Source organism: Delphinapterus leucas, chromosome 1 (genome assembly GCF_059928025.1).
Source record: "Delphinapterus leucas isolate spDelLeu-1000000601 "Yukka" chromosome 1, BTC_Dleu_Yukka2, whole genome shotgun sequence".
NCBI lineage: Eukaryota > Metazoa > Chordata > Mammalia > Artiodactyla > Monodontidae > Delphinapterus > Delphinapterus leucas.
The window spans coordinates 114391101-114679458 of NC_143129.1; the positions used below are offsets into that span (position 1 = coordinate 114391101).

The following is a 288358-nucleotide window of genomic DNA, read 5'->3' on the forward strand; positions in this document are numbered from 1 at the left end:
AGAAGGTAGAACAGTAAATGATGTCATGTCAGAATAATTTAAGACTGATCTTGGTTTTAATTTTGCAGGGTCTTTTTATCTTCCTTTTACCCTTTATTTTTAAACTGAAGGTTCTAAGAACATTCAGTTGGAAGCCCTCCAAAAAGAAATAGTATACTTTCTTATACTGCCGATAAAGTGTAAGCCGATAAGTTTTCTAAGGGCCAAAGTGGCAGCGACAAAAGCTTTTATAAACTGGCATACTCTACACTAGCAATTCTACTTCCAAATATTCACCTTAAGGAAATATTAAGAACACATAAAAGAGTTAACAACACAATATTCTTTTAAGCAGTTTATTAGCGAAAAATTGGAAACAACCTGAAAACAGTAGTTTAATAAAATGTGGCACATAAGATGAAATACCATGCAGCCATTAAAAAAAGATATAGAAACATTTTTGACATGGCAGGATAGTCATGGTATTGTCAAGTGAAAAAGTTACAAAACAGTATGTACAACTTGATCCCACTTAAAACAATCTATAAAAGCACAGGCGAATCTGGAAGTCTATGCACCTAAGTAACAGTAGCTCTCCCTGGATGGTGGAATTATAGGTGATTTTTATCTTTAAACTATATATTCTTTTTTTCCCTTTTTTACCAATGCATCTATGACTTGTAGTATTAAAAAAAAGCATTAACAATTCTTAAAAAGTCTCCTTTGAAGTAGAGAGAGTGGAGTTAGCAACCTGAGCACCGGGGTGTACACGTTAGTCTGATATAACTTTAATGGTTTGTCAGGGAGCTTTGATGTCAAATTGTGACTGTGCTGAGTGGAAATGTGGGTGGTGGTAGTGCTTACCCTTCTTCAGACTAAGGGATCCATCCCTAGAAACCCTCCACAGCAACCAAGTACTGGCATTCCAAGCAATATTTCCCTTTCTTACACTAAGCATACCTTATACCTTCACACCCACTTGTAATACAGCCCAGCAACGTTCCTCTACACTTGAGAGCAGTGTTGTTGGTATACAGAAGGCAGGGAGAATTTTCAAGCGATGTCAAATAGCACGTCTGAAGGTAAAAGGCACGATTTCTTTATTCTACTGAAGTGGGTCTCAAACTTGAGTGTAACAATCACCTAAATGGCTTGTAAAAACAGAATGCTGGGCCCTACCCCCAGAGTTTGATTCAGTAGAGCTTGGATAAGACTTAAGAATTGCATTTTTTCTTTCTTTGACAAATATTGAGTACATACTATATGCTACGTCTCCTGCTAAGAGTTGGGAATTTAACTGTGATCAAAAGAATTAATAGTCTCAATCTCAGGGAGCCTACACTCTAGAGTGACAGATACATACTAAACAAATAAATTATTAAAAGTAACTATATAATTATGATTAGTGCTAGAACACAGTAAAGAGGATCAGAATTTAGTTTTTGTCTTGAAATATTTTAAAAAATGTTACATGGAAGAACTAAGACTAGTTTTATAGCCCCTTGAAGACAACAAATAAGTACAAAAAAAAAGGTTCTTGGAGATACGAATTAACATTTTTAACAAGTTCCTACGTGATGCTGACATTGCCTGTCTTGGGGGTCCCACACTGAGAACCACTGCCCTGCTGAGCTGACTTTCTCGTTAGGATAATGTGGGAGAAAGGGCAGTTCTGCTGTGGACGACCACCAGACAGACCCCCATTTGAGTCTCACCATGAGGTAAGAGCCACTTAATCATCTGGAGAAGGGGTTGAAGCAAAGCTGGCTGTAGGTCAAATTGCAAAGTCTCCTATCTATTATTATGGCTTCTCACCCAGACTTGAAGTGCCACATACTAGGGCAACATATTTCAAACTTTCGGGTTTGGGAGATAGGGAAGATATTTTTAAGGAATACTGTCAACAAAGCATGAAAGTAAGCCAGGCCTCTCTGGGTAGACAAAGATGTTGATTTGTCCTGTGATCCTTCATCTTCTGCATGTCCTCCCAACACCAGCTCCTCCATTCTCATTCTGTTCCTTTGTTCTGGTGAGGATAACAGCAGACTATGAGGATGGACTCTAACCCACTAGTGACCCTGGACTCAGGTTTCTTATTTCTTACATTACTCAGAGTGAGGCTCATTCCCATTTCTGGGACCTAGTCTCCTACAATATGAATTTTTCTCATTAGCACCATAAAAAACAATTTAATGCAATGATCTTTTAGGTTAATTACCTTCAGGACAAACACAGAAACAATCCAATCACTTTTTTTCTGTTTGTAAAAGGAGCCTACAATTATTTCCAAGTTTACTACTTCATTCATAAATGCATCCTTCACATTACTATCCCTTTAGATTAAGCTCAGGGGCACAGAGATTATTTAAATAATTCTGAATTGCACCATGAATTAATAGGCTTCCAAAGCTCTTCTTCCATGCCTAAGAACCTATGGGCCTTTACCTGAGTAAAAATTAAACCTGTGACTTTATAAAATAAGCCCAAACCGAAATAAAACAAACCAAAAACCCCCCAACCAACCAATCAAACAAAACCCCATTAAAATAAAAAACAATAAACATAAGAATAAGCCCACATATTGTGGCAAATTTGTGGTGGACAAAGGCACAAAATAACCTTTGAACCCTCACATTACTGAAGGCTACTGTACATTATTGGGTTACTATAATCAACATTCATTTAATGGAAAGCAGAAGGTTCTGATAAAAATGTACACTGACTATGGTGAGGTTAAACCTAGATCTGGGTCTCATTTAAAGAGGGTGGAGGATAGAATTGATAAGGAGTAGAACAGCATTGCAACAGAAGATGTCTGTCTGGTACATAGTCATAAACAAGGCCAACCGTCTGGATAGGTCAGGAAGCTACAGGGGCTAACAAGGGGAAACATATTCACAGCATGTTTCTACTGTGCCAAGCCTTTCCCTAAAAATTATCTAACATACAAGATAGTTAGAAATCTATAGTTACAGATTTTATAGTTATTTTATAACTGCTTTTAACACTATTTTTTGCTATAAAATCCTCACAATAACCTTAAAGTGGCATAACTGTTATCCCCATTTTGCTAACAAGGAAATGGCAGTTTATATGACATCTAAGTCGAAGCTCAAAGAGCACAGTATGTGAGGAAGACTGGATTTGAATCCAGGACAATTTCACTCCAGTACCCATACTCTTTCCCTTTTACTACTCTACTTCTCATAAACCTAATTTATAGCTGCTATTAAAGTTGACCTGATTTTTTTGTATGATCTTTTAAAGCCTAAATCTTGATTTATATAACATAATAGATGGTACTCTAGGCTGGCCACAGAGCTTCATTTCTGGGGGAAAAAGCTTCACTCAAGTGGTTCTAAGCTAACTAACCAGCTTGAGCAGCTTTGGGGGTTAACAGTATGGCAATTCACAGTGTGAATCAAAGCATCTTGTATAACTATAAAACTGCAGAGGAATTTGTCTCACAGCACAGAAATGTAACAACTACTGTTAAAATCTGAACTGTAAATTAAATTACCAACATGTTTACCAAGCTCTTATTAGGAACTCTTAAACACCATTTAAAAATATCCTTTTGTGCTAAGTGTTCATTTTTTAAAGTACCAGAAAAATATCACTTTGACACATTAACACTTCCTGAAGAAATTAACTACACCTTTACACTTCATGCATAAGCCAGACTGAACTGCTTCTAGCTTTAAGAATGTGCTACATTCTCTTAGCTCCAGGCCTGTCACAACTTCTTCCTCTGCCTAGAACACTTCCTCTCCAAACCATCTCCCACTCCCAAAATCTGAATTAGGTGACTCCCAAAACTCTGAAACATACTAACCCTGTATTTCTTCTATCATGACACCGATTCTGTTATATGACCATTGCTTACTTATTTTTCTGTCTCCACCACCAGTCTTTAAGATCTGTAGGGGGAAGAACTGTGTGCATCTTGTTCAGGGTCGTATTCCCAGTTGATCAGCATAGTGCATGGCCCCCAACAAATGTTTGACGAAAGAATGAATGAATGAAAATGAGAGCAGAAGTCCTGACATGGAAATAATCTGCTGACTCATAGCAGTGGTCTAAATAGCAATTTTCTGATTCCATGTATATCACCAATCATTTCATTAGTATGTGTTTCATAACTAGAGAGCCTGATCAAGATAACCTAAGTTCATTAGTAAATTTTCAACATTTTATTTGTAGGCTCAAAGTAACCAAAAGTGTATTCTGTTTGCATACAATTTACTCTATAAGGAACACAGTTGTGCTAATCCATTTTTATAAGGATTTGTTGTTCAATAAGAACAAATTCTCTTTACTGCAGTATCTTCTTAACAGATCCAATTCTGATTATGGATTAAACAGTACCAATTGAACAATCTTAAAAACATTATTTAGTGAACTGAATTTGTCCCAGATGTTTTAGAACCTTAAATGCAAATGTACTAGAGAAATACGGTAGTACTTCTCAAGGACTAGTTACGCTTAAAAGAAATCATTCAGTAGTGTTTAATAAAACAAAAAACCCTCAAAATAACTCACTGAACTAGAATATTGTAATCATTCCATGTCTGCTGGAAAACAAGGTAAAAACATGGTATAACTGCATTTCTGTTTATGAAAACATTCAGAAACATTATATTTTTTACAAAAGAGGTGTACGTCCTAGAGCTCTTTTTAAACCAACAGTTAAAAACAAATTTTAACTTTATTCTTTGGCTATTAATTATACCTAATAAATGAGTCACGTATCAATTCACAATAAATTTATTTTACATAAAAGAAAAAGCTTGCCATTAATGAAAAATTCAGTAGAAAACAGTTATGCTTTAAGTTGGGGCTCAAAAGTAGAAGCTACTTATTAGTGAAACCTCAGTAGAAAGAGAATTTTGTAAGAAAACATTCTTGGCATGAAAGCTTTAACATAAATTCTGTAATGAAATATTTACCATGCAATTTTATTGGCAGAAAGGCCAGTTTCTGATGGCTAGTATTTTCTTTTCAGTCTCTTAAGACATTAACATGAAAGATACTTAAACCTGCTTTATTAAGAGTTAATTGTATATAAATACGGTGTACCTTTTCATAGTCCACCTATTTAATTGAGCAGTTCTAAGTAGGTAATTGGCACCCTGCCCTTCTGGTTTCCCCTTTCCCCCATTAGCCAGTCTGAATCCATTCCAATGACACTGAAAACAGTGATTACCTACAAAATAAAACATTTCCAGTTATTAACTATGTTAATAAACACACAGAAAACTAATCAGACTTAATTTGTTTAAAGTATAAATTATTCACTATCAAAGAATTTAAACATTATTATCAATTTGGTGAAAAGATAAAGGATTTTATTAGAGACAGTTTTAGAAATCTAGTGATTTAGCAGTTAAAAGCTTTAAATATTTGTGATGTTCTATTTTGTTAAAAAATAGTAGTTAAAAAATTATAAAATGTTAATATAACCAGCTGTAATCTATGAAAACATTCATAATAAACTATTTCCAAATAAGTAATGAGGAATTTGCATTTCATTATACTGGAAGGTAAGTCAATCTATGATATAGTTTTCCTTTTATACCCACATTACTCACCTCATCTGCCAGAAGTGATAATTCAGTACTGTTTGCAGCATCATAATCATACAGAACCCTGGCCTTCCTGCTGCCACTGCACTCCTTAGGGTCAGTGAGGTTGGAAGGAGAGGTGATTACTAGGCCACTTGTTGAAGTCAAGGCAGAAGAACCAATCACGTTTGATGAAGCAGATGGTATAGGTGCCACAGAAGTCTGGTTGTTGTTACAATGATAAATGGATGGAAAACTGTTGAAAAGAAAATGGCCAATTATCTATTTGCAAGTGACCAAAGTTCCTGTATACCACCACTTGGGGGCAGTGTTTACCTTCTACCAACCTTCACTTTGGCTAAAGATTTGAGGATGCTAATATTTTAATGACAAAGTACGCTATCCAGCTCACCCCTCTAGGGTCAATTACACTAGAGAAAATGCAGGTTGTTTTTAAATATAAAATCTTTGAAAGTTTGTTTCAAAGTCATCTTTACAAGTATAAACTTTAAAAAGTTTTTAAAAAACACAATGGTTTTCTTTTTCCAGAAAAATGAGTTTATGATATTTCCAACAACCTTCTATAAGTATGTTCCATTAATCTTTTCCTCCCTTTATGAATTGTTAAATAAAAATACCAATGAAAGACTTACTTAAATGTTAGATACTACTACAAGAGTGAAGTTTTCTCAAGTTAATTCTTTGAGAAATCTTTGAGTAACTGAACTGTTTTTCATAAAATCGATCCAATCACATTTTCCTGTTCATTCAAGTACTTATTGAGTATCTACATGTCCAACATCACTACCACAAGCTGAGATATAAACATGAAACAATGCCATTCCTTTATGGACATGTAGATAAGTGAGGAGATGGACATTCAAATAATATGTTATGACTGATAATTAACATAATGAAGACTCAATGGGAGAATACGGAAAATGTCACAAGTTCATTTTGTCTTCTATTTTTTAGGGGAAAAATAAAAGTTTTATTAGGAATTAGTGAAATCCCTGTGATCAATGTGCTTATAAATAGTTTAAAGATAATTTTCAATTTATTGTAAGCCTACTGTTTCTCCAATAATACTCAACGGAAAACAGCATAAGATGGCTGGCCTATAATCATTCTAATCCAACCACTTCTAAGGTTGAAAAAAATCCTATGAAAATTCATATTTAAGTTTAAATAAATCCATTAGTTAAAATATAAAATGCTTCATCTGGTAGGGTAGGTGAAATTAATCCCTTCATAAAATAGTTTTCTTCTTTATGACTCCTGTGCCATCTGGAAATCAGTCAGCCAGCAGCAAAATTCCCTGTATCCTTAACCTCTTCTCTAACCCTTCCATTCACCTCCTGATGCTTGTGTTTAATCTCCCACACTCCCTTTATCATTGAGCCTAGAGGTGGATGTTGAAGGAGTTGCACGTTCCTCATTACCATTCCTATACTCCTTTCCCTAACCAATCCTACCTAATCTTTGAATTTCATGTTATTCAACTATATACTACCTACCATCTCTTGTTGCAATCATCTACAGGCATCTCATTCTTTTCCCTTTATTTCTGGATTTTAGCTCCTGGCTCACTAACAGTGGATCTTAATTCTCGGTGGTTCTAATAGCCATGTAGACAATTATTTGAACACTTTGGCCTGTCAGACCCGTGAGCTCTTCTCTTCCAGTGATTCTGTGACTGACCTAGTTCAGCCACCCACTCCCAATGCCTCATCTAGACCATATCAATTCCAAAAACTATAACCTTTACAATAATCAATTTCCAACATCCCATTCTCTGACCATCATTTTGTTTCCCCTAGTACTCTCATTTCAACAAGCCTATCCTGGATCTATAGTCCTCCACAGACCTACCATCTATCATCCTACCAACACGCCCTTCGTGTCCAAGGTAAATTATTATAATCACCTCCTTGCACATGCCTTCATATCCTTTGCCCTTTACTTCATACTACTCGTTTGGTATAAATCTAATTATCTACTCAGTATCCATGTATGTACTATGACAGTAAAAAACTACAAAACCATGTTGTCTGGTCTCACACTCAATGAATGAGTAGGAACCTAAAGTGGGTCCACAATGCTGCCTGGCAACTACACTACATTTCTCTAGTCTACCCACTTTTAACATTCTGCTCATGACTATTTCATACCCCTTCATCCATCCTCAAAATTCCAGCATTTCTCCCCTAACCTTTATAATCAGCTGCTAAGTTGTTTTCTTTTTTAACTGAGATGAGAAAAAAACAATCAGGAAACTCCCATGCTTTGGTCATCTCTCCTCCTACTACAGATGAGCTATCTATGCTCTTAAGATTAATTTTTTTAAGGTTAATTTTTCCACCTGTGTACAAAATCTCCTCTCAAGGATATCACACTACCAATTCTTCCCTTTCTTTCTAATATTATATTTTCTCCATTTACTGTGTCATTCTTATCAGATTACAATCATGCTCTTATTTCTCCTATCTTAAAAAAAACCCAAAAATGTGCTGGACTCCACTTTTTCCTCTGGCTAGTGCTTCATTTCTGTTTCTCTTTACACTAGAACTCCTTGAAAGACTTATCTAAACTTACTGTCACAGCTCCTCTCCTTCCATTCCCTTACAAACAAGCTTTTGCTCCTACTGTTCCACTAAAACTACCCGTCAAGGTCAGCAATGTTCAAAATCCAAAGGTCCACTAGCAGTTCTCTTTCGCTTGACCTATCTAGTGGTCACAGTGGACCACTCCCCTCACTTTTTACAGCTTATTCCAAGGCCACACTTGGTTTACATCTTACCTCAGTGCTCATTCCTTACCATCCTCCTTAGCTGGTTCCTCAACTCTTTGTTGGAGTACTTCAGGGCTCAGCCCTTGGTTCTCTGTTTTTCTCTACCTGTACTTAACTCCCTTGGTAATTTCATCTAGTCTCACAGATTTGAATATCCTTGATATTGCTGACAACTCTCTAATTTATACCTCTAATTCACCCCCACCCCCAATTTCCAGACTTGTACACCCTAAAATTGGGTATCTCCACTCAGATGTTTCATAATCTCAAACTTAACATGTCTAAAACTGGGCTCCTGATATACCTCACATGCCTTCCCCACCCCAACCTGCTCCTCCTGGGGCATTCCCCATTTTAATTACCCAAAACTCCATTCTTTCAGTTGCTCAGGCCAAACACTTGCAGTAATTCTTGACACCTCTAAGCCTCATATACAGAAAGTTTGTCAGCAAACCCTGCTGGCTTTACCTTTAAAACACACCCAGGGTTTGAGCACTTCTACCACATCTATCACAATTACCCCGATCCAAGCCACTGTCACCTCCTGACTGGATTATTGACCGAGTTATTGCAGTAGGCTCCGAACAGGTCTGTCAGCTTATACTCATGACCTCTAACATCTATCCTCAACAGAGCAGCAGGAATGATCTTGTTAAAGGTTAAAATCAAATCATGTCACTCCTCAGCTCAAAATCCTCCAGACTTCATCATCTCTGAGTACAGCCCGAAGTCCAAAGAGTGGCTTCCAAAGCCCTACATATCTTCGCTCCCTGTTTCCTTGATTAATCTCCAGCCAAGCTCTCCTTGTTGTTGCCTGAACATACAGCTATGTTCCTGCTTTAGAGTTTTTGTACTTTGTCTCTGGAGCATCTCTAAGATTCCTGCGTGCTTTGTTTCCTCACATCTTTCCAATCTGTCTTCCCTGACTACTGTAAACCTCTACTCTAACCAAGGTACTTCCCTGTTGTATTTTTCTCCATAGCATTTATCACCTTCTAATAGACTGCGTAATTCATAGACATTGATTTTCTACTCCCTTCTACCCCTAAATAGAATGCAGGATCCATGAAGGCAGGGATATGGTCTATTTTGTTTACATTGTATCCTTGATGCCTAGAATAGGGCATCTGTAAAAATTAAAAGCAAATGTTTCTCTGATGGGTAAAAGGGTTCTAATGATAAAAAGAAATAATTTCTAATTCAAGTTTCACTCTAAAGTTAAGAACACATTTCCTAGCATCCTTTCCTCAGTGAACTCGGCAGTGATTAAATATATACATTTCTGAAGAGAAAAAAAAAAGATAAGTTCTCTCTCCCTACATATGTGTGTGTACACACACACGATTTTTAAAGTCTTTAACCATGTACTTTACTTTCAAATTTACTAGTATAATTAGCTTTTGTTTAGCCACTGAGGTCTACCTATGTCAACTTTGGGAAATTAATGGTAAAAAGAAAAACAACAAAACACCAAACCAAACAAAAAAACCCTGAAAGGCCATCTTCAACTTCTAAGAACTTTTACTGATAACTTTAAAAAACTCTAGACTTCCTGCCACATAGCTCAATATGTTAAACTTTCCAATTATTTAAAAATAAAACACATTTACTAATCTTATAACTAGCTCTTCTGTTTCCTTATCTGTATGTGGATAATAATAATGCCTACCTCAGCACATCAATGACTAGATTTTGTGTGAATGGCTGAGTTCCAAAGCATTTGTATGGCCTTAAGCAGAATTCAAGAATGAATGGTTTCAACAGCAACCCCTCTGCTGCACTGTGAGAGTATCAGGACAAAGTGAACAGGAAGTACTAAGGCTTCCTGGGCTTAAAATACTTTTAATGATGTGGGGATAGAGTAGTATTCTGATTTCAGATATTAATACCAGTAACAAAACTTCAAATATATAAAAGTATAAATACTTTTGTAAATCCTATTAGAATAACCAGTGGTATTAGACTACAACTCATTTTTAAGATCTAAAATTGGTTTTGTGGATGTGCCTAATTTTGTTCTAGGTCTAGTTTTGAAGGATTAATATGCAGAAAGGAATACCAAAGTGATGGGTTTTTTTTTTCTCCTTATTCGTTGAAATAACTTCTCTTGATATTCCTCCTTCAAATATTATATATCACTCCCCTGCTTTAATGGTTCCTCACTATGTAAATTCCAAACTCCTTATCATTACTTATTTTAAAGGGCATTCATGACATGACTTGGCTTCATTATTCTAGCCACATCTACTATCCCATTTTAAATTTGAACACTATGATCCAACCAGAATGAACTATTGTCAGTTTCCTGAACTTGCCACACTCTTTTTCCTCTGGCCCTTTCATATACATATTCCTCCTCTGCCTGGAATATTTGTCCCTGCCCCTTTCTTGCTCTAGATTATTCCTACTAAAATAATTTCATCTGTGAATCTTTGCTAGACTCACTTGAGTCACAGTTAGATGTCCCTTACAGTAATCTGAACTTCTCTTTCCACTTATCACATGGCCTGTCCACCTATGGCCTGTACTTCTACCTAGGCTTTAAGTGTTCGTTGTGAGAGCAGAGACCATGTTTGTCCTGTACATCTTTTATTTTCAGTGTCACCTTACAACGTTAGCTCCATAAAGGTAAGCAATTTTGCCTGTTCTGTTCGCTGATATAATCCCAGAGTATAGAACAGTGCTTGGATACGACAGGTGTTCAATAAATATTTGAGAACGAATGATTGAGCTGTGTTGCTTTACATGTGTGCTGTAAAGTATATTACCACACTCAAAATAATAACATCAATGGGCTTGAGGTCTTACAGAATATTCTAAAATCTTTTTAACAGTGAACAAGTAATGAATAAGTACAAATTAGTTTACCTCTAAGGGCAACTAAGTGTCAATATAACTATATCTTCCTCAACCACCTGCAAAGGTATTCAAGAGAAAAGTGATCTTCAAATGCTTTTTGAAGTTCTAAAAAGGTATTCACTTGAATTATCTAAAAAGCACTAAAAAGGTATTCACTTAAATTATCATCTCACCCCTGTTAACATTTTTCTCTGCCAGAAGAGCCCAAAATGTCTTTGTTACCACAGAAGTGTGATAATCACTTTCCTTAAAAAAAAAAAAATCTGATTCTAAGTAATCTAATAAAAGCCTTTAATTCTTCTATTTTTCACCTCTATTACTAGTTCATATGAAAAAATCTGAATTTCTTCTCTTATCAGGAGTTTCATGTATGAAAAGGAAATTGCCACCTTCCCAGTTGCTTTTGGAGGTCTAACATGTACTGGTAACATTGTGCGTAGTAAGTCATCTGGGCTTCTACAAAGTCATTCAGACAGCGGAGGTGATGGGCCTGTAAAGGAAAGTTACAGTCACTTCTTAGCTCTATAATCTACTTAAAGTGGCACACGCTAAGGGAAGACAGAGCACGACACTGTACTCGGGGTAAATCATCAGTATCTATCATTTTACTACAATTTACAACAACAAACTGTTTAGCCAAAAAAAACCAAAAAACAAAAAACATCAAATGGACTTGACGATGGTGGGAGAACTACCTCATCAGGTGATGAGGTGTAAACAAAAATTTAAAATATTTCTTCATGTATCTTGAAAAGTGCTACAATTTAAATATCTTGATAAATGACTGAAAAGGAAGCTCAGTTTTTCCTCCAAGAATTTCCCTAAGACTATCAAAGTCTTTTGTTCCAAATGAATTTCCAATGAATGAACACTCACATGTGTACTGCTGATTCCCTCTAGCAGAAGTCTGGTAATCTCTGCTTGACGGTCAAATTCACTTTGAGTTATTCTTAATTCCTGTTCAGACTTAAATTGGAACACAGTTTTAGAATCTCATTAGAAGACTTAGTCCATTTTATGTACATTCATTTAGACAGTTAAAAAATCCCCCAAACAGAAGCAGCCACATAGCACAGGGAGATCAGCTCAGTGCTTTGTGACCACCTAAAGGGGTGGGATAGGGAGGGTGGGAGGGAGACGCAAGAGGGAGGAGATATGGGGATATATGTATATGTATAGCTGACTCACTTTGTTATAAAGCAGAAATTAACACACCACTGTAAAGCAATTATACTCCAATAAAGATGTTAAAAAAAAAATCCCCCAAACAAACCCCAAATGATAATCTGGCAATTCCCTGATTCTGTTTTGTATCTAAAGTGGTCCCTGGTTTCCAGAACTTAGCTTTTCTATGTTACTTAATCTAGACAGAACTGACTCCTTACTGGTACTTAACTCAAAAGAATCTATTAAAGCCAAAGCTTAATGACATAAACATAAAAGCCTAGGAAAACTACTATGGGACTGTCAATCTATTTTCATACATTTTCTAGTATCAATTTTGCTAATTTGTAACATTTTATGAAACCTTAAGATTACCAGTTTACTTGTATAAATTATTTCAAAAAATTCTCAATTATTACTGTAGCTACTTTACTTTGAAGTTATATAGGCTTCAATCTCAAATGAAAAAACTTCAGAGTGAAGCTAGGACTTTAACCTCATGGGTTTAGTTATCAAGCATACACTTGTTTCTAGGGACGTAGCTCTTAGGTTCCCTCAAAGGATTCTTTATCCTACATAAATGTCTTTTTTAGTTTTCTTTCCAAACTTTGCATAGAATATGTCTTAAGCAGAAATATTATCTATAAGATATGCTAGGGTTTTTCTGCAAGTTATGGGTGACCTTTAATCAATGGTGTGCTGGTAAACTGGCTCTCCAGGGGGAAAAAAGAGCTCCAATGTGCTGAGTTTCAATGGTATAAATACTCCTACCACAGCTGATTTCAAGCTACCAAGGTGAAGTTACTGACCTCAGAGCTAGAAAGACATGTGCATAATAGCACACCGCTACTAGCTTCAACTATCTGATATAGGTTTAGTGCTGGGAAAAAACAGTTCACCGAAAAAAGAAAAAATCTAAAAATAGTTAAGTACTGGCAAAAAAAACATCCTCACAAACCTTTAGTCAGAGTTGCCTGGTAGTGAGGAGGAAAAAATAAAATCTCACAGGTCACTCAAAATAGTTAGCTTATCCCCCACTGGGAATTACTATTGGTGATAATATCACTATAATGCTATTTCCCACTACCTCTCCAGGATAAATTGCTCCCCTGCCATCCAAATAATTACAGTATTTCCAAGACTGTAGTAAGTATATAAACAAGGTGTGAACTTTTTCCTTTCACACCCCATCTCCCTCTCCTTCACCCTTTGGTGGCAATAGCTAACCCAGTGAAATAGTCAACAATGAGGTAGCAGCAAAAGAGATAATCAGTTGCTATAATCATTCTCATACCATTGGCAAAAGATATGGCAGAGAGGGCTAAGACTTGACCACTAGACTGGATTTATGGAAATAAGCTTGAATTATTCAATAAGTCAAAAGTTAAAGTTAAATTTACTTGATCAAAATAAGAATACATGGTGTTTTGATAACAGGGCTTCATCTGGAATCTAGTATGCAGCAGAAAAAAGTCACAGGGGAATAAAACAATCAATGTTCTTCCTAAAAAAGTATTAAGGAAAACCAATCCAGGGTTACATTTGCACTATTTACTGTTCTGCTTGGTTGAAAGGTTCTGATTGATAGAAGTAACCATAGCAAACCAAAAATAAACACATTCGGAAATAAATGAGGCTAATTCCATATAGGTTTGATTGTGAAAGTACAATTTGATTTAACAGCCTTTAGCAGAAATGGCAGGAAAGTCTACTAAATGGCAATATTTCTGTACAAGGTGTAAGTAAGTAAGCTAGGTAGCAGATTAAAAGTGACTAGGAAGCTTGAGACTGAAATAATGTTTTTAAGCTAAAAACACTGAATAGCAACTAGCCCGTGCACCACAACTACTGAGCCTGAGCCTAGAGCTCGTGAGCCACAACTACTGAGCCCTCGTGCCACAACTACTGAAGCCCGCGCGTCTAGAGCCTGTGCTCTGCAACGAGAAGCCACCGCAATAAGAAGCCCGTGCAACGCAATGAAGAGTAGCCCCAGCACGCTGCAACTAGAGAAAGCCCATGCGCAGCAACGAAGACACAACACAGCCCAAAATAAAAAATAAATAAATAAATAAATAAATTCGCTTCCATGTCCTTGCTATTGTAAACAGAGCTGCAATGAACACTGTGGTACATGACTTTGAATCATCAAAAAATCTACAAACAATAAATGGTGGAGAGGGTGTGGAGAAAAGGGAACCCTCCTCTTGCACTGTTGGTGGGAATCTAAACTGATACAGCCACTATGGAGAACACTATGGAGGTTCCTTAAAAAACTAAAAATAGAACTACCATGCGACCCAGCATGGGCATATACCCATAATTCAAAAAGAGCCATGTACTACAATGTTCACTGCAGCACTATTTACAATATCCAGGACATGGAATCAACCTAAATGTCCATCAACAGATGAATGGATAAAGATGTGGCACATATATACAATGGAATATTACTCAGCCATAAAAAGAAACGAAATTGAGTTATTTGTAGTGAGGTGGATGGACCTAGAGACTGTCCTACAGAGTGAAGTAAGTCAGAAAGAGAAAAATACCGTATGCTAACGCATATATATGGAATCTAAAAAAAAAGGTTTTGAAGAAGCTAGGGTCAGGACGGGAATAAAGACGCAGATGTAGAGAATGGACTTGAGGATACAGGGATGGGGAAGGGTAAGCTGGGACAAAGTGACAGAGTGGCATGGATATATATACACTACCAAATGTAACATAGATAGCTAGTGGGAAGCAGCTGCATAGCACAGGGAAATCAGCTTGGGGCTTTGTGACCACCTAGAGGGGTGGGATAGGGAGGGTGGGAGGGAGACGCAAGATGGGGGAGATATGGTGATATATGTATATGTATAGTTGATTCACTTTGTTATAAAGCAGAGACTAACATACCATTGTAAAGCAATTATACTCCAATAAAGATGTTAAAAATAAATTTATAAAAAAAACACTGAATAAAAAATATAAAATGACCTCATAAAGGACAAAGGATCAGTCTTCTATGTTTGAGCAAAATTTAATTATTTAACTGTGAAGAAAGCACCATAATACAAAGCCTAGGAAGTCATTCTTTTGTACAATCTAGACTTTATATTTAGAAAAGGTAAATGACAGGAAGGAAACAAATCTTGTTTCTTGAACAAGTTTCAGTGTATGTTTGGGATGGCCACAAACAGTCTAATGTCCCAAACCACCTCTACTTCTGACACATGTAACTGATCATAATAATTAACCTGAGAGGCTGAGGTAACTGAAATTAGGTTCAGCATAATTAATTTCCTTAGGAAGAAAATAATCCATTTTAGAAAGATAAAAAGGGTTTAAAGAAAGACAATGAATTTAAAGAGTTTTTATTCTGTCCTCCAGAAGATCTCATTCCCCAACTTAATTTTACAATTAAGACAGAGTTCTAGGCAAAAGATCTTCTACTGCTTAGAACTACTGTTACTGGGCTAGCTGATCTGGAGCATAGCTTGGGTTAGAGAAGCAAGAAGAGTTCTTTTAGGATGTAAGCTGGAAAAAGGGCAAGAATGTGTTGGTTTGTTTTATCAGGACTGGGCAACTTATTTTAAGCCAGAAATTTTGGTCAAGCTTCTGAGGCATTTGCTATGACAATCTTGGTCAGTGTTACCTTTTTCTAGGGGCTTAAATCTTAAAATATTCCAGGAATATGCAGTTTTTATTTATTTTTATTATTTATTTATTTATTTATTTTGTGGTACACGGGCCTCTCACTGTTGTGGCCTCTCCTGTTGCAGAGCACAGGCTCCTGGCGCACAGGCTCAGCGGCCATGGCTCACAGGCCTAGCCGCTCTGCGGCATGTGGGATCTTCCCGGACCAGGGCACGAACCTGTGTCCCCTGCATCGGCAGGCAGACTCTCAACCACTGCACCACCAGGGAAGCCCTGCAGTTTTTAAATTATACATTTTTAAATTATAAAAATGACAGAAGTGAGAATAGAGGAAAAATATATCCAGAAATCCATTTTGATATATTTTAAGCTTTTTTCACGTATACAAACATAATGTTTCATGAGTTTCTTGCCATTATATCAACTATTTCCAAAATTTGTAGAAACTGCAGAATCAAATCAGAAATTTTTTGGTGTACCTGTATGCTAACCAAAGTGGAAGAGACCCTGGCTTTCTTGATCAACCTATTTTCTCTTCTACGTTACTCTGCCCCCTTTTCACACTAGACATTCAGGAAGAAATCAGAGGCCAGGGTGTAACCATAACTAAGTTGATGAATGGATTCCACAAAGGGGGGTGAGAGCATAAGTCAAGAATTTCACATTGGATTTCCAAGTTATGCTCCACAACCTATTCATGAAACAAGGCTGTATAGTTAGCAATCCTACAAAGTCAGAAAATAAGAAGTTGAAGTTTGTAAAACTACTTAATATTCAGGGGCCCAATTAATACCTGCCCTCAATCCCCAGCACTGTCCTCAACTCACGGTCAGATTCTGAACATGAGAAGTAAATTAAAAATGCTTCTGAAGACCTCAAATAGCACTTGAAACAAATCTGCACTAAAGTCATAATTTTATTCCTTATTCCTTGCTTTAGGTATTCTCCCAGCCAAGAACAGATTAGAAATGGTAGCACAGGCAGAGAGACTGGCAGTAGCAGTAATATGGACAGCTTCTAAAAGTGACAGTCTGACACTGAGGGAGGAGACAACATACTTCAAAAACAAAGGATCCAACGGTTGCACAGTACAATAACAGATATTCATAATAATGACTCTATAATGAAGTTAAATATATGCTATCCTGTATTTAATTTTTTACAAATATTTTCAACTAAAATGACAGAAATATTAGCTTTAGTGCTGTAGAGAACAAGCTTCAGTTACCTTGAAAACTCATTTGTGTGACATGATATATATTCACTTCTCTGAAGATAACAGGACATTGTGTTAACTATATTTTATATAATTATCATATGAATAAACCAAGTATTATATAAAACTGTCTTCTGACAAGGCGTTGTAAGGATTACCACTTAATATAACAGCTATCTAGTATTTATTAGAGTGTATGCAAACCACATCTCTGCAGCATTGTTCTATTACTCTGTGGAACTACTACTAGCCAAACAGATCTAAGCTTTCCATAATGATTTTCAGATTTTATAAGATACAGTAACAAAGACTGTGATTGGCCCCATAGTTGTTGCCCAATAAAGATTTACTGAATAAATGACAATTAAATTCTTGTTTCATAATTCTGTAGTTTAATGATTTACTTACTTTTGTCACTTCCTCTGCCCAAATCTAGCCAGCATTAAAAATTAGAGAAAAATATAGAGCATGAAAGTTGGAATTTAACATTTTCTACAACTTACTATAGAAAAATGTAAATATTTTAATTTACATGGCATACTCTCTTTTTCCAGAATCACATTAACAGATTAAACACAGTAATAATTAAATCAGTAGAGCTTAATATACTGTGAAAGTATGCCTTCATATGTATCAATACTATTGATGTTTGAATCTTATACTAATTCCATAACTTAATAACAGTTTTCCAAAACTGGGAATATTTAATGCCTCAGTTCTAGTATTCTCATCAGTAAAATGAGAGGTTTAGAGTATATGATTTCTAATTTCTCATTTAGGTCCAAAATTCTGCAGTTTTACTAAGTTATAATAAAGCAAGGATAAATGGACACTAAATGTTGATTTAGCCATGGTGGGAGGCACAATGAACTTGAGATATAATGAACTTAAAATTACCAGAGTTAAATACATCGTACTATAAGTAGATGACCTAACTAGTAAAACAAATGCCTAATAAATGAAACAAAGTCTTGCTAACTGTTTAGGGTATTTTTACCTAAGATTAAAAAAAATATATGATTTATATGCTAAATTACCAATGACTGAAACAGTTTCACAATTCTCATTTACCTACATACAGATAGGACAATGGAAATAAATGAATGCATTCTCTTGCTATCTAAGGAAAGCTCTAATTTAGCCAGGGCTTCAATAATTATAGTAGTTTAAAAAAACAAATGCATTTTACATATTCTGTACAATAATCTTTTCTATTACATGTTTTTTTCCCCTCCTTTGAGTTCACTGCTAATGAAATAAAAGTAGTCAATTGATTTAACAAATAAAAACTGTCAATTATTTATTACTTATACGGCAGAGTCTATGCTACTTCTATGGCAGTAATACACCCAGGAGTATTATACCAAACACTGTATCTATAAATCTTTATTGGCTAACATTTATGAATTTTGGGACTATGTTCAGATTTCTATCTTGTTAAAAAATTAAAAACACTTAACATCTCAAAAATTTCCTCAAATCAAGCTCAGTAATATACAAAAGATATTACAGAATAATTCTCATTCCCAATTCAAAGCTATCACTATTCTGCAACTCTCCTAAATGAATTAACACTGGACAGGCTTCCACACTACAGAAATACCTAAACTACTGGGGTTTGTCTTGGCCTGGAATCACAGAAGAAATTAATTCTATGCTGAATTTGGGTGAAAATTAAGGTAAACACTGAAGGTACTGTGAAGCAAAGTAAATCTGTACATCTTATACATTTCTTTAAGTAAATTTTGTTAATTTTTTTTGCCAACAGTGAAAATATTAAGTGCCAGCTAAATTAACATCTTTTATTATGTATAAAAGGCACTATATATTTATGTGTAGTATAAATACATGTAAATATTTATGTATTTGTGTATATATTCAGACTCTAATTTGGCACAGCCGAATTTGGCAATTAGAACACAACTTCTTTTCTTCAAGTTCCAATATTTCTTCAGCTAGTATTCTCTGTATTTTTTGTTAGACTAATGAATGCATGGCTTCAACTACTTTAGACTTTATATGTAGATAACAGCAAGAGAAGGCACTTTATTCAAGATGTAGAAAACACGGTAGGCCAACAAACCTTCAGCCATTTTACATGCAGGAAGTTGAGCATGTAAGAGAAATTTACCATAATGTTATCTCCTTCAAGGCGTGCTGAGTTTAGTTGCTTAAGTGCATAGGTAAGAGACAAAGAACACATTATACCAATGAACACAGTAAAACAAGTTACTTCTGCACACTAAAGAACACACAAACAAGTATTAAGAACCGATAAAATGGTCTTCTACTTAAAAAAAAAATCCAACTACAGAATTTCATACAATGGTACCTGTTCAATTTTTTCAAAAGATTCAATTTTCAAAGATAAAAAACATGGTTGATGCTTGATTTTAAATTAGAATTATTTAGGGAAAATGCATCACTTTAAAAACTGCCACAATTTCCTAAATTTTTATTAAATTTTCACCTATGAAAGCCATTCTGCCTACCCACAATTTCCCTATTCAAAGATCATTTCTATTTTATTAATGTATGATGCCTTCAGCCATGTTCTCTTTCAATCAGTCTCACAGGTCTTAGCATACCCTGAAGAGATATATGAAAGGCATGTCAATCCTTGTATTTTTAATAAACTTTAAATTCTAATATATGTACATTTAAGTTAAGGTTATATGATGGTGCTATAAATTCACTCAGTTTGCAGATTAAAGACGTAGAATGCTGTGGAAATGCTTAAGCGGGCAGAGGGACATACTTGTTATGTTACTTGAAAATGTATTTTCCATCATGTTTGGATACCCAAAAGTAACAGACGTCTAAACCTCTCAATATCAGAGAGCTTTGAAACCAGATGATTTTTTTCTTCCCATTAACAACACTCTAAAATGATTTTTTAAAAAGTTTATATAGACTAAGTTAGGTTAACAAATGTCAGTGCTTTATAACTTAAATGCATAAGTTATATTTGTTTTTGCTTCTCTGATGTAAGTTTTATACTATTTTCAAAGCTGTACTTTATTCATTGTAAAATATTCAGGGAGGTTTTCTCTTTTCTGCTCAATTGGTATATTTTTGAGAAATGTCTTTGATGTTGCTTTACCATTCTTCAACACATTAACTAATAAAACAGATTAGTAAAGTAGCAATATTGAATATAGGCAGAAATATTTTACTGGTATGGCAAAATCACCAAAAAATTCAATCTACTATAGCAGATTGTAAACTGAGGGCAGCAGAGATTTTGCACTATTTATATATGAACTCCTTCTCAGCAAAGCACCTTGTACAAAATTAGCATTCAGTAAATCTAGAATTTAAAAACAGGTCACAAGAAACTAGTAAACAAATTTTTAAAAAAGTGCTGACATGCACAGGTCCCAAATCTTACAGAGGAACAACTAGTCACAAAACAATCCGAGGAAATTTACAAAGAACTAAAATCAAAGAAAGTCTGAGATTAGAGTAACCTCCTCAGCCACCAACTAGGAGCAGGAAATGTGTCAAAGAAGAAAAAAAAAAGGAAAAACAAACTCCTAGTGGTTTCAATTTTTCTGTATTCTTCAAGTAAACGGAAGAGAAATACAGAGAAAAAAAAATCACAAAATATAGGCATGCCTCAAGGCTTTATGTGATAACAAACTAAGAGGGCTTTTCCTTTCCAAAGTATTTCAGACTTACTGCTATAAAGTTTGAAGAAAAACAAGTTGGTTATCTAGAGGGAAAGAACACAACTAAAATCAGGAAATGTGAATTTTTGTCTAGACTAATATTTTTAATATTTGGCTACAGTTAAATTTTGTTTAATGCAATATATAAATTCTAGAAAAGCTGTGTACAAACATAATTGTTGAAAAATTCATTTGTATAAACTTTTATTTTTAAATGTAAATTCTCATGGAAAAAATTTTGTCCTCAATAATACACAGCACAGAAAATCTGTCAACATCTTTCCTGGATATATCAAAAGGAATTATCTCTCAAAATTTGTCTACTATTATATTTGGTTCCTACACATTTTAATAGCAGTGGTAAAATAATTTAGAATACATAGGACCTGGTATACTGTTAAATTTATGAACTCTCTGGCACTTTTCCAAGTAAAATGTAGACTATCATTATTCTGTAACAGTGTTTGTTAAAGAAAGTTTTGTATTCTTATTCCATAATCACTGGGCACATATAAACATTTCAAATAAAGATATTCTGTTCTAACATTTATTTCCAAATGATCCTTATTTAACATTTTTTCTGATTATGAAATTTGTATCTTAAAAACCAATTCATATTTTGCTATATAAGTTTATTGTTAGCAACTTAGAAATTCATATCCTAATTTAGAGTCTCTTGCCATCTATGGTATTCATCTGTAAAGTTCTAATTCTGCAAAAAGCTTGTTTAGGGAAGTTAAGCCGTTCTTTATGATGATGTCATCATAAATTCTGAGGTGAACTAGCCAGTGATTTTGAAATTAATGTCTTGTCAAAGACAGCTCTTCTCCAGCAGTTGCTAATACAGAATCTCCAAAAGGAGAACTGTCTAGAAGAAAATAATTTATTCTGCTCATATAAGGTGTTGGGTAATCTCATAAGACAACACTGTCCAACACCAAGTTACCAGTTTTAAATTTCACTCTAAACCAAGTCTCAACCTTTTCTTTCCCAAAACAAGAGAGCCACAATAGACTTCTACCAGCACCGTGGTAATATGCTCCTAAGGCAATGATTCTTGACGATAGTAGTGGTAGTGAGTTGGGAACAGAAGGCAGTGGGAATGTCACGTCTCTTAACAAAACATATCCCTTAGCTCAAGAATGAACTTGTTAGCTTCATCTAATAAATTCATACTTGTTTATATTGTACTATCTTAAAGGTGCTCCAATTCAAGCCTGATTAATCTCTTCAAACTTTGGAAAAGAGATATAAACTATATAAATATTACATTAAATCAGAAGCTTATAAATAAAATCTTTAAAGTTATTAAAGTTATATATATATCCTCACATATACATATATATAAAATCACTGAACTACTATATTTAATATATACCCACTTAGTCTTAAAAGACTACTCTGAGATTGATTTTTATAAAAAATATACCAGAACTTATTTATCCAAACAGGTTTCCTCCCCCTTCAAAAGAGCCACCTGGGACTCCATGTTGCCGCTATCTGAATAGTTTTGGAACTATTCTTGGTGACAACTCCTTCAGTCAGTTTGAGTCCCATGTGGAAAGGGAGTCACATCTAATTTTTAAGCTACACATAAGCATTCTCAAACTTGATTCATTCTTATCTTAATTACTATCTGTTTTTCTATTTCAAATATAATAAATCTATTTCCAGAAGACTTATTTTCCATCACCGCTGAGGTTATTCAAAAAATATGACACAGCTTTAGGAGCTCTTATAATTTTTGTTTTTTAGCAACAAGTGTATCACTAAAATAAGAATATTGCCTCTTGATATGACTACTTTTCACTGATTTGAATGTATTAAGTTCTGAAAAGTTTGTTTAAAAACACAAAAACAATACCCTAAAGTCGTATTCTAGTCTTGATAGATTACAGCTTGCATGTTATATGAGTGAAACCTTTTACAAGTCTTAAAGTTATTAACCTCAAATACTCTTCTATTAAAAAAAACACTACTTACTGATGCTCTAGTTTCTGCAGCTTTTGCCTTTTTTAGTCTGGTTTTTGCAGCATCCAAATCCAGTCTCTTATTTTGTAATAGTTTCCTTTCTTTCTATAAATATAGGAAAGAAAAAAAAAGCCTAATGATGCTAAAAATCCAGTAAGAGCATACACATTTAAGGTATTATTCTCCATTAAATATATGAATCATCTGATAAAGATCTATGATTACAAAATTGGCTATAAAGTGACGATTCAGGTATCTGACTCCATTTTCTCACTATTTCCAATTTTAAAATGATAGAGACATTCTAGATATCTGGGAAAGATGGCAGGTGATGGCAGATACAAAAGAATGTTAGTTTTAATATTCTGTGATTTTGCCCCTCCAGGGAACATTTGGCAATATCTTCTTGGTTGTCACAACTGGGGGAGGGATGTTACTAGCATCTACTGGGTAGAAGCCAGGGATGCTGCTACACATCTTATAATGCAGTATAGCTCCCACAACAAAGAATTATTCAACAGATAATCTAGGAAGTGCCTATGGTGAAGAAGGTAGAGGGCCCAGGGCAAAGCTCCTTGAAACTCTGTGCCACAGCAACAAAAGCAACTCTATTACTACGAAAACAGAATTTCAAATTTATAGAATGAATAATGAACAAACATTAGTATGATATCTTAGAATTAGTACGATATCTTTGAATTCCTCATGGGAACATCAAGCTTCTTTATAACAGGTAAGTTTATAAGAATTCACTGTTTGCTTTATTAGTTCTTAGAATTCATATATCAAATATCATCCTATTGACAATCTAATATCTTTTCAATTGTATTTCATCTTTGTGGTTTTTCCTTTGTCTCAGGCCAAACACTTTTATTCACAAATTCACTGTAAACATATTGAGTTTCAATAATATTTTGTAATAAGAAATCTTCTAATTAAGTTTGAAGTAGTATTTACAATAAAGAGCAGTCTTGCAAGAATCTTAGGAAAAGGATATTCACCTAGAACTCCACTCTCTATCACTTAAAAAACAAATTAAACCAAAAAAAAATAGATTAACAGATTAGGTTTGGGAAAGTGATTTTTTTTTCTTTATTTCAGCAATAAAACACAGCTGTGTGAAAAGAAGATAATAGACTTCTAGGGATACAAAAAGACAGAAAGGCTAATAGCCAGAAATATAGCTTCCAGTAATTGGGATTCTGGCTCCCAGTTTAAATGAACAGCTATATGGCTATACTGTGGTGATAAATTGTGCCGTATTTTAATAATCATTCCAGGAACTTCTCTATAGATTTTAGTGCTGGTAACGAACAAGAATGGATGTAAAGACACCTCAGTAACACTACAGGGACACAAAAGTGGAGTCCGTATCATTAATAGTCCTTTATTTCGGTTAGTTTTGTGTTCTGCTGGAATATGCATCTAACTAGATTATTTAATTTTTCTAATCTGCTACATCTACAAAGTCATTAAGAGGGCAAATTATTCATTAAAAACTAAGTATATACCTAAATTATTTTACTAAAAAAATGAACATTTTCCAACTCACAGCAATTGTTTTGTAATCTCCTTCTATAAAGTTTCTTAAAGGAGTGAGAAAATTTAAGGCTGATGTTTGAATCAGCTCTCTGTCTGCTGTTCCAATTCGTTTTTGTGTTTCTCCACATTTAATAAGGGCATTACCTGCAAAGGAAAAAAGTTTGGTTTTTTTTTTTTTTTTTTTTTTTTAACCATTGTCTGGTAATGTCAGAAAATCATGTTAAGATAAATCAGCAATTTGATCTGCCTTAAAGTTAGTTGTTACTTGTTTACTTAAGTAAAAATCAAATAAAATTAACTGTAGTTAAGGTAGTTTTATTTTGAAAGTAAATTTAAGATTATAAATATCAAAATGAAAATGACAAAGGTGAACTCCTTATCATATCATAGTTAATTGTACCAACTCTACCAATGGGACAAAAGAGGACAGATACACTAAAAAATACTTACGGTCACAGCTCAAATAGGGTAGATATATTTATAAAAGTATAATTCTTAAAATATTTTAATAAGTAGATAAAGTCAAAATTCTTTTGTTTCTGTATTTATGCACTTACCTCGTGTCTATAAATAAGAGTATATACTTGTATCTTAAGTTAAAAAAAAAACAACCTATGTTTTGCAGCACATATACCCTAATATTTAAATAGGACAAATTCAGTAGAAAATAGAGAAAAAGAAAGAGAACCACAAGATTGGTTCTACTTCCAGTTCTATCTCTAATAAGCTTTAGTTCTGTGGATCTTAATTCCTTCATGCTCAGATAAAATTAGATCTGATTGATAAGGAAGGTAATAATATAATGTAGTTAAGAGCTCAATTTCTGGATACAGATCTACATTTGAATTACTAGCTGTGGATGAACTATGTAACCTCTCTAAGACTCAGTTTCCCTGTCTTTACACAGAGATAATAGAATTTACAAGTAGGATATAAGTGAGGATTTACCAATACATATATTGTACAGTGTTTAGCCCAATTCCTGAAATATTCAATTACTAATACTAATTTATTACTAATACTAACCATCTATTACTAATACTATTATCAATTATTAATAAATAGATTCACAAAGCCCAATTCAAATAATCAGGGTACATTCAATGGAATTATTAGAAGTGCAAACAGGTTAAGCAGGTTAAAAAGGAAAAAATTTAGAAGGTTTCTGAATGTTCATGCTCCACTAGGTCTTCAGCTTGGTGAAGGAAAGGGCTGGGTTTTCACGTACCTTTATGACCCCAACATCTAACTGAGTCTGGCACAAGAAGGCAATAACAAATCTGATCGATATATAAAGTTTTTGTAAAATTTATAGTTAAAATTTAGAAGTCAAAGTATAGAAATTTTAAGCATTTTCAGACTTCTGAAAGAATTATATTTTGAAGAACACAATGTAATAGTTTCAAAGTTGTACAGCTATAAGCCAGTTAATGGATTAATAGCATTCATTACACAGTACTTAGGTTATTTCCATCTGACATAAATACTACTAAAACTAAGTTAATTTAGTCCCAGAATTTATGTGCTATTTCATAAATCAGGACTATATACGTAGAAAATCACTTAATTTACCTATCATTTCATATCCAAATAAGGACAAATTTCTTGCAGAAGTCTTAATAAAAAGAATTATTAGCCATGAAGAACAGGAAAAAAGCTATAGAAATCTGAAATGGTCTTATGTTCTGAGAAAATTAGATTTGAGGGGTAATGATATATAACTGAGCTTCAGAGTTATACATTAAAAAAGTCACTACAGCAACTAAAAAAAGCTGGCATAACTGTGAAACGTAATAGAAAATTTAAAGTATATGAGGAAAATAGAAATAAAATGTCATCCAAACATCGAGAGATAACCACTGTTAACATTTTTGTGGTACTGACATTACTTGGGTAACGAAAGCACTAGTTCAAATACTTAGTATGTGCCAGGTACTTTATTATAGAAATAAATCCTCAAGAAAGCTTAAAAAAGAAAAATCAACTAGAGGAGACATATATAAACAGAGACTGCAATATATCACAAAAAGTACAACAGAGGTGCTGCAAGATTCAATGGGAATACCTATTTAGACATAAAAAGATGTGAATTCTCAGAATATATGCTTAAATATATTAAATACTAAGTTACACTGTATATATTTAGTGGTCACCTACATTTGTCACTGCATCCAAAATTTTAAGACAAAAAAATTGAAGTTAAAATTGATTCTACTAATATTAGGTAAATGTTAATGATGTCTCTAAGTAGTAAAAATCTAAGAGTAAAGATATCTCTTAGCAGACCTTTTGCCTTTCACTTACCATAAGCTGTTCCAGGGCCAAACTCAGTCCCTGCATCAATCATATATTGTCCCAAAAGTTCTGGGTTGTTTATACGACTTGGAGCTTTTCTATCCAGTTTCTCATAAACAAATTCTTCTATCCTGGCATCTAGGAAAAAGGTTTAAAATTACCAATGATTTCAAAAAGCTAAGCTATTTGAAAGATTGTTTTGTTCTCCTACTAGACATTTATTACCTTGTAAAATAAACATGAAATTAGTATGCTTTCAAGTATATATCTTAATATATAATTTTTCATTTGCATGTTAAGAGTATTACATAACTCTAAGAAACTTATATTTTAAAAATCTGATAAAATATTTTGGCACAAAAATATTTAAAATAAAGTAAAACTATTATGAGTATTTTATAGGATTTTAAGTTCCAGAAAGGGTTGGTATTCCTTTAATATCTAGTGAAGTTGCCTTTGCCCCATTCATATACTGTCTAACTTTTAACTTTGAATATATGTACACAATTTTAAAATCAGGGGTTTCCAGCTATAAAAATATGGATATAAGGTACCTAGAAAAATCAAAGAATCACATACTTCTGCCACTATTATTTTGCTTTAGTTTGCTCATATGCTCAATCTCCCTCTTAGAGGCTAAATATTGGGAGTTTAAGGAATGGAACAACAGGATTTGGAATAGTCTACAGAGATCAGCAATATGATTCCTTGGCTTAATTTTATTTAATTATGTTTAAAGTATATAAATATCTGAGCACTCAAAAGATTTTATCATTAAAAATAAGTTTAAAATACAAAAGGTTAAAAGCAATAATAGGAATTAGCATAAATAAAAAGGAAAAAACATCTGTAAGATCTGAATAAACACTTGGTTATCATAATATTTAAGAAATTCACATTTACACTGCTGCCCAACAGTGAGATATTTCAGAGACAAATAAGAAAAAAGTCAAAGTTCCAGACTTTTCAGAAACAATGATTAAACATAAAATTACAATCCAAAAAGAATCTCAGTTAAATAGGTTCCTTCTAAGCACCTCACATAATTCCTCCACAAGTGAAAGTGTCACACAGTACACTGAAAATTTCAAAAATAAGCTGAACCAGTAATAGAAACACCTCAGGAGTTGGCAAAAGTGCTAATTTTCATACATAAAACAGGCTGTTGGAACAATACTCGCTTTTGTGGTAGACTCTGGTGCAGCATCAGAAGAGTTTTTAAGCAGGAATTTAAAAACCTTTCAATTAGTTAAAATCAAAATGAGTCAGTTCAAAACACAGCCACTGAGAAGATATTAACTTAATTGCAGAACTTCATTTTCTGACGTGAGAGTGATTCTTATCTTTGCCATCTATCTATTTGGTCAAAAATTTAAAGTTGAATCCCATGTTGATTTCATTCAGTTAAAAAAAATTGGTATATTTTAAATAAATGTTTCATTTCAATAGGGCATTAAAAGGTCATCATAAAATCTTAACAAAAAATGCAGGCAATTCTGCTATAATACAATGTATATTTCTGAAAAATCCTAGGATCTGAAAAATCATGCACTAAAAGTAACATGGCTTACAGGAAAAAGAAGGTTGGGTCTGACTACTCAAAATCTGTGTAACTTTATAATGAGAGCATAAATAAAACACACAAAAAATTCTGTTACTACTTTAGACTTAAAACACTAATGTAAAACTGTATATGAGCCATTGTAACTCCCTTCTACCGACATCATTCCCGTTTACCAGTTGAGTGTGAGCTTATTTGCCAATCACAAAAACATGTTGTAGAACAGACTATATTATTTAAGGAACTATGGATAGAGCAAGAAACAAGAAGAAAAATGTCTACTACTTTCTTTTCTCTTTCTTTCTTTTTTTTTAAGATACCATGGTATATTATTTAAGTAGCCTTAAATGAATAAGAAATAACACATAGTGTCCAAAAACAACAGGCCTCACTCAAAGTGTAAAAGGACTATTTTAAAAAGTCACCACAATTTAACTAAAATAGCACAGTATTACTAATATTTTGTATAGTGCTTGAGGTTTACGTAATAGCAACAAAGTTTAAAGCTTGGAACTTTAAATTAGTAACAAAGTAAGTTTATGGCATTTCACAACATGGTCACAATAACACTGGGGAAAAGGGGAAGGAAAGCAGGCATTGTTATTGCTGTTTTTGTCCTTCAGTTTTGATCTGTAAACCTCAGGGTGTCAACACACCTGGTTCTAGTTCAAGTTCCACTTCTAATTAGCTATGCTACACTGAACAAAACGCTAACTTGTGAGTTTCAATTAAAACAATTATTATGCACCTTATTTGCCACATTATTGACTTAGGTGATCTGAAAAGCTTTATGGTGGTGTCTGAAAATCAAACGGAATAATTTATGTAAAAATGTAAAACTTAACATAAACATAAATAATTGGTAACTACTTAAGTTTCTATATAATTTGCCCTTAATTACTAGGGACAATTCTCCCCTGGATGAGAAAGGGATTAATTTATCTACACAGGCTTTCATAACTCTTAAAATTCAAACTCACTGCCTGAAATTGAGTTTTCAAGAGGATTCTACAGAGGCCTGAAAAATGTTACTTGTCAGTTTGTTAGAGGGTATACAATGACATGTTTATCACCCTCTTCTTCACCAAAAGCACACACACAAAATAATTATAGACCCCAAAGCCATAACCACAAAATGTTTTCCAAGAGCCATTAAAACTTTTTTTAAAAAACATTAAAAAAAAACCTATTAACAGTACTTTTTAATAAAATTAGTCAATAATGGAGACAAAAGGTAAAAAATTTCTTACTTGGATTTGGCTGCAATAACACTTCAGTTTGTTTCATTATTTTTTCTGTCCATATTTTGGTACATTCAGCTTTGCTAAGGAGGTTCTCTAAGTGAGCATCCAATTCTGTCTTCTCTGCCTGGCCAAGCTTTTCTTCTGTGAACTGTTATTGATTATACAGTTAAAAAAAAAGTTAAATATACCCCCAACACATTTTAGGAATCTGTATTAAAAAGAAAACTCAAATCCAAACAATCCCGGGCATACAAATAATTGTCTGTAAACTGTTGTATATGAATGCTCCTTTTTGCCCCTCTGGTAATTTATCCATACCTCTTTTGTGGCACTTAGGATAATCCTATTCCATAGTTAACACATATCCTTAGTTCTGCTGAAATGTATGGTGTGAATGCTATAGAAAATCTAGCATACTGTCCTATATATAAAGTATATAAATATTTCTTACATTATAAAGGTAGGATAACATAGTGGTAAGGAGTAAAAGTTTTGAGCCAGCTGGATCTGAATTCAAATCCTGACTGCACTGCTAACTGTGTGACCTGAGCAAGCTTTTGAATATTTTTTCCTTAGGTATCTTCCATCGCAAAAGAGACAATACATATATTACGGTGTTTTAAGAATTAAGTAAAGGTATGTATGTAAATCACTTTGTTCAGTGCCTGATAATTATTATTTTGAATTTAAAAAGGGCTATTTATGTTTAACGTGGCTTTGTATCATTGGCACTTTAATCGCACCTAGTGAGATAGGCTTTTATGGGATGTTCTGGGAAACTATCATTTAAGTTGTTTCTTCAAAATATGTTCCAGCAACTGATTTATGGACTAACTTTTGGAACATATCCTATTCATACTACTGAAGCATCTTTTAAAGATCATAAATGTAGTTAAATATACTCACAACATATCAGTTTTTATTATCCTTAGTGGTTTTTGAGGAAAGGCAGCATTGCCCATACAATAACAAAGAGGTAAAAGTATTTCTGTGTAGATTTTATAGAGACTTCTGGACACTTTTAATTAAATACTAGAAGCAATGACTCAGGCTGTTTATCATGCATAATTTTCCTCTAGAATATGTGGTTTCCCATCATAACACAGGTATATCACTAGCACTAATTCTATACTCATTAGTCATGACTTATTTCTGGAAAACAAAATAGAATGTTCACCTTTAAAATATCTTCTGCAGCTCCATTTTTCTGAACTTTATTATCTGTTTCTTTCAGCATCCTTCTTGGTCTAATACTTTCAATTGATTATCAGTTAGCACTTATAGCTTTCAGAATGTTTTTCTTAGACTTCTGGTACACCCCCACTAAAGGTTTTATTCAAGGCCTAGAAATAGCTTCAATAGCTTTTGTAAAGCTTTAGGTCTTTTAAAGACTGGCCTGGAGCCAAACCCTGACCCAATGGGTGGAACTGAGAATAGTAGTTCCAAAGCTATTGCCTAAGCCTGTAAACTTGCAGTGTACTGTAACCAAGGACAGGAGAGGCATTGGGAAAAAGATCAAAACTCTGACCCCAAGGTCAGCTGGATAACTATGCAATCTAATTCTTAAGAGAGAATGCTGATATTCTTTACAGATCCCTGAAGATTCTAAGCTGTAGACCTGCCAAAGGTATACATTAGAATTTTAGAGGTTCCAAGTCTAACCTCCCTTGGTTAAATAGATTATTTCCCAGATAATGCGAGTAGTTCACCCAAGTGAACATCATCTATAAAGGATGATCTACCAGTAGAGAAAAATTCTCCACTTAGCTCCTTAGTAAGCAAGTATATCTATTTTGTTTGTTCATTCCATTCATTCCTTCAACAAATATTTATTAAGCACCTACATATGTGCTAGGCATTATTCTAAGCACATGGATTTCAGAAGCCAAAAAACAGACAAGGTTTCTGCTCTAAGGAAGCTTACATATTAATGGAGAAGACAGACAACAAACAAGTAATTTGACAATAAGGATACAAAGATAAAAAGATGGTGGACAGAGGACCAACACAGATGGTCCCATTGTTTCTTGATCCAGTGACTGAATGATTAACTGAGTGAATTTATGGAACCCTTAAGTATGAGTGAGATAGTTTGATTATAGAAAGCCTGTTCAGAAAATAGTTCTGTAGGAAGAACCACATGAGCAATTTATTTAAGTACCAGTAATAAATTCTGATGTTTACTTGCATTTTCTGAGAGTAAAAAGCAATTGCTGTGCATTTTGTATCATGTACTCAAAAACATCTTGTTACACAGGTAAGAATCATAAATTTAGTGATGAAGAAATTGAGGCTCAGGATGGTTTAAAATTTTGCCCTAAGATGTCAGTGCTGGGATTCAATCTTGTATCTGTTTGAATCATAGTCTTATTATATACTATGCTATCCTTCCAGTAAAATACTTGCTGATTTCAAGCAATTAATATTTTCTATCACCATTACCTAAACACACCTTGTGCTTCTCTGTCCCTCTTTCTTTGTTCATAGCACTCTGATGAGCTGTATCCTATAGCCCACCTCTGCTTCCTGCCTGATATTCAATCATTATCAAATTAAGGATAATAACTTCAATCCTACCTAAAATAAACAATAAAAGGGTGGGAGGGGACATAAGAACATTTCTAATGTTATATATTTAAGTTGAAATCATAAATTTAAATTTTATTATTTCAATGTGTAATTGTAAAAGATATATTTCCCATGATTTTATCACTATGGGGATTTAAAGGTTTTTTCCATTGTTAATCACAAGGTATGATATATTAGGTTAACGAACTAGTACAACACTTAATACATAAATTTTCCTCTAAACTACAGAAATGATGAGTTATATCAACTAAATTAAGGAGAATTATTAATCAAAGATATTTGTGGAGAATACATACTTTTTCTTCAACTGTATGTGAGATATATATTTAGCATATGACATGGTTCTTGCCCTCAAGGATTTTATGATCTTAACAATATTGCTTAAACACAAACATAAAATTATGATATCTTTGTCAGAAGAACAAAAGACTTATTCTTTCTTTAAAAAAAAAGACCCCTTTCCTAATTGCCAAAAATTTTAAATTTTACCCTAAAAATTTTAGTTTTCAACATCTTTAAGTCCAAAATCATTACTGACTTTGTAGTCAATTAGTGCTGATAGTTGTTCATTATAAACTGCATTTGATTTTAAGCATATATATATATATATTTTTTCTTTTTGCGGTACGCGGGCCTCTCACTGTTGTGGCCTCTCCGGTTGTGGAGCACAGGCTCCAGACACGCAGACTCAGCGGCCACGGCTCACGGGCCTAGCTGCTCTGCGGCATGTGGGATCTTCCCAGACCAGGGCACGAACCCGCGTCCCCTACATCGGCAGGCAGACTCTCAACCACTGCGCCACCAGGTAAGCCCTTAAGCATGTATTTCAATGCATGTATAGCACTACCATTTAATAATTAAAAACTTCTGTGAAAACAAGCTACGATGAATGTCAGAATGCAAAAAAGTCATAGAAATCCAAACCCAATGTTCTCTAAAGTGTAATTTGATGTACTATTCTTTCATAACATTTCATTAGTAACCCAGTAAAATGACCTGAGAAAAGAAAGGTTAATCCACTCTTTATATATTTTCTCTAAACATTGCTTTAAGAAAAAGATTGTCTTTGAGTCAGCCACATTATGCCAGGCACTGCAATCCTTCCTTTACTACAGGATAGACATGCAGGCTACAGTATGAAATAAGAAGCCTGGATTCCATGCCCTGATTTACTAGAGAGAATAAAGGACTACAAGTAAAAAGTCTGTGTGATCAAAGACATCTATTTAATATAAACTCTAACCATCAATTCTTTGATTGGGTAAAGTAATAGTTTAAAAGTATTCTAAACTTCTTCGGGGCAAACGTATAACACAAACTCTGAATATATTAGTAAACTGTAAAGTAGATTCTCCTCAACTGGTTCTCAATTTTGGCTGCTCTTTGGAATTGGGGGAGCTTTCAAAAATACTGATGCTGAATCCAATTCCAAGGATTCTAATTTAACTGGACTGAGGTGCAGGCTGTAAAGATTCCTTGGGTAATTTTAAGTGTAGCTAAGACGAGAACTACTGTTCTAAGCTCATACACAATTATTTTAATATCAGGTTAACAAAACATGTTCTATCTAGCTGTTTACTAAATTAATGCCAACAGCACCAAAGGGTGTGAACACAGTTTTGGGTAACACTAAAGGTGAAGAGTTTTTACAGAATGAGAAAATGTATGGCCTTTGAATGGGATATATTTATTAGAATTTCAGAGACATGGTGAAGTTACTGCAATTTAAATTCTATAAAAGAAATGGAATTTCAGGAGGACCTGAGAGTGAGTGGAATTGCATCCAGACAGGATCCGACAGGAGCTGGTGGAGGCCAGCATCATAATTCACCTTTACATCTCCAGCTTAGATACACTATTGTGCTTGTTAAATTAAATGGGAAATAAAGGCCAAACCCGCAACTAAAGTTTAAAGACCTCTTCCCCCCCAGAAAATAGCTGGTGTTCATGAAGTTCATAGTGTAACTTTAGGAGTCAGTTCAAAGAAAACGTTAGAAAATTAAAATGAACCCCCTTCCCTCAGTAATTTAATTTGAAAATATTTTTTTAGAGACTATATATCATTTTAACAATGGTGAGCAAAGTTTTTCTTCAATATCAATTCTGAATTAAAAATGCGCCCACTTGAAAGATTTATCAAATGAAGAACAGTAATTCACAAAATGGCTATTTACTACAAAGAATATTTAATTATGATAAATTGAGAGTAGATTATGAAGTCCTTGAGGGCAGCAACTGGCTCTCATTCATTTTTGTATCCTTCAATACCAAGCACCTAGGAGATACTCAATAAATATAGGTTCAATTAACGAGTCTGTTTCAGACTAGCATTAATCAACTTCAAGGTCAGCAGATATAATGTTAGAAAAATACTAAAAAAATAATTATTTAACATGCTAAATGATTCAAAGAGTAAACTTTGCATACGGATACTACTTTATTGGCTAAAATGACATAAAAATTAAAACAAAAACCAAACAGAAAACCATATTGGATATTGTGAGAGGGGAATAAGAAAGAGAGTTGGGGACTTCCCTGGTGCCACAGTGGTAGAGAATCCACCTGCCAATGCAGGGGACATGGGTTCGAGCCCTGGTCCGGGAAGATCTCACGTGCCTTGTAGCAACTAAGCTGTGCGCCACAACTTCTGAGCCTGTGCTCTAGAGCCCACAGGCCACAACTACTGAAGCCCGCGTGCCGAGAGCCCGTGCTCCACAACAAGAGAAGCCACCGCAGTGAGAAGCCTGCGCACTGCAAGGAAGAGTAGCTCCCACTCGCCGCAACTAGAGGAAGCCCACGCGCAGCGACGAAGACCCCAAACAGCCAAAAATAAATAAATAAATAATAAATTTATTAAAAAAAGAGTTGATTCCTTTAGACATACAATCTTATTAATGATGCGAAAGCCACAGAGTGACAGAATTTCAGAGTTCTAAGAGACCTTAACATAATAATTCATTACAAGAAAAATGCCACATGATCATACAAAATTGAAAAATGACACAGGAATTGACATAGGAATTCACATCAAGATTCTGTGGTCTGAGATGGACTTGAAGTTATATCTTGAGGTAAGGAAAGGCCACAGAAAGGGAGCAGAGAGCATTCAAGATGAGTTTAACTGTATGAACAAAAATCTAGAGTTAGAAAAGTACAAGATATTTTTGAAATTAAAAAAATAATTTGATAGGAGTAAAGTATTTATATATGAGTAAGAGAAAAGACAAGGCTGGAAGGGAGTATTTAATTCTCAATTAAGGAATCTGGACTGAAAAGGTAGGATTTGAATGGTTTTTAAGACATTAATAAAGTCAACAATTTATCAAGGATATATTACCTGATCCTTTTGTGTTCTACTGAAGGCATCACGAACAACAAAAACACCAAAATGGATTGTTAGGGAATGAATACTCCTATTCATTTATACATTTTACCTTAATATTCTTTTTAAAGTACCGAGGTATATAAACACATTTTAGAAGACTGAGAGTGGAGTAATGGGACACATTTATATGATTTAGTAGTTTGATTTTACTTTTTTTTACAACAGGGAACATGTTTAATTTTTAAGTAAAATGAAAAAATGTATAGCAGCTGTCTAACCAGAGTGGCCTATTCCTTAAGGTATAATTTGATTTGAATAGAATTATTTAGAAATATCAAAGCTAAATTCCATTCCTACTGTTTTTATTGCTTATAATGAGTAACTGGCATAGCTCTTACACTATTCTTAGCATGAAACTTGGCACTTTGGCACTACACTGATGTCAACTCAATTTAGAGTAGGAACTCAGTTATCGACTAAATACAGAAATGAGAAAGTGGTGTTCTGTTGAAAATTGCCACACAGCATTCCAAATTTCACATTACATTTTGGAACCATCCTTTTTTTCCTTACATATTTTATTTTAAAGAATTGTGGGGGCTTCCCTGGTGCCACAGTGGTTAAGAATCTGCCTGTCAATGCAGGGGACATGAGTTCGAGCCTTGGTCTGGGAAGATCCCACATGCTGCGGAGCAATTAAGCCTGTGCGCCACAACTACTGCCTGTGAGCCACAACTACGGAGCCCGCGTGCCACAACTGCTGAAGCCTGTGCGCCTAGAGTCCATGCTCCGCAACAAGAGAAGCCACCGCAATAAGAAGCCCCTGCTTGCCGCAACTAGAGAAAGCCCGGGCGCAGCAACGAAGACCCAATGCAGCCAAAAATAAAATAAAACAAACTTATTAAAAAAATTGTGGAAAATGTCAAACATAAACAAAAGTATAATAGTATAATAAAACCTCATGAACCCATAACCCAGCATCGGCAAGTATCAACCTTCTGCCAATGTTGTTTCAACTACCCATCTTTATTTCTTCTAAAATATTTTAAAGCAATTCTCAGACATGATATAGTTTATACATAAATATTTCAAAATGTACCTCTAACAGATACAGATGTAATATAAAAAGTCACATTAAAGAGCCTGTTCATCCTGAAATTTTTCCCTTCTTAGTAAATGGCTCAAGCCAAAACCTCACAGTCATCCTTGACTCATCTTTCTTTCATACTCCAGAGCCAATATGACATGCAATACTGGTTAGATTCTGAACCTCCCCTGCTATGCTATCATTATTTAAGTCATAACACCTTTTGCCTGTCCTCTGGCCACAGCTCCCTAACTGGTCTCCCTAGCACCCCTGTAACCTCAGATTCTGCACTTGTTGCCTCTGCCTGAAATGCTTTCCCTCCAAAAAAAAAACTGGGAACTGTCACTTCCTTGAGGTCTTTTCAAATTTGATCCTATTAGAAAGGCTTGCCCTTACCATCATGTCTATACAACATGGCAACAACCATCACCCCTGCCCTTAACCTATCCCCTTTGGCCGTCTTCTCCATCACCACCTGATGTATTTACTATTTTGTCTTATCCTGTTAGACTGTAAGCTTCAGGAGGGCGCTGTGTTGATTTTATTCACTTTTGTATCACTTTGTATCACTAGTGTCCAAAATTGTAGTGACACACAGACATGGAGTAGGCACTTAAGTATTTAAGACTGAAAATTATTTGATAACTAACAGATTATAATTTTAAAACTTCTTCCTAGAGAATTTGAAACAATAATTGAAATTCATTTGGGAAGTACATCTTGAGAGCTCTGTCTCAAGATTTTTTAAATCAAGTCTATCAATTATTTAAATCAATTTGTAATATATGTGTCCTATTTCAGCAGTGCAGATTATGCACCTTGAAAACATATCTAGATGTTTGTATGTATGTATTTATTTTTATTTATTTACTTATGGCCCCGCGGCGTGGCATGCGGGATCTTAGTTCCCCCACCAGGGATCTAACCCCTGCAGTGCAAGCCAGGAGTCTTAACCACTGGACCACCAGATAAGTCCCTCTAGCTGTATTTAAAAGAGTGGCATTACTTAGTGTCAAATCTGCATTCAGCATCTAGAATCACATGGAATCAGCACTAAAACAACACCAAAGCTCACGATATAGGCAGCCATTATCTTGCTCTAGTTCTATGATTCTTTGCCAAAAATAGTGCAATGTAAGATCAATCAACTATGCCAATAAAACCGGGGTAAAGGAGATAAGGAAAGCAGTGATGCAATACAAATGATTTATTTCAGTATCAATTTGGTATGTTATATTAGAAAACTATTTTTGTTTTCTCTTTACAAAAGAGAATGTTGTTGCTACTATGTCTATGCCATCAACTTAAACACCAGACTGTTTACAACCCATGTTGTGGTGAAATTTACATCTGTTCGTAGATTTAACTGAGTTGGCATAATGTGGGTGATGACTGTAGAAAACTGTCCAAGTTCCCTAGTACTGACACTTCCTTGATTTCTGAATACCGCGAGACGGTCAACTTTTCCCCTTAAAGTGTATTTGAAAAATGTCCCTGTGACTATAAGCACAACATCAATCTTCCCTTTCTCTCGCACTGCCCTACTGTCAGTGCTTCCCATTTCCAAAATGAGTGGGAACCCCCCTAACTCAGTGGCCCTGGCAAAGTCTGGACGCCAACTGGGGATCTCCATTTATCCCGCGGACTGCCAAGCCCAGGGACCGGACGGGGTGAGAGAGGGCTGCAGGGAACTGTGCTGGCAGCTCTCTGGGTTGAGGGGCAAGGAAAGGAAACTTCCTTCTTGGACTCGGCGAGGAGAGTGAGAAAGACGAAATGAAAGAGTGGGGATGGTTCAAGAACGGTCTCTGTTACGCCGCGGACTCGCAAGGCCTCCGCCAGCCCCGGGAGGGAGGTCACACGAGCACCGGCGTCGTGAGGTCAGAAAGGCGGGTGGTGCTGTGCCTCGGCCCGAAGCCAAAATCAAGGCGACCTCCAGAGGAGGGAGGAAGCTCCGGGCCCCGTCCCCACTCCGCCTCGCTTCCCCGGGAGCGGCGGCTGGGCAGGAGCGGGGAGGAAAACGGCCGCAGGGCCCAGAGGGGCACCAGGCCGCGCCCATCACCCGGGCCTCCGGCCGCAGCAGGCCCGCCGGGCGGTCGGCGAAGCCCGGTGCGGAGGGCGCGGCCGCCTCGGGCGAACCCTCCCTGGCCCCTTCGGGAGTCGCCACCCCTTCTTCCCGCCGCGGTACCTGAACTGCACGACTGAGGAAGGTGCCCGCGTCGGCCGCCAGCTTCTTCACGTTGAAGTCCATGATGTTCATCCTGGGAGGAAGCCGGGCGGAGCTGCCGGCTGGCCTAGCGGGGAGGCTGAGGCGCCGCGGCCGGGCTGGGGCGCCGGGCGAGTGTCGGGGTCAGACGTGGTAGGTGGAGGGAGGCGGCGCCAGTCCCGCCGCCGCAGCTGTCGTTTCCGTGAAGGGGGAGAGAGAGGGTGGGGCGAGGGGAGAGAACTAGCGCCTCGGAGCCGGCCGCGCGCCCAGGCGGCGGCGGCGGCGGCCGAGACACAGGGCCTGTCCTGCCCGGAGTGCTGCCACTAACGTCGGCAAGGGCCGCGGTGGGCCTGCCGAGGACTACCGGGCAACCCGGCCGTGAAAGTCCGGGTCCCGAACGTAGAAAAAGAGCGCGGGCCGCGGGGCGGAGCCTTTGTAGAGGTTCTCGCGGGAACAGCGACCCCTTCAGGATCGCCGCGGGGCGCGCCGGGAGCTTGGCCAGTTCCGCCTCGGGGAGGGTCGTGTTCGTTGTCAGGTGCGCGCCGCTGGGCGGCTGAGGCGCTGCGTGTTTGCAATTAAGCCCCTGAGAACCAAGAGCAGAGACAACCCAAATACCCCCTTTTTGTTTTAAGTGAAAATGTGGAAGTTGTAGCATAAAATTACAGTATCTGTGAAATTAGAACCCCCAGCTCCCTGTCATCTTGTAGCACCCGCGCCCCGCTGGTCCCTGACGCCTGGATGGCACTTGGCGAACGTTTGCAGTATAGGGTCGAATTTAATGTCCCCACCGAGCCTGTTGTTCATTCATTCAGCATTATTGAATATCTGCCGTGTACCAGGATTGAATCATGTGCTGGAGATACCACGCTGAACAAGACTGTCCCTGCCCTCAGGAAGCTCTCAGTTCGGTTACGTGACAACCTTCAGAGACACCCCCTTCCCCCTGCTCCAGTTTTGTTTCTATTTGCTGCCACAAGGATTTTGTGACTGCCTAACGTGCTGGATTACAAGATCAACACTAGGTGCATACTTGGTGCGAAATACGGTGCCCAGGACACCAAGTGCCGGGTGGAGAACGTATAAGATGGTGAGTGAGATAGAATAACCCTTAACTATTCAGCGAGGTGAATTTTAATAACTAATGAAAATATGATGTGAATTTTAATAACTAATGAGAATATGATGTGAAATCTGTTCAAAACCCGGTAATTCCAAATGGCTTCTAAAGCAGTCTTCAGGATACAGCCTATGCTTGAACTAATTTAAAACAGGTGCAAGAACGGAGGGAGAGACATTAGTATTTCAAGAGTAAAAAAAAGCTGTATGTATTTTCTGTCTCTGTGCCTTTGTGTTACCATAGGACTGGAAAAATGCAGGCCCGGCAGGCAATGAAATGAGCTAACATTCATGCTTCAGTGTTGTACTGAAGCAGCGGTAACAGCAGTAGGAGCTATGTTAAAGGCACAAAGATTAGTTCCTAAGGGTATTATAAGGAACAGCAGATAACATAAATACTTGTGTTCTTTGTGATGGTGACAGAAGCAACCATTTCTTTCTAAGGTAACTACGAAAGGAAGAGTCGACTCCATCTTCTCATTTTTCCAGAAATATGGAAAAGGAAATATGTAATCAGTAATTTGTTCTTTACTGTCCATTTTAGATTTTTATGTGGAAAGCATTTTATCTCCAGATGTCTGTCTTCACAAGTATATTTGTCATAATCTATGTCTGTTTCTACAAAAGGAACACAACAGCGCCTTCACCATTAGAGGAAAAAACTCTGGATCCTCTTCCTCAAACTTGTAGATCTCCTGATTTGAAAAAAAATCTTCACTTGTTCCTGTTGAGCCCTCTATAGCTGTAATACTGATTCTTTTGTTTCACTGACAAATTCATAAGACTAGTGTGTTGTCTCTATTTCCTTACCATCTTAGAATTTCCTGCCTAGTTTCATGCAGTTGATTTCCACTTCTGTAACTATACCTAAACAGCATTCCTGAGGTTGCCAGTTATCTTCCTGATAAATCAAACGGCCTTTTCTCAGACTTCCACAGTGACTCTACCCAGCTCCTTCCCACAACACACCTCTTTCCAGGGCCTTATTGTTTCCTGGTTTCCCTGCTACCTCCTGGACTTTTTCACTCTATTTTGCTGGCACTTCTGATGACTTTACTGTAAGTATTCCTTAAAGCTCAATGTTTAGTACTTATTTATTGTTGTTGTTTTCTTTGATTAGTTTTTTAATTGAAACTTCAGTTATACTACTTCATTCTTTCATTCATTCATTTAGTAAATATTTTTTGAACATCTGTGTGCCACATGGCATTGTTCTTATGACTGGGAATATAGCAGGCAACAAGACAGACAGCGCTTGCTCTCATGGGAGTTTATAACTAATCCCGTAAAACAGAAATTGAATAAGTAGTCATAAGTATGATAAAATGCCTAGGGGAGTCCAGAGTGCTCTTAAATGTTCACCTCCAGCCTGTACCTAGTAACCTGAATTTTAATTTGGAGGCTTGGTCTTTCTGTAAGTGTTCCAGATCACCTTTTAAGTCTTTCTTTTTCTGTCCGCCGTACTAACTTCTTATTCCAATAGTTCAAGGTATTAGGAAAGCAGTCTTTTAAAGTTCATATAAAGTGCTGAATATCTGAAATTATCCCCGAAGTTTTTAGCTTAAAAAATAAACAAAATTTTTATAAAAATGGCATTTTAGGTAGTATATATTTTAATGTTTTTTTTTTGTAGTGGCTGACAAAGTGTTCATTACCTTATGTTTAGACCAATGACATCGAAAGTGGAGGTATGTAAACTTCATGGGTGTGCAAGATGATGCACTGGGGCACATAAAGATATATTAGAAGTTTGGCTTGCGTTTACTTTTATCTAATAAATAGAAAAATTTGTTTCATTAATTTTTTAAAAATACGGATTGACACTGGTCTCCCCACCTTGTGTTTATCAGATAGACACACATCACAAACAAACAGTAAATGAAGTATCCTAAGGGAAGAGTTGGAATTCCACAACTTGGAAGAGTTGAAATTAGTACTTTACTTTGATTATGTGCTTCAGCATATGGTTACATAATACATTGTGACTGGTTCCATGTCTTTGCAGATTATATTATCTATCTAGCTTTAACTGAATAAAACTTCACAGTAATGGACAGGTAGCCTAAAGAGTTTTCCCCAAATAAATCATCATTAAAAGTGTTGATACAAGCATAAGCAAACAAGAAATGCCAGAATCAATACTTCTACTTGCTGCATTTATCAGGAAGATTGTTGAAATATGGATTAAAAGATGATAATACTTGGTTCCAGCTTTCAGGGAACTCAGAATCTAGTAGGGGAAACAAACTTGTAAAGCAGTGTGTGAACAGTACCTGTAAAAGCTTGTTTAAGATTGGGCAAGGGTGAGAAAGTGTAGAGGAGGTGGGTATTAAGTTACCAGAATAGGGGAGGTGATAATTAGGACTTCTTGAGCTGACTTTTTTTTTTTAAACATCTTTATTGGAGTATAATTACTTTACAATGGTGTGTTAGTTTCTGCTTTATAACAAAGTGAATCAGTTATACATATACATATGTCCCATATCTCTTCCCTCTTGCATCTCCCTCCCTCCCACCCTCCCTATCCCACCCCTCTAGGTGGTCACAAAGCACCGAGCTGATCTCCCTGTCTTTTGATGGAGTTCATCTGGCAGATTGAGGCATGAGGGTGGGGAGAGATGATCACACTTCCAACTTAGAAATATCAGGTTTTGGGCAGTGTGGATAATGGGTTGGAGAGGGGCAAAGACAGGTAGCAAGAGTGATTAGGTATCTATTGCCATACTCACCCTGTACTCTGCTATCTTTAAATCTTGGATTTGGAAACTTAGTTTTGACCAAAATTCCCCCTCCTTTGATCTCTGACTTCTTTACTCATTTGAGTGTGTTTTCATCATCATCAAGGCCTGCAATCCCATGCCTTGTTTTTATTTGTCCTATTTTTAACTTTCACCAGCACTCTCAGTTCCCTTTATCCTTCTGACCTATCAACCTACCTTCCTGGTTGAATGTTTTCTCTGTGCGTACTCTCAAACTGCCAAGCATCATTAGGGAGAGTTGTACAAACTTGTAGATGGATGCTTGTACCAATGCATGATTGCTAACTTCCACTGAACCTTTACAACTACCTAAAATGCTTCTGCTTCTTCCTAATTAACTCTTTTTCACACACTCTGCAGAGCCTACTGCAAAAGTTTGCCACTCTCCTAAGATGCCTGCCTTATTCTCATATACTCTTATTTTTAGCCTTTGATACTTTTTCTCTGCAGAGAAACTATGAATCATCAAGCTATATGGAGGGAGCTCCTTCAATAAAATTCTCTTATTTCTACCTCTTATCCTTCTCCACACTCCTCCCCCAAATACTGCCAAATATTTCAAAGGAAGTGTCCTAGGTGTTCTCTTCTGATTTGAGCTACTGCTTTCTTAATCTTGGCTGCATATTGGCATCACCTGGAGAGTTTAAGCATCCACTGATGCCTAGATCACAACCCCAGAGCATGGACCGGGCATTGGGGTGCTCAGAAGTTCCCACAGGTGATTCTAATCTGTGGCCAAGGTTGAGAATGTAAGTATCATCCTCTGAGAACTTGGTCTGCCAGTATCTACCCTCTGCCTACAGATACATTACGTTTCTCATCTTCTGGGCAGCAACCATTTCTTGTTCATTTTTATATTTTTATGGTCTACGTTCCTGGCAACATAGTGGATTCTCAAATACTCTTGTTAAATGAATAAAGTAATCAAATAAAGCTGCATACAGTTCTTTTGTGACTCCTCCTCCCCAACCTAAATTTCCAACTACAGATTCAGTATTTCCAGTGCTAAGCCTGTTGTAGTTTACTCTTTCTGAAAGTTACTTTTCTTTTTGGGTTTCCTATAACTTTAAGTTGAATTATATGCACCAAGTCACCTAAGCTAGAAATCTGATCCCCTTTGATTATTTCCTCTTATTTCCCATGTCTCATTGATCGAGTCCTGGCAGTTTTTTTCCTCTGAACTGTTTCTTGTCTTTATCCTCTTTTTTAAAAAATTGAGGTATAATTGACATTTAACATTATATTAGTTTTAAGTGTACGATGTAAAGATTTGCTGTTTGTATACATGTGAAATGATCACCACGATTATTCTAGTTAACATTAGTCACCTTACGTAGTTAAAAAAATTTTTTTTCTTGTGATGAGAACTTCTAAGATCTACTCTCTTAGCAACTTTCAAATATTGAATACAGCATTAGTAACTATAGTCACTAGACTGTATATTACATCCCCAGGACGTGTTTATTTTATCACTGAAGGTTTATATATTTTGACTCCCGCCACCTATTTCTTCTTGTCTCTTTCCCCCTCTGGCAACCACCAATCAGTTCTTTGTATCTATGAGCTAGTTTCTTTTGTTTTTATTTCTGTTTAGATTCCACATATAAGTGAGATCATATACTATTTGTCTTTGTCTGACTTACTTCACTTAGCATAATACCCTCAGGATCCATCCATGTTGTTGGAAATGGCAAGATTTCATTCTTTTTATGGCTACATAATAGTCCATTGTGTATATATACCACATTTTCTTTATCCTTTCATCCATTGATGGACACTTAGGTGGTTTCTATATCTTGGCTATGGTAAATAATGCTGTAATGAACATGGGGGTGCAGATATCTTTTTGAGTTAGTGTTTTTGTTTTCTTCAGATAAATACTGAGAAGTGGAATTGCTAGGTCATATGGTAATTCTATTTTTATGTTTTTGAGGAATCGCCTTACTGCTTTCCATAGTGACTGCACCAATTTACATTCCTACTAACAGTGCATGTCCCTTTTTTCCACGTCCTCACCAATACCTGCTATTTGTTGTCTTTTTGATAATAGCCATCCTGACATGTGTGAGGTAATATTTCACTGTGATTTTGATTTGAATTTCCCTGATGATTAGTGATGTTGAGCATCTTTTCATGTACCTGATGGCCATCTTTATGTCTTCTTTGGAAAAATGTCTATTCAGATCTTCAGCCCATTTAAAAAATTGGATTTTCTTTTTTTTTGCTGTTGAGTAGTATGAATTCTTTATATATTTCAGATATTAACCCCTCATCAGATATATTACCTGAAAGTATTTTCTCCCACTCAGTAGGTTGCCTTTTCACGTTGTTGGTGTGGTGGTTTCCTTTGCTGTGCAAATGATTTTTAGTTTTATGTAGTTCCATTTGTTTATTTTTGCTTTTGTTGCTTTTGCTTTTGGTGTCAGATTAAAAAAAAAATCTCTGGATATATGCCCAGTAGTGGGATTGCTGGGTCGTATGGTAGTTCTATTTTTACTTTTTTATGGAACCTCCATACTGTTCTCCATAGTGGCTGTATCGGTTTACATTCCCACCAACAGTGCAAGAGGGTTCCCTTTTCTCCACACCCTCTCCAGCATTTATTGTTTGTAGATTTTTTGATGATTCAAAGAGTCATGTACCACAATGTTCATTGAAGCTCTATTTACAATAGCCAGGACATGGAAGCAACCTAAGTGTCCATTGACAGATGAATGGATAAAGAAGATGTGGCACATATATACAATGGAATATTACTCAGCCATAAAAGGAAATTAAATTGAGTTATCTGTAGTGAGGTGGATGGACCTAGAGACTGGTAGTGAGGTGGATGGACCTAGAGACTGTCATAGAATGAAGTAAGTCAGAAAGAGAAAAACAAATACTGTATGCTACACACATATATGGAATCTAAAAAAAAGAAGATTCTGGAGAACCTAGGGGCAAGACAGGAGTAAAGACGCAGATGTAGAGAATGGACTTGAGGACACGGGGAGGGAAAAGGGTAAGCTGGGATGAAGTGAGAGAGTGGCATGGACATATATACACTACCAAATGTAAAATAGATAGCTAGTGGGAAGCAGCCGCATAGCACAGGGAGATCAGCTCAGTGCTTTGTGTTCACCTAGAGGGGTGGGATAGGAAGGGTGGGAGGGAGACACAAGAGGGAGGAGATATGGGGATATATGTATATGTACAGCTGATTATAAAGCAGAAACTAGCACACCATTGTAAAGCAATTATACTCCAATAAAGATGTTAAAAAATAACATTTAAAAAATTAAAAAATTTTTTAAAATTAAAAAATCTCCAAGACTTACCTCAAAGAACTTACCACCTATGTGTTCTTGTTGGAGTTTTATGATTTCAGGCCTTATGTTCAAGTCTTTAATCGATTTTGAGTAAATTTTTGTATGTAGTATAAGATAATGGCCCAATTTCATTCTTTTGCATGTGACTGTCCAATTTTCCCATTACCATTTATTGAAAGAGACCATCTTTTCTCCATTGTATATTCTTGCTTCCTTTGTCATAAATTGACCATATAAATGTAGATTTATTTCTGGGTGGTCTGTTCTGTTTTATTGATATATGTGCCTGTTTTTATGCCAATACTACACTTAAAAAATTATTTTAGCCCTGTAATATAGTTTCAAATCAGGGAGCATGATGCCTCTAGCTTTGTTCTTCATTCTCAAGATTGCTTTGGCTGTTCAGGGTCTTTTATGGTTCCATACAAATTTTAGGATTGTTTGTTTTATTTATGTGAAAAATGTCATTGGAATTTTGATAGGGATTGTGTTGAATCTGTAGATTGCTTTGGGTAGAATGGACATTTTAATGATATTCATTCTTCCAATTCATGAGCATGACATATCTTTCCATTTATTTGTTCCTTCAGTTTTTTCCACTAATATTTTGTAGTTTTAAATATACAGGTCTTTCACCTCCTTGATTAAATTTGTTCCTAGGAATTTTATTATTTTCAATGCTTTCTTCATTTCTCTTTCTGATAGTTCATTATTACTGCATATAAACAAAACAGATTTTTGTATATTGATTTTGTATCATGCAACTCTACTGACTTTATTTGTTCTAACAATTTGTTTTGGTGGAGTCTTTAGGGTTTTCTGTATCATGTGATCTGCAAATAGTGATAGTTTCCTTCTTCCTTTCTAACTTGGATGCCTTTTATTTCTCTCTTCTTGCCAAATTTCTCTGGCTAGGACTTCTAATACTATGTTGAATAAAGTGGAAAGAGTTGGCATCCTTGTCTTGTTCCTAATCTTAAGGGAAATGCTTTTAGCTTTTCATCTTTGAGTATGATGTTAGCTGTGGGCTTCTCATATATGGCCTTTGTTGTGTTGAGGTTTTTTTAAATAAGAAATGGGTGTTGGATATTGTCAAATGCTTTCTCTGCATCTATTGAGATGATCATATGATTTTTATCCTTCATTTTGTTAATGTGGTATATCACGTTGATTGATTTGTGGATATTGAACCATCCTTGCATCCCTGAATAAATCCCACTTGGTCATGGTATATGATCTTTTTAATATATTGTTGAACTCAGTTTGCTAAGATTATATTGAGGATTTTTGCATCTATGTTCACTAGGTATATTGGCTTCTAATTTTCTTTTCTTGTGGTATCCTTGTTGTGAGGTTTTTGATTACTGATTCAATCTCCTTCTAGTAATTAGTCAGTTCAGATTTTCTGTTTCTTCCTGATTCAGTATTGGTAGGTTGCATGTTTCTAGGAATGTGTCCATTTCTTCTAGGTTGTCAAATTTGTTGGCTTATAATTGTTCATAGTGCTCTTTTATGATCCTGTGTATTTCTGTGATATCAGTTGTAATAGCTCTTCTTTCATTTCTGATTTTTTTATTGAGTCCTCTCTTTTGCTTGGTGAGTCTAGCTAAAGGTTTGTGAATTTTATCTTTTCAAAGAACCAACTCTTAGGTTCATTGATCTTTTCTATTGTCTTTTTAGTCTCTATTTTATTTATTTCTGCTCTAATGTTTGTATTTCTTTCTTTTTACTAACTTTGTGCTTCATTTGTTCTTCTTTTTCTGATTCCTTTAAGTGTAAAGACAGTGTTTATTTGAGATTTTTCTTGTTCTTGAGATAGGCCTGTATCACTATGAACTTACTTCTTAGAACTGCTTTTGCTGCATCCCATAGATTTTGGAATGCTATATTTCTATTTTCATTTGTCTCAAGGTATTTTTAATTTTCCCTTTGATTTCTTTGTTGACCCATTTGTTGTTCAGTAGCATGTTGTTTAATCTCCACATATTTGTGATTTTCTAGTTTTCTTCTTGTAATTAATTTCTAGTATATTATTGTGGTTGGAAAAGATGCTTGATATGGTTTCAATCTTAAGTTTAAGATTTGTTTTGTGCTCTAACATATGATCTATCATGGAGAATCTTCCATGTGCACTTGAGAAGAATGTGTATTGTTTCAGGGTAGAATGTTCTGTATGTCTATTATGTACATCTGGTCTAACATGTTATTTAAGGCTGATGTTTTTTAATTTTCAGTCTGGATGATCTATCCATTCATGTAAATGGGGTACTAAAGTCCCCTACCATTGTACTGCAGTCTATTTCTCTCTTTAGGTCTATTAATATTTGTTTTATATATTTAGGTGCTCCTACGTTGGGTGCATAAATGTTGACAAATGTTGTATCTTCTTTTTGGATTGACTTCTTTATCATTATGTAATGCTCTTTGTCTCTTATTATCGTCTTTGTTTTAAAGTCTATTTTGTCTAGTATAAGTATGCTACTCTTTCTTTGGTTTTAATTTTCATAGAATATCTTTTTTCATCTTTTCATTTTCAGGCTGTGTGTGTCCTGACATCTGAAGTGAGTCTCTTGTAGGCAGCATGTATGGGTCTTGCTTTTTTTGGTTTTTTTTTTTTTTTTTTAACCCATTTATCCACTCTATGTCTTTTGATTGGAGAATTAAGTAATTTACATTTAAAGAAATTATTGAAAGGTATGTACTTATTGCCATTTTGTTAATCGTTTTCTGGTTGTTTTGTACTTCCTCTCTGTTCCTTTCTTCTTTGCTCTCTTCTTTTGTGGTTTCATGAGTTTTTAGTGGTATACTTATATTTCTTTATCTCTTTTGTGTATCTACTATATGATTTTGCTTTGTGGTTATCGTGAGGCTTACATATAACAACTTATACCTATAACAGTCTTTCTTAAGTCAGTAACTTAAATTTGATTGCATCTAAAGTTCTCCATTTTTACTCTACTATTTCCCCATTTTATGTTTTTTTTAAATTTTAAACATTTTATTATGAAAATTTCAATCACACACATACTTAGTGAGAACAGTATAATAAATTCCCATATTCCATCACCCAGTGTCAATAATTATCATTTTAACAACCTTTCAACTTTTTTCAAAAATAAGAACTACTTGAGTCATATCTTACAGATATCCTATTCAGTTCCTTGCCTAGTCATTTCTATTCCTTATAGACTTTAAGACACCTCATGTTAATTTCAATAGATTTTCTTATCTCTTACTTCCCTGAGAAGATAGGCTATTCAGTTTGAGATCTGCCATTTTCCCTTCTCTACACTTCAAAATATCTCAGAATTCTGTTCTTCTTTTTTTCTCTATCATTTTTAAAATTTTATTTATTTCTTTATGCAACAGGTTCTTATTAGTCATCAATTTTATACACATCAGTATATATATGTCAATCCCAATCACCCAATTCATCACACCACCCCCCTCACCGCCCTGCTGCCTTCCCCCCTTGGTGTCCTTATGTTTGTTCTCTACATTTGTGTCTCAATTTCTGCCCTGCAGACCGGTTCATCTGTACCATTTTTCTAGGTTCCACATACATGTGTTAATGTACGATATGTGTTTTTCTCTTTCTGACTTACTTCACTCTGTATGACAGTCTCTAGATCCATCCATGTCTGAACAAATGACCCAGTTTTGTTCCTTCTTATGGCTGAGTAATATTCCATTGTATATATGTACCACGTCTTCTTTATCCATTCATCTGTTGATGGGCATTCAGGTTGCTTCCATGACCTGGCTATTGTAAATAGTGCTGCAGTGAACATTGGGGTGCATGTGTCTTTTTGAATTATGGTTTTCTCAGGGTATATGCCCAGTAGTGGGATTGCTGGATAATATGGTAATTCTATTTTTAGTTTTTTAAGGAACCTCCATACTGTTCTCCATAGTGGCTGTATCAATTTACATTCCCACCAACACTGCAAGAGGGTTCCCTTTTTTCCACACCCTCTCCAGCATTTGTTGTTTGTAGATATTCTGGTGATGCCCATACTAACTGCTGTGAGGTGATACCTCATAGTTTTGATTTGCATTTCTCTAATAATTAGTGATGTTGAGCAGCTTTTCATGTGCTTCTTGGCCATCTGTATGTTTTCTTTGGAGAAATGTCTATTTAGATCTTCTGCCCATTTTTGGATTGGGTTGTTTGTTTTTTTAATATTGAGTTGCATGAGCTGTTTATATATTTTGGAGATTAATCCTTTGTCCATGGATTCATTTGCAAATATTTTCTCCTATTCTGAGTGTAGTCTTTTCATCTTGTTTATGGTTTCCTTTGCTGTGCAAAAGTTTTGAAGTTTCATTAGGCCTCATTTGTTTATTTTTGTTTTTATTTCCATTACTCTAGGAAGTGGATCAAAAAAGATCTTGCTGTGATATATGTCAAAGAATGTTCTTTCTATGTTTTCCTCTAAGAGTTTTATAGTGTCTGGTCTTACATTTAGATCTCTAATTCATTTTGAGTTTATTTATGTGTATGGTGTTAGGGAGTGTTCTAATTTCATTCTCTTACATGTAGCTGTCCAGTTTTCCCAGCACCACTTACTGAAGAGACTGTCTTTTCTCCATTGTATATCCTTGCGTCCTTTGTCATAGATTAGTTGACCGTAGGTGCGTGGGTTTATCTCTGGGCTTTCTATCCTGTTCCATTGATGTATATTTCTGTTTTTGTGCCAGTACCTTATTGTCTTAATTACTGTAGCTTTGTGGTATAGTCTGAAGTCAGGGAGTCTGATTCCTCCAGCTCTGCTGTTTTCCCTCAAGACTGCTTTGGCTATTCGGGGTCTTTTTTGTCTCCATACAAATTTTAAGATTTGTTGTTCTACTTCTGTAAAAAATGCTGTTGGTAATTTGATAGGGATTGCATTGAATCTGTAGATTGCTTTGGGTAGTATAGTCATTTCCACAATATTGATTCTTCCAATCCAAGAACATGGTATATCTCTCCACCTGTTGGTATCATCTTTCATTTCTTTCATCAGTGTCTTATAGTTTTCTGCATACAGGCCTATTGTCTCCCTAGGTAGGTTTATTCCTAGGTATTTTATTCTTTTTGTTGCAACTGTAAATGGGAGTGTTTCCTTAATTTCTCTTTCAGATTTTTCATCATTAGTGTATAGGAATGCCAGAGATTTCTGTGTGTTAATTTTATATCCTGCAACTTTACCAAATTCGTTGATTAGCTCTAGTAGTTTTCTGGTGGCATCTTTAGGATTCTCTATGTATAGTATCCTGTCATCTGCAAACAGTGACAGTTTTACTTCTTCTTCTCCAATTTGTATTCCTTTTATTTCTTTCTCTTCTCTGATTGCCATGTCTAGGACTTCCAAAACTATGTTGAATAATAGTGGTGAGAGTGGGCATCCTTGTCTTGTTCCTGATCTTAGAGGAAATGCTTTCAGTTTTTCACCATTGAGAATGATGTTTGCTGTGGGTTTGTCATATAAGGCCTTTATTATGTTGAGGTAGGTTCCCTCTATCCCCACTTTCTAGAGAGTTTTTATCATAAATGGGTGTTGAATTTTGTCAAAAGCTTTTTCTGCATCTGTTGAGATGATCATATGGTTTTTATTCTTCAATTTGTTAATATGGTGTATCACATTGATTGATTTGCATATTTTGAAGAATCCTTGCATAGCTGGGATAAATCCCATTTGATCATGGTGTATGATCCTTTTAATGTGTTGTTGGATTCTGTTTGGCAGTATTTTGTTGAGGATTTTTGAATCTATATTCATCAGTGATATTGGTCTGTAATTTTCTTGTTTTGTAGTATCTTTGTGTGGTTTTGGTATCATGGGATGGTGGCCTCATAGAATGAGTTTGGGAGTGTTCCTTCCTCTGCAATTTTTGGGAAGACTTTGAGAAACATGGGTGTTAGCTCTTCTCTAAATATTTGATAGAATTCACTTGTGAAGCCATCTAGTCCTGGACTTTTGTGTGTTGGAAGATTTTTAATCATAGTTTCAACTTCATTACTTGTGATTGCTCTGTTCATATTTTCTGTTTCTTCCTGGTTCAGTCTTGGAAGGTTATACGTTTCTAAGAATTTGTCCATTTCTTCCAGGTTGTCCATTTAATTGGCATAGAGTTGCTGGTAGTAGTCTCTTAGGAGGCTTTGTATTTCTGTGGTGTCTGTTGTAACTTCTTTTTCTTTTCTATTTTTATTGATTTGAGTCCTCTCCCTCTTTTTCTTGATGAGTTTGGCTAATGGTTTATCAATTTTGTTTATCTTCTCAAAGAGCCAGCTTTTAGTTTTATTGATCCTTGGTGTTGTTTTCTTTGTTTCTATTTCATTTATTTCTGCTCTGATCTTTATGATTTCTTTCCTTCTACTAACTTTGGGTTTTGTTTGTGCTTCTTCCTCTAGTTCCTTTAGGTGTAACGTTAGATTGTTTATTTGAGATTTTTCTTGTTTCTTGAGGTAGGCTTGTATAGCTATAAACTTCCCTCTTAGATGCTTTTGCTGCATCCCATAGGTTTTGGATCATCGTGTTTTCATTGTCATTTGTCTCTAGGTATTTTTTGATTTCCTCTTTGAATTCTTCAGTGATCTCTTGGTTATTTAGTAACGTATTGTTTAGCCTCCATGTGTTTGTGTATTTTATGTTTTTTTCCCTGTAATTCATTTCTAATCTCATAGCGTTGTGGTCAGAAAAGATGCTTGATATGATTTCAATTTTCTTAAATTTATTGAGGCTTGATTTGTGACCCAAGATGTGATCTGTCCTGGAGAATGTTCCATGTACACTTGAGAAGAAAGTATAAAATGCTGTTTTTGGATGGAATGTCCTATAAATATCAATTAAATCTATCTGGTCTATGGTGTGATTTAAAGCTTCTGTTTCCTTTTTTATTTTCACTTTGGATGATCTGTCCATTGGTGTAAGTGAGGTGTTAAAGTCCCCCACTATTTTTGTGTTACTGTCGATTTCCTCTTTTAGACCTGTTAGCAGTTGCCTTATGTATTGAGGTGCTCCTATGTTGGGTGCATATATATTTATAATTGTTATATCTTCTTTTTGGATTGATCCCTTGATCATTATGTCATGTCCTTTCTTGTCTCTTGTAACAATCTTTATTTTAAAGTCTATTATATCTGATATGAGTATTGCTACTCCAGCTTTCTTTTGATTTCCATTTGCATGGAGTATCTTTTTCCATCCCCTGACTTTCAGTCTGTATGTGTCCCTAGGTCTAAAGTGGGGTCTCTTGTAGACAGCATATATAAGGGTCTTGTTTTTGTATCCAGTCAGCAAGCCTGTGTCCTTTGGGTAGAGCATTTAATCCATTCACGTTTAAGGTAATTATCGATATGTATGTTCCTATGACCATTTTCTTAATTGCTTTGGGTTTGTTTGTGTAGGCCCTTTTCTTCTCTTGTGTTTCCCACTTAGAGAAGTTCCTTTGCATTTGTTCTAGAGCTGGTTTGGTGGTGCTGAATTCTCTTAGCTTTTGCTTCTCTGTAAAACTTTTTATTTCTCCATCGAATCTGAATGGGATCCTTGCTGGGTAGAGTAATCTTGGTTGTAGGTTGTTCCCTTTCATCACTTTAAGTATATCATGCCACTCCCTTCTGGCTTGTACAGTTTCTACTGAGAAATCAGCTGTTAACCTTATGGGAGTTCCCTTGTATGTTATTTGTCGTTTTTCCCTTGCTGCTTTCAATAATTTTTCTTTGTCTTTAATTTTTGCCAATTTGATTAATATGAGTTTCGGCATGTTTCTCCTTGGGTTTATCCTGTATAGGACTCTCTGCACTTCCTGGAGTTGGGTGGCTATTTCCTTTCCCATGTTAAGGAAGTTTTCGAGTATAATCTCTGGAAATATTTTCTCAGGTGCTTTCTCTGTCTCTTCTCCTTCTGGGACCCCTATAATACGAATGTTGTTATGTTTCATGTTGTCCCAGAGGTCTCTTAGGCTGTCTTCATTTCTTTTCATTCTTTTTTCTTTATTCTGTTCTGTAGCAGTGAATTCCACCATTCTGTCTTCCAGGTCACTTATCCATTCTTCTGCCTCAGTTATTCTGCTATTAATTCCTTCTAGTATAGTTTTCATTTCAGTTATTGTATTGTTCATCTCTGTTTGTTTGTTCTTTAATTCTTCTAGGTCTTTGTTAAACATTTCTTGCATCTTCTCGATCTTTGCCTCCATTCTTTTTCCAAGGTCCTGGATCATCTTCACTGTCATTATTCTGAATTCTTTTTCTGGAAGGTTGCCTATGTCCACTTCATTTGGTTGTTTTTCTGGGGTTTTATCTTGTTCCTTCATCTGGTACCTAGCCCTCTGCCTTTTCATCTTGTCTGACTTTCTGTGTATGTGGTTTCTGTTCCACAGGCTGCAGGATTGTAGTTCTTCTTGCTTCTGCTGTCTGCCCTCTGGTGGATCTAAGGGGCTTGTGCAAGTTTCATGACGGGAGGGGCTGGTGGTGGGTAGAGCTGGCTGTTGCTCTAGTGGGCAGAGCTTAGTAAAACTTTAATCCGCTTGACTGCTGATGGGTGGGACTGGGTTCCCTCCTTGTTGGTTGTTTGGCCTGAGGCAACCCAACACTGCAGCCTACCGAGGCTCTTTGGTGGGGCTAATGATGGACTCTGGGAGGGCTCACGCCAAGGAGTACTTCCCAGAACTTCTGCTGCTAGTGTCCTTGTCCTCACGGTGAGCCTCAGCCGCCCCCCACCTCTGCAGGAGACCCTCCAACACTAGCAGGTAGGTCTGATTCAGTCTCCCCTGGGGTCATTGCTCCTTCCCCTGGGTCCTGATGTGCACACTACTTTGTGTGTGCCCTCCAAGGGTGGAGTCTCTGTTTCCCCGAGTTCTGTCAGAGTCCTGCAATCAAATCCCCCTAGCCTTCAAAGTCTGATTCTCTAGGAATTCCTCCTCCTGTTGCCGGACCCCGAGGTTCGGAAGCCTGACGTGGGGCTCAGAACCTTCACTCCAGTGGGTAGACTTCTGTGGTATAAGTGTTCTCCAGTTTATGAGTCATGCATCCAGCAGTTATGGGATTTGACTTTACTGTGATTGTGCCCCTCCTACCATCTCATTGTGGCTTCTCCTTTGTCTTTGGATGTGGGGAGTCTTTTTTGGTGAGTTCTAGTGTCTTCCTTTCGATGACTGGTCAGCAGTTAGTTATGATTCTGGTGTTCTCACAAGAAGGTGTGAGAGAACATCCTTCCCCATTTTATGTTTTGAATGTCAAATTTCCATCTTTTTATTTTGTGTCTCCCTCAACTAATTATTTTAGTTATAGTTATTTTTCTTTTACTACTTTTGTCTTTTAATCTTCATACTAGCTTTATAATTAATCCACTACTTTGCTGTATATTTACCTTTCTATTGAGATTTATTCTTTCATGTTTTCATGTTACTAATTAGTAGCCTTTCTTTTCAGCTTAAAAAGGTCCCTTTAACATTTCATGTGAATTGCATTTAGTGATGATAGACTTTTTTAGCTTTCCCTTGTCTGATAAACTCTTTCTCTCTCCTTATCAATTATCATTCTGAATGATAATTTAGCTGGGTAGAGTATTCTTTTTTTTTTTTTTTCGGTATGTGGGCCTCTCACTGTTGTGGCCTCTCCCGTTGCGGAGCACAGGCTCTGGACGGGCAAGTTCAGCGGCCATGGCTCACGGGCCCAGCCGCTCCGCGGCATGTGGGATCTTCCCACACCGGGTCATGAACCTGTGTCTCCTGCATCAGCAGGCGGACTCTCAACCACTGTGCAACCAGGGAAGCCCTGAGTAGAGTATTCTTGGTTGTTAGTTTTTCCTTTCAGCACTTTGAATGTATTATGCCACCCCGTTTGGCCTGCATAGTTTATACTGAAAAGTTTAATACTGCTCATAGTCTTATGGGGGTTACCTTGTGGGTAACAAGTTATTTTTGTACTGCTGTTTTTAAGATTCTCTCCTTGTCTTTAACTTTTAACATTTTAATTATAATGCCCCTTTGTGTGGGTCTCTTTGGATTCATCTTATTTGGAACTCTCTGGGTTTCCTAGGTCTGGATATCTGGTTCCTTCCCCAGGTTATGGAAGTTTTCAGTCATTATTTCTTCCAATAATTTTTTCTGCCCTTTTCTCTCTTCTTCTTTTGGAACCCCTATGTGAGTGTTTATCTGCTTGATGTTGTCCCATAAGTTTCTTAAGCTATCTTCACCTTTATTCATTCTTTTTTCTTTCTTTTTATATTTTAACATTTTTATTGGAGTATAATTGCTTTACAGTGTTGTGTAAGTTTCTGCTGTATAACAAAGTAAATAAGTTACATGTATACATATATCCCCATATTCCCTCCCTCCTGTGCTTCACTCCCACCCTCCCTATCCCACCCCTCTAGGTGGTCGCAAAGCACCAAGCTGATCTCCCTGTGCTATGCAGCTGCTTCCTACTAGGTATCTATTTTACATTTGGTAGTGTATATACGTCAATGCCACTCTCTCACTTCATCCCAGCTTACTCTTCCCCCTCCCTATGTCCTCAACTCCATTCTCTATTTCTGCATCTTTATTCCTGTCCTACCCCTAAGTTCATCAGAACCATTTATTTTTAGATTCCATATATATGTGTTAGCATATGGTATTTGTTTTTCTCTTTCTGATTTACTTCACTGTGTATGACAGATTGTAGGTCCATCCACTTCACTATAAATAACTCAATTTCATTTCTTTTTATTGCCAAGTGATATTCCATTGTATATATGTGCCACATCTTTATGCATTCATCTGTCGATGGACACTTAGGTTGCTTCCATGACCTGGCTATTGTAAATAGAGGTGCAGTGAACATTGTGGTATATGACTCTTTTTGAATTATGGTTTTCTCAGGGTATATGCCCAGTAGTGGGATTGCTGGGTTGTATGGTAGTTAAATTTTTAGTTTTTTAAGGAACCTCCATACTGTTTTCCATAGTGGCAGTATCAATTTGCATTCCCAACAACAGTGCAAGAGGGTTCCTTTTTCTCCACACCCTCTCCAGCATTTATTGTTTGTAGATTTTTTGATGATGGCCATTCTGACCAGTGTGAGGTGATATCTCATTGTAGTTTTGATTTGCATTTCTCTAATGATTAGTGATGTTGAGCATCCTTTCACGTGTTTGTTGGCAATCTGTATATCTTCTTTGGAGAAATGTCTGTTTAGGTCTTCTGCCCATTTTTGGATGGGCAATATAGTCATTTTGCTTTTTTGATACTGTGCTGTATAAGCTGCTTTTATTTTTTGGAGATTAATCCTTTGTCAGTTGCTTCGTTTGCAAATATTTTCTCCCATTCTGTGGGTTGTCTTTTCGTCTTTTTTATGGTTTCCTTTGCTGTGCAAAAGCTTTTAAGTTTCATTAGGTCCCATTTGTTTGTTTTTGTTTTTATTTCCATTACTCTAGGAGGTGGAGCAAAAAAGATTTTGCTGTGATTTATGTCGAAGAGTGTTCTATGTTTTCCTCTACGAGTTTGATAGTGTCTGGCCTTACATTTAGGTCTTTAATCCATTTTGAGCTTATTTTTGTGTATGGTGTTAGGGAGTGTTCTAATTTCATTCTTTTACATGTAGCTGTCCAGTTGTCCCAGAACCACTTATTGAAGAGGCTGTCTTTTCTCCATTGTACATTCTTGCCTCCTTTATCAAAGATAAGGTGACCGTATATGCGTGGGTTTATCTCTGGGCTTTCTATCCTGTTCCATTGATATATTTCTGTTTTTGTGCCAGTACCATACTGTCTTGATTACTGTAGCTTTGTAGTATAGTCTGAAGCCTGGGAGCCTGATTCCTCCAGCTCCATTTTTCTTTCTCAAGATTGCTTTGGCTATTCAGGGTATTTTGTGTTTCCATACAAATTGTGAAACTTTTTGTTCTAGTTCTGTGAAAAATGCCAGGGCAGTTTGATAGTGATTGCTTTGAACTGTAGATTGCTTTGGGTAATATAGTCACTTTCACAATGTTGCTTCTTCCAATCCAGGAACATGGTATATCTCTCCATCTGTCTGTCTCATCTTTAATTTCTTTCATCAATGTCTTACAGTTTTCTGCATACAGGTCTTTTGTCTCCTTAGTTAGGTTTACTCCTAGGTTTTTTTTTTTTTTTTTGCGGTACGCTGGCCTCCCACTGTTGTGGCCTCTCCCATTGCGGAGCACAGGCTCCGGACGGGCAGGATCAGCGGTCATGGCCCAGCTGCTCCGTGGCATGTGGGATCCTCCCAGACCGGGACAGGAACCCATGTCCCCTGCATTGGCAGGTGGACTCTCAACCACTGCGCCACCAGGGAAGCCCTCTCCTAGGTATTTTATTCTTCTTGTTGCAATGGTAAATGGGAGTGTTTCCTTAATTTCTCTTACTGATTTTTCATTGTTAGTGTATAGGAATGCAAGAGATTTCTGTGCATTAATTTTGTATCCTGCTACTTTACCAGATTCATTGATTAGCTCTTGTAGTTTTCTGGTAGCATCTTTTGGATTCTCTATGTATACTATCATGTCATCTGCAAAGAGTGACAGTTTAATTTCTTCTTTTCAGATGTGGATTCCGTTTGTTTCTTTTTCTTCCCTGATTGCTGTGGCTAAAACTTCCAAAACTATGTTGAATAATAGTGGTGAGAGTGGGAAACCTTGTCTTTTTCCTTATCTTAGAGGAAATGGTTTCAGTTTTTCACCACTGAGAATAGTGTTGTCTGAGGTTTGTCACATTTGGCCTTTATTATGTCTCCACTTTCTGGAGAGTTTTTATCATAAATGGGTGTCGAATTTTGTCACAAGCTTTTTCTGCATCTATTGATATAATCATATGGTTTTTATTCTTCAATTTGTTAATATGGTGTATCACATTGATTGATTTTCATATATTGAAGAATCCCTTGCATTCTTGGGATAAACCCCACTTGATCATGGTGTATGATCCTTTTAATGTGCTGTTGGATTCTGTTTGGTAGTATTTTGTTGAGAATTTTTGTATTTATGTTCATCAGTGATATTGACTTGTAGTTTTCTGTTTTTGTGACATCTTTATCTTGCTTTGGTATCATGGTGATGGTACCCTTGTAGAATGAGTTTGGGAGTGTTCCTCCCTCTGCTATATTTTGGAAGAGTTTGAGAGGATAGGTGTTAGCTCTTTACTAAATGTTTAATAGAATTCACCTGTAAAGCCATCTGGTCCTGGGCTTTTGTTTGTTGGAAGATTTTTAATCACAGTTTCAATTTCAGTGCTTGTGATTGCTCTGTTCATATTTTCTGTTTCTTCCTGTTTCAGTCTTGGAAGGTTATACGTTTCTAAGAATTTGTCCATTTCTTCTAGGTTGTCCATTTTATTGGCATATAGTTGCTTGTAGTAATATCTCATGATCCTTCGTATTTCTGCAGTGTCAGTTTTACTTCTCCTTTTTCATTTCTAATTCTGCTTTTTGAGTCTTCTTTTTTTTCTTGATGAGCCTGCCTAATGGTTTATGAATTTTGTTTATCTTCTCAAAGAACCAGCTTTTAATTTTATTGGTCTTTGGTATTTTTCTCTTCATTTCTTTTTCCTTTGTTTCTGATCTGATCTTTATGATTTCTTTCCTTCTGTTAACTTTGGTGTTTTTTTTTTGTTTTTCTTTCTCTAATTGCTTTAGGTGTAAGGTTAAGTTGTTTATTTGAAATGTTTCTTGTTTCTTGATGTAGGAGTGTATTGCTATAAACTTCCCTCTTAGAACTCTTTTTGCTGCATCCCACAGGTTTTGGGTCATCATGTTTTCATTGTCATTTGTTTCTAGGAATTTTTTCATTTCCTCTTTGATTTCCTCAGTGATCTCTTTGTTATTTAGTAACATATTGTTTAACCTCTATGTGTTTGTGTATTTTACATTTTTTTCCCTGTAATTCGTTTCTAATCTCATAGCATTGTGGTCAGAAGAGATGCTTGATATGATTTCAATTTTGTTAAATTTACTGAGGCTTGATTTGTGACCCACAATATGATCTATCTTGGAGAATGTTCCTTTCACACTTGAGAAGAAAGTATAAAATGCTGTTTTCGGATGGAATGTCCTATAAATATCAATTAAATGTATCTGGTCTATTGTGTGATTTAAAGCTTCTGTTTCCTTTTTTATTTTCACTTTGGATGATCTGTCCATTGGTGTAAATGAGGTGTTAAAGTCCGCCACTATTATTGTGTTACTGTTGATTTCTTCTTTTATAGCTGTTAGCAGTTGCCTTATGTATTGAGGTGCTCCTATGTTGGGTGCATATATATTTATAATTGTTATATCTTCTTCTTGGATTGATCCCTTTATCATTATGTCATGTCCTTTCTTGTTTCTTGTAACATTCTTTATTTTAAAGTCTATTATATCTGATATGAGTATCGCTACTCCAGCTTTCCTTTGATTTCCATTTGCAAGGAATATCTTTTTCCATCCCCTGACTTTCAGTCTGTATGTGTCCCTAGGTCTGAAGTGGGTCTCTTGTAGACAGCATATATATGGGTCTTGTTTTTGTATCCATTCAACCAGTCTGTGCCTTTTGTTTGGAGCATTTAATCCATTTACTTTCAGGTAGTTATCCATATGTATGTTCCTATTACCATTTTCTTAATTGTTTTGGGTTTTTTATGGTAGGTGTTTTCCTTCTCTTGTGTTTCCTGCCTAGAGAAGTTCCTTTCCTTTAGCATTTGCTGTAAAGCTTGTTTGGTGGTGCTGAACTCTCTTAGCTTTTGCTTGTCTGTAAAGATTTTAATTTCTCTGTCGAATCTGAATGAGATCCCTGCTGGGTAGAGTAATCTTAGTTGTAGGATTTTCCCTTTCATCACTTTAAATATGTCCTGCCACTCCCTTCTGGCTTGCAGAGTTTTTGCTGAAAGATCAGCTGTTAACCTTATGGGGATTCCTTTGTATGTTATTTGTTTTTTTTCCCCTTGGTACTTTTATTTTTTTTCTTTGTGTTTAATTTTTGGTAGTTTGATTAATATGTGTTTTGGCATGTTCCTCCTTGGGTTTATCCTGTATGGGACTGTCTGCACTTCCTTGACTTGACTGACTATTTCCTTTCCCATATTAGGGAAGTTTTCAAGTATAATCTCTTCAAATATTTTCTCAGTCCCTTTCTTTTTCTCTTCTTCTTCTGAGACCCCTGTAATTCGTTGTTGGTGCGTTTAATGTTTCCCAGAAGTCTCTGAGACTTTCCTCAATTCTTTTTATTCTTTTTTCTTTATTCTGCTCTGCAGAAGTTATTTCCACTATTCTATCTTCCATGTCACTTATCTGTTCTTCTGCCTCAGTTATTCTGCTATTGATTCCCTCTAGAGTATTTTTAATTTCATTTATTGTGTTGTTCATCGTTGTTTGTTTCATCTTTAGTTCTTCTAGGTCCTTGTTAAACTTTTCTTGAATTTTCTCCATTCTGTTTCTGAGATTTTACATCATCTTTACTATCATTGCTCTGAATTTTTTTTCAGGTAGACTGCCTATTTCCTCTTCATTTGTTTGGTGTGGTGGGTTTTTACCTTGTGCCTTCATCTGCTGCATATTCTTTGTCTTCTCATTTCGTTTAGCTTACTGCTTTTGGAGCCTCCTTTTCGCAGGCTGCAGGTTCATAGTTCCTGTTATTTTTGGTGTCTGTCCCCAGTGGGTGAGGTTCATTCAGTGGCTTGTGTAGGCTTCCTGGTGCAGTGGATTGATGCCTGGTGTTCTGGTGGTTAGGCCTATATCTTGTCGTTCTGGCAGGCAGGGCTTTGTCCAGTGTTGTGTTTTAGTGTGTCTGTGAATTTAGGATGACTTTAGGCAGCCTCTCTGCTAATGGGTGGGGTTGTGTTTCTGTCTTGCTAGTTGTTTGGCATGCGGTATCTAGCACTGTAGCTTGCTGGCCATTGTGTGGAGCTCAGTCTTAGTGTTGAGACAGAGATATCTGGGAGAGCTTATGCTGATTAATATTATGTGGGGCCATGAGGTCTCTGGTGGTCTAATGTCCTGGACTCGCCTCTAGCACCTCAGAGGCTCAGGTCCGACACCGGGCCAGACCCTGCCAGCCACACGAGCCACACAGCTCAGAAGAAAAGGAAGAAAAACAAACAAACAAACAAACAAATGAACAGATAGAACGCCAAAACAAATGGTAAAAGCAAAACTAAACTGACGTCACACAAAGAAGCATACACGTACACAGTCATAAAAAGAAACAAAGAAACAAAAAAAAACAAAAAAAACCAAACAGACAGAATCCTAGGACAAATGGTAAAAGCAAACCTAAACAGACAAAATCACACAAAGAAACATACACATACATGCTCACAAAAAGAGAAAAAAGCAAAAAAAAAAAAAAAAAGAAGGAAGAGCAACCAAACCAATAAAAAAAAACAATCAGTGATAATAAGCACTAAAAACTAAACTAAGATAAACATAAAACCAAAAACGAATCAGATGCAGAAAGCAAACCCCAAGTCTACAGTCAATGTCCATTGACTCAATTTTGGGAACATTCATTGTCTATTCAGGTATTCCACAGATGCAGGGTTTATCAAGTTGATTGTGGGGATTTAATCCACTGCTCCGGAGGCTTCACAGAGAAATTTCCCTTTCTCTCCTTTGTTTGCACAGCTCCTGGGATTCAGCTTTCGTTTTGACCCCACCTCTGCGTATAGGCCACCTTCAGGTGCCTGTTTCCCACCCAGACAGAAGGGGGTTAACTCAGCAGCTGATTAGGGCTCTCTTGCTCACTCAGGCTGGGGAGAGGGAGGGGTACGGTAGTCATAATTGGAATACGGGGTGAGCCTGCGGAGGCCAGCATGACATTGTAACAGCCTGAGGCGCGCCGTGTGTTCTCCCGGGGAAGTTGTCCCTGGATCACGGGACCCTGGCAGTGATGTGCTGCACAGGCTCCCGGGGGGCTGTGGGTCATTACCTGCGCTTGCACACAGGATTCTTGGTGGCAGCGGCAGCAGCATTAGCAGTCCATGCCTATCTCTGCAGTCAGAGATGAGAGCTGTGACTCGTGCCCATCTCTGGAGCTCACTTAGGCAGTTCTGTGCTGTCTGTGGGAACACAGAGCAGGAATCCCCTCTCCTCACGCACCCCAAAACAATGGTTTCTTGCTTCTCCAGTAGGTCCAGACTTTTTCCTGGGCTCCCTCCCAGCTAGCTGTGGTACGCTAGCCCCCTTTAAGCTGTCTTCATGCAGCCAGCCTCAGTCCTCTCCCTGGGGTCTGACCTCCAAAGCCCAAGCCTCAGCTCCCACCCCCCACCTGCCCTGGTGGGTGAACAGAAAAGCCTCTCAGGCTGGTGAGTGCTGGTCGGCACTGATCCTTTGTGTGGGAATCTCTCCACTTTGCCCTCTGCACCCTGTTGCTGTGCTCTCCTCTGTGGCTCCGAAGCTTCCCCCCCATCTCCCCTGTCCCCACTAGTGGAGGGGCTTCCTAGTGTGTGGAAACTTCCTCCTTCATAGGTCCCTCCCAGAGGTGTGGGTCCCATCCCTATTCATTTGTCTCTGTTTTTTCTTTTTTCTTTTGCCCTACCCAGGTACGTGGGGAGTTTCTTGCGTTTTGGGAAGTCTGAGGTCTTCTGCCAGCATTCAGTAGGTGTTCAGTAGGAGTTGTTCCACATGTAGAGGTATTTTTGATGTGTTTGTGGGGAGGAAGGTGATCTCCACATCTTACTTCTCTGCCATCTTGAAGGTCTCCTCTCTTCTTTTTTCTTTCTGATGCTCTGATGGGGTGAGTTCTTCTGATTGGGTGCCTTGTCTTCGAGTTGACTAGTCTTTCCTTCTGTTTCATCTAGCCTGCTGTTTAACCACTCTAGTGTATTTTTCAGTTCAGTTATTGTATTCTTCAACTCTGTGACTTCTGCTTGGTTCTTTCTTGTATTTTCTAATATTTTTTGAAGTCCTCACTGTGTTCATCCATTTTTCTCCTGAGTTTGGTGAGCATCTTTATGACCATCCTTTGAATGCTTTATCAGATAAATTACTTATCTCTATTTCATTAAAGTTTTTTTTCTGAGGTTTTATTTTGTTGTTTGTTTTGTTGTTTGTTAACTCTTTCTGTTGGTTTCTATGCATTTGATGAAATAACCACCTCTCCCATTCTAGAAATAGTGGCTTCATGTAAGAGATGAACTTTGTCATTCAACCCTGCCCTAGGTGTTGGTTGTCTCTCAAACCTTTGTGATTATCCAAGGAGCCTATTATATTTTAAATAGTTCTCAGTAGTCAAGGGTGTGCCAACACTTGTCAAAGTCCCAGAGGGGAGGATCTCAGTCAGCATGTAGGTTCAGGCTGATTGGAAGCCAGACCCTCAGACAGCAGCTTTTAAAATATGCAAATATACACAATCCTGTGGGACCACAAGTGTATGCCCCGCTGGTCACCAGAACCAGGTAATCTGGAGGTCTCCCCTGGTGGCAGTCATAAAAATCAGGGCTCTAGACAAGTGTATAAGCTCTTTTCTGTGATACTGGTGAGACATAGTGAGGCAGAGGGAGACCACAAAGATGGCATCCTTTGGGCCATGTTCTCTGAGAGTAGCTGCATAGGCCCTTAGGTGTGTGCCAGACCTGAAGCTTGCCCATCTGGCCAAAGCTCCAGGACAAGAAAATAGGCCTCTTTCACAAAAAGCCTGGGAATGTCTGTCTGTTGTCTGTGTAGTACCTTGGGGATAGTAGCCTGTCAAGAGTTGTGTCTCTGATTGGTACATACAAGTCCCCTGCCACAAGAAGCAAGCAGTCAAGGGGTGTCACCTGGACAGTATCCTCAAAAACTGGGTACTAGACATAAAAACCAAGGGACCAGATATGTGTAAGATTTCCCCTCTAGGAGATACTAGCACTCTGGTGCATAGCAGAGAGAGAGTGCGAAGATAGCAGTTGCCCTCTGAGGTCTGTGGCAGGGATTACAGTCAGCCCTTACATGTGTGTTTAACTAGAAGCCTGCTTCTAGGCTGCATGTATGATGATTAGCTAATAGGCCTCTTTCACAGAGACTGAACTTTGTTGCCTCTTTCTGTGCTCTGGGGGTGGTATCTGTTTAAGAACTCTTTCCGTTTATTACAGTCTTGTGTGACTTGCAAGCAGAAGCTCCACTGGCCACCAGAGCCAGGCCATGTAGAGGTGTCCTGTGTATAAACTGCAAAAATTGGGGTATATGACAAAGGTATATGTTCCTTTCTGGAAGATACTGGTGATTTGGAGTAAGGCAGAGGGACTGTGCAAAGATTCCATCCACCGGCCTGTATTCCCTGCGAGCACTTCCTTAGGCCACTAGATATGTGTCAAGGCAGAGGCGTGCACCTCAGGCTAAAGCTCCTGGACTAGCAAATAGACTCCTTTCACACACTTGGGGTTGTGTTTCAGTCTGCTGTCTGGACAGTGCACCAGGGTGGTAGCCTTCCTAGAACTGTCTCTCTGATTGTTACAGTCCCTTCAGGCCCAGGAACACAAACTCCCCTGGCCTCCAGAGTCAGCAATCAAGGGGCATCCCCTGGGCAGTAGCTGTACAAATCAGGCTTGCAGACATGTGTAAAAACTCCCTTCTGGGAGATACTGGTACTCTGGAGCACTGTAGAGGGACAGTGTGAAGATGGTGCCCACTGACTGTGGTGAGGCAGAGGGGGGAGAATAAAGATGGTACCCACTGGAAAAAGAAAAAAAAAGAGATTGTGGTGTCCCCTAGGGGGCTAGAGCAAGGCAGAGGGAGAGTATAAAGATGGCATCACCAGTCTCTGTCCCCAGGAAAGGTTTCAGCAGTCTCCTACATGTGTGAGTTAAATTAGATGCCTGCCCGTCAGGCTAATGCTTTAACATAAGTAGAGTGAGCCTCTTTCACTTTGTTATTGTCTGTCTCTGTGCTGGGCCCTGGGGAGGATGAGTCCTAGCACTCAAGCCTTTTAAAAGCCAATTCTGAGTCTTGTGGGTTCGGTGAATGCAAGCCTCATTGGTTTTCAAAACTAGATATTTTGGGGGCTCATCTCTCAAGTGCAGGTCTTAAAAGCTGGGGTGCTGGATGTGGGGTTCCAACCCTGCGCTCCTCAGCTCTGGGTTTGAATTCCCTCCTGATTCTGGATTGCATGCTGGGGGTGGAGTTTATGGTGAGATTGTGTCCCAGCCTCCCCTACCCATTTCAGTGTGTTTTTCTTCTCATTTTCCTGATGTGTAGTCATTGTTCAGCCAGCCTTTAGGGCTTTTTTTTTTTTAAAGAGGAAATTGTTCCATATGTAGCTGTAGACTGTATGTCCATGGGAGGAGGTGAGTTCATGATCTTCTTATATTGCTGTGTTGAACCGTAACCCATCCTCTTTTTGAAAACATTTTTTAAAAATATTGAAACAGTTTCAAATTTACAAAAAATGTTGCAGTGACCAATTTTTATATGAATTTCTTTCTGGACTTAGAAGTTCTAAGATCATTCAGATATGGTAAATTTGAAACCCTATCAGTAGGAACACAAATCATGATTATAAATTCTCTTGGGAGACCTTTCTCTCCGCCCTTTTCAGAGCTTACTCCATGACAGAAAATCTTCCTTGTCATCTTGCTGTGGCAGGGATTGACTTTTTCGCTGAGGGTACAGAACTTCCCAGATCTTTTTATGGGGGGAGGGCATGAGGAGGGGCTCATAGTTTCTAATTTCTGTGTGCACCAAGGGCCCAAATTCTTATCTCCAGCTACCATATGAGTTTAAAGCTACCTTCCTCATCCAACCCCCTTCCCACTCAGGATAGGATCATACTGTGTGCTCAGAGTTCCAGTGTTCAGTTCTTTATTTCTGACACCTAAGTATTTCTCTCTTTTTTTGCAAACTCAAATATGTATTAAAAATTTTTTTTTTCACTCTACATAGCATTACTAGCTGTTTGTAATGGAAGAGCTTTCATGTTATCTGGTCTGACTGTATTAGTTAGGAATTGATTGTGTTCAGCTTAAGTTACAGAAACCTGGGTACAGTGACTTACTAAAATAGGGATTCATTTTTTCACCTGCTAAGAAGTTCAGAGGTTGGCAGCTTTCTATGTTTCTATTTTGCTATTTGTAGCATGTAGCTTTCATCCCCATATCTCAGGATGGTTCCTATACTTCTAGCCATTACATATGTCTTAAAGGCAGAAAAAAGATGAAAGGTGAAATCAAAAGGTACTTGCAACTGAGTCTGCTTTCCTTTTTCTTTTTTTAAATCAAGAAAATAGCATTTTCATAAGCGCCACCTAGTAAACTTTTATTTGCATCTCTTTGACCAGACGTGGGTCATTTGATTCCTTCTAAAAGCAATAGAGTTTGATAAATGCAGTGTGCGCTGTTGAAAAATACCCATTTTTTTTTTTAACAAGGCACATTGTCATGCTGAACAAGACGGGGGTACTGTTAGCAAAGAAGAAGTGGAGAAGAGTTATAGGACAAGCAACTATCAATATCTGCCATGCTTCTGTGCGGCAAGAACTGAACGTCTCCTGTGTTCTTTCTGCTGCACTGCAACTTCCTTTCAGTTTTTAGACTGAACAGGGTAGGCAACATAACTCGCAGGGCAGAGTACAAAATGGAAGTATAGAACTCCTTGTTCAAGAAATAGGAGAAAAGTGTCAAAGGTACAAAAGTAGAAAACTTTTTCCTTTCTTCTGTGGTCTCTCAACTTTCATAGTGTTTTTAATTTGCTACTTAATGTCATTCAAAGCAAAAAATAAATAAATAAAAATTTAGATTATTAGCATGAATTTTACCTTGCATCTTCATATTGTAAATGCCAGCTTTAAAACGCAAATATAAGACCATTTAACATGTATGCATAATCATTGAAATTACACAATTTGTAATTCTTAGTGTGTCCATACATTTCTATTTCATTCTTACCAAAGTAGTAGAAATGCTGTACAAATCTAATTCAGTTTTTAAAATTTCATTTCTTGATATATGCACATTCTACCAATATTCTGTACCTTTGGCTTAATGATGAATAAGGAAGGACCGAAAGGAAGATGAACTATAGATTGCCCTTTCGTTCTCTCATCATTTTCAGTGTCATTGGTTGGAAGCTTCCATATAAACTTACCTTATTCTCTCATTGGTCTGATGGAATTCTTTATTCATGAAGTGTTGTTAACACTATGTGAATGTGGCAGCAAGGACTGGCAGTGAATATGTGTATCTGAAAGTGCTGATATGGAAAGATTTCTAAGATATAATAATAAAAAAAACAACATGCGGAACAGTGTGTGAGTCTGTGTAAATAAAAAATGAATGTGTTTGTTAAGTATATATAAGTACTTTGTATATGCAATAATTTTAAGAAACTTTTTTTCAGTGGTTATCTTTGGGGAAAAAGTACAGTGGTGCAAGGAGTGGGAAGGGTTGAAGTCTTTCACTTTTCATTTTGTATCTTTCTTTACCGCTTGGATTTTCAGCCTGTGTGTGTCTGTTTGCTTGTGTGTGTGTGTGTGTGTGTGTGTATACACACTTATATATAACATTTCTTTCATATTTTAATTTTTTAGTTTTAGAGTACTCTAACAATTTTATTGATTTAATAAATATGATGCATGCTCATTAAAAATATTGAAATGGCAAAGCAATGGACAAGGAAGAAAGCAACCAGCAACCCAGAACCACCACCCAGAAATAGCCAGTGTAAACATTTGGTGAAAATCTCTTTCTATATAAATACAGATGAAGAATGAGTGAGAGACACAGAAGGAAAGATAAAAAAGAGAAAGGGACAGTTATAAAAGGCATTAAATTAAGTTTACTTGAATTTAACAGAAAAAAAAAACTAGAATGAAAAATGAATAGCTAAACTTCATTATTTTTTTCTGCAAGAGGTATTAGATCCTAAAGGACCCCTCTTGGAGTCATTGGAATCTTTTTGTATGAGTTTTTTTCCCCCCCTCCTTTGACTACTGGTTTCAATCTTAGACATTGTCTATTAACTTATTATATGAAAGATGAGATAATGAGAACTCATATTTTTTTACCTTTCCTTTGTCTCCCTACAAACTTATACTGCTTTTATTATTTCTAATTTTCAGTAGAGAATTAAACAGAGAGTCAGGATTAATGTTCAGTGTCACTAGAGGATGTAGGAAAACAAGTACTCTCATATACTGTTGAAGGAAGTTATACATTGATAAAGACATTTGGGATGATAATTATTTATCAGCATATGAAATGTATAAGGTCTTTGACCCAGCAATTCTACCTGTAGGAATCTATCCAAAGACATGTTTGTACAGAGATAAGTATACAAAGATACTTTTGTAACACTGTTTTAATACTAAAAAATTGGAAACAACTTAAATATTAATCAGTAAGGAAATAGTTTTATGACTTATAGTGCATTCATAATTTGGAATAGTATACACTTGTTAAAAGAATGATGGAGATAAATATGTACTAAAATGGAAAAAAAGTCTCAATTATGTTGTTAAGAGAAAAAAAGCAAGTCATATATTATACCTACAGTGTGATTCCATTTATTTATTATAAAAGAATATATATATTTATACATAAGCATAAAATTTACATACCCACATTGGTACAGAATGGTACACGTAGAGAAAGAGACAAAGAGGAAGAGACTGGGTGGATAAAGAGGAACTTTAACATTTAACTGTATATACTTAAAAACTGCTTTAGTGTTTTACAATAGGAATGTATATGTTGTATAAAAGATAGAGAGGGGGCTTCCCTGGTGGCGCAGAGGTTGAGAGTCCGCCTACTGACGCAGGGGACACGGGTTCGTGCCCTGGTCCAGGAATATCCCACGTGCTGCGGAGCGGCTAGGCCCATGAGCCATGGCCGCTGAGCCTGTGCATCCGGAGCCTGTGCTCCACAATGGGAGAGGCCACAACAGTGAGAGGCCCGTGTACTGCAAAAAAAAAAAAGATAGGGAGGAGAAAAAAGAAAAAATAACTAGTTTCTTCTCAAAAATTTAATATTAATATGTGAGACTAAGATACCTAATTAATTTTGTCTAGTAATTCATATTTAAGGATTAATATGATCATTAAATCTGCATTATATTTCAAGTGAAAAAAACAAAGCAGCTTCTGACACAATCCACATGACTTGCCATAGATATTGGCCAAAAAGTAAAAACTTTCCCTCACCTCAAAATGACATAATTTCTCTCCTGTTATGCTTAGGATCTTGGAATAATTTAATTTGCCACCTTCTTTGTTCCTGAGTAAAAGTGCTAGGTTAACAGCAATGTTATTCTCTTTCAAAGTATTTCTAGAAATATCTTGGTCTTTATGCCCAAGTTTTCACTGGAAGAACTGAATACTCATTCCACTCATTCTGCTTGATTATACTTTTGTTTTATACTTTAGTTAATGATACTACTTTGTGACTTGAGATGAAATCTAAAAGAAAGAGTAAAATAACAGGTTGACCCACATTGTTGTAATTTAGGTTAATATGACTCTTACTAGCAATAAACTTCCTATACTGAAAGGTACATATCAGTTATTCACTGATGCTTTGAAGTATGGGAATAAGGAGACAATATCATCAAATGCAGTGGTGTAAGTTTAAACTCTTAAGTTCCCAAGGAAAATTTCAAAAAGACCCACTTACCTGTTGCTTACCAGTCAGATCAACTAACAGACACCTATTATGAGCAATCCCTAACAGACACCTATTATGAGCAATCCCTTTGGTAAATTCAATACAGTACACCAACCAATATAAGATTGCCCCTTCTATCAAAGGACAGACCCACATAAGATTTTATGGAAAGTCAAATCTAAGAAAGTCTAGTTTTGAATGCATTCTAGTGATTGTGCTGGAGTTAAGGATATCCACAAGTCTTACTCAGAAGCACAAAATGTGATCCTTGTGCTCCGAGGGCATATAATCTAGTTTTGTTCACATGCAAAGAAAACCTACACTGTGAGGTTGTGTGATGCCAAGTATTAATTGAACAGAACAGATAAGTGTTATAGAAAGTCAGAGAAAGGACACATTATTACTCTACTACACATAGAGTAGTCAGGTAAACCCTAGAGCATGAGACAGGAGACATCTAATAATGTTTAGAAGGCAGTTGGAAATATGTAACTAAAGCTTGGGAAAGAACACCAGGTTAAAGGTACAATTGTTTGAGTATTTGCATAGATGTGATAGATAAGATTTCCATCAGGAGATATACAGTGAGAAGGAAAGGAAGGTTAAAGCTTGAAGAAAAGAGTAAGACACTGTGAAAATAAGAAAAGACAGATTTTAAAAAATAGTAGAACATTTGGAAATTTAAAACACAGTCATTAAAATAAAAATCTTATGGACTGATTAATAGCTTATTAGATGCAGATGAAGAGATATTAGTAAATGAAGATAGTTCTGAGGAAATTATACAGAAAGGCAGCATGAAGAAATAAGGAATGAAAAGTATGAATTAAGAAAAATGATAGGGTGAGAAAGTTCAATATATTATCCAATAAGATTTCCAGAAAGCCAGATAAGAAAGGAGACAGACAAGTTTGATGAGATAATGGTTGATAATTTCAAAACTTTGAAAGAATTGATGAAATACTGTCTCAAGGTCAATAATCAGAAGTCTCAAGCAAAATAAAAAGAAGTATACTCTAGGCACATTGTAGCAAATTGGAATACTGCAAAAAAAAAGATAAAATCTAGAAAGGAATCAGATATAAAAGATAGGTTACTTGCAAAGAAATAACTATTGGATTAGCAATAGAGTAGCAACAGATTTCTCAAGAACAGTGGAAGCCAGAAGTTAATTAAACAGTATCTTCAAGGAGCTGAGGAAAAACCAATAAACTTAGAATTTAATACACAACTAAAGTATCGCTTAATAGTTCCAAATAATGACACTTTTCAGACAAAGATTGAGAAAATTTACCTCTCACAGATTGTCATTGAAAGACTAAAATATCCACATTAATTCTGTACATTGTTTAAAGATATATTCATATGTCTTACATATGTATCATATACAGTACATGTAAATGGTAAAATTATATAAACAAGCATATATGGGGATATATATAAACGTATAGCTGATTCACTTTGTTATACAGCAGAAACTAACACAACATAGTAAAGCAATTATACTCCAATAAAGATGATATAAAAATAAATGAAAAATAAAATAAGGGAAAAAATAATAAAAAAAATAAAAACAAGCATGGGAATGAAAAAACACCTAATTCAAAATAGTGTTTATGTGTGAGAGGAGAGAAGAGAATGGAATTAGAGCTTCATTTGTATTTTTTAAGCTAGTTATACAGGCATTCATTCTATTTTTTAAGGCATTTTTTGGTCTACTTGAAATATATTTAAAAAGGGAGTAGGGAGTTTTAAGAAAAGGAATGATCTACAATATCAAATATTGCATGAGAAAATGAGAACAGGAAATTCCACAGATTTGGATACTTAAAGCCCACTGAATACGCTCCAGAGAATTGTTTTCCTAGAGAAGGGAGAATGAAAACATCCATTCCAGTCTGCCTACATGTGTTCCTATCATTTCTCCCCTCCTGTTATAGTAAAAGAGATGTCCCTCTGCCCATCAAATATCAGTCCTTTCCCTGTGTGTTCTGGATCCTACCTCTCCCACCTTTTTAGGGTCCATATATTTACCCCTTTCTTTCCTATATTTTCATTTTCTCCCTTTCTACAAGTTCCTTTCCAATATTTAAACATGCTTAGGTCTCTCCTTTTTTTAAACTCCTCTTCCCCGATTGCTGCGAAACCAAATACTGCCTCTTTCCACTCTCACAGTCCTATTCCAACCACTGCCTTTTTTATCTCCTTCCCATGTCAAACATCTTAAAAGAATTATCTCCAATTAGTGTCTCAATGTCTGTACCTCCCATTTACCTCTGAAACCACTCTAATGTAACTCCTCCCCCGACCCCCATTCCACAAAAATTATTCTCCTTAAGGTCACCAGTGATTTCTCTGTCTTGACCTCTTACCATTACTTATTTCTCACTATTTCCTTCTTATCCATCATCATAATGCAGTATTTACTGAGCATTTACCATATGCCAGACACTGTTTTAAGCACTTTATGTGTATTATTTCCTTCTTGAAACCTCTCTTCCTTTGGCTTCTATGACATAACACCCCTCTGATTTTCCTTCTACTTCTCAAGTAGCTACTCTTTGGTTTCTTTGCTCATCCTCATCTCTTCATCTTTAATAGATGAAGTTCCTCAAGGCATCATCCTTATTCCTCTATTCTTCTCACTTTATACCACAGATATTGCTTCCACTCATATATGTCTATATATACACAGATGACTTTCAATTTTATTTTCATTTCATCCACTAGTGTTTCAGCATGTAATTCTTTAAAAGATAAGAACTCTTTTTTTTTTTTTTTTGGTTAAACGTAACCACAATACTATTATCATACCCAAAACAAAAGTAATAATAATTCCTTAATATTGGCAAATACTGGGTCAGTGGCAACTTTCCAATTGTCTCATAAATATCATAAAATTCAGATTCTAATCAAGTTACTTGATTGCAAACCTTTAGTGGTTTCTCAATATTCTTAGAATAAAGAACAAAATCTATAACCTGTCCTACAGATCTTGCATGATTTTTCCTTGTTTATCTAGTCAGCCAGATCAATAGAATTGAATCTAGAGACCTAAAATGTTATTTCACATCTATTATCTTGAGTTGACATCTAATTGATAATAATAAGTCAGAAAAAGGAACTGAAACACTCATGGTGAAATTTTTGTCTTTTGGAGTTTGTTTTGACAAAAACCAGGGAGTTGAGAAATACTCATTAGAGAAATGATGCAGGCCTGGCTCAGCTAAGGTAGAGATGCTAATGGAAGGGTCTTGATAGACATTACCCTTGGACAGCCTGCCACATATGCTACACAGCAAACTCTCAGGGTTTGGGGAAAATCCAATACAATTTAAATTGTTTTTTTTGTTATCCCTGGACAACCTTCACAAGGACAGACTGCCTAGATGGACCTCTTTGCTGTCAGCTAATTAGTTTACCACTAAAGATGTGCAAACACAACTCAGTCTTCTGAGACTGCAGTTTTTTCCTCATAAGTACAGTTTTTGCCCTTGTTCCTGGATAGCAGTCTAATGACTGTATCCCTGTATGTTAAAAATTTTGTTTGTAGGTAAATAACTAAATGTCTCTGAGTTGTTCTTTGATAATAAAAACTTAGTTGTACTTGCAAATTTGTTCTTTCTCTACTCTTTCTCACCTTAATACCTCAACCAGCTCAGTTTTTCAAGACGGAAATCTGGGAATATTTTCAATGCTTTCTTGTCCCTCATGCCTGGTTCCTTCCCAATATCCAATTCATCACCAAGATCTGAATCTGCTTTCACAATACATCTTGACAGCAACCACTATAGTCTGAGCCCAAACCATGTATTGTTTGGGCTATTTAAATACTTTCCTAATTGGCCCTAATTGCTTTCCCTACATTCACATTCATCTCCTTCCATTTCACTTCCCCAGGGAGTCAGAATGTTCTTTTAAAACCATATATCTTATCACATATCTTTCCCTGTTTAAATACTTCAAATTGCTTCTATGATACCTATGATAAAATGATAAATCCTGAATTTGTTACATGGCCTATTCTTTCACAAGGCCCTGCTTGATCTGGCCCCCATATACACCTGTCTAATCTAATCTGGTACTGTTGTCTCCCTTACAACTATAGCTACACTGACCTTCTTTCAATTCTTTTGGCACCAAACCTTTTCCCACCTCAGGACCTGCACTCATGCTGTCCCTCTGTCTTAAATTTGTGATGGGAATATGTGAACCAACTTCTAGAGAATAAGAAGATGTCAGCCTAACCTAAAAAATTAATTGTTATGAACCTCAAGTATTGTGCATAACTCCAGTGTTCAGTTGAGCTGTTAGATGATTCCTATATATATATATATATATATATATATATATATATATACATTTTTTTTTTTTTTGCGGTACGCGGGCCTCTCACTGTTGTGGCTTCTCTCGTTGCGGAGCACAGGCTCCGGACATGCAGGCTCAGCGGCCATGGCTTACGGGCCCAGCTGCTCCGCGGCATGTGGGATCTTCCCGGACCAGGGCACGAACCCGTGTCCCCTGCATCGGCAGGCGGACTCTCAACCACTGCGCCACCAGGGAAGCCCGACTCCCATATTTTTAAAGAATAAGAAATTGGTTCACAAATCACTTCCTCAGAGGGTTAAGGATTCTCTTCTAATGTCCTTCATAGCTCTAAACACAATTTATAATTTTATTAATTTATATAATTGTTTGATAACTCATCCCTATTAGTCTGTGAACTCTAAAAGGAAAGGGATCATATCTACTTTTTAAAAATTCTATATAATAATTGTCTAGCATATAGTAGATACCAAACACTTTGAACAAATGAGTGAGTGAGATGTTTGGGGAAGCATTTAGTTCAGTGCCTGGCAAACAATACTCAACTTGATTTTCCTTTTTCATTTTAAACATTTACATTAGATATTGGTCTTTTATTTAATGGAATGTTGCTAGGGTGTTTTTTTTTAAAGTATGTATTTTAAATCTTTCGGATGGCTACAGATGTCCACTAGATGTCAGCCTAACTGAAAAAATTAATTGCTATGAACTTCAAGTATTGTGCATGATTCCAGTGTTCCGTTGAGCTGTTAGATGATTCCTATATTTTTAATTAAATGAAGATATAATGTTTTCGTAAATACCTTTGAATTTGAGATGGTGGATGCTCCATGATTGTATATTGAGTACTGAGAATATAATTCTCTTGTGTTGTAAAACTCTATTAGTAAAATATTTATGAAATATAATAATAAGGTAATAAAAGCTGCTAATATTTATTTGGCTTCAACTACATGCCAGACACTTTGCTAAATGCTTAAATGTTTTATCTCATTTAATCTCAATTGATTTCTAAATTAAGACAGTAACTAAAACTATCTCAAATGATTAAAAAATCCTGTGAGATAAATAGTATTACTAACACCATTCAAAAACTGGAGTTTAAAGAGGTTAAGTAGCTGTTCTTAAAAACTCCAAAAGAGATAGCATAATGTATCATAATTACTTATTTATTAAAATAAACACTTATTTATAAAAAATTTAAAAATACTTCTTTGGTCAAGAGGTTGTTATTTAATTTTATTTATTTTATTATTTATTTTGGCTGCACTGGGTCTTAGTTGCGGCACGTGGGATCTTTTAGTTGCAGCATGTGGACTTCTTAGTTGTGACATGCATGTGGGCTCTAGTTCCCCGACCAGGGATCGAACCTGGGCCCCCTGCATTGGGGCCCCCTGGAGTCTTACCCACTGGACCACCAGGGAAGTCCCAAATATGTTTTAATAATGGGTGACTTGTCAACATTCATTGCCACTTGGAACTGAGGATTTTGTTTATATTACAGCTAAATAAATGATGCTGTTTAGTGGAAGAGATTAGGATGGTAGTGGAAAGAGCACAGATTTGGAATTACACAGACTTTGGTTTGCATCTCAGTATCACCATTTACTAGCTTTACTCTGATGTTGGGCAGGTTATTTCCTATCTTTGAGCCTCAGTTGCCTTGTCAGTTAAGAGGGGTTATAATGTAATGCCTGCTTTACAGTGCTGAAGTAAAGGTTAGATAGGAAAGTATATGGAAAGTGACTACCACAGTGACTGGCATGTAATAAGTCATAGTTTTTATTATTTTTTTAATAAATGTCTCAACCTGAGAAAAATAGATATTAATTTTGTGGATACTATGGGTAAACAAACCCTCATATTTTTGTGATGGTAGATGAATATGCAAAATACCAATGCCAAGTTCATACCCAAATGACTTAAAATTCATCTATGCACAGTTACCTACAAAAATTATTTAACTTGCAAAATTATTGATAATATTTTTATTGAGGAGCTAAGGATTAAGATCATATATTTTGTACTCAGTTGACATTTTTCAAGTACCTTTGGTGTTTGGGTGTGATGATGAAGGGGGTAGAAATGAGATTCACTATCTTCTTTCCATGTTTATCACTACTTACCATTTACTAATATAGTACATTACTTCTTGCTTAGATTCCTTTAATAACCTCCCAAATCATCTCTCCATTTCAGTTTCCTTTACACAAGTTGGAAAGATGGATACTCCCCAAATTACAGCTCAAACCATGTGACAGCTTGCTCAAGCATCTTCAGTCTCCATTGCCTACCAATGTAAGTATACACTAATCTTGGTTGGAGTCATATTGTAGACTGTTTCCCCATTTTTACTTTACGATATGCCCCTGTGTACATCCAGAGCCAGATCAGGATATGTGAGCACAAAAACTAACAATTATAAAAGTACTTTACTTATCTATGTTTATAAACAAATATAGTATGTTTTGTGTGGTTTTAATTTATGTACATGGTATCATACCGTGCCTATAATTCTGTAGTTTTCCTTACTCAATATTATATATATGAAATCTGTTTAATATTGATTAGAGGTAGGTAGACATGATCTATTTCTTTTGGCTGTTGTATAGACCCATCTTACGAATACACCACATTTTGTTTGTCCAGTCCGCTACAGGGGGATAGTTAGAGTGTTTCCAGTTTTCACTGTTAAAAATCATGCTGTAGTGAACATCTTCATGTATCCTAGAACACAAATATTAAGAGTTTCTTTAAGAGGTCTACATATAAGTGTCTGCATATTTTTTATTTTACTAACTACCACCAGTTGCCTTCAGCAGAAAGTTCCTGTTTCCTCCCATTTTAACGAAAGCTTGATAAATATTATTGGGTGGAAATAGTATCTTCTGGGCTTTTTTTTTTTTTCAAATGTGCATTTTCTTTGGCTGACTTCAAGATTGAGACTCTTTTCCTAAAGTGATTGGCCTTTTAATTTTCCTTCCCTGTGCATTGACAATTCGTGTCCTTTGCCCATTTTGTTGTTGTTGTTGAATTGTTGACATTTTTTTCTTTTTTCCCCCCTCTTTTTTTTTACTGAATCTAAAAATATCTGCTTCTCATTTGTCATAAACCTTTAGTGTCTTTAAATTTTTTTTTTACTATCTTAAATTTATATGTAATTAAAATTCAAAGAATTGAGTATTTTAGTACATGAATATGATGTATTCATTTTTTTCAGCTCTTTAATTACTATTATGAATTTATTTGCTTATAAATAGTAATATAATTAAATTCCATACATTGAATTCTTATATTCCTAGAGTTTTGGTTGCATCTCTCAGGATTTTCTATGAAAATGATTATGATTTTCAAATAGTGACAATTTTGTCACTTTAAAATACTCATACTTATTCATTATCGTGCCTTTTTGCGTTGGTTAGGGCCTCCAGTATAATACTGACTAGGAGCAATGCTAGCAGGTATCTTGGTGCATTCCTGACTTTAATCTGCATGCTTCTAATGTTTCCTATAAATTATGATGCTTGATATAGAATTGTCTAGATACTTGCTAAAGTTTCTTTTAAATCCCAGTTTTCCAGATTTTTGTTTCTTAAAAATCATGAATAAGTAGTTGAACGTATCAAATGCCTTTTCTGCATTTATTGAGATACTTGTTTTTCTCCTTTAATCTGTTAATATGGTAAATTGCACTGTTTTTATTTTTTGTCATTATTATCAGTTTTGCTTTTTTATTATTCCAGTTTTTTATTATTATTAGTTCATTTCATTTGGAACTCAGATATATAATTTAATTAATAATTTTCCTCAGTTGATGATACTCTGTCATCATTTGACCATATCTCCTCTGCTGTATCATTTTACTTATTTCTATTTTCATTATCCACAACTCTGTTCCATTTCTTCTACCCACACTTTTACTTTAATGTGTTTGTTATATATCCTGATACAATAAAGTGTTTTTTTGTGTGTGTGTCTATGCATTAATTTATACAAATGTTATTGGTTTATAGCTATTGCTTTGTTTCAACTTTTTTTCACTCAACACTGTATGTTTAACTCTATTTTGTTGCTATCTATGCATCTGCTGTATTGTTTTTAAGTATAGTATAGTATATTAGTAATATATAGTATAATATTTCAGATTATGTACGCTTTGCATTTACTTATCTATTCCCCCAGAGATGGGCACCTAAAGTAACTTTCAACTTTCTGCAACTATAAAATAACACTGTGGTAAATACCTTCATGTAAGTTGCTTTTTGATTTGTGCCCCGGTTTCTTTGATGCTTATACCCAGGTATGTGATTGTTGGAACATGAGATAATTTGTACATTGATTTTATTAAATTCCACCAGATTATTTTCCATAATACTGCCTCAGTTACACTCCTGCCAGTAGAGTAGGAGAAATCTTATTTCTCTACTTTCTTACCTACAATTGCTGTTATCTGATTTTTTTTTTTTTTTTTTTTTGTCTGCGTTGGGTCTTCGTTGCTGTGCTCAGGCTTTCTCTAGTTGCAGTGAGTGGGGTCTGCTCTTCGTTGTGGTGTGCGTGCTTCTCATTGTGGTGGCTTCTCTTGTTGCAGAGCACAGGTTCTAGGCGCACGGGCTTCAGTAGTTGTGGCACATGGGCTCAGTAGTTGTGGCTTGCAGGCTCTAGAGCGTAGGCTCAGTAGTTGTGGCGCACGGGCTTAGTTGCTCCGCGGCATGTGGTATCTTCCCGGACCAGGGATCAAACGCATGTCCCCTGCATTGGCAGGCGGGTTCTTAACCACTGCACCATCAGGAAGTCCCTGATTTTTAATTTTTATTAATTTGATTAATGTTAAAGTATATATCAATGTTGAAATTGGCATTTCTCTGATTCTAGTGTGTTTCTCTGATTTCTATACTTACTTGCCACTGAGCTTCCTTTTATTTTTATTTTTTTAAAGTTTTATTTATCTATTTTTGATGTGGACCATTTTTTAAAGTCTTTATTGAATTTGTTACTATATTGCTTCTATTTTATGTTTTGGTTTTTTGGCCATGAGGCATGTGGGATCTTAGCTCCCCAACCAGAGGTTGAACCTGCACTCCCTGCATTGGAAAGCGAAGTCTTAACCACTGGATTGCCATGGAATTCCCTGGGCTTCCTTTTAAATGATTCACCTACTTACGTCCTTTGCCTGTTTTTCTATTGAGGTTTCCTGTCTTTTTCTTATTCATTTGCAACTGTTTCTTATACATGCCGTATATTAATTCCTTAGCAGGTTTTAAACACTAAAAATATTTTCTTTGGTCTGTCAACTGTCAGTTTTGCCTATGACGTCCTTGTGAGCAGAAGTTCTCAATTTCGATGTATATAAATCCATTTTTTAAAAATGTTTTGTGTTTTTAGGTCTTGCTTGAGAAGTCCTTTCAACCCTAAAATCACTCAGATATTTCCTTTTATTTTCTTCTGTTAGCTTTTAAAATTTGCCTTTTACACTTGAGACTTTATTCCAGATGGCATTCCCCTGTGTGTATGGCATAAATCAGGGAATACCACTTTATTCTTCTGGATATATTGAGCTAGTTTTCCTAACACTATCTGGAAAGTAATCTATTTTTTTCTATTGATTTATGGTGCTGCCTTTATCAGACATCAATTTCTGTTTCTGAACTTTCTATTCTGTTACATTGTGTATTTGTTTCTGTGTAATTGCATAGTACATTTATTACTGTAGCTTTGTAGATTGTATTAATATCTGGGAAAGAAGTTCTTCCATTTTACTTATCTTTTTCAAAATTAGATTAGTTTTTCATGAACCTTTATTTCATGTAATTTCAATGATGAGATTGTTAAATCTTCTAGAATTTTTATTGAAATCTGAATTAGTTATCTATTGCTGTATAACTAATTACTCCATAACTTAGTGGCTAAAACAACAATAAATATTATCGCTCAGCTCTGTGGATCAGGAATTCAAAAATATCTTAATTGAATGGTTTCTGTCTTGAGGTCTCTCATGAGATTGTAACCAAGATGTCAACTGGGGCCACAGTCATCTAAAGGCTTGACTTGGTCTGGGGGATTCCTCTCCAGGTAGGTTCACTCACATGGCTGACAAGTTGATGTTGACAGTTGGCAGATCAGTTCCATGTCACATGAATCTTGTGACAGAGCTTCTTGAATATCCTTACAACATGGAGGCCGATGTATGCTAGAGCAAGTGATCCAGGAGATAGCAAGGTAGAAGCTGCAACGTTATTTATGACCTACTCTCAAAAGTCACACTCCAACATTCCTGCAATATCCTATTGATTGCACAAGACAGCTCTCCTCAGTATGAGAGGTGACTACACCAGGAAGCAAGAATCACTGGGGGCCATCTTGGAGGCTGAGTACCTCAGTTCACCCTCTGGCTGCCAATAATCAATGTCGCTCTCACATGCAAAATAGACTCATCCTTCTCACAAGACTCCCCTAAATCTCACCCCACTACAGAATCAGCTTGAAGTCCAGAATCTCATCTAAATAAGGTCCAGAGGTGATGAGGCTTCTTGGGTATAGTTCCTTAAGTACAGTTCTTTGAGTACAGTTTCTTTTGATCTGAAAACTTGTGGACTTAAGAGAGGGAACCAAACAATGCCATGTATATCAGGAGGCAAGAATCACTGGGGGCCAGTCTTAAAGGATGGCTACCACAAAATTTCATTTAACATTTCTTATAAGACAGGTCTATTGGAGACAAATTCCTTCAATCTTTGTTTAAGAAAGTATTTCTCCTTCACTTTTTTTTTTTGAATGAAAGATTCTTTAAATTCTGTGGTGCGTTACAATTTTCAAAAGTGTCACGTACATGATTTCATATAATCCCATAATAAACTTTCTTTAACCCTCTACCACTATATTGCCTCATACCCTTTCCCTCTCCCCTCTAGTAACCACTAGTTGGTTCTCTATATCTGTGAGTTTGCTTCTTTTTATTTTTTATAATTTTTTTAAATTTATTTTTTTTAACATCTTTATTGGGGTACAATTGCTTTACAATGGTGTGTTAGTTTCTGCTCTATAACAAAGTGAATCAGTTATATATATACATATGTTCCCATATGTCCTCCCTCTTGTGTCTCCCTCCCTCCCACTCTCCCTATCCCACCCCTCCAGGCTGTCACAAAGCTCCGAGCTAATATGCCTGTGCCATGCGGCTGCTTCCCACTAGCTATCTACCTTACTACGTTTGTTAGTGTGTGTATGTCCATGACTCTCTCTCGCCCTGTCAAAGCTCACCCTTCCCCCTCCCCATATCCTCAAGTCCGTTCTCCAGTAGGTCTGCGTCTCTATTCCCGTCCCACCCCTAGGTTCTTCATGACATCCTTTTTTTTCTTAAATTCCATATATATGTGTTAGCATACGGCATTTGTCTTTTTCTTTCTGACTTACTTCACTCTGTATGACAGACTCTAGGTCTATCCATCTCATTACAAATAACTCAATTTGGTTTCTTTTTAAGGCTGAGTAATATTCCATTGTATATATGTGCCACATCTTCTTTATCCATTCATCTGATGATGGGCACTTAGGTTGTTTCCATCTCTGGGCTATTGTAAATAGAGCTGCAGTGAACATTTTGGTACATGACTCTTTTTGAATTTTGGTTTTCTCAGGGTATATGCCCAGTAGTGGGATTGCTGGGTCATATGGTAATTCTATTTGTAGTTTTTTAAGGAACCTCCATACTGTTCTCCATAGTGGCTGAACCAATTCACATTCCCACCAGCAGTGCAAGAGTGTTCCCTTTTCTCCACACCCTCTCCAGCATTTATTGTTTCTAGATTTTTTGATGATGGCCATTCTGACTGGTGTGAGATGATATCTCATTGTAGTTTTGATTTGCATTTCTCTAATGATTAATGATGTTGAGCATTCTTCCATGTGTTTGTTGGCATTCTGTATATCTTCTTTGGAGAAATGTCTATTTAGGTCTTCTGCCCATTTTTGGATTGGGTTGTTTGTTTTTTTGTTATTGAGCTGCATGAGCTGCTTGTAAATTTTGGAGATTAATCCTTTGTCAGTTGCTTCATTTGCAAATATTTTCTCCCATTCTGAGGGTTGTCTTTTGGTCTTGTTTATGGTTTCCTTTGCTGTGCAAAATCTTTGAAGTTTCATTAGGTCCCATTTGTTTATTTTTGTTTTTATTTCCATTACTCTAGGAGGTGGGTCAGAAAGGATCTTGCTGTGATTTATGTCATAGAGTGTTCTGCCTATGTTTTCCTCTAAGAGTTCGATAGTTTCTGGCCTTACATTTAGGTCTTTAATCCATTTTGAGCTTATTTTTGTGTATGGTGTTAGGGAGTGATCTAATCTCATACTTTTACATGTACCTGTCCAGTTTTCCCAGCACCATTTATTGAAGAGGTTGTCCTTTCTCCACTGTACATTCCTGCCACCTTTATCAAAGATAAGGTGTCCATATGTGCGTGGGTTTATCTCTGGGCTTTCTATCCTGTTCCATTGATCTATCTTTCTGTTTTTGTGCCAGTACCATACTGTCTTGATTACTGTAGCTTTGTAGTATAGTCTGAAGTCAGGGAGCCTGATTCCTCCAGCTCCTTTTTTCGTTCTCAAGATCGCTTTGGCTATTCGGGGTCTTTTGTGTTTCCATACAAATTGTGAAATTTTTTGTTCTAATTCTGTGAAAAATGCCAGTGGTAGTTTGATAGGGATTGCATTGAATCTGTAGATTGCTTTGGGTAGCAGAATCATATTCACAATGTTGATTCTTCCAATCCAAGAACATGGTATATCTCTCCATCTATTTGTATCATCTTTAATTTCTTTCATCAGTGTCTTATAATTTTCTGCATACAGGTCTTTTGTCTCCTTAGGTAGGTTTATTCCTAGATATTTTATCCTTTTTGTTGCAATGGTAAATGGGAGTGTTTTCTTGATTTCACTTTCAGATTTTTCATCATTAGTGTATAGGAATGCCAGAGATTTCTGTGCATTAATTTTGTATCCTGCTACTTTACCAAATTCATTGATTAGCTCTAGTAGTTTTCTGGTAGCATCTTTAGGATTCTCTATGTATAGTATCATGTCATCTGCAAACAGTGACAGCTTTACTTCTTCTTTTCCGATTTGGATTCCTTTTATTTCCTTTTCTTCTCTGATTGCTGTGGCTAAAACTTCCAAAACTATGTTGAATAAGAGTGGTGAGAGTGGGCAACCTTGTCTTGTTCCTGATCTTAGTGGAAATGCTTTCAGTTTTTCACCATTGAGGATGATGTTTGCTGTGGGCTTGTCATATATGGCCTTTATTATGTTGAGGAAAGTTCCCTCTATGCCTACTTTCTGCAGGGTTTTTATCATAAATGGGTGTTGAATTTTGTCAAAAGCTTTCTCTGCATCTATTGAGACGATCATATGGTTTTTCTCCTTCAATTTGTTAATATGGTTTATCACATTGATAGATTAGCGTATATTGAAGAATCCTTGCATTCCTGGAATAAACCCCACTTGATCATGGTGTATGATCCTTTTAATGTGCTGTTGGATTCTGTTTGCTAGTATTTTGTTGAGGATTTTTGCATCTATGTTCATCAGTGATATTGGCCTGTAGTTTTCTTTCTTTGTGACATCCTTGTCTGGTTTTGGTATCAGGGTGATGGTGGCCTCGTAGAAGGAATTTGGGAGTGTTCCTCCCTCTGCTATATTTTGGAAGAGTTTGAGAAGGACAGGTGTTAGCTCTTCTCTAAACGTTTGATAGAATTCACCTGTGAAGCCATCTGGTCCTGGGCTTTTGTTTGTTGGAAGATTTTTAATCACAGTTTCAATTTCAGTACTTGTAATTGGTCTGTTCATATTTTCTATTTCTTCATGATTCAGTCTTGGCAGGTTGTGCATTTCTAAGAATTTGTCCATTTCTTCCAGATTGTCCATTTTATTGGCATAGAGTTGCTTGTAGTAATCTCTCATGATTTTTTTTATTTCTGCAGTGTCAGTTGTTACTTCTCCTTTTTCATTTCTAATTCTATTGATTTGAGTCTTCTCCCTTTTTTTCTTGATGAGTCTAGCTAGTGGTTTATCTATTTTGTGTATCTTCTCAAAGAACCAGCTTTTAGTTTTATTGATCTTTGCTATTGTTTCCTTCATTTCTTTTTCATTTATTTCTGATCAGATTTTTATGATTTCTTTCCTTCTGCTAGCTTTGGGGTTTTTTTGTTCTTCTTTCTCTAATTGCTTGAGGTGCAAGGTTAGGTTGTTTATTCGAGATGTTTCCTGCTTCTTAAGGTGGGCTTGTATTGCTATAAACTTCCCCCTTAGAACTGCTTTTGCTGCATCCCATAGGTTTTGGGTCGTTGTGTCTCCACTATCATTAGTTTCTAGGTATTTTTTTATTTCCTCTTTGATTTCTTCAGTGATCACTTCATTATTAAGTAGTGTATTGTTTAGCCTCCATGTGTTTGTATTTTTTACAGATCTTTTCCTGTAATTGATATCTAGTCTCATGGCGTTGTGGTCAGAAAAGATACTTGATACAATTTCAATTTTCTTAAATTTACCAAGGCTTGATTTGTGACCCAAGATATGATCTATCCTGGAGAATGTTCCATGAGCACTTGAGAAAAATGTGTATTCTGTTGTTTTTGGATGGAGTGTCCTATAAATATCAATTAAGTCCATCTTGTTTAATGTATCATTTAAAGCTTGTGTTTCCTTATTTATTTTCATTTTGGATGATCTGTCCATGGGTGAAAGTGGGGTGTTAAAGTCCCCTACTATGAATGTGTTACTGTCGATCTCCCCTTTTATGGCTGTTAGTATTTGCCTTATGTATTGAGGTGCTCCTATGTTGGGTGCATAAATATTTACAATTGTTATATCTTCTTCTTGGATCGATCCCTTGATCATTATGTAGTGTCCTTCTTTGTCTCTTTTAATAGTCCTTATTTTAAAGTCTATTTTGTCTGATATGAGAATTGCTACTCCAGCTTTCTTTTGGTTTCCATTTGCATGGAATATCTTTTTCCATCCCCTTACTTTCAGTCTGTATGTGTCTCTAGGTCTGAAGTGGGTCTCTTGTAGACAGCATATATAAGGGTCTTGTTTTTGTATCCATTCAGCCAATCTGTGTCTTTTGGTGGGAGCATTTAGTCCATTTACATTTAAGGTAATTATCGATATGTATGTTCCTATTCCCATTTTCTAAATTGTTTTGGGTTCATTATTATAGGTCTTTTCCTTCTCTTGTGTTTCTTGTCTAGAGAAGTTCCTTTAGCATTTGTTGTAAAGCTGGTTTGGTGGTGCTGAACTCTCTCAGCTTTTGCTTGTCTGTAAAGGTTTTAATTTCTCCATCAAATCTGAATGAGATCCTTGCTGGGTAGAGTAGTCTTGGTTGCAGGTTTTTCTGCTTCATCACTTTCAGTATGTCCTGCCACTCCCTTCTGGCTTGTATGGTTTCTGCTGAGAGATCAGCTGTTAACCTTATGGGGATTCCCTTGTGCGTTATTTGTTGTTTTTCCCTTGCTGCTTTTAATATGCTTTCTTTGTATTTAATTTTTGACAGTTTGATTAATATGTGTCTTGGCGTATTTCTCCTTGTATTTATCCTGTATGGGACTCTCTGTGCTTCCTGGACTTGATTAACTATTTCCTTTCCCATATTAGGGAAGTTTTCAACTATAATCTCTTCAAATATTTTCTCAGTCCCTTTCTTTTTCTCTTCTTCTTCTGGAACCCCTATAATTTGAATGTTGGTGCATTTAATGTTGTCCCAGAGGTCTCTGAGACTGTCCTCAGTTCTTTTCATTCTTTTTTCTTTATTCTGCTCTGCAGTAGTTATTTCCACTACTTTATCTTCCAGGTCACTTATCCGTTCTTCTGCCTCAGTTATTCTGCTATTGATCCCTTCTAGAGTATTTTTAATTTCATTTATTGCGTTGTTCATCGTTGCTTGTCTCATCTTTAGTTCTTCTAGGTCCTTGTTAACTGTTTCTTGCATTTTGTCCATTCTATTTCCAAGATTTCGGATCATCCTTACTATCATTATTCTGAATTCTTTTTCAGGTAGACTGCCTATTTCCTCTTCATTTGTTAGGTCTGGTGCATTTTTATCTTGCTCCTTCATCTGCTGTGTGTTTTTCTGTCTTCTCATTTTGCTTATCTTACTGTGTTTGGAGTCTCCTTTTTGCAGGCTGCAGGTTTGTAGTTCCCGTTGTTTTTGATGTCTGTCTCCAGTGGCTAAGGTTGTTTCAGTGGGTTGTGTAGGCTTCCTGGTGGAGGGGACTAGTGCCTGTGTTGTGGTGGATGAGGCTGGATCTTGTCTCTCTAGTGGGCAGGTTCACGTCTGGTGGTGTGTTTTGGGGTGTCTGTGGCCTTATTATGATTTTAGGCCGCCTCTCTGCTAATGGGTGGGGTTGTGTTCCTGTTTTGCTAGTTGTTTGGCATAGGTTGTCCAGCACTGTGGCTTGCTGGTCGTTGAGTGAAGCTGGGTGCTGGTGTTAAGATGGAGGTCTCTGGGAGATTTCCGCCGTTTAATATTATGTGGAGCTGGGAGGTCTCTTGTTGACCAGTGACTTGAAGTTGGCTCTCCTACCTCAGAGGCAGAGCCCTGACTCCTGGCTGGAGCACCAAGAGCCTTTCATCCACACGGCTCAGAATAAAAGGGAGAAAAAGTAGAGAGAATTAGTAGAAGTATGAGGAAAGAAAGAAGGAAAGGAGGAAAGGAAGGAAGGAAGAATGAAGCAAAGAAGGAAATAAAGGAGGGAGGGAGGGAGGGAGGGAGGAAGGAAGGAAGGAGGGAAAGAAGGAAAAAAGACAGAAAGAAAGAAGATACAGTAAAAATAAAATAAAGTATAATATAGTAATTGAATTAAAAAATATTTAGAAAAAAAAAAAAGGGACGGATAGAACCTCAGGACAAATGTTGGAAGCAAAGCTATACAGAGAAAATCTTACACAGAAGCATACACATACACCCTCACAAAAAGAGGTAAAGGGGGAAAAATCATAAATCTTGCTCTCAGAGACCACCTCCTCAATTTGGGGTGATTCGTTGTCTAAAGGAGGGAAGGAAGGAAGGAAAGAAAGAAAGAAAGAACGAAGGTAAAGTATAATAAAGTTATTACAATTAAAATTAATTATTAAGAAAAAATTTTTAAAAAAAACCATGGACGGATAGAGCCCTAGGACAAATGGTGGAAGCAAGACTATGCAGACAAGATCTCACACAGAAGCATACACGTACACATTCACAAAAAGAGGAAAAGGGAAAAAAATCATAGATCTCGCTCCTAAAGTCCACCTCTTCAATTTGGGATCATTCCTTATCTATTCAGGTATTCCACAGATGCAGGGTATATCAAGTTGATTGTGGAGCTTTAATCCGCTGCTTCTGAGGCTGCTGGGAGAGATTTCCCTTTCTCTTCTTTGTTCTCACAGCTCACAGGAGCTCAGCTTTGGATTTGGCCCTGCCTCTGCGTGTAGGTCGCTGGAGGGCGTCTGTTTTTTGCTCAGACAGGACGGGGTTAAAGGAGCCGCTGATTCGGGGGCTCCAGCTCACTCAGGCCGGGGGTGGGGGGGGAGGGAGGGGCACTGCGTGCGGGGCGGGCCTGCGGCGGCAGAGGCCGGCGTGACGTTGCTCCAGCCTGAGGCCCTCCGTGCGTTCTCCCGGGGAAGTTGTCCCTGGATCCCGGGAACCTGGCAGTGGCGGGCTGCACAGGCTCCGTGGAAGAGGGGTGTGGAGAGTGACCTGTGCTCGCACACAGGCCCCTTGGTGGCGGCAGCAGCAGCCTTAGCGTCTCCCGCCCGTCTCTGGGGTCCGCGCTTTTAGCCACGGCTCGCGCCTGTCTCTGGAGTTCCTTTAAGCAGCGCTCTTAAACCCCTCTCCTCGCGCACCAGGAAACAAAGAGGGAAGAAAAAGTCTCTTGCCTCTTCGGCAGGTGCAGACTTTTCCCCAGACTTCCTCCTGGCTAGCCGTGGTGCACTAACCCCTTCAGGCTATGTTCAAGCCGCCAACCCCAGTCCTCTCCCTGCGCTCCGTCCAAAACCGAAACCCGAGCCTCAGCTCGCAGCCCCGCCCGCCCCGGCGGGTGAGCAGACAAGCCTCTCGGGCTGGTGAGTGCCGGTCGGCACCAATCCTCTGTGCGGGAATCTCGCCGCTTTGCCCACCGCACCCGTCGCTGTGCACTCCTCCGCGGTACCGAAGCTCCCCCCTCCGCCTCCCGCAGTCTCCGCCCGCGAAGGGGCTTCCTAGTGTGTGGAAACTTTTCCTCCTTCTCAGCTCCCTCCCACTGGTGCAGGTGCCGTCCTTATTCTTTTGTCTCTGTTTTTTCTTTTGCCCTACCCAGGTACGTGGGGAGTTTCTTGCCTTTTGGGAGGTCTGAGATCTTCTGCCAGCCTTCAGTAGGTGTTCTGTAGGAGTTGTTCCACGTGTAGATGTATTTCTGGTGTATCCGTGGGAAGGAAGGCGATCTCCGCGTCTTACTCTTCCGCCATCTTCAAGCCGTCCTCCGAGTTTGCTTCTTTTGTGTTTTATTCACTAGTTTGTTGTATTTTTATGATTCCATATATAAGTGATATCATACAGTATTTGTCTTTCTCTGTCTGACTTATTGCACATAGCATAATGTCCTACAAGTCCATCCATGTTGCTGCAAATGGCAAAATTTCATTCTTTTTTTATGGCTGAGTAGTATTCCATTGTAGGTGTATGTACCACATCTTCTTTATCCATCATCTGTTGATGGACACTTAGGTTGCTTCTATACGTTGGCAATTGTAAATAATAATGCTATGCGCATTGAGGTGCATGTATCTTTTTGAATTAGTGTTGTTGGTTTTTTTGGATATATACCCAGGAGTGGAATTGCTGTGTCATATGGTAGTTCTATTTTTAGTTTTTTGAGAAACCTCCTTACTGTTTTCCACAGTGCCTGCACCAATTTACATTCCCACAACAGTGTATGAGGGCTCCCTTTTCTCCACATCCTTGTCAACATTTGTTATTTGTGTTCTTTTTGATCATAGCCATTCTGATGTGTGTGGGGTGATATTGCATTGTCATTTTGATTTGTATTTCCCTGATGATTAGCGATGTTGAGCATCTTTCCATGTGCCTGTTGGCCATCTGCATTTTCTCTTTGGAGAAATGTCTATTCAGTTCTTCTGGCCATTTTTTAATTGAGTTTGTTTTTTTGATGTTGAGTTGTATGAGCTGTTTATATATGTTGCATGTTAACCCCTTATCACTCATATCATTTGCAAATATCTTCTCCCATTCAGTAGGTTGTTTTTTTGTTTGTCGATGGTTTCCTTTGCTGTGCAAAAGCTTTTGAATTTAATTAGGTCCCATTTGACTATTTTTGCTTTTGTTTCCTTTGCTTTAGGAGACGGATCCAAAAAAACACTGCTTCAGTTTGTGTCTAAAAGTGTTCTGCATATGTTTTCCTCTAGAAGTTTTATAGTATCCAGTCTTACATTTAGGTCTTTAATCCATTTTGAGTTATTTTTGGACAGCTACTTGTAAAAGAATAAAATTAGAACATTCTCTAATACCATATACAAAAATAATCTCCTTTGCTTTTGAAGAATAATTTGGCTGGATAGAGAATTCTAGGTTGGTGGTTTCTCTTTCAGCACTTTAAATGTATCACTCCACCCTCTTCTTGCTTGCAGGGTTTCTGAAGAGAATTCTTATCCTGTTCCTTTGTAGGTAAGGCGTTTTTTATTTCCAGCTTCTTTCAAGACTTTTTGTCTTTATTTTCTGCAATTTGAATATGATATGCCTAGGTATAAATTTTTTTGAATTTTATTATACTTGTTCTCTGAGTTTCCTTAATATGTGGTTGATATTTGTCATTAATTTTGGAAAATTCTCAGCCATTATTCATAATTTCTTTTCCTTTCTCTTTCTCCTTCTCCTGCTACTCCCATTGAATTTTTGTAATTGTCACATAGTTCTTGGATATTCTATTCCATTTTTTCTCTTCTTTTTTCTCTTTGCTTTTCAGATATTGACATATCTTCAAGCTTACTAATTCCTTTATTGGCCATGTCCAGTCTACTGATGAGTCCATCAAAGGCATTCTTCATTTCTTTTACAGTGTTTCTGATTTTTAGCATTTAATTTTGATTCTTTATTAAGGCTTACATGTCTCTACTTATATTACTTACCTGTTTTTACATGTTGTCGATTTTTTATATTAGAGCCCTAGGATATTTATCATAGTTATTTTAAATTCTTTTTTAAAATTTTTATTGGATTATAGTTGATTTACAATGTTGTGTTAGTTTCAGGTGTACAGTGAAGTAAATCAGTTATATATATATATATATATCCACTCTTTTTTCTATTCTTTTCCTATATAGGTCATTACAGAGTACTGAGTAGAGTTCCCTGTGCTACACAGTAGATCCTTATTAGTTATCCATTTTATATATAGTAGTTTGTATATGTCAATCCCAATCTCCTAATTTATCCTTCTCCCCTTTTCCAGTTATTTTAAATTCTTGATCTGATGATTCCAAAACTTCTTCTCTATCTAAGTCTGGTACTGATGCTTTTGGTCTTTTCAGACTATTTTTTTTGCCTTTATCATGCCTTGTAATTTTTGGTTGAAAGCCACACATTGTGTATTGGGTGAAAGGAACTGAGGTAAATAGGCCTTTCATCTAAGGTTTTACACTATCTGGCTATTAGTTAGGGTATGCTTACTGCTGTAGCTTTAGGTGTCAGAGACAAAAATTTCCTCTAGTGTCTATTTTTGTCTCCTTGGATGTTTTGGGCTTCCCTAGAGACTCCTTCTTAAATTGGTTCTGAGGCTTCCAGTTCTTCTATCTGTAATCCCCTGTTATTATACTGCAGCCTTATTCATGTGATGATGAGGTGTGAGGGAAGGGGAAGCATCTTATAGTCCTATAATTAGGTCTCATTTTTTTAGTGTGCTTGTCCCCCGTGCTGTGACCTTCACACATTTTATAGATTTTTTTTTCCTTTGATAAGACAGGAAAAACTAAATGGCTCTGGAGTTGGGTATTTCTATTCCTCCATGTGGAAGGCTAGTGAGGGTTGGATTTGGGTATTTTCCTCTCCCCACATGGAAGTCTAGGGGAGATTGGAGTTGAGTATTTCTCTTCCTCAAAGTTGACTGGGCTCTTGTAAAACCCAAGCTGTATGGTTAGGTAATATTGTTTCCCTTGAGGACAGCCTTTTGTTAAGGAGAACAGAATGCTCTGGGCATATTTCAAAATTATTACTTTTCCTTCTCCCCCTGCTAAAAATCTGAAAGAAGTTTTCACCAGTTCTCACTTCTGAGAACCTGGTGGGGCTCCTGGAGCAAAAGCTCAGGAAAGTGTGGAGGTTCGTCTAAGGCCCCCTGGAGTTTTTAACTCTTAAGCTTAGCTGCACTGAGCCTCTTGCAGTTCATCATTTATAGTTTGTGTTCTGTTGTTGCTGGCTTCAGTGGCAATGTTCAGCCCCTGGGCTTCTGTTCTCGGTAAGCTGTGGTTCTCTATATTAATGGGGCAGCAGATAGTGATGTGGCCTTAATTCTTTGATGGACCTAAGAAGAATTGTTGATTTTCAGTTATTCAGCTTTTTTTCTTGGGAGGATGGTAGTGATGACATCTAGCTCTTTATGTGTCAGACTGGTGCTATTGATTTTTATAAATTGATCTTGTGTCTGGTAACTTTACAGAGCTCTCTTACTAGTTTTAATTATTTGTTAATTCTGTTGGATTTTATATGTCACCTGAAAGTAATTACAGTTTTGTATCTTTCTTCCCAACTATTGTATCTTCTATTTTTTCTTTTAACTGCATAGGAATCTTACTTTTCTCAGTGACTGTTAAAGCTTTGTAAATCATTTCTCAGTACAGTGGCCAAGTAGATAGAATAAATTATTCCTTGACCCTTTGAGACTTTCATAATCAACAGTAATTTTTTATGATTTATAGACTCTTAAGTGATTTGTTTTCCTCAGAATTTAGAATTCTTCCTCTTTTGTGTCTAATTTCTCATCCCTACTTGAAGATTTAATGCCCTCTTTTAAAATTTTTTTAATGATTAAGATTGGACATTAAAGTTCATAGTATCAGGTTAATAAAGTTTTCAAAGGTTTCATTTTTAATGAATAATGGTGGTTGAATTATAATATAATTTTATATGTGTATTGAAATGACAATATAGTTTCCCTTTTTAATCTATTAATGTGGTAAATTACATTGATTTTCTAATATTAAACCATCTTTGGATTCCTGGGATAAATTCAACTTGGTCATAAATTCAACTTGGTTATTATTTTTTATATATTCTTCTGGATTTGGTTTGCTAATGTCTTATAATTTTTTCCAACTTTTCCAGATGTATCATATAACTTCCTCCTTTCAGACATTCAAAGAGTTTTTGAAATATTCCTGCCTGTAAACAAAGTATTTTCCTCTAATATATCTGTTACTCTGTCTCTCTGTCTCTTTCTCCCTCAGAAAAAAATCACACTATCGCTATATTCATAGCTTAATTTACATTTTATTAGGTAGTTTATAAGTTCTATTGACATGATACAGTTAATTTCCTGAAATGCTATGTGTTGTTTCAGATCACTATTATTAAGTGGTTAGTTTTCATTATATCAAATCCTTACAATACCATGTGCACATGATATCTTGTGGATATTTTTTGATGTAATTGGTCAAATTTGAATTTATTTGATGGTATGAAAATTTTCATTAGTTTGTTTTCATGAATATTTATTGAATATCTAGTATGTGTCAAGTACTATTCTAGATGCTGAGGATACAGCAGTCAAAAAAAGATCCCTGCCTTGATGGAGCATCTTGGTGATATTCTTAGGACCTAATAATAATGGTCTCAGAATATAAATGGGACTTTAGTGATGTTCCACAATTCATACAAAAAAAATTATTCTTGTTGTCTAATGGTCATTTCATGCCTAGGGTCAAAGCTTTGATAGACCACTTTGTTTTTTTTTTAACATCTTTATTGGAGTATAATAGCTTTACAATGTTGTGTTAGTTTCTGCTGTATAACAAAGTGAACCACCTATATGCATATGTATATCCCCATATCCCCTCCCTCTTGCGTCTCCCTCCCACCCTCTTTATCCCACCCCTCTAGGTCGCAAAGCAACGAGCTGATCTCCCTGTGCTATGCAGCTGCTTCCCATTAGCTATCTATTTTACACTTGTCACGTCAATGTTACCCTCTCACTTCGTCCCAGCTTACCCTTCCCCCTCTCCGTGTGATAGACCACTTTTAATCAATGATAAAAAACAAATTTGACCTCCTTACTGCTTTGGACCATATTTCATTGAAAAATTATACTCTTTTTGATTATAGTTTATATTAACATGAATTATTCATTCATAATAAAAATGAAACCTAAATAATTCTACCATAAAATTTTTTCTATTGTGGATTCATAAATATTTTTCAAATGGCTTGGATGAATTTTGATTTTGTTAATATACAATACCAAATGAATTTTTAGCACACTTTGAAAATGTTTCTTAAAAAGCCCGCAGGTAGGGAGTTCCCTAGTGGCTTAGTGGTTAGGATTCAGCTCTCTGGCGTGGCCGGGGTTCAATCCCTGTTTGGGGAAATAAGATCCCACAAGCTGCAAGGTGCGGCCAAAAAAAAAAAAAAAGCCAGCAAGTAAATCTGTATTTTATTTTATATTGAGTTAATAAATGGAATTTTTAAAAGATAGGAAATGGTATATTCATTTTGCTTACATTGAGACTAATTAGAACTATTAAACTCAAGTACTTAGGAAATTTACTACTTTTGTACATTCACTTGTATATTTCAAAGAGCTTTATAATAGACAATGAATATACCAAATTAAATTCTAAATAAACGTTTACCAAATATGTATAACATTGAATTTCAGTTCTGATACAATTCCTAGTTTAAAATACAGATAAAATCATAATACAAAATAATGTACAAACTAATACAAAAATTGCCAAGCTGATTGCAGAAATTTTGGTACCCAGAGCAGGGACACTGTCTTCTGACAGAGGAATAAGCTTGGCTATTTGTGCAACATTAGAAACCTCTGAGGTGATATTGGCTTCATTGATGACTTAGACTGCAATATAGGTAACATTTTCTATTTTAAAAGGCTCTGACTTAAATTCAAAATTTTCTATTGAGCTGGCCTCCTTAGGTATTAGACTAGAAGTATTCACTAAAGCAGCATTGTCAAAATCTTCTCGGAGATCCAGGAAATTCTTACTTATTCTTATAATGTACCTATTGGCTGGAAAACAAACAGATATTTCATGTATGTTAGAATCACTAAGATGCCTTATTGCTACCACACTGCCTTGCATTTAGGGGCCTATCAGAAATGCACACTGGGTTTTTTGTCTGGTTATTCCATATTCTTTATTTTAAGAAAAAATATGGGAACAGTTTTTTATCTAGTTATCTAATCACAAAGAATTAATTCAAAATTGTATAGGACAAAAAATGGAATCTCGATTTCTTTTTAGAAATAGAAATATGAAGAACTGAGTCCACTTTTAATTTAGAACAAGGAACACAGTAATGTTTGAGTATAGTAAAGATATTCAGTACTCTATGCCTGTATTATTTCTCGTTAAGCTGAGAGAGAGAGTAATGGGACGGGTGAGGAAGAGAGCAGATAAGTAGAGTGGGAGCCAGGGATAAGGATAAAGAGCAAAGGGAGGCAGAGAGCCTGGAATGTGTACCAATTAAACATGTTTAGGAGCTAGGCAGACTTTGATTAGCACCTTAGTTCTACTATTTTCTGGCTGTAACAAAGAAAAATTTATTTACCCCTTCTTACCTTTAGTTTTCTTATCTGTAAAATAGAGAATCGGTCATTCAGTTCATTCAACAAATATCTACGGAATGCTAGTGATGAGAATTATATGTGATAATGCATGAAAAGTATTAAGCACAATGGGAGTTAATAAATGTTTGAAATATTACCTATTTTTACTGTTACTTTATCAAGAAAGGAAAGAAAGATGCTGACAAATGTTTCATTTCAAAATGGTTTTAGAATCTACAAGGGCCATCGATATAGAAATATATTCTCACATTATGAAATGCCATGAACAGTAAAACATCAGATGTCTTTTTGAAGTGAAGACTATTTTTTTCATGAAGTGTTGAAGATGTTTTAAGCATGTGGTGAATAACTTCAATTTAGTGTTTTTTTTTTTAAATTCAGGCCCTGTGCCTTAAAATTCTAGTCTTTCAATAAATAGGCCTTATTGATCTGACCTATTCCCCTACTCTTTACATCCTCTCTGCATTCCATTTACGTCGATCTATCTATCTATCCATCCATCACTTACTTTAATTCAAATATTTCATTGTGAAATTTTGCTTTCTTGACTTTGATCATATTATTTAGTTCCTTTTTTCCCTGTCATGACTCCCTGGAATGTGCCTCCCTCTCCCTATCTATGCAAATTGTACTCATTCTTCAAGGTCCAACAGGAGGTCCAGTTTCTTCATGAAGTCCTGGTCATGTATTTCATCCCCTTATGACTCTCTTCCATGAACTCTTATTGCATGGAAAGGAGTTTTCCAGTTTTATAGAGGTTCAGTTTATCTTTTCAATTTGAACATATTATTCTTGAGAGCAAAAGTATGTTTTTGTATGAACTAGAGTATTCTTTTTGTATGAACTAGAGTATCTGATACTGTGTTGGGCATGTATTTGACCTCCTTAATTACTTCTAGGCCCCAACAGACACATGAAAAGATGCTCAACATCACCAATCATCAGGGAAATGCAAATCAAAACTACCTTGCACCTGTCAGAATGTATTTTATCAAAAAGACAACAAATAACAAGTGTTGGTGAGAATGTGGAGAAAAGGGAATCCTCTTGCACTGTTGGTGGGAATGTTGGTTGGTGCAGCCACTATGGAACATGGTATGGAGGTTACTAAAAGAATTAAAAATAGAACTACCATACAATCCAGCAATTCTACTTCTGGGTATTTTTCTGAAGAAAACAAAAACTCTAATTCAAAATGATATATGCACTTCGGTGTTCATTGCAGCATTATTTTCAATAGCCAAGATATGGAACAACCTAAGTGTCCATTGATAGATGAATGGTTAAAGAAGATGTGGTATATATACACAATGGAATATTACTCTGCCATAAAAAATAATGAAGTCTTGCCTTTTGTGACAACATGGATGGACCTAGAGGGTATTATGCTAAGTGAATTATGTCAGACAGAAAAGGACAAATACCACATGATTTCACTTATATGTGGAATCTGAAAAACAAAACAAACGAACAAACATAACAAAACAGAAATAGACTCATAGATACAGAGAACAAATAAGTATTTGCCAAAGGGGAGGGGAGTGGGGGGAATGAGTTAAATAGGTGAGGGAGATTAAGAGGTACAAACTTTAAAAAAATAGATTAGTCATGGGGATGAAATGTACAGCATGGGGAATATAGTCAATAATACTATAGTAATTTAGTATGGTGACAGATGGTAACTAGACTTAAAGTGGTGATCATTTTGTATTGTATAGATATATCAAATCACTATGTTATGCACCTGGAACTAACATAGTGTTGTAGGTCAATTATACCTTAATAAAAATATTACTTGTTGAACAACAATAGAGATATTCAGTTGATGCCCAAAATGACAAAATTACAGGATCATAAAATATTAGAATTACATCTACTTGTTTTAGTAATTCTAGGTCATCTAGTCTGATTTGCATATTTGACAGGTATGGAAATTGGGTCCCAGAAAATTTAAGGTTTTTATTCAAAAATATATAGATATTTATTTTTTGAGATACTTCTACTACCTCCTTTTGCAATGCCTAAGGGTAAAATTTGATAGCAACTACAGTATCTTCCTATTTGTCACAAGGAAAGAGGACGATCAGATCCCACCTATTTGAGGCATTTGAGGTTAAACACAGTGAAGTTTTTTTTGTTTTTTCTCTCCCAATGTACGTATGAAATACTTTCTTCCTTCTTTTAGTTCCTATAATCAGCATAAGGGACATTTATTATGAAGCCAATCATGAACTGAAGGCTTGGTCTTAACTGAATTCAATTCAGAATTAAACATTTGGTCAGATAATTTCATTTATGGCTTTTTCAGTGGAAGTTTCTTTTTAATTTCACCGTATTTTTAAGGGTCATAATGTATTTCAGAGCTGTCATGATAAGAATCTCAATATTGAAGTACAAAGAGCACTTCATGGGTATTTTATGTTTCCTTTGGCTTTAGAATGATTTTTTTTCGTTGTGTAATAATGATAAAAAGAAATATAGCTACATGGGAAATGAAAGATTAAAAAGCATCATTTCTTTTCAGAGCATATAGTAAAGGGTTTATTATAACCCAGGAGAAATAGCATTGAAAGTGGCTTTTCAGCACTGACAACCTCTGAAATATGTGTCTATTGATATGCATATTGCTTTCATTTTACCACCTTAAAGGGAAAATAGCAAGATTGGCTTTACCCCATAAGAATCTACTAGTTTAGGGCTTCCCTGGTGGTACAGTAGTTAAGAATCCACCTGCCAATGCAAGGGACATGGGTTCGAGCCCGGGTCCAGGAAGATCCCACATGCCGTGGAGCAACTAAGCCTGTGAGCCACAACTACTAAGCCTGCTCTCTAGAGCCTCAAGCCACAACTACTGAGCCCACGTGCTGCAACAGCTGAAGCCCGCGAGCCTAGAGCCTGTGCTCCACAACAAGAGAAGCCACTGCAATGAGAAGCCCGCTCACCACAATGGCGAGTAGCCCCCACTCGCCGCAACTAGAGAAACTAGCGTGCAGCAACGAAGACCCAATGTAGCCAAAAATGAATTTTAAAAAAACCCAAAAGAATCTACTAGTCTAGCACAATACTGGAATATGGTACGCATTCAATAAATACTAATTTAATTTAGTTAAATTTAAAGCAAAGCTGAAAGTGATTTAAGCTTACTGGAATGATGGCAATTTATTCTAAGGAACTTGGAATGAATGAGATATTTTGGCCTTGAACTCTAATTCAAACTCCACAGCCAAATCTCTGCATGAGATCCTCTCTGTCTCTGGGAAATCTTCATTTAACTTGGCTAACTTCTCTCATTCTTCAAGCCTTAGGTCAGGGATAGTCTTCCCTGAAAAGCCTTTTAAGATATACCTTGTGATCTTAACCCTCAAGCAGAAGTGGCCGTCCAATGGCATATCTCATCATATTCTGTAAAATTATCTGTTTATTTGCATGAAGTATCTTCTGCACTCAACTAACTGTTGAGAGTAAGGATTATTTCTTAAGAACCTAATAGCCTTAGAGGAAAACATAGGAAGAACACTCTTTGACATAAATCACAGCAAGATCTTTTTTGATCCACCTCCTAGAGTAATGGAAATAAAAACAAAAAGAAACAAATGGGACCTAATTAAACTTAAAAGCTTTTGCAAAGCAAACTACAATCAAGACGAAAAGACAGCCCTCAGAATGGGAGAAAATATTTGCAAACAAATCCACGGACAAAGGATTAATCTCCAAAATATATAAACAGCTCATGCAGCTCAATATTAAAAAAACAAACAACCCAATCCAAAAATGGGCAGAAGACCTAAATAGACATTTCTACAAAGAAGACATACAGATGGCCAACAAGCACATGAAAAGCTGCTCAACATCACTAATTATTAGAGAAATGCAAATCAAAACTACAATGAGGTATCACCTCACACCAGTTAGAATGGGCATCATCAGAAAATCTACAAACAACAAATGCTGGAGAGGGTGTGGAGAAAAGGGAACCCTCCCCTCTTGCACTGTTGGTGGGAATGTAAATTGATACAGCCACTATGGAGCACAGTATGGAGGTTCCTTAAAAAACTAAAAATAGAATTACCATATGACCCAGCAATCTCACTACTGGGTGTAAACCCAGAGAAAACTATAATTCAAAAAGACACATGCATCCCAATGTTCATTGCAGCACTATTTACAATAGCCTGGTCATGGAAGCAACCTAAATGCCCATCGACAGACGAATGGATAAAGAGGATGTGGTACATATATACAATGGAATGTTACTCAGCCATAAAAAGGAACACAACTGGGTCATTTGTAGAGATGTGGATGGATCTAGAGACTGTCATACAGAGTGAAGTAAGTCAGAAAGAGAAAAACAAATATCATATATTAACGCATATATGTGGAATCTAGAAAAATGGTACAGATGAACCAGTTTGCAGGGCAGAAATACAGACACAGATGTAGAGCACAAACGTATGGACACCAAGGGGGGAAAGCAGCGGGGTGGTGGTGGTGGTGGTGTGATGAATTGGGTGATTGGGATTGACATGTATACCCTGATGTGTATAAAATTGATGACTAATAAGAGCCTGCTATATAAAAAAAAAAAAGATTTGTGCACTCAACTAAGTGCAAGTTTTATCATTTTTAAAAATTTTAAATTTATTTTTTATACAAAACTTTTTATATTTATTTTCACTTTGGATGATCTGTCCATTGGTGTAAGTGAGGTGTTAAAGTCCCCCACTATTTTTGTGTTACTGTCGATTTCCTCTTTTAGACCTGTTAGCAGTTGCCTTATGTATTGAGGTGCTTCTATGTTGGGTGCATATATATTTATAATTGTTATATCTTCTTCTTGGATTGATACCTTGATCATTATGTAGTGTCCTTCCTTGTCTCTTGTAACATTCTTTATCTTAAAGTCTATTTTATCTGATGTGAGTATTGCTAGTCCAGCTTTCTTTTGATTTTCCTTACATGGAATATCTTTTTCCATCCCCTCACTTTCAGTCTGTATGTGTCCCTAGGTCTAAAGTGGGGTCTCTTGTAGACAGCATATATATGGGTCTTGTTTTTGTATCCATTCAGCAAGCCTGTGTCCTTTGAGTGGAGCATTTAATCCATTCACGTTTAAGGTAATTATCGATATGTATGTTCCTATTACCATTTTCTTAATTGTTTTGGGTTTGTTTTTGTAGGTCCTTTTCTTCTCTTGTGTTTCCCACTTAGAGAAGTTCCTTTTGCATTTGTTCTAGAGCTGGTTTGGTGGTGCTGAATTCTCTTAGCTTTTGCTTGTTTGTAAAGCTTTTTACTTCTCCATCGAATCTGAATGAGATCCTTGCCAGGTAGAGTAATCTTGGTTGTAGGTTTTTCCCTTTCATCACTTTAAGTATATCATGCCACTCCCTTCTGGATTGTAGAGTTTCTGCTGAGAAATCAGCTGTTGACCTTATGGGAGTTCCCTTGTATGTTATTTGTCGTTTTTCCCTTGCTGCTTTCAATAATTTTTCTTTGTCTTTAAGTTTTGCCAGTTTGAATACTATGTGTCTCAGTGTGTTTCTCCTTGGGTTTATCCTGCCTGGGACTCTCTGCGCTTCCTGGACTTGGGTGGCTATTTCCTTTCCCATGTTAGGGAAGTTTTCGACTATAATCTCTTCAAATATTTTCCGGGTCCTGTCTCTGTCTCTTCTCCTTCTGGGACCCCTATAATGCGAATGTTGTTGCGTTTCATGTTGTCCTAGAGGTCTCTTAGACTGTCTTCATTTCTTTTCATTCGTTTTTCTTTATTGTGTTCCACAGCAGTGAATTCCACCATTCTGTCTTCAGGTCACTTATCCATTCTTCTGCCTCAGTTATTCTGCTATTGGTTCTTTCTAGTGTAGTTTTCATTTCAGTTATTGTATTGTTCATCTCTGTTTGTTTAATTCTTCTAGGTCTTTGTTAAACATTTCTTGCATCTTCTCGATCTTTGCCTCCATTCTTTTTCCGAGGTCCTGGATCATCTTCCCTATCATTATTCTGAATTCTTTTTCTGGAAGGTTGCCTATGTCCACTTCATTTGGTTGTTTTTCTGGGGTTTTATCTTGTTCCTTCATCTGGTACATAGCCCTCTGCCTTTTCATCTTGTCTGACTTTCTGTGAATGTGGTTTTTGTTCCACAGGTGGCAGTATTGTGGTTTTTCTTGCTTCTGCTGTTTTCCCTCTGAGTGCACAAATCTTAAAAAAAAAAAGAACCTAATAGTATTTGAAAATTCAACAAAAGGTCAATCAATGAATGAAATTGTGCAAGTACAGAAATACTTAGAAAAAGTTTTCCCTGTTAGGGAGAAAGGGATGCAACAGAAAGCTCTTAAGTCAGTCTTCTCCAAGTAATTTCTAAGATGGTTCATACTGTGAGAGGCAGTTTGGCACAACAGAATCTGACGAGAGTGAGTTAGACTTATAATTTATTTAATGTGAAGTACTTTGGTCCAGTTCATTATCTCTTGCAGCTTAAGTTTTCACATATGAAAATAGGCGGCACATAGTAGACAATCTATACATATTATATATAAATAAGACATTAGAAAATTTTTAGCAAATGAAAACCAGTGGGATTTCTTTTAGTATATGATATTTTTAAATGTAATATGAAACTTACCGTTTTCTTTATCTAGGACATTGCTAGGGGCTGTCCATGAAAGTTGAATATGATCTTCTTTAAACTTAGCCTCAGGGTCTGTAATTTTAGCAGGTGGGAACATGTGAGGGTGATTACCAGGAGGAGGAGCTCCTGATACAGTAAACGACACTCTAGAGGTTAGTCCGCTAAAGTCCATTTCAGCTTTTGCCACGTCACCTTTGACTCCAGGTCTGGGCCGGTTCTGTATAATTTTACCTACCAAAAAAGCAATTTTGTAACTTTTCATATTGTGATACCTATTCTTTATTTCATAATCTCATTTGCAGCTGTAGAGGGTTAATATTGATTGATAGCAGCCATTGAAAAAGTAACAGCTTTTAGTGAAAAAAAAGCTTGTTTTATTGGTGTCATTTAAAGATTGATGAGGAGGGACTTCCCTGGTGGTCCAGTGGGTAAGAATCCGCCTCCAAAGTAGGGGACATGGGTGCGATCCCTGGTTTGGGAACTAATATTCCACATGCTGTGGGGCGACTAGGTCTACGCGCTCAAAAGCCCGTGTGCCACAACTAGAGAGCCCACTCACTGCTGCTACTGAGCCCACAGGGTCTAACTAGAGAGGAGCTTGTGCCCCAAAACGAAGAGCCTGCGCCGCAACGAAGAGCCCGCATGCCACAACAAAAGATCCCACATGCTGCAAATGAAGATCCTGCAACTATGACCCAATGCAGCCAAATAAATATTTAAAAAATAAATAAATAAAATTGATTAGGAGACGTGCAATGTTAGTACTATCTTTTAACCTATCCATCTTTACTTCTTGACTGTAAATTCTTCAAGGACAAGGATGGCAACTTATTTATCTCTGTAGCTCCAGCATCTAGCAAAATGCTTGCCACCTAGGAGGTGCTGAGTAATTTTTTTTTCTCAATGTAAATGAACCGAAGGACATGTAAACAAAACATATTGGAAGCATAGTCCTATGCTAGGTCTGTTAACATAAATATGGTTTTGAAACATAAAGGTGATTATATAACTAGGTTTTCCATAGTACATTATAATTTAAATGCTTGCCACATATAATTTACCTAAATAAATGACACATTTCTATTTTAATGCCACTTACCATTTTCAACATAGCCTGGTATGTACAGAGCTTTGTTCTGTTGTTGTCTTAAACTTAGCCTAGCCATGTTGTTTCTTTCCTGGGCATGTCCTTTTAAACTGTATCTACCGCTTCCATGACAATCTGTAAAATATCTTGAGTAGATGCCATCATTCTTGACAGTATCAGTACCTTGATATTGAAATGTAATATTAGACATACAACAAAGTAAAAATGACAATATCAACTTCATGAGCGCTAGTGATGGAAGCTATTTTGGGCAATAGTATAGCACAATTTTTTAAGCACATGAACCCTAGAATCAAACTACTTGGGTTCAAAAGCCTGGCTTGGCCACTTGCCAAACTTTGACTTTGGAAAAGTCTAATTCATGGTAAGCATTCAATTAATATTAGCTATTATTATTCCATAAGAGACTCCTAACAAAATAAGGAAAATATAACTAAACCTCAGAAAGCATATGCAAAACACCGACACTAATGAAAATAGAGAAAAACTGTACTCTTGTTACATGGGAAAGGCAAAATTGTTCATAAAATTTAAAGAAGATAAATGTGCTCATGTTTATGCCTAGACAAGATAACTAATTGAAAAGTTAAAAAGTTTTAAAAACATTAAAATTAAATTCACTTAATATATGTTTCATTAGCATATATAGGAAATATTGACTTCTAAGTCATGTGATTATAGTAGGATTTTAAGTTCAGTGGAAGTTGACGCAGATTCTTATTACCTGCACCGTTGTCCCATAGCTCTAATGTTACTTGATGTCTATATTCGGTTTCTATAATGGCTGTTACATTGATTCCCAGTACAGGCAAAAACCCTTGACTGACTTGTGCATAAACAATCAGTGGGTTAGGGTAATGGGCTGTAGTTTGACTTGTGACCTGTTTCAATTACTGGGAGTGTAGTAGGACTTCTTGCTCGAGTAGTCACTGTCACCATTTACATTTGAGGGCTGGCATGATTATTTAGAAGGCTGTAAGTCCAAGTACCTGTCTGAAAATTTTAAAAATAGCTATTTGAGAGCTTTTGTAATATCTTCCTACTCCTGTATATGATGTTATCTTCATTTTTTCCTCAAAATTGGTTGATAAAGCATGGAGAAAATTTAAAAAATATTCTTACTTCTGCAATACCTGGTATTCGAAGACAAGCAGATCAAATATTTAGCTTATCTTCTTTGAAATCTGAGGTTTTTATATTTCTTTCCTTGTGGACCTTGGAGAAGAATTTCTGGCTTTTGTATTGTCCATGTGACAACAAAGAAAGTGGCATTTCCAATTGTACTGTCCATAGGCACTGTACCATTTATCCATTTCCTTCCTGTAATTATCAAGACAGTCTTCCTGTAAGAAAAAGATGTCTGAACAATTCCTGAGTTTCCTCCAATCTTGACAGATTGGTAAAAGACAAAGTTCATGGGCCAGAGATCATAATAATAATTGATTACTGTATTTTAGAGTTTAACTTCTTCATTATATTAAAAAGAAATAATATTAAAGAAAAACTTTAAAAATCAGTCATATTATACTTGGAAAAGCCTTAAAATTTTATACCTTCTTCTTTAACAGTAAGGAAATAATTTAAAAATGCACACAAAAATGTTTGTTGCAACATAATTTTTGATAACAAGTTGAAAGTCACCAAAATGTCCAGTAATGGGGGTTATTTGACTAAATTATAATATGTGCATACCATATGACCAATAAAACTTGTGTCATGGAATCGTTTTTTTTCCTTGGGGAGTGTTTAAGGTATAGTAAGTAAAAAAAAATCATATTATAAAACGTTATATAAGATATAATCACATTTCTGAGGAGGAAAAACAAAATACATGAACAAGAAAAAGATAGGAATGACATATGCTCCGTAGAATTATGGATGATTTTCGTCTTTTCTTTTTGTTCAGTTATGTTATTTCTAGTTTGTTAGAACTAAAAGTTAAAGAATAAACATCATCTGTAATCCAATAACCTTAATATAACAATTATTTTTATTTTAGTATATTATCTTCTAGTGCTTGTCCATGTAAAATCACTGTACTAAAATTTATTAGAATAATAAAAATATTTTTTAGTTAGCTTAGTAGAACTAAACCTAAGATTAAATTATATTTCTATTAGCTTAAATACCTAATTTAGGAGAGCTAACAAATAAACGTCTTACTGAATTCATGCTTCCAGATTTATCAAGTAACGAACAGACTACCCGCTGTTTGGACTTGAGTAACGAAAATGTAGGATGAGTTGGTGGATTCATTTCTCTCATGGGAGATATATTCTGAAAGTCATCAGAGTCCATGATTACATCCCACGTGGTTCTGCCATTGCACATTTTGTTTTGTAGGTTTGGAGCTTCTGTATCCTGTGTTTTTTCTGTACAAAATTCAGTCACCTGGGAAAAATCAGTTGAAAGACAGTAGTACGGTAACTGATGAGGCATTACCTTCCTTTCCAAATATACAGTTGGCTGCCTTGTACATCCTCCACAGATTTTATCTCCTGACAATTAAAAATTATTTCATAATCTAACATTCTCACATCCATTTTGCATACTTGAATGGAGAAAAAGCAAATTAAAACCATCAATACACACTGGAAATTTATTTGGTAATTCTTTTAGGTATAGGTAGATCATAGCACTGGGGGATGATGGCGGCTGACGCAACTGCTTAAGCTAACTTCTTACTTTCCCTTCTAGACTCTTGGGGGACTCAAGCCTTGAAATAAGTTTAATGGAAAAAGGGACAGGATTTGCAGTAATTTCTAGCTTCCCCCTAAAAGTGGAGTAAAGCAAATGGCCTTCTTTAATTGCCTAAGTATTTTCTATCTCTTTATAGTTTATTGAAAAACTTGAGAACAGATATTCTAACAATCTCAAATGTAATTGGCTCTGGTGAACTTAGACATAAATAAAATAATACTCCTGAAAAAGTAATGAAAATGTGGGAAGAAAATGAGGAAATGTGATTGCTTCTCTTTGAGTTGCAAATGGTGAGTTGTATCCAGTAATTCTGCCAAATGATATTTCATTACTATAGAATCTATGAAAATCCTCCAAGTTTTGAAATCTAGTAACTTGGAAAAACACTAGCATAAACTAGTAGCATTCAGGAAAGAATTCGTCTTGCAGTAAAGCCTCAGCTTTATAAATATCATTTTGTTTTTTTAAATGACCTCCTCATATAAATCTCTTGCTGTAAGCTCAGATTTAGAACTAAATTATTAAACCTGAATACCTTTTATTCAAGTTTTAAGAGTTTGTTTTCCTTCTGTTAAGTTTCTGATCTACATTTTTCAGAAGGGGTTATATTGGATGGGAGAAAAATATAGTTTTCAGTCAAAGCAGTGATTTATAATCAACTTGATGATATGAAATGCCTACCAAATGTGGCTCCTCTTGCTACTGTCACTGCCTTTATTCAGGGCCTTCAGGTCTCTTATCTGCCTATTGCCATGGCCCTCCAACTGGTCTCCCTGCCTCCACTATCTCACTTCCTTTTGTTTTTCACACTCAGTAGAATTATCATCCTGAAAGGATAAGCTGGTTACATCACTAGACTGAAGTTGATAAAATAAAATCCAAACACCTTAGTTTTGTAGGTTCCAATTTTGTGTTTCAATTTCATTTCTTGCTTCTTCCTCACCATGTATGCTTTGCTTATAGAACATTGAACTTTTTCCTGTCCTTAGAGTATGCCAGAAACTTTCACAAGGCTCTCGCTAATACAAATGGAAAAGGAAATTTGTGCAAATTAGAAAAAGGTGCCCTTTTCTCAAGTTCTTTTATTGCTGTCTACCTGAAAAGTGTTCTAATAAATATGAAAATCTTTAGTGACCATGATGCAAGTAATTTGGGCAATGCTCAACTTGTACAGTCATGTGTGGCATCCTGTATTTTTCTTATTTTTTAAAATCTTTTTTCTTTCTTTCTTTCTTTTTACATCTTTAGTGGAGTATAATTACTTTACAATGTTGTGTTAGTTTCTGCTGTATAACAAAGTGAATCAGCTATATGTATACATATTATCCCATTATCCCTTCCCTCTCATCCCTGTATTTTTCCATCTTTGTTTCTGTAAACCTGTTTCTTTGCCTAGAATACCCTTCCCCTTCCTGCTTTAGCAAGTTCATACTAATTTTATTTCCAAATCCCAGCTCAAAACTCATCTCATTAGACACAATTTTCTGACTTTCAGTTGGAGACATTTGCTGTACTCTCATGGCACTTAGTTTCTACTTCTTCCTACTTTGTATTCATATTTATTTTTCTTTTATCTCTACTTCTCTCACTAAATTGAGTTCTTCAAGAACAGTTATTTTTAATTATTTCTATATTTTTTCAGTTCCTAACATGGACATGAAGTGGGAATAATGAATTTTAAAGAAAGAAAATCATGGACTTGAGTATTCATTATTTCAGATCATATTTCTCTTGAGTCTGAGCTTATGCCCTGGGTACAGATGCTATGCAATATATTTAGTCTATGTTACGATAATTAGAAGGTTGTGTCATTATGGACAAGATATATGGTTAAAGTACAGTATTTATCTCTGAGCCATATCTTATATAATTAGTTGCCCTCCATATTTCAGTTACATGATTTTCTTTCATTTTTATTTATTTTTCAGGTAGGCAGCATGAGTTATCTCCTCATAGTCAAATGCTTTTGGAATTTATAGTTTGGTACAGACAGTATATATTCCAATTATCCTCTTGCGTCACATGATCTGATATCTATTTGGATGCTGAACTTTGGCTGCCTTTGTGGATCCAGATTCAGCAGGTTAAAGTGAAACTTCTAGATTCATGTTTCAGATATTCCCAGGAGGGAGTTTTATTAGGCTGGAAAACAATTTCTACTTAAATATCTCACTGGATTCATTTAGGAGTTTTAGAAAAAAATATCGAGTCTATGTTTTTACTCAGGTCCTTCATCATTAATGCCCTAGACTCCAAAACAATTTTAAATCTTATTGGAAATAATAGGCCTTTCCAAACCTCTACCCATAGAAGTCTATGTTGCTAGTAATTTGGTATACGAAAATTTGCTTCTTTCAAATGTTAGTTTACTATCTAGAGATAGTATACTTTATTTTGATTTGTTGTTTTTGATAACTTTCATATGTTTCATATTTTAAAGTCTTTTTTACATGTTTCGAAACTTTCATTAGGTAGCTATAATATGTTTGCATTAATTAAGGCTGGATTTATCCAGGGAAAGAGACAATTCCCTATTATCCAAATATTTTATAAATTAAAAAAATTAAAAATTTTAAGTTTATGTTATACTTACCTTGTGCTAAGCACTGTAATCGTACTTTATTTATATTAGCTCTTATAAAACTAACAGCAATAACACTGTAAAGTGAGTTTTATAATTCCTGTTTAAAAGACTAGAGAATTAAATCTCAGATTTAGCGGTTTGCTCAGAGTGACACAGCTCGAAAATTACAGACTGGGTTTTGACATCAGATCTGTCTGACTCCAAGTCACCTGTTCTTATCTACTGAGCTTTATACATTCAACCAAATATTTCAGGTCAAACATTAGCTTTGGAACTTGAATTATTGTGTTGTTATTTTTTAATTGGTCAGATTGGTGATTGTGAACCTCTCCTCTTTTGTTGTTCTGTAGAGATAGAGCCGTTTATGTTTTCACAATATCACTTTGCAAAACTTAGTGTGCTTTAGTGTGAAGATAATGGAAAGTAGAGACTGTCAATACTTTCCCAAGCTGAATTTCCCAAATTCATTTTCCCAGAATGAATTACTTCGGAATAGTAATATGAATAACACTTAGAAGAAAGAATTAAAAGTAAGGTTGTAGTTCTAGACACAAGTCTACAGAAGTCAAATGAGGGAAGGGATGTAATAAGAAATTCTGTGATGCCAATGAGAAGGGTACAGTTCTACCTCTGAAGAAAAAAGAAAGCAGGCTAGTAAGAAAGGGTGGAATAATTTCCAGATACACCCTGACAAGACTGGACACACAGGACTGGATAAAATGGCTATTAATTAACTGTCTTAGTAATTTCCCTTATTTCTATTGGTATATATAATTTTATAGTAGAAAATCCAGCTTCCCTAATTAATTTTTCCTAAAGGGTTCCTTTGTGAGACTAGGAAAAGAAGGTACTTACAGAATGGAGACTTTGCATAAACATAATGGACTCCCTTGCAGTCTGGGATTTTTCTGGGATGAATATACATTTTGCTTCATACAGCCTTGTCTATGAGTCACGTCTGCATGGCCTTGTTATGCAGCTGCCTCCCTGGCATTTCTTGAAAACCACGTTTATACCAGTAATATGAATTGAACATCTGTGATGAAAGAATTAGATTATATTTGTACATGAAGGCCAGAGAAATTATGAATAAAGATTAACATCCTAAAATCATTCCCTCAGTGATAATTGCTCTAGACCACGTACCAACATTCCATTTTGACAAAAGTAGGCAGTGTCTTCCCCCTATTTACCATAACTTCAACAAGAACAATGATGTTAATTCATATTTCTTAATGTTTACTGCTCATTAATATGATTAATATATCTATTATCCTTGTGACCTTGAGTTTAAGATGATAATTCCTAATTCACAAGGATGTTGTGAAAATTGAGTTAAGAGATACAGAGGAGTTGCTTCCCAGCAGGGAGAGGAGAGTCAACATTATGCTTAAAACCCTCTTAAATTTCTTATGTATGGTACACATATACATATATATATACACACGTATACATATTGCTGTATAGATGTATACATATATGCATGTATACCATACATACAAAACCATGTGTGGTTTTTGTGTTTACAGCATTTTACAATTTACATTTGAAAATCACTGAGCTAGACTGAAAGAAGAAATGAAAATAAACCCTGCATGGAAATGCTTGTGCATTCAAACCTTTTGGTCTTTATAATTGTCAAGGCCCTGGCAGAGAATGAGGTGGGGTGGGGTATGGGTAAAAGATAAAAAGAGTTCTTGTTTATCTGCAGGATTTACTCCCATTCTGTGTTAATATTAAACTTCAAAACATTAATCTATTTAAATAAATTTATTTGTATTGCAAGGATTAAAGGAGATGGTTAGTCATGTTTTCCAAGAGGGTTAGCTCTAGAGTAAAAGCCTGAAAACTAAACTTACACTGCCTCCAACAAAGTGCCTGGCACACAGTAGGAGCTCAATAAATGTTATTTTAGATACTTGTTTTTACTAATATATCTCTTTTTATGACTGATAAGGAAACTCATTTATTTTTCATTAATTTATTAAAAATTGGTTGTTTGATACATTCTTTGTTTAGCTTTTACTTTGTACCATGTCCAAGGCTAAGGGATTAAAAAAAAAAAAATCAGCCCTCAAGGATCTTAAAACACAGACAATTACTGCCCAGTGTGAGAGAAGCCCACGCACATTGCTTTGGGAACAGTGTCAAGGATGTCTAACCCCAAATGGAGGGAGAGGAAAGACACTTAGGGAAGAAGCATTTAAACTGAGTCTTGAAGCATGAACAAGCATTGTTTGAATAAGGGAGTCGGTGCTGGGAGGAGTTGCGTGGGAGGAGGTGACAGTAATGAGTGTCCTGGGTTGAAAGCCTCCTCTGTGGGAAAGATTCTAGGCAGCTTAAGAGAGATAAAGCAAACAACACAAAGGCATTTTTCTACCACACCTCTTTTCTCTAATATGTTTTTTATCCTAAAGACTTATTTTCTATTACACTGATTTCTGTTGTTCTTTAATACTCATTAACTACTCCACGTGCTTGACATTTTTAATTTAAATATCTCGTCTATTCATAAATAGGACCTGTCTAAATCTACCCAGAATTATACTTCTTAAAAAATCAATTTTCTCACATCCTTATGAAAAGTACTTCTTAAGCTCAAGATTAAATGAAAAATAAATATATTTAATATGAGGCTCTAACAGTTTAATTGATTTCAATGAAACAGATTCACCTTAAAAAGTTATGAATCAAACGGAATAAAAGATTGGGTAGGAACTTGAACTCTAGCTCTCAGATATCTTAAGTTTTAGGGTACAACGTTTTTCTTTCTCTTTCCTTTGACAATAACATATTTTTAGTACAACTCCCATGAATACTGAAAATTTTCCCAAATTTTGATTGATCTTGATTCCAAGGTGTAATACCAGAAATTGTTGGACAGATATATAGTGGGGCAGGTTGGATATTGCAGTTAACTCTGAGCATTCAACCACTGAGGTAGCCTTTGTTTGCCTAGTACAGAAAATTAAAAAGTCATAAGTGAAAGGTTTTGAAAACAGATTTGTTCAATAGAATGATACATTGTTGCTTCAATAGTGTTTCTTCTGGAAATATAGAATGGCTGGTCCACATTATACTCATCAAATATTCCCCATCGGAGATGGGCCCACTCATGGACAAACACTCTGCATATGAGAGAATATTGCCACTTATAAATTTATGTTTACAATACATGTATCCCGGCTTTTTGAAAGTTCACGTTACACCACTTCACTTTTACGAAAAACCTTAGTACCTGTTTTTGCTAACAGAAAGAAGTTCGAAGAGGACTTTTGCTTTTATGAAAAAAAGCGAAAAGTAAAAATAGCAATCAGCATTTGTTTCGCAGCCAGCTGTTTTACAAACAGCACACACCCAGAGCAGGAAGAATAGCACCACCAAGCTCCTTCCCTGGGAATCACACTCAGCATCTCACCCTCAAACCCCATAGATTTGAACTGTGTTTGTGAGCATCTGTGCTTTATCTCGACATATTTTGTTCATCTGTTAACAAGATGTGTCCTAAGGTAATTGCTTCTTTGCTGTATACAATCTTGACTTATGAAAGGTTTCATAGAAATGCTTCTTTTGGATAGTGGGGGAAACCTGTATTTAGCTATTTTCCTTATATTTTAAGTCTCCCTTCCCCATATCCTCAACCTAACTGAGTCAAGGAAATCTAGAAATTGACAACTTTCATAAGGCCAAAGAAGTTAAAATGAGTTAGTATCAATAAATGGTTAATTTTACTATTAAACACACACAAAAAGAAATATAATTAGGTTGAACATAACTAGTAAATTTCCAAAGGTATTAACAACTATTTTTTCCTTTAAAATTTTTTAAAAAATACCATTAATCACAATGTTATATTTGTTTCCAGTGGAAATAAAAATAGAAGTATAAAATAGATATCCCTATCTCAGGACCCATAGATAGGCAAATTATTAGTCAACAAGAAGTTTGGAGTAAAATGTATATATTGTCCTTTTTCTCCACATTTTCCATGTTGAAGTGTATGGGGATCATCTCCATATTTTAGGTAAGAATTAGCAACTATGACATCTGCCTAAAAAGCAGAAGAACAAACAAGCCAAAACAGATCCCAAGAGCAATAGAAACAAGGAATTTTTCATCTAAATTAAGACCCATAATATTACTAATTTAAACACTAAAGTAGTCATCAGTAATTACTAAAAAAATTTGAGTATTAATTTTTTTAAATCACAGGGAGAAAGAAACAGTTTAGGAGCTAGATAAAATACCCTACCTGGTCATATGCTTCTTGTTTTGGCATTAAGTACTCAGATTTTGACTTCCAGGTCATTGGAATTAAAATGCTTACATTCCTGAAATAAACTCTTCGTTTGGTGGCATGAAACAGGTAAGTAGAAGCTTCAGTTACCATTTCCTGAAAAAATTAAAAATACCTTGTAGTAACAATTTCACAATGAAATGAAAATGTACAAACAAGAAGAAGCTAGGGGCTTCCCTGTTGGTGCAGTGGTTGAGAATCTGCCTGCTAATGCAGGGGCCACGAGTTCGAGCCCTGGTCTGGGAGGATCCCACATGCCGCAGAGCATCTAGGCCCGTGAGCCACAACTACTGAGCCTGCGCGTCTGGAGCCTGTGCTCCGCAACAAGAGAGGCCGTGACAGTGAGAGGCCCGTGCACCGCAATGAAGAGTGGCCCCCGCTTGCCACAACTAGAGAAAGCCCTCGCACAGAAATGAAGATGCAACATAGCAAAAATAAATAAATAAATAAATAAATAAACTCCTACCCCCAACATCATCTTTAAAAACAAAAAAAAAAGTTAATTTAAGCCCCTCTCCCCAAGTATTTTGGCAAAGACTAACTGAAAAATAGGTTACATTTTACTATATTTCTCTAGTCTGGTAAATCAAATTTACCACTGAGCTTTTCATTCAAGGCAAGAGATGCCTGTAAACTCTCATTTTTATATACTTAGAAATCAATTCTTTATTTTTCACTTATCCAGACCTGCATTCAGCATTATGGGTTGGAGCAGGGAGTGAGGGTGCTAGGTGAGATATAAAGGTGATTAAGACTGGCAGTCTGTTGGCAAGTTGCTTATTGAATTGAACAGAGGTGCTTAAAATGGGATTGGGGGTTTAAAGTTTGGTAGATTTTATACTGTTGTTAATTGAAAAAAACACTTTGCTAGATTTATTTTGAGTTATCTTCTCATAAAGAATGTGTTCATAAAAGGCAAAGTTTTACCAAGCAGTGATTTTCTAAAAATATGTAGGTCATTGGCTTCAAATTCCAGTTTTGCTACTTATCGTATGACTGTACAAATTACTTCTCTCAATTTATACAACAAGGGTAATTAATAATCTCTATTCTTGACCACCTCATAGGGATATTGAGAGGATCAAAGAAAACAGTATATATTAGAGTGCTATATATAGAATGTTTTATTATAATGACTAATCCAGATAAAATTAGGAAGTAAGTCAACTTCAAAAACAAGTAATATTTTCTTTAAGATCAGATACCTAAGAATTTCAAAATTTTTAGAGTTGAACAATATGAACAACTGAAAAAAATGTATGATAATGAACCTCTGGGGCTTAAATGGAGGTTAGTTATTGAAACATTATAAAAGTAACTTCATAAAGATAAAATTTGAAAATAATTCTCCAGTAGCTCGAAGGTCTTTCTTTTAGCTTAATGAGTTGGACAAATATTAGTAGTTTGGCCTTTTAATAATTCATTTGGAGAATGACTAATGCTATTAATATATACTACATAATATTTAAACTAAGCAGATATTAATCTTGACAGTTTAGATACATGTTATGTAAATGACGAATACTGTCTAAGCAATTTTGGAAAGTTATAACTATGTGAATGTGTGTATGTGCCTAGGTAACATGAGTTGAAAATACTCAATGAAATAAATATAAATGGATAATCAATTTTTCACTTACCTTTATGTTTTGAATGAGTTTCTCATCTTCTGGCACACTGGGGTTAATTGCAATGACAGTGCCATCATATCCATTGTTAATCAAATTTACCGTTGAGCTTTTCATTCCAGGCAAGAGATGCAAAGTTAGGAACAGAATAACATTCAGACTCTGCGCACCATTTTTTCACATGTTACAATAAACCTATTGGAAATGTAAGGAGAGTATTTATTTATCTGCTTAACTCAGAAATTTGACTCTAGACCCAAATATTTGCAAAAATATATTACTAAAATATATATATATAATTACTAAAATATTTTGATGAGCTTCTTTATCTTATTCTAAAGAGTTCTTTCATTGTTAAGTAGCAATGGGGATTATGCTGAACATTTATCATACTTTCTAAGACAGCTAAGGTGTTAAATACTCATTGAATTGAGCAGTTCTTTTAGATTGTTTGTGTAGTAATCATCCTCATCATAGTGATCATTCTTTGCCTTCATTGTCATCATCATCAAATAGTATTAGATATTTTCCAGTTCTGGGATCTATTTACAGAAAAGCGCTCTGTGGAAGGATGAGGAACTGAAATGAAAAGCACCAGGAAATAACAGATGAAAAAGGCTTGTTTAAAAAACAAAACAAACCAAAAATGAATAAAGAAACCAGAGTGGGAGTGGCAGTGAATTAGGATTTCTATTCTTTAGATGAGAGTCATATTATAAGCACAGTGGTTGGGAACAGCTATGGGTCAAGGGGAAATTTTTTTTTTTTGTTACTTTCTCTGATGACTTCTTGGGTATTTCAGTTTTCAAATAGCACTGAATGGTTTAAGGCCTTGTATAACTTGAAAACTTAAGATGCTTCAATTAGATTTCTGTTTTGGATTGAACACAAATCTGCCAATATTCCTTAGCTTGAAATAGTTGTACACATAGCATTGTAAGCTGGCTTTAGAGTCAGATGAATCTAAACCTGACCCTTGCCTTTGTCATTTAACAGTCATGTGATTCTTTTTAAAAATTGAGGTATAGTTGTACAATATTATGTTTCAGGTGTACAACATAGTGATTCACAATTTTTAAAGATTATATTACATTTACATTTATAAAATATTGGCTGTATTCCCTGTGTTGTACAGTATATCCTTGTAGCTTATTTTATGCATAGTAGTTTGTAACTCTTAGTCCCCTACCCCTATCTTGCCCGACCCTTCTTCCCTCTTCCCACTGGTAATCACTAGTTCTCTATATCTGTGAGCCTGTTTCCTTTTTGTTATGTTCACTGGTTTGTTGTATTCTTTATATTTCACATATAAATGAAATCATACAGTATTTGTCGTTCTCTGTCTGACTTATTTCACCTAGCATAATACCCTCTACATCCAACCATGTTGTCACAAATGGCAAGATTTCATTCTTTTTTATGGGTAATAATTCATTACATATATATACTACATCTTCTTTGTCCATTCATCTATTGATGGGCACTTGGGTTACTTCCATTTCTTGGCATTTGTAAATAATGCTACAATGAACATAAGGATGCATATATCTTTTCTATTTCATGTTTTTCTTTTCTTTGGTTAAATATCGAGGAGTGTAATTGCTGGATCATATGGTAGTTCTGTTTTTCTTATTTTTTGAGAAATCTCCATACTGCTCAGTGTTCTGCTCTTTAGAGTACAGAAATAGTAAAACATAGGCACTGCCTATGAATCCAGTTCCAGAATCCATGTTTTTAAAGTATATGCAACATATACTACTTTTCAAAAGGGTGAATCAGTGAGTATCAGCCTAGAAAATTATTTTGAAAACAGTTTCTTTTTGTTTCTATTACAGACTAGTACTTAACAGTACAAGATCCAAGAGAATGTGGATTGCTATAATTAATTGCTATAAATCAATAGAATTTTTATTTTGTTTCAATTTTAGGTTGAATAATGGAATTTTCAAATGACTGTTTTGCCATGAAAACTTAAGTACAGGTCTTTCAGAATTCAATTATTCATTTTTTGATAATTTTGGTGACAGAAAACCTTTCAATAAACAATTCTTAATTTGTATCTGAAACTGAAATGGTCAACAGAGGTATAAAATCATATTGTCATAAAATTCCAAAAACTTAATCTCTAACCAAGTTTCTTTTCATGATCTTTACTAAAACTTATTTCTTTATTCTTTTCCTGTTGCCCCTTCCTCCTGAAAGATATTTTTCTGGATGCCTCACGGAAGTGTTGAGGTAATAGCAAATTATTTTTTATATATACTGCCTTTCAAAGAGTTACATAAAATGAATGAAAAGCAAATGCCATTCTTTGTAACGTGAGATATAAAGAAGGAAATGTTGAGATTTCACCTATGGGTATGGTGTACTGATTCAGAGATTATGAAACATCACAACCTCACACACCCACTCATGCTACAGTCCAGCCATTCTTAGATGTCATAGTTAATTCCTGTAGAGATTATGCGGGATTTAACCAACTGTTACACAAACTTTAAATTGAAGAATACAGTGAATTGGTAGCTTAATCTCCTTGTAGATACTCCCTTAGAATTTTATTAGCCCTTCTTTTTTCTTTGCTTTTTTTTTTTTTTACATCTTTATTGGAGTATAATTGCTTTACAATGGTGTGTTAGTTTCTGCTTTATAACAAAGTGAATCAGTTATACATATACATATGTTCCCATATCTCTTCCCTCTTGCGTCTCCCTCCCTCCCACCCTCCCTATCCCACCCCTCCAGGCAGTCACAAAGCACCGAGCTGATCTCCCTGTGCTATGCGGCTGCTTCCCACTAGCTATCTACCTTACGTTTGGTAGTGTATATATGTCCATGCCTCTCTCGCGCTTTGTCACAGCTTACCCTTCCCCCTCCCCATATCCTCAAATCCGTTCTCTAGTAGGTCTGTGTCTTTATTCCTGTCTTACCCCTAGGTTCTTCAAGACATTTTTTTCCCCTTAAAATCCATATATATGTGGTAGCATACGGTATTTGTCTTTCTCTTTCTGACTTATTTCACTCTGTATGACAGACTCTAGGTCTATCCACCTCATTACAAACAGCTCAATTTCCTTTCTTTTTATGGCTGACTAATTCCATTGTATATATGTGCCACATCTTCTTTGTCCATTCATCCGATGATGGACATGTAGGTTGTTTCCATCTCCAGGCTATTGTAAATAGAGCTGCAATGAACATTTTGGTACATGACTCGTTTTGAATTATGATTTTCTCAGGGTATATGCCCAATAGTGGGATTGCTGGGTCATATGGTAGTTCTATTTGTAGATTTCTAAGGAACCTCCATACTGTTCTCCATAGTGGCTGTACCAATTCACATTCCCACCAGCAGTGCAAGAGTGTTCCCTTTTCTCCACACCCTCTCCAGCATTTATTGTTTCTAGATTTTTTGATGATGGCCATTCTGACTGGTGTGAGATGATATCTCATTGTAGTTTGTGTTTGTTTGTTTGTTTGTTTGTGGTACGCGGGCCTCTCACTGTTGCGGCCTCTCACATTGCGGAGCACAGGATCCGGAGGCGCAGGCTCAGCAGCCATAGCTCACGGGCCCAGCCGCTCCGCGGCATGTGGGATCTTCCCAGACCGGGGCATTAATCCGTGTCCACTGCATCGGCAGGCAGACTCCCAACCACTGCGCCACCAGGGAAGCCCTCACTGTAGTTTTGATTTGCATTTCTCTAATGATTAATGATGTTGAGCATTCTTTCATGTGTTTGTTGGCAGCCTGTGTATTTTCTTTGGAGAAATGTCTATTTAGGTCTTCTGCCCATTTTTGGATTGGGTTGTTTGTTTTTTTGTTATTGAGCTGCATGAGCTGCTTATAAATTTTGGAGATTAATCCTTTGTCAGTTGCTTCATTTGCAAATATTTTCTCCCATTCTGAGGGTTGTCTTTTGGTCTTGTTTATGGTTTCCTTTGCTATGCAAAAGCCTTGAAGTTTCATTAGGTCCCATTTGTTTATTTTTCTTTTTATTCCCATTTCTCTAGGAAGTGGGTCAAAAAGGATCTTGCTGTGATTTATGTCATAGAGTGTCCTGCCTATGTTTTTCTCTAAGAGTTTGATAGTTTCTGGCCTTACATTTAGGTCTTTAATCCATTTTGAGCTTATTTTTGTGTATGGTGTTAGGGAGTGATCTAATCTCATACTTTTACACGTACCTGTCCAGTTTTCACAGCACCACTTACTGAAGAGGCTGTCCTTTCTCCACTGTACATTCCTGCCACCTTTATCAAAGATAAGGTGACCATATGTGCATGGGTTTATCTCTGGGTTTTCTATCCTGTTCCATTGATCTATCTTTCTGTTTTTGTGACAGTACCATACTGTCTTGATTACTGTAGCTTTGTAGTATAGCCTGAAGTCAGGGAGCCTGATCCGTCCAGTTCCGTTTTTTGTTCTCAAGATTGCTTTGGCTATTCGGGGTCTTTTGTGTTTCCATACAAGTTGTGAAATTTTTTGTTCTAGTTCTGTGAAAAATGCCAGTGGTAGTTTGATAGGGATTGCGTTGAATCTGTAGATTGCTTTGGATAGTTTAGTCATTTTCACAATGTTGATTCTTCCAATCCAAGAACATGGTATAGCTCTCCATCTATTTGTATCATCTTTAATTTTTTCCATCAGTGTCTTATAATTTTCTGCATACCGGTCTTTTGTCTCCTTAGGTAGGTTTATTCCTAGATATTTTATTCTTTTTGTTGTAATGGTAAATGGGAGTGTTTTCTTGATTTCACTTTCAGATTTTTCATCATTAGTGTATAGGAATGCCAGAGATTTCTGTGCATTAATTTTGTATCCTGGTACTTTACCAAATTCATTGATTCGCTCTAGTAGTTTTCTGGTAGCATCTTTAGGATTCTCTATGTATAGTATCATGTCATCTGCAAACAGTGACAGCTTTACTTCTTCTTTTCCGATTTGGATTCCTTTTATTTCCTTTTCTTCTCTGATTGCTGTGGCTAAAACTTCCAAAACTATGTTGAATAAGAGTGGGCAACCTTGTCTTGTTCCTGATCTTAGTGAAAATGTTTTCAGTGTTTCACCATTGAGGACGATGTTGGCTGTGGGTTTGTCATATATGGCCTTTATTATGTTGAGGAAAGTTCCCTCTATGCCTACTTTCTGCAGGGTTTTTATCATAAATGGGTGTTGAATTTTGTCAAAAGCTTTCTCTGCATCTATTGAGATGATCACATGGTTTTTCTCCTTCAATTTGTTAATATGGTGTGTCACGTTGATTGATTTGCGTATATTGAAGAATCCTTGCATTCCTGGAATAAACCCCCACTTGATCATGGTGTATGATCCTTTTAATGTGCTGTTGGATTACGTTTGCTAGTATTTTGTTGAGGAGTTTTGCACCTATGTTCATCAGTGATATTGGCCTGTAGTTTTCTTTCTTTGTGACATCCTTGTCTGGTTTTGGTATCAAGGTGATGGTGGCCTCGTAGAATGAGTTTGGGAGTGTTCCTCTCTCTGCTATATTTTGGAAGAGTTTGAGAAGGATAGGTGTTAGCTCTTCTCTAAATGTTTGATAGAATTCACCTGGGAAGCCATCTGGTCCTGGGCTTTGGTTTGTTGGAAGATTTTTAATCACAGTTTCAATTTCAGTGCCTGTGATTGGTCTGTTCATATTTTCTATTTCTTCCTGATTCCGTCTTGGCATGTTGTGCCTTTCTAAGAATTTGTCCATTTCTTCCAGGTTGTCCATTTTATTGGAATAGAATTGCTTGTAGTAATCTCTCATGATCTTTTGTATTTCTGCAGTGTCAGTTGTTACTTCTCCTTTTTCATTTCTAATTCTATTGATCTGAGTCTTCTCCCTTTTTTTCTTGATGAGTCTGGCTAATGGTTTATCAATTTTGTTTATCTTCTCAAAGAAGCAGCTTTTAGTTTTATTGATCTTTACTATCATTTACTGCATTTCTTTTTCATTTATTTCTGATCTGATCTTTATGATTTCTTTCCTTCTGCTAACTTTGGGGTTTTCTTGTTCTTCTTTCTCTGATTGCTTTACGTGCAAGGTTAGGTTGTTTATTCGAGATGTTTCCTGTTTCTTAAGGTAGGATTGTATTGCTATAAACTTCCCTCTTAGAACTGCTTTTGCTGCATCCCAGAGGTTTTGGGTTGCTGTGTCTCCAGTGTCATTTGTTTCTAGGTTTTTTTGATTTAATATCTTGTCTCATAGCATTGTAGTCGGAAAACATAATTGATACAATTTCAATTTTCTTAAATTTACCAAGGCTTCATTTGTGACCCAAGATATGATTTATCCTGGAGAATGTTCCATGAGCACTTGAGAAAAATGTGTATTCTGTTGTTTTTGGATGGAATGTTCTATAAATATCAATTAAATCTGTCTTGTTTAATGTATCATTTAAAGTTTGTGTTTCCTTATTTATTTTCATTTTGGATCATCTGTCCATTGGTGCAAGTGGGATGTTAAAGTCCCCTGCTATGAATGTGTTACTGTTGATTTCCCCTTTTATGGCTGTTAGTATTTGCCTTATGTATTGAGGTGCTCCTATGTTGGGTGCATAAATATTTACAATTGTTATATCTTCTTGGATTGATCCCTTGATCATTATGTAGTGTCCTTCATTGTCTCTTCTAATAGTCTTTATTTTAAAGTCTATTTTGTCTGATATGAGAATTGCTACTCCAGCTCTCTTTTGGTTTCCATTTGCATGGAATATCTTTTTCCATCCCCTTACTTTCAGTCTGTATGTGTCTCTAGGTCTGAAGTGGGTCTCTTGTAGACAGCATATATAAGGGTCTTGTTTTTGTATCCGTTCAGCCAGTCTGTGTCTTTTGGTGGGAGCATTTAGTCCATTTACATTTAAGGTAATTATCGATATGTATGTTCCTATTCCCATTTTCTTAATTGTTTTGGGTTTGTTATTGTAGGTCTTTTCCTTCTCTTGTGTTTCTTGCCTAGAGAAGTTCCTTTAGCATTTGTTGTAAAGCTGGTTTCATGGTGCTGAACTCTCTCAGCTTTTGCTTGTCTGTAAAGGTTTTAATTTCTCCATCAAATCTGAATGATATCCCTGCTGGGTAAAGTAATCTTGGTTGTAGGCTTCTCTCCTTCATCACTTTAAATATGTCCAGCCAGTCCCTTCTGTCTTGCAGAGTTTCTGCTGAAAGATCAGCTGTTAACCTTATGGGGATTCCCTTGTGTGTTATTTGTTGTTTTTCCCTTGCTGCTTTTAATATGTTTTCTTTGTATTTAATTTTTGACAGTTTGATTAATATGTGTCTTGGCATGTTTCTCCTTGTATTTATCCTGTATGGGACTCTCTGTGCTTCCTGGACTTGATTAACAATTTCCTTTCCCATATTAGGGAAGTTTTCAACTATAATCTCTTCAAATATTTTCTCAGTCCCTTTCTTTTTCTCTTCTTCTTCTGGAACCCCTATAATTCGAATGTTGGTGTATTTAATATTGTCCCAGAGGTCTCTGAGACTGTCCTCAGTTCTTTTTATTCTTTTTTCTTTATTCTGCTCTGCAGTAGTTATTTCCACTATTTTATCTTCCAGGTCACTTATCCGTTCTTCTGCCTCAGTTATTCTGCTATTGATCCCATCTAGAGCATTTTTAATTTCATTTATTTTGTTGTTCATCATTGCTTGTTTCATCTTTAGTTCTTCTAGGTCCTTGTTAAATGTTTCTTGCATTTTGTCTATTCTATTTCCAAGATTTTGCATCATCTTTACTATCATTATTCTGAATTCTTTTTCAGGTAGACTGCCTATTTCCTCTTCATTTGTTAGGTCTGGTGCATTTTTATCTTGCTCCTTCATCTGCTGTGTGTTTTTCTGTCTTCTCATTTTGCTTATCTTACTGTGTTTGGGGTCTCCTTTTTGTAGGCAGCAGGGTCGTAGTTCCTGTTGTTTTTGGTGTCTGTCCCTAGTGGCCAAAGTTGGTTCAGTGGGTTGTGTAGGCTTCCTGGTGGAGGGGACTAGTGCCTGTGTTCTGGTGGATGAGGCTGGATCTTGTCTTTCTGGTGGGCAGGTCCACATCTGATGTTGTGTTTTGGGGTTTCTGTGGACTTATTATGACTTTAGGCAGCCTCTCTGCTAATGGGTGTGGTTGTGTTCCTGTCTTGCTAGTTGTTTGGCATATGGTGTCCAGCACTGTAGCTTGCTGGACATTGAGTGAAGCTGGGTCCTGCTGTTGAGATGGAGATCTCTGGGAGATTTTTGCCATTTGATATTATGTGGAGCTGGGAGGTCTCTTGTGGTCCAGTGTCCTGAAGTTGGCTCTCCCACCTCAGAGGCACAGCCCTGACTCCTGGCTGGAGCACCAAGAGCCTTTCATTCACACGGCTCAGAATAAAAGGGAGAAAAAATAGAAGAAAGAAAGAAGGAAAGAAAGAAAGAAAGGAAGAAAGAAAGAAAGCAAAAGAATGAAAGAAAATATAAAATAATTATTAAGAAAATAATTTTTAAAAAGTTTAAAAAAAAAAGAAATGGACAGACAGAACCCTAGGACAAGTGGTGAAAGCAAAGCCATACAGACAAAATCTCACACAGAAGCATACACATACACACTCACAAAAAGGGGAAAAGTGGAAAAATAATATATCTTGCTCCTAAAGTCCACCTCCTCAATTTGGGATTCGTTGTCTATTCAGGTATTCCACGGATGCAGGGTACATCAAGTTGATTGTGGAGATTTAATCCGCTGCTCCTGAGGCTGCTGGGAGAGATTTCCCTTTCTCTTCTTTGTTCTCACAGCTCCCGGGGTTCAGCTCTGGATTTGGCCCAGCCTCTGCGTGTAGGTCACCTGAGGGCATCCGTTCTTCGCTCAGACAGGACGGGGTTAAAGTAGCAGCTGTTTCGGGGGCTCTGGCTCACTCAGGCCGGGGGGAGGGAGGGGTACGGATGAGGGGAGAGCCTACGGCGACAGAGGCCAGTGTGACGTTGCACCAGCCTGATGCACACCGTGCGTTCTCCTGGGGAAGTTGTCCCTGGATCAAGGGACCCTGGACGTGGCGGGCTGCACAGGCTCCCCGGAAGGGAGGTGTGGATAGTGACCTGTGCTCGCACACAGGCTTCTTGGTGGCGGCAGCAGCAGCCTTAGCGTCTCATGCCCGTCTCTGGGGTCAGTGCTGATAGCCGCAGCTCCCGCCCGTCTCTGGAGCTCCTTTAAGCAGCGCTCTTAAGCCCCTCTCCTCGCGTACCAGGAATCAAAGAGGGAAGAAAAAGTCTCTTGCCTCTTCGGCAGGTCCAGACCTTTTCCCGGACTCCCTCCCGGCTAGCTGTGGCGCACTAACCCCCTTCAGGTTGTGTTCGGGGAGCCAACCCCACCCCTCTCCCTGCAATCAGACCGAAGCCCGAGTCTCAGCTCCCAGCCCCCACCTGCCCCGGTGTGTGAGCAGACAAGCCTCTCGGGCTGGTGAGTGCTGGTAGGCACCGATCCTCTGTGCGGGAATCTCTCCGCTTTGCCCTCAGCACCCCTGTGGCTATGCTCTCCTCCACGGCTCAGACACTTCCCCTCCGCCATCTGCAGTCTCCGCCCGCGACGGGGCTTCCTAGTGTGTGGAAACTTCCTCCTTCACAGCTCCCTCCCACTGGTGCAGGTCCCGTCCCTATTCTTTTGTCTCTGTTTGTTCTTTTTTCTTTTGCCCTACCCAGGTACATGGGAGTTTTCTTGCCTTTTGGGAGGTCTGAGGCCTGCCAGCATTCAGTAGGTGTTCTATAGGAGCTGTTCCACATGTAGATGTATTTCTGTTGTATTTGTGGAGAGGAAGGTGATCTCCATGTCTTACTCTTCCGCCATCTTCTCAAATCCCCCCAGGCTTGTTTTCTTTATGTTTAGAGATGTTTGACTTTTCATTTGCTCATTTTCCCTTTATTTGCAGAAGATCTTTGAAGTCTTAATTTAAAAAGAGTCCCTCTAAAAAGGATTTATATTTGTGTCTTTCAGATATCTGGGTGCACTACTGGTCAGAGACCACTTTTTTTTCCTTAATTCAAATAGATTTCCTTCATGTGATGGTTAATGTAGTAACCAACAGCTTTTGTCTTTTGTCTTATTCCATCAGAGAAGTTAAAACAGTCTCAGAGAAAAAACTTGCTTGACCTAGCTTCGGCAAGATCCCAACAACCAAGACAAGCAACTATGGCCAAGGATTGGGGTAATACGTTTCAGGACTCAAGATTGATCAATCAGTGGTTATGAGATGGCTGGTAGCTTCTAAGGGAGCAACATGTGTAAAATGATGGGTGAACAAACAAATAAATAGACTTCTGCTACATATGCTCTCTTTCCTATGATGTCCAAAAATTTGTACTACTTGGCTAACAATGGCCTAACACACACCTATTTTATTGTTCTAGTAGTTTTAGAAACTGAAACTTGTGACTTAAACATTCTGAAATACCTAGAAGGATGAAATTGAGCAGCTTACTAAACTTCTTTGGGCTTCTGCATCTGCATCTTGACAGTGAAAGTGTTAGAATCAATGGTCTCTAAAGACCCCAGTATGAAAGCATTATTATTTTAGGAGTTACATATTCACTGATCAATGAATAAGAATTCACTCAACAGCCATGCATTTAATAGATGTTTGTGAATTCCTACTATGTACAATACATTACGCTAGGTATCATGAGAATGATTTTAATCAATTCTTTGTCAGGAAATTAATCTTTTCCCTTGAAATCTTGCTTATACTTCTAAAATGCATACTAAGTTTTATTAATACTGTAGTAAAGGCAAACTTTAGTACAATTCTGATTTTTTAAAATTCTTAAATTTTAAATTAGTGCTGTAATGTTTTTCTATACAGACATCACGCAATATTGAATTTTGAGGAAGAATCAACAGAAATGATGAAGGAAACTGTGATATTGTTAGACTTTGGAATCACAAAACATTAAATAATTGTGTTTACATAGTAAAGAGTTTGTTTTTATGCCATGTAAGATCCTATAAGATTCCACTGGGACTAACCTCACTCAAAAGCAGTTTACAATTTTTACATTTAGTAAAGAGTTTGACAAACTTTTCAGTTTTATATCCATATCTGATTACTCTTGTCAGATATGCTGTGACTACTAGAATCATTAAAAAAAAAAAAAAAAAAGCAACTAGGCCTAGAACCCAGCGCTTGCCTGTTAATTACTGTTATATGGCAAGATTTACGTAACTTTCTTAGTCATACGGTTAATGAACTTTGATTTAGAACTGGGTGACTTGGCAAATTTCCTGTAAAGATATAATAATACTTGGACTGTTAAGTGTAAATAAAGGCCTGAATGAATGTAAATTTACCATATTCACCTATACTAAACAACCTCTTATTCACCATATTTTTGAATATGAAGGTATGTAGAGAGGAGAACAAATTTTATATAATATTTTGTTAGCATGATTTATAACTTTTAAATATTTAAATATATGGTATTTGTTCCATACTGTACCATTAGTACATAGATGTCAGGGATGAACCCCTTGGCCGTATTTTCTGCCATGTTCTCTCCACTTTCTGCTGTAGTCCTTCATGGTTGCTTCCTGTTCCCCAGCATGCCCAGCTCTTTTTGTATACTGGAGTCTTTGCCCTTGTTGTTTCCCCTTCCTGGAATGCCTTTTCTCTTTTGCTGCCTGGTAGAATCTCTCCCATCCTTCAAAACTCAATTCGAATGTTTTTTCCCTTGGGAGCCTACCTGATCAGTTGATCTTTTCCTCTTCTGTGATCCCACAGACACTTTTAATTATATAGATTATATCACCTACAACAGTGAGATTTTGAAAACAAGCTCTGATTATGTTATTCCCATTTACTTTATGATAAAGTCCAAAATCCTTAGTGAGACTTGTAAGGTTCCCCACCCCATTAAAATCCACATACTTAATTCTTCAGCCACATCTCCCACTCTGATCAGACTAGTCTGCCTGAGAATCTCCTCCCCAACTTTATGCACATGTTGTTCTCTTTGCCTTGGACATTATTTTCTACCCTCTTGGTGAATCTCTACTCACCTCTTAAGTTTTAGCTAAAATTTTACTTTCTTAGAGAGACTTTCCATGACCCTTAGATTAGGTTAGTTCTCCATGATTTAAGTACCCAAAGTACTCTATACACTAAAATGGTGTATCTGATGCTGTCTTTTCCATTAGATTTCATGAATATGCTTACCTTGTTCAGTTATATTTCTGTTAATCAAGCATGTGTCAGGTATTTCAAAGGCTTTGCTAAATATTTCCTTTGATAGAATGAATGCAAGGATAAATTCAAGCCTTCATTTTGAGAGAAACTTTCTCACCCACCTCACTCTTTCTGTGTCTATATAATGCCAGACATGGAGTGGGCACTCAATGATATCATTATATTTCATTTTCATAAACATGTTTTCTTTATTTATAACTTATTTGCAATGGAATGCTCAGAATTTTTCAGGTAAAGTTATTCCAATTATATCCTTTTAAGTACTTGACTATTTTCTATAAATACCTTGTTGAATATTAAGAAAGTTTTTCAGACCTCCTGGTGAATCCTTCTCAAACACGTTTGTTTTTTCCTCTTACTGTGCCTGATCTACAAAATTTGGAGACTTCTCCCCATCTAGGCCTCTATTTAGCTCCTTTCTCTCCTTAAGGTGATCTCATCCAGTCTTGTTGGCTGATGGCTCTCAGACTTGATGTGTATGTACTGGAAATTCCAGATTGATATGACCTAATTATCTTCTTGACATCCTTATTGGAATGGCTGTTAAGTATCTTAAACGTGACATGTCCTAAACAGAGTTTAAGTATTTTTTTATTTCTTGACAATAACACATTCTTATTCCCTTAGAAAGAAATGGATGATCTTTGGTCACAGTAAACAGTAACAGCAGATCAGATGTTATACCCATCCCAGTGGATCAGTGACAACTTCCTACTAGGACTTACACCTTTAAAAGCCAGCCCAGCAGCAACAGCCTAACTTCAATGACCATACTCTGGGCTATAGGTCAGTCAATCCCTAAATGCTCCCACTTGTGATATTCCACCATTTCCTGAACTACTTGATCTTGGAAACCCCAAATGATAGTGGTTTGTTTTCTTCAGAGGCTTCACCTGGAAACAAAGCTCTTTTTTGCTTAACAAACACGAGAGTCCAATTTTGCTTTCACTTGTTTAATGGAGGCCTCTTCATTTTACACCCTTCAATCATGATACTTTCCCAGTTTTCTTCATCCCATTATGGAATCATCATCTTTGATTCTTCTCTTTAGCTTGCATAGCACATCTTACATATCAGTAACTTCTGGCAACCGTACCTTCAAAATTTGTTCTGAATCTATCCAGTAGAGCATAATGGTTAAGTGTATGAATTGAAGCCAAACTACCAGCTTTTCTACTTACTACACAAGTCACTTAAGCTTTTTGTACTTTAACATCATAACAGTACCTAATAACAGTACCTACTTCATATGATTAGTGGGAGGATGAAATAAACCAATGCACACAAAGTACAGAGAACAGTGCCTGGCACATAATAAATGTCATATACACATTAGCTATTATCATTGTGATTACCACACTCATCCAAGCTACTATTATCTCTGCAATAACCTCTTAATTAGTGTACCTGCTTCCACCATTGTCTGGCCAAAATCCAATTTCCTCGTCGTAGCTAGAATGATCTATTTAGAAAATCAACTTTATTAAAGTATAATTTACATACAAAAATGTATCCATTTTCAGCATACATTTCTGTAAATTTTGAAAACTTATACACCCATGTAACTATAATCACAGTCAAGGTATAGAACATTTCCATTATGTCAAATAGTTCCCTAGTATCCCCTTTTAGTCAGTTCTCCTTTCCCAACCACATACCTGGGCAACCACTAATCTAATTTCTGCCAGTGTATTAGTTTATACTTACTAGAATTTCAAAAATGGAATTGTACATTATGTTTTTTGGTGTTTTGTTTGTTTTGTTTTTGGTGTCTGGTTCCTTTCAGTCAGCATGTTTTTGAGATTCATCCATATTGTTGCATATTGTTCACTACTATTTATTGTTGAATAGAATTTCACTGGATGAATAAACTACAATTTGCTTATCCATTTACCAGTAGAAGAACATTTATTTTTTCCTCCTACTTTTTGGTTATTATGAATAAGACTGCAATAAACATTTGTGTAAACTCTGAGTGGACAATAAAAAAATTGTTTAAAGTATTTGACTTTTATTAATAACACATTTTTAACAAGTCTTTTAGTGCACATGTGCACATATTATTTTGGGGTATATAATTAGGAATGGCATTTCTGGGTCATTGGGTATACATATGTTCAACTAGAGTAGATAATGCTCAAGGGTTTTTTGAAGTTTATTGCCCATATTTGATGAAAGATATGAATCTACATATCCAAGAAGATCAAACCTTAAATAGAATAAATTCAGAGATTTATGCTGAGAAACATACAAGAAATTTTTCAATAAGATTAAGAGCTGATTTCTCATCAGAAACCACAAAAGCCAGAAGGCAGTGGGATGATTTAATCAAAATGATGAAAGAAGAAAACCTGCTGATTAAGAATTCTATGTATCAGCAGTCCCCAACCTTTTTGGCACCAGGGACTGGTTTTGTGGAAGACAAGTTTTCCACAGACAGTGGGAGGGGATGGTTCAGGCAGTAGTGTGAGCAATGGTTCAGGCTGTAATGTGAGCGAGGGGTGTGTAGCAGATGAAGCTTTGCTTCCTCACCTCCTGCTGTGCAGCCCAGTTCCTAACAGGACGAGGACGAGTACCAGTCCATGGCCCAGGGGTTGGGGACCCCTGATATATAGGGCAAAAGTATCCTGAGGAAGTGGAAACAACCCAAATGTCCATCAACTGATGAATAGATAAACAAAATGTGATTTAGCCACACAGTGGAATATTATTCAGCCATAAAAAGTAATGAAGTACTGTTATATGCTATAACATAAATGAACTTTAAAACCACTATGCTAAGTTAAAGAATCTAGACACAAAGGCCATGTATTTTATGATTCCATTTATATGAAATGTCTAGCATAAGTAAGACCATGGTGATAGAAAGTAGCCTAGTCATTACCAGGGGCTTAGGGGAGGGAAGAAGAAATAGAAAGTGATTACTTAATGGGTGTAGGATTTCTTTCTGGGGTGATGAAATGTTCTAGTGTTAGATAATGATGATGGTTGCACAACATTGTGAATGTACTAAAAGACATTGAATTGGATTAGTTGCATTCTACATTATAAAGAATCAATTGAAAAGAATATGTCTTCAGTGGTAGGATTTTTAAGACCATGGCACCTGGAGTTAATTCTAGCAACAAGGTTTTTCTAATCTCAAATATTACCACATGGCTGCCTACTTAATGTATAGTTAAGGCTTTACACTTTAAAATATTTAAACTGGTAAATTTATATTATGTGAATTTTAACTCAATTTTTTAAATTAATGATAGTATTCAATTATAAATTAAAGAATAAAATAAATATTTCTGAGTCCATGTGATATGAATAAAAATAGGGGGAAAGGAGAAAGGATAAATCTTATTTAAAGCATTGCAATGAATAAATATAGAAAGAATGAAAAAATGGAAATCACCATTAGAACATCATGGTAATATTATTGCAGGCAAACCTGTCTTTTCACGTGCTTATTTACACCTGTATATCTTCTTTGGTGATCTATTTCTGAATAGATCTGTTCAGATTCTATTGCTCACTTTTTACTGAGTTGTTTATATTTTTAATGTTGAGTTATAAGTTCTTTATTGGATATGTTAAAATATTTTTTTCCCCAGGGTATCTTTTTCAGAGCAAAATTTTTCATTTTTTTAAAGTTGAGTATCAAATTTTTTTAATAGATCATGCTTTCGGTTCATATCTAAAAACTCATCTCCAAACCAAAAGCGTATAGATTTTCTAATTGCTTTCTACTAGAAATTTTATAGTTTTATGTTTTATATTTAGATCTATGATCCATTTTTGAGAATTTTTGTATGAGGTCTTAGATATGTATTACAAATATTATTACTTTTTTTGCCTATGGACGTCCAATTTTTTCAGCATTATTTGTTGAATTGGTACTTTCTCATTTAAATTGCCTTTTCATTTTTTGTCAAAAATCAGTTGACTATATTTGTGTAGGCCTATTTCTGGACCCTTTATTCTGTTACACTTATCTATGTGTCTATCTTTTTCCCAATACCACACACTCCTTTGATTACTGTAGTTTTATTGATTGATTGGTTGACTGTGGATCAGTTCCTTTTCTCCCTCTAGCTTTATTGAGGCATGATTGGCAAACAGAGTTGTAAGAGATATTCATTTAAAAAATCTAAAATCTAAATATATTGTATATATAAATTTAAATTGTGTAATTTAATATATATATGTTAATTAGATATATTTATATATTGTAACCTGATTGCCATTGTAGCAATAATTAGCACCTCTATTATGTTATATAATTATTCTTTGTCTTTAGTAGTTGGAATAATTAAATTCTAGACTCTTAGCAAGTTTGATGATTATAATACAATATTCACTATACTGCATATTAGATCTCTGGGGTTTATTTACTACTTGTTTTAAGTTTTTACCCTTAAACAACATCTGTCCTGTCCCCCTAACACCACCCTTTAATAACCACAATTTTATTCTCTGTTTTTACAGTTTTGGCTTGTTTAAATTCCACATATAAGTGATATCATACAGTACTTGTCATTCTCTGATTTATCTCACTTAGCATAATATTCTCATGGTCCATCCATGTTGTTACAAATGACAAGATAGTTCTAGTTTTATTTTTTTGAGGAAATTCCCTTTTCTCCACAACCTTGCCAACAGTTATTATTTGTATACTTTTTGCTGATAGTCATTCTGACAGGTGTGAGGTGATATCTCATAGTGGTTTTGATTTGCATTTTTCCAGTGATTAGCAGCGTTGGTCATCTTTTCATGTGCCTGTTGACCACTTGTATATATTCTTTGGAAAACATGTCTATTCAGGTTTTATGCCCATTTTTAAATTGGATTGTTTTTTTGATATTGAGTTGTAGAGCTGTTTATATATTTTGGTTATTAACTCCTCATTGGTCATATCACTTGCAAATATTTTTCTCTCATTCAGTAGGTTGTCTTTTCATTTGGTGAGGAGTTTCTTTTGCTGTGCAAAAGCTTTTAAGCTTAGTTAGGTCCCATTTGTTTACTTTTGCTTTTTTTGCTTTTTTTAGGAGACAGATCTAAAAAAAAATAATTGCTGCAATTTTTGTCAAAGAGTGTTCTGCCTCTGTTCTCTTCTAGGAGTTTCATAGTTTCAGGCTTTATTACATTCAGATCTTTAATCCATTTTGAGTTTATTTTTGGATATGATGTTCTAATCTCATTCTTTTACAGATAGCTGTCCAGTTTTCCCATCACCACTTATTGAAGAGATTGTCTTTTCTCCACTGTATGTTCTTGTCTCCTTTGTTATAGATTAATTGACCATAAGTGTGTGGGTTTATTTTGGGGCTCTCTATTATGTTCCATTGATCTATGTGTCTGTTTTTGTGCAATACCATTCTGTTTTGATTACTGTAGCTTTGTAGTATAGTCAGAAGGAAGGGAGCATGATACCTCCAGCTTTGTTCTCTTTTCTCAAGATTTCTTTGAAATTTCAGGGTCTTTTGTGGTTCCATATAAATTTTAGGATTATTTCTTCTAGTTCTGTGAAAAATATCGTGGTATTTTGATAGGGATTGCATTAAACCTGTATATGCTTTGAGTAGTATGGACATTTTAACAGTGCTAATACTTCCAATCCATGAACACAGGATATCATCTTCAATTTCCTTCATCAGTGTTTAATAGTTTTCAGAGTATTAGTCTTTCACCTCCTTGATTAAATTTACTTCTAAATATTCTATTCTTTAAAAAAATTTTTATTGAAGTATAGTTGATTTACAATGTTGTGTTTCTATTCTTCTTGATGAAATTTTAAATGGGATTTTTTTTTTGCTTTCTTTTTCTAAGGATAATTTTCTTTATTTCTTCTTCAGATGTTTCATTCTTAGTGTATAGAAATGCAACTGATTTCTGTATGTTTATTTTGTATCCTGCAACTTGACTGAAATTTTTGATTAGTGCCAACAGTTTTTGGTTGAGTCTTTGGGATTTTCTATGTACAGAATCATATCATCTGCAAATAACAACAGTTTTACTTCTTTCTTCCTGATTTTGATACATTTTATTTATTTTGTCAAATTGCTCTAGCTAAGACTTCCAGTAAAATATTGAATAGGAGTGGGCATCCTTGTTTTGTTCTTGATCTTAGGGGAAAAGCTTCCCATTTTTCTCCATTGAGTGTAAATATTAGGTGTAGGCTTCTCATACATGGCCTTATTATATTGAGGTATGTTCCTTCTATACTCAGTCTGCCGAGGGTTTTTATCGTGAAAGAATGTTGTATTTTGTCAAATGCTTTTTCTGCATCTATTGAGATAATCATGTGATTTTTATCTTTCATTTTACCAATGTGATATATTACATTTATTGATTAATGTGTGTTAAACCATCCTTGTACACCAGGGATAGATCTCACTTTGTCGTGATTAATAATCCTTTTTATGTGTTCTTGAATTGGGTTTGCTAATATTTTGGGAATTTTTGCAATCTATATTAATCAGGGATATTGGTCTGTAGTTTTTATTTCTTGTGGTGTCCTTATCTGTCTTTGGTGTCAGCATAATGCTGGCCTCATAGAGTGAGTTTGGAAGTATTCCCTCTTCCTCAATTTTTTGGAAGAGTTTGAGAAGGATTGGTGTTAATTCTTCTTTGAATGTTTGGAAGAATTAATCAGTGAAGCCATCTGGTCCTGGAGTTTTCTGTGTTGGGAGGTTGATTACTGATTTAATCTCTTTACTAGTTATCATTCTGTTCAAATTTTCTATTTCTTCCTGATTCAGTCTTGGCAGGTTATGTGCTTTTAGAATTTTATCTAATTTGGTGGCATATAATTGTTCATAATAGTCTCTTTGAGCCTATGAATTTCTATAGTATCAGTTTTCATGTTTTCTTTTTCATTTCTAATTTTATATGTGTTTTCTCTCTCTTTTTTTCTCAGTCTAGCTAAAGGTTTGTCAATTTTGTTTATCTTTTTGAAGAACAAGCTCTTGCTTTTATTAATCCTTTCTATTGTTTTACTGGTCTCTCATTTATTTCCATTCTGATCTTTATGACTTCCTTTTTTTCTGCTAATGTTGGGCTTAATTTGTTCTTCTTTTTCTTGTTCCTTGAAGTGTAAAGTTAGGTTGTTTATTTGAGATCTTTCTAATTCTTAATATTATATGTATTTATTGCTATAAACTTTCCTTTCAGAATTGCTTTTGCTGCATCTCATAATTTTGATATGTTTTATTTCCATTTTCATTTGTTTTGAGATAATTTTTTATTTCTCTATTGATTTCTTCTTTTACCCATTGGTTGTTCAGAAGGGTATTGTTTAATTTCCACATATTTGTGGGTTTTCCAGCTTTCCTCTTGTTGATAACTTCTAGTTTCATACCATTGTGGTCAGAAAATATAGTTGGTATGATTTCAGTCTTCTTAAATTTACAAAGATTTGTTTTGTGTTCTATCACATGTTCTATCTTGACAATGTTCTGTGTGCACTCAAGGAGAATGTATCAATATATTCTAGTGCTGTTGGGTGGAATGTTCTATATATGTCTGTTAAGTCCATTTGTTCTGGAGTATGGTTCAATTTCAATGTTTCTTTGTTCATTTTCTGTTTGGATGGTCTATTCATTGCTGACAGTGGGGTTTTGAAGTGTCCTACTATTGTATTGTCCTATTATTGTATTGTTGTCTCTTTCTCCCTTTAGATCTGTTAGTATTTTCTTAATATCTTTTAGTACTCTGATACTGGGTGCATATATATTTACAATTCTTGTATTTCATGATGTTTTGACCCTTTTATTATTGTATAATGACCTTCTTTGTTTCTTATTACCATTTTTGGCTTGAAGTCTATTTTGTCTGATATAATTTTGGCTATACTCACCTTCATTTTGCTTGCACTTTAAAAGATATCCTCTTTTATCTCTTCACTTTAAGCCTATAAGTATCTTTAGAGCTGAAATGAGTCTCTTGGAGGCAGCATATAGTTGGTCTTATTTTTTTATTCATCCAGCCACTCTGTGCCTTTTGATTGGTGAATTCAATCCACTTATATTTATTGTGATTATTGATATGTAAGGACTTACTACTGTGATTATGTTGCTTGCTTCTGATTTTGTAAAATTGTGATATATCATGATGATTTAAAATATGTATGTTTTGTGAAAGAATTCTCCTCATCTAGTTAATTAACACATCCATTACCTCATATACTTATCTTTTTGTGTGTGAGAAATTTATGTTGTACACTCTTAGCAAATTCCAATTACACAACAGTGTTATTTATTATATTTATAATGTTATATATTAGATCCTCAGACCCTACTCATTTTATAGCTGAAAATTTGTACCCTTCTACCTGCCTTTCCATATTTACCACACTTCCCACCCCCCCACCAGCTCCTGGCAACCACTTTTCTACTCTCTGTTTCTATGACTTTGACTTTTAAAAATTTAGATTCCACATACAAGTAATACCATGCAGTATTTGTCTTTCTCTGGCTGGCTTATTTCACTTAGCATAATGCCCTCAGGGTCCATCTGTGTTGTCACAAATGACAGCATTTCATCCTTTCTTATGACTGAATACTATCCATTGTACATACCTTCCACATCTTCTTTATCCATTCATCTGTTGACACACACGTTGTTTATATATCTTGGTTATTATGAATAATGCTGCAATGAACATGGTGGTACATATATCTTTTTGAGTTAATGTTTTCATTTCCTTTGGATAAATACCCAGAAGTGGAATTGCTGGATCATATGACAATTCTATATTTAATTTTTTGAGGAAACTCCATACTGGTTCCATAGTGTCTGCACCACCCTCAACAGTTCACAAGGGCTCCCTTTTATCCATATCACTGCCAACACTTCTTATCCCTTGTCTTTTTGATGATAGCATTCTAACAGGTATGGGATGTTATCTTATTGTGGTTTTGATTTGCATTTCCCTGGTAGTTAGTGATGTTGAGCACTTTTTCACGTACCTGTTGGTCATTCGTATGTCTTCTTTTGAAAATGTCTATTCAGTTCCTCTACTCATTTTTAAATTGAATTTTTTCTATTGATCTATATGGCTTATTTATATATTTTGGATGTTAACCCCTTATCAAATATATGATTTACAAATATTTTCTCCCACTCAGTAGTTTTTTTTTTTGTTTTTTTCCACTCAGTAGTTTGACCTTTCATTTTGCTGATGGTTTCCTTTGCTCTGCAGAGACTTTTTGGTTTGACATAGTTCCACTTGTTTATTTTTGCTTTTGCTGCCTTTGCTTTTGGTGTCAAATCCAAAACATCACTACAAATACCAATATTAAAGAACTTCCTATATTTTATTCTAGTTTTATAGTTTCAGGTTTTAATTTAAGTCTTTAATTTATTTTGTGTTGATTTTTATGTATGGTGAAAGATAGTCATCCAGTTTCATTCTTTTGCATGTGGCTGTCCAGTTTTCCCAACACCATTTATTGAAGAGACTATCCTCTCCCCATTTTATATTCTTGGCCTCATTGTCATAAATTAATTGAACATATATCCATGGGTTTATTTGGAGTCCTTCTATTCATTGCTTTGATCTATGTGTCTGTTTTTATGCCAATGCCAAACTGTTTTGATTACTATAGCTTTGAATGTAGTTTGAAGTCAGAAAATGTGATGTCTCCAGCTTTGTTCTTCTTTCTCAAGATTGCTTTGTTTATTTGGGGTCTCTTTGTGGTTCATACAAATTTTAGAACTTTCCCCTCCTATTTCTGGTAAAAAAAAAATGCCACTGGAATTTTGATAGGGATTGTACTGAATTGCTTTGGGTAGTATGAACATTTTAACTATATTAACTCTTCCAGTCCATTAGCATGGAATATTTTTCCATTTATTTGTGTCTTCTTCAATTTCATCAATGTCTTATAGTTTTCAGTCTACTGTTGTTTTATATTGTAGTAGGTCTTGAAATCAGACAATGTGAGTCCTCCAACTTTCTTATTTTTTAGAAAAAAGAAATTGGTTACTCTAGTTACTTGCAATTTCCACATAAGTTTTAGGATTGTCTTCTCACTTTCTACCAAAAAACCTGGTGAGATTTTGTCAAACTTACTGGTAATTTTTAGGAAAATTATCATCTTAGCAATATTGAGTCTTCTGGCATAAATATGATTTAGTGCTCTATTTATTTAGGTCTTCTCTAACTTCTCGTAGCATGTTTTGTAGTTTGCAGTGTACAAGTTTTTTTTACAGTTGTTATATTATTTCTGTATTTCATATTTTGATATTGTTATAAATGGCATTTTAAAAGTTTTTCAATTTTTTTGCTAGTGTATAGAAGTATGATTGATATTTTTGAAAATTGTTATTGTATAATGCAACCTTGCTAAAATCACATATTAGTTTTATAGCTGTTTTGTAGAAGAGGTTGGATTTTCCACATAGATGATCATGTCATTTGCAAACAAGGAGACTTTTACTTCTTTTCTAGTCTCAATGACTTTTATTTCTTTTCTCAGGTTATTGCACTACTAGAATCTCCAGAGGAACATTGAATAGAAGAGGGAAGGTTGATTTGAATTGCCAAATCAACATTACTATAAGTGAAAATCCATACTGATGTTTTTATAAACCTTCCAGATGATTTTAATATTTACCCAGTATGGAGATATATTAACATACACAAAATTTCATTACTGTTGAGATATACTAATCTGCTTCACTGTCTCCTCATGCACTTGGTTTCAGTTCCTTGGACATGCCAAGTTTATTACCATATTAGAAATAGGGGTAATGTTTGATATAGGGAGCCACAAGATGAGCAGGAATCACGCTCTGTTTCTTGCTTTTGTTTCTGTCATCATGTTAGCATTCATCTTCCAGACTGACTTTCTCCACAAATCAAGAACCTTGGCTGCTGACAGTTCTAGGCTCATGTCTTTCCAGCTTCACCACCTGAGAAAAAAGAGCTTATTATCACCTACCTCAGCTTAAACAAACATGGCAAGGGACTCTGGTTGCATTGGCTTAAGCCATGTGCTCACCCGCTGAACCAATCTGTGTGGCCAGGGTGTTAGGACTTTGTGACTGGCATGTCCAGTGTTAGGTGCCATGGCAGGGGAGGAAAGGTCCTAAATCACTCGTTTAGGCTACATGTTAGAGTAGGGAATGAGGCAAGGGGAGCAATGGTGCTCCATAAGGAAGGTGAGTGATAACAACATGGCCAAGTGTTAAATCACTGGGAACTTAGGCATTTCCTTGGTTTATGTCTTATACAGTTCTCAAGAGGTTCTTTCATGATGTTTCATGTATGAGATGTTAATACTTATTATTTTGAGGATATGAAGTAGAATAAGCTCAAAAGAAGTGTTATACTGTTCAGTACTCAGTCATGTCCATCCCTGCCAGGCCTTTCTTGTCAGCTTAACACACCTTCCTTGGTTGAGTGTACTGGCACTGCTGGACCTCTGCTGATGGTCTCTCTTTTAGCATCTTTTATAGGTTTCCCTACCTCATGGAGGGCTAAGAACTTTGCTTCCACACAAGGAATATTTGAAATGTTAGATTCCAGAGGATATGCACACAATAGCACTTAATAAATATTTGTCATATTGAATTGAACCTGAAGAAATGAATTTACCAATAGGAAGTAGATAATGAAGGAGGCGAAGAGGGAGTCCAAGGTAAGCCATAGGGGAGCTTTGCACAGGCAGGTAAGCTTGAACACAGTGTTCTAAAAATCACTTCAAGTAAATAGCTGCTTTACACCTGCATGAACCTGCAAGAGATTTTCTATGACAGCAACCAGGTGAAGAGTTTATTAGCATCTCCCCTTCACTGGGCCACATTCTGTTGCCAAGAATACTGATGCTACCCTCCACTTGAACTGTAGTAAACAACAATTTACCACTCATATTTTAGGAATGTGAATGTTGCAACAACAAAATACTCATTGACAGACATTAATCACTTTCTGAGCCAAGAAGGATAAAAACTACACAGAAATGGGCTTCCCTGGTGGTGCAGTGGTTGAGAGCCCACCTGCCAATGCAGGGGACACGGGTTCGTGCCCCGGTCCGGGAAGGTCCCACATGCCGCGGAGCGGCTGGGCCCGTGAGCCATGGCTGCTGAGTCTGCGCGTCCGGAGCCTGTGCTCTCCAACAGGAGAGGCCACAACAGTGAGAGGCCCATGTACCATAAAAAAAAAAACCAAAAACCAAAAAACAAAACAAAAAAAACCTACACAGAAACAATAGAACCCAAATAACAGATGGGACTGAGGGGTGTTCAGGACCTCATTGAGACACCTGTGATCATGCTGTAGACAGGCTTTCCTAATTAATTTCTCAAAGTAAACTAAAGCAAGCACATATAACCTTTGTATTCCTAGTGCCTAACACTGCATTGGCAGAGTTAAAAGCTGATTTGGTAATGAAGGCTTTCTTCTTACCATCTGACTGTAATTAAATGACTAATTTGTCTTTCCCTCAACACCAGATTATAAATTCTGTGAGGGCCGGGATCACATTTGACTTGTTTACCCTCATTGCTCAAGGTCCAGTGCACATAAGTAGATGCTTAGCAAATATTGTTGACATGAAAATGAAATGATAGGAAATCAGGAGAGAACAGAATGATTGAGCTTCTACTGTGTGCGACGCATTTTGATAGGTGCTTATGCATTACAGTAGGTACCTCACTTTTATTCCCCATGACAACTCTGGTAGATATAAATTAATATCATAATTTTACAGTTAAAACTGGGAAGGACAGGGCTTCCCTGGTGGCGCAGTGGTTGGGAGTCTGCCTGCGGATGCAGGGGGCGCGGGTTCGTGCCCCGGTCCAGGGGGATCCCGCGTGCCACGGAGCGGCTGGGCCCGTGGGCCGTGGCCGTTGGGCCTGCGCGTCCGGAGCCTGTGCTCCGCAGTGGGAGAGGCCGCAGCGGTGAGAGGCCCGCGTACAGAAAAAAAAAAAAAAAAAAAACTGGGAAGGACAACTTAGAGTGTTGAGTATTAACTATTTGCTGGGCCCTACGCTAGGAAATTTACATATATTATCCATATGTAGATCTTCAAAATACCCTGGAGTATTTTTCTCCATATCTTACAAATTTACAGAAAAAAACTGGCATGTAGTTAATAAAAGTGATGCTAATATTTAGATCCATATCTTCTGATTACAAATTGAGTACAAATAATTAAATGTTCACTGAATGAATTAAGGGATTAGTGGTTCTTATTAATTAATTTATTGATTCATAGATATCTATTTGCCCATAAAACTCTTATGAAAAGCAACTTTGCCAGTAGCACTTATTGTAAACAAAAATAATTTTAAGATCATTTTTCACCTGAAAAATCAAAATTTGTGCTTGAAAATCTCTTCTAAAATGTACTTCATCCTCTACTTACAGCTTGTATCACATTTAAATTATCTCTGACATAATTATTAAATCATAATCCAAGAAAACTCTTCATAAGATCTTTAAATAATACACTCAAGTATTTAAGAAGTCTCATTTTTATATATATCTTGTTGAAACTCATTTTATCTCCTTTTTTAATGGAAAATGCAATAAAAAGATTTTTAATATCTTATCCCTTATTTTACTGAATAGAATCCTGCCTTTATGTTCAGTGTTATTCTGTAAATAAATCTGGACTTTTAAAGACTAATTTTAATAGCAACAATACTATTTGTAACATACTTTTTCTTTTCTTGGCCTTAGGAAAATATTCTAATAATTTAACTATGAAATTACATACCCGTTCATTTCCCAGATCCACACCCTAAAGCCTTCCTTATTTCTTATTTATCTCACCAGTTAGCCTCCTTTAGTGACATTTACTGACAGCTCATTCCTTTTCCTACTTTTCTGTTATAAGGTCTTACTTTTCAGTGGAGGTCACAGTTTTGAAAGCTGTGGCCACAAATGCTTTTACGGTCCTTTGGATGAGCTAAATCAAAAGGGCAATGAAAGGGACACATTTTGCAACCAGATGGCTCTGTAATCCACAATTAATTTTCTAATTTCTGCATGAAAATTAAAAAGATATAGTTTGATTACAGAATGTATTTCATATATATGCAAGCACTTAAAACCTTTCTAATTATGTATGCAAGGCCTAAACCAATCTCAAGAATTAATGTCAGATTCAGAGCAGAATCTTAAAATATTGCTAATCCATTTTAAAATGTAAATGAATTAGTCATTTGGAGAATGCAAATTAAAATGGCAAAATACCACTACATACCCATTAAAATAACTCAGTGAAACAGACAATTTTCTAGGAAAATACAAATTATCACAATAGAATCAGTCATAGGAAACCTGAATAGACCAAGAATTAACTTTTACTCAATTAATCAATAAGAAAAAGGTACTCCACTTGAGAAAATGAGTTAATGACATACTTTTTTGTCAGGTTGACAAAAATTTTAAGAGGACAGTAATATCTACTTTTGGTGATAGCTTAGGGAGGCAAATACTGTCATATGCAGTGGATAATAAAAAGAGTTGCTAATACTTTCTTATGAATAAATTGCCAATGTTAATCAAAAAAGGGAAAATGTTTTTTCTTTTGGTCTCTGAAAATTTTCTTTTAGAAATTCTTCCTAACCAACTAAAGATGTAAATTAGGATTTTGCTATAGGTGTGTTAATCATAAAGAACATTATTTTAAAAGAGTGAAAAATTGGAAAGATTCTAGATTTCCTTGTATAAATTTTATTACATTAATATATGATCATTAAAAATGAACTGATATTTCAATATGTTAATGATAGAATGTTGAACTTAAAAGCTCTTATTATACTCTAAGGAATCAACAAAATACAACTACACACAACAATATAGAGGGTTCTCACAAAGATATTTCACTAAAAGAAGTCAATCACAAAAAAATATGTATTATATTATTCCACTTATATAAAGTACATAAACAGGTAAAAACAATTTATGCTGTTAGAAATCAAGATAATGTTTAACTTTTGGGGAGATAATGACTGGAGGAGAACAGAAAGGGGTCCCTGGGGATGATAGTAATGTTCTTTTCTGAATATTGGTTCTGATTGCATGGGTGTGTTTGTGAAAATTCTTCTAGCAAATGACAGAAGCCAAGGTTTTCATGTACTAAGCTCTAAAGAGGAACCAGAAAAGATATAAATAAGATATTATGTAACATAAATACTTTAAATAACCCTCCTTGGCCTGATTCTAAATCCTCATACAAAAGGATATTGATAAAATAACCAGTTCATTCTTCCCTTATCTCTTCATTCATTCAACAGTTAATTATTGAGAATTTCCTGTGTGCCAAGTCCGCTTCTAGTTAATGAAGTGAGGAAAACCATTAGGTCACTGGTCTCATGGAATTTATATTCCAGCTGGGAAGATAAACAATAAACATTGTAACATTCCATTGAAAATTAATATGTATCACTTAGTGTTAAAAGCTATACAGAGATTAATCCTTTGTCAGTTGCTTCATTTGCAAATATTTTCTCCCATTTTGAGGATTGTCTTTTCATCTTGATTATGGTTTCCTTGGCTGTATAAAAGCTTTTACGTTTCATTACGTCCATTTGTTTATTTTTATTTTTATTTCCATTACTCTAGGAGGTGGGTCAGAAAGGATCTTGCTGTGATTTATGTCAAAGAGTGTTTTTCCTATGTTTTCCTCTAAGAGTTTTATAATGTCTGGCCTTACATTTAGGTGTTTAATCCATTTTGAGTTTATTTTTGTGTATGGTGTTAGGGAGTGTCCTAATTTCATTCTTTTACATGTAGCTGCCCAGTTTTCCCAGCACCACTTATTGAAGAGGCTGTCTCTTCTCCATTGTATGTTCTTGCCTCCTTTGTAAAGCAGCCCATGCAGCTCTTTATCAGAAAAAAACAAACAACCCAATCCGAAAATGGGCAGAAGATCTAAATAGACATTTCTCCAAAGAAGACATACAGATGGCCAACAAATACATGAAAAGATGCTCAACATCACTAAGCATTAGAGAAATGCAAATCAAAACCATAATGAGGTATCACCTCACACCAGTCAAAATGGCCATCATCAAAAAATCTAGAAACAGCAGAAGCCGGTTGGAACCTGCGAGGTCTTGTAGTTGTCTGAAGATCCTTCAATCACTATGTCAAGCGACACAGATGATTCTCTTTCTTCATATGATGAAGATCACGGATCTAAACTTATCCGAAAAGCTAGAGAGGCATCATTTGTCCCCACTGGAATGGCAGGTTTTGCAACAATCGTTGCATATAGATTATATAAATTGAAGAGCAGGGGAAATACTAAAATGTCTGTTCACCTGATCCACATGTGCATGGCAGCCCAAGGCTTTGTTGTGGGAACAATGACTCTTGGTATGGGCGATTCCATGTATCGAGAATTCTGGGCGAAACCTAAACCTATGAAAGGAGACGTTGTCTTGGTCTCATTGGTGGTGCTTGCTTTAGTTAGACATCTCATATTGAAGTTATATGTTTATGTTGAAAATAAATTCTTTGGGTCGGACAATAACATGGTAATTTGAATACTGGCTTCCTTTCTTGCAGGCTTGATTTGCCTGGTGACCAGGTTACTGGTGACTAGTTCACTAGCTAGGTCATTCAGGGGAGGCAGATTAGCACAAAAACATGTCATTTTTAAATGCTCTTGATAGTGGTACAATGTCCACCTTCTTAAGCTCTTCTGATGAAATTAGTTTTAAAGAGGACAACATGCCAATCCTGATAATGCTCCCAGTTGCTGCAGAATATCATATGCTTTTGATGTAATATAGGAATCCTATTTACCCCAGTTAATTTAACTCTTTCTGACTGCCTTGTGGACTGAGTACTGTTTTAAGGGCTGGTTGGCTCTAGAGGAACCCTTTCAGAACAGTGCACAGAATACAACATTATAAACCTCCTGGCAACTATGTGTGTGTTTTTAAGCCAAACCTAAAAAGCTGGTAAGAGAGCTGCTTTGAAGTAGTATTTATTTCAGAATCATAATTGTAAACATGAGAATAACTTAACTGTAGATCCCCATTTAGCTCTTTTGTAATTGCAGAATTATATTTTGCTGCTGTTACATTAGAATAATTTTTGTGTCATTTTGAAATAGAAATATGAATTTTAAGTGCTAATGCAAGGGTAAATGAAAAACACTTTTTAAATGTGTGCAGTATGTTTATTTTCTCTGTAAAAATCATAAATGTTAAACTAAATAAATTGCCTATAATGGAAGTGATTTATGAGCAAGCTGGTTTGGTCAGACATTATACAAACTTTGGTATACTACAGAATGCTTTGTTGTACTTGTGAAATTCTCTTGTCTAACCTGAGTTTACATTCCATGATGATAACATGGTAAATGTAGTGCTATTAAAGTAAGTGAACACATAAAAAAAAATCTAGAAACAATAAATGCTGGAGAGGTTGTGGAGAAAAGGGGACCCTCCTGCACTGTTGGTGGGAATGTAAATTGATACAGCCACTATGGAGAACAGTATGGAGGTTCCTTAAAAAACTAAAAATAGAACTACCATATGACCCAGCAATCCCACTACTGGGCATATACCCTGAGAAAACCATAATTCAAAAAAGAGTCATGCACCCCAGTGTTCATTGCAGCACTATTTACAATAGCCAGGACATGGAAGCAACCTAAGTGCCCATCGACAGATGAATGGATAAAGAACATGTGGCACATATATACAATGGAATATTACTCAGCCATAAAAAGGAACAAAATTGAGTTATTTGTAGTGAGGTGGTAGGACCTAGAGTATGTCATACAGAGTGAAGTAAGTCAGAAAGAGAAAAACAAATACTGTGTGCTAACGCATATATATGGAATCTAAAAAATAAGCACTGATGAACCTAGTGGCAGGGCAGGAATAAAGACACAGATGTAGAGAATGGACTTGAGGACACGGGGCAGGGGGAGGGGAAGCTGGGATGAAGTGACAGACTAGCACTGACATATATACACTACCAAATGTAAAATGGATGGCTAGTGGGAAGCTGCTGCATAGCACAGGCAGATCAACTCCATGCTTTGTGATGATTTAGAGGGATGGGATAGGGACGGTGGGAGGGAGACTCAATAGGGAAGGGATATGGGGATATGTGTATACATATAGCTGATTCAATTTGTTGCACAGCAGAAACTAACACAACATTGTAAAGCAATTATACTCCAATAAAGATGTGAAAAAAAAGATTTGGTACAAAAATGGAGAAAATAAGTAAAAGCTATACAGAGAATTTTAAAACGAAAGATAGGATGGTGACTGAGTTGCTGCTTAGGACTGGGTTGACAGAGATGGCCTAGCCAAAGAGATATTTAAACAGAGATGTGCAAAGAAAGAGCCAGTGATGAAAAATCAGGTATAAGGAACAGCATTTCAAAGAAAAAATGACTTCTGCATTTGACCTCAGGCAGCTGGGTGGGTCAGTGTTGCTGTTTATGTAGGAGTATGGGAAGGGCGGCCAGCTGATATAGGAGAGTGGAGAGGGGCTGCATTTCTCAAGTGTGAAATACGTTTTTAGCTACTTTTGAATGAGTCTGGGCCTTAAAATATTTGAAATTAATTTGAAGGACTAAAGTAAAATCCTGGTCAGGTGTAAACAGGGTCATAGAAGCAGCTGGGGTTGGAGGAAGGTATTAGGCAGAACTATATTTATATCAACAATTTGAATGAACCTAAATAGAAGATGAAGGCTAGTTGGGAGATTCATTAAGAGAAAACGTTAAGCCAAAGTTTGTTATTCCATTAACAATGAGGATATAATTCAAGATACTTTTATTAGATGGGGTGACTTAGCATTACTGTCCAGAGGTATAACATTGTCTTCCTATAGTGTAAACTTATAGAGTAAGGTGGTTACTGGTTTCTCTTATTGTCAGCTCTGGGATTGATTCATTACAACTGATACTCTGGATAAGACAGATTCCATGCTTTCCTTTAACAAATATTTTCTGAGCATAGTGATAGGTGTAGAGGATATAATGTTAATAAGAGATTGTTTTCTGCCCTCAAAACGATCACCATCTGGAAAGAAATAAGGGAGAAGTAAATTGTCAATTAAGACATAAAATGTTAAGTGTTATTCCAGGGGCGAGAATGAGGTGATGTGAGAGGAATTTAACCCAGTCAGAAGGGGAATTGGAGAAGTTGGGGAATGCTTCCCAGGGGAGTGATATCTATTCTAAGACTCGTCAGATGAGCATGAGTCATTCATGTGACAGCAGAATGTGGAAGTGGATGGGTGATGGAGAGGGGGATGGAGATGTAGCCTGGGGATACAGAGAAGGTGGATGGAGCTCAGTATATACAAGTACAGTGTGAGGTGTGAGAACTGTGACTGGAGTGGTAAACCAGAGGTGGAACATGAAAGACATTATCAATCACATAATGGGGCTTGAACTTCACACTGAGTACAAAGGAGAGTCGTTAGAAGGTTTTAAATAGGACAGTAAAAGCATCCGATTGGTACTTTAGAAAGATTCTGGCTCTATGGTGAAGAATAGTTGAAACAGGGCTGCGTTGCTAGCACATATGTTGTGTGAATTAGAAAAACAACTTGTGAATTAGAAAAATGTGTTCCCTCTGGGCAGAGAAATGATCAAATAGTACCCCCTCGACTTTAGTCTTGGGAGCTGAGTTTGGACTGTATTTCACCCCTACTCTCCTTGCCCCTGACAAGGCTGGGTGCTTTCAAGCAGAGCACAACCTACACAATGGTTCACCGTGGCTCTTTTTGCAAAGGGTTATGTAGGAATCCAAGTGAGTGATGCTGGGGACATGAACTAAGGATAGAGACAGGTGGAGGACTTTTCAAGATATTCAGAATTGACAGGATTTGGTAACTGGTTGCAAGAGGGTAAGGAAAGGGAGTGGAAGAGTTTCTGTATGTGTATGTGTGTTCAAATATTCATTACTTCATCCTTCCCTCACTCCTCTTTTTTTCTCTCTTCCCAGGATGCAGTCCTGTCTCCAAAGAACTCACTGTACAGTTGAGGGGTGTTAGGGAGGTGTATGTCAAATATGTAAAGAAGTAAATGCATTTGGAAGTTAGATTCTGTATGAAGAGTGGAGAGTTGGACACAAAAGAAAGAGTGCTCTATTCTGCTTGAGAGTGGGGGAGACAGTCAGGAAAGGCAGTAGGGGTGGGGTTTTGAAAGGGGGCATATGGTCAGAAGGCAGAAAAGGGAGGCTGAATATGGTAGGATTAGAAATGGAGAAGGATGAAAGGGGTATGGTGTTCCTGATAAAGACCCAAAGACATAAAACAGTGTGTACTTTTGGGAAAACTGAAAGTCCTTGACTGATTAGATGTGTGACAACAGTGAGACGGTACAGTAAGAGATAGGGAAGTGGAAGCAAGGGCCTCAGGGTGTCAGGCCTGGCACTCATTCATTTGACACATATTTCGGCCCTTTTGTCCTTGGTGCCTGGAAAAAGTGATGTAGAGTCATAGTCTCTGCCTTTGTGGCATTAGTCTTTATTTTAAAAACAGTTTAAGAATTATTTTGGTTTTGTGCATTACTTTGGGGGCAATGTAGTAGGCATATTGGGGAGGGGAGAATCAAGACAGAGACCAGGTAGGGGGCATCCTTATCCAGGAGATGATGATGGATGCTGAACTGAGGCAGCATTACTGAAGGTGAGGGGGGGAGAGACAAAGGTTAAGGAGATTTCTGTGACAGGACTTGTTGACTGATTGAATACAAAGTGTGAGGGAATTGTAGGGCCAAGGGATGGTCTCCTGGTCTCTGATTTGAATGACTGGGTGGTGAAATATTTTTCTTTCTCTGAGATAAGAAATTCAGAAGGAGGCATGGGTGAAGAGAATAGTTCAGTTTTATAGAATTATTTCGTTTCCTGACCAAAATTGACAAATCTATATCCAAACAGCTTTCTAAGCTACCCACATTTCCCATGTTGGCTCAAAATATGTGTGTGTGTGTGTGTGTGTGTGTGTGTGTGTGTGTGTGTGTGATGTTCATGGTGATGCGGCAGAGGGTGGAGGTGGAACTGAAACTCAATAGCGGGCTTTCTTTGTTATAGTATTATTAGACTCTGGAATCTGGAGAGCAATGAATTGCTCTATGAAGAAGCCTGATAAGGTTTTAGGTATATTTGAGACACTGTGTGTGCCTGTTTTTAATAAAAGCAGAAGATTTTGATAGTTGTTAGTTCTAAGTCTAACCAGAGCTTCAAATTATGGACTAAGGGATGGCTCTAGTTTCAATACCACCAAACTCCTACTTCTTAATTTCTCATATGTCTCTAGAACAATTTCGTGTGAAAGCCACTCTCTTATTTCCTGATAACCATGTGACAACAGATAGCACTTGTGTAGCACTTTGCTTATATTCCTCAGGAGATCAAACATAACAGGTATTAATGTGCTGATCATCATACAGATTACTGAACAATACAAGGTACTGGGATCATAAATCAAAAAATTAATTAGCAACAAATATGATTTGACTATGTGTTTTACTAAAATGCAATCGTAGGTACAAAAGCTTTAAGGCAACTTTCTGGTTTATGGAACAATATAAAGTGATTTGTAATGAAGACTTACTTTTTCATATGTCAGCTCTAAGAGTAGGACTACTGCATGAAGATATACAGACTGTGCTTTGTGAAACTCTAGGAGTGCCATTAATATAAGAAATTATTTGAATGGATCCTTTTAGAGTTGTGTATATGGTGGTCCTAGATAAGATTTAGGGTTATATGGAAACAGAAGACAGAAATGAAGGGAAATGCAGCTAGTCCAAGGGAGGAAGCTGTGCTAGGCACCAGAAGTAGAGGGTGATGGTAGGAGGGCTGATTGGAGATTAAGTCGAAGACTTGCCAAGAAATCCAGCATGGAAAATGACTGGACCTCTTCTTGCAGAAGCGAGAATGGATGATGGGGAGGTGAACACAGGTGTTATCTACAGGAGGGAAGGAAGTGGGAAGACAGCAGGAGTTTGCTGTCTAGAGAATGGGTCTGGAAATCAGTTGGTTTGTCACCATAAATTTGTGCAACAATATTGTTCACTGTGATCACTATGAAATCAATTTACTGAGCAGTGTTATCTCTTTGGGATATAAGCATGAAAAAATAATGTTTTTCAGTATCTATGTTCTAGTGTTTCCCCTATCTCATCGGGTACCAATTTCTATTACTGACACCATAGTCCAATTCTATTAGTATTGTCAGTTTTGAGTATTTGAACAGTTTTGTTTTTTTGATGGTTAACACCCAATCCTATTCATTTTAAGACATATGTCTTTTAAGACATGTGTCTTCAGATTTCCTCTTTCCCTTCCTCTAACTCAGGCCAGACTTATGTCTCTGACTTGAAATAGGGGAGAAAGGAGTATACAGCCTCAGTTTCAATTGACTGCTTCTCCCTTTTCTTAGGGTTTTTCTGCTTGGGTCTTGGAGAGGAGAAATAGGAGAGGCTAATGTCTCCTCATAAGCCTGTTCTGCTATTGTGTAGTTTCAGATGTCACTCGGTGGTAGGTGCCCAAAAGTTGTTCCCTAGCAGGTTCTTAGATGGGTCCTGTAAAGCTCTTCTCTTTACACAGTCTCTTGGCGTGAGAGATCCCAAGCGGATTAAGCCCAGTCACATTCTCAATCAGTAAGAAACTCTACACTTAATGTATCAAACATGCATGAAATCCTCAGTGCATGATGGTGGTCCCACTAAAAAATCTGTCTTCCCCACCTCTCTCCTGCCTATTTCTTCCATGTCAGCAACATCAGAACTCTGCCTATCCAGTGGTTCAGCAACGTTGGTGTGAGAGGATTACTAGCTCCTGACTTTGTGGCTTCCTGAGATTTACACTTTATTCAGGAGTATCCTTTTTGTTTTTTGTTTTTGTTTATTTTTGGACTATCCTTTTTGAACACTGCACTTCCCCCAAAGGACAACTCCTTTCTCTCTCTCCTAGTCTTCTTATAATGGGGGTGGTTAGTGTAATGGAATTGGTGGGTGGTGAACTATAGCTTTGGATGACCTAGAACCTCTCACTTGCTATAAAGAGATATGGCTTGCAGTATTCTAAGTTTGGAATCTGGGGTACATAGTACCTTTTATTCTCAGATTTGCGCCATCATAGCTGAAAGTGGAATCTGGGTGAGTGCTAAATTGTATCCTGTTTCAATAGCAAAATTCACACGTTCAAGGCAAAACCAGTGTGCTCCTGGGGAATCTGTACATAAATGAATGGTCAGTGGGTGGATGGATGAGGATTTTATTTGCAGTGGGGTTGATGAATCTCATTCAGTGACTTGATGCTTCAGACCACTTTGAAAACTTGTAATTATTTATATCTTGTAATTTAATATTTGTCTTTTTGCTAGGCTTTAACCTCCATGGATTAAGAATGTCTTTTTAATTCACTACTTTTCCACAGCACCATAATGCAGAGTGATGGCAAATAGCAGAAGCTTAATAAACTGACTGACTGACTGATTGACAGGTGGTCCTCAGTGCTAAGATCCCTTAGCTTGGGGTACAATAGTAAAAAGCTTCTCAGCGTGACAGCTGCTATGAATTTTACGCTGCATTCAGGTGTGGGCCCACGCACCTGCCACTTTCTAGTGGGATTCACACAACACTTGGAGGTGATTATTAGTATCACATTTTTACAGAAGAGAAAACTAAGGTTTAATTCTATACCAAAGTCTACCTCCAAAGAATTAACAATCAGAAAAATTTTTTTTATCATTTTTACATATATGTAGCTTAAAATATCAAATATTTTAAAATATTTATAATAAAATCTAACCTTTCCTTGTTCTACAGATTAAACCTTTCTTAACCATATATTCTTCCAATTTCTATTCCTTCTCTATGCTCTGTTTCATAATCAAGATTCTTGAATTTTGTGTACTTTCTCTATTTATTCACACCACATTATTTCTTTACCATAATTACTCTTATTAAAGTCATTTGTAACTCTATGTTGTTATGTTAAATGGTTGCCTCTGAGTGTCTGCGTTCTCTATTCAAAGCTTCCTGCTTTCTTTCTTTTACAATTATTTGTTTTAAAATTAAATTAAGCTAATTTATTTATGTTATTTATAATTATTGTATAGTTATTTCTATTTTATTATTTATAAATTATTATTTTATTATTTATTTATTATTTGTCTAAGGCAGGGTTCACACTTTTCCACATAAGGAAATTCTTTGCTATTCCACAGTTGTCACCATTGCATACTTCCTTGTTTCAATTGGCCTTGCTGAGGCAACATGGAGAAAATGGGAGTTCATTTCTCAGAAACCACAAGACTTTGGTTAGAGTTGGTCAAAAGAAATATTTGTTTGAAATTTGGAAGGCAGAAGTAAACCAACAGCCATAATTGTCTGAAGGGAGGGGTGATAGGAGGCAGTAAGAAATAAAACCAGCAGAGGTGGGCTGGCATCCTTACTCTTCCCTACTCCATGTTCGACTTTTTCCTGACTGCTGGCTTTGCTGACCTATCATGATCCCAGACTTACCACAAGACATCTAGCAACAAACTCACAGAGGTGGTAGCTGTGCAGGGGCCACAGGCTACCACAGACTTTTACATCAGCACCCTCATGGTCCCACTCTAGTTCCTGGCCTTGCTTAGCTTCTAACATTCAACACCAAAAACTAACTCCAGTGCTTCAGTGCTTCTTGACCCTTCAACTCTTTCTTCAGTTACTTCCCCAGTTAACCCTTGTAATAAATTCCCTACTCTGTAATATTCATAGTAGTTCTGTTTCCTTGATGGAACTCTGACTAATATCATTATTGGTTGTTTTAGTTATCTATGAATGTGTACCAAACTATCCCAAAACTTACTGGCTTGAAACAACCATTTTATTATTTTCATGATATTGTAGTTGACTGGGCTAAGCTAGGTGGCTTTTCTGCTGGTCTTACTTGAAGTCTGGTATCCATGAATGAAATCACCTAGAGGTTTGACTTGGAATCAGAGATAGTTAGGTTCGTTTCTTTGTGCATATGGAATCGGGACCTCTTCATCAGCATAGCTGTGTTTTACACATGGGCTCCCAAGAACACAAAAATGGAAGCTTTCATAATTCCTGCTACATCCTACTAATTAAAGCAAGTCATTGGTCCAGCCCAGACCCAATCTGTGAAGGGACTACACAAAGGCATGAATAACAGGGCTTGTGAATCTTTGAAAACACAAAGTTTCCAAACTCCAAAGCTAGTTTCGGAGACTAACTACCATACTTTTCTGTTTGGCCTGCCATATGCCTAACTCACTTTAATGTTAACTCAAGACATGCTTTTCTGTGTCCCATTTTAGGCTGCTGTCATGGTGAGTGTTCATCAGACACTATGTTACCAAGTCCAAGCTCACTCTGCTCTCCTCACAACAGGTCAATAAATCAGAGAGGAGGTGTTGAGGCAAGGAATACAACTTTATTTGGTAAGCTGGCAGACAGAGAAGATGGCAGACTAAAGTCTCAAAATAACCATCTTATTGGGCTTTGGTTGCCAGTTTTTTTTTTTTATAACACAGAGAGGGGGAAGAGATGAGGAAGTAAAGTAAAAAGGCCATAAGTTTTGCAAATATCACCTGGAATGGCCAGCCTCTGGGAGGGGATGTGTTAATTTCTTCTTTCTTGCAGCCATCCACAGGTGGACAGGGTCCAGATGTTTCCCTGAACAAAGGCACTTTGGTTTAACATTCAGGCAGAGGGGCAGCGTTCCCAGAGGCAGGCCATTATGTATAGACAGTATCCTTATAGTGAACAAAAGCAGCGGAAAGCAAGGGTAAAGTAAAAGAAACAGATCCAACATGTAGTCAGATTTGGCTCTTCCCTTTTACAACTATGGTTGGGGTCCCACCGTCTGCGCGTGCTCTGTTAGGTCACTCTGACCTGCAACACCAGCCATCATTAGTAGCATGAAGTAGAAGCACAGAAAGGTAGTTCCCTTAGTTCTGGCTGGGCAGGAGGGATTGTGAGTGTATACCACCCCTCAGTATTATGACTTTGGGCAGACTCCTGCAGGCAGATGAAGGACACTTTTGTGACACTGCTGACTTGCCCACCTCCAGGGGCAGCAGTCAGTTGGTTGCTTTTTTTCCATTCAGAAACCCTGAAGTCATTTGAGACTCTGAGGTTGGTACAAAGGCTGCCCTCTCCCACATAGGGCTGCCTCTTTTCCTTTACTTGGGAAAACTTATATTTATTTTCTGTAGCTAGATTCCCTGCCAGAGGCAATGGTCCTAAGGTTCCCTTTCCAAACCTGGTACTTTTTTGTGATTAACTGCATCAACTATTAGACCATGAATGTTGCTGTAATGGAAAGTTCATGAAGAGATTCCACATTACATGTTTTATTACTAGTTTATCATGGACTATAGCCAGAGCTGGTTTAGTAGACATAAGACCTATGTATGTACTTGCACAGAGGCCCATGCTTAGAAGGCCCTGCACTTGGTTTAATGCTTTGTTGTTGCCATCTTGAAATTCATAATTACAATATTTCTTGAACTGAGACCCCCCCTTATTCTGATTTTACACTGGGCCCCACAAGATATGTTGGTGATCTTAACTACACCAATGGTAGCCATTCATTTTATTTTTATGATTATTAATAATTCACAGTTAGCTCCTTGATGCAGACCTGGGCATAGATCTCGATCAGTCTCTGTCCTAGGAAGGGATAGCCCAGTACTGGGACCTACTAGAGCTTAGCTACTGCACTGGAACATTGGGAGGGAAGTAACCAGGCTCATAAGCCTTGCTTGCAGAGCTGTGGGGTGGGCGGATAGGAAGGACACAAAGAAAGGCTGACTCATATAGTATATCTATTGCCTACACAGAATTTCAGGCTTTTATCATCTTCTTTGTAATAGGTCAACTGTCCTACATGTATCACCTGCCAAACCTCCTCCACATTTACCTGTGTATCCAGAACTATTAGCACTGGTTGAGTTGGTGCCAGCTCACTTGAGGAACAGGGTGCCAACAGATTTTCTGCCTCAGCAGCCCAGTCCCCAAATGCCTAAATACAGAGCTCATGTTCCACTGAATGCCATGAGAGTAAATCAGAGCATCCCACTGATTAAGGGCTTCCAACTTTCCTCTGATTTTAGATTCTCTGCACTTCTCATTTAAACTGCAATACCCTTCTTGTCAATCCTGCCACTCAGACCAAATTAATTATGCCAGGTCAAAGTCTGATCTATGTTTAAAGATTGCTAAGGATGACCCCAGGCTCACCTTACTTGGCTTTCATTTTGGTTTACTTCCAAATCAGTGAGTAACTCCTACCAAAGCTGAATGAGATAAGGATGCAAATGATGGGTGATCATCTTCAGTGTCTCTCCAGTTCCTCAGGGAGTTGAATTTTGGCAGTAAAATTCACTTTGCAACATGAGAAAAACTTTAATTGGAAGAAAAAGAAACTATAAGCCTATAAACTTGGACTCAAAGTTCTACCTACTCTCATGAAGCCAAATTCTTTCAGCACCATAGTAGGCCATAGTTTTATGTTTCCTTTTTTTTTTTTTTTGGCATTGTTAGGGACTGTGTAGGTATGGCCATGGCCTGCCACTTAAATCTGCTCTTTTCAATCTACACTCTCTCTTTAATAGATCTAATTCATTACTATGGCTTTAATGCCATCTATATCCTGACAACCATGATCTATTTAACAACTAATTTTGGACTCCAGACCTTTAGATTCAATTGCCAATGTCATAATGCTAGTTGACATTTATTCACAGGCTCCCTAAATGTAAACGTTCAAACTCAGCTCTTTATTCCTTCTATTAAAATCCTCTTTTCCTGAATCTTCCCCATCTCAGTAAATGGCATTTCCATTCATCCATAGTTTCAGTTAGAAACTTAGGATTCATCCTCATATTCATTCCCCTTTATCTCTCTCATACAATCCATGACCATATCTTCTCTATTCCACTTAATTTTATTTTTAGTGTGTCCACTTTTCCCCATCCGTCTCCTCTAAGCTAAAATCATTTCAGACCCAGGACAACTGCTATAGCTTTCTCACTGGATGATATCTCCTTTCATGTACTGCAGATCCCCTTCACACACAGAAACCAGAGAACTGTTTTGAAATGTAAATTAGAGCTCCTTTGCTTTCTTACACTTGTATTTTTACTATTCACATAGACAATTTTAAATTTTGATGAAGTTTGAAATATTATTCCAGAAAACTTTTGTATGAAGTAACATACAACCAGATAGCAAGAAGAAAAAAGTTTTATTTATCACTGTGTATGATAAATGAAACAATGAGTAAATAAAATTATACTTTTAATATTGACTTACAGTTTCAATTATCTCTGGGTATTTATATTTAATTGTTTTAGACTTCTTAAAATTATTTTCATGAGCTAATGATCCACAGCAGAATTTAAAAATTTACAGTATCCGGGCTTCCCTGGTGGCGCAGTGGTTGGGAGTCCGCCTGCCGATGCAGGGGACACAGGTTCATGCCCCGGTCTGGGAGGATCCCACATACCGTGGAGCGGCTGGGCCCGTGAGCCATGGCCACTCAGCCTGCGCGTCCAGAGCCTGTGCTCCTCAATGGGAGAGGCCGCAACAGTGAGAGGCCCGCGTACAGCAAAAAAAAAAAAAATTTACAGTATCCTTCAATTTTGTTTATTTTATTAAAATCCAGTCCTTGCTCTAATTGCATTTCTTTTCTTCTTTAAAATACAAATAGTGGCTCTTAAAATAACACTAACAATTGCAACACATCCAACCACTGACGATACCAAGGTAGAAATGTGAACTCTGGGATTTGGATGACTTTCACCAGCACTGGGATCTGCTTGAAGAATAAACAAAGCTACTTGTGCAATGTTGGATACTTTTGATGTCAAATTGCTTTTATCCACACTTTGAATAGTAATGAAAACGTGGGTTGCATTTTCTTCTGAGATATTTTCTGGTTTGAATGCAAAGGTTTCCTTGGAGTTGGCTTCATTTGGTAACAGATCAGTAGTGTTTAATTGCAGAGCATCATCAAAATTATCCCTTAGATCCAGGATGCTTCCACTTATTCTTATGATATACTGTTGAACTAAGGAAAAAAATGTTATAAATGATGTAGGAACTGGAGCATCCATTAAAAAATCCTTTTTATTAATTCTTCTCAAAAATATTTAGAATGCAAGCTTATACTCATATCCAAAGCCATATTTAGTTTTCCATAAAAGCTGAATTCTGCCAAATGCTACCTTCTCTGCATGAAAAATGGCGACATGTTAAAATGTGTCACATTTATGATTCAGAACATGAGATTATAAAACTAATACTTTTCTGAGCTATCAGTTAAAAATTATTTTCCTCTTACCCACCCATACACCGTTGCTTTTGAAACGAGTACCTTTCACTTAATCAATACTGTATGAACTTCATCCTTACCTTTTCCAACATCAAAATCATCTCCTGGTGCTGTCCATGTTATTCTGATGTCATCCCCATCAGGTGTGGCTTCAAGGTCTGTGATTTGACTTGGTGGGTAGAGGTCAGGTAAGGGAAGTTTTGAAACATTTGAAACCACAAATGCACCTCCAGGTGCTGTTTTGGTGAAACTCTCCAAGTTTGTCTGAGTATCCTCATCAGTTTCAGGTCTTGGTGGATTCTCTTCAATTTTCCCTGCATTAAAAATTTCTTTGTTTATAATGAGCATAATACTATTAGTATTTTCATTTGAATTCCCCATCCCACTTGCCTTCTTTTTTTTCTTACACTCAGTCACATTTCATCAAGTTTGGTTATAAACTCATAAGTCAAAATAGCAGAGAAAGAAAAATATATGTAAAATATAGTTGTATAAAATAAAAATATAGCCTAGAGATATTTTTGAAAGGTTATGAAAAATCATTTACTCAATATTATTTTTGATGACCTTTACTGATATATATATTTGAATATATAAGACATAATTGAGCAGAACTTTGGTTTTCTTCTAGTTATGTATTACCTATTACTCCTTTTACCATTCTTATGTCACAGAAATTATAAAGGTAGTTTGGTAAATCAGAGGCTCCCTGGGCATGGGTGACCCTGTTCTTGGAGAGTCATGAGATTCATTGACTTTGTTCTTTCAAACTCTTTGGCAGGAGAATTCTTTCTCTAACATCCTGACCAGGATATTGTAGGATAGAATCAGATAACTAACTGATTTGGAATTAATGGTGCACAGTAAAAAATGATGCACAATGACTATCTTTTTAAAAGGAATTGCTTTACCTCCCAGATTATTTCCAAGCTGGGAGTAAACCTGGGGAAATTCTTCCAGTCCCCTTCCAACCATTTCTCTCCCTCCCTGTTGCAAGTTCTAAGGAACACTACTTCTGATCATAGTCCAATTGCCAACTGAACATTCCCAGAAGTCTTAAAGTAAGGGACAAGATGAAGTAAAGCTAGAAAAGAATATATATTTTTCTAACTAATTCTTTCAGAGTTACTTTGTTGATACGGAAGCAGATACAACTATATATTCTTTTTTATCATAAAATAAACAACATAAAGTTTACCATTTTAGCCGTTGTTAAGTATATCGTTCAATGTCATTGTCTTAGCCCATTGGACTGCTTTAACAAAATACCATAAACTGAGTGACTTATAAACAAAAAACATTTATGTCTCACAGTTCTGGTGGCTGGGAAGTCTAAGATCAAGGTACTGGCAGATTCAGTGTCTGGTGAGAGCCCGCTTCTTGCTTCATAGTTAGCTATCTTCTCTCTGTGTCCTCACATGGTAGAAGGATGAGGGAGTTTTCTAGGGTCTCTTTTATAAAGCACTAACCCCATTCATCAGGACTCTACCGTCATGGCCTAAACACCTCCCAGAGGCCTTACCTCTAAATACCATCATATTTAGGCATTAGGTTTCAGCATATGAATTTTAGGGGCACACAAACATTCAGTCTATAGCAAGCGTTAAGTAAGTACACTCACACTGTGCAACCATCACCACTATCCATCTCCAGAATTTTCAGCATCCCAAATGTTGAAATTCTGGACCAGACAAACAATAGCTCCCCTTTCCTATCTCTTCTCAGCCCCTGGTAACAACTTTATGTTCTACGTTGTGTCTCAATGTATTTGACTATGGTAGGTACCTCATAGAAGTGGAATCATAAAATATTTGTCCTCTGTGTCTGGCTTATTTCACTTAGCATAGTGTCTTCAAGTTACATCCATGTTTTAGCATATGTCAGAATTTCATTCCTTTTTAAGGCTGAATACTATTGCATTGTAAGTATATACCATATTTTGTTTATCCATTTATCTGTCAAAGTATTTTGGATTGTTTCCACCTTTTTGCTACTGAAGTTAATAATACTACTATGGACACAGGTGTACAAATATCTCATTGAGACAATTCTTTCAGTTCTTTTGAGTATGTACCGAGAAGTGGAATTGCTGGATCAAATTGTAATTCTGTGTTGAATTTTTAAAAGAATAGCCATACTGTTTTCCATAGCGGTTGCACCATTTTATGTTCCTACCAGCTGTGCACAAATGTTGCTGTTACTCCATTACCTCACTAACACTTGTTATTTTCTGTTGTCATCCTAATGGATGTGAGGTGGTATCTCATTGTTGTTTTGATTTGCATTTCTCTAATGAATAGGGATGCTGAGCATCTTTTCATGTACTTATGGCCATTTGTATGTATCCTTTGGAGAAATATCGATTCAAGTCCTTTGCCTGTTTTTGAATCAGGTTGTTGTTTTTTTGTTGTTGAGCTTTAGGAGTTCTTTATACTCTGGATATTAACCCCTTATTAGGTATATGTTATGCAAACATTTCTTCCTATTTCATAGGTTGCCTTTCACTCCATTAATAATAGTCTTCTTTGGTGCAGTTTTTAATTTAATCTATTTTAACTTCTGTTGCCTGTGTTTCTGGTGTCATCCAAGAAATAAAATCTAATGACATAAAGATTTTCTCCTGTGTTCTCTTCTAAGAGTTTTGTAGTTTTATCGCTAACACTTAGGTCTTTGATTCATTTTGAGTTAATTTTTGCATATGGGTTAAGGAAACAGTCCAAATTCTTTTTTTTTTTTTTTTTGCATGTAGATATTCAATTTGCCCAATACCATTTGTTGAAAAGACGGTTCTTTCCCAATTGAATGGTATTGGCATCCTCATCAAGGATCATTTGATCACATATACAAGGGTTTATTTCTGGGTTCTCTATTGTATTCCATTGGTCTATATGTCTTTATGCCAGTACCACACTATTTTGATTAGTGTAGCTTTGTAGATAATTTAGAAATCAGGAATTATGACCCCTGCGATTTTGTTTTTCAAGATTGTTTTGGCTATTCGGGGGTTCCCTGAGATTCCATGTAAATTTTACAATGGGTTGGGGGAGGAACCAAGATGGCGGAGTAGAAGGACGTGCTCTCACTCCCTCTTGTGAAAACATCAGAATCACAACTAGCTGCTGGACAATCATTGACAGGAAGACATTGGAACTCACTGAAAAAGATACCCCACATCCAAAGACAAAGGAGAAGCCACAATGAGACAGTAGGAGGGGTGCAATCACAGTAAAATCAAATCCCATAACTGCTGGGTGGGTGACTCACAGACTGGAGAACACTTATACCACAGAAATCTACCCACTGGAGTGAAGGTTCTGAGCCCCATGACAGGCTTCCGAACCTGCTGGTCTGGCAACGAGAGGAGGAATTCCTAGAGAATCAGAATTTTAATCCTAGTGGGAATTGATTGCAGGACTTCGACAGGACTGGGGGAGACAGAGACCCCACTCCTGAAGGGCACACACAAAGTAGTGTGTGCATCGAGACCCAAGGCAAGGAGCAGTGACCCTAGGGGAGACTGAACCAGACCTACCTGCTAGTGCTGCAGGGTCTCCTGCAGAGGCAGGGGTGGCTGTGGCTAACCATGGGGACAAGGACACTGGTAGCAGAAGTTCTGGGAAGTACTCCTTGGCGTGAGCCCTCCCACAGTCTGTCATTAGCCTCACCAAAGAGCCCAGGTGGGCTCCAGTGTTGGGTTGCCTCAGGCCAAACAACCAACAGGGAGGGAACCCAGCCCCACCCAACAACAGTCAAGTTGATTAAAGTTTTACTGTGCTCTGCCCAACAGAGCAACAGTCAGCTCTACCTACCACCAGTCCCTCCCATCAGGAAACTTACACAAGCCTCTTAGATAGCCTCATTGACCAGAGGGCAGACAGCAGAAGCAAGAACTACAATCCTGCAGCCTGTGGAACAAAAACTACATTCACAGAAAGATAGACAAGATGACAAGGCAGAGGGCTATGTACCAGATGAAGGAACAAGATAAAACCCCAGAAAAACAACAAAATGAAGTGGAGATAGGCAACTTTCCAGAAAAAGAATTCAGAATAATGATAGTGAAGATGATCCAGGACCTCGGAAAAAGAATGGAGGCAAAGATCAAGAAGATGCAAGAAATGTTTAACAAAGACCTAAAGAATTAAAGAACAAACAAACGGAGATGAACAATACAATAACTGAAATGAAATAATAGTAGAATAACTGAGGCAGAAGAACGGATAAGTGACCTGGAAGACAGAATGGTGGAATTCACTGCTACAGAACAGAATAAAGAAAAAAGGATGAAAAGAAATGAAGACAGCCTAAGAGACCTCTGGGACAACATGAAACATAACAACATTCACATTATAGGGGTCCCAGAAGGAGAAGAAAGAGAGAAAGGACCCGAGAAAATATTTGAAGAGATTATAGTTGAAAACTTCCCTAACATGGGAAAGGAAATAGCTACCCAAGTACAGGAAGTGCAGAGGGTCCCAGGCAGGATAATCCCAAGGAGAAACACACCGAGACACATAGTAATAAAATGGGCAAAAATTAAAGACAAAGAAAAAATATTGAAAGCACCAAGGGAAAAATGACAAATAACATACAAGGGAACTCCCATAAGGTTAACAGCTGATTTCTCAGCAGAAACTCTACAAGCCAGAGGGGAGTGGTATGGTATACTTAAAGTGATGAAAGGGGAGAACCTACAACCAAGATTACTCTACCTGGCAAGGATCTCATTCAGATTCAATGGAGAAATCAAAAGCTTTCCGGACAAGCAAAAGCTAAGAGAATTCAGCACCACCATACCAGCTCTCCAACAAATGCTAAAGGAACTTCTCTAAGTGGGATACACAAGAGAAGAAAAGGACTTACAAAAACAAACCCAAAACAATTAAGAAAATGTTCATAGGAACATACATATCAATAATTACCTTAAACATGAATGGATTAAATGCTCCATGCAATGGACACAGGCTTGCTGAATGGATACAAAAACAAGACCCATATATATGCTGTCTACAAGAGACCCACTTCAGACCTAGGGACACATACAGACTGAAAGTGAAGGGATGGAAAAAGATATTCCATGCAAATGGAAATCAAAAGAAAGCTGGAATAGCAATATGCATTTCAGATAAAATAGACTTTAAAATAAAGAATGTTACAAGAGACAAGGAAGGACACTACATAATGATCAAGGGATCAATCCAAGAAGAATATATAACAATTATAAATATATATGCACCCAACATAGGAGCACCTCAATACATAAGGCAACTGCTAACAGCTCTAAAAGAGGAAATCGACAGTAACACAATAATAGTGGGGGACTTTAACACCTCACTTACACCAATGGACAGATCATCCAAAATGAAAATAAGGAAACAGAAGCTTTAAATGACACAATAGACCAGATAGATTTAATTGATATTTATAGGACATTCCATCCAAAAACAGCAGTTTACACTTTCTTCTCAAGTGTGCATGGAACATTCTCCAGGATAGATCACATCTTGGGTCACAAATCAAGCCTCAATAAATTTAAGGAAATTGAAATCATATCAAGCATCTTTTCTGACCACAACGCCATGAGATTAGAAACGAATTACAGGGAAAATAACATAAAATACACAAATACATGGAGGCTAAACAATACGTTACTAAATAACCAAGAGATAACTGACAACGACAAATGACAAATGACAATGGAAACACAACAATCCAAAACCTATGGGATGCAGCAAAAGCAGTTCTAAGAGGGAAGTTTATAGCTATACGAGCCTACCTCAAGAAACAAGAGAAATCTCAAATAAACAAACTAACCTTACACCTAAAGGAACTAGAGAAAGAAGAACAAACAAAACCCAAAGTTAGCAGAAGGAAAGAAATCATAAAAATCAGAGCAGAAATAAATGAAATAGAAACAAAGAAAACAATAGCAAAGATCAATAAAACTAAAAGCTGCTTCTTTGAGAAGACAAACAAAATTGATAAACCATTAGCCAGACTCATCAAAAAAAAAGAGGGAGAGGACTCAAATCAATAAAATTAGAAATGAATAACGAGAAGTTACAACAGGCACTGCAGAAATACGAAGCATCTTAAGAGACTACTACAAGTAACTGTATGCCAATAAAATGGACAACCTGGAAGAAATGGACAAATTCTTACAAAGGTATAACCTTCCAAGGCTGAAACAGGATGAAACAGAAAATATGAACAGACAAATCAGAAGTAATGAAATTGAAAATCTGATTAAAAATCTTCCAACAAACAGAACTCCAGGACCAGATGGCTTCACAGGTGAATTCTGTCAAACATTTAGAGAAGAGCTAACACCCATTCTTCTCAAACTCTTCCCAAAAATTGCAGAGGAAGGAACACTCACAAACTCATTCTATGAGGCCACCATCACCCTGTTACCAAAACCAGACAAAGATACTGCAAAAAAATAAAATTACAGACCAATATCACTGATGAATATAGATGCAAACATCATCAACAAAATACTAGCAAACAGAATCCAACAACACATTAAAAGGATCATACACCATGAACAAGTGGGATTTATCCCAGGGATGCAAGGTTTCTTTAACATAACGCAAATCAATCAATGTGATACACCATATTAACAAATTGAAGATAAAAACCATATGATCATTTCAATAGATGCAGAAAAAGTTTTTGACAAAATTCAACACCCATTTATGATAAAAGCTCTCCAGAAAGTGGGCATAGAGGGAACCTACCTCAACATAATAAAGGCCATATACGACAAACCCACAGCCAACATCATTCTGAATGGTGAAACACTGAAAGCATTTCCTCTAAGATCAGGAACCAGACAAGGATGTCCACTCTCACCACTATTATTCAACATAGTTTTGGAAGTCCTAGCCACGGCAATCAGAGAAGAAAAAGAAGTAAAAGGAATACAAATTAGAAAAGAAGAAGTAAAACTGTCACTGTTTGCAGATGACAGGATACTATACATAGAGAATCATTAAAAATGCCACCTAGAAAACTACTAAAGCTAATCAATGAATTTGGTATAGTTGCAGGATACAAAGTTAACGCACTGAAATTTCTTGCATTCCTATAAACTAATGATGAAAAATCTGAAAGAGAAATTAAGAAAACACTCCCATTTACCATTGCAACAAAAAGAATAAAATACCTAGGAATAAACCTACACTAGGGAGACAAAAGACCTGAATGCAGAAAACTATAAGACACTGATGAAAGAAATTAAAGATACCAACAGATGGAGAGATATGCCATGTTCTTGGATTGGAAGAATCAATATTGTGAAAATGACTATACTACCCAAAGCAATCTACAGATTCAATGCAATCCCTACCAAATTACCAGTGGCATTTTTTAGGGAGCTAGAACAAATAACCTTAAAATTTGTATGGAAACACAAAAGACCCCGAATAGCCAAAGAAGTCTTAAGGGAGAAAAACGGAGCTGGAGGAATCAGACTCCCTGACTTCAGACTATACTACAAAGCTACAGTAATCAAGCCAATATGGTACTGGCACAAAAACAGAAACATAGATCAGTGGAACAAGATAGAAAGCCCAGAGATAAACCCACACACCTATGGTCAACTGATCTATGACAAAGGCGCAAGGATATACAATGGAGAAAAGACAGTCTCTTCAATAAGTGGTGCTGGGAAAACTGGACAGCTACATGTAAAAGAATGAAATTAGAACACTCCCTAACACCATATCTAAAAATAAACTCAAAATGGATTCGAGACCTAAATGTAAGACCGGACAGTATAAAACTCTTAGAGGGAAACATAGGAAGAACACTCTTTGACATAAATCACAGCACGATCTTTTTTGATCTACCTCCTAGAGTAATGGAAATAAAAACAAAAATAAACAAATGGGACCTAATGAAACTTAAAAGCTTTTGCACAGCAAAGGAAACTACAGACAAGACAAAAAGACAACCCTCAGAATGGGAGGAAATATTTGCAAACGAATCAACAGACAAAGGATTAATCTCCAAAATACATAAACAGCTCATGCAGCTCAATATTAAAGAAACAAACAACCCAATCCAAAAATCAGATTGCCCTAACATCAGATTGCCCTAACAGAATGTCACAGAAACTAAAATGAGGATTGGCCCAAAATGGAATCATACCATAAACTTATTTATTGCTCTAAAAATTGGTGACTGTTGCTGCATTAGCATATTCATTTATTTAAGAAACATTTATTTTGCACTGAATTTTGCATGATAACAAGACAAAATCGCAAAGGTGGGACTTTATAGACACTTACTCATCCATCAATTTATTCATATTAACTGATTCATTAAGAAAATTAATTGAGCTTCTTTCTATATGTTTAAGACTGTGCTTCTTAGAATTAATTATGTTATAATTAGGCAGTAATATGTACAGTAGAAATTAACATAGAAATATCCTTAAAAATTAAGAAAGCCAAACTTTTTTTGTTGCTGAACAATTGTTTTTGCTGAACAATTTTCACCTGAAATGCAGATTAAATTCCAGAGCAGATGGATGTTCCTCCTGAAGCTTCTGTAGGTAAGCTCTCCAAGAGCTTTCTTCTTTCATTGTTGCTTATTATTTGGATTAGCTTACTTTTGATGTGGGAAGTACTACAAAGTCAACTATCCCCACCCAGTATCCATTTTCAATGGTCTGCTGCTTGATTCATTCGATTTAGGCGATTAGAACCCTGAATAAAAAAGGATAAGAAAAACAACCAAGTGGTTTTTGACTGGCAAATGATAACAGATAACATACAATGTGTGTTCGTAAGAACTTTCGATGAACAGTAATTAGTGTTATTAAATAAAGCAATTATAAATTTGTTGAGTTGTTAAAACTGAAAAATATAGTTATATGTATTATGAGACATATGATAGTATGGAAAAGAGCACACACTTTTAACTAGAGCTGATTTGGGGCTATAAACTGCACAAATAAGAGCTGAAGGGTAAGGTGGGGTTTGGGTTGAAATCAAAACTTAGAGACTGTAATTATTCTTTAAGGCCTCTGTACCAGTTGTCTCAAAATGAAACCATTCCCCAGAGCTGGCAGAATCAATCCAGACTGTAGTGGGTGGACTCTGATTAGTGAGTGAAATCTCCCCATCCACTGGGGACTAGACTTTCCAAAGGGTGAAACTTACCAGACGTGCAGCTGAATCCTGAGAGGTCAAATCCCTACTTCTGCCCATTCCTCTTTACCTCTCCCCACCACTTTTCCACCAATGGATTGGTTGGAATTGGCTCTTTGGTAACCCATCAGGGCTCTCATCTCTCTTCCTAGGCCATTGAAGCCAGTCCCCTTTACACACTTTTCTTCTAGCCTCATCACCGCTCTGATCTGTGGTATCTCCTCCCAACACTTGCCCAAATTTCCCCATGAAGCTTACCTTCATGTTTTCAGACTTATCAAGAACTAAGCACACAATTCTTTCACTGATCCTAGCAATGAGAAGGCGGGTGGAGGGGGTGCTGCCACCATAGGCACAGTGTCTTTAAAATCCTCAGAATTGCTGATCACCTCCCAAGTGCTTCTGAAATTGCACATTTTATTTTGTAGGCTTGGAGATTCTCAGTTATGGTTTTTTTCATTACAGAATTCAATGATCTAAAAGTTTAATATGATGAAAAAAGTTTTATATACAATGCATTTAAAGATATAAGTACATACCTGACAAAAATTAAGATCTGTTCTGCAAATTTTTTGTTTGTTGAATGAAATATGATTCAATGAGGAGTCAATATCATAGCAATGTAGATTTTCAATAATAATGATAGTAATAATAATAGTAATAATAATAAATAACACTAGTTAAGGGCTTTACTATGTAGCAGCCAATGTTCAAAGAACTCTATACTAATACATCTAGTCCCTCAGGTCACTTGCACAGATATTTTATAAACATGAGGACAGGTCCTTTGATTGTAAATATACAATCTAAAGTAATGATTGGTATACTTATAGAATCAATACCTTGCATAAACATTATGGATGTCTTTTCAGTTTGGTATTTATCAGGGAAGAACTGACAATCTTTTTCATACAGTTTTGTCTTAGAATCAATTTTGCATCTATTAGTTACACAGCTGTTTTCTTTACACTTATAAACTCTATTTATACCAGTAATATCTGTAGAACACCTGAAAATAGGACAGTTAGCCTTTGAAGCAACCTAACCATTAACAGTTTTTGAAAATCTTAAGTGTTTCTATCCACAATGATCCTTATATAAAGGTTTTTATTCTGATTTGTGTACTATACACATAATATTCTGACAGCCAAGTTCAAGGGTTTCTACCAGAGCAGTTATCTATTTTTCAAGAAATTTTAAATGGGACCTGCAGATATGTACAATGACTGAGTTTTCTGCTTATATTAAAGCTGCTGCTGTGTTGCATAGACTCAAATGGCTGGAGGTAGTCCTTTTTCAAACATTTCTCCTGGTGGCTTTGAGACAGTAAATGGACTGTAGGCATCTGGAGGAGAGAACTTGTAAACCCATTTACTCTCAATATCACCTTAGCTTAAAGATAGATTTGTCCTTAGAGAAGTTACCCCTCTAGAGAATGGGTGTGTTGCAACCACAAGTGTTGTGATTATTGAGGAATATTGCTATTCAAAAGAATTTGTGGCTGGAAACAAAGAGTGAGGTGTTGCCAAGGTCAGCAGATCGTAGAGTAAAAAATGGTGGGAGCATTGTAGACATATGCTTTATTGCATGAAATTGGCCACAGGTGGCAGTGATTACAATACATATGCTGGGATGCAAATATATCCAATTTTTAAAATGTGTTTCCAGTCCAAATTCAGAAAGTGATAACTAGATTTCATTCAATCATTTAGGGGGTTTCCTAAGCATGTCTATGTTTCTCTTGCCCCCAAGCTCAGGGAACATATGGTTCTATCTATATTAAGAACCATGATGAATATTCTGTAGCAAAGACTAGGCATTTAGGGGGAAAATGATGTAAACAAAGGTAATCAATGTAATATTCTTTAAAATAGGTGCCCCGAAACTGATGCGATAGGGGCCTTCCTTGAAATCATGTATCTTTCAGCTTGTACATTTGTGACTAGTCCTCAGCCCCAGTAGGGCTTCTAACATTGATGGCACCTAATTTTAAACCAATCCTCAAACTATTCTGCTATCTTCATCTCAGAACCCAGAGGATTGTCTATTAACTGTGATGTTAGATTGGTATTTCAAAGTGAACCTTAAATCCCAAGAAATTCCTGTTTGGTTCTTTGAAACTGGTTGATTTCCTACTCAGCCAGCATTTGCCACTTCTTCATACCCATTTTCCCCCATCTTTTTGTAATGTAAGTAATTTTGATCGCCTAGCATGTAACACAAACCTTTACACAGAGCACAAACTTCAGTGCAAATGAATTCTGGCAGCTGTGGTAGAGAGGTGAAAAATATGTCAACTTGGCTACCAGATGTTCTTGAAGTTATGTATATTTTACATGGACAACCAGCTAATTTAAGATACATTTTTCTAACAAAACAGAAAAGCACTGTTTTGTGATATAGCATCTGTTACCTGCATTGGCACAAAAGTGAATAAATGGCTTTTGAAAGAAATCAACTAAGGAAAACAAGAAGTTACAGCCTGAAGTAATTTAAGGCAATTTAAATAGTCATGCCTTGTTGCTTCAATTTTCTTTGACTTAGCACTGTAGAAAGGCTCATCATCATTGTACTCATCAAACACTCCCCAGAGGAGATGGGCCCACTCATGGACAAACACTCTTCCTGTGGGAAAATATTTCAAATACATTATCATAATTCAAGTGACCAAATTTATCTCAAGTATTTTTAAAGGCCTTTTTTTCCTATTACAATTATTTGGATTTTAAATGACTGCCATTGTTTATAATTTCTTTATATTATATGACATTACAGTATACTATAAAGTGTATTTTTTAGTCCACAGCATGTTAAATCAACAAAACATTTCTAGAGCATTTTCTATGGCCCAAATACACTGGGCTTTGGGTATCTGTAGCTATATAGTAGGGGAGACTGACATAAACAACATAATTAGACTGCGAACCTCCTTCAGTTCAGGAAATGTAATATTCTTCTTTGTATCATTCATCCTTCCATACATCCACCCAATTTTTCAATTATTATCTTATTCATTCAGCATTTATTGCCTCTTCTTGGCTGTGTATCCTTACACAAGTTTCTTAACCTCTCTATGCCTCAATGTCATATCTGTAAAATGCATTCTCATTGAGAACGAAATTTTCTCCAAAGTGGTAAAAATTGGTACCAGGGGTTAATAAATCTTAGGAATTACAATGGTGTGTGTATCTCTTAAGCTCAATACCTGGCAACATAAGTAGATATATAGTACATGCGAGGTATTAAAATGTCACGGGAGGCATTCGGAAAAAAAAGTCTAAAAAGGCTCCTCCAGTGGGCAATAATGAAAAAAAGATTGAGAAACACTGCTATAAAACATAAAAAATTGTGGTGATGTTGAAATGAATTGACTCATTTAAAGTGCTTAGCATATAGGTAGCATTCATTATATAACCATTATTTCTATTATTAATTATATATATTTAGCACTGTACTATGTACCTGAAAATATAAAGATGAGTAATATATTGTCCTTGAGTGGGAGCTGCTTAGAGACAAAGGGATATAATTAAAACTTTTTTTCCAAGGAATTCAGGGTGAATGGAAGGATATAGATAAATCAACAGATCGAGTTGCAGGAAGAAGCAATAAGGGGAAATATAAGGGGGAGTTTTTGCTTTAGCAATAATGAGTAAAAACTTTTGAGGAAATGAAGATGCAGAGAGATAGGAAATAGATTCTGTTCTGTTACAAGATATGTATGTTTATGTAAAGCAGATTAGCTCATGTGAGATCTGAAAATAGGAGGAAAATATAAGTATTATGCAGATTTTATATTTTGTCTTTTAGTCTTTGTTACTCAAAATGTAGTCCTTGTGGACCACATCAAGATCCCCTGGAAGCTTGTTAGATGTGAAGTATCTCAGGCTCACTCCGGACCTAGAGAATCAAAATCTGTATATTAACAAGATCCCTCCATAGTTCCTATACACATTCAATTTTAGAGATACTGGTTTAAGTTTCCTAGGCAACGGTTACCAGAATATTGGGAGTAGAATTATAACCTTTGGTATGGAAGAAAAAGTCCTCATATCAACTACTGTAATAGGAATTTAATGGATTATAAGAAAATGTAAAGCTGCCTGCACTTGCAGCTCTCTTCTCATAAAGTTCTACTCTCAGACTTGTTTCATTCTCAGCTGATAATAGGTTGCCCTACTTCCCATGCCCATCTTAAAAGCAGTGCCTTTGGCTTAGAATTCCTTCCATTCCCATCTACATTTTCTAAGTTCCCACCAGCCATTTTCACTTTTTAAAAAGCATTTCAACTTTATATGAGTGTATGTTGATATCTGTTGTGGCAGCAAAACTTAGAGGTTGCCAGCGTGGCCCAAATCATCTCTCTAGGTACTATTGTTATTGTTGTAATTGTTATTATTATAAATTGAATAGGTTTTGAGGAATCTTTTTCTAATCTTATTTTTCCAGAAACCTGTTGTTTTAGGGTATATTTTCGCAGAATGTGAGATTTTTTTCTTATGAACACATATCTCATTATGGGAAAAACACCTGACTGGGAGGAAGAGAGGAAACAAAAATGGGAAACAGCTGAAGTGAGGGGACTGAGAAAAGAACAAGAGCTCAGTCCTTAATGGGGACATTGCCTTTAACGACTAGAGAATAATTGGCTTTAAGGTTTGGAGAAAATAGTATCTTCTAACAAGTGGAGATGGGGGTAATGAAGGTAGACATGAGTTTGGAAGCAGAGAGGAAGTAGGGGCTCTGTTTTCCCAATAAAGGTCCCTCTGTTGTTTGTTGGGATTGAAAAGAGTAGCTAGAGATCTTGAGAAAAGTGGTGGAAGCTTTAAAACAGCTTCTATGCAGAATAAGAAGGGAGCTGAGAGAGGTAAGTTCAAACATTATTGAGTAGCTTTGAGGGCTTCAATGAGCTTTGAAAGCATATTTTTTTAAAGATACCAATTAATTTTATAATTTTGTTTCACAATCTTGGAAATATATTAATAGGAGCCGAAAGAAACTGGCTAGAAATTCAGTTCAACTGGCAAGTTGATTAAAACATAAGGATAAGAGTGCTAAGGGAGTTGAGCTATTTATACTTGTAGCTGACATGACTGACTTCATTGGACATGCCAGGTAGAAAAGAAAGTATATCTAGAAGGGCACAAAGGATTAGAGGTGGCAAGTACAACAAACATGGTAAGACCAAAGTATGGGGGAGAGATAAGATTGGGATGGGATAGGATGATGGAGCTTTCAAGATTGGGTCCAGGCAATGTTGAGGACCATGACTAGCTGACTGTTTGACAGAGATAAGAGACTTAATGAATGTTCGCTGAAGGGGCAGTGGAAGAGGAAGAAGTGGTTCTGGGCTGTACAAATTCAGGAAGGCTTTCATTGAGTAGTGACATGTGGGTTGGGCCCTCCTTTGACAATGATTTTCATTTTTACCTGAAAAATAATGTGCTTTAATTCATTTGAAACAATGATCTTAACTTCTTAGATTGAACTAGATGAAATTGCCATTTCTATAGGTAAAAACGATCACTTATAGACAAGTTCATCTGGTTCAAAGAATGGGTTGAATAATAGTATCAGCAACTAACAGCCTAAGAGCGTTTTCTGTTGGCCAGGAACTGTCATCTTGGCCCTTTTCAGGGGCCACGAATCTGCCTTCCATGGAGGTGGCAGGTGATTGATTAATATCCAGCAGTGGAGAACTGAAAAATTAAAACCTAAAAAGTGTTCCTAAAGTAAAACATTTACTATGGCCATCCCATGTTCAAATTTCTGTAGAGACCATACTGAGTACAATTACAAGGATGACCTAGTTTAATATTCCCAACATTTCTGTAAGTTGGAGCTCCTCTATTCACCATTTTTTAAGAAATAAGCACAGAGAAGCTGGGTTGCTTGTCCAAGGTCACCCATAGCTGTAGGGGAGTCAGGATTTGACCCTAGGGACTCTGGCTCCAAGGCTTGTGCACTGAACATGGATATAAAGCTGCATGTTGGAATCATGGCAAAATATTTGTTTTAACCAAAATTCCTACCTGATGGTCCAAATTCATTTTGGTTTTTTCTAAGTACAAAGTCGGGGTGAAATGAATGTATTCTCCTTTTTCTTCACAGGCAGTGAGCTGCTTAGTATATAGCTTATCTCTACCTGGGAGGGTAGGTGGTGTGACTAAAACATCAACCTGAGAACATTTTAAAAGATTTCTAAAACATCAGAATAGAAATGATAACATTTGTCCAAAAAACCCTGAAACGAGTAATTTAGGTCAAAACTGAGAAGCAGTAGAGAAAATATTTTTAAGAGAAGATTTTTGACTCTTACATGTTTGTAGCTTTCATGTTTTGGCCTCTTGTATTGAGTTTTGTTCTTCCAGCTCTCTGGAATTAATATTGATACATTTTTTAAAAAAACCTTTTTTCCGGTGGCTTCATGCAGATAAGTAGAAGCTGTAGTCACCATGTCCTATTATTATAGGAAAAAAAGAGAAGTGAGGATGGCCAAGGGAGAGGAGACTAAATGAACAGGCATTCATCACAACAATTCTCACTTTCAGTCATTAATACAAAAAGCAACTGACTGGTGAGTAAGGTTTCTGATTCAGAATTTGAAATCTGTCACCTGTCAATCCAAAACTGTGGCTTAACTCTGCACATTTAACAGCTTTCAGTCTTCTATAATCCTACATCAAAAGCCAAATACTTATGTTTGGCATTACAAGGAATTGCTTAATATGATAAAGGGCATGGACTTTGGAAGCATCTAGACTTGGTTCCAATACTAGCTTAATACTCTGGCTTAAACCTTGGCTAGTTTATATGACTGCTTTGAATCTCAGTCTCATTATCTCTTTAATATACTATTACAACCTACCTTTAAGGTTGCCACAAACATGAAATTAGTTATAAAGTACATATAGGCAGTCATAAAACTCACTGATATCATTACTATTATAATTCCTAGTAGGGAACAGCCTTACCTGATGCAAGCTGAGGAAAACAGTTTATGGTGATGGCCCATAGAAGAGATTTTCACTATATTCCCACCTCCCAGCAGAGGCAGCTGGGTTGGGAGCACAGTGAGTCGAGTAGTGGAAAAATTCATAGAAGAGGCAGAGCTTTTTGATCATAGGCAGAGCTTCTTGCTCTGCCATCAAGCTGAAAATAATATCACCTTATATTGTTTTGTATCCCAAACCCAAAAATGTTATGATTAATGAGAGAAATTGTGCCTCCTTATTATCTAGTGGAGGAAACAGCTGGATGAAAGGTTCATTGGTAGTCTATTCTGCATGATCAAATCCACTGAATAATTGAGGAATACTGGGTGCTGGATGACGATGTCAACCTCTTCATGTTGCTGGCAACACCACAGTCTACAGTATTGTTTATGTCAAAGTAGATCCTCCTCTCAATTCTTCCTGACCTAAGACACAATAGAACTATTCTTCAGGATTTCCAAGGGGTCCTTTCCTTTTCTCTGGAAGTTGCTCTAGTGTGCTCCTGATGTATTGAAGAGACCATTAAACTGATTGGGCTCAGGGCAGGGATCAGCCAGAAGCCAGAGTACAGAGAACTGATAACCAGAAGACTGGCTGTTGGTAGGATAGGGACTTCAGAGAGCTCCCAAAATAGGCTGGAGGTTACTTCTCAATTGATGATAATCATATTTTTCCAAGTGTTCAGGCCAAAACCCCTGAAGTTTTCTGTGATTCCTACTTTCCCTCCACCTCTCCTCTACCCCACACATCTAAACTATCAGCACATTTCTCTATGATACTCTCAGAATATGTCCAGAATCACACTACAGTAATGATCTCTACCACAGTATCCCTGTTCCTAGTCACAATCAGTTCTCATCTGCAGCAGCTTTCTACCCAGTGCCCCTCTATACCTCTGTGCTGCAACAGAGCTTATACAGGATGAAGGGCAAGTGGAAGCCCTACACAGAGTTTCCTCAACACTGCCATCAGAATGATCTCAGAATAAGCAGAAGAGAGCACACCTTGCCTCAGCTCAGATCCTTCTATGGATTTCATCTCACTCAAAGTAAAAGCCCAAATCTTTCCGATGGTCTGAGCCCTGCTCCCTCTCCAGCTTCAGCTCTCCCCAGCCTTCCTCCTACTCATTCACAGCTGTTTCCTTGGTCACATCAAGCATGCTGTCACCTCCATGCTGCTGTACCTACTGTCCCCTCCCCAGGTTTTCAGTGGGCTCTTCCCTCACTCATCTCAGGCCTCTGCCCAGATGTCACATCAACAGTGAGAACTTCCCTGACTACCCTGCATGAAACAGTAACCCACATTCTCTCCCTACCCCAGTCCTGCCAACACTGCCTATCCCCCTTTGCTGATTTATTTTACTGCATAGCAACTTACTACCATTGGCCTTCTCTACGTTGACATGTTTTTATTATCTATATCATCTAAAAAGGATATATACTGCAGGAGATCAGGAGCTTTAAAAAAATTCACTGCTCTCTCTCCTGGCATGCAATAAGCAAGCATTCAATAAATAATTGTTTAAGGAACAGATGAGTCCAATTGCTAATTTACAGATGGAAAAACAGAGGATCGGGGAGGCCCCATGCCTTGTCTTTGGTCTTATGGTGAGACAGGGTAGAACACTGTATAGAACCTTCAATTCCCACTGCACTTTCCAGCATTGTCTTCCCTGTACCATGCTGCTTTTAAACTTCCTGGAGTACTAAGAAGTTTCCATTGCAATTATTAACTACTAACTTTTTTCTTCTCTACAATTCAAACAAGAGAAATTCCATTTCTTCCTTACCTTTATCTGTTCAGTTAGTGTTTAATGTTCTGGCACAGCAGGGTCTATAGCAATGACAATGCCCTCATAGCCATTGTTATTCAGCCGAACAAGGGGAGTATTGGACCCCTGCAGCAGCTATAGGACTAAGAGGAAGACAAAACTTCTGAATAACCCCATTGTTCCTCTTGAGTTGGTCCTGATCCCAACTTTGGTTTGTTCAAGAGGCTTTTCTTTCTCACCCTCTCCAGTTCTCTCTCTTTCTCTCTTTGTTTCTCTCTGTCTCTCTCTGTCTCTCTCTCTCTTTTTAGGAGTATATATGTATATATTTTATCAGTGTTGGCTGATTATGAGATATTAACTGTATAAAGGTCAGTGTTTGGAAAGTGGGAATGTACTTGGCTTCTGGGTACACAGTTGTTTTATGTTATTGTAAAAGTGATCAAGAAGCATACTAGAAATCGGATCTTTTTATAAAATACTTTGCACATTTTCTTCTTGGGATACATTTTCTATACTAATACTTGTTAATTTTTTAAGTGTAGACAAATGCTTATTACTTTCTATAGCAAGTTACGTGAAAATTAATAAAATTTGTAATAAAGTTGATAGAAACAGAAGTGATGGTGGTGTTTCTCAATTTTAGAAGTGGTTTTATTATTAAATTATTTACCAAGAGTATAAATATTGGAATATTATGTAAGATTTTTAAATGTAAATAATACCAAATTGGGTGATTTGGCTTAGAGACCTAAGTGAAAAAAAATTTTTTTTAATTGAAGCATAGTTGATTTACAATATTGTGTTAGTTTCACGTGTACAACATAGTGATTCAGTATTTTTGCAGATTCTATTCCATTATAGGTTATTACAAGATAATGGATATAACTCCCTGTGCTATACAGTGTATCCTTGCTGCTTATCTATTTTATATATAGTAGTTTGTATCTGTTAATCCCATACCCCTAGTCTGTCCCTCGCCTCTTCTTTCTCCCCTGTGGTAACCACAAGTTTCTTTTCTATGTCTGTGAGTCTTTTTCTGTTTTGTTTTACATTCATTTGTATTATTTTTTAGATTTCACATATAAGTGATAGCATATCATATTTGTCTTTGTCTGATTTACTTCACAAAGTGTAATATTCTCTAGTTCCATCCAGTTTGATGCAAATGGCAGTATTTCATTCTTTTTAATGGCTGCGTTTTATATATATATATATATATATATATACACATATATACGCGCGTGCGTGCACACACACACACACACACACACACACCACATCTTCTTGATCCAATTCTCTGTTGGTTTCCTTCCATGTCTTGGCTATTGTAAATAGTGCTGCTGTGACCATATGAGTGCATGTATCATTTGAATTAGTGTTTTTGATCTTTTTGGATATATACCCAGGAGTGGAATTGCTGGATCATATAGTAGTTTTATTTTTAGTTTTTTAAAGGAGCTTCCACACTGTTTTCCCTAGTGGCTGCACCAATTTACATTTTTGCCAACAGTGTATAAGGATTCCCTTTCCTCCACAACCTCTCTGACATTTGTTATTTGTAGACTTTTTGACAGGTGAGAGATGATACCACATTGTGGTTTCGATTTGCATTTCTCTAATAATTAGTGATTTCGAGCATCCATTCATGTGCCTGTTAGCCATCTGGATGTCTTCTTTGGAATAATGTCTATTCAAGTCCTCTGTCAATTTTTTTATCGCATTGTTTCCTTTTTTGATATTGAGTGTATGAACTGTTTGTATATTTTGGATATTAACCCCTTGTTGGTCACATTATTTGACAATATTTTCCCCCATTCTGTAGGTTGTCTTTTCATTTTGTTGATGGTTTCCTTTGCTGTGCAAAAGCTTTTGAGTTTAATTAGGTCCCATTTGTTTATTTTTACTTTTACTTCTTTGACTTAGGAGACTGATCCAAGGAAATATTGCTATGATTTATATCAAAGGGTGTTTCACCTATGTTCTCTTCCAGGAGTTTTATGGTTTTGGGTCTTTCATTTAGGTCTTTAATCCATTTAGAGTTTATTTTTGTATGTAGTGTGAGGGAATGGTTATTTATTTATTTATTTTTGCTGCACTGGGTCTTAGTTGCGGCATGTGGGATATTTTAGTTGCAGCATGCGGACTCGTAGTTGTGACATGCAAACTCTTAGCTGTAGCATGCATGTGGGATCTAGCTCCCCGACCAGGAATTGAACCCAGGCCCCCGGCACTGGGAGCGCAGAGTCTTACCCACTGAACTACCAGGGAAGTCCGTGTGAGGGAATGTTCTAACCTCATTGTTTTACATGTAGCTATCCAGTTTTCACAGCACTGCTTGTTGAAGAGATTGACTTTTTTCCATTGTATATTCTTTCCTCCTTTGTTGAAGTTTATTTGACCATAGGTGCATGAGTTTATTTCTGGGCTTTCTATTCTGTTCCATTGATCTATATATCTGTTTTTGTGCCAGTACCATGCTGTTTTGATTACTGTAGCTTTGTAGTATAGTCTGAAATCTGAGAGGGTTATATCTCCAGCTTTGCTCTTTTTGCTCAGGATTGCTCTGGCAATTCAAAGTCTTTTGTGGATCTATCTAAGTTTTAGGACTATGTGTTCTAGTTCGGGAGAGGTATACTTGGTATTTTGATAGGGATTGCACTAAACCTGTGGATCGCTTTGGGTAGTATGGCCATTTTAATAATATTAATTATTCCAGTTCAACAGCATGGGATACCTTTCCATTTCTTTGAATCATCTTCAATTTCCTTTATAAACTTTTTTATTTTTAAGAATATAGGTCTTGGGACTTCCCTGGTGGCCCAGTGGTTTAGAATCCACCTTCCAATGCAGGGGACGTGGGTTCAATCCCTGGTCAGGGAATTAAGATCCCACACACCGCAGGGCAACTCACCCCGCACACCACAACTAGAGAGAAGCCCACATGCCACAACGAAGGTCCCATAACTAAGACCCAAAGTGGCCAAAAATAAAATAAAATAAAAAATAAATAAAATTTAAAAACCAAAAGAGTATAGGTCTTTCACCTCCTTTGTTAAGTTTATTCCTAAGCATTTTATTCTTTATGATGCAATTTTAAATGGGATTGTACCCTTGCTTTCTCTTTCTGATATTTCATTATTAGTGTATAGAAAAGCAACAGATTTCTGTATATTAATCTTGTACCATGATACCTTGCTGAATTCTTTTATTTAGTTCTAATAGTTTTAGGGTGGAGGCTATGGGGTTCTCTATATAGAGTATCATGTCATCCAAAAATAGTGACAGTTTTACATCTTCCCTTCCAATTTGGATACATTTTATTTCTTTTTCTTGTCTGATTGCTGCAGTTAGGTTTTCCAGTACTATGCTAAATAGAAGCAACAAGAGAGGAGATCCTTGTCTTTTTCCTGAATTTAACAGGAAGGCTTTCAGCTTCTTGCCATTCAGTATTATGTTGGCTGTGGGTTTGTCATAAATGGCCTTTATTGTATTGAGATATATTCCCTATATATCCACTTTGATGAGAATTTTTATCATGAATGTTGAATTTGTCGAATGATTTTTCTGCTGCTATTGAGATTATGTGGTTTTTGTTTTTTAAAAAATTAATGTATCACATTGATTTATTTACCTGTGTTGAACCATCGTTGTGACCCTGAAATAAATCTAACTTCATCTTGGTGTATGATCCTTTTTATGTTTTATTGAATTAGGTTTGCTAATTTTTTTGAGGATTTTTGCATCTATAGTTAACAAAGATATTGGCCTATAATTTTCTTATTTGCAGTATCTTTGCCTGGTTTTGGTATCAGGGTAATGGTTGCCTTGTAAAATGAATTTGAGAGTGTTCCTTCCTCTTCAATTTTTAAGAGCAGTTTGAGAAGGATAGGTATAATTTCTTTTTTATATCGTTGGTAAAATTCTCCATGAAGCTATCTGGGCCTGGACCTTTGTTTGTAGGGAGTTTCTATTTGTTTGCATTTTTACATATTCTATTTCTCTTCTAGTGATTGGTCTGTTCAAATTGTCTGTTTCTTCTTCACTCAGTCTTGACAGGCCGTATGTTTCTAAAAATTTGACCATTTTTTCTAGGTTGTCCAATATGTTGGCGTATAACTTTCATAGTATTATCTTATGATTTTTTGTATCTCTGTGGTATTGGTTGTTATTTCTCCTCTTTCATTTCTTATTTTGTTTATTTGACTTCTCTTTCTTTTCTTCTTTGTGAGACTGGTTAAAGATTTATCAGTTTTGGTTATATTTTTTAAGAAACTAGCTCTTTGCTTCACTGATCTTTTCTATTTTTTTTTTTTATTTCCTAAGTGAAAGGATTATAAAGACTTTGGTAAATAAAGGAAGATTTGATAGAACTGAGTTATCAGAATGAATTTAAAAACCCTATCCAGTAAAAAAAAAAGAACATTTATTTTTTTAATTTTTATGTTTTATAAACATTATGAAAACCTATAACATTTTTATGTGTTGACACAAACATTAAAAAATCCAGTAGTTTGCAGGTTATCACTGAGGAAGAGAATAAATAATGTTACTAGATAACATTTATTCAGTGCTTATCAGGGCATAGACTGCTTCTTTTATTCCCTATAGCAACTCTCTAAGGTAAGTATGAATTTTGTATAAGAGAAAGTGAGGCACACAGTGGTTGAGTAACTTGCCAAGATCATTCAGCATTTTGACCCCAGAGCCCATATATTTTTAATCACTCCACATTAAGGCAATGTTGTTTTATAATGAAAATAATGTAAATACAATTTTTAAAAAATGGGAAATGGGGTCAAGGTTAGGAATTGTGATGATGAATCAAGAATGTCTGACTAAGGCAAAAGGAGCCAAGACTTGACAGAAGCCCAAAGGAGAACTAAAAATAGAGAACTGGTAATTGAAAACAGAATAGCAGAAAGTACCTTTAAATTAGGAGTTCAGATAGGATAATACAATGTTAAATTCTAATCAAGCAACATCATCAAGAAGGAGGTTTTATTATATGTGCCCAGACTCTGCCCTCTTAGGCAGCATCCCACATCCTCTTTCCATTCCTTCAAGAATATTATGGGATAATTGTATATTAGTAGAATTAATATGTTGTGCAAACCTCCAATCTACATCTTGTTTCTGTGGATTTACCTATTCTGAATATTTCATTTAAATGGAATTGTACAATAAAAAAAAATGTTGTGCAAGTTATAGGATGGAGCTGTTGTACTGGCCACAATTTCCAGGGAAATTGTCATTAACTAGAGGAGGAACGGGACTGGGTATTGACAAATACATCCTAGGCAGTCTTCTCTAGTTCCCTCACTGACCTCATTTCCTACTATTCCCTACCTCCCCCTGAACTCCAGGTTGGGGGCTTCAAGGAAACCAAGCATGCACTCATCCCATAGAGTGAGTGCTCAGGAAATTGCTTTTGACTGATGGACTGACTGAATTAGTGAATGATTATCTTTTTAACCCCAAATAACAACATATCACAATGCCTAAACAGAAACTTGTTTAAGGTCTTTGAAATGTTGGAGAAACCTGAGGGACTCAGATCCCCTCTGGTGTTTTAGGGAGTACCTAGGTATTTTTGAGGAGGTGTTATTACTCCCTCAATAAAATCAGGAAACTCTTGTTTTTGGAAAGGAAGATCCTTCCTTTTCCCCAGAGAAGTTAAGAATAGCTTCCCTTCAGCTAGTGGGTACATGCACTGCAGGAAAAATAGATAAATGTTAGTAACACTCCTCCTCTACTTGTTCATAGTGGCACAGAATGTGTGATGGTTCATAGAGTGTGAAAAATGACCTTCAGCAAATTAGAAATAAATGCATGCCCTTGACTTATTTTTCATGTCTCTTTCATGATGAGTTTCTAACCCTCTTTGTAGAAGGAGAAGTAGGAAGCTGCTCTGGCGCCCTCAGAGCCATCCCTGTTTATAACTAGTCCACCTCTTACAGATTCCCAGTTGGCTGGTCTAGCTACAATGGCCACTGTCTCCATCAATCCAAACTCAGTTAGACATTCTGGACAGAGGTTGGCTTGCATTAATCAGACAGGACTGTGCTCAGTGAGTCTAGATGGAATCCTACTCAGGCAAACAGGGTCAAGGACCTAGACTCTTGGGGCCACTCAAGAGTGCCTCTGGAACTAGAAGGAACTTTTTGAAAAAATTAGTTGATATGTAATCATTTTAGTGTGTCATACAAAAAACATATCCAACACATCAAACTTCTAATTTCACACATTGTTATTGTTAGAATGACACCAAGATTTTTTTTGTTTTCTGTTTTTGTTTTCAGTGAGTTGACTTAATAAGAAAATAGTAAAACAGGGATACACAGACATGGGAACAACCTTGAAGTCGGTATGTGCAGATGTGAGGTTAAGATACTTAGTCTAGATGATCTGGAAGGCTTTCCTTAACTCTACAATTTTATTCAATACTCTGACATTTAGTCAGGTCAGAATTCCTAATGCTGGAACCAGTATCTACACTAAAACTTAATCATGAGAATTAATTGGCAAGACATTTTAGCTATCTTATCTAATAGTAATATATGAGTTCATAAAAATTTGAATCAACCTAGAGTTTGAAGGCTAGTTGAAGGATTAACAAAGAGCAAACTTTAAATCAGTTTGTTATTGCAGTAACAATGAGGATATAGTTTAAGGTCTTTTTCCTCAATTAGGTGGAGTGAGGCTCAGTATTTTTACCTACAGGTATAATATTGTCTTCCTATAGTGTAAACCCATGCAGTAAGATTTCACTTGTTCCTTTTGTGCTCTCCTTGTCAGCTTTGGGATTTATTTGTTACAACTCATACTCTGGAGAAGACAAATTTCAAGTTTTCCTTGATCAAATTTTGATTTATTGAGCATAGTGATAGACATTGGGGTATGCTGATGATAAGAGATTATCCCCTGCCCTTAAGAAGCTCACCATCTAGAGGAAAATAGGAACAAGTAAATTGTCAATTAAAACAAAGAGGGTTCAGTGTTACCACAGAGGTTAGAAGTGAGATGATGTGAGAGGAACTTAACCCAGTCAGAAGGGGGACTGGAGGAGTTAGGGAAGAATGATCATGAGTCATCCATGTGACTGGAGAATATAAAAGTGGTGGGGTGGTGGCAGGGGGCTTTCCTGGAAATGAAAAGCAGCTCACAGCCTGGGGATGAGATATCCTGAGATATATTAAGAGAGAGTGGATGGAGCCCAGTATATACAATATACACTGTGTGATGGTGTGAGAACTATGACTGGAGTGGTAAACCAGAGGTGGAACATGAAAGACATTATCAATCATATAATGGGGCTTGAACTTCACACTGAGTACAAAGGAGAGTCGTTAGAAGGTTTTAAATAGGACAGTAAAAGCATCAGATTGATACTTTAGAAAGATTCTGGCTCTATGGTGAAGAATGGTTGAAACAGGGCTGCATTGCTAGCACATATGTTGTGTGATTTAGAAAAACAACTTGTGAATTAGAAAAATGTGGTCCCTCTGGGCAGAGAAATGATCAAATAGTGCCCCCTCGACTTTAGTCTTGGGAGCTGAGTTTGGACTGTATTTCACCCCTACTCTCCTTGCCCCTGACAAGTCTGGGTGCTTTCAGGCAGGACACAACCTGTACAGTGGTTCACAGTGGCTCTGTTTGCAAAGGATTATGTAGGAATCCAGGTGAGAGATGCTGGGGACATGAACTAAGGATAGAGACAGGTGGAGGACTTTTCAAGATATTCAGAATTGACAGGATTTGGTAACTGGTTGCAAGAGGGTAAGGAAAGGGAGTGGAAGAGTTTCTGTATGTGTATGTGTGTTCAAATATTCATTACTTCATCCTTCCCTCACTCCTCTTTTTTTCTCTCTTCCCAGGATGCAGTCCTGTCTCCAGAGAACTCACTGTACAGTTGAGGGGTATTAGGGAGGTGTATGTCAAATATGTAAAGAAGTAAATGCATTGGGAAGTTAGATTGTATATGAAGAGTGGAGAGTTGGACACAAAAGAAAGAGTGCTCTATTCTGCTTGAGAGTGGGGGAGACAGTCAGGAAAGGCAGTAGGGGTGGGGTTTTGAAAGGAGGCATATGGTCAGAAGGCAGAAAAGGGAGGCTGAATATGGTAGGATTAGAAATGGAGAAGGATGAAAGGGGTATGGTGTTCCTGATAAAGACCCAAAGACATAAAACAGTGTGTACTTTTGGGAAAACTGAAAGTCCTTGACTGATTAGATGTGTGACAACAGTGAGACGGTACAGTAAGAGATAGGGAAGTGGAAGCAAGGGCCTCAGGGTGTCAGACCTGGCACTCATTCATTTGACACATATTTTGGTCCTTTTGTCCTTGGTGCCTGGAAAAAGTGATGTAGAGTCATAGTCTCTGCCTTTGTGGCATTAGTCTTTATTTTTAAAATAGTTTAAGAATTATTTTGGTTTTGCACATTACTTTGGGGGCAATGTGGCAGACATATTGGGGAGGGTAGAATGAAGACACAGAGTTTATTTTTGTGTATAGTGTTAAAGAATGTTCTAATTTCATTTTTTTACTTGTAGCTGTCCACTTTTCCCACCATTTATTGATGAGAGTGTCTTTCCTCCATTGTATAGTCTTGCCTCCTTTGTTATAGACTAGTTGACCATAGGTGTGTGGATTTATTTCTGGGTTTTCTATCCTGTTCCATTGATCTATATTTGTTTTAGTTTAACACCATACACAAAAACAAACTCAAAATGGATTAAAGACCTAAAAGTAGAACCAGACACTACAAAAATCTTAGAGGAAAACATAGGCAGAATATTCTTTGGCATAAATTGCAGCAATATCTTTTTCGAGCTGTCTCCTAGAGTAATGGAAATTTAAAAAAAAAAAAAAAGGGGACCTAATTAAACTCAAGAGCGTTTGCACAGTAAAGGAAACCATAAACAGAAAAAAGACAACCCACAGAATGGGAGAAAATATTTGCAAACGACGCAACTCACAATCAATTAATTCCAAAATTTACCAACAATTCATGCAGCTCAGTAGCAAAAAAGAACTCAATTTAAAAAAATGGGCAGAATGGGGGAGACCTTCAAGATGGCGGAGGAGTAAGACGTGCAGATCAACTTTCTCCCCACAAATACATCAGAAATACATCTACATGTGGAACACCTCCTACCGAACACCTACTGAACACTGGCAGAAGATCTCAGACTTCCCAAAAGGCAAGAAACTCCCCATGTACCTGGGTAGGGCAAAAGAAAGAAAAACCAGAGACAAAAGAATAGGGACAGGACCTGCACCTCTGGGAGGGAGCTGTGAAGGAGGAAAAGTTTCCACACACTAGGAAGCCCCTTCACAGGTGGATATCGGGGGTGGTGAGGTGAAACTTCAGAGCCACAGAGGAAAGCACAGCAACAGGGGTGCAGAGGGCAAAGCGGAGAGATTCCCACTTAGAGGATCAGTGCCGACCAGCACTCACCAGCCCAAGAGGCTTGTCTGCTCACCTGCCGGGGCGGGTGGGGGCTGGGAGCTGAGGCTCGGGCTTCGGAGGTCGGATCCCAGGGAGAGGGCTGGGGTTGGCTGTGTGAACACAGCCTGAAGGGGGCTAGTGCACCACAGCTAGCTGGGAAGGAGTCTGAGAGCAAGTCTGGACCTGCCTAAGAGGGAAGAGACATTTAGGGGTGTGCAAGGAGAGGGTATTCAGAGCACCACCCAAACGAGCTCCAGAGACGGGTGTGAGCCACGGCTATCAGTGCGGACGTCAGAGACGGGCCTGAAACGCTAAGGCTGCTGCTGCAGCCACCAAAAAGCCTGTGTGCAAGCACAGGTCACTATCCACACTTCCCCTCCCAGGAGCCTGTGCAGCCCGCCACTGCCAATATCCCGTGATACAGGGACAAATTCCCCGGGAGAACACACGGCACGGACTCAGGCTCTTGCAATGTCACACCGGCCTCTGCCGCTGCAGGCTCGCCCCACGTTCCATACCTCTCCCTTACCCCGGCCTGAGTGAGCTGGAGCCCCTGAATCAGCTACTACTTTAACTCTGTCCTGTCTGGGCGGGGAACAGATGGCCTCAGGCGACCTACATGCAGAGGCGTGGCCAAATCCAAAGCTGAACCCCAGGAGCTGTGCGAACAAAGAAGAGAAAGGGAAATTTCCCCCAGCAGTCTCAGGAGCCACGGATTAAATCTCCACAATCAACCTGGTGTATCCTGAATCTCTGGAATACCTGAATAGACAACAAATCATCCCAAAATTGAGGTGGTAGACTTTGGGAGCTACTGTAGAGTTGGGGTTTCCTTTCTGCATCTAATTTTGTTTCTGGTTTTATGTTTATCGTAGTTTAGTATTTACAGTTTATTATCATCGGTAGGTTTGTTTATTGATTTGGTTGCTCTCTTTCTCCTTTTTTTAAATATATATATATATATTTTTTCCTTTTTCTCTTTTTGTGAATGTGTATGTGTATGCTTCTTTGTGTGGTTTTGTCTGTATAGCTTTGCTTTTACCATTTGTCCTAGGGTTCTGTCTATCTGTTTTTCTTTGGTTTTTTTTGGTTTTTTTTTTTATATAGTTTTTAGTGCTTGTTATCATTGGTAGATTTGTTTTCTGGTTTATTTGCTCTCTTCTTTCCTTTTTTATTATTAAAAATTTTTTTAAATAATTTTTAAAAATTTTGTAATAGCTTTATTTCATGTTTTTCTTTCTTTCTTTCTTTTTTTCTGCCTTTTCTTCTGAGCCAGTGTGGCTGACAGGGCCTTGGGGCTCTGGCCGGGTGTCAGGCCTGTGCCTTTGAAGTGGGAGAGCTGAGTTCAGAACACTGGTCCACCAGAGACCTCCCGGCTCCACATAATATCAAATGGCAAAAGCTATCCCAGAGATCTCCATCTCAACGCTAATACCCAGCTCCACTCAATGACCAACAAGCTACAGTGCTGGAACTCTATGCCAAACAACTAGCAAAACAGGAACACAACCCCACCCATTAGCAGAGAGGCTGCCTAAAATCATAATAAGGTCACAGACACCACAAAACACACCACAGGATGCCATCCTGCCCACCAGAAAGACAATATCCAGCCTCATCCACCAGAGCACAGGCACCAGTCCCCTCCACCAAGAAACCTACACAACCCACAGAACCAACCTTAGCCACTAGGGGCAGACACCAAAAACAATGGGCACTACGAACCTGCAGCCTGAGAAAAGGAGACCCCAAACACAGTAAGTTAAACAAAATGAGAAGACAGAGAAACACACAACAGATGAAGGAGCAAGGTAAAAACCCACCAGACCAAATAAATGAAGAGGAAATAGGCAGTCTACCTGAAAAAGAATTCAGAGTAATCATAGTAAAGATGATCCAAAATCTTGGAAATACAATGGACAAAATGCAAGAAACATTTAACAAGGACCTAAAAGAACTAAAGAGCAAACAGACAATGATGAACAACACAATAAATGAAATGAAAAGTTCTCTAGAAGGAATCAATAGCAGAATAACTGAGGCAGAAGAACGGATAAGTGACCTGGAAGATAAAATAGTGGACATAACTACAGCAGAGCAGAATATAGAAAAAAGAATGAAAAGACTTGAGGACAGTCTCAGAGACCTCTGGGACAATATTAACTGCACCAACATTCGAATTATAGGGTCCCAGAAGAAGTAGAGAAAAAGAAAGGGACGAGAAGATATTTGAAGAGATTATAGTTGAAAACTTCCCTAATATGGGAAAGGAAACAGTTAATCAAGTCCAGGAAGCAAAGAGAGTCCCATACAGGATAAATCCAAGGAGAAACACGCCAAGAGACATATTAATCAAACTATCAAAAATTAAATACAGAGAAAACATATTAAACGCAGCAAGGGAAAAACAACAAATAACACACAAGGGAATCCCCGTAAGGTTAACAGCTGATCTTTCAGCAGAAAATCTGCAAGCCAGAAGGGAGTGGCAGGACATATTTAAAGGGAAAATCCTACAACCAACATTACTCTACCCAGCAAGGATCTCATTCAGATTTGACAGAGAAATTAAAACCTTTACAGGCAAGCAAAAGCTAAGAGAATTCAGCACCACCAAACCAGCTTTACAACAAATGCTAAAGGAACTTTTCTAGGTAGGAAACACAAGAAAAGGAAAAGACCTACCATAAAAAACCCAAAACAATTAAGAAAATGGTAATAGGAACATACATATGGATAACTATCTGAAAGTAAATGGATTAAATGCTCCAACCAATATGCACAGACTGGCTGAATGGATACAAAAACAAGACCCATATATCTGCTGTCTATAAGAGACCCACTTCAGACCTAGGGACACATACAGACTGAAAGTAAGGGGATGGAAAAAGATATTCCATGCAAATGGAAATCAAAAGAAAGCTGGAGTAGCAATACTCATATCAGACAAAATAGACTTTAGAATAAAGACTATTGTAAGAGACAAAGAACGACACTACATAATGACCAAGGGATCAATCCAAGAACAAGATATAACAATTGTAAATATTTATGTACCCAACATAGGAGCATCTCAATACATAAGGCAAATGCTAACAGCCATAAAAGGGAAATTGACAGTAACATAATCATAGTAGGGGACTTTAATACCCCACTTTCACCAATGGACAGATCATCCAAAATGAAAATGAATAAGGAAACACAATCTTTAAATGATACATTAAACAAGGTGAACTTAATTGATATTTATAGGATATTCCATCCAAAAGCAACAGAATACACTTTCTACTCTTGTTCTAATGCAATATTGTCCAGGATAGATCATATCTTGGGTCACAAATTAAGCGTTGGAAAATTTAAGAGTATTGAAATCATATCAAGTATTTCCAGCCACAACGCTATGAGACTAGATATCAATTGCAGGGAAAAAAATCTGTAAAAAATACAAACACATGGAGGCTAAACAATACACTACTAAATAACCAAGAGATCACTGAGGAAATCAAAGAGGAAATCAAACAATTCCTAGCAACAAATGACAATGAAAACACAATGACCAAAAACCTATAGGATGCAGCAAAAACAGTTACAAGAGGGAAGTTTATAGCAATACACTCCTACGTCAAGGAACAAGAAACATCTCAAATAAACAACTTAACCTTACACCTAAAGCAATTAGGGAAAGAAGAACAAAAAAACCCTAAAGTTAACAGAAGGAAAGAAATCATAAAGAACAGATCAGAAATAAATGAAAGCAAAAAGGAGACCCCAAACACAGTAAGATAAGCAAAATGAGAAGACAGAAAAACACACAGCAGATGAAGGAGCAAGATAAAAACCCACCAGACCTAACAAATGAAGAGGAAATAGGCAGTCTACCTGAAAAAGAATTCAGAATAATGATAGTAAAGATGATCCAAAATCTTGGAATTAGAATAGACAAAATGCAAGAAACATTTAACAAGGACCTAGAAGAACTAAAGATGAAACAAACAATGATAAACAACACAATAAATGAAATGAAAAATACTCTACATGGGATCAATAGCAGAATAACTGAGGCAGAAGAACGGATAAGTGATCTGGAAGATAAAATAGTGGAAATAACGACTGCAGAGCAGAATAAAGAAAAAAGAATGAAAAGAACTGAGGACAGTCTCAGAGACCTCTGGGACAACACTAAACGCACCAACATTCAAATTATAGGGGTTCCAGAAGAAGAAGAGAAAAAGAAAGGGACTGAGAAAATATTTGAAGAGATTATAGTTGAAAACTTCCCTAATGTGGGAAAGGAAATAGTTAATCAAGTCCAGGAAGCACAGAGAGTCCCATACAGGATGAATCCAAGGAGAAATACGCCAAGACACATATTAATCAAACTACCAAAAATTAAATACAAAGAAAACATATTAAAAGCAGCAAGGGAAAAACAACAAATAACACACAAGGGAATCCCCATAAGGTTAACAGCTGATCTCTCAGCAGAAACTCTGCAGGCCAGAAGGGACTGGCAGGACATACTGAAAGTGATGAAGGAGAAAAACCTGCAACCAAGATTACTCTACCCAGCAAGAATCTAATTCAGATTTGATGGAGAAATTAAAACCTTTACCAACAAGCAAAAGCTGAGAGAGCTCAGCACCATGAAACCAGCTTTATAACAAATGCTAAAGGAACTTCTCTAGACAAGAAACACAAGAGAAGGAAAAAACCTATAATAACGAACACAAAACAATTTAGAAAATGGGAATAGGAATAAACATATTGATAATTACCTTAAATGTAAATGGACTAAATGCTCCCACCAAAAGACACAGACTGGCTGAATGGATACAAAAACAAGACCCATATATATGCCATCTACAAGAGACCCATTTCAGACCTAGAGACACATACAGACTGAAAGTAAGGGGATGGAAAAAGATATTCCATGCAAACGGAAACCAAAAGAGAGCTGCAGTAGTAATTCTGTTATCAGACAAAATAGACTTTAAAATAAAGACTACTAGAAGAGACAAAGGAGGACACTACATAATGATCAAGGGATCGATCCAAGAAGAAGATATAACAATTGTAAATATTTATGCACCCAACATAGGAGCACCTCAATACATAAGGCAAATACTAACAGCCATAAAAGGGGTAATAGACAGTAACACATTCATAGTAAGGGACTTTAACACCCCACATTCACCAATGGACAGATCATCCAAAATGAAAATAAATAAGGAAACACAAGCTTTAAATGATACATTAAACAAGGCAGACTTAATTGATATTTATAGGACACTCCATTTAAAAACAACAGAATACACATTTTACTCAAGTGCTCATGGAATATTCTCCAGGATAGATCATATCTTGGGTCACAAATCAAGCCTTGGTAAATTTAAGAAAATTGAAATTGTATCAAGTATCTTTTCCAACCACAACACCATGAGACTAGATATCAATTACAGGAAAAGATCTGTAAAAAATACAAACACATGGAGGCTAAACAATACACTACTTAATAACGAAGTGATCACTGAAGAAATCAAAGAGGAAATTAAAAAAATACCTAGAAACAAATGACAATGGAGCCATGACGACCCAAAACCTATGGGATGCAGCAAAAACAGTTCTAAGAGGGAAGTTTATAGCAATACAAACCCACCTTAAGAAACAGGAAACATCTCGAATAAACAACCTAACCTTGCAACTAAAGCAATTAGAGAAAGAAGAACAAAAAACCCCCAAAGTTAGCAGAAGGAAAAAAATCAGATCAGAAATAAATGAAAAACAAGTGAAGGAAACAATAGCAAAGATCAATAAAACTAAAAGCTGGTTCTTTGAGAAGATAAACAAGATAGATAAACCATTGGCCAGACTCATCAAGGAAAAAAAGGAGAAGACTCAAATCAATAGAATTAGAAATGAAAAAGAAGAAGTAACAACTGACACTGCAGAAATTCAAAAGATCATGAGAGATTACTGCAAGCAACTCTATGCCAATAAAATGACAACCTGGAAGAAATGGACGAATTCTTAGAAATGCACAACCTGCCAAGACTGAATCAGGAAGAAATAGAAAATATGAACGGACAAATCACAAGCACTGAAATTGAAACTGTGATTAAAAATCTTCCAACAAACCAAAGCCCAGGACCAGATGGCTTCCCAGGCGAATTCTCTCAAACATTTAGAGAAAAGCTAACACCTGTCCTTCTCAAACTCTTCCAAAATATAGCAGAGGGAGGAACACTCCCAAATTCTTTCTACGAGGACACCATCACCTTGATACCAAAACCAGACAAGGATGTCACAAAGAAAGAAAACTACAGGCCAATATCACTGATGAACATAGATGCAAAAATCCTCAACAAAATACTAGCAAACAGAATCCAACAGCACATTAAAAGCATCATACACCATGATCAAGTGGGGTTTATTCCAGCAATGCAAGGATTCTTCAATATATGCAAATCAATCAATGTGATAAACCATATTAACAAATTGAGGGAGAAAAACCATATGATCATCTCGATAGGTGCAGAGAAAGCTTTTGACAAAATTCAACACCCATTTATGATAAAAACCCTGCAGAAAGTAGGCATAGAGGGAACTTTCCTCAACATAATAAAGGCCATATATGACAAGCCCACAGCAAACATCATCCTCAATGGTGAAAAACTGAAAGCATTTCCACTAAGATCAGGAACAAGACAAGGTTGCCCACTCTCACCACTCTTATTCAACATAGTTTTGGAAGTTTTAGCCACAGCAATCAGAGAAGAAAAGGAAATAAAAGGAATCCAAATCGGAAAAGAAGAAGTAAAGCTGTCACTGTTTGCAGATGACATGATACTATACATAGAGAATCCTAAAGATGCTACCAGAAAACTACTAGAGCTAATCAATGAATTTGGTAAAGTAGCAGGATACAAAATTAATGCACAGAAATCTCTGGCATTCCTGTATACTAATGATGAAAAATCTGAAAGTGAAATCAAGAAAACACTCCCATTTACCATTGCAACAAAAAGAATAAAATATCTAGGAATAAACCTACCTAAGGAGACAAAAGACCTGTATTCAGAAAATTATAAGACACTGATGAAAGAAATTAAAAATGATACAGATAGATGGAGAGATATACCATGTCCTTGGATTGGAAGAATCAACATTGTGAAAATGACTCTACTACCCAAAGCAATCTACAGATTCAGTGCAATCCCTATCAAACTACCACTGGCATTTTTCACAGAACTAGAGCAAAAAATTTCAAAATTTGTATGGAAACACAAAAGACCCCGAATAGCCAAAGCAATCTTGAGAAAGAAAAACAGAGCTGGAGGAATCAGGCTCCCTGACTTCAGACTATACTACAAAGCTACAGTAATCAAGACAGTATGGTACTGGCACAAAAACAGAAAGATAGATCAATGGAACAGGATAGAAAGCCCAGAGATAAAGCCACGCACATACGGTCACCTTATCTTTGATAAAGGAGGCAGGAATGTACAGTGGAGAAAGGACAGCCTCTTCAATAAGTGGTGCTGGGAAAACTGGACGGGTACATGTAAAAGTATGAGATTAGATCACTCCCTAACACCATACACAAAAATAAGCTCAAAATGGATTAAAGACCTAAATGTAAGGCCAGAAACTATCGAACTCTTAGAGGAAAACATAGGCAGGACACTCTATGACATAAATCACAGCAAGATCCTTTTTGACCCACTTCCTAGAGAAATGGGAATAAAAACAAAAATAAACAAATGGGACCTAATGAAACTTAAAAGCTTTTGCACAGTAAAGGAAACCATAAACAGGACCAAAAGACAACCCTCAGAATGGGAGAAAATATTTGCAAGTGAAGCAACTGACAAAGGACTAATTTCCAAAATTTACAAGCAGCTCATGCAGCTCAATAACAAAAAACCAAACAACCCAATCCAAAAATGGGTGGAAGACCTAAATAGACATTTCTCCAGAGAAGATATACAGACTGCCAACAAAGACATGAAGGAATGCTCAACATCATTAATCATTAGGGAAGTGCAAATCAAAACTACAATGAGATATCATCTCACACCAGTCAGAATGTCCATCATCAAAAAATCTAGAAACAATAAATGCTGGAGAGGGTGTGGAGAAAAGGGAACACTCTTGCACTGTTGGTGGGAATGTGAATTGGTACAGCCACTATGGAGAACAGTATGGAGGTTCCTTAAAAAACTACACATAGAACTACCATATGACCCAGCAATTCCACCACTGGGCATATACCCTGAGAAAACCATAATTCAAAAAGAGTCATGTACCAAAATGTTCATTGCAGCTCTATTTACAATAGCCCGGAGATGGAAACAACCTACATGTCCATCATCGGATGAATGGACAAAGAAGATGTGGCACATATATACAATGCAATATTACTCAGCCATAAAAAGAAACAAAATTGAGCTATTTGTAATGAGGTGGATAGACCTAGAGTCTGTCATACAGAGTGAAGTAAGTCAGAAAGAGAAAGACAAATACCGTATGCTAACACATATATATGGAATTTAAGCAAAAAAAAATGTCATGAAGAACCTAGGGGTAAGACAGGAATAAAGACACAGACCTACTGGAGAACGGACTTGAGGATATGGGGAGGGGTAAGGGTGAGCTGTGACAAAGCGAGAGAGAGGCATGGACATATATACACTACCAAACATAAGGTAAATAGCTAGTGGGAAGAAGCCGCATAGCACAGGTATATCAGCTCGGTGCTTTGTGACCACCTGGAGGGGTGGGATAGGGAGGGTGGGAGGGCGGGAGATGCAAGAGGGAAGAGATATGGGAACATTATTTATATGTATAACTGATTCACTTTATTATAAAGCAGAAACTAACACACCATTGTAAAGCAATTATACCCCAATAAAGATGTTAAAAAAAAAGAAATAAATGAAAAAGAAATGAAGGAAATGATAGCAAAGATCAATAAAACCAGAAGCTGGTTCTTTGAGAAGATAAACAAAATTGATAAACCATTAGCCAGACTCATCAAGAAAAAGAGGGAGAAGACTCAAACCAACAGAAGTAGAAATGAAAAAGGAGAAATAACAATTGACCCTGCAGAAATACAAAGGATCTTGAGAGATTACTACAAGCAACTATATGCCAATAAAGTGGACAACCTGGAAGAAATGGACAAATTCTTAGAAAAGCCTAACCTTCTGAGACTGAACCAGGAAGAAATAGAAATTATAAACTGACCAATCACAAGCACTGAAATTGAGACTGTGATTAAAAATCTTTGAACAAACAAAAGTCTAGGACCAGATGGCTTCACAGGCAAATTTGTTAAAACATTTAGAGAAGAGCTAGCACCTATCCTTCTCAAACTCTTCCAAAATATAGCATAGGGAGGAATACCCCAAACTCATTCTATGAGGCGAACATCACCCTGATACCAAAACCAGACAAAGATGTCGCAAAGAAAGAAAACTACAGGCCAATATCACTGATGAACATAGATGCAAAAATGCTCAACAAAATACTAGCAAACAGAATACAGCAGCACATTAATAGGATCATACACCATGATCAAGTGGAGTTTATTCCAGAAATGCAAGGATTCTTCAATATATGCAAATCAATCAATGTGATACACCATATTAACAAATTGAAGGAGAAAAAACATTTGATCATCTCAATAGATGCAGAAAAAGTTTTTGACCAAGTTCAACACCCATTTATGATAAAAACCTTCCAGAAAGTAGGCATGGGGGGAACTTACCTCAACATAATAAAGGCCTTATATGACAAACCCACAGCCAACATCATTCTCAATGGTGAAAAACTGAAACCATTTCCTCTAAGATCAGGAACAAGACAAGGTTTTGAATGACTGAATGAAATTTCAGACCACTTTGAAAACTTGTAAATATTTATGTCTTGTGATTTGTTTAATATCTGTCTTTCTGCTAGAGTCTAACCTCCATGAGGACTTAGAGCAGTATTTTCATTCACCATTCTATCCACAGCACTTAGCTGCAAAGTGTTGATAAATAGTAGGAGTTTAATATCCTGACTGACTGACTGATGAACAGTTGGCACTCAGTGCTAAGATCCCTGAGTTTGGGGTACAACAGTACAAAGCTTCTCAGCATGAAAGCTGCTATGAATTGAACACTAAGTATGTGCAGGAATGAGGCCAAGGATCTGTCATTATCTAATGAGATTTATACAACACTTGGACTGGGTATTAGTATACCATCTTTACAGGTGAGAAAACTAAGGCATAACTTCTGTTATTTACCAATGTTGCTATTTACCAATGTCTAATTACAAAGAATTGTGTAAAAGTTTTAATTTTTATCAGTTCAGTATATAGAGTTTAAAATATAAAATAGTTCTATAACATTTCCAAAAAAACTTTACAATTGTACTACAAATTAAGTCTCTTTGCACCACATATTACTTTTCCCAATTTCTACTCCTTCTCTACACTCTACTTCCAAGTTAAGATTCTTGAAAGAATTGTGTACACACAGTTTTTCTATTTATTCACTACCCATTTTTTTCTTTAGCAAGATTTCTCTTATTAAGGTCACTAATAACTGTATTGCTATATTCATTAGCCACATTTCAGCAGTAACCAGAAACTGTTGACTGCTCCTTCCTTCTTGAATCATTCTTTTCTTGATCTCACACACTTGAGTTTTCTCATTTGTTGCTGCACATGGCATTGGTTCATTCTTTTTTATGGCTGAGTAGTATTCCATTGTATATATGTACCACATCTTCTTTATCCATTCATCTGTTGATGGACAGTTAGGTTGTTTCCATGTCTTGGCTATTGTGAAAAGTGCTGCTATGAACATAGGGGTGCACGTGTCTTTTTGAATTATAGTTTTGTCTGGATATATGGGTAGGGCCCCACTTCTAAAGCTTTTTTCCCTCTAGCCTGGTTTATTTTCCAGGAATTATAGTAGGAGTTCTGGACATTACATCAGTATTTTATAAACACCTAGGCAGGGCAGTATAAAACTGTTTTCTTTTTATATGTATTGTTTTACTTTTTATAAAATAGAACAGAAGGGGATCAAATAAAAAGGACATATCTTCACCTATTGCCATAGGTGCTCATTGGAGATGACTGCTCTTTGGTACATCAGCCTAGTAAATTTAGGCGTGCATTAGTGTGTATGTGTATGTATCTGTAGCTCTACATTTGTTTTTTACACAAATGGATCGTTTCACACACACTGTTCTATCCTTTGGTTTTTTTACACTTATTAATGTATCTTGGAGATTTTTCCCTGTTGGACATCTAGATCTACTACACTCCTGTTAGGATGACCAGATGCTGTTCTAAGGGGTAGATGTCAGTGCTTTATTTGAGTCCTTCACTGACAGACGTTTAATTTGATTGTGGTTGTTATATATGATGCTATAATAAACATCTTTGGACACGCACACACACACGCACACACACACACACACAAAAGATGTCTCTATTTTTTTTCATGGCAGTTCCTTCTCTTCTATTCAATATCAAAACTATTTTTATCATTTGGAAATTGGTAAGGTCTCTTAAGTTGTTTTCACTTGGGTTTATTGCTGAGTCAGCAAACAAGCAGTATAAAAGGCTTACAAGATATGGATGTAAGTGGATAAATGGGCACAGTTTAACATGCCTCCACAGTTCCTCATGGGAGTGGGCCAGAAGTTCTGTAGTCAATGCAGCCAATGTGGAGGAAGTAATCTACCAGGTCACAGGAGCTCATAGCTTCCTGTTTGCTTACATTTTTATTATTACGTTAGGGACAGGGTCCACTTACTACGACATAAGGAAATTCCTTGCTGTGCAACAAGTCATCATTACATGCTTCCATGTTTGAATTGGCTTTGCTGAAGCAACTTAGAAAAAATAGAAATACATTTCACAGAAACTGTGAGGTTTTGGGTTAGAGCTGGTGAAAAGAGATATTTGATTTAAATTGGGAAGGCAGATGTAAGACAGCTGCCATAACTGCCTGAAGGGAGGGTTGATAGGAGGCAGTAAGAAACATGGAGATGGGCTGGTGTCCTTACTCTTCCCTACTCCATGTCTAACGCTTCTTCTTGAATGCTGGCTTTGCTGACCTATCATGATGATCCTAGACCCATAACAAGATACTTGGCAACAATCTCACAGAGCTTGTAGATATGCAGAGGCAACAAACTTCCATAGACTTCTACCCTCATGGTCCCACTCTAGTTCCTGGCCTTACTTAGCTTCCAACATCCAACACCAAAAGCTAACTCCAGTATTTCAGGGAGGCTTGTTAGTAACTTTTTTCTGATCCTCTGGTTCTTTCTTCAGTTCTTTACTGTCCCAGTTAACCCCTATAATAAATTCTCAATTCTGCAATGTTCACAGTGGTTTTGATTCCCAGATGGAACACTGAATAATACGGTTACTGGTTGTTTCAGTAATCTGGAGCTATGGACCAAACCATTTTAAAACTTGGCAGCTTAAAACAACCACCAGCTTATCTCCTCCATAATTCTATTGGTTTACTGGGCTTAAATGGGAGGTTCTTTTGCTGGTCATGTTTGGAGCCTAATAACTGCAAATAAGATCATCTTGAGGCTTGACTGGGAAGCAGGGATTGTGAGGCCTCTTTCATTCTCAGTATAGTCTTGGAACCTCTGCAGGGGTCTCTCTGTCACTGTAGCTGAATTTTGTAAATGACATCTCAGAGTTCCCAAGAACACAAAAATGCCCATCATTTCTGCTGCTTTCTATTAATTAAATAAGTCAGTGGGGCCATCCCATACCCTAATGTGGGAGGCAACTACATAAGCCCATGAACAATAGGAGCTGTGGATCTTTAGAAATCCTTCTGGAGACTAGCTACCATACTTTACTGTTAGACCTGCAGCAGGCCTGGCTCACTTCACAGTTACTTTGAGCTATGCTCTTCTGAGCCCCATTTCATGCTAGTGTCATAGTGTACGTTCATCAGACACTGTGGTTTGGGTCTCACCGTTTACACATGCTCTGTTAGGTCACTCTGACCTGCAACACCAGCCAACACCAAGGAGCATGAGTAAGAGCATGGGAAAATGGTTCCCTCAGTCCTGGCTGAGCAGCTGAGGTTGTAATGTATACCACCCCTCAGGCCTAAAGCTTGGCTAGACCCCTGCAGGCAGATGTTTAGTTCGGGACACCGACAACTGCCCACCTCTAGGGGCAGCAACTAGTTGATTGGCTGCTGGTGTGAATGGGTTTTTTTTGGCAAGTTTTTATTTTATTTATTTATTTTTAACATCTTTATTGGAGTATAATTCCTTTACAATGTTGTGTTAGTTTCTGCTGTATAACAAAGTGAATCAGCTATATGTATACATATATCCGCGTATCCCCTCCCTCCGTGTCTCCCTTCCACCCTCCCTATCCCACCCCTCTAGATGGTCACTGCTGAACCTAGGGGCAGGGCAGGAATAAAGACACAGACGTAAAGAATGGACTTGTGGACACGGGGAGGGGGAAGGGTAAGCTGGGACGAAGTGAGAGAGTGGCATGGACATTTACACACTACCAAATGTAAAATAGATAGCGAGTGGGAAGCAGCTGCATAGCACAGGGAGATCAGCTTGGTCTGGGGTTTTTTTTTCCCTTCAGGAATCCTGCAGTCATTTGAATCTCTGAGGTTGATAAGGGGCTGTTCTCCCCCACTTAGGGCTGCCTCTCTTCCTTTACTGGGATAGCTTAGATTTTTTTTCCTGTAGCTAGATTCCCTGCCAGAGGTGATGGCCCCAAAGTTTGATAACTACATCAACTATTAGATCATGAATGATGCTATAGGACTGTACTGGAAGTCCCATGCAGAGCCTTTATACTGCAGGTGTTCTCACTAGTTTAGCCTGGACTGTAGGGACATGCAAAAGCACATTTGCATGGTGCTTCATGCTTAGAAGGTCCCTGTACTTAGTTTAATGCTTTGCTGTTGCCATCTTGAAATCCTCATTAATTTTTGAACAGGGGCTCCTCATTTTCATTTTTTACTGAGTCCTATGAATTTTGTAACTTATTCAGACTACAACAATGGTAATCATTCAGTTATTTTTCTGATTCTTACTAATTCACAATTAGCTGTTTGATGCAGTCCTGGAAATAAGTCTAAACCAAGGCCTGACCTGGAAGGGGAAAGCCTTCAACTGAGACCCATCTGAGCAAATCTATTGCACCAGAGCATCAGGGACAGTACTAACCAGACTAGCAGGCTTTACCTCCAGAGTTATGGGGTTGGTGGGTGGGAAGGACACAGGGAAAGTCTGGCTGTTGTGTATTATTTCTGTCACTATCATAGAATTTCAGGCTTTTATTCCCCTCCCAGTAAAAGGCCTATTGTCCTACACTTACCCTTTCCTACATTTTCTCCATGTTCACCTGTACGTGCATAGCTTTTAGCAATGCCTGAGTAGGTGCCAGCCCACTAGAGGAACTAATTGTGCTAATAGACCTTCTGCCTCAATAGCACAGTCCCCAAATGCCCTACTACACAGCTCATTTTCCAATGAATGCTATGAGAGTAAAACCAGCATTCCCATTTATCAGGTGTTTCCCATTTATTTCCTCTTCCCTACCTTTTTTAACATTATCTTCCATATCAATGAAGTGCAGTAAACATGTCCTTATTTATATTGTATATAGTAGTATATAATCGAAGACCTTCAGTGAATACAATAAAATCAATTTATACCGAAAAATACTGAGACCAAATTCATTTTTCTCAAATATTGTTTATTTGTCTTCTTACACTTGCATTTTGACCACTCCAATAGACAGTTTTAACTTCTTGATGAAATTTGAATTTTTATAGGGAACTTTTGTGTCAGATAATATACAGCCAGGTATGAATATGAAAAAGGATCTTTATCACCTTTTGTGATAAAACAATGAATAAATAAAATTATTTAATTTAATACTGATTCACAATTTTTCAGACACGTCTTCATGTTTATATGTAGTCAAACTATCCCTTCTAAAACTCTTAAAATTATTTGTATGAGTTCATGATCACACATGATAAATTTAAAAATTGAGAAACATCCTTTACTTTTGTCGTTGATGTTTTTTAAAACCCTGTTCTAGGTCTGCTAGAATTTCTTTTCCTGCTTAAGACACAAATGGTGATACTCAAAATCAGACTGACAATTATCACAGTGCCAACCACTAACACCACCAAAGTAGAAATGCTGAGTCCAGACTTAGGGGGATTTTTATCAGGAGTAGGATCTGGATGAATTTCATCAGGTATGTACTCTGCTTGAGGAACAAACAAAGCTGCTTGTGCAATGTTAGATACCCTTGATGTCAAATTGCTTTTATCCACACTTTGAATGGCAATGCATATGTGGGTTGCATTTTCTTCTGAGATATTTCCTGGTTTGAATGTAAAGGTTTCCTTGGAGTTGGCCTCATTTGGTAACAGATAAGTAGTGTTTACTTGCAGCGCATCATCAAAATTATCCCTTAGATCCAGGATACTTCCGCTTATTCTTATGATATACTTTCGAACTAAGAAAAAAAAAAGTTACATATAGTTTAGAAACTAGAGCATACCATATTAAATTTCTTTTTATTCATTCTCCTCAAAGATGTCATTTAGTCATGCCAAGCTTATACTCATATCCAAAGCCTTATTTATTTTTCCATAAAAGCTGAATTCTGATTTTTAAACTCTGCCAAATGCTACCTTCTTTATGAAAAGTGATAGCAGGTTGAAATGTGTCACAGTTGATGATTCAAAACATGAGATTATAAAATTAATACTTTGCTGAGCTATTAATTATAAATTGTTTTCCTCTCACACAACCTTACACCCTTGCTTTTGCAACAAGCAACTTTCACTTAATCAACACTGCATGACACTTCGTCCTTACCTTTTCCAACATCAAAATCATCTCCTGGTGCTGTCCATGTTAGACTGATCTCATCCTCGTCTGATGTGGCTTTAAGGTCTGTGATTTGACTTGGTGGGAAGACGTCAGTTGAGGAGGGAAGATTTGGAACATCTGAAACCACAAATGCACCTCCAGATGCTATTCTGGTGAAACTCTCCAAGTTTGTCTGAGTGTTCTCATCAATTTCAGGTCTTGGTGGATTCCCTTTAATGTTCCCTGCATTAAAAATTCCTGGTATTTAATGGGCAAATCTGCACTAATATTTTCAGAACTCAACAAATTGTATTTCCTATCCCACATCTTTCCCTTTTTTCCCATATACACAGTTACATTTTACTAATTTTGGTGACAAAGTCATAAGCATGCAATTGGTGGAAGAATTCTTTCATTAGTATCCTGACCAGAGTATTGTAGGGTAGAACTGGATAAATAAATGGCTTTGGCATTAAGGCTGCACTGAATGGGAATATTGTTGTATAATTCAACATATGCCTTTTAAAAAAAAAGGAAATGCTTTATTTCTCAAATTATCTTCAAGATGGGAATAAACCTGGGGAAATTACTACTGGTTCCCTCCCAACCACTTGTGCTGGGTTCCTTACTTCCTCCCTGTTGCAAGTGTTAGGGAATAATACTTCGGGTTATATTCCAATTGCCAACAGAAAGCTCCTAAAAGTCACAAGCGACAAAACAAAAGAAAGCTAACAAAAATGCATTTTTAATCCTTATCATCACCTTCCTCTACACATTTTTCCTTTTGACTCAGTAAAAACTTTCCAAATAAATGTTTACTCACATATCTTTTAACAGCATATGTAATCGGAAGGATAAATTCTACCACTGGTTTGTACTTAGGTACATAACCCATTAGCCTGTTTGCTTCATCCTGAACTGAAAATGTGGCATATTACTGTTGATATAGGTAAGATGCTCCAAACTAATATAATAATGGGTGACATTTATCAAGATGCCAGACACTGTACCAAACCTTACGTTAATTTGGAGGCACACTGTAGTATGACTGAGAACTTCATTCCAGAAATGGGAAAAGCTATACTCTGAAGTTGTAAACTATTTGCAGCCTTAATCATATCAACTCACAATTATTCAAGCCGTCACTGGGTTTCAGTGACGGCTTGAATAATATTATGAGGTACTCACCATCCACTACCCAGCCTGGTATATATGCAGCTCTATTCAGTGGGTGCCATAAGTTTCGCATGACAGCATTTTCTCCTCCATGAGCCCGTACTTTCAAGCTCTATCTGTCATTTTCTTTATAAGTTGTAAAATATCTGGAGTAGACTCCATCATTCTTAAAAGAATCAGCACCTTATTATAGAAGTGAAAGAATAAATTACTACTGTAAAGAAAAAGAGAAATTTATGCATTTTCTAAACCAAGCATATGGCCTTTATAAGCATATTGCCTTGATTGGGCTCCCTATTCTGTCATTGACCCCTTGGGGAATATTTCCATTTTGCTCTGCCAACTAGTATCACGTTGAATTGATATCCTTGTGTTACTTTGTGTGTGTGTGTGTGTGTATACACACAAGGATCCCCACTAAAGAAAAATTGTCTTTGCATAAGATTTAATTATCACTCCAGTCACATACAAATTACCTATTTTGACTTATCTTCAAACACTCCTTTTTATTTTTATTTTATTTTTTATGTCAAGATTTCCTTAGCTAATTTATTAATTTTAAAAGATTTCTTTTACATCTTTATTGGAGTATAATTGCTTTACAATGTTGTGTTAGTTTCCACTATATAAAAAACTATATATAGTTTCCACTACATAGTGAATCAGCTATATGAATACGTATATCCCCATATCCCTTCCCTCTTGTGCGTCCCTCCCACCCTCCCTATCCCACCCCTCTAGGTGGTCACAAAGCACCGAGTTGATCTCCCTGTGCTATGCGACTGCTTCCCACTAGCTATCTATTTTACATTTGGTAGTGTATATATGTCCGTGCTACTCTCTCACTTCATCCCAGCTTACCCTTCCCCCTGCCTGTGCCCTCAAATCCATTCTCTACATCTGCATCTTTATTCCTGCCCTGCCCCTAGGTTTTTCAGAACCATTTTTTTTCCTTTAGATTCCATATATATGTGTTAGCATACGGTATTTGTTTTTCTCTTTCTGACCTACTTCACTCTGTATGACAGACTCTAGGTCCATCCACCTCACTACAAATAACTCAATTTCGTTTCTTTTTATGGCTGAGTAATATTCCATTGTATATATGTGCCACATGTTCTTTATCCATTCATCTGTCGATGGACACTTAGGTTGCTTCCATGTCCTGGCTATTGTAAATAGCGCTGCAAAGAATGTTGGGGTGCATGTGTCCTTTTGAATTATGGTTTTCTCAGGGTATATGCCCAGTAGTGGAATTGCTGGGTCATGTGGTAGTTCTATTTTTAGTTTTTTAAGGAACCTCCATACTGTTCTCCATAGTGGCTGTATCAATTTACATTCCCACCAACAGTGCAAGAGGGTTCTCTTTTCTCCACACTCTCTCCAGCATTTATTGTTTGTAGTTTTTTTGGGTTTTTTTTTGTGGTATGCGGGCCTCTCACTGCTGTGGCCTCTCCCGTTGCGGAGCACAGGCTCCGGACGCGCAGGCCCAGCGGCCACGGCCCACGAGCCCACCCGCCCCATGGCACGTGGGATCCTCCCAGACCGGGGCACGAACCTGCGGCTCCCGCATCGGCAGGTGGACCCTCAACCACTGCGCCACCTGGGAAGCCCTGTTTGTAGATTTTTTGATGGCCATTCTGACCAGTGTGAGGTGATACCTCATTGTGGTTTTGATTTGCATTTCTCTAACGATTAGTGATGTTGAGTATCCTTTCATGTGTTTGTTGGCAATCTGTATATCTTCTTTGGAGAAATGTCTATTTAGGTCTTCCACCCATTTTTGGATTGGGTTATTTGGTTTTTTTGATATTGAGCTGCATGAGCTGCTTGTATAATTTTGGAGATTAATCCTTTGTCAGTTGCTTCGTTTGCAAATATTTTCTCCCATTCTGAGGGTTGTCTTTTCATCTTGTTTATGGTTTCCTTTGCTGTGCAAAAGCTTTTAAGTTTCAGTAGATCTCATTTGTTTATTTTTGTTTTTATTTCCATTACTCTAGAAGGTGGGTCAAAAAGGATCTTGTTGTGACTTATGTCATAGAGTGTTCTGCCTATGTTTTCCTCTAAGAGTTTTATAGTGTCTGGCCTTACACTTAGGTCTTTAATACATTTTGAGTTTATTTTTGTATATGGTGTTAGGAAGTATTCTAATTTCATTCTTTATCATGTAGCTGTCCAGTTTTCCCAGCACCACTTATTGAAGAGGCTGTCCTTTCTCCATTGTATATTCTTGCCTCCTTCGTCAAAGATGAGGTGACCATATGTGCGTGGGTTTATCTCTAGGCTCTCCTTTTTATTTTTAATCCTTACCTCTTACACTATGATCCATTAACTTTCTGGTCTAACAGTGGAAAATCCATCTATTATTAGAACAAACATTTGGGGGAGCTCAGGAATACTGTATCATAAGGATATTTCTTCATATCACCGGTACTAGAGTTATTTGTTAAATTGCAAACACATTTCTCAGGGAGGTTATGACTCTAGGAGAGAGGTTCTTAAAATGAGGTCCTTGGACCAACAGCATCTGCGTTTCTCTGGATCATATTAGGAATGCAAATTTCTTAATTTGCACTCCTAGGGAAGGCTCCAACATTCGTATTCTGTTTTAACAAGCCCTTCAGGTGATTCCCTTTCATGCTGAAGTTTGAGAACCCCTGCTCTAAGTCATTGTTAATCACCAATACCTTCTTAGGTAAATGTGTCCCAAATTAGTTAAGTAGTCATTGGGTTTCACCTGAGAAATGAAACAAGATACACGAGTTTTAATGTAGCATGGAAGGGGTTGGGGAAAAGGAAAGAGTCACTGGACAGTTTAGGAAAATATTATCATATTAGATGAAGACACTGAGGTGAACCAAGGAACAATTTTGCCTTCTAGATTTTTCACAGGGCCAACTCTAGTTGATGGTAGGATTATAAATTGACTGATTTAATTACACTGAAAAGAAGTTGATAGAAAATCCTGACAATTTAGAAGTTTACTGATGCGGTAATTTCTTTACTAAATGATCTGTCAAAAGAAGTTTCAGTTCCCAGAATAATTCAGAGTCTGGGAAAAAGGTCTTTAAGTACCACTCACCCACATAGACCAAGAAGATAGAGCATGACCAACACTCTATTTTGTTTTCTCCCAGTCAGATCTGGTATCTGATGATGCTCCAGTGATGTTCCCTCCTCTGTTATGGCAGATCTACCTTCCCTTGTGCCTCAGTTCCTGAGAGTATATGTGAACTTTTATCTAGCTGTTGGGAATTACTCTTGCCTGTCACCCTCTCCCTGCCAAGGGCCCAAATTCTACTTAATTTCATACTACTGCTTGAGTTTCACTATCTCTCACCAGCCTTTCTTGATTATATGCCCCTTAGAAACACTTATTAAGAATTCTTGATTCAGCCCTCAATCTCTCCAATGAGACTTTCCTATCTGTTGGTAAACATTGGTTGTCTAGATGACAAACAATAATGACAGTAAATAAAATTCATTGAGTGTTTACCATGTGTAAGACACTTGCAAATAACTCTGTAGATGTTACCTGGATAGAATTTCATGCTGGTCCAGCTGTTCATCCAAAATCTGCATCAATTCTTCTGGTGCCTATCCCTCTGCCCCACACTGCCGCAGGGACATAACATATCCTGAGTTATGAAAATACAGGCTTGTTCAGAGAAACCTGTGAATTACCTGCACCATTATCCAAAAGTTCCAAAACTTCTGTTTTCCCAGTATTCGATTCAATGAAAGCAGTCACATTCGCTCCAAGAATGGGTATATACCCTTGTAGAATTTCTTCATAAACAATCATTGGGCTGGGGAAGCTGTTTGTATCTTTATTCATTTTAGCATTCACTGTGATTGGAGGCACAGAAGAATTTGCCGCTCAAGAATTTACTGTTATAGTTAATGTCTCCTCTTTTGCATTTGCTTGAAGACTGTAAGTCCAAACACCCACCTAAAAATTCAATGGAAATGGAGTAAGTGTCCAAGAGCAAGTTATTTTCTGTTTCCATTATCTAACTCTAAAATAAATTGTATAAGTATGTTGCAGAATAAACAGGGTTTTGAGAATGTTGGGGGTTTTGAGGGTAAAATGATGAGAGTTGAGGCAGTTTGGATAGGACATCCTGGCTATTGTAATGCCTGATGTCCAAAATTTATGAAATCTCTGTAAAAATAAGCTTTGGAAAGTTTGCCTTGACCTTATCCTTTGATCTCAAAGTCCACAGATTCTATAATCTGGTAGTACTAAGAAATGGCTCTGTAGCTATCTACACAGCAAGCTGCACAGACTCTTACTGCATTGCCTCCTCAAAGTTATTCTTAGCCTACCTAATTTTTTCCCTTCTCTTCCTTCCTCCTAATGTTTAAGTTCTTTCTTTTTCCTATCACCAAAAGTTTCAGGACCATACAGGCATAGAAAGTACATTCTATTTTATCTTAATTTTGAAATGATACAAGTATTGGCACCCATATTTATGATATTAAACAATGTATTTTCACCTGTAGAATAAATTTGCGAGGAAGTCCAAAAGTTAATTGTTTACCTTTGTAGTTCCTGGAATACTGAGATAGGCCATTTTGGAAGGTGGATCCACTGTAAAATTTCCCACTGAGTTTCCAGTGGGATCCAAGAGAGAAATAACGGGAAGCTCTTGGTTCCATGTGATGAGAAAGAATGTGTCCTTTCCCACAGTGCTATCAATTATTACAGTGCCGTTCATCCAGTCAGTACTGTCGAGTTTTAATCCCTTACTTTCAAGCTGTTTAAATATATCAAAAAATTAATGACTGGAGAGGAGGGTAATTTTATGCTTTTTTACATATTTTAAAATTTCTTCCCTGAGAACAAACTTAAATATGGCATACCACCTTAGGCTTGTGATCTCTCTGAAAGCTGATTGGGATGTGACTGTTGTCAGTCAGAAAGTGTGGAAATATAGGGACTGAGGACAGCACAGGGTATAATAAAAGCATTAGAGCAGGAGAATGGGGTTTACAGCTGGAGATATGGCCCTGTTATTATTTTCCCAGTTGTCTTGGCAAACACCCACCCTAGGATTTAGCATTAAAGGGTACAATTACCTCTGAGAAGATTAGCTGTGTGTGTGTGTGTGTGTGTGTGTGTGTGTGTGTGTGTTGCCCTCAGTTTACCATTTTCTTGATAACCTAAAATAAAATAATGCTGGTGGCTAGAGTGTTTGAGTAGAGGAGACACAGTAAGTGGTGGAGTTCAAGAGAGAAAATCAGAACTAGCAAATAATGAGACAAACAGGGATATTTTTCTGATGTGAAATCTTGAAATAATTTTTCACACACTATAGAGCATTAACATTGGACAGTAATCATGCCCAACAAGAGTGGAAAGAGGGCAAACTGATGTCTATGGAGTCTGAAATCCTGAGGAGAGAAGAAGTGAAAGATAGGACCTTTCTCTAAGAGGGGCTTAGAGGAAAGTTTTTCAAGTCTTTGTGGACAACTCTCAGTCAAGGAGAGCCAACTTTATCCACTGACCAAGAAGGTACTTCCTTCAGATATGTCATTTCAGGAATGATGGGAAATGTCACTTCTACTCCATCACAGTCCTAAACTGCAGATACCTTCACACCAACGCTGATAGAAGGATATGAATTCTACCATTGAAACACGATGGCCATGACAAATATCTTAGTCCTATGTTAAATGGACATGTCTCTGAGAGGACAAATATTATTGAGTTAAATTTGAATGTAAGTAACTTTTTAAGCCTCCCCATCAGGAAAGTCTAGGAAAGTTATTAGACCTTGCCTACATAGTAGTATTATGGCAAAATAACTAATTAAAGAGAGGAATGCAAACTTTTCTCTGTATTCCAGCTCCACCATCCAAATCCAAGTTTCCATCCACTCAGATAACATACCTCTACCTTGTCACTATTTTCTCCCAAGATTTACCCATCATGTATGTCAATCCAGTTTAACCGTTCAAAAATTTGTTTTCTTTTTGTTATTTCTCTATTTAAGAACCTATAGGCATTTCAAGTGAGGGGAACAAAACTTTACTCCTCCCTCTTTCATACTGTTTAAAAAGTCCATCCCCCAAACTTTGAGCACCTCCTGCACGCAAATGTCTCATTTGCAGCTGATTTCCCAATTTCTGCTCTTATATTTTAAAGTTCTTTTGGTATATTCCACTCTGATATACCATCATCCACACAGAACAAGCATAAAATGATATCCTCAAAATTAGTTCTCTCACCTTATTTGTCAATTTTAGACAATTGTGTCATCATTCTCTGTCAACAAGACTGAAACCCTCAGAAATGAGCTTTATTCTCCTTCAGTTTATTCTTTGTACACTGCCAAGCTAGATATCAGACCTGTTCTTAATTTAGGTTCAGACTGAACTGCAAACCAGATCTCCAAACCAATCTGCAATATTATCCTAACCTTACATCCTATACTTCTGTCCTCCTCATTGTTGGAGAGTAGAGGAAAATAGGTTTAGATGAATATGTCAAGTTTTAAAGTAGGCAATGAGGTGAATTGGAAGATGGTAGATAGATGACTTGGCATAAAGTGACATGATATAGACTTAGTGGGAATGGATGTGGAGAGAAACAGAATTTTGTAAATTATATTTTGAAGTAAACAGGCTCTGTTAACATTTTTCATGGGGCATGAACAAAGAAGAATCAATTTACTCCAAGTTTTTAAATGTAAGTAACAGAAAACGGTGGTGTTATTGAAACACAGAAGAGAAACAGAGTTGAGGCAAACAAAGAGAAGAGAGGTGAATAACATAAAAAGACAGTGAAAAAAGTGCTTTAAGAGGTAAGAGAAGCCCTAGACTTGTATATATGCTCTGATTATTCACTCTCTTTCTCCTGACAAATTTATTTCCAAGATATAATCCTTCCATTTCCAATCCACATTCTTGAGTTCATTTATCTAAATTAAATATATTTCATAGCAGTGAAGGTTGGGTAAATCTTGGAAGCATGAGGGTTTTTTTGTTTTTGGGGTTTTTTTTTGCAGTACGTGGGCCTCTCACTGTTGTGGCCTCTCCCGTTGTGGAGCACAGGCTCCAGACGCGCAGGCCAAGCGGCCATGGCTCACGGGCCCAGCCGCTCCGCGGCATGTGGGATCTTCCCAGACCGGGGCACGAACCCGCGTCCCCTGCATCGGCAGGCAGACTGTTAACCACTGTGCCACCAGGGAAGCCCATGAGGTATTTTTAATGCATTCATAGAAAAACGGATGCTATACTATTAGACAAAGTCTATTTTTGGTGGAAAATTTAACAGCATTAGGTTTTGATGTTATCCCTTAACCAAACCCCATGGGAAAAGGAAAAAAAATACACCTGCTATTTCAATACTTCAACACTTAATTTGGTCATATCTAAAGGATAATTTCTATTTCAGATTGATTTTTTTAATTAAAATTTTATTTGAGAAAGATATAGAACTCAAAACTTATAACAACCAAATTATTTGTCTTGGTTATGGCTAAATGCAGACATAAAAACCCAAGGACTGGGAACTCTGACCTGAAGAGATTGCTGGGAGGCATCGGTGTTTCCTGATGCAAGGGCCGCGAAAGCATCAATGAGGCCATTGTTCTGGGCTTCATCTGAAGCATAAAAATGTTCTCCTCCTAAGGGGTAAATACATTAACTCGGTTGCTTTCCAGAAAATAAATATTTTCACATTTTAGTGATTAATTAGATATCAGGTAAACAAAGCCATAGTTTCAGTTTGTATTGTTAAAATAGACCAAAATCAGATAGGTGTAATGCTTAACTCTGAAATGTTAACTTAAAAATGTCATAACTGGGAGGTAAGCTACCTTTAAACCCCACTTATAGAAATCTTCCTGGCTTAAATGCATGAAATAATCAAAGAATATGAAAAATGTTACAATTTCATGTACTAAAGCTCACAGAGTTCACATAACCTTTTAGGAGAATTATTCACTTTAATTATCATTTAAGATACAGTTCTAACAATGTAAGCTTTCAAGTTTTCCAGCCAGAGTGGATCAGAATCAGAAAATTAGAAAAGTTAAAGAGCTTTCATATTGAGATATTCTGACAATAGTTGGCAATGAGGAGATAAAAAAAATGGTAAACAATAGAGACAAGTCCAAAAAAGACACTACTTTGGGGGGAATACTTGGGACAGAAATATTTTACAATGGCTGTAAAAGTACTTTGAAATGATGGGAGTTTGTACAATTAAGCATTAAAGAACAAGTATATGTTTGGTAGCCTTAGAGGTCAATTCAATGCAATAATTGATATTCATAACGTTATAAATTGTGTTCTCTACTATGTTTAAGAAGACACTGAAAACATGTAGTCCATTTTCATTACATGTCTCTGTATCTAAGATAATAGCTATTGTATATTTAATTAGAAACCTTGTTATTATATTTATACAGCCTGAGCTATTCCTTAACCTCCAGTCTAGACTCTGGTCTCATGTATTTCCCACTGTCCCTCAATGTGGCTTGCATTGTCATCCCAACATGATTTTTTTCCCTCTCATCACTTTTTCTTCCAGAGAAAGCAAACAACTTGATAAATGTCCAGCTCCAATGTCACCTTGTCTCTCATGCCTTCTTTCCCTGACTCTGTTCAACCCTGGGAAAATCAATGGCTCCCTCTGTCCACATAGTGCTTGACTCCTATGTATGTCTCCTGTTATGGAAGAATGTTATCTGATTATGCTATCTGATTACTACTTTTATTTGTCTCTCCTGCCAGCATGACTGTGAGCACCTTGAGATCAGGTCTGGTGTTAAACCAGAGTTAATCTAGTCCCAGGCTCCTAGCACAGCACCTGCACAGCAGGAGCTTAAGAGAAGTTGTCGAATTGTCAGCCTCTACATTTATGCATTGTTATCAAAGGACTAGAATGTATGTCATATTTTACCTGTTACATTGCTCATCTTTATGACTGCTTTATCGGCATTTGGTCCCAGAGCAATAAAGTGAATTATGGCCCCACTTTGTTTCACTTCATCAATACAGGTGTTTGCAGAGCTATCCTCCCCATCAGTCAGCAGCACTATTTCAGATCCATCTATTTGGGAGTAATTCTTTCTAATTACCTACAAATATAATCAGAGCGTTATTACAGGTGTTCCTAGATCAAATGGACATAGAAAATAAAGTGTGCAGAAAAGAGGAGATAGCTTCTTTTTTAAAATCATAGGATCTGCAGTCAACAACTGCTAGGGGAACTTAAACATGACTTTATATTTTCTGTCCACCTGCTGTAGGGAATGTTTGCTCAGATGAAGTTTGTGTGGGAGCAGGGCTGTGGAAAATCCTACTTGGGTTAAATGACTATGACATCTCAGTCTGGGGAACTCAGGACAACTAGACACCAAAAATATAATGGCAGAATGTGGCATTAAATATTTTTCTGTTTTCTTTGACCAGCGCGTCCTCTGACAGGCCTTCGGTGTATAAAGTCTGTTGTATATGCAGCTAGATGCATTAAGAGTTTACCTCAACATTATTAAAAAAGTTAATGACTCCAAATTAGGGAACCCTCAGTATGCTTATAAAGAAAAGTTATGGAAAGTTCTAAGCAGGTCAAGGTTAGAGATCTTGTTATATAATTTTGATTTTACCTCTCATAGTCACAAGCACAAAACTAAGCATATTGGTGGTGTAAGAGAATACATGACTTATTGAGATTGTGTTCTATTTGTGGCTTGAACCGACTGAGAGTTTTGAATCTAGACACCTATAAGAAAGAAAGAGAATTTATCCCAGGATAGCAACCGTATTTCATCTTTGACAGCTTTATTGGTAATGGCTTCTTGACACACCATTTTGAGAACTTGTGTCCAGTCCAAGAGGGAAAAAATGACAGGTTATCAGTGGCTTTCATGAACTTGCAGTGGAGGTGTGTGTAGATTTACAAAGGAGGGTTTAGAATGTAGAAATTCTTAATAATGCTGGTGTCAGGGGACAAAGTGACCCGTCTCATTTCAAATTTTGCATGTTTTGAGGCAAAGAATGACTATTATGTACGTTTTATAATATATGTGAAATATGGTGTGATATGCAGGAACCAAACTAAAATATAGGAAATGCGTTGATACATTACAGCATTTATACAGCATCCCCACCACATTCCCCCTACACAGTCGAGAACAAATGAAGATTCAGACATTAAGCATGGTTCCCTGTCCTTCACATCTCCCTTTCTTGTATTAGTTTATTCACTGTACTGGTTCCTGGGGATTCAGCAGGAACTACATGGTTTTTTGCATTCATGGAAAGAATTAAATTTAAAGATATTTATTGAGATTTGGGTGATAAGCTGAGGAAATATAGAGAAGAGTGACAAATACACAACTAATATATTCAGTAAAGAGAAACAATATAATAGTGCTACCATTTACTGAAATTTGCTAAGTGTTAAATGTGTTTTACACATTGTGTAATTTAATCCAACTCCAAACTCCCAACCTGTCCCTAGATTACTACCCTACTACCACTCTTACTCCCTACATTTTATTTTAAATCAGGCAACCAGAGTCATCTTCCTAAAACATGAATTAATTATCAGTCTCTGATACTTGAAAGCCTTCTGTTGTGTTTAAAATGCAAACCTCTTATATTTTTTGAGGATTTGAAGGATCTAACCATTGTCTACCTGGCAATCATATTTCATACCCCTTCATTTGCCAAATTCCAGTGCCAATAGCTTCTATCATTTCTTAGAATAATTTAGTTTTTTTTCACCTCTTTCCCAAGGGACTTTGCCCTTTTCTTTCCGCCTGAACCACTGGCTCCTTCTCATCTTTCAAATCTTAGCTTAACCATCACCCTTCAGAAAGCGCCTCAATGGCCTCTCTACCTAAAGTAGGCTGTGCCCCTCTTTTCCCTGTTACTTAATCACATTACCTTTGTTTGGTCCCTTCACAACACTATCTCCACAACCTTCAATTATTGTTTTTAAAATAAATTAATTGATTGATTTATCTATGTATTATCTGTTCCCCACTGAATTAACATGCAAGATTTGCTTCTTACATAAATAAATATGTGTTGAATTAATTAAAATATGTTATGTTTACTCCCTGCTCCCTACAATATGTTGAATAAATTAAACATGAACAACCCTACGTGCTAGCTTTCATTACCCTATTGATGAGGTAATTGAAGGCTAGTGAGGTGAAGGGTCAGGCTTAGGGTCAGAAAGCTGATAAGTGATCATTGGAGTTTGAACCCAGACTTCGTGGTAGAAAGCTACGCTAAAAATGCTATTCTATTTATAAAAGAGGGATATTCAATAGAGTTGGGAGTAGCAGGAAAAGCTACATAAAGGAGCAAGGATTTTGAAGAATTGGTACAATTTTAACATGCAAAGATGGAAAAGAAGCATTTTAGGCAGAGGGATTACATGGGCAAATATATGGAGGCTGTTAGTACATAGTGGGCTTGGAGAACAATGTGTAGAGTAAGTTGGTTGGAGCATAGAGCATTGGGAAGGGAGAACTGAGAAAATACTGGCAAGAGAGGTGAGGGCAGGTTTATCAGAGGCTGAGAAGCTTTTAAATAACATCAGACTGAGAAATTCAGACTTAATTTTATAGACTGTGAGGGGACAGGATTTCTAAGCAGGAAAATGACACAAATGATATTAATTGTGAGTTCAAGATGACCATTTGTATAAAAATAAGATTCATAATAATAATGTGAATTATATGTTCACTATGTAATATAATAAATATTGTTCTAAGTATGAACATGTATCATTTTGCTCATAATAATCCTATGAGATAGGCATTCTTATTTTCCTGTATTTTATAGATAAGGCATTGGGAATCCAAAGAGACTGAAAACTTTGCCTAGATCACATGGCTTGTAAGTAGCAGAGCCAGTACTCTGATGTCAAAACTCATGTTCTGACCAGTATTCCTTACCCTAAGTATGACTAACAGTTCCTGCTACATCTGGAATTTTGACAGATAAACATTAGTTTCCCTAACTGAACGTCACAGAAACTAAAATGAAGATTGGCCTGAAGTGGAATCATACCATCTGACTTGCTTCTTTGCCTTAAAATTTGATGACTCTTGCTGCTCAAGAACTCTTATTTATTTAATTAACATTAATTGAGCATTGACTACTGCATGGTAATAAGACAAAGTCTCTGACCTCATTGGGCTTATACTCCAGTGGAATTTTAATGGTCATTTATTTACGCATTACTTTACTCATTGATTTACTGATCCATTAAAATATGGACAAGTGATTTTTTCTATGTGATTAGTTCTATGCTTCTTAGAATTAGTTATGTTAAAATTAGGGAGCAAGTATGTGAAGCAGCACTTAACATAAAAATGTCCTAATAATAAACAAACTATATTTGAAGTACAATTTTCACCTGAAATCCTGATTTAATTCCACTGCAGATGGAAGTTCCTCCACTAGCAACTGTAGGTAAACTCTTCAAGAGCTGTCTTCTTTCATTGCTGCTCATTATTTGGATTAGATTACTTTTGGTGTCGGCACGATTGTCAAAGTGCACCATCCCCACCCAGGATCCATTTTCAACGGTCTGAAGCAGGAAATGTTTTGCTGCTTGATTCATTCGATTTAGGCGATTAGAACCCTGAATAAAAAAGGTTAGGAAAAACAACCAAGTAATTTTTGACTGGAAAATAATAGCAGATCACATAAAATGAGTGAATAGAATTTGTTTTTAAAGATTTTATGTCAATAGTAGTTGATGTTATTAAAGAAAACATTTTTTCAATTGATAAAATTAAAAAATACAGTTTTATTATGTAATACATATGTATAGTATAGTAAGGAACCCAGGCTTTTAACCAGAGCTGATTCTTGGCTTCTAAGAACCTAAATTAGAGGTGTAGAGTAGGGTGGGCGTTGGGCTGGAGCTGGGGGGGTGATGACATCTTAGAGACTGCTTAATTACTCCTGGGATCCTCTGTTCCAGTTGTATCAAGATGAAACTCCTCCCCAGGTCCCACAGTTTCAAACCAGACTATCATGGACTCCAGCTAGAAACTGAAATCTCTCCATCCACTGGCCACCAGACTACCCAAAAGATGAAACTTACTCTAAATTCTGAGAGACCCCATTCCTACCCCACCCATTTCCTCTTCTGCTCCTAACCTCTCCCCACCACATTTCCACTAGGGATTAACTGGAATTGGTTCTTTGGTAACCCGTTAGGACTCATATCCTTATATCCTAGGTGAATACCCAGGATATATACCTTTCCATGTGTTTGTCCTTTTTCGGTCCCTGAATACCAATTGACCTGTGGTACTTCTTCCTAACACATGCCCAAATTTCCTTCTGAACTCCCCGGAACGAAATCATGGTGAAGAACTTTTTCTACATCCCCATCTTAGCAGGTTTTCTCTACCACTTTGCTTTACCTTTAAACGTGGCTCTGCCTGCACCCTGTCTAGGGGAGGCTGCTCATCTTCTTCCAATTAAGAACCTCACCTCTCCCCAGCGACACTTCCTAGAACACTTCTGTGTGCTGGTATCTACCACTCTGATGCTCTTTCAGAAACCCTGTGCTATTGTGGATTATTTCACCCAGCTGTATCATCCTCTGCCCTTTCCACTACCACCCAACCCCCATTTGTTGAATACATTATTCCTGATCTTCAGCATGCTCTGTTCTGCCTCAAATGTGCCGTCCTTCTGGGTACCTTATCACATTACATCTGCTCATTTGTAGTCCATTCATTTCAACAATTATTTATTGAGTGCCTACATGTGATAAACCCTATTCTAGACAAAAGGGATACAAAGATGAATAAGACTGCTTCAAGTCCTAGGGAGCCTGGTTCCTAGAGAACATGATTTCAAGCCCTAGAGGAGTTCACAGTATAGTAGGAGAGAAATGTGTAGTTTCAATATAATATATAGTAAAAGAGGTTTGTACAGGTCATTGTGGAAGATCTGCTGAAGGGCCCTTAGCCCAGCCTGGAAGACCGGCCCACGTCCTGGACAAAGTGGGTACCTACATCAAATTTTGAAGGGTAAGGTAAGTATGAGTTAACTCATGATGCGGAAGAGAGAGAATTTTGTCTCTTCAACTATGAACTGTTCAAGGATATGGATCTCTAACCCTAAAGCCTAGTACCATTCACTTAATGAGGGTAGAAGGAATGAATGGCTGAATCTGGTCCTATCTTCTTTATGGTGATGCTTTTTGTCTGTGTCTTTGAGCATAAGGAGGTCATTCATATAGGTGATGCAAATAAGATAAAGCCATGTTAAGAATTCTCGTGGTTGATCTTTCACTCTCTCCTCATTCCTGTCAAGTATTTACAGTAGATAGAGGGAGCAAGGTAGGAAACTTTTACATATTTCAGTCTCCAGTTCTGATCTTCTAACAAAAGCTTTACTAAAGGACCTAAAAGTCCTCCTCCATAAACTCTCCATTTTCTGGAAAAAAACAGTTTCTTGGATTAGGTCCTTCTAACTCTATTGCCATCCTTCTCTTTCATTATAATGTTCATTGCCCCTCTTGAGGTCAAGATCACAGGAAGTGATGGTACTTATGCCACCGTGCAGTTTAGAAGAATCCAGGTGCAGGTAGCAGTCAGAGTGTCCTTAAGCATTCAGTCACTGCCCTGTCCCTACATCCAGGAAAAATGGGTGCATGAACTTACAGCCATGCTTCCAGACTTATCAAGGACTAAGCACACAATTCTTTCACTGATCTTTAGCAATGAGAAGACAGGCGGAGGGGGTGGTGCCACCATAACCACTGTGTTTCTAAAATCCTCAGAATTGCTGATCACCTCCCATGTGCTTCTGAAATTGCACATTTTGTTTTGTAGGCTTGGAGCTTCACGGTTATGGGTTTTGTTATTACAGAATTCAGCGACCTAAAACGTTAACAAAATGAAAAGAAATTTTATATATGATGAATTTATTTTTTTATATGATGCATTTAAAAACTCAACTACAAATCTGAAAAGTATTAAAAACCTCTTCTCTAAAAATGTTGTTTATTGAATGAAATATGATTCAGGGAGGAAACATATAATAGTAAGGCAGATTTTCAATAATAATAATAATAATAGGTGACACTAGATGAGTGCTTACTATGTGCCAGCCAATGTTCGAAGAACTCTATAATAATACATCTAATCCCTGAACAGATATTTTATAAACATGATAACAAGTCCTCTGATTATAAATATACAGTCTGAAGTAATGATTGGTGTACTTACAGAATCAATACCTTGCATAAACATTATGGATGTCTTTTCAGTTTGATATGTATCAGGGAAGAACTGACAATCTTTTTCATACAGATTTGTCTTGGAATCAGTTTTGCATCTCTTAGTTACACAGCTGTTTCCTTGACACTTATACACTCTGTTTATACCAGTAATGCCTGTGGAACACCCGAAAATGTGTGACAGTTAGTCTTTGAGGCAACCTAATCATTAAAATTTTTATAAAACTTTAAGTGGTCTTCTTATCAAGGTTTTCAATAATGATCTTTATCAAGGTTTTTATTGTTATTTGAATACCACATACATCCTATTTTGACAGCAAAGTTTCAGGGTTCCTACCAGAGCACTTATCTGTTTTTCAAGAAATTTTTGAGGGAAATTTTAAGTAGGATCTCCAGTCTATGCAAAGGGTGAGTTCTCTTCTGGAATTAAATCTCCTGCTCTCCTGCTTATACTAGTGACTGTAGGCTCCCCTTTTCCAAACATCTCTCCTAGTACCCTTGTGATGGTAAATGCACTGCAGGCATCTGGAAAAGGCATCTTATGAAATCATTTACTCTTGGTACCACTTTAGCCTAAGGCTGTTTGTATATTTCTTATTCAAAGAAATTATCTTCAAGAGAATGAAATGTCGCATAGCTACAAGTATTTTGATTATTCAAGGAATATTTTTATCCAAAGTGAAGTGTGGCTAGAAGGAAAGACTGGGATACTGCCAAGGACAGTAAAGAATAGTAGAGGGATTTTAGACGTATGTTTTATTGCATGGAATTTGCCATAAGTGGTAGTGATTGTAACAAATATGCTGGAATGTGAAATGTAGCTCATCTTTTCAGTATATTCCAGTTCAAATTAGAAAAGCAAAGACTAGATTTTATTTAGTAATTCAGGGAGTTTTCTAAATATGTCTGTGCCTCTATTGCCCCAAAACTCAGCAAACATAATGGTGTTATCTATGTTAACAACCATGATGAATAGTATGCATAGACTTAGACATTTAGGGGAATATGATATAAACAAATGTAATCACATAATAGTCTTTAAAATACTCATCCTAAAACTTGGTGCTATGGTGCTGAGGAAGGACCTACACTGAAATCTGTACATTTTTGATAAGTCCCCTCCCCCAGCAGGGCATCTAAGATTGATTAAGCTGATGATGCCCAATTTTACATTGATTACCCCACCCATTCTGCTCTCTTGATCTCAGAATCAAGAGGATTGTCCATTATTAACTGTGATGTTAGATTTGTATTTTAACATGAACGTTATAAATCCCAGGAAATTTCTGTTTGGCTCTTTGAAGCTGGTTGATTTCCTACTCATCCGCATTTACCACTACTTATTTTTTTCATTCTTTTGTAGAGTAAATAATTTTGACCTCCTAGCACATAGTACAACCCTTTACAGAGAGCACTCACTTCAGCAAAAATGAGTTCTGGCAGCTATGGTAGAGAGGTATAAAAATATGTGAACTTGACTACCAAATGCTCTGGAAGTTATGTGTATTTTAAATGAACAACCAGCTTCAGGACTTCCCTGGTGGCACAGTGGTTAAGACTCTGTGCTCCCAATGCAGGGGCCCTGGGTTCCAACCCTTGTCAGGTAACTAGATCCCATATGCATGCCACAGCTAAGAGTTTGCATGCCACAACTAAGGAGCCAGCAAGATGCAGCTAAGGAGCCCGCCTGCCGCAACTAAGACCCAGCACAACCAAATAAATAAATAAGTTTTTTAAATGAATAAATAAATAAATGGACAATCAGCTTCTTTGAGATACATTTTCTTAAAAAACCAAAAAGCACTGTTTTGTGATATAGTATCTGTTACCTGCATTGGGACAAAAATGAAAGAAAGGCTTTTGAAAGAAATCAGTCAAAGGAAAATGAGAAGTTACTGCCTGCAGTAATTTAAGACAGTTTAAATAGTCATGCCTTGTTGCTTCAATTTTCTTTGTGTTAGCGATGTAGAAAGGCTCATCATCATTGTACTCATCAAACACTCCCCAGCGGTGATGGGCCCACTCATGAACAAACAGTCTACCTGTGGGAAAATATTTCAAATACATGATTATATTTCAAATGACATAATCCATCCCTCATATATTTTAAGAAAATTTTTTAAAATCCAGAATGTTTAGGCTTTAAATAACTGCTAGCATTTATATTTTTGTTTATAAAAAGCATACTGAATTACATTTCATTTTATTAATTATATAGTTTTTAGCATATTATTTTTTATTCCACATTTGTTAAGTCAATGAAACATTTATTATGTGTATGCCATGGGCAGAACAGATTGAACTTTGAGTTTTGGTTCTTGGGGGGCAAAATGTCTTAGATATTACAGTGGTTTTTGGCTCTACAAAACTCACTCCTACCAACAACATAAACATATGTATAACACATCTGTGGTATTAAAATTTCACGAAGGTACAATTTAAAAATGTCTATATATGCTCCGTAGGAGATTGATAATGAAAGAAAAAGATTGAAAAACACTGCTATAGACAAAATATAATTTGAGCGGGTGTCTAAATAAGGTGATTAATTTATAGTACTTGGCACATATAAGCATTAATGAAATGAAAACATTATTTTTAATTATATATATTCAGCACTATACTAGATTCTAGGAAATATACATATGAGTAAGATATAATCCTTGACTAGGATAAGGTTAGAGAGAGGGAGTCAGAATTAAAATTTTTCTTCCCTAAGAATTTCAGGGTGAATAGAAGAATAAAGAATTTCATCCTTGAAATGCAGGATGAAAAAATAAGTACATTTTTTGTTTTAGCAATATTAGGAGAAACTTCAGCAGAAATAGATATGGAGAAGTAGAAGTTGGAAATATAGTCTGGTCCACTACAATGTGTGTTTCTCCAACTCAGATTACCTCATGAGATCTGAAAATTGGAGGACAGTGTCAGTATTATGAAGAAGTCATGTTTCTTCTTTAAGTCATTGCTGCTCAAAATGTGTTCCTTGCACCAGCAGTGTCAGCATCACATGGGAGCTGACAAGAAATGCAGAATCTTGCGTCTACTCTAGACCTATTGACTCAGAATCTGCTTATTAACAAGATCCCTAAATTATTCCTCTACACATTAAAGTTTAAAAACACTGTTTTTAGGTTCCTAGGCAAATGGGGCCAGATGAGTGAACATGAATTATATACATCCTTCAGTGTGGGAGGAAAAAGCTCTCATATCAGCTACAGTGATTGGAATTTGGTGAATTTTAAGAAAATTTAAATCTGCCTGAACCTGTGGTTCCTTTTTTTAGAAGAGTCCACTCTCAGACTGGCTTTCTTTGCAGCTTATGACTGGTTGCCTGGCTCCCATGCCCTCCTCAGTTTGCTGAAAGAAGAGAATTCAGGTGATCTGACCACACATACAAAAAGGTAACTGTGTGAGGAGATGATATGTTAATTAGCTCAACTGTAGTAATCATTTCACTATGTACATGTATAGCAAATCATCATGTTGTACATCTTAATTATATATAATTTTTATTAAAAAAGCAACACCTCTAACTTAGAATTCCATTCCTATCTCAATCGTTGTCTCAGTTCCTACTAGCCCTGTTCTCACTTCCAACAGCATTTCTGTGTGTGTGTGTGTCTATGTGTCTGTGTGTGTCTGTACTTTTAATATCTTCTGTGGAGGCAGCTTGCAGCCACACTGAACTGTTGCTTGGATGGTCCAAAAGATCTTTCCAGGGACCTGTTGTTTTTGTTATCATTTTTATTACAAATACATAGATTTTGAGGAGTTTCTTCTTCATCTTATTTCCCCCCAAAGCCTTGTTGTTTTTAAGGCATTGTTTTGCAGAGTGTGAGTTTTCCCACAAACACATGTATCATATTATGGCAGAAACACTTGTCTAAGAAAGAAGGGGGGAAACTGTCAGTTATGGGATAAGGGCTGAGGTGAGGGGTATGGGAAAAGAATAAGAACTCCAGTAGGGACATTGGCTTTAGACACTGAAGAAAATCTTCCTCTTCTAAGACAGGTGGAAGTGGAGGGAAATGAAGGTGGACATGAGTTTGGGAGTAGAAAGGAAGAAGGAAGGGACCTCTATTTTCTCAATCAAGGCATCCGTTAACTCATGATCACTGGCTAGTGATCTTAAGAAAAGTGGTAGAAGTTTAGAACAGCTGCTATGGGGAATGAGAAAGTGAGAGGAGAGAAGGCAAGTCCAATCATTGTTGAGTAGATTTGAGGACTTCACTGAGCTTGGAAAATGTGTTTTTTTAAAATATACCAATTAGGTTTATAATTTCCTTTCACAATCTTGGAAACATATTAACAAGAGGCAAAAAAAAAGACTGGAAATTCTGTAGACAATTGGCAAGTTGAATAAAACATAAGGATAAGAATGGTGAGGGAGTTGTGCTATTGATACTTGTAGCTGACATGACTGACTGCTGGATATGTCAGGTAGAAAAGAAAGTATATCTAGAAGGGCACAAAGGATTAGAGGTGGCAAGTACAACAAACATGGTTAGACTAAGGTATGGGGGAGAGGTAAGGTTGGGATGGGATAGGATGATGGAGCTTTTAGGATTGGGTCCAGGCAATGTTGAGGACCATGACTAGCTGACTGTTTGACAGAGATAAGAGACTTAATGAATGTTCGCTGAAGGGGCAGTGGAAGAGGAAGAAGTGGTTCTGGGGTGTGCAGATTCAGGAAGGCTTTCATTGAGTAGTGACGTATGAGTTGGACTCTCCTTTGACAATAATTTTCGTTTTCGTCTGAAAAATATTGTGCTTTAGTTCATTTGAAACAATGATCTTAACTTCTTAGATTGAACCAGATGAAATTGCCATTTTCATAGGTAAAAATGATCACTTATAGACAAGTTCATCTGGTTCAAAGAATGGGTTGAATAATAGTATCAGCAATTAACAGCCTGTGAGCGTTTTCTCTTGGCCAGGAACTGTCATCTTGGCCCTTTTCAGCTTGCCACGAATCTGCCTTCCATGGAGGTGGCAGGTGATTGATTAATATCCAGCAGTGGAGAACTGAAAAATTAAAACCTAAAAAGTGTTCCTAAAGCAAAACATTTACTATGGCCATCCCATGTTCAAATTTCTGTAGAGACCGTACTGAGTACAATTACAAGGATGATCTAGTTTAATATTCCCAATATTTCTATAAGATAGGAGCTCCTCTACTCACCATTTTTTAGGAAATAAGCACAGAGAGGCTGGGTTGCTTGTCCAAGGTCACCCATAGCTGTAGGGGAGTCAGGATTTGACCCTAGGGACTCTGGCTCCAAGGCTTGTATACTGAACATGGATATAAAGCTGCATGTTGGAATCATGGCAAAACATTTGTTTTAACCAAAATTCCTACTTGATGGTCCAAATTCATTTTGTTTTTTTCCAAGTACAAAGTCAGGGGTGAAGTGAATGTATTCTCCTTTTTCTTCACAGGCTGTGAACTGCTTGGTATATGGTTCATCTCTACCTGGGAGGGTAGGTGGTGAGACTAAAACATCAGGCTGAAAATGTTTAAAAAGGTGTTTAAAACGTCAGAATAGGAATGATAACATTTGTGTGAAAAACTCTGAAATGATTAATTTAGGTCAAAATTGACAAGCAGCAGAGAAAATATTTTTAAGAGAAGATTTTTGAGTCTCACATGTTTGTAACTTTCATGCTTTGGCCTCTTGTACTGAGTGACGTTCTTCCAATTCTCTGGAATTAATATTGATACACTTTTGAAAAAAATCTTTTTTCTGTGGCTTCAAACAGATAAGTAGATGCTGCAGTCACCATGTCCTATTATTATAGGAAAAAAGAGAAGTGAGGATGGCCAAGGTAGAGAAGGCTAAACGAACAGGCATTCATCACAGGCAATTCTCACCTTTAGTCATTAATACAAAAAGCAACTGACTGGTGAGTAAGGTTTCTGATTCAAAATTTGAAATCTGTCACCTGTCAATCCAAAACTGTGGCTTAATTCTGCACACTTAACAGCTTTCAGTCTTCTATAATCCTACATCAAAAGTCAAATACTTATGTTTGGCATTACAAGGAATTGCTTAATATGATAAAGGGCATGGACTTTGGAAGCATCTAGACTTGGTTCCAATACTAGCTTAATACTCTGGCTTAGACCTTGGCTAGTTTATATGACTGCTTTGAATCTCAGTCTCCTTGTCTCCTTAATATACTATTACAACCTATCTTTAAGGTTGCCACAAACATGAAATTAGTTATAAACTACACATAGGCAGTCATAAAACTCACTGATATCATTACTATTATAATTCCTAGTAGGGAACAGCCTTACCTGATGCAAGCTGAGGAAAACAGTTTATGGTGATGGCCCATAGAAGAGATTTTCACTATATTCCCACCTCCCAGCAGAGGCAGCTGGGTTGGGAGCACAGCAAGTGGAGTAGTGGAAAAATTCATAGGAGAGGCAGAGCTTTTTGATCATAGGCAGAGCTTCTTGCTCTGCCATCAAGCTGAAAATAATATCACCTTATATTGTTTAGTATCCCGAACCCCAAAATGTTATGATTAATGAGAGAAATTGTTCCTCCAAAGAGCTTATTATCTAGTGGAGTAAATAGATGGAATAAATGTTCTTTGGTAATCTCTTCTGCATTATCAAATCCACTGAATAACTGAGGAATACTGGGTGCTGGATGACGGTGTCAACCTCTTCATGTTGCTGGCACCACCACAGTCTACAGTATTGTTTATGTCAAAGTAGATCCTCCTCTCAATTCTTCCTGACCTAACATAAGACCACAATAAAATTATTCTTCTTCAGGAATTTCAGGACATTCTTTCCTGTTCTCTGGAAGATGGTCTAGTGTGCTCTTAGTGTATTGAAGAGATCATTAAACTGACGAGGCTCAGGGCAGGGATCAGCCAGAAGCCAGAGTGCAGAGGACTGAGACCCAGATGACCAGCTCTTGTTAGGAAAAGGGCTTCAGAGAGCTCCCAAAGTAGGTTGGAGGTTACTTCTCAATTGATGATAATTATATTTTTCCAAGTGTTCAGGCCAAAACCGCTGAAGTTTTTTTGTCTCCTACTTTGCCTCCACCCCTCCTCTACTCCACACACCTATCAACAAATTTCTCTATAACACTCTTAGAATTTGTCCAGAATCACACCACAGTAATGATCTCTACCACAATATCCCTGCCTCTATTCAACATTACTTCTCACCCTTGAAGCCTTCTGTGACTTCTATTTTTACCTCCTCCCCTCCCCTACCCCACACAACTAAACCATCAGCAAATTTGCTTATGATAACCTCACAGACAAAGAACATGTTCAGAATCACACCACATTAATGATCTCTACCGCAATATCCCTGTTCCAAGTCACCAGCACTTCTCACTTGCAACAGCTTCCGGCCCAGTGTCCCTCTGTACCTCTATGCTGCAACAGAGCTTATACAGGATGAAGGGACAAAGGAAGGCCCTCTACGGTTTTTCCTCAAACTGCCGACAGAGTGACTCCAGAACAAGCACAAGAGAACGCACCTCTTCTCTTCTATGGATTCTGATTTCACTCAGAGTAAAAGCCCAAGTCTTTCCGATGGTCTGGGCCCTGCTACCTCTCCACCTTCAGCTCTCCCCCACCCTTCTTCCTGCTCATTCACAGTTGTTTCCTTGGCCACATCAGACATGCTGTCACCTCCAAGCCACTGCACCTGCTGTTCCCTCCCCCAGGTTTTCAGCTAGCTCTTCTAGGCCTCCGCCCCGATGTAACATCAACAGTGAGACCTTCCCTGACTACACTGCATGAAACAGTAACCCACATTCCTACCCCAGTCCTGCCAACACTGCCTATCCCCTTTTGCTGATTTATTGTACTGCATAGCAACTTACTACCGTTGGCTTGCTCTACGTTGACATGTTTTTATTATCTATATCATCTGAAAATAATATATACTGCAGGAGATCGGGAGCTTTAAAAAATTTCACTGCTCTCTCTCCTGGCATGCCATAAGCAAGCATTCAATAAATAACTGTTTAAAGAACAGACAAGTCCAAGCGATTGTCTTCCCAGTTCAGTTCACCCTGCTGCTGCTTCTCACCAGAAGGATGGGAGGTAATTTCCCCTTTTCGGTTCGTAACATTTGATACCAACGGACTTAAAACAAAGATTCTCTTTCTTTGATCCCCTTTTCTTTCCTCCAAAGCAAAGATTCTCTTTCTTTGATCCCCTTTTCTTTCCCTCCTGCAGTGTGAAAAGAGATTGTGTTTGTCAAAATAAATGGCACAGGGACTATAAACATTCCCTGTACTCCAGACATTTTCTGAGGCTGAATTTAAGCAGTAAAGATGTACTGCAGTGAAGTTGTGTGCTGAGGACCACCCTGCAAACTGTGTTTGAGAGACATTAATGAGTTGTATGTAGGCCTGGAAATATGCTAAATATTCAGAAAACGTTATAGTATATCTGAAATAAAAGTAAACTTTCATCCAAAAAAAGAACAGATAAATCCAGTTGCTAATTTACAGATTAAGAAACTGAGGATCAGGGATACCCCATGCCTTGTCTTTGGTCTTATGGTGAGACAGGGTAGAATGCTGTCTAGAACCTTCAATTTCCACTGCCCATTGCAGCATTGTTTTTTACTTCACCATGCTGCTTTTAAACTTCCTAGAGTGCTGAGAAGTTTCCATTGCAATTATTAACTACTATATATTTTTTCTCATCAGTTCAAACAGAAGAAACCCCATTTCTTTCTTACCTTTATCTGTTGAATTAGTGTTTCATCTTCTGGCACAGCAGGGTCTATAGCAATGATAATGCCCTCGTAGCCATTGTTATCCAGCCGAACAAGGGAAGTATTGGACCCCTGCAGCAGGTATAGGGCCAAGAGGAAGACAAAACTTCTGAATAACCCCATTGTTCCTCTTGAGTTGTTCCCAGCCCCAATGTTGTTCAAGAAGCTTTTCTTTCACCTTTAATCTCTCTCTCTATATATATACTCTTAAACATTGTCAACGTTGGCTGATTATGCAACATTGACTGTATAAAGGTCAAAGTTACACATGTGGGAAAATATTTGGCTTCAGTTTACACAATCGTTTTATTGTATATTATTGTAAAACTGATCTGAATCATAGAAGAGTTCAGATCTTTTAATAAAATACATTGCACATATTCCTTTGGGGACATATTTTCTATACTTTTTAATTCTAGCTAATTTCCTCTGTATAGACATATATTTTGTATTTTCTGAAGAGTGCAATGTGAAAATAAACAAAATTTCATAATAATATTAATAGAAACAATACTGCTAATTTTGTTATTCAGTTTTACAGAGTGATTTAATTATTATTTACTAACAGTATAAATAATAGAAGAGAATGTAAGATTACTAAATGTAAATAATGCCAAATTAGGTAAGATGGCTTTGAACCCTAATTTAAATATTTTTAAGACTGATAAATTAAGGCAGATTCGATAAAGTTATCAGAGTAAATCTTCAAAAATCCTGTCCAGTAAAGAATGAGTAGAATTTGTTTTTAATCAAGTATATCAAAAAAGAATGCTATGTGTTGGTTATTATTGAGGCAGAGTGAATCATATTAATAGTTAATATTTATTCGGTACTTACCAGGGCAGAGATTCTCTCACTTAATCCTCACTGCAACTCTGTAACATAAGTACGAATATTATCTTCATTTTATACTTGGGGAAACTGAGGCACACAGTTTCAGTAACTCGCCAAGATTACATAGCTAGTAAATGGCAGAGTCAGTATTTGAACCCAATAGTTTTACTCCAGAGCCCATAGATTTTATCACTTCACAATAAGGCAATATTGTTTTATAAGGCAAATAATATAATATGGTTAGGTGTGTTTTTTGTTTTTTGTTTTTTGTTTTTTTTGCGGTACGCGGGCCTCTCACTGTTGTGGCCTCTCCCGTTGCGGAGTACAAGCTCCGGACACGCAGGCTTAGCGGCCATGGCTCACGGGCCTAGCCGCTCCGCGGCATGTGGGATCTTCCCGGACCGGGGCACGAACCCGTGTCCCCTGCATCGGCAGGCGGACTCTCAACCACTGCGCCACCAAGGAAGCTCACCCAATAAGGTTTTTTAAAAATGAAAAAAGGGGGTCAGGATTGGAGTTATAATATTGACTTAAGAATGTCTAATCCTAAAGGAAAGGAGCTGGGACTCATCAGAAACCCAAAAGAGAACTAAAAATAAAATAGTAAAAAATATCTTTAAATTAAGAGCTTAAGTAGTAGGATACCTATGTTGCATTCTGAACAAGCAAGAGATTTTATCAAGGTAGAAATTTTACCATTTAACATTCCATCCCAAATTCTCCTCTTCTCTGGGAATTTAGGTGAACAATGCTGAATTCCCCAGGGAGAGTCAGACTTCTGATTACCATGGTGACACAGAGGTCTCCTGTCATGGGACTTTTGAATCTTGGGTCAATCACATGGTAAGACAGTAACAGCCAGGTTTTTTCCTTAAGAGAAGAGGATTTGGATTGTTATTATTGAGGCAGGCATATAGTCTGTGATTTCACTTTTGATTTCCTGGAAGGAATGATATTTGTAATATCTTCATTTAAAAAAAAAATGAAAAGAGCTTCTTTCTGAGTTGTAAAGCTGAGTTACTTACCCTTATGTAATGTCCTGAAGGCAAAATTGTATTTCTATTAATATGAGTTATTCACTATTAACACAGAACTTAGGGTATAAATAGGTTGGAATTCCTCCTTTGATACTGTTTCTTCCTCCTTTTTTGGATCTCCCTATCCACAGTGTGTGTATTCTGTTCTAGATTCCTTGTGCTAAGCACACATTCATCAGAATCCTTTCCTGCCCTCTAGAGCCAGATCTGGAAACCAGTCTCTCTTTCCCCACTACTAGTGCCCAATTTATGTGAGGTTGTGGTTCCCTCTGTACCTAGTTAGGTAAGTATCTGCTTTGCAGACAGTGTTTTGGGGATAGTGGAGGAAGTATCCTTCTGAGTTCAGACTTGGAGAGAAGTATTAGAAATCGCAGCTGTGGCTTCAGGTCAAGTCATATTTCTTAGTCCAGTTTCACCACTGATCTAGCCAATATTTCGATTATCTGTCTGACTCCTATCTATTAGTTCCAACCTCTGAAAAGGAAATGGCTGGGTTTTTGTATGTGTGTGTGTGTGTGTGTGTGTGTGTGATTTTAAAGCCCCAAACATTAAATAGGGAACAATATAAAATCACATATTTGTATATGTTCTTGGAACATCCCTCCATTAAGGGGTTCTTATTGGCCCTTCTTCCTACTTAGTGACTAGCTTTCCCCTTTCTTTCCTCAATCTCCGCTTCTCACTCGTTCCTTTCAAGATTATAAATTCCTGGAACTCCAAATACTTTTTCTCTATTCTACAAAGTAGTATATTAGCTCTCTCCTGCTTCTGCTCCCACACTTGTACATTTAAACCTGTTAAAGCGAGATATTTATGGTTATAAAGAGCTATGTAATCTTACATAAACAAAAGGAAGTCTGCCTTGCTACAGGTTCTCCACGTGGGGATGGACAGTCAGAGATGATTTCATTTTCTCTCATTGTGAGAGAAACTATGCCCTGTTCAACTAATCTCTTTACAGTGCTAACCATATGGTATAAAGCCCTCAATTCTTTGAAAATTTTTTCATCTCATAATAAGCAGTTTGGTAGCCTTCTTACAGAATTCTTAGCCACCAGATTTTCCAGCTCCAATTCCTCTTGCACATCACCAAATTATCTCATGTACAATGCCATCTTTCCCTTCTCTAATTCTTCAAGAGAGTATCATTACCTTCAGGTTGGCACGATCCTTTACTTGCTATTCAGAGTGCATCACAATCTGGTCAATTTATATCAATAGTTTCCATTTTATCTTCCAGTACTGCCTAGAATAAATCTTTCCCTCTAATCCACAAGATCTACTCATATTTTGTGAAAAATTACTTTTACTTTCTATTATGATATCCTTGACCCCATTCATTTTTCGAATAATTCAATATCTAGCTCAAATTCTGTTTCCTATGAACGTTTCCCTGACCAATCCCTCCTGTCATTTCCCTTCTCTGAACTTCTGTACACTTTGAATAATAACACGGTTTCCTACACAGGAAATCCTCCAAATTTCAGAATTTAGGGGTTGAGGTTTTGAATATCCTCATAATGGAATTTTAGTGCTGGAAGGTACCTGAGACACCATCTAGTTCAACCACTGATATTATGGATGACAATACATGTCCTAGGAAGGTGACTTAGTGACAAAACTCCAACCAGAACAGCTGAGTTTTGCCCAGTGTGACCTCTTCTCATGGCTTCCTGCTTACCAACACTGAACCAGTCTTTCCTTACTCTCCCTGGCTGCTGCTGCTGTTGCTATTTGTTACACCAGCTATACTCTGAGCTCAAGGTACCCATTTCTTTTTAGGAGTCATAAAGTTAGCAGATGCTACAGAAATATTGTAACATATGACTCCTAAATTAAAGAATTTCTCATTGTGTAATCAGAAGAATTGGAAGAGCCATAAGGAGAAAAAAATCCTTTGAACAAAATTGCTTGAAACAGAAAGTTTGTCCAAAGAATTTTATGCCAGGAGCAAGTACTCACAGATTCATCTATACATAGTGATCTCTATAATCCATTCTTTTATATATATGGAATCCTATAAGGATCAGGGAGAACTAATATTTACTGAGCACCCATGTCAGATACTCTTATTGTTACTTTACATTATTAACTCATTTAGTCTTCATGATCACGCTTTTTAAATTTTTATTTTTATTTTTAAAAAAAAATTATTGGAGTATAGTTGATTTAAAATATTGCGTTAGTTTCTGCTGTACAGCAAAGTGAGTCATGAGATAGGTATTATCTTCCTCCTTCTACAAATGGTGAAACAGAGACCAGAGGTGTTAATATAGCATGATGTCTACATCATGCTATGGGTAGTTATATTTTGCCTGGTTGGTTACACATTGGGGTATGGTAGTGGACACTGTTAGTGCTCTACTCCGACTTCCTCATATCTCTTTACTATTCCTGTATACCTCTTCTCTCTGTGTCAGGGGACTTTCTCAGTGGCTTACACTGGCAACTCTTCTCTGGAGGATAGCACTCAGGCTACATGAGCTGCTTTGTCTGTTTATGCAAAGGGCAGTGGTAGTTTACATCACACCAGGTGGTCCTTAGTCAATGACTGACAAGTGCAGGGATGTGAAATCTTAGTGCCTTTGCTTCAGGTTGGGACAAGTTCTGAAGTGTAACTTATACATTAGAGCTTCCTGTGGGAATCAACCTGAAACAACCACCAAGGGACTCTACCTGTAATCAACACCCCACTTGGCTCCTTTTCTTTCCTTGTTCTGGTTTCTCTCCTCCCTTGCCATTTTTTCTTTGAGAACTTCCTTAATAAATTGCTTGTGCATAAATCCTTGTCTCAGGGTTTGCTTTTGGTGAATCCATTCTAAGATACAGTGTCATGTCTTAAATTCTCAAATAATATTTATTAAGCGCTTACTATATGCCAAACACTATGTGACATTCTTTAAATCTATTAACTCATTGAATCCTCACAAGAACCCCATGAGTAGATACCATTTCTCATTTTACAAATGAGAAAACTGAGCCTTAATAGCTTCCTCAAAGTCACCCTGCCAGTAAGTGTCAGAACCAAGCTGAAACCCTGGTCTGACCCCAAGCCATATTCATAACCCCTATGCTGTACTCCTCGAGGACACATCACTTCACCTGGTAAGGAAGCCAACTCATAGTCAACCCCACCATCTGTGGAAGAATACAAAAACAAATGATAAAAATTCTAGTGCAAAAACCAAATTATCGCATATTTTATAATTTTCTTTTCCTAATCAAGAAGATCTAGATTTCTGTAACTGGGGAGAGCAAGAAATCTTGTATGGGCAAAAAATATTATATAACATGTCATATAGTCTTTAGACTAGTCCCTTGAATATTTATGGAGTATGCTTTGTGATAAGCTCAGAAGGTAAAAAAAGTGCTTTCCTTTAAGGAATCCACAGTTTAGTGAAGGAGACTGACCTATGAAGGTCTATAATACAACCTGATAAATGCTGTAATAAAAGTATATGATAGCAAGGAGGAAAGAGCAAAGAATTCTGAGTCAGGATTTGAGATGGAGTTAGGGAATGACTCATTTAACATGAGTCTTAAAGAATGGATAGGATTTTAATGTTTTATTTTATCTCATTTTAATTTAAGTTTACTTTATTATTTTACAATGGAAGAATGAAAGCCAGAATTTTGTTTGAAATAGAGGCCAAAATCACAGAGGTAGAAAATGGCCTATATCTCTACTTCGAATTAAAATTCTAATACAAAGACCTAGATCCCATGTACTTACTCTGGTGGAAAGAACAGTAGTGCTTTTTCTCTGATTGATTGAGAGTCTCTTTAAAATGACACAGAATTATTTTACAATTAGAATATTCACTTTCAAGCAGTGATCGCTTATATTCATAGCTATTCATAGCTATATAAAACGTGATTCTGAAATGGAGGTTTCAAAATTTCAAATGTTTCTAATATGGAGATGCGAACTTGGACAAATTAATGGCCACGCTAGGTAAAAGAGAGTGATTTCCAGCCTGTGGATTAAGACCCTCAGGGGACTCAAGTTTATTGAAATGGGCGTTCAAATTCATATGCATATATGCATTCCTTTTCCAAGCTACAGACACTAGAGCTCTTATCTGGTGGGGCAGTGATAAGACAAAGCGGTTAAGAATATAAGGGTTTGGAGTTGTACTGTCGGAGTTCAAACCACAGCTGTATCATTAAGTGGATGAACTTGGATAAACTACTTGACCTCTCTGTGCCTCAGTTTCCTCATCAGTTGAGTGAGGATAATAATAAACCTGCCGGGCTTCCCTGGTGGCGCAGTGGTTGAGAGTCCGCCTGCCAATGCAGGGGACACGGGTTCGTGCCCCGGCCCGGGAGGATCCCACATGCCGCGGAGTGGCTGGGCCCGTGAGCCATGGCCGCTGAGCCTGCGCGTCCGGAGCCTGTGATCCGCAACGGGAGAGGCCACAACAGTGAGAGGCCTGCGTACCGCAAAAAAAAAAAAAAATAATAATAAACCTGCCTTGAAGAATAGTTATGATTTAAATGAATTAAATATATATACATATGGGACATTTAGAACACTGACACCTGGTAAAAATATATCAGTTATTATTATGTATGTGAGTTGGGAAAGCACATCACTGACATTCTTTTGACATTAAAAAAATAATCTTACTGGACGATTTCTGAAAAAGTTGGGGATCACTAGTCTACAGTAGATCCTTGTGTATTCAAAGAAGCTTATCTCAGTGGATTACCAGGTACTTTGCTCCTCCTCCAGTTCCCTTTCCTGCTAGCTTTTTTGTCCCTACTTCACACATTAGTATCTCTAGCCTATATGTATTCATTAGAAGTGTTTTCAGTTATAAAACTTAATAATAGTGGCTTAACAGAATATGGATTTATTTGCCTTACTAGGCAGTCGCTGGTGTAGTCGCTTACTGGTGGCATAAAGGACACAGGCTCTTTCTAAATTTCTTCTCTACCAACTTTGATGTGTGACTTTTTACTCGTGATTGTGAGAGGTTGCTGCACCTACAGGTCCCATTTTTATGCTGTAAGTAGAGGAATGTGGTAGCCCCTACACTATCTGCTCTTGTATCAGAAAAGCAAAAGTTTTACCAGAAGCCCCTGAGATTTCAGTTTCCATCTAATTTGCCAGATGTTCTGATTGTGTGTACATCATGCTATTAAAAATGTGGATATGGGCTACCTGTATTGACATCACCTGGCAGCTTGTTAGAAATTGCAGAATCTCAGGCACTATCCCAGACCTACTGAATCAGAATCTACTTTTAAACAAGATTCCCAGAAGACACATGTGCACATTAAATTTTTTTTAACATCTTTATTGGAGCATAATTGCTTTACAGTGGTATGTTAGTTTCTGCTGTATCACAAAGTGAATCAGCTATACATATACATATATCCCCATATACCCCTCTTGCGTCTCCCTCCCACCCTCCCTATGTGACCCCTCTAAGTGGTCACAAAGCACTGAGCTGATCTCCCTGTGATATGCGGCTGCTTCCCACTAGCTATCTATTTTAAATTTGTTAGTGTATATATGTCCATGCCACTCTCTCACTTCATCCCAGCTTACCCTTCCCCCTCCTCTAAATTTTGAGAAGCACTAGTTTTCATCATATTAACCATAGTTAGCACATTTTGACTCTATGTATATGACTTGGATGCAAATACGTTATTATTAATTATCTCTCTGATAAAGATGTTGGCCCTGGCACTCACATAATCCTTCATGCTAAACCTAGTTTCTTTGCATTTCCTTGGTCGGCATGGCCTTGGTTCCTGGTACAGAGTCAGATTTTCCATTAGTGTCTTATTAAGCTTTTAAATATTCTTGTAAAACCTGTTCAGTTGCTTCTCTTGTCCCTGCCACCTGGGGCAGTGATTGTTGGAAGGGGAGGTTTCTCTTTCAGTGAACTACTTGCTCAGCTAATTATTGGTTGCGTTGCTTGTTTTTCTTCTTTTTACTTCTTCAGAGTTATTATTGAGCTCCTTATTTAGTGAGATGTGTAGTTCTGTGCATTGGATTTTTCCTCTATATAAAGTGCAAAAATTTAACCTGTTCCTGTATATTTTGAAATATTTTATTCAGAAAGTTGTCAAAGAACAGATCAATTTTAATTTTCTTTTAGGAAAAGTGCTTTTCACTTTTATTGACATGAGTCAATAAAACATCTGTTTCATTCCTTTTTAAAAGTAAACTTCCAAGGAGAAAAACCATATGATCATCTCAATAGATGCAGAGAAATCTTTTGACAAAATTCAACACCCATTTATGATAAAAAACCCTGCAGAAAGTAGGCATAGAGGGAACTTTCCTCAACATAATAAAGGCCATATATGACAAACCCACAGCCAACATCGTCCTCAATGGTGAAAAACTGAAAGCATTTCCACTAAGATCAGGAACAAGACAAGGTTGCCAACTCTCACCACTCTTATTCAACATCATTTTGGCAGTTTTAACCAAAGCAATCAGAGAAGAAAAGGAAATGAAAGGAATCCAAATCAGAAAAGAAGAAGTAAAGATGTCACTGTTTGCAGATGACATGATACTATACATAGAGCATCCTAAAGATGCTACCAGAAAACTACTAGAGCTAATCAATGAATTTGGTAAAGTAGCAGGATACAAAATTAATGCACAGAAATCTCTGGCATTCCTATACACTAATGATGAAAAATCTGAAAGTGAAATCAAGAAAACACTCCCATTTACCATTGCAACAAAAAGAATAAAATATCTAGGAATAAACCTACCTAAGGAGATGAAAGACCTGTATGCAGAAAATTATAAGACACTGATGAAAGAAATTAAAGATGATACAAATAGATGGAGAGATATACCATGTTCTTGGATGGGAAGAATCAACATTGTGAAAATGACTCTACTACCCAAAGCAATCTACAGATTCAATGCAATCCCTATCAAACTACCACTGGCATTTTTCACAGAACTAGAGCAAAAAATTTCACAATTTGTATGGAAACACAAAAGAACCCGTATAGCCAAAGCAGTCTTGAGAACGAAAAACGGACCTGGAGGAATCAGGTTCCCTGATTTCAGACTATACTACAAAGCTACAGTAATCAAGACAGTATGGTACTGGCACAAAAACAGAAAGATAGATCAATGGAACAGGATAGAAAGCCCAGAGATAAAGCCACGCACATATGGTCACCTTATCTTTGATAAAAGAGGCAGGAATGTACAGTGGAGAAAGGACAGCCTCTTCAATAAGTGGTGCTGGGAAAACTGGACAGGTACATGTAAAATTATGAGATTAGATCACTCCCTAACACCCTAAGCTCAAAATGGATTAAAGACCTAAATGTAAGGCCAGAAACTATCAAACTCTTAGAGGAAAATATAGGCAGGACACTCTATGACATAAATCACAGCAAGATCCTTTTTGACCCACCTCCTAGAGAAATGGAAATAAAAACAAAAATAAACAAATGGGACCTAATGAAACTTCAAAGCTTTTGCACAGCAAAGGAAACCATAAACAAAACCAAAAGACAACCCTCAGAATGGGAGAAAATATTTGCAAATGAAGCAACTGACAAAGGATTAATCTCCAAAATTTATAAGCAGCTCATGCAGCTTAATAACCAAAAAACAAACAACCCAATCCAAAAATGGGCAGAAGACCTAAATAGACATTTCTCCAAAGAAGATATACAGGCTGCCAACAAACATATGAAAGAATGCTCAACATCACTAATCATTAGAGAAATACAAATCAAAACTACAATGAGATATCATCTCACACCAGTCAGAATGGCCATCATCAAAAAATCTAGAAACAATAAATGCTGGAGAGGGTGGGGAGAAAAGGGAGCACTCTTGCACTGTTGGTGGGAATGTAAATTGATACAGCCACTGTGGAAAACAGTATGGAGGTTCCTTAAAAAACTACAAATAGAACTACCATATGACCCAGCAATCCCACTACTGGGCATATACCCTGAGAAAACCATAATTCAAAAAGAGTCATGTGGGCTTCCCTGGTGGCGCAGTGGTTGAGAGTCCACCTGCCGATGCAGGGGACGTGGGTTCGTGCCCTGGTCCAGGAAGATCACACATGCCGCGGAGCGGCTGGGCCAGTGAGCCATGGCCACTGAGCCTGTGTGTCTGGAGCCTGTGCTCCGCAACAGGAGAGGCCACAGCGGTGAGAGGCCTAGCGTACCGCAAAAAAAAAAAAAAAAAAAGAGTCATGTACCAAAATGTTCATTGCAGCTCTATTTACAATAGCCCGGAGATGGAAACAACCTACGTGTCCATCATCAGATGAATGGATAAAGAAGATGTGGCACATATATACAATGGAATATTACTCAGCCATAAAAAGAAACGAAATTGAGCTATTTGTAATGAGGTGGATAGACCTAGAGTCTGTCATACAGAGTGAAGTAAGTCAGAAAGAGAGAGACAAATACCATATGCTAACACATATATATGGAATTTAAGGGAAAAAATGTCATGAAGAACTTAGGGGTAAGACAGGAATAAAGACACAGACCTACTAGAGAATGGACTTGAGGATATGGGGAGGGGGAAGGGTAAGCTGTGACAAAGCGAGAGAGAGGCATGGACGTATATACACTACCAAACGTAAGGTAGATAGCTAGTGGGAAGAAGCCGCATAGCACAGGGAGATCAGCTCGGTGCTTTGTGACCGCCTGAAGGGGTGGGATAGTGAAGGTGGGAGGGAGGGAGACGCAAGAGGGAAGAGATATGGGAACATATGTATATATATAACTGATTCATTTTGTTGTAAAGCAGAAACTAACACACCACTGTAAAGCAATTTTACTCCAATAAAGATGTTAAAAAAAAAGAAAGAAAGATGTGGCACATATATACAATGGAATATTACTCAGCCATAAAAAGAAACGAAATTGAGCTATTTGTAATGAGGTGGATTGACCTAGAGTCTGTCATACAGAGTGAAGTAAGTCAGAAAGAGAAAGTCTAGTACTGTATGATAAAACATATATATGGAATTTAAGGGAAAAAAGTGTCATGAAGAACCTAGGGGTAAGACAGGAATAAAGACACAGGCCTACTAGAGAATGGACTTGAGGATATGGGGAGGGGGAAGGGTGAGCTGTGACAAAGCGAGAGAGTGGCATGGACATATATACACTACCAAATGTAAAATAGATAGCTAGTGGGAAGAAGCCGCATAGCATAGGGAGATCAACTTGGTGCTTTGTGACCACCTAGAGGGGTGGGTTAGGGAGGGTGGGAGGGAGGGAGACGCAAGAGGGAAGAGATATGGGAACATATGTATATGTATAACTGATTTACTTTGTTATAAAGCAGAGACTAACACACCATTGTAAAGCAATTATACTCCAATAAAGATGTAAAAAAAATACAAAATAAATTTAAAAAAAAATAAAAGTAAACTTCCTTGGGATGGTGATTAAAGGGAATATATCTGTAAGGGAAAAACTTCATAAAGTTATGATGACAGCAGCATAATACAAAATGTTTTAAAATTTGCCCCAACATTTTTTAAAAATGCAGTTTTTAAGTAATATGTTTCTTCATTAACATGCTGGTGACTCTTGGTTAGGGTTGCCTGAAGAGCTGGATAAACAGAATGAAGGTATAAGCAGAATAGGTCAAAATGAACTCTACATTTAAAGAGAGGACAAAGACTAATTTAGAATTAACACAGTAGGAAAAAATTTTGTGTATTAGCCACAAAATTTCAACTATTTCAGCACGTCTATATCATTATGCATAAATGCAGAGAATATTATCCTGTAGGAAGTGTCCCTCATCTATGTTTTCAAAGAAATTTTCCTTCAATTTAGGGCTCAAGAATAGTATGCGATATAAAGAGGATTTAGAGTGATCAGAAAGATAAATGCTGGTCAAGAAACTCGAGGAACTTCACAATGAGACATCACTTCACACCCATTGGGATAACTATCATCAAAAAATAAAACAGAAAATAACTGTTGGTGAAGATGTGGAGGAATTGGAACCCTTGTGCATTGCTGGTGGGAATGAAAAAAGGTACAGTTGCTATGGAAAACAGTATGATGGCTCTTCAAAAAAATTAAGCATAGGATTGTCATGAGATCCTGCAATTCTACTTCTAGGTATATACCAGAGAGAATTGAGAGCAGGCACTGGAAGCGATATTTGTAAACCCATGTTCATAGCAGCATGACTCACAATAGCCAAAAGTGGAAGCAACTCATGTGTCCATCAATGGATGAATGGCTAAACAAAATGTGCTATATCCATACAACAGAATAATATTATCCAGCTTTAAAAAGGAAAGCAATTTTGACATGTGCCACAACAAGGATGAACCTTGAAAACATTATGCTAAGTGAAATAAACCAGTCACAAAAGGACAAATACTGACTGAGTCCACTTATGTGAGGTATCTAGAATAGTCAAATTCATAGATTGGTGATTACCAAGGCCTGGGGGGAGATTGGAGGGGAAATAATTGTTTAATGGGTATGGAGTTTCAGTTTGGGAAGATGTAAAAGTGCTGGATATGGATAGTGGTGATAGTTGCACAACAATGTGCATGTACTTAATACAGCAGAACCGTACACCTAAAGTGGTTAAAATTGTAAATTTTACGTTATGTATATTTTACCACAATAAAAAATCAGGAACTTAAGAGGATGAAAGTTTAACATCTTTCTATTATTTTACATGTTTAAATTAATAACTTGAGCACTTAGCACAGTATTCTTTCCTTTATTAGGTAGCTTGACTGAAACTGGGGTTGCCTGTAGTTCAACAAACATTTGTTCAGTCCCTACTGACTATAAACTCTCACTGTGGTAGGCCTTAGGGATATAAAAACAAATTAAATATAGTCCTTGGCTTTAGTGAAGGCACAGATTAGCATGGGAGACAGACATGGAGATCGATGATTGCAATTTGGTTCAATGCAATACCTAACAGAAATATATATGACATTGTGGTTGAGAGCGTAGGTTCTAGAACCAGACTTCCTGAGTTTGAATACTGGGTTGATCGCTTTTACCAGTAGTATGATCTTAAACAGGTTGCTAAATCTCTTTCCTCATCTGTAGAATAGGAATAATAATGATTCTTGGCTCATAGTTGTTGTGAAGATTAAATAAATTCATATTATAAAGCACCTAAAATAGTGCCTGGAACATGGTGAATTCTTTTTATATTTATCCAGCATTGTCATCATGTAAAGAGCAGTAGTAGTAGTGGAATATAAGGTAGATATTTTGTCTTTTTATTCACTGCTGAATCTCCAGTGCCAGGAAATTATCCGACACATAGTAAGTGCTTAAGAAATGTTTTTTTATTTTACAAATGAGGAAAGTGAGGCTCAGAAATAGTACAGAGAAGAGAGTTTGAGGCCAATGGGGTAGGTGATTAGAGAAAACTTCAAGGGGAAGCAATGCCTCAATAGGGCTTTGTCAGATGACTCTGCTTTCCTGATAACAATGTGGGGGAGCAGGACAGGCATTCCTGACAGGGGAAACAGTATTGTAGCCATGCAGGTGAACTAGCACTGACTGTCTGGGGAACAATGATAAGTCTAGTGTCATCAGATTGTGAAGGATAAAGTGAGGAATGGCCTGAGAGGATGCTGGAAAAATAGAGAAGTTTATTTTTGAAATTTATTTAGTTATTACTATATACCTGGTACTATGACATGTGTCAGGATTGCATAGCAACCATGACACAGTTCTAGTGTTCAGGAGCTTATGTGAAAGACTGAAATGCCATAAAATAAGGATTAAGCTTTATGGGGTCAACTGTGGAGTTGCTGAAGTACCTTGAAAAGCTTTTAAGAAAAGACATGACCTAGTTAGACTGTACAGATGGATAGAACTCTGGCAGCATATAGAGGATAAACTGGGAAGGGGCTGGAGGGCTCCTGCTGCTGGTGTTGCTTGGAAGACAACTAGTGATGAAGTTCTGTTCTAATCCAGACAAGAGAGTATACTGCCAAAACTAAGGTGGTATTGGTAGGAATAGAGAGGAAGGATATGAATTTAAGAGGGAATACAGGATATAGTCTCTAGAACTTGGTGACTGAGGGTGAAAAGAGAGAGAGAAAATCAGATGACTCCCAGTTTTCTGACTTGGCTATCTTGGTGGAGAGTTGAGACCCCCTATTCCCACTCATTCAGGAAGAAAATAAGAAAAAGAAAAAAAGTGGGTTGGGGAATGGGAAGCAGAAAGAAATTTAGTAATTCAGTTTTGGACAAATTGAGTTTGAGGTGTCAAAGAACATCTAGATAGAAAAGACCTGTAAAGAACTACACACACACACACAACCAGATACATAAATGTGTGTGTGTGTGTGTGTGCGTGTGCACATTCATACCTTGGTACTTGGGGAAAGCTCTTAGAATCAGAGATCTGGGAGTAATCAGCTTATAGCACAGCATATGTATCTTAAAATCAAATCACTCTTGTCCCACTGTGTTAGTTTCCTCTTTCTGTTGTAAGAAATTGCTTCAAGCTTAGTGATTTAAAACCACACAAATTCATTTTCTTATGATTCTGGAAGTCAGAAGTCTGAGGTGGGTCAGTTGGGCTAAGGTGTCGACAGGGTTGGTTTCTTCTGGAGGCTCTAGGGGAAAAGCTGTTTCCTTGCCTTTTCTGGTTTCTAGAGGCCACCTGCATTCCTTGGCTCTTAACCTCTTCCTCTATCTTCAAAGCAATAAATATAGTATCTTCAAGTCTTTCTCTCTGTCTCTCTGTTTCTGACTTCTGTTTCCATCATCACATCTTCTCTGACTCTCCTGCCTTCCTGTTTCCCTTACAAAGACCATTTTTATTACACTGGACACACCTGAAAACCAGGATAATCTCTCCACCTCAAGGTCCTTAAGTAAATCACAACTGCAAAGTCCCTTTTGCCATGGAAGGTAACACATTCACAGTTGTGAACACTAGGACATGGACATGTTTGGGAGGCAATTATTCTGTCTTCCACATTCACTTTTATTTGTAGCGTTTAAATTCAAATTCAGTTTATTCACTTTTAGTGTTTAAATGCCTCTGCAATTTGTCATGATTGTTGCCTCCCTAGCTCTCCAAACGTGATCTGATCTTTGTCCCACCTCAAGACCAAAAAACCCTTCTTGACCTTCTAGTCCAAAGACATGTCTCTCCTCTGAACTCCTACACTCCTACACTGTTGCCTACCTAGCTCTCCAAACTTGATCTGATCTTTGTCCCACCTCAAGTAAGGCCAAAAAACCTTCCTTGACCTTCTAGTCCAAACAAATATCTCTCCCCTGAACTCCTACACTGCTTCTATTTGTTGTATTCATTTGTATGAATCATTCACTCATGTGAAGTCTCAGTTCCATTAAAGAGAAATTTACCTCAGATTGACTTAAGGAATTAAGTGGAATTTATTGACTCAGGGGATCCAAAAAAGGACTAGACAAGAAGTTATGGGAAGGTCAAGATGCAGCTAGTTTTCAGGAAGAGCCAAAACCAGGGACTTGAACATTCTGTCTCCTTCCTTTGTTTCTACTTCTCTCAGAGACACTTTCATTCTCTCCTATGGAGGATGATCTTGTCCATATGGAAAAATACAGGGCCAAGAACAGGAACCAAGTTTTATACTTTAAGGCTTTTCTCATCAGACACACAAACCAAGACAGACTTAAGAGAAGAAATGTTGCTTAAATTCCCTTCAAGAGTTGTGAAAAGACACAGAAGAATCACGATGCTGGAACAGGAGGATGTGGAATTTGTCTCTCCTCACAAGTATATCAAGAATACATCTACAAATGGAACAATTCTCACATAGCACTTGCTGAATATTAGTGGAAGACTTGAGACACCGAAAAGGACAGGAAAAATCCCCACCCACCTGGGTAGGATGAAAGAAAGAAAACAGGAATTTAAAAAGGGACCAATGCTAGAGGAAACCTGAAGGTATCCATCTTGACACCAAAACCCAGCTCTACCCAACTGCCTACAGGATCCTGTGCTGGACACCTCACACCAAACAACCAGCAAGAAAGGAACACAGCTCCACCCATCAGCAGAAAGGCTGCCTAAAGTCGTAATAAACTCACAGACACCCCAAAGCACACCACCTGATATGGCCCTACCCCTCAAAGGGAAAAGACTTTGATAAAGAACTCAGAGTAATATAGTAAAGATGATCCAAGATCTCGGAAACAGAATGGAGGCATGGATCAAGAAGATCCAAGAAATGTTTAACAGAGACCTAGAAAAACTAAAGAACAAACAATCATTGATTGTTCACATTAACATTGATTGTTCACATTCACAATAACTGAAATAAAAAATATACTAGAAGGAATCAATAGCAGAATAACTGAGGCAGAAGAACAGATAAGTGAGCTGGAAGATAGAATGCTGGAAGTAACTGCCACAGAGCAGAAGAAAGAAAAAAGGAATAAAAAGAATTGAAGACAGTCTCAGAGACCTCTGGGACAATATTGAACACACAAACATTCGAATTATAGGGGTCCCAGAAGAAGAAGAGAGAGAGGAGATCTGAGAAAATATTTGAAGAGATTATAGCCCAAAACTTTCCTAACATGGGAAAGGAAATAGTCATGCAAGGCCAGGAAGTGCAGAAAGTCCCATACAGGGTAAACCCAAGGAGAAACATGCTGAGACACATATTAATCAAACTAACAAAAATTAAATACCAATAAAAATATTAAAAGCAGCAAGGGAAAAAACAGCAACGAATAACATACAAGGGAATTCCCATAAGGTTATCAGCTGATTTTTCAGCACAAAATTTGCAGGCCAGAAGGGAGTGGCAGGATACATTTAGAGTGATGAAAGGGAAAGCCTACAACCAAAATTACTATACCCAACAGGGATCTCATTCCTTTTTCTCGAGAGAGAATTCAAAAGCTTTACTGACAAGCAAAAACTAAGAGAATTAAGCACCACCAAACAGCTTTACAACAAAGGCAAATGGAACTTCTCCAGGCAGAAACACAAGGCAGGAAAAAGACCTACAAAAACAAACCCCAAACAATTAAGAAAATGGTGAGAGGAGCATACATATCAATAATTACCTTAAATGTATATGCTCCAACCAACAGACAGAGACTAGCTGAATGGATACAAAAACAAGGTCCGTATATTTGCTGTCTACAAGAGACCCACTTTGGAATTAGGGACACATACAGAGAGAAAGTGAGGGGATGGGAAAATATATTCCATGCAAATGGAAATCAAAAGAAAGCTAGAGGAGCAATACTTATATCAGACAATACTTATAACAGACTTTAAAATAAAGACTGTTACAAGAGGCAAGGAAGGACACTACATAATGATCAAGGGATCATTCCAAGAAGAAGATATAACAATTGTAAATATTTATGCACCCAACATAGGAGCACCTCAGTATATAAGGCAAATGCTAACAGCCATTAAAGGGGAAATCGACAGTAACACAATAATAGTGCGGAACTTTAACATTCCACTTACGCCAATGAATAGATCATCCAGACAGAAAATTAATAAGGAAACACACACCTTAAATGACATATTAGACCAGATAGACTTAATTGATATTTATAGGACAATCCATCTGAAAATAGCAGAGTACACTTTCTTCTCAAGTGCACATGGAACATTCTCCAGGATAGATCACATCTTGGGTCACAAATCAAGCCTCAGAAAATTTGAGAAAATTGAAATCATATCAAGCATCTTTTCCAACCACAACACTATGAGATTAGAAATCAATTACAGGAAAAAAGCTGTAGAAAACACAAGCACAAGGAGGCTGAACAATATGCTACTAATTAACCAAGAGGTCACTGGAGAAATCAAAGAGGAAGTTTTAAAAAACACCTAGAAACAAATGACAGTGAAAACACGATGACCCAAAACCTATGGGATGCAGCAAAAGCATTTCTAAGAGGGAAGTTTAGAGCAATTCAATCTCACCTCAAGAAACAAGCAAAATCTCAAATAAACAATCTAACCTTACACCTAAAGTAACCAGAGAAAGAAGAACAAACAAAACCCAATGTCAGTAGAAGGAAAGAAATCATAAAGATCAGAGCAGAAATAAATAAAATAGAAATGAAGAAAACAATAGCAAAGATCAATGAAACTAAAAGCTGGTTCTTTGAGAAGATAAACAAAATTGACAGCCCTTTATCCAGACTCATCAAGAAAAAAAGGGAGAGGAAATCAAATCAAAAAAATTAGAAATGAAAAAGGAAAAGTTACAACTGACACTGCAGAAATACAAAGGATCATAAGAGACTACTACAAGCAACTATATGCCAATAAAATGGACAACTGGAAGAAATGGACAAATTCTTAGAAAAGTAAAACTTTCGAATACTGAACCAGAAGAACTAGAAAATATGAACAGGCCACTCACAAGTAATGAAATTGAAACTGTGATTAAAAGTCTTCCAAAAAACAAAAGTCCAGAACCAGATGGCTTCACAGGAAAATTCTATCAAATATTTAGAGAAGAGCTAACACTGTTAGCTCTTGTTGACAAAATTCAACATCCATGTATGATAAAAACTCTCCAGAAAGTGGGCATAGAGGGAACCTACCTCAATATAATAAAGGTCATATATGACAAACCCACAGCAAACATCATTCTCAATGGTGAAAAACTGAAGACATTCCCTCTAAGATTGGGAACAAGACAAAGGTGTTCACTCTTGCCACCATTATTCAACATGGTTTTGGAAGTCCTAGCCCCAGCAATCAGAAAAGAAAAAGAAATAAAAGGAATACAAATTGGAATAGAAGAAGTTAAACTGTCACTGTTTGCATAAGACATGACACTGTACATAGAAAATCCTAAAGATGCCACCAGAAAACTACTAGAGCTAATCAATGAATTTGGTAAAGTGGCAGGATACAAAATTAATGCACAGAAATCTTCTGCATTCCTATACACTAACAATGAAAGATCAGAAAGAGAAATCAAGGAAAGAGTCCCATTTACCATCACAACAAAAAGAATAAAATGCCTAGGAATAAACCTACGTAAGGAGGCAAAAGACCTGTACTCAGAAAACTGTAAAACACTGATGAAAGAAATCAAAGATGACATAAACACATGGAAAAATATACCATGTTCTTGGATTGGAAGAATCAACATTGTGAAAATGACTCTACTGCCCAAAGCAATCTACAGATTCAGTGCAATCCCTATCAAACTACCAATGGCATTTTTCACAGAACTAGAACAAAAAGTTTACAATTTGTACGGAAACACAAAAGACCCCAAATAGCCAAATCAATCTTGAGAAAGAAAAACAGAGGTGGAGGAATCAGGCTCCTTGACTTCAAACTACACTACAAAGCTACAGTAATCAAGACAGTATCGTACTGGCAGAAAAACAGAAATATAGATCAATGGTACAGGATAGGAAGCCCAGAGATAAACCCACACACCTATGGTACCTAATCTATGACAAGGAAAGCAAGAATATACAATGGAGAAAAGACAGACTCTTCATTAAGTTGTCCTGGGAAAACTGGACAGCTACATGTAAAAGAATGAAATTAGAACACTCCCTAACACCATACACAAAAATAAACTCAAAATGGATTCAAGACCTAAATGTAAGGCCAGACACTATAAAACTCTTAGAGGAAAACATAGGAAGAACACTCTTCAACATAAATCACAGCAAGGTCTTTTTTGATCCACCTCCTAGAGTAATGGAAATAAAAACAAAAATAAACAAATGGGACCTAATGAAACTTCAAGGCTTTTGCACAGCAAAGGAAACCATAAACAAGATGAAAAGACAGCCCTCAGAATGGGAGAAAATATTTGCAAACGAATCAATGGACAAAAGATTAATCTCCAAAATATATAAACAGCTCATGCAGCTCAATATTAAAGAAACAAACAACCCAGTCCAAAAATGGGCAGAAGACCTAAATAGACATTTCTCCAAAGAAGACATACAGATGGTCAACAAGCACATGAAACACTGCTCAACATCACTAGTTATTAGAGAAATGCAAATCAAAACTACAGTGAGATATCACCTCACACCAGTTAGAATGAGCATCATCAGAAAATCTACAAACAGCAAATTCTGGAGAGGGTGTGGAGAAAAGGGAACCCTCTTGCATTGTTGGTGGGAATGTAAATTGATACAGCCACTATGGAGAACAGTATGGAAGTTCCTTAAAAAACTACAAATAGAATTACCATATGACCCAGCAATCCCACTACTGGGCATATACCCAGAGAAAACCATAATTCAAAAAGACACATGCACCCCAACGTTCATTGCAGCACTATTTACAATAACCAGGTCACGGAAGCAACCTAAATGCCCATTGACAGATGAATGGATAAAGAAGATGTGGTACATGTATACAATGGAATATTACTCAGCCATAAAAAGGAACGAAATTGAGTCATTTGTTGACATGTGGATGGATCTAGAGACGTCATACAGAGTGAAGTAAGTCAGAAAGAGAAAAACAGATATCGTATATTAATGCATGTATGTGGAACCTAGAAAAATGATACAGATGAACCGGTCTGCAGGGCAGAATTTGAGACACAGATGTAGAGAACAACCATATGGACACCAAGAGGGGAAAGCCACGGGGGGATGGGGATGGTGGTGTGCTGAATTGGGAGATTGGGATTGACATGTTATACACTGATGTGTATAAAATTGATGACTAATAAGAACCTGCTGTATGAGAAAATAAATAAAATAAAATTTAAAAATTAAGAACTAATACTAAACTTTCTTTGGGTTAATTGTATGGAAATATGTTAATATAAATGTTTCAGACATTACATGAAATTCCTAAAAATCTTATATGTTCTGGTATAATGTTATGTCATAATTCTAGTTAGTACTTTAAAATGTATATCTCAGAAATAACTAAATTTCCTCATCAATTGCATTATTATGAACTTTCATCAAATCTTTAACCGTGGTCATTTTTAAGTGTTTTTTCATTTACAGACAGTTCTGGGTGTACTCTGATGCTTTTGCAAAAATGTTCCTCTAAAAGGGTTTCATCTTCAAGGAATTCATGGAGAAGACTCTGACAGGTACAGGTTTCTGGTAGCTGACTATACTGCTGAACTGAATGAATAAGCATTTTCAGAACTCTAATGGAAAGCTGATGAATTCATAAAAGTGCTAACAAAACATCAAGATGAAAAAAAATTAATTACATGGGACTGAGTGAACTGATGAAGATGATTATAATTTTTGTGACTTTCTGTTTGAATTAAAAAAAAAAAAAACCTAAAAATAGAACTACCATATGACCCAGCAATCCCACTACTTGGCATATACCCTGAGAAAACCATAATTCAGAAAAGAGTCATGTACCCCAATGTTCATTGCAGCACTGTTTACAATAGCCAGGACATGGAAGCAACCTAAGTTTCCATTGACAGATGAATGGATAAAGAAGATGTGGCACATACATACAATGGAATATTACTCAGCCATAAAAAGGAATGAAATTGTGTCATTTGCAGAGAATTTGATGGACCTAGAACTATCATACAGAGTGAAGTAAGTCAGAAAGAGAAAAACAAACACTGTATATTAAATGCATATTTGTAGAATCTAGAACAATGGTATTGATGATCTTTTTGCAGAACAGAAATAGAGACTCAGACGTAGAGAACAAACGTATGGATACCAAGGGGGAAAAGAGGGGGTTGGCATGAATTGGGAGATTGGGATTGACATATATACACTATTATGTATAAAATAGATAACTAATGAGAACTTGCTGTATAGCACAAGGAACTCTACTTGGTGCTCTGTGGTGACCTAAATGGGAAGGAAATGCAAAAAAAGAGGGGATATATGTATATGTATGGTTGATTCACTTTGCTGTACAGCAGAAACTGACACAGCATTGTAAAGCAACGGTACTCCAATTAAAGAGTTTTGAAAAGGCATATAATGTTTCAACTGCATGTTTAAGAACCTATTATTTGCTCTAGGAAGATGTTTTTGTTCTTTGACCTAATCTAAAGGGATACCAATAATACTGGTCGTCTATTAACTCACCTAACTCTTTATCTATCAGCAAACATCCTTGATTTCTACTTCACAAAGAAAGTAGAGGCTACTAGATGTGAACACCCTCAAACACTCTTTATACCTATAAATATATCTTTATCTGGACTGTTGCTTTTCTCAAGCCTCAGAGAACACTGATAATTACTTTTCTGAAGGCTGATCTCCATGCGTTTGTGCTATCTGCTGATGATGACCAACTTCACATGTAGCCCAGACTTTTCAACAGCAGCCATAGGTACAAGAAACAATGTAAAACTATTTTCAAAGTATTAAGAGAAAAAAATTAAACCTAGTATTTAAAATTATCGCTTAAATATAAGGTGAAAAGAATAATGTCAGGACTACTAGGTCTCAGATCACCTGATACACACTGTAAAAATACTCTTGAAGGAAATTCTCCAGCAAAAAGCAAAATAAATAAAGTCAGTAAGAACTAAACGTGAGTAAATAATTTAGTAAAATTTCTTGTCTAAGCAAGCAATGAGCAACAACAACAAAAATCTATCAATTCATAATTTAAATGCTAGGAAATACCAACATGAGGGAGGTTGGTATTGGAGTCCAGAGAGACACAAGAGCCTGCTAAGGCATTTCTGTTGGAAGTGAAGGGGAGAGGGGACTATAAATATTGCTTTCATATTACTGTAGGAAATAAATACATAAATAATGAATATAAAAATGGGTCTTAATTAGTTGAGATAACCACCAGAAGACTAAAATCATAATGTATGATTTTCAAACCAGCAGAGTAAAATTCAGTTTATCTAATGGAAGTTAGTAAAGAAGGGGAAGAGAAGAAACAAAAACAATATGTAAAATAGAAAATATGAAGGAAGATGGTAGAAATAATTTCTAACAAATAAACCTATGTGAATTCATTAAACTCATTTTTGGTAAGACAGGGACTCTCAACTTAGATTTTGAAAAGATGTAATAATATGCGATTCATAGAGATACACTTAAAATGATAATGTTATAACCATTCCAAAACTATCTATGTGTAAAAGAAAATGTAAGAAAGGTAGGATATTTGTAACAGGTAATGAAAAAGACAAAATCAGTTGATCCTGAATGATTTTATTTTACCTCATTATAACTTTCCGTGGTAGCTCAGTAGCTCAGAGATTGCAATCTCTGTCCTAACAGAACCCCTTGTCTTTACCCTAATTCCTCCCAATATATTCTGCACTGATTTTTCTCAATAAAACATGATCTTGTCCTGCTGCAGCTTTTTTACTATCATTTCCCCATTGCCTGCTGGCTAAAGTCCAAGATCTTTGGCATTTTCTTCAAAACCTTCCTCTGAGGCTTAGCTACTTCCTCATTACCTTCCTAATCCTCAGTTTCGTGCCCTCTCCTCTTCTGGCTTTGAATATACAGAAATGTTTTCATTTTATTCTTTATGCTCCCATAATTACGTGATACCATATCACATCACATTAAATTACTTTGTCTCCCTGACTAAACTGTAAACCCCTGGAAGAGCAGGGACCATGTAGTTCCAGACTCCAGCAAGATGCCTGTCATACACTACAAGTTGTGCTCAATGAATAAATGAATCCGAGTCAACAAATATTATGTTCCAAGAGCTAGACAGTGTTAGACTCAGACCAATAGGTAAGAAACAAAAATTTAGGAATTAGGTTCTTGTATAAAGGTTACAATGAATGTTTCTTTTTTTTTCAGCTCAAAAAAGATAATTATTTTCTGAAACATTAACTATATTGTATGAATACTTTAAACAGCACTCTTTGGTTGCATGTGACAGAAAACCAACTCACATACGTTAGTTAAATATTTGTTTGTTTGTTTGAAGGATATTGGGCATATCTCACATAGCACTGCAAAGGTGAGGTAGCCCTAAGAGAACTCAGAACCAGCTCTACTGCAGATTATCCAGGAACCAATACAGAATCAGTTTTGCTGGCAACTTTGTATACCTAGATCAGATTCTGAAAATATCTGGGGGATGATTTCCTAAAGTCTGAGATGGTCCCAAGGTGAATACACCCTGTTTGGCAGATGCATTAGGCTGCTATATAGGCTGTTTTGGGAGAACCAGTCTCAGCCAATCTGATATTCCTTGTTATTATTTGTATGGGTATATGGTAGCCTTGATTGTCTGGCATCAATCAGGAATTAATACTGTCATGGAACTTTCCAGATAACTGAAGCCTAACTCACTTAGTTTGAAAACTTAATTTTAACTCTTCATGCCTATCTTTCTAAAAGAGAATATATTAAATAGAATGTATTGAGGATAACTTGGGTAATGTAATGAGGCATGAGTGAATGCAGGTGGCAAGAGTCTTTATGAATGCCCGCCAGTGGGCACCAGCATCATATACTCCAATCTTTATCCAAAGGGACAAATTTTTATTAAGGCACACAAATATTTTTACAGAAGGGAAGTGCCAGATTTAAATTTTTTTTAGAAGTCCATTCCAGATAAATTAATACAGTAATCAGTTATAGGGAAAGGGAGAGAAGAAAGCTCATATGCTTGTTGTCCTCCCTGAGTGTTTTATGGGCTTGCTTCTCTGTGACATCTTCTATTTCATATTAGAATTAGTTTAATTGTACACTTGGGATCATCATTCTGTAAATCAACTTTGAGCTCTTCTCTGGAGACCAATACAAGGCACTTGGAAATTTGCTAATCTCTGTAGAGGTGTGTGTATTGGCCCCTGAAGGCACTGCTGAGATGTTGTCCATATGCTGCAGAAATGTATATTCTCCATTTCCCTCATTTCTGGCTCTTTTCTGCCTTCCCAGGGCCCATTCTTTGTTGCCATTTTTTTTTCTTTTGGCTACCCTGTGTGCCATGCGGGATCTTAGTTCCCCGACCAGGGATTGAACCCACGTCCCCTGCAGTGGAAGTGCGAAGTCTTAACCACTGAACCACCAGGAAAGTCCCTTTGTTGCCATTTTGAGTTTCTGGCATTACCTTTCTTTTTTTGTTTCTCAACGTGTTTTGGCATTTGTATTATGTAGATTTTTTTATAATATGTAAAAATCTTTTTTTCTGATTATAAATAAGTATTTATTACAAAAAGAAATTGGAAAATATTAAAGGTTTAAAGAAGGAAACTTTAATTACCTATTACTATATGTATATGTGTGTGTGTGTGTGTGTGTGTGTGTATAACCATGCTGTGTATTCAATTTTTCAATTTTGTAAACATTTAAAAATTGTAGGTATTATAAGCATTCTACCACAAAACTGTTTTGGGGGCTTCTCTGGTGTTGCAGTGGTTAAGAATCCGCCTGCCAACGCAGGGGACATGGGTTCCAGCCCCAGTCCGGGAAGATCCCACATGCCGCGGAGCAACTAAGCCCGTGTGCCACAATTACTGAGCCTGTGCTCTAGAGCCCATGAGCCACAACTACTGAAGCCTGCGTGCCTAGAGCCCATGCTCCGCAACAGAAGAAGCCACCACAATGAGAAGCCTGCGCACCACAACGAAGACACAACACAGCCAAAAATAAATAAATAAATTAAAAAAAAAAAAAAATATATATATATATAATTTAAAATAAAACTGTTTTGGAATGAGAATGAAGATGGAGATGATGAGATAACTAATATTGACTTAGTGATTCTTCTGTTCCAGGCCCTCTTCTAACCACTCTTCTTATATTCATTCAGTTAATCTTCACATCAATCCTATGATGCCTTCATTTTATACTACAGGTAAAGTAGTGGTAGTACAGAGAGTAACTTGGCCAATGTTCCATAACTAGTGAGGGGATATGTATTTTTAAAGCATTTTCTTATATCAAGAAATGTTTCAGAAGCCCAAATGATTGAGTAAAGTTTCATCACATGAATACAACATAATTTACTATTATTGTTAGACATTGATATTATTTCCCATTTAGGTATCTTTCAGAGGATGCTGCTGTGAATAACTTGGTTGGCAATTTTATTTATTTCCTTATGATAGATACTGTTTGTAAACTGATGTGTTAAGGGGAGAAAATTTTTTTGGCTCTTGACATTGCCAATTGCTTTCTAGAATGTCACTGCCCATTTATGAAATGGTATATGAGAGTTCATGAAATGGTATATGAGAGTATATACCTCATTACACTTTACAAATAATATACATATAAACACTATATATATATTTTTTTTTATTTAGTAACAAGGATTTTATTGTTGTTGCCAGTCGACGGGGTTGCTCACAGCACTTCTCTACCCTCATTCTCAGATGAGGAAATTGAGTGAACCCTAGTGCTTACGATCTTCTGTTTGTTACTCTTGGTTACCTTTGTCACTGTTTATCATTCAGGACCACTGATTCACTACCAGGTATGCGTATTTGATACCTGTTTCCACATAGATCCAATTCTATCCAATAGTAAAACAGAGCAACAAAACTAACTAGACAACTAGGTCATGCTATACTAGCAAATTTGATCCACATACTAACAGCATTAAAACAAAAAACAAAACAAACAAGCAAGCTAGGCAATAAACTCTGTACTTTGGTAGCAAATTTGATTGACACTCAATTCCAAAGTTAATAGCCATGTTGACAACCGTCCCTTCTAACAGTTTTGTGAGTCAGCAGGGTTTTCCCCTTATTTCCTGGTTCCTGGCCTTAGTGTATGTATAGATAAGGAAGGTATATAGGACATTGAATTAAATGTAAAATATTTCCTCATATGGAACCTTGGCTACATGATGAAAACAATTAGGTCCAAAACGGGAACCTTTAAAAATTCTTTTCTGAAAAATAAAATGTAAGAAAAACTGGTTAATGTGAGATTTTAGTTATGTCTGATAAATGAAAATGCTATTAAAGTCCCCTGTACTATTATTCTAAAAATATTTATTGATTGCCTTGTCTGGATCACTTGGCTTAGTTCCACCTACCTTCAAGTAGACCTCACTAATATAGTGATGGATCTATATATAGAGAGAGATAGATGGTTCAAAGTAGCAAAGCTTCCTGGGTTCACCACAGCTAACATCATACTCAATGGTGAAAAGTTGAAAGCATTTTCTCTAAGACCAGGAACAAGACAAGGATGCCCACCCTTGCCACTTTTATTCAACATAGTTTTGGAAGTTGTAACCACAGCAATCAGAGAAGAAAAAGAAATAAAAGGAATCCAAATTGGAAAAGAAAAGTAAAACTGTCACTGTTTGCAGGTGACATGATGCTATATGTAGAAAATCCTAAAGACATTACCAGAAAACTACTAAGGCTCATCAATGAATTTGGTAAAGTTTCTGGATACAAAATTAATATACAGAAATCTGTTGCATTTGTGTACACTAATAATGAAAGATCAAAAAGAGAAATTAAGGAAACAATCCCATTTACCATTGCATAACAGTATGGAGGTTCCTTAAAAAACTGAAAATAGAGTTACCATATGATCATGCAATCCCACTCCTAGGCATATATCTGGAGGAAACATAATTCAAAAAGATATATGCACCCCCAATGTTCATAGCAGCACTATTTACAATAGCCAAGACTTGGAAGCCACCTGAATGTCCATAGAGAAATGAATGGATAAAGAAGTTGTGTATATATATGCAATGGAATATTACTCAGCCATAAAAAAGAATAAAATAATGCCATTTGGATGGACCTAGAGATTATCACATTAAGTGAAGTAAGTCAGACAGAGAAAGACAAATATCTTATGATATCACTTATATGTGAAATCTAAAAAAGTGATATAAATGAACTGATTTACAAAACAGAAATAGACTCACAGACATAGAAAACAGATTTATGGGGGTGGGGGGAAGATAAATTAGGAGTTTCAGATTAACATATACACACTAATATATAAAAAATAAACAACAAGGACCAACTATATAGCACAGGGAGCTATATTCAATATCTTGTAATAACCTATAGTGGAAAAGAATCTGAAAAAGAATAGATACATATTTTTTATATATATATAAATATATATGTATTCAGTTATATATATTTCTGAATCACTTTGCTGTACACCCTCAAACTAACACGACATTGTAAATTAACTATACTTCAATAAAAAAGGTCACACAGTATTAATGTTGTAAATGTGAATATGAATAAACTTTAGATTTTCCCTATTTTGTGGACAAAAAGAACACAGAAAAGAAACAACAACAACAAAAACCTTCCTGAGTTCAAAATTCTGACTCTATCACTAACCAGCTGTGTGACCTTACTAAATTTGTTGGCCCCTCTTTGCCTCAGCTTTCTCATTTGTCAAATGTAAATAATATTACCAACCTCAAAGGGGTTCTGTGAAATAAAAATAATATAGCAGAAATTCTCAGAGCAGTATCTGACACTTAGTAAGAGCTAAGTAAATGTTAGCTATTCTTATTATTAGTATTAGTTGATAATAAATATTATTATTATTATTATTATATGTATTCTAATTATTACTGCAATGAAAAGTTGCTTGCAACTTCTCTCTTAATCAGGCTGTTTTTTGAATATCACTAGTATAATTGCAGCTATGTTTCTAGAGCCAGCCTGCCAAAGAATCAACTTGGAAATGCTTCTTGGCTATGGGAAAAAGAATACCTGAAAATCTGAGGCTTGTACACTACTGGCCCAGTTCATGTAGCTGGGCTTCTGTTCTCCAGATTGATCTCCAGGTTTTGACTAACTCTGGTTTAATTACTACTTAAGTCACTTACCAACTAAGATTGCAGGCAAATTACTTAACTCTGAGCCTTAGTTGCCCATCTGTACTGCCTTTCAATATGACATCCTTTCCCTTTAGAGGGCCCTGCTCTTGCCCTCTGCTGGCTCTGCCTTTCCTAGGGCTAGCTTCATGGGCTTGAGACCTGTGTAGTCATATATGGCCCTGCACTCAGAAAAGTTCTATGCTTGATTTAATGCTCTGCTGTAGTTGCCTTAAAATTCTTAATTTTTGTCTTTGAACTTAAGTTTTGTAAATAGCGTCTGATGGAACAGTGGATCATGCATTTAAGCAAAAGAGATACATGCAATATGTGTGTCCACCATTTCTTGCCACTCCATTTGTATATAGCATTCATGATGTCCATGAGCAAAAATTCAAGTGAGTTCACAAAGCGTTGGATTTCAGCAAGACTCAAAGTGAGTATAAGGTAAACACGTTATGTCTATGACTAAGTAGATGGTGCCCTGACAGCCTGAAGAGTCTGTGCTTCCAGTTTAATCCAGAACTTTGAATGCAGAAAGAAGGCAATGACATTCCAAGAAACACAAACAACCAAGAAACTGTATCATATCCTTTCTTATTCATGTTATTTCCCTTTGTTAACCAACTACTTATATTGATAAATGATGACATAGAATGAAAGGGGAAAATAGAGCAACCCATAGTTCCTTTTCCTTTTAGTCCTTCCTTACTCACCAGCGAGCCAAAGGTAGAGAGCTGGCAAGCAAGATGTGAAATAAAAACACTTGAGTTAATTTTGTGCAGTGTTTTCACTATTTTGGCAGGAATGAAATACATATGTATGTATGAGTTATAAAATTGTGTACAAATTGTGTATTCCACATACATGTTAAATGCTCTTATATGTGCATCTAGAACCAGCATTGCACAATATAAAGATGAATGGTAAAAGTCACATGAATACTTTACAATTGTAATTTTTAGAATTTAGAACAGCTTTAAATAACGAATAAAATTACCATGACAAGCCAAGAAAGGTTATGGAAGAAAGGAAAAACTTTATATTTTAGTAGCTTTAATAATAAAGTTTGACTGCTACTTAAACAAGGGGTCCTGCATTTTCATTTTGCACTTGGTCCTCCAAATTATGTAGCTCATCCTTTCTGTGGAGTAAGGAGTCCACAGGGCCAAGAGATTGTGCCCATCCAGTGAGTAACCCCCTTCCCCCTCCCCTTCTAGAACACACTACACATGCCTGAAATCTGAAATTCCCTGATAAATAACCGATCTTTCTTCCATGGTCTGCATGGGCCAGAACTAACTTGGGTGCCAGGGTCAGTTTTCCCCAGGGCAGATTGCATCAAAGGTGTGTGCATTTTCAGGCTTGAGAGAAGAACAAAGGACAGCTGTTGATGTGCTGTATGGGTTGAGAGGGCCATACCCATGTACGTGAGGTCCCTCAAGGTGAGGACTGGAGTTGGGGAGGGTAGGAAGAAAAAAGGGTGCTCCATGGCCCATCTGTTCCTGAGCTGCTATGTTCCAGCATGACATTGAGAGGGGTCTAAGAATTTTAAATTTGAATCTGGCCTTTCAAGTCATAATGAAAGTGTATTTGTCAAAATAGGAGATAAACACATTTAATAGATTGTTAGCCTGATTTATATTTGCATATTTAGAGACTTGGTATGTTGATCTCCATTTATACTTTTGCCTTAGTCTTCTCAAATATTGGGGGGGGGGCTCTGGATGTAAATATGTAAGGCACTTAGTGCCTGACATTTAGTAAAAACCCAGTAAATGGTGGCTATTATCATTATCAGATAATATAGCAAATAATGATGTTAATAATGTAGCACCATTCTCTCCTTGGAAAGGCCCTACTCACCTGTGCCTGCCCTTACAACTCTTCTTCACCACCCAGTAGGTGGGGTGATAGTGGTAGTGTTAGTATTCTGCTTTCCAACCCCTAGATACTAATGCCTTGCTCGAAATAGACTGATTGCCTAGATCTTTAAAGTGCTGCCTCAGGTCCCACAGCCATGCCCTGTGAGTAGGATTAGCTGAGGCCCAGTGCCTACCTGAATCATGCATGAGCTTGTTATGCCCTCTGCAGTTTGAATTGTGCTGTCCATTCTGCAGCTCCTCATATGCTTTTTGTCTTTTTTCCTAATGAATTTGGAATTACTTTGAAATTTAGGAAAATATTTATCTCTGTGATAGTTAAAATAGGCTAAGAAGAGCCACCTAACATTTCCCTTTTTGCACTGGATGCCGGGAACCAGGTAAAATAGATTTTTCTCAATTACTATAACTATGCATTGCTTAGGCTTTCTAATTCAATGAATTTCCTGTCCTCATTATTTAGTTCTTACCTGGATTGCCATCTTTGTTTCTGTGACATTTTATTATAAGTCTCCTTGAACACTGTTTTGTTGATTAATCTTCTCTTTCTTTGTTTTAATGAATCATTCTAACAAACACGCTTTGGAAAGCATGTTATTTGGAAATATTTTGGCATTTCTTCAAAAGTCTAAAATGTAGAATTGTTTCGGGGCAGGTGGAATCCATTGAGGTCATATGTCAGGTAGTTTTTTTTAGGCATAATTTTTAAAAACATAGTGCTTATATTCTCTCTCTCTCTCTCTCTCTCATTCTTTTGCTGGTATTGATATCAACAGACTATCAATGAGTGAATGAAAAGAATTAGATCCCTAGAATCACCCCAGAGTGCATCTGGCAGTAGATTTTGCCCAACATGTAATATGTAGTAGTATTTGGAGAAACAGAGATTTGATTAAGGTCATTTTGTTTCTTTCCTTTGGTTGGTTTTCCCTCTTTATTTTGTACTTATTGCCAGACATCATGAAAGTGGAAGCATCACTTCCTCTGGCAGACACTACATGTGAATTAGCTACAAAACCATGGATTCTTAAAATAGATGCTTCCCCTAAAATAGTGCCTACATGCTGTGTATGTTAATTGTCTACTTGCTTGTTTACATGCTGACCAGCTATAAAATTCTTGAGAGCAAAAACTGTACCTGGCTTGCTTACCCATTTTATACTTGTCATCTAATGGAGTGCTTAGGATACAATGTAGGTACTTTAAAATATATGTTGAATGGATAAATGACCGTCTCAAGCACACAGACAATATGCTTAATGCAAAGCTAGGGATTTCCAGAGAAGGTGTGATGAGAAGATAATTCAATGAGGGAGTTGAAGGGGTTGTCAAGGGAGGACTTGAAGTGACACACCAAGACATTTAGGGGCTGAATAGAGAAGGAGATTATGGACTAGGTAAAAAGAGGCAATCAAATGATGAGAGGTCATCATAAAATTATAAAGCCAGTTCCATGAGGTAGTAAGTAAACAACTCAGAGGATGTGTGACTAGAATAAGATATGAGATTTTAAGATTTCATAGGTAGAGCTGTTCTAGGTCATTACTATGTCTAGATTGTGTCCTTGGAAGTATTAGGTCAAACCATATGGAATTGCCAATATTCTCCCATTTTTTATTTATGATCTAGTCCAGTAGTTTGCTAACATTTAATGGAGATGGGGTGAAGATCAAGGAATTTTGAAGCTAATATATTGATTGACTCATTCATATAGACTCTGATACCAGGCAGAGTGATTTTAGGAAGTAAGGGGGAAAGAGTGTTGTAACTCAAGGGCCTGTCTTGGGTGAGATTGATAGATTACAGTGAAGACAAAGGATGAAGGATGGCATAGATCAATGACGAAGGATGCAGACTTAAAAAGTGATACAATAGGAGTAATGGCCTAGTTTGGAAGTTGCAAAGGGGAGCTTGGAGAATACTTCTCTCAATCAACCCCTGGTACTTGGGTATTGGAAGAAGGAGCATCCTCTTGTAGAGAAAAGGGAGTCCTCCAATAAGAGTTCAGGCTCAGTTAAGTAAAGGAGGCAGAGAAGACATTCACAGAGGAAGCAGGATAAAGCTGTGGTTCCAGAGGAGAAAGTCTAGGAAGGACACAGGCCTTTATTTGAAAATCCTAAGAGAACAATGCCTAGAATATATTCATCATATTTACCCACCTACTTAGTTCACCGATCAGAAACTAAAAAAAAAAAAAAAAAAAAACTAAGGTCATTATAGGGTAATGATGGCATAAAGCAAGATTTTGGTTTATTTTTATCACGTATGACAATCCAGATCCATTTTGCAACAAGCTGCTTTATAATCCAGAACACATAAGAATGTTTTCCTCACTGTTCTCTATTTTGTCTTACCTACATGCTGACATTTACCTCTTTTCCTTGAAGTATCATCATACATTCCTGTGCAGTTCCCCACTGTATCCCAAGGTGCATCCCATTAAATTCACCCAAATGGGAAATTACAGTCTCAACGAGTGACTTCTTAGAAATTTTCCAGGCTAAACTGATGGCAACCATATTCTGTGGGGCTGAATTGGGGGCCTCAGACTCATATGTCCACATGGGGCAGGTGCATGGCCCTCTAGTCAAGCATATGTCCTAGTTTCATTTTGTAACTTTAAGAGAAAGACTACAAGCTGATCCTCTGTCCATTTGGTTGACAAAGCACCTGGATGTGTCCTCAATAAACAATACTGAATTTTAGGGCGTCACTGTCTTCCTTGCCTCAGAACTCTCTGCTGTTCTATTATAACAAACATACATAAGAAAAACTAGTCTTTCTTAGACTAAAGGACATACAATCCATTCATTTCAAATTTTGTCTTTGGAGCAAACTCAAGAGCTATTTGCTAGTTTTGTATTGTTTGGGCCCCTGTATAATAGTCTTTCCTGAACAATGCCAGAGTGTATTGTAACACCACAGTGAAGTGTGATTACAGTGAAAGATGTGATCAGTGCTACATTAAACTTGTTGTGATTATTATATGGGTGTTCCCGAGGCTACTGTCCTTAACACCACAGTACCCTAATTTATTGAGGATCTGTAGATGAAACTTCACATGGGTCTCAACTAGAAAAAGCCATGCTCCTCCTGACCCTATGGTTTGTTTTTCACTTTAGACTCTGTAAATCTTTTTTTTTTTCGGTACGCGGGCCTCTCACTGTTGTGGCCTCTCCCGTTGTGGAGCACAGGCTCCGGACGTGCAGGCTCAGCGGCCATGGCTCACGGGCCCAGGCGCTCCGCGGCATGTGGGGTCTTCCCGGACCAGGGCACGAACCCGTGTCCCCTGCATCAGCAGGCGGACTCTCAACCACTGCGCCACCAGGGAAGCCCAAGACTCTGTAAATCTTTGATGTGTGACCTGCCGATAGCAATTGAGCAGGACATTATATTTGGCCTTGGATATGCTGAAGCTTCCTCTAGTTTTTATTATATATTTACTTCATTTCTTTATTTTCTTAGTTTTTAAACATGTTTATTGTATGTATCTCTAAGATGCCTCAAATCCTATTTTGAAATCTTTGAATCTTCCTTTAAGGAAAATGTGTAAATAAAGAAATAAATTTGGAGTCTATGTAGAAACAGTCTTCTAGATATTTTGTATTCAATCAGAGAGTCACCCGCACTTTAAACTAATTGTGCTAATGAACTGAGAACTTGAAACAACTTTCACAAGAGTACTTGGCCTTGGAGGCACTGGAATGTGTGATTAGTCCTTGATGGGAACTGCCGTACTGCTAAGTCTATTTGTCCTTTTTCCTTTTTCTTCTCCTTCACCTTTCATCTGTCATGACCATAGCCTCTTCCACCTTTATTTAGTCCTTCATGTAGTCCTCAAAACCTCCCTCCTCCTGATACTCCTCAAGCATAGCACTGATTTATCCTCAAATGTTCTTTACGCCTATAAGAAAAAGGCCAAATCTTGCTCATCTTTTTGTACTCAGGGTCTAGCGTAAGCCTGGAATATAGTAGTCATCTAATGAACATTTACTGAATGAACCGAATTGCATTACATAAAGTAATGCATATAAAGCATTAGTAGAGCACTTGGCACAAAGTACAAAATAAATGTTTATTTCTCAATCACTTTCCTTCACACCTGGCCTGAACCTACTTTCCTACTTCATGTCCCACCACTGTGGCTTTAGGGATCATCAACTCTTGTAATTGCATGCATATTACATACATTTCTATGCGTATGGAGCCCTTACCATGCTGTTATTTCTTTCTACAATGCAATCTCTTTCTTAAATGCATCATCCTTGCCCAAATCTAGTGAAAAGAAAACATAATTCTGGTGATGTTGGTCCAAATCTCCTCTATAACAAGCCATGCCTTTTATATTTAAATAGTTTGACCTGGTTGGGCCTTTCTGGCATCTTTCACATAGAATTACATGTTCTTTTATAACTGGCAAAGCTCCTTAAATCAAACTAAAACATACTTCCATTTATTGATGCAAGCACCCCTACTTTCTACTACTCAAAATCATTAATAAATGAGCAATAATTAAACTTTTGGATTTGACTAAGTAGTTTTTATACATATGTATCTGGTTGTTTAGCATTTTATTTCATTAAATTGCCTCATACAGGAAGTCTAAAATACATTTTATAAATTTTTATAATCAAAAAAAAGATGGATGATTTGTTTATTTTGGGGAAAACTCAGCCCAAGGCTACTGATAGCTGTAATTCCCCTAGCCACTTCCACATAATTTTTAAAATGTGAATGCCAGGAATGGTGCTGTTGATATTAATATCAGGACAAGGGAGAGAAGGACTAGGTGTCTCTGGAGGAGTCTCTGGGGGAATAAACAAAGATACTTGTGCAATGTTAGAGATTTCTGACTTCAGGTTGACCTTATCAACAGCCTGTACAGCAATGAAGAGATCTGTGCCATTTGTAAAAGTGATGTTTTCTGGTTTAAACACAAAGACTTCCTCTGAGTTGGCCTCCTTTGGGATGAGGTCAGTGGTGTTCACTTGAAGTGAATCATTGAACTTGTCTCTGAGATCAAGAATATTTGTGCTTATTCCAATGATGTACTTGTGAGCTTAAAAAAGAAAGAGAGAAAAAGGATGTGACTTGTAATTCTCAAGTCTTAAAGAAGTTTTAAAAAATCTGTTAGAAACAATATCACCATCCCATAAAATACCAATAAATAAATGTAATTAACGGTCCATATTTATAAGCATTAGTATCTTCTTTTACATTCTTATTTTTATATCCCGACAGAGTGATAAATGTAAAACTGGATCAGGCTTGACTTAAATAAAGACTAGGTCAGTATTTCTGGCCATAGCACCTGACTGAGAGAGGAGGTTAATTACCACTTATTATTTTATTATTTGTGCTTCTCAAACTTGACCGTACATACACATCATCCAGGGATCTTAAAATGCAGATTCTGTTTCAGTAGGTCTGGGGTGGGGCCTAAGGTTCCACATTTCTAACAAGCATTCATCTGATGCCCATGCTGCAGTCCACAGACCATACTTTGAGAAGAAAACTCTGGTAGAATCTGAGATTTCTTCCAAAGGACGGCTCTGCTCCATAGATATCTATGATCTTTTCCCCATTCTCTCCAGGGGTCATTACTAAAAATGAGGTTTATTAAAGCAGCAAGCAAGATTGGCAAGATTGCCAAGCAAACGGCTTGGCAAGATTTCAGAAAAAAACTGAGGATTGCCTGTTCCTGGTTGAAACATCTTACACCCCTTTGGGCCAGTTTTTCAGATTCTAAACTTCTCATGTTTAAAAATCTTAAGCTTTCATTTCAGAGGATGTTCAAGATCCCTCCACATGCATCACAACATGCCTGCCTGCCTCACGCCCTCTGCCTCTCTGCTTGGCTGCTAAACTCTTTTACAGTGCCCACACCACACTCAGCTTACCTCTTCCGTGATCATAATCATCCCCAGGAGCTGTCCAAGTCAGATTAATGAGACTGTCCCCTTGGATTTTTGCCTTCAGGTCAGTGATTTTACAAGGCGGAAAGAGATCAGGTATGGGAGCCTTTGGAACATCGGAGGCCACAAATGAACCTCCCGAGGACGTTCTGCTGAAACACACTTGCTTGCCTTGAAGATCATCCTTATTAATTTCAGGTCTTGGTGGATTCCATTTTACTTGATCTGCATTAAAAAATTCCTCAGTGCAAGGTAAACAACACCATGAAATGGCTATACTTCCCTCTGTTTTTTATTGTATTACCCTCTTTCTACCCTTTCCTTCTTTCCTCCCACACACAAAACTTACTTTAACCATTTGTTGTAAAGCTCCCAAATCAGGTTGCATCAGATGGAAAAAAAGTAAAGAGAAAATCACAGTTCTTTATCTCACATATATTTATTTCCTGGATATTTAGTGGAATAGCTTTCATAATTTATTTTTTGTAAATATACTTGTCCTGGAATTGTTTCTTTTCCCAACTTTTTGCTATCCTACTCTTAACCTGACACAAGGTCAGTTTAAATACTACCTCTGCTTTAAACCTTCTCAGACTTCCTCAAGCAATCTCTTCCACCTGGGTAATACTAGGGGTTTCATTGTCTTTCCTATTTATTTCTTAATCAATTATCTGGGCCTTCAAGAATTGCCTTGATTAATAATTCTGTGCATTTTTCTCCATGTTTGTGTTTTGTCTTTCTTATTAGATTGTAGTTTCTCACAAAATGTTTTATGTTAGGGGTTCTAAAATTGTGTGCTTTTGAAAGACTTGATTTTCTCAATGAATGCATGGAAATCTAATTCATGTAGCAATCCCAATTTGCTTCACATTCTTGTTGAAAGGTTGTATAAAAATCATCCTGAAATTCTAAAAATACCCTGGCCTGCTCAATCAGTGGGATTCTCAGACTCTCTTTTCAATAAAAATATTCTGGAATACCTTAACATGGCATTACTCTGGTTTTACTTTCTCATAAACTCTTCTTCTTTAGCCCTTATAATCTTTTGTCTGTAAAGACAGATTGATCTTTATACCCATTAATCTGGTCTTGGGCAAAGATGAAATGAATACTTTAGCAGGTTTAAGATTAATTCAATTCACCAGTAGAGAATGTCTTTCTTGGTATCAAGGCTCATCAAGGTATAGGGGGAAGAGCATAGCTTCCCAGTGCCAAGTCAGGTGCTATCACTTTTAGTAATGTGGACCAATAACCTCTCTAGCCTCTGTTTCTCCATCTGTAAAATGGGATAATTAGGAGAATGAGCTATATTAATGTAAGTGTAACACTGAGCATAATGCTAGATATAGCAACTATACCCGTCTTCTCCTGACTTCTCTCCCTAACTCAACAAAAAGGGCAAATGAGAATAAAATAAGCTGAAATATGTAAAGGAGCTTTGGAAGCAATGATGTCTTTTAAAGCATTTTTTCCTATTATCACTTTTGCATGAGGACACACCACATGTCTCAGAATCCTCCCTTTACTGATCACACACTCAAGTAAAGAGGACAGTGTGAAGCTTCTTAGAAGAGCTTTTCTTACTACACACCAGCACTAGGACAAGACCTGTCCAGGACAGAATGCAGATTGATGGAAAACAAGTCCTGGAACCTATCAGGACTCAGTCTTGGACCTGATTCCAGCTCTAGTCCAGGACAAGTGTTCGTAACTAAGATTGGTGTGGGACTGTCTGTTCCTTGGAGCGTAATTTTTCCACTTGCTTACATGTGGGCTCAGTATGCTATCTGTTATTAGGTTCGTCTACTATTCTCCCTAGTCTGAGCAGAAGAGAGGAGGAAAAGGAGACAGTGGGCTTTTGGTGATACTGATGCAGATAACAAGCCCCAAATTGTTATTTTTGATTCTGTGGAAATGCCTATATCAGTAGAAAGAGCTTTATTATGAAATGTGTTAAGATTTATTTAAAATAATAACAAACATTTATTGAACACTTCTTATTTACCAGCAATAGCTTATTAGATGTATTTTCTTGTTTATTCCTCATAACCATCCCGTGAGGTAGTTACCATTATTACCTATTTTACAAGTGAGGCAAATGAAGCACAAGAGATGACCAGGGTGGTCAAAATCTACGTTCAGTCTAGTGGTTTTCAACTGGGGGCTATGTTATTACCTAGAGGACAGTGAATGATGTCTGGAGACATTTTTAATTGTCATGACTGTGGGGGCCGCTTCTGATATCTGGTGAATAGAGGCCGGAAATGCTGCTAAACATCCTACAATGCACAGGACTGCCCTTCACAACAAAGAATTATGTGGCCAAAATGTCAATAGTTACCAAGGTTGAGAAACCCTGATTTAATTTTGTACCATTCTCTCCACAGGTTTAGTGGTTTTCACTTGATTCCAAGCCTTTTACTCAAGCCAAGGATGTTATTATAGATGACTTACCATTCTCGATCCAGCCAGGTATGTACATGGCTCCAATTTGCTGGGGTATCCCCTTCTGAGTGGCTGTATCGACACCTCCCAGAGCCCACACTTTTACACTGTATCTACCATTTGTATCGTAAGCTGTAAAATACCTTGAATAGACACCATCATCCTTAGTAGCATCAGCACCTTGACAGGGAAATGAAGGAATTAATGAATATCCTAAAGGTAACTGGGCATTTGTATATTTCCAACTCATACGTGGATTAAATTTTCTTAAAGCAAAGATAATCCAGTGTTATCTCCAAGAGAGTTTAGGATTTGACTATGTTAAGAATGAGGTATACTTATTTTCCGTGTGTGTGTGTGTAATTTCATACGTGTACATCTTGTCTTCCTGAATTGTTGTCTTTTTTCTGAACTCAGAGATCAATCATGTGCCTCTGTTACAACCAACATAGCACAAGGTAACTACTCAGTACGTATCTGTTGAACTGAATTCAATTACTATATGTTACTGGTGAGAAAAAAAAGTTATATGATTTTTTTAAAAATTTATGGCTTTTCACTAGGGTAGATTTAGGTGGGAAATTCATTTACAGAATTTGTTTTAATAAGGTTACTTGTTTCACAGTAGTCAAGTTCCTTCTAAAAATAAATGTAGAATTTTCTTTTTCTCTCCCTGTTTGACTTCTTAAATATAAAAATAATAGGTAGAATTTTCCCTTTGGGTGCAGGATAATATAGAATCTACATAGATATGGGGGTCACATATAACTATACTTTAATCCAACTCTGCTGCTTTTTAAATGTGAAAGCCTGTTTCTTCATCTGTAATGTAGGGATAATATCTCCAAAGTGTGTGGTGAAGATTAAAAAATGAAGATCTATCTATCTACCTATCTATCCATCTGTCTAATCTTCACACAAACTCCTAACACAAAATATCTATTAATTTTCCTTCTTCACTTTTTGGGGGGTGTGGAATACCCACTGACAACTCCCTAGAGTCTGAGACTTCGGGGCTTTACAAAAGCTAAAGGTAGTCCCTTCCTCATGTTTTCCAACAATTTGAAATATAGGAATTGTGGGGTGGCAGAAAGCTCCCCCAACCAGAACCACAGCGCTGGACTTCCTGCTTCTAACTGTCCTCACCACAACATGCCCTCCTGCTGTTCCCTGGTTGCTTCTTGGAAAAGAAAGATATGTTCTTCAAGTTCTTGGGTGGTTACCTGCTCCGTTGTCCAATAATTCCAAAGTAACTGTTTTTCCATCCACTGATTCTATCAGGGCTGTGACCTTGGCCCTGAGAATTGGCAAGCTTCCTTGGTGAATCTTTGCATAAACTACCATAGGGCTAGGGAATTTGCCTGTGTCTTTGTTCATTTTAGAGGTCACTGTAACTGGAGGCAAGGTACCACTTGATGCACGGGAGGTGACAGTCAATGTCAGGGTTTGTGACCTTGCTTGTAGGCTGTATTTCCAAATGCCGATCTAGCCAAAAAAAATGGAGACATTTCCACTTAATAGCTTTAAGTGACACAGACCTGACTTCAATGCCACCTATAGGAAGAGCCCATCTAATACAAGTACATTACAAGTATATCTAAGAAGATTTTTGATACTCTCTCAGCCAAGGGAAACTTTGGTATATTTGGACTAAGTACATGGTTCTATTGCCAAGAAAATCCTAGTTGGGAAAAATGAGGTCTGAAAGTTGTGTCCTTATTATAGCCTTGGTTTCTCAAGAGCAGGATCAAATCAACAGATTCCTGAGGTAGAGGAAATAGTTTTCATGATGCCAAAGCTCTAGCTGCTGTGTAATTTGAAGGTTCTCCTTTTAGCACCTGGAGAAAATATCACCAACTTCCTTTTTCTTGACTTGCTGTCATACTGAGTGATTTCCACCAGATGGAGATTTTTCCTTGTTTTCTCTTTCATTCAATACTGGCTCTTTTTTTAGCAACCACCCTCATTTAAAAAGCTACAATTATTCTGTAAAAATTTTATATTATCTTATCAAATTGTGAGAAGGAAAAAAGATGAGTCCATACCTTGGCAATGCCTGGGATTTGGAGGTAGGCCATTTTGATGTATGTGTCCACTAAAAAGCCATCTTGTTTCTTTCCGCTGGGATCCCAGAGAAGGATTTGGGGAATGTCAGTTGTCCAGGTGATGAGAAACAAAGTGTCTTTCCCCACAGTACTGTCCACAATCACCGTGCCATTCAACCACTGACTGTTCTGGAGGGTTAATCCCCTGCTCTCAAGCTGTTAAGAAAAACAGCTCTTTACTTTCTGGAGAATACAGCTCCCATCACATAGTCTCTTCCATTCTATCTCCAACTCTCAGTTATCCCATTAAAAAGCCTTCAGTGATGCCTGAGTCCTTGGTTTGATATTTAGGACCTATTATGATCCAATTCTAAATTACTTTTTCAGCCTTAGCTTCCATAATGTTGATTCCTACACCCAAACCAGACCACTTCCCCATATGATCCTCATGAATCCCTGACTCTCTGACTATCATACTCTCTGCTTTTCCTGGAAGTCTGTACATTCATGTCCATTTGTCTAAGCCTTCCCTACCCTTCAAAATTCAATTCAAAAGTCACTTTCTCCATGAAGCTTTCTCTGATGTCCATCTCACTTACTGTGGAGAATAATCTCTCCCTCCCTTGATCTCCCATAGAATCTTATTTCTATCAATCCTTTGAGCTCCTCACATCGTGTTTTGCTTTATACCTACTGGAGTACACAGCTCATCTCACTACTAGACTATAAACCCTTAAGGAGACTAACTAGGATTTATTTTCGCCCACATATGGATTGTTTGAATTGCAATTAACTAATTCGTGGGTCAATTATTACTGCAGTCCTTGTGAAGATAAATGAAATAAATCAATGGCCAAGGCTGATTTGTTGTCTGAAGTAGAATGAAGGAGCTGTGGAGCAGGGGATGAGGTAGGGTAGGGCTAACCAGACTTTGTAGAAATGTGATTTTTGAGGATTATCTCCTAGATAATTATTTATGGTCCTTAAATTGATATCCATTAGAAGATAGGGTGGCCTAGTAATGGAGCCAGACTTTCTAGTTTTGTATGTAGATTATGATCTGGGATATGAAGAAAGCTAGGGGCCCTTAAATATGATTCTTATGGCAGGTGCGTAAATGAGTCCTACTCATGTCTCTATCTTTCTCCCTTTTTGGTTTCTTAAATATAAAAATAATGGGCAGAAACTGCCTGGCTGTAAACTTGCCCTTTCATCACTTTAATTATTTTTCTAAGACACATTCCTCCCACGTCCAAACCAGGCTCTTGGGTTTAATATTCTAAATCTGAACTAGGATAACCCAAATGAGTATAATTGCTGTCTTCTTTGACTGAATAAATGCTACATCGATAGACTAGAAAGACTATTATTTTGAAATCTGTCATTATTTGGCTTTTTAAATTTTTTTATTGGAGTATAGTTGATTTACAATGTTGTGTTAGTTTCAGGTGTACAGCAAAGTGAATCAGTTATACATATACATATATCCATTCTTTTTTAGATTCTTTTCCCATATAGGCCATTACAGAGTACTGAGTAGAGTTCCCTGTGCTATATATTAGGTCATTATTTGGCTTTGACACTACATTATTCCTTTAATTTTATTCACAATAAAAGTTACAACTCACACAAGTGTGGTGCTGATTGTTCACTCTCTCTAGTTTAAAGATTCATGTGAATAACTTTTACAACTATTAGAGAAGAGCATTTAAAAATATATTTGTCCTTTTTTTATTGTCCCAAGACTTTTGAAAGAAAATTTGGTTTTCTTGAAATTTTAGAAGCAGAAGGGCCCGTAGAAGTTTTCTTGTTCATCTCTGGCTGAGAAGCTGAAGCTCAGAGAAGTAAAGTTCTTTGCCCGTGGTCACAGTTAATGGCAGACCCATGAACAGGATCCAGGTGTCTGGACTGACAACATGGGCTTTTCACAGTACAAATCACTTTCCATTCATTATATGAAAATCTTGGCAAATATCAGGGATTTGAGGTAATGGAAAAATAGACCAAGTAATCCCTGCACAGTTGTCCCAGAAAATTTATACTGAGATGATCTACTCTGAAGAAAATTCTGAGCCAATTATATTGCTATGGGTGCTTGTTAACAGATGTTAAAAAAGAATTCCTGGACCCACTATATTTTATGTTGATGGTTTCTAAGAGGAAGTCACTTAGTATTGTTTCCAAACAAGAAACACTAATTGCCTTGTTTAAGTGAATAGTGTTGTATTTTAGGAATAATGTCTAATATCAGGCTGAAACGTCTATTTTAATTTTAATTCATTACTAGAAGAATGTAGAACTTAAAACTTTTAACCATTAAACTCCCCATCTTGGCTATGGTTATTTATAAACATGAAAAACCAAGGAGGAAGAACTCTGACCTGGATGGAACGCTGGGAGACAGCTCCGTTTCCTGATGAAAGGGCCCCAAAAGCATCCATGAGGCCATTGTTCTGAACCTGATCTGAAGCATATGTCTGTAAACCTCCTAAAATGCAATCACATTATCAGAAGTTATTTTCTAGAAAGCAAGTATTTGCAACATTTTAGATATTGTTAAGATAACAAAATACATATTATATACTGTGTTATTAAAGTACTAATAGATTAACATTAAATAGGTGTCCAGATTAACTCAGAAGCTGATACTAACTTTTTAATCCTATTAAATAATAGCTTCAGCAACATAGTCATTTGGCCACTTCAGCTCTCTGCAAAGCAGTCAAGAATCTCCAACAGACCAAAACTAGTAATATAAATCTCGTGTTTTAAAGGTCATGCACTTTCATATGAGTCATTAAGCCTTACTGCAAGTGTATTGATTTATTCTTATTTTAGACATAATCTTAGCAAGCTTGACTTTTCAAGTTTTCTCCTAAATCAGAAAAGATGCGTATGTTACAACAGTAAGAAATAACAACTGACAGGGGACAGTTATAGAAAAGTATTATGTATAGTAAACAGGAGATGATATACCAGGCCATGTAGTCTTGAGCTATTTAGAATAGATGTAACTGAGATAGTTAATGAGAAAGCACTTTAAAACTGTTAATGACATCCAAAATCTAAGAGTATTTTGGTCATCCTACTGGTACTTCACCCAGATCCCCTTATCTAGGCTACTGCATCTCTCCGCAGCTGCTCTAAGTGTTAGATTAATGGCATATAGCTGCCTCCTATTCAAGAAAATGTCTTTACCTAATGGGGCCACCCTAGCTAAAGACATAACATGCCCCCTTACCCCTGCTCTGCCCTGACAGTCTATAACCACTGACTGATGGACACAGTGGTACAAAAGGTCAGCCTTCTCTTTCAATATTGTACCAAATCTGTGATGCAATTCCAGATCCAGAGCCCCCTGTGGCACCAGGCTTCAGCTAGCCTCTAATTTCACATCTGTGCTTAGCTTCTTCCCCTGCCTGATCTTACTCCCTACTCTCCCTTTCTCCTGAGAGCTCTCCCTCTATAAATCACATGCACTTAAATCCTTTTCCCAGGCTCTGCTTCTAGGAAACCCAGCCTAAGACAGGTAGTATTAGGAGCAAAGAGTCCTGTCACTTTATCTGGCTTAGATGGCAACTCAGCATAATAATTGATATCCATAATGCTGGCTCGAAGTTAAAAAAATTTAAAAAAATATTAAAACCTACTCTGCTGAAGAAGCCAGGCTCAGATGGGATATATTTTAACTGTATGTGTATGGAAGGTAGAAGCACAATATATGAATGTTTTACAAAGAAACTGCATTATATTCTATATTTTCAGAGTGACCTTCTGTTTGGTTCAGCAGGCCCTTTGCCCTTCCCCTGCTATTTCTTGTTCAAGCCCCAATTCAGATGTCACCTTCCTGTACACTCCTTCTTCCCCAGATAAAGTCTAGGCTCCCTTCTTTGTGCTCATTGTACCCTCTATTACTAATGGAGCACTTGTATCATAGTATTATATAGTTAGTGGCTTGTCGTCTGTGTCCCCTGGGTCTCTTGGCCAGCTGCCAACTGGAAGTGAGTGGTTCCTGGCTAACTGATTAGATTCTTTCCAGTCCTTATAAAGTGTCTGGGAAGAGAGTCCCAAGTTCTCCCTAGAGTGCTGTGCTGGTCCCATCTTCTCCAGACTGCCCTAATCCTAGAACCAAGGCTTTAAAATAAATGAGTGGAGCCAGTTCTAAAAGTCATTTGGGGTAAGGGCAGCTAGCTAGTCAATAAGATAACCCCATCTGTCCCTATCCCACCCTTCCCCTGCTCCCCAGAGCACTGGAGCTCACAGTCCAGTGGAAGAGAAAATACAGTAGGACTTAGCAGGTCATCCTTCACCTGTCATTTTAGACAGCTCCTCTAGTTCCCGTGCTGCAGACGGCCCTAGGGCGACTGTATGGATGATGACTCCACTTTGTTTCACTTCATTAAAGCATGAGCTTATAGTGCTGTCCTCCCCATCGGTCAGTAACACAATTTCAGATCCATCTGTTGGGTATTTCTTCCTAATCACCTAAGGACATAATCAGGCATGAGTTGTCATACTCAGGGTAGCCAAAGTGTTTGGGAAAACTGCAGTTAAAGGGAATGAGAAGAGAAATTCCAGAGGGGATAAACAAAAGTGTCTAGGAATGGTCAAATATCTCTCTGTCTTGCAATGATACAAGACCATGGAACTTGACAATGGTCTTTTCTCTTGGTTAGCCTGTTGCAGAGAAGACTCAATAAGGTGGGATGCAGGGCAGTTCCAGGGATGGACAGCACTAAGCAGAAAAGAAGGTTTTTCTAGTTTCTTTCACATGATCTCTCCTTGACAGGCTTTCAGAGGTTCCCAGATGCCTTCAGAAATTACCCTCATTTAATGGGGATAATACTGAGGACTAATATATTACTATAATAATATTAGACTCGGGGCAGATTTTAGCTTGTATGATATTCACCAGTCCTACCATAAGCTGTTTATGGCTGGCCTTGGTTCTGATTGGTCAGTCCCCAGGTCACATGAGTTATTAAAAATTTTAATATCCCCTCTGATTAAAGCAAAACATTTTGTTCCTATTAATCCCCAGTTCCTAGTTGTCCTATGACACGTATGTCTCAACTGTTCCTGGGAGACACAGGTTATAGCTTTTTACGTGGTATAGAGAGCATATGCCTTATGCCAATGTTGGATAAGACTATGATAGAAGGAAAATTAGATAAAATAATAATGTTTATGAAGAGGAAGGCAAGAGTTCACTATTCCCTTAAAAAGAGTGGAAGGGAGACCCAGAAGTAGAGGAAACAAGTAATCAAACCTAAGTAACTCCTCTCTCTGGACCAGACTCTCAGGAAGGGAAGGCTCTCTTAAGTAGGTTGAAAGGGAAGATGAGATCAGAGGAGACTTCCACCCCACTTCTTTTAAGAGGGGACTGCCCCACAAGGGAAGAGAGCAGAACTGTGATTGCTGCCGTGTGAAGAATTCTGGAGCCCAGGAGCCTGTCAGCTGTGGCTGTAGCCTCAGTCTGACCAAGCTGCAGGGCCTGAGAGGCCAGAGAAAGGGCTCAATTTGGATTCCCTTGTCCCATTCCCCATCACTGCTATGTGTCATGGAAAACATGCAGAAGTCTCCATGTATCCATAGGGGAAATGGATGGCAGCTGACTTGAGAGTTGGCAGGCAAGAAGACAGTTTATCTTGCCATAGAGGCTGAGGGGTGTACAGCCTCCCAAGGGCTGGATGCAGGACATGGGGGTGCTCAGGGATCTGCTCCAACAGTGAGAGCCAGAGTGTGGTGAGTCAGCTGGGGAAGACCAATGGGCCGTGATCAAGCTAAGAAAACAAGCAAAGCCCAGTGGCCACAGCTCAACTGATACCACTGCCAGACCTGACCAGGGTCCTGCCCCAGGGACTGGTGGGGAAATTGAGACAGTGCAGGATCCAAGGCCCTTTACCTCGTCACCCTGAAGCCACACACAATCTCCTCCCACCCCATACCCGGGCTCTGCTGGGCATGAGGAGCATCTAAATTCCAATTGTGTTCCTCACATACTCTCTCACACCATCGGAGTGGAAAATACAGAACCAGAAGTTCCCTCTTCACCACCAGGCCATCTGGCATTAGTCATTTCCCCTCAGGTTTTGTATAGCAGGAGTTTAGTACAACATGTCAGTTTCCCTCCCTTACTTGCTCCTTTAATCAAAGCATGGGTGAGTGGCAGAAGCAAGAGAACCCAAGTGCACACAGGCGTCTGGATAAGGGTTTTGCAGCTGGCTGCGTACACAATAAAAACCACTTCTAGGGAACTGACCTTCAAAGTGGAATAAAAGGGCCAGAAGGGACAGACTGCGTAAGGGAATGGTTGAGTCCACTGTCAACATGAAACAGTGTGAGCTGAAAACTAAATGTTCCTGCTGCTGCTTGGAAATCGGGAACAGCCCCATTGATGTGTTATGCCCCAAGCAGACAGAGGGCAGAGTTTCCCAAGACACTGCCTAGGTTCTGAGACCTTAGACCAGCCAGCTTCCTTCAGCCTCTTATTCTTTATTTCATGGACCTAAATAGCCTCTAAATAAATATAGAATATTCTATTCTATATTTGGAGCATTTAAGCATCAGGTGTAATCAAATAACTCAATTTAATTTGTTTTATTGAGAACCTCCTATAGAAAAGATATTGTGCCAGCAGCCTGGGAAGTTAAAAGATAATTCCTATCTCTGAAGAAGTTTTGTTTGAGCAAAGAACATGACAGGAAATAAGACAGAAGAGTCAAAAGTCGTAAGAGATGTTTAAGAAAAAATAGAAAAATGTTCATAGGATTCAGAAGGAGAAACTCTATACAGTTGAAACGATCAGGAAAGATGTCAAGTAGTGTCTATGATGATGTGTGAAGAATGAGTGTGATTTGAGGTACAAAGGAGGGAGGAGAAATTACTCTAGATGGGGAGCTGGCCCGGCAAAGGTGTGGAAGCTGGCTGGCAAGGGCAGGGGATCTAATTTGCTTAAACATAGAATACCTGGGAGAGACTCCTGAGTACTTGAGCCTGGAAAGGTAGGTAGGGGCTATATTATAAAATAACTTAAATATTAGTTAGAGAAATTTTACTTAGTTTTGTTGAAAATGGGGAGAGATTGATGTCTAAGTAGAGGGATGACATGATTGGATGATCAGATGGGATCTTTGGATACACCCCCAATACAATTAGAGTTACAGTTCCTAAGCCCTCCTATTTCAATAAATAAACCTTTTTTTTTTTCCCAAAAAGGAGGTCCTATATACCCAGACGTTTGGAATGTTAATCTACCTCAATATTTAACCATAACTCAGAGTTCACTTTTTTCTTCATAGAAGATAACCTCTTAGATCCCTGTGTACCTTTCTTCATAGCAGTCATTAGTGTATGATTATACACTTATTTATGTGACTATGTAGTTAATGAATCTCCCCCCACTAAGATTATAAGCTCCACGACAACAGGTGTGGTATGTTTGGCCCTCGTGGTATTCTTAATGCATATCACAGTGCCCGACATGTAGAAGTAACACCACGAATCTTTCAAATGCATGCAGAAAAGCATGAATGCACAGATGCAGAAAAACACAAAAGCATGAATGAATTAGTTAACCATAGCTTTGGGGGCCTATGTTGTTGCACCATTTGAACCATTGCTCTGCAATTGGTTGTCTAATTCAACTAGACACTAGGCATGCATGGAAACACTGGAAAGGGGAATTTCTTAGGAGACATAAATTGTAAACATTGGCAAACTATGATAGGGCAACTTGTCTCACAGTAAATGCTGATAGAATCCCAGAGCAGATGGACGTTCCTCCTGATGCCGCTGTGGGTAAGCTTCTGGTAAGTGTGTCTCTTTCAGTGGCACTGTTTATCTGTACAAGTTCACTTTTTACGTAGGCAGCACTGTCAAATGTCACCATCCCAACCCAGGACCCTTGCTCAACCGTCTGCAGAAGGAAAAGTTTGCCTGCTTGATTCAGTCGTTTAAGGCGGTCACCAACCTGAATGGAGAAGCAGAAGAAAAGCAGTCAGGTTGGGTTTAGATGGGCAGACTAAAAACAGAACAGGCTAGAGGGAATTTGGAAATGGCTGCCTCAATGTAGAGTAAATGACAATAAGCTTACTCAAGGCATATCCTTCTATGGAGGAACATTTCTCCTTTATATTTAGTAGTATCTTTGGATAGGATTATTTTGTATAAATAGCCCTAAAAGATAAAGCCGGATTTGGCTTTAGTTCAATCATTAGTTAAATACTCTAGTAATAGTTCTATAAACATACATACAGTCAGTGAAACATAAAAAATGTTAATTCTATATAATTCATCAGATCTTTGCTCACAAATTGAAGGCTAATTTAATTTGGCAAATGAGACACTTGATGCTGAACTTTTGTTGAATAAAGTTGAGGTGGTGGGCAATTCTGATGGAAATGTTATTCCTGTAACTGTTCTGACCCTTGAGGTTGTGTTTATTCCCAGCCAGCTCCAAGTTGTGGTCCAGATCATATCATATACAAATGTGAGACTACCATCCAGAAGACCAAGACTCAATCAACGTACCGTCATGCTTCCAGACTTATCAAGGACTAAACACACAATTCTTTGTCCGATCTGCAACAATGAGAAGGTGGGCTTGGGTGGCTGTGTTGTCATAGGAGTGGTTTTCTTAAAGTCCTCCGAACCTTGGATCACTTCCCATGTGCTTCGGAGATTGCATTTTTTGTTTTGCTGGTTTGGGGCTTCTTTATTGTGGTTTTTTTCTGTACAGAATTCAACCACCTGAAATTGTCAATAAAATGATATAGATAACAGTAAACTACTTGTTAAAATCTTTAATAATTTGATTAAAATATTTTAAATGCAGATTTACATTTATGTGCCCTCCTCCCCAGACTGCCTTGTAACCCCATAACCTTGGCTCAATCCCACAACTGCAGAGCACTGCTGGGGAAAATCATAGAGATAATTCAGAGTTTCTATCTCAAAACAAGTCTTTGACCTCAGTGGACTTTTAGTGCTCCTCAGCAATCATCTATTTGCCTGCTGTTGGCTTCCCTCCTACTTCTCAAATTTGCCATTTCAAGCAATTGCCACTATCTTTAAGCCACCTACATCTCAACATTTCTCTCCTGGTACCATTTTCTCTCTCCATCCTTTTACTTCCTGCTCACTTCCTTACTTCCCACTGACTTACAAACACCTTGCGTTCTAACTTTCAACACCCAACATTCCAGCTCTCTCCAAAATCCACTTGGATGTCCCATAGGATCCTTAAACTTCAGGTTTTCATAATTGAACTCATCACCTTTCCTCTGACTCTGCTCCTCCCCATCACCAAGTATTTCCTAACTTGGTGTCACCACTATCTATTCAGTCACCTAAATAGGAAACTGAGAGTTTTCCTACCTTCTTCCCTCTATGAAATAAGATCAATACAATTCTCTCTCTCTCTCCAGTTCATCATCTTTTCTCCTTTACCAATGGAATCTCCATCATTCAAGCCCTCATCGTCCCTCCCTCAGACTATCTGACCTTTCCATCTTGCTCCCTCTTTAATTGGTCCACTCCACAGCTGCCAGGTACGTATTCCTTCTTATTCCTGTACTTAAGGTCCTTCTGTGGCTCATCATTGCTCACACACTACAATCCAGACTACTTCACATAGCTAATAGCAATCTCCATGATTTGGATTTTCACTTCACTCACGATCTTTGCTCTGGCCATGCATTCCAAGTCTCTAATTTCCCCCACTGTAGCCTATAAGTGCTCAAACTTGCCAGACTGTTTTATATCTCTGTGCTCATGATTCCCACTTTGTCAAGGAGTTCTTCCTCTGTCTTCTGCATTGTGAACTCTACCTGCATGTTTCAGCCAAAAGGTTATTTTCAAAATGTTCTCCCATTTCATACCCTTCCCCTAAAGAATTTCCACTCAACCTTGTGGCCTCACAGTACCCTATAAGAAATTTCAATAAGGCTCCTTTAACATTGTAGTGCACTTATTGGGATGAAAATCCATCTATGACAGAACCCTGTCTCATTAAATTTGCTTCCTCAAAACTTAGCCTTATGTCTGATACACAAAAAAAGCTCAATATGTTTGTTGTTTTTTTAGTAACCTTTACCAATCTGTATGTCAGTGTTTTTTAAATCTAGAAAATGGCAGTAGTTGTTATGCAAGAATTATATGAGAACATATGCAATAAGGATAATACTAACTAAATGATAGTGTCTTCCCCTTTTTTAAGTTTATATCCCTAGCATTTGGGAGATTTAAAAAAGAGGCACAGTATACAAAGAAGGTATAACCTAGTTCCTCCGCTCAGTGATTTTACAGTATTATCATTCAATTAAAAATCCTAAATATATGGGAGTCAAGTAATTCAGAAAGTAATCATTAGCTGTAAAACACTTATTTTTCTCTTTATTTGCATTTTTCAGATTGTTTTGGTAGTGTTTCCGTATTATCATTATAGCTACTTTTTAGGAAGGGAACCTGGAAAACTTTTGTGTAAACCCCGAGCAGAGGCTCCCAAACCTGACTGTGCATCAAATTTAACTGTGGTTAATTTAAAACAATCTCAGAGAGACCTTCAAGATGGCGGAGGATTACGACGTGGAGATCACCTTCCTCCCCACAAATACATCAGAAATACATCTACATGTGGAACAACTCCTACAGAACACCTACTGAACGCTGGCAGAAGACAGACTTCCCAAAAGGCAAGAAACTCCTCACGTACCTGGGTAGGGCAAAACAAACGAACAAAAAACCCAGAGATAACAGAATAGGGACAGGACCTACACCTCCGGGAGGGAGCTGTGAAGGAGGAAAATTTTCCACACACCAGGAAGCCCCCTAGCGGGCGGAGACTGCGGGTGGCGGAGGGGGGGAGCTTCAGTGCTACGGAGGAGAGCGCAGCAACAGGGGTGCGGAGGGCAAAGCACAGAGGATCGGTGTCGACCAGCACTCACCAGGCCGAGAGGCTTGTCTGCTCACCCGCCGGGGCAGGTGAGGGCTGGGAGCTGAGGCTCCAGCTTCAGCTAACCAGGAAAACTTTGGACCTGCCTAAGAGGCAAGAGACCATTGTTTCAGGGTGTGCAAAGAGAGGGGATTCAGAGCACCGCCTAAACGAGCTCCAGAGACGGGCGCAAGCCACGGCTATCAGCGCGGACCCCAGAGACGGACATGAAATGCTAAGGCTGCTGCTACAGACATCAAGAAGCCTGTGTGCAAGCACAGGTCACTATCCACACCTCCCCTCCCGGGAGGCTGTGCAGCCTACCACTGCCAGGGTCCTATGATCCAGGGACAACTTCCCCAGGAGAACACATGGCGTGCCTCAGGCTGTTGCAACATCATGCTGGCCTCTGCCGCAGCAGTCTTGCACCGTATTCCGTACCCCTCCCCCCTACCCCCGCCTGAGTGAGCCAGAGCCCCCTAATCAGCCACTACTTTAACCCTCTCCTGTCCAGGCAAAGAACAGATGTCCTCCAGCGACCTACACACAGAGGCAGGGCCAAAACCAAAGCTGAACCCCAGGAGCTCTGCGAACAAAGAAGAGAAAGGGAAAATTACCCCAGCAGCCTCAGGAGCAGCAGATTAAATCTCCACAATCAACTTGATGTACCCTGCATCTCTGGAATACCTGAATAGACAACAAATCATTCCAAAATTGAGGCAGTGGACTTTGGGAGCAACTGTAGACTTGGGGTTTGCTTCTGCATCTAATTTGTTTCTGGTTTTATGTTTATCTTAGTTTAGTATTTATAGTTTATTATCATTGGTAGGTTTGTTTGATTTGGTTGCTCTCTTCCTTTTTTTTAAATATATATAGATATTTTCTTTTTCTCTTTTGCTGAGTGTGTATGTGTATGCTTCTTTCTGTGATTTTGTCTGTATAGCTTTGCTTTTACCATTTGTTCTAGGGTTCTCTCTGTCTATTTTTTGTTTGTTTGTTTTTGTATAGTTTTTAGCACTTGTCATTGATGGATTTGTTTTTTGGTTTGGTGGCTCTCTTCTTTCATTCTTTTTTTACACTTTTTAATTTCTTTATTTTTCATAATTTTTTATTTTAATAACTTTATTTTACTTATTTCTCTTTTTTTCTTTCTTTCTTTCTTTTTTTTCTCCCTTTTCTTCTGAGCCATGTGGCTCACAGGGGCTTGGTGCTCTGGCTGGGTGTCAGGCATGTGTCTGTGAGGTGGCAGAGCAGAATTCAGAACATTTGTCCACCAGAGACCTCCTGGCTCCACGTGACATCAAACTGTGAAAGCACTCCCAGAGATCTCCGTCTCAATGCTAAGACCCAGCTCCACTCAACGACCAGCAAACTGCAGTGCTGGACACCCTATGCCAAACAACTAGCAAGACAGGAACACACCCCCACCCATTAGCAGACAGGCTGCCTAAAATAATAATAAGGTCACAGACACCCCAAAACACACCACAGGATGTGGTCCGACCCACCAGCAAGACAAGATCCAGCCTCATCCACCAGAACACAGGCACTAGTCCCCTCCACCAGGAAGCGTATACAGCCCACTGAACCAACCTTAGCCACTGGGGGGCAAACACGAAAAACACCAGGAACTACGAACCTACAGACTGAAAAAAGGAGAACCCAAACACAGTAAGTTAAGCAAAATGAGAAGACAGAAAAACACACAGCAGATGAAGGAGCAAGGTAAAAATTCATGAGACCAAACAAATGAAGAGGAAATAGGCAGTCTACCTGAAAAAGAATTCAGAGTAATGATAGTAAAGATGATCCAAAATCTTGGAAATAGAATGGAGAAAATACAAGAAACATTTAACAAGGACCTAGAAGAACTAAACAGCAAACAAACAATGATGAACAACACAATAAATGAAATTAAAAATTCTCTAGAAGGAATCAATAGCAGAATAACTGAGACAGAGGAACAGATAAGTGACCTGGAAGATAAAATAGAATAAAGAAAGAACAGAGCAGAAAAAAGAAAAAAGACAGGTATATGTAAAAGAATGAAATTAGAACACTCCCTGACACCATACACAAAAATAAACTCAAAATGTATTAAAGACCTAAATGTAAGGCCAGAAACTATAAAACTCTTAGAGAAAACATAGGCAGGACACTCTATGACATAAATCACAGCAAGATCCTTTTTGACCCACCTCCTAGAGTAATGGAAATAAAAACAAAAATAAACAAATGGGACCTAATGAAACTTCAAAGCTTTTGCACAGCAAAGGAAACCATAAACAAGATGAAAAGACAACCCTCAGAATGGGAGAAAATATTTGCAAATGAAGCAACTGACAAAGGATTAATCTCCAAAATTTACAAGCAGCTCATGCACGCAGCTCAAAATCAAAAAACGAAACAATCCAATCCAAAACTGGGCAGAAGACCTAAATAAACATTTCTCCAAAGAAGATATACAGATTTCCAACAAACACATGAAAGAACGCTCAACATCACTAATTATTAGAGAAATGCAAATCAAAACTACAATGAGGTTATCACCTCACACCAGTCAGAATGGCCATCATCAAAAAATCTACAAATAATAAATGCTGGAGAGGGTGTGGAGAAAAGGGAACCCTCTTGCACTGTTGGTGGGAATGTAAATTGATACAGCCACTATGAAGAACAGTATGGAGGTTCCTTAAAAATCTAAAAAATGAACTACCATACGACCCAGCAATCCCACTATTGGGCATATACCCTGAGAAAACTGTAATTCAAAAAGAGTCATGTACCACAATGTTCACTGAAGCTCTATTTACAATAGCCAGGACATGGAAGCAACCTAAGTGTCCGTCGACAGATGAATGGATAAAGAACATGTGGCACATATATACAATGGAATATTACTCAGCCATAAAAAGAACCGAAATTGAGTTATTTGTAGTGAGGTGGATGGACCTAGAGACTATCATACAGAGTGAAGTAAGTCAGAAAGAGAAAAACAAATACTGTATGCTAACACACATATATGGAATCTAAAGGGGAAAAAATGGTTCTGAAGAACCTAGGGGCAGGACAGGAATAAAGATGCATGTGTAGAGAATGGACTTGAGGACACGGGGAGGGGAAAAGGTAAGTTGGGATGAAATGGGAGAGTGGCATGGACATATATATACTACCAAATCTAAAATAAATAGCTATGGGAAGCAGCCGCATAGCATAGCGAGATCAGCTTGGTGCTTTGTGACCACCTAGAGGGGTGGGATAGGGAGGGTGGGAGGGAGATGTAAGAGGGCGGAGATATGGGGATATATGTATATGTATAGTTGACTCACTTTTCACTTTGTTATAAAGCAGAAACTAACACACCACTGTAAAGCAATTATACTCCAATAAAGATGTTAAAAAATAAATCTGGTCCCCCTCTTGGAAGTTTCTGAATTATCCTGGAAATAGACTTCAAAGCCAGACTGAAGGATGGCCCTAGTGAACCATGATGTATCATATTTTTTAAACTTATGCTATATTGTTATAGACAGACTCTTGCAAGTTACTTCACTCTTACTCCGAAAGGAAAACATAATTTTATGAAAGAGACTGGAAGATAAGAGGTGCTCCCCACTAAAATAATTTAACTGATGCATTTATCTTAGTTTGTGCAAGTTTGTTGATATATACGTTTGACATTAATAAAGGTAATTTGTCAAGTTTATTTTATAACCAGTTGGTCATTTAAAAAATCATTGAGAAATGCAGTCTCCAACTTACAATGGTTCAACTTATGATTTTTTGACTTTATTGTGGTGCAAAAGCAATACACATTCAATAGAAACCATACCTCGAATTTTGAATTTTGATCTTTTCCTGGGCTAGTGGTATGCAGTATGATACTCTTTGGTGATGCTGGCTATCGGCAACGAGCCGAACATAGCTTCTAGTCAACCACAGGACCATGAGGGTAAATAACCAATATACTCACAACCATTCTGTTTTTCACTTCTGTACAGTATTTAATAAATTACATGACATATTCAACACTTTATTATACAATAGACTCTGTGTTAGATGATTTTGCCCAGCTAAAAACTAATGTAAGTGTTCTGAGCACGTGTAAGGCAGGCTAGGCTAAGCTATGATGTTCCATAGGTGAGGTATAGTAAATGAATTTTCAACTTGAGATATTTTCAACTTACAATGGGCTGGAGGAAGATCTGTATTTTAAAACTACTTAAAGCTATTAAAACTATGTACAAATTCCTTAAAGGCACCAACACTCTTATAAAGATAGAAAATTTTAGTTAACAACCAAAAGCAAATATGCAGGCCGAAAAGAGATCTCTGAAAGTTAAATTAAAGGCTACTGATCATGTTCTTATTACCAATAAAAAGAAGTGCCTGTTCCCCCTGGATAAATTTCTTGTTTAACTAATTCTTGTGCTTGTCTGCCTTTAAGGATATTTGAAGTAGTTCTAAGCCCTTAAACTAAAAGCTAGTGGGAGGGAGATGATGGAGGAGCAAAAAATGGACCTAAGGAAGGGGTCTGAGGAAGATAGGACTTTATCCCTGATTTTGTTCTCCCGGCTTGCCCCACAGAGATCAGCTGCTCACTGATGACTTCCTAACATTTGACCTTTTCTTGCAGCATCTGGGATAAAAACCTCACTAAATTCATAAGTGTCAAGAAAAAAAGAAAAACAAAAGGAACAAGGCACTTACAGAAGGAATACTTTGTGAATACATTATGGAAGCCTTCTCAGTCTGAACTTCATTAGGTATGAACTCACATCCTTTTTCGTACAGTCCTGTTACTCTGTCGGATTTGCATGATTGGGTGACACAGCTTCCTCCTTGACACTTCCGTAGTACATTTTTACCAGTAATAGTTGACGGACATCTGAAAATATATTAAGGTTAGATGTTTAGGTGTAGGTGATATAATTTAGAAGTGTTGGACTCTGTGGTCAGGTTCTACAGATGGCTTTGCCTACGATTTCCTTTCATAATTCAAGAAATAAATACATCCCCTTAAATAGCAAAATTATTAAATTCTCATTAGAGTAATTTCTGTTTGCCAGAAAGTATCTGAGGGGTTCCCAAAATGATATCAGAATGTGTTTCTATGCAGCAGAAAAGCTAAGGCTGGCTTACAGCTACTGTTAACAATTAATAAAGACCAAAGTCCTAAGGCACTTCCTAATCTAGTCCCTTTGTCCCTGGAAAATCAGGAGCCCTCTTTTGTTTACCTTAAAAATTTTGCTGACATTTTTTGTTTGTTTGTTTTTATCTAACTAGTTTACATCATACAGTTTTTGCATAGTTCTTGTGTGTTCATAGGTATATTAGATTTTTCTTTACACACTTATGACTTTTGTCACTATTATAAATGGAGTACTTTTCACCCACATCTTATTTTATGAGTATATAAATATTATATGAACACTATAGGAAATTTGGAAAATAGCAAAAAAGTATAAAGAAGAAAAAAAATCATGTCCCACTGTCAGAGATAAACTACCGCTAGCATATTGAAGCATTTCCTTCTCTATGTATAAGCATAACATTCTACGTATAGCTTTGCTTCTTGATCTTAAAAAACTTAGTATTTTAGTACATTTAAATTGTGTTGTTATAATTCACATTATTCTTTCAAAATGTGATTTTAATAATTTCATATTTTGATACTACAACATGAATTTAGCCTAATTTACTTCATTTTGTTCCCCCCCAAAAAATTTTTCAGTGCTAAAAGTAAAACTTCCATGAATAAATAAAATGTCACATAAAATTTTGACTCTGTTTCCAAGTTTGCTGCATGACTGACTCCCAGAATAAATGCTCAGACCCAGAAGTTTGAACATTTTAAAGCCTGTTGATAGAGCTCATTCTATCATTTCCTTTAAAATGGATTGTTAAACATGAAATTACTGGAGCAAGAAATAGAAAAAACTTTTAGAGATTTGATATGTGTCACCAAATTGCTTTCCAGAAAAGTTATGCTGGTTTATTCCTCTAATAACCATCTATGGGAGCACTCATCCCACTGACAGTCACTTACTAGGCAATAAACGATTCTCATCTTTGTCAAATTTGCGCCTCTTTGATTACTAGTAAGTCTGAACAGTTTTACATTTTTACTGGCCATTTTTATTTCTTCCTTTGTAAATTATTCTTCTCCTGTGTCTATTTTTCTATTAGGGTGTTATTGTTTTCCTACTGGTTTTCAAAAGTTCTTTATGTGTTATAATACTAAGTTTTTAAAAGCCTGTTTTTTAAAATTTTTGCAAATATATTTTTCTGTTTCTTATTTTTTAATTTAGTTTATGTTTGACTTATATGCAACAAAATTTTTAATTTATATGTAGCCAAATTTATTATTCTTTTAGTTATGTCTTTTTCCAATTCTTGAATGTTTAGAAAGACCTTCACCATAGAGAAGTTTGATATGTATTAATGTTCTTCTAGTTTTCATTATGGTTTTATTTTTTATATTTAATGAGTCTATCCAATTGAAAGAGAGTCTGTTAATTTTTTCCCCCCACGTAGTTAAAAATTGTCCTGACATCTTAAGAAATATTGTCTTTCCTTGTAGATTTATAATTCTAGCTGTATTAAATAGTAAATTATTGTGTAAGTGTCTGTCAGTTCACATTGTTTTAATTAATTTAGCTTTATTGTATATTTAAAATTCAATGAGAAAAATTTCCTTTATACCTATTCTTTTTCGAAAATGTTCTCAGGTACTATCTACTGAATAAACTCTGGGACTTTAAAATGAGGTAAAAATAGAAGTACTTTTGATTAGAGTTTTATAAAACTTATATATTAATTGGGGTTGGATTTACGTATTCCATGAATTGAAAATCTCTCAATTAATCTTGATTTTCTTTTAAATTCTTTAGAAGGATTTTATGCTATGGTTTTCTTCAAATATAACTTTCACATTTCTTAGTTTTCTTCAAATATCTCTGGTTACCTTATTGACTTCCCTTATCAATTTTAATTTCTATTTTTTCCCTGAGGCTTTCTAAGTAGACCACATGTCGTCTGCCTAGAAGCAATTTTCTCTCTCCCTTTCTAGTAGCCCCCCCTCTTTTAACCTCCCCAACATGTTATTGCATTGGCTACAACTTTCTAAACAAGATTAGATAACTGCTAACAGTGCCCACTCCTATCTCATTCCTGGGAATGTCTAGTGATTCCCTATTAAATATGAGGTAGGCAGTTGGCTTTCAATTGATGTTCTGCATCATATTAGGAAGCCTTCTATTGTAGGCAGTACTGTCATTTTTGTAATTGTTTCCAGGCCTTAAAAGTAATAAAAAAAATTGGTAGATAAGCAATAAATGCTATTTGTATGTTATAATAAGATTTATTGTTAAGAGGACATGGTAATCATGTCAGTTTTGCAAATGTTATCTGTGCAAGGATGAACATGCTGTATATGTGGATATTTCTGGAATATCCCTAGGAAGGAATAGGTACTAGTCAGCTTTGCTCTCAAGGGGATATACAGTGTCTGTCTGGAAGCTTAGCAAGAAGTGGGAAAGGCAGATGTCAGGGCTGAATGGCATCCGTGGGCTGAGATTTGAGAGGTCCATCCAACATATGATCACGTCAGGGGAGTGGCCCTGGGGAGTGGTCTCTGAGGTGCGGAGGGAACAAGCCAATCAGATAGACTGTGTACGGCTCTGGGAGGCACTTAGTGTCTTTTTATACCTAAAGTGACATAAGAGTGAGGGAAAATGTCATGGTAGTGGACAAAGCTGACAGAGTTTGAATGTAATAAAGAAAGGGGAAAATGGAGAGCAGTAATGCTCCTGTGGGAGAAAGGGGAAGCCAAGGCTGAGCTCTGAGCCCAGTGCAGCTTCCCTTGGAAACTGTGCTGAATAAAGACAGTAACCAAACCAAAGCTGAGCGCGTCTCCTTAAACAGCCATCAGGGGAGTCGAACTGGAAGCAAGAGTGAAGAGGCGTGTTGTGCCAGCTCTAGTCTTTAAAAAGAGGTGGTTGTTTTTAACTGAGGCATAAATGTGCAAGCTTATCAAATTCCTTTTCAGAATCTGTTGGACTAATCATTTAATTTTCTTCTTTTACTTGATATACAATATTAATTACTTACCTAATATCATAGCATTTTCAGACTTCTGGAAGACATCCTTCTTGATCTTAGTGTGTTTGTTATTCCCTTAATTATGCCAGGTGTAACTTACTATCCTTTTATTTAAAACCTTTTTAGAAAGCTGTATCTACAGAATTCTTTTTCATGCCATCTGTCAGGTTTTAGTATCTGAATTATGCTAGCTCTCTAAAATAAATTGGGAAGTTCCCTTTTACATTTGTACTAAAGCAGTTTGTTCCCTGAAACTTTTGATTGCAAGAACTCACCTGTAAAATCACAGCAGCAGAGGTACTTTCTAAGTGTTCAATTTGCTTCCTATTGACACCATACAAGGTTTTATTCAAATTGGGAGAAGTTTTCTGTTTTGTTTTAATATTTGGACTGTCTTCCAGCCAAATTCCACAGTCTCTCACAGGCCCATTCAAACTGACATAGTTCACACAGATAGTATTCTACCCTCAAGGCACTGAAGCTTTGTTTATGTCACTGATTATGATACAGGAAGATGGAGATACTGAACGTAGCACCTGTGGATTTCTTCTAGTTGTACACACACACACAAAGAGGCAGATGATTTGTAGCTGCAGAGAATTCAACTAATTAAGACACTTGTAAAGTGAACAAAAGTAGTAGTTTTATGGAAATCTGAAAAAGACGGCACTAAGAGTGAGAGATAGAAAATAAGACAAAAGACTGACATTTTTAAAGTAATCAATTCAAGACAAAATTGTTTGCAATTTAAAATAGTTTGTGAAAAGTGAATCAAAATATACATACATTACTGGTTTTTTTCTTCTATTGGATAAGTAGAATTTCTGGTCATTATCGTACTCATTAAATACTCCCCATCGTAGATGAGCCCATTCATGGACAAATACCCTTCCTGTGAAAAAGTATTTTAAACACCTGATTTTAATAAGAATGGTAAAATTACCATCTTAAACTAAGAGAAAGTAATTCTTCTGAATGCTATTATGCTTTGCTATTTTTTTTTTTTGATTAAAGGTTCGATTTCCTTAGAAGGAACAATCTGATACGACAATTGCACATTTCTGTAAAATATGACTGTTTATTTTGGATTATCAAGTGTCAACTAGGCACCTAGTAAGTGCAAGGCAGCTATTCATACAATGATAAAACAATTGCCCTGTCCTCACATAGCTCATGGTCTAGCAGATGACACACATCATTTTAGATAACTATAATCCTTAGGGGTGCAAGTGTAATGATGGAGGTCAGCACAGGCTGACCTATAGGGCAGCCAGGGCAGCACCCCCAATAGGTCCTTCTCCCTAATGACTCATATGTGGACAAACCTCGAGCCCTGCCTACTCCACATCTGCCTTTTTCTTCTTTGACCTATTCTCGTCTTTCCAGTCTCATTGCCAGTTACTTGTGAACCACTGCAACACTCACTCAACTGGCCTCCATGTCTCCAGTCTTCAATGACTCCGCTATGGTGCTCAGGGTTAAGTCCAACTTTTCAATATGCGTACAAGGTCCCTGATGATTCAGGCCCTATTCCTCTCTGCAGCCATATTTCTTGCTCTCCTCCACCCACTTCCAAAACTCCATAATGACAATGGATTCTTGAACTCCTTTTACTTTCTAGAGCCGCATCGTGCTCTTGCTCATCTCTGGTCGTTTTTATATATTTTTCCTTGGTTTGGAATACTCTCTCCCTATCTCTGACTGAATAACTCCTACTCTTCTTTCAAAATTAGGCTTGTATCCACCTAGAAGCCTTCTCTGACATCCTCAAACTGGTCCAGGTACCCCCTCCTTATCACTTTCATTATATTCCATTATGGCGTTTATCGTGCTATATTGTCATTGCTTCTTACTTGCCAGTCTCTCACTACAGACTCTTGTCTCCATGAGAACAGGTACCATGACTTCTTCACTGACATGTCTGGGCACATACTGTCTAGAACTTAATAGATACTTAGTATTTGTTAAATTTGGATGAATGTTAGTGACTTATGTACAGCTCAGTTCTTCTGGAATGTAAATTCCCAGGTAGGCTGAATTTGGAAGGTTAAGTGAGGAGGTGCATGTTAAGTAACCCTAGTATCTCACATTAAGGATTTTAGATTGTTCTCAGTGCTAAGGAACAACTGATGGCCTCTTAAAGGCAAGGGAAGATTGTAAAGTAGCAGGCGTGGAGTCACAGTACAGAAAGGAGAGAGTATAAAGGAATGACATTGTATATGGTGACCTTGATGGCTGGAGTGGGCCCAGGAGTGGGTTGGAGCAGCTAAGTAAATCAGTTCAACACATATTTATTGAGCTATACATTGGCAATTTTCTGTTCGTGTTATGGAGGTGTTGTAAAAGAACAACAAAGAGGTGTGTTTGTTGGACACTTCTTTCTGAGAAGGTCTGTAAAAGTGCTCTAGCGTATTTGGGGGTGGGGCATGCAAGCACCAAGTGCTATTTTGTTTGCTTGTTTGTTTTCTCTGCCTTGCCTATTTAAATGAAGAAAATCAAATTTGTTCTCATCTTTTCAAAATGGTAAAGAAACCTAGTACAAGTTATTAGTTAACCTAATTAGTTAATACTAATCACACTTGATTATACTTGGAAAGTACATATTATATATACTCCATTGCTGGTTTCTTTTAATCTTTTCTCCAAAGATTGCTCTATTTGGTTCATATGGGAATGCTAAATGATATTTTGTGAAGGAAAATTTGGTTTTTTCTTTAGTCACACATTTTTGAGAGCTGAACAGCAAGGATATTCTGTCTGATACTCCAAGTGAGGTCCAAGGTCAGGCAGTATCAGCATCACCTGGGAGCTTGTTAAAATGCAGATTCTTGGGTCCTACCCCACACCTACTGAATCAGAATCATTTTAACAATCCGTTTATAGTATGAACGCACATTGAAGTCTGAAAACATTATGCATGTCTGCCATCTGGTAGCCACTACCTGAATTGCAGGCAGGAGGTTTAATTTGTTCAGGTGTCTCACCACAGATCAATAGAAACCCAACATTACATATTAAACTATTTTAGAGTTATTATCTGATACTAATCTGAAAATTTTAAATATTATATTTACACACATATATATGCAGAATATGAAGAAAATAAATTTCTAACTGAGAAATGCACTATTTGGAATCTGTTTTACATGAAAGAAACATACTATAATAGTCTATTTTATGTTCTTACTCAGAAAGATAATGCTATTGTTGATCCATTTGCAACGTAAAATTATTAAGTTATGAGAAATATAACAGAATATTTCATCTCTACCCATACCTTGTGATCCATATTGAAGCAACTTTTTTCCTGCTAGGAACCCAGGAGTCAGATAAATTTTATCACCCTTTTCTCCACAGCGTCCCATATGCTCAGTATAGGGTCCATCATTACCTGTTGGATTAGGTTCAGCAACCAGAACATCAGCCTGAAATTTAAGAAAAAGTTTTCGTCATTACAAAATTTCAGCAAATGAATTGACCTTACTTCACACCAGCATATTCTGAAACAATTTTATTTGATTCTAGAATATTTTGATGAAAAAGATCTGAGTCACAAAAGAAAACCAAATTTGAAAAAAGAACTTGATATTCTCACATTTTTGTAGGTCTCAAGTTTGGGTTTCACATATTCAGGTTTTGTGTTCCAATTTTGAGGAATCAAAATGGCAACATTTTTGAAATAGAATCTTTTTTCTGTAGCTTCAAACAGATATGGAGATGCCTCGGTCACCATATCCTGGTCGGGGAAGGGGGGAACATAAACAAGAGCATTTAATGACAGAAAAAAAAGATGAAACTACCAATTATTCAAATTTACATCTGTATCTCACATTTCCAAAAACTAGCTATTTATCAAGCTTGGAAGAGGAGATTATTTTGTTAATAATAATAGCTAGCCTTTTTTGAGATTTTTTACCACATGCTCTGTGTCACAGTGTAATGGTTGACAGTGAAGACTCCAGAAGCAGACACTAATCCCAGCTGCACCACTTATGGTGGGACATCAGAAATTTCCTCGATGGAGTTCCCTGGCAGTCCAG

General features: G+C 37.0%; 3 protein-coding genes and 2 pseudogenes across 9 annotated transcripts in view; 1 reads left to right on the top strand and 4 right to left on the bottom strand.

The window, feature by feature from the left end:
- Positions 1-321: 321 nt before the first annotated feature.
- On the bottom strand, positions 322-39085 carry SH3GLB1 (SH3 domain containing GRB2 like, endophilin B1). Of its 5 annotated transcripts, XM_089920019.1 has the most exons (12): positions 38683-38746; positions 30674-30749; positions 29503-29644; positions 26701-26829; positions 24407-24540; positions 22867-22959; positions 19296-19382; positions 17621-17644; positions 12070-12159; positions 11583-11683; positions 5571-5799; positions 4731-5185 (listed from the first exon to the last, which is right to left on the bottom strand). In XM_089920019.1, exons 2-12 carry the CDS (start codon positions 30731-30733, stop codon positions 5078-5080), a joined length of 1197 nt encoding a protein of 398 aa, XP_089776145.1. In that variant the 5' UTR covers positions 30734-30749; positions 38683-38746; the 3' UTR covers positions 4731-5077. The 5 variants fall into 5 exon arrangements, with proteins under 5 accessions (XP_089776162.1, XP_089776145.1, XP_089776140.1 ...); XM_089920036.1 differs by lacking the exons at positions 4731-5185; positions 30674-30749 and adding an exon at positions 322-2005 and having other exon boundaries at positions 38683-39085; XM_089920014.1 differs by lacking the exon at positions 30674-30749 and having other exon boundaries at positions 38683-39085.
- Positions 39034-174207, top strand: LOC115801810 (HIG1 domain family member 1A, mitochondrial pseudogene; annotated as a pseudogene). Its single transcript, XR_016394821.1, has 3 exons — positions 39034-39787; positions 76930-77028; positions 124551-174207. The product of XR_016394821.1 is annotated as an HIG1 domain family member 1A, mitochondrial pseudogene (transcript).
- Positions 94567-113769, bottom strand: LOC111178326 (calcium-activated chloride channel regulator 1-like; annotated as a pseudogene).
- A 23796-nt stretch (positions 174208-198003) lies between the features above and the next one.
- On the bottom strand, positions 198004-232997 carry CLCA4 (chloride channel accessory 4). The gene is given in 15 exon segments (XM_022580919.3): positions 198004-198885; positions 199251-199487; positions 200433-200603; positions 204105-204372; positions 204965-205180; positions 207948-208054; positions 209335-209512; positions 212812-213039; positions 215084-215302; positions 215651-215829; positions 217596-217703; positions 221024-221171; positions 221312-221400; positions 221403-221451; positions 224393-232997. Coding segments are annotated over 15 exon segments (2799 nt in total). The 5' UTR covers positions 224552-232997; the 3' UTR covers positions 198004-198442.
- A 37-nt stretch (positions 232998-233034) lies between these two features.
- The window catches only part of CLCA1 (chloride channel accessory 1), a 74938-nt gene continuing 19614 nt past the window's right edge, over positions 233035-288358 (bottom strand). For both annotated transcript variants that reach the window (XM_022580935.3, XM_089920059.1), the window contains exons 3-15: positions 287914-288054; positions 287596-287743; positions 285105-285210; positions 280926-281103; positions 273815-274033; positions 273027-273254; positions 269593-269767; positions 267664-267770; positions 265283-265498; positions 264461-264722; positions 263247-263417; positions 260778-261017; positions 233035-259936 (exon numbers count right to left, since the gene is read on the bottom strand). In XM_022580935.3, the coding sequence (XP_022436643.1) occupies positions 259548-259936; positions 260778-261017; positions 263247-263417; positions 264461-264722; positions 265283-265498; positions 267664-267770; positions 269593-269767; positions 273027-273254; positions 273815-274033; positions 280926-281103; positions 285105-285210; positions 287596-287743; positions 287914-288054 (2580 nt within the window). In that variant the 3' untranslated portion in view covers positions 233035-259547. The remainder of the gene's footprint in view (positions 259937-260777; positions 261018-263246; positions 263418-264460; positions 264723-265282; positions 265499-267663; positions 267771-269592; positions 269768-273026; positions 273255-273814; positions 274034-280925; positions 281104-285104; positions 285211-287595; positions 287744-287913; positions 288055-288358) is intronic.

Bases quoted from the DNA above. Each gene is read 5' to 3' on its own strand.
- SH3GLB1 (XM_089920014.1), bottom strand. From the start codon at position 38,754: ATGAACATCATGGACTTCAACGTGAAGAAGCTGGCGGCCGACGCGGGC. The intron at 22,960-24,406 runs GTGAGTTGGAAA...CTATATTTATAG, and splicing joins GAGATTACAAAACAATTGCT to AAAGAAAGGAAACTATTACA. The intron at 17,645-19,295 runs GTTTGTTGGCCT...AATGCTGGCTAG, and splicing joins TGCATGTAAAATGGCTGAAG to ATTTGGGCAGAGGAAGTGAC.